The sequence below is a fragment of the Miniopterus schreibersii genome (genome assembly GCF_964146895.1).
Source record: "Miniopterus schreibersii genome assembly, chromosome: 4".
Taxonomy (NCBI): Eukaryota; Metazoa; Chordata; class Mammalia; order Chiroptera; family Miniopteridae; genus Miniopterus; species Miniopterus schreibersii.
This window is the reverse complement of record NC_138105.1, coordinates 10,984,542-11,265,386: the sequence shown is the minus strand read 5'-3', so window position 1 is coordinate 11,265,386 and position 280,845 is coordinate 10,984,542. Positions and strand designations below refer to the sequence as shown.

At 50.1% G+C, this 280,845-nt stretch overlaps 11 protein-coding genes and 1 pseudogene across 31 annotated transcripts; 8 read left to right on the top strand and 4 right to left on the bottom strand.

The window, feature by feature from the left end:
- Positions 1 to 31,809: 31,809 nt before the first annotated feature.
- LOC308555638 (transmembrane emp24 domain-containing protein 10 pseudogene) lies at positions 31,810 to 32,651 on the bottom strand (annotated as a pseudogene). The gene is made up of 2 exons: positions 32,646 to 32,651; positions 31,810 to 32,344 (listed from the first exon to the last, which is right to left on the bottom strand). The product of its transcript is annotated as a transmembrane emp24 domain-containing protein 10 pseudogene (transcript).
- Positions 32,652 to 62,735: 30,084 nt separating this feature from the next.
- On the top strand, positions 62,736 to 130,842 carry ARHGEF18 (Rho/Rac guanine nucleotide exchange factor 18). 2 transcript variants are annotated; one of them, XM_081135918.1, is made up of 27 exons: positions 62,736 to 62,989; positions 63,689 to 63,812; positions 64,360 to 64,474; positions 65,143 to 65,200; positions 65,533 to 65,577; positions 66,091 to 66,168; positions 67,386 to 67,491; positions 67,608 to 67,749; positions 109,867 to 110,005; positions 110,792 to 110,901; positions 111,057 to 111,197; positions 112,226 to 112,476; positions 113,949 to 114,074; positions 115,708 to 115,825; positions 116,684 to 116,932; positions 118,487 to 118,563; positions 120,002 to 120,180; positions 121,543 to 121,634; positions 123,870 to 124,052; positions 125,286 to 125,423; positions 125,780 to 125,904; positions 126,544 to 126,600; positions 126,690 to 126,737; positions 126,839 to 127,336; positions 127,681 to 127,945; positions 128,568 to 128,693; positions 128,770 to 130,842. In XM_081135918.1, exons 5-27 carry the CDS (start codon positions 65,537 to 65,539, stop codon positions 128,901 to 128,903), a joined length of 3,423 nt encoding a protein of 1,140 aa, XP_080992044.1. In that variant the 5' UTR covers positions 62,736 to 62,989; positions 63,689 to 63,812; positions 64,360 to 64,474; positions 65,143 to 65,200; positions 65,533 to 65,536; the 3' UTR covers positions 128,904 to 130,842. The 2 variants fall into 2 exon arrangements, with proteins under 2 accessions (XP_080992044.1, XP_080992045.1); XM_081135919.1 differs by lacking the exons at positions 62,736 to 62,989; positions 63,689 to 63,812; positions 64,360 to 64,474; ... (3 more) ...; positions 67,386 to 67,491; positions 67,608 to 67,749 and adding an exon at positions 74,429 to 74,564.
- Positions 130,843 to 132,033: 1,191 nt separating this feature from the next.
- On the bottom strand, positions 132,034 to 140,496 carry PEX11G (peroxisomal biogenesis factor 11 gamma). 3 transcript variants are annotated; one of them, XM_081135921.1, is made up of 5 exons: positions 140,389 to 140,496; positions 138,280 to 138,468; positions 136,553 to 136,731; positions 133,999 to 134,061; positions 132,034 to 133,385 (listed from the first exon to the last, which is right to left on the bottom strand). In XM_081135921.1, the coding sequence occupies exons 2-5, from the start codon at positions 138,316 to 138,318 to the stop codon at positions 133,151 to 133,153; spliced, it is 516 nt and encodes a 171-aa protein (XP_080992047.1). In that variant the 5' UTR covers positions 138,319 to 138,468; positions 140,389 to 140,496; the 3' UTR covers positions 132,034 to 133,150. The 3 variants fall into 3 exon arrangements, with proteins under 3 accessions (XP_080992047.1, XP_080992046.1, XP_080992048.1); XM_081135920.1 differs by lacking the exon at positions 140,389 to 140,496 and adding an exon at positions 139,734 to 139,826; XM_081135922.1 differs by lacking the exon at positions 140,389 to 140,496 and adding an exon at positions 139,489 to 139,807.
- Positions 140,497 to 146,230: 5,734 nt separating this feature from the next.
- Positions 146,231 to 150,469, top strand: SAXO5 (stabilizer of axonemal microtubules 5; the record flags this gene model as incomplete). The annotated part of the gene is made up of 8 exons (XM_081134024.1): positions 146,231 to 146,810; positions 147,770 to 147,876; positions 147,960 to 148,060; positions 148,336 to 148,448; positions 148,530 to 148,639; positions 148,976 to 149,177; positions 149,629 to 149,714; positions 150,201 to 150,469. 8 exons carry the CDS (start codon positions 146,231 to 146,233, stop codon positions 150,426 to 150,428), a joined length of 1,527 nt encoding a protein of 508 aa, XP_080990150.1. The 3' UTR covers positions 150,429 to 150,469.
- Positions 150,470 to 159,049: 8,580 nt separating this feature from the next.
- Positions 159,050 to 162,825, top strand: ZNF358 (zinc finger protein 358; the record flags this gene model as incomplete). The annotated part of the gene is made up of 3 exons (XM_081134023.1): positions 159,050 to 159,256; positions 160,750 to 160,855; positions 161,089 to 162,825. 3 exons carry the CDS (start codon positions 159,050 to 159,052, stop codon positions 162,747 to 162,749), a joined length of 1,974 nt encoding a protein of 657 aa, XP_080990149.1. The 3' UTR covers positions 162,750 to 162,825.
- A 1,395-nt stretch (positions 162,826 to 164,220) lies between these two features.
- On the top strand, positions 164,221 to 172,891 carry MCOLN1 (mucolipin TRP cation channel 1). Of its 2 annotated transcripts, none has more exons than XM_081134445.1 (14): positions 164,221 to 164,508; positions 166,550 to 166,755; positions 167,456 to 167,623; positions 167,707 to 167,872; positions 168,265 to 168,373; positions 168,624 to 168,720; positions 168,943 to 169,042; positions 169,267 to 169,373; positions 169,470 to 169,619; positions 169,753 to 169,854; positions 170,210 to 170,332; positions 170,755 to 170,970; positions 172,414 to 172,547; positions 172,635 to 172,891. In XM_081134445.1, exons 1-14 carry the CDS (start codon positions 164,478 to 164,480, stop codon positions 172,669 to 172,671), a joined length of 1,746 nt encoding a protein of 581 aa, XP_080990571.1. In that variant the 5' UTR covers positions 164,221 to 164,477; the 3' UTR covers positions 172,672 to 172,891. The 2 variants fall into 2 exon arrangements, with proteins under 2 accessions (XP_080990571.1, XP_080990570.1); XM_081134444.1 differs by having other exon boundaries at positions 164,359 to 164,508; positions 172,414 to 172,559; positions 172,635 to 172,878.
- A 145-nt stretch (positions 172,892 to 173,036) lies between these two features.
- PNPLA6 (patatin like domain 6, lysophospholipase) lies at positions 173,037 to 193,989 on the top strand. 12 transcript variants are annotated; one of them, XM_081134614.1, is made up of 34 exons: positions 173,037 to 173,094; positions 173,851 to 173,941; positions 174,288 to 174,375; positions 174,540 to 174,622; positions 174,778 to 174,875; positions 176,864 to 177,004; positions 177,091 to 177,250; positions 177,571 to 177,651; positions 177,858 to 177,986; positions 178,357 to 178,437; positions 178,526 to 178,688; positions 178,908 to 178,991; positions 179,267 to 179,376; positions 179,472 to 179,639; positions 179,726 to 179,803; positions 183,876 to 184,081; positions 184,295 to 184,426; positions 184,514 to 184,637; positions 185,012 to 185,125; positions 185,333 to 185,408; positions 186,964 to 187,104; positions 187,296 to 187,359; positions 187,631 to 187,799; positions 188,006 to 188,188; positions 188,339 to 188,457; positions 188,645 to 188,801; positions 189,065 to 189,181; positions 189,269 to 189,338; positions 189,776 to 189,892; positions 191,834 to 192,135; positions 192,971 to 193,087; positions 193,277 to 193,373; positions 193,482 to 193,591; positions 193,710 to 193,989. In XM_081134614.1, exons 2-34 carry the CDS (start codon positions 173,915 to 173,917, stop codon positions 193,782 to 193,784), a joined length of 3,981 nt encoding a protein of 1,326 aa, XP_080990740.1. In that variant the 5' UTR covers positions 173,037 to 173,094; positions 173,851 to 173,914; the 3' UTR covers positions 193,785 to 193,989. The 12 variants fall into 12 exon arrangements, with proteins under 12 accessions (XP_080990740.1, XP_080990739.1, XP_080990731.1 ...); XM_081134613.1 differs by having other exon boundaries at positions 186,961 to 187,104; XM_081134605.1 differs by lacking the exons at positions 173,037 to 173,094; positions 173,851 to 173,941 and adding an exon at positions 189,573 to 189,689 and having other exon boundaries at positions 174,062 to 174,375.
- A 22,655-nt stretch (positions 193,990 to 216,644) lies between these two features.
- On the top strand, positions 216,645 to 231,528 carry CAMSAP3 (calmodulin regulated spectrin associated protein family member 3). 4 transcript variants are annotated; one of them, XM_081134450.1, is made up of 19 exons: positions 216,645 to 216,838; positions 222,331 to 222,584; positions 222,952 to 223,074; positions 223,154 to 223,249; positions 223,489 to 223,521; positions 224,396 to 224,443; positions 224,686 to 224,824; positions 225,593 to 225,732; positions 225,807 to 225,900; positions 225,973 to 226,027; positions 226,177 to 226,250; positions 226,532 to 226,601; positions 226,708 to 228,148; positions 229,254 to 229,393; positions 229,476 to 229,747; positions 230,139 to 230,238; positions 230,607 to 230,713; positions 230,790 to 230,908; positions 230,992 to 231,528. In XM_081134450.1, exons 1-19 carry the CDS (start codon positions 216,691 to 216,693, stop codon positions 231,295 to 231,297), a joined length of 3,759 nt encoding a protein of 1,252 aa, XP_080990576.1. In that variant the 5' UTR covers positions 216,645 to 216,690; the 3' UTR covers positions 231,298 to 231,528. The 4 variants fall into 4 exon arrangements, with proteins under 4 accessions (XP_080990576.1, XP_080990577.1, XP_080990578.1 ...); XM_081134451.1 differs by lacking the exon at positions 223,489 to 223,521; XM_081134452.1 differs by lacking the exon at positions 224,396 to 224,443.
- A 1,275-nt stretch (positions 231,529 to 232,803) lies between these two features.
- XAB2 (XPA binding protein 2) lies at positions 232,804 to 263,249 on the bottom strand. The gene is made up of 19 exons (XM_081134679.1): positions 263,173 to 263,249; positions 253,287 to 253,435; positions 252,868 to 252,991; positions 252,383 to 252,580; positions 251,265 to 251,399; positions 251,020 to 251,184; positions 237,028 to 237,172; positions 236,407 to 236,558; positions 236,195 to 236,314; positions 235,979 to 236,110; positions 235,747 to 235,878; positions 235,536 to 235,649; positions 234,492 to 234,654; positions 234,214 to 234,404; positions 233,890 to 234,012; positions 233,629 to 233,800; positions 233,227 to 233,356; positions 232,998 to 233,107; positions 232,804 to 232,910 (listed from the first exon to the last, which is right to left on the bottom strand). The coding sequence occupies exons 1-19, from the start codon at positions 263,221 to 263,223 to the stop codon at positions 232,849 to 232,851; spliced, it is 2,568 nt and encodes an 855-aa protein (XP_080990805.1). The 5' UTR covers positions 263,224 to 263,249; the 3' UTR covers positions 232,804 to 232,848.
- Positions 263,250 to 263,416: 167 nt separating this feature from the next.
- Positions 263,417 to 264,883, top strand: PET100 (PET100 cytochrome c oxidase chaperone). The gene is made up of 4 exons (XM_081135957.1): positions 263,417 to 263,555; positions 264,172 to 264,258; positions 264,402 to 264,434; positions 264,740 to 264,883. Exons 1-4 carry the CDS (start codon positions 263,529 to 263,531, stop codon positions 264,821 to 264,823), a joined length of 231 nt encoding a protein of 76 aa, XP_080992083.1. The 5' UTR covers positions 263,417 to 263,528; the 3' UTR covers positions 264,824 to 264,883.
- Positions 264,416 to 278,000, top strand: STXBP2 (syntaxin binding protein 2). 2 transcript variants are annotated; one of them, XM_081135956.1, is made up of 19 exons: positions 264,416 to 264,434; positions 271,348 to 271,397; positions 271,632 to 271,713; positions 272,020 to 272,096; positions 272,253 to 272,331; positions 272,426 to 272,529; positions 272,931 to 273,079; positions 273,278 to 273,362; positions 273,440 to 273,570; positions 273,713 to 273,820; positions 274,140 to 274,197; positions 274,323 to 274,388; positions 274,483 to 274,563; positions 274,754 to 274,892; positions 275,401 to 275,510; positions 276,273 to 276,368; positions 277,104 to 277,189; positions 277,306 to 277,463; positions 277,840 to 278,000. In XM_081135956.1, exons 3-19 carry the CDS (start codon positions 271,641 to 271,643, stop codon positions 277,923 to 277,925), a joined length of 1,686 nt encoding a protein of 561 aa, XP_080992082.1. In that variant the 5' UTR covers positions 264,416 to 264,434; positions 271,348 to 271,397; positions 271,632 to 271,640; the 3' UTR covers positions 277,926 to 278,000. The 2 variants fall into 2 exon arrangements, with proteins under 2 accessions (XP_080992082.1, XP_080992081.1); XM_081135955.1 differs by lacking the exon at positions 264,416 to 264,434 and adding an exon at positions 270,011 to 270,140.
- PCP2 (Purkinje cell protein 2) lies at positions 264,945 to 266,303 on the bottom strand (the record flags this gene model as incomplete). The annotated part of the gene is made up of 3 exons (XM_081135958.1): positions 266,108 to 266,303; positions 265,680 to 265,804; positions 264,945 to 265,064 (listed from the first exon to the last, which is right to left on the bottom strand). The coding sequence occupies exons 1-3, from the start codon at positions 266,235 to 266,237 to the stop codon at positions 264,945 to 264,947; spliced, it is 375 nt and encodes a 124-aa protein (XP_080992084.1). The 5' UTR covers positions 266,238 to 266,303.
- Positions 278,001 to 280,845: the final 2,845 nt, after the last annotated feature.

Sequence of the window (280,845 nt, the reverse complement as noted above, 5' to 3'; positions counted from 1 at the left end):
CCAGCATCAAAAATGTGCAACAGAACCAGGCAGAAGATTAGAAGAACACAACACAACCAGCAGGATCAAGCGGAACTCAGACCAGGAGTGCAAAGATGGTTCAATGCTAGGAAGTCTAGTCACTGAGATCACTGTATTCATAGGCCCGAGAACAGAAGGCTCATGGGCATGTCCCTACTACGAAAATTGTATTTGATGGCCCTGGATGGGTGGCTCAGTTGCCAGGAGCATTGTCCCCTACACACACAAAAAAAGGTTGCAGGTTCAATTCCCAGTCAGGGCACATACCTAGGTTTTGGGTTTGATCTCCTGTCAGGATGCATATGGGAGGCAACCGGCCGATATTTCTCCCCCTCCCCTCTCTCTTGCTCCCTTCTTCTCTCTAAAATCAATAAACATATCCTTGGGTGAGGATTTCTTTAATTAAAAATAAATAAAAATGTATTTAATGAATTCTGTAGTCATTCAGAAATGAAACCATAAGACTATATGTTGTGGAAATTTTGTCTTGTAATTTCAAAGTAGGGAATATCTCTTTAAGCAAGACACAAATCACAAATCTAAAAATACTTGGCTATGTAAACATTAAGATTATAGGATTAGCAAAAGAATCATACATAAAGCCAAGTCATTTTTATTTTTTATTTTTATTTTTTTTAAATATCTTTATTGATTTCAGAGAGAGGAAAGGTGAGGGAGAGAGAGAGACAGAAACATCAATGATGAGAGAGTCATTGATCAAGCCCGCAACCGGGGCATGTGCCCAGACCGGGAATCGAACCCCGATCACCTGGATCCTAGGTGGACGCTCAACCGCTGAGCCACGCCCGTCCGGGAGAGCCAAGTCATTTTTAAAGTGACAAAAAATGACAGATAAAGGGCATGCATTATATTATAATGCATAATATATAATGCATAATATTAGGGGTTTTTTTCAGTGAGAAAAATAGTCAAACTCGTGTTTTCCAAAATTTTAATGGCGAAGGATATGAAAACACAGCTCACAGAAACGGACCACTGAAAAGAAAAAAGAAAAGAAATACAAAGGCATTTAAACATAAAAAAGACTGTTTAGCCTTCCCCATGTAACACTCAGAAAAACAGGCAGTGCAATGTGGAGGTTGGTGAAAAAACAGACACTCTTCAATCCCCGGTGAATTTTGGCATTGATTTTTAACAATTAATTGCATTGACCCTCTTTCCCACTCTTCTCACCTCCAGCAATTTATATGCTGCACAGATATAATCCCATGAGTATATAAAGAAGTATTCACAAGGATATTCAACCTAAATAACTTTCTCCCAAGAAACAGGGAGATCTATACATTCTCCTCAAAAACTACTTAATCAATTCAAATATTTCAAATTTTCCTTGTTCTTTCTCTGATACCAATCACCTATGATTTGCATCATCTTATAGTAACGTGCAATACTCTCTAATATTTTTCATGGGTTTTTCTTTTCCCTTTTGAAACTTTGAGATATAAAGCCAGACTGTGAAATTGGTATAAAAAAATGGACATTAGGAGAACAACAAAAAAAGCCCAGAGTAAGTAGAAGGAAGGAAATAATAAATATTAGAACAGAAATAAATGGCATAAAGATTTTTTAAAAAGTATAAAAGATCAATGAACCCAAGAGCTGATTCTTTGAAAAGATAAACAAGATTCATGAACTTTTAGCCAGACTCATCAGGAAACAAAGAGAGAGGACCCAAATAAACAAAATCAGAAATGAAAGAGGTGAAGTAACAACTGACACCACAGAAATACAAAGGATTGTAAGAAAATACTATAAATAACTATATGCCAACAAACTGGACAACCTGGATGAAATGGAGAAATTCCTAGAAAAATGCAATGTTCCAAAACTGAATCAGGAAGAATCAGAAAACCTAAATAAGCCAATAACAACTAATGAAATGGAAGCAGCAATCAATAAACTCCCAGCAAACAAAAGCCCCGGTCCAGACGGCTTCCCAGGGGAGTTTTATCAAACATTCAAAGAACTAGCACCTATCTTCCTCAAACTATGCCAAAAAATCCAAGAGGAAGGAACACTTCCAAACTTTTTAAGAAGCCAGCATTATCCTAATCCCAAAACCAGAAAAGACACTACAAAGAAAGAGAATTATAGGCCGATATCTTTGATGAGCATAGATATTAAAATCCTCAACAAAATATTAGCAACGGATCCAGCAATATATTAAAAAGAACATGAACAAGACAGGGACGTCCTTTTTCACCACTCTCATTTAGCATACTAGTGGAAGTCCTAGCCACAGCAAACAGACAAGAAGGAAAAAAAAGGAATCCAAATTGGAAAGAAGGAAGTAAAACTGTCATTACTTGCAGATGGAGTGATATTGTACATAGAAAACCCTAAGGACACCACCAAAAAACTACTAGATTTAATAAATGAATTCAGCAATGTAGCAGGATACAAAATTCACACCCAGAAATTGATGGCATTTTTATACACCCATAATGATCTCTCAGGAAGAGAAACTAAAAAAAAAAAAAAAAAAAATCCCATTTACCATTGCAATGAAAAAATTAAGATACTTAGGAATAAACTTAACCAAGGAGGTAAAAGACCTGTACTCAGAAAACTACTGTATGATGAAAAAGAGATAGAGCCAGCCGGTGTGGCTCAGTAGTTGAGCATCGACCCATGAACCAAAAGTTCACCAGTTCAATTCCTGGTCAGGGCACATGTTCAGGTTGGGGGCTCGATCCCCAGTATCTGGCATGCAGGAGGCAGCCAATCAGTGTTTCTCTCTCATCAATGTTTCTATCTCTCTATCCCTCTCCCTTCCTCTCTAAACAATCAATGAAAACACATTTTTTTAAATACATTAATACATATTTTAAAAAGAGAAATAGAAGTGATATAAACAAGTGGAAGAATATACTATGTTCATGGATGGGAATAATTCACATCATTAAAATTTCCATACTACCCAAAGCAATCTATACATTCATTGCAATCCTTATTAAAATACCAAAGGCATATTTCATTGATCTAGAACAAACACTCCAAAAATTTATATGGAATCAAAAAAGACCCCAAATAGCCACAGCAATCTTGAGAAAGAAGAACAAAGTTGGAGAAATCACAATACCAGATATCAAACTATACTACAAAGCCACTGTAATCAAAACAGCCTGGTACGGGCACAAGAACAGGCATATAGATCAGTGGAACAGAACAGAGAACCCAGAAATCAACCCACGCCATTATGGTCAATCAATATTTGATGAAGGAGGCAAGAACATACAATGGAGTAAAGACAGTCTCTTCAATAAACGGTGTTGGGAAAATTGAACAGGCACATGCAAAAAAAAAAAAAAAAATGAGACTAGATCACCAACTTACACCGTACACAAGGTAAATTGGATAAAAGACTTAAATGTAAGTCATGAAACCATAAAATTCCAAGAAGAAGACACAGGCAGCAAAATTTCAGACATCTCACATAGCAGATTTTTCATCAATACATTGCCTAGGGCAAGGGAAACCAAGGAAAAAATAAACAAATGGGAGGACATCAAACTGAAAACCTTTTGTACAGCAAAAGAAAGCAGCATCAAAATGAAAAGAAAATTCACTGTATGGGAGAACATATTTGCCAATGATACATATGATAAGGGGTTAATTTCCAAAATACATAAAGAACTCATAAAACTCAACAAAAGGAAGACAAACAATCCAACTTAAAAATGTGCAGAGAACCTGAATAGACACTTTTCCAGAGGACATACAAATGGCCAAGAGACATATGAAAAATGCTCAATGTCACTAATCATCAGAGAGATGCAAATTAAAATGACCATGATGTACCACCTCACACTGCCAGAATGGCAACCATAAAAAAATCAACAAACAAATGCTGGTGTGGTTGTGGAGAAAAGGGAACCTTGGTACACTGGTGGTGGGAATGCAGACTGGTGCAACCACTATGAAAAACTGTGTGGGGTTTCCTCAAAAATTTAAAAATGGAGCTGCTTTATGGCCCAGTGATTCCTCTTCTGGGAATATATCTGAAGAGACCCAAAATACTAATTTGAAACAATATATGCACCACTATGTTCATTGCAGTGTTATTTACAATAGCCAAGATTTAGAAGCAGCCAAAGCACCCATCAGGAAATGAGTGGATAAAACAGCTGTGGTACATTTACACCATGGAATACTGCTCAGCCTTCAAAAATAAGGAAGCCTTGCCTTTTGTGATAGCATGGATGGACCTGGAGTATTATGCTAAGTGAAATAAGTCAGTCAGAGAAAGACAAGGACCTTATGATTTCACTTACACGTGGAATCTAATGAACAAAATAAACTAACAAACATTCTAGAAACAAAATCATAGATACAGATAACAGACTGGCAGCTGTTAGAAGCGAGAGGGTTTAGGCAGCTGGGTGGAAACGCTGAAGGGGTTAAGAAGAAAACTTGGCAACTTTTCCTTCCCCAACTTCTTCCCTCTCAGGTGTGCATCTCCCAACCTCTAATGGACCCTACGAGACTTGCAACCAGGAGAGCAATGGGCAGCAGCAGCTCATCCTGAGCTAACCCCCTGCACCTATCTCCAAGGTCCCCTTTTCTTTGACTTCTCAGTGAGCCAAAACATCCCCACCTAGGCTCTCTCCTGTTGCTTCTTTTATAGTAAGCCCTTCCTTAAAAGAAATTTTTTAAAAAAAAACAACAACTCATAGACATGGACAACAGTGTGGTGCAGAAGTAGTGGAAAATACAACTGTGGACTGTGGGATGTCCCCATGTTCACACCATATATGCACAAGAGTTCAAATTGCCCCCCATCCTGGCCTGGTATTTTTCATTTTGCTTTTGTTTTTAACACTAGCCAGTCTCACGGGTGTGGGGTGGTATCTCAGTGTAGTTTAGATGTGCATTTGCCTAAGGACTAGTGATGCTGAATATCTTTTCTAACGCTTGTTGTATGTGTTCTTTGGAGACATGGCTATTCAATTCCATCGCCTGTCAACATGCATTACTTTTGAAATCTGGTTGTGTGCCCTGACAAACGTCTTGCGCCCCAGCTCCTTCTCTGCTTCCAGAGTGCCCAGAGGGCATGTTCCTAACCACTGTGGTACCTGGCCTTCCTCCTGTGGGCTCAATCTCTGTACACCTCTGGGCCACAGGAGGCCTAGAAAAGAGACTCCAACTGGCTGAGACACATGTGACATAGCAACCCAACTTTCACATGAGATCTCTAGCCTGGGAACATTCTTTCCCTAATTCCTGGTCAGGTGTCACCTCGGTCGCTCCCTACAGTGGGATTCATGCCCTCTCATTCCCTTCAACTCCCACAGTGTCCCAGGTCCACCTCATACCCAGCTAGTGACCTTCCCTCCCACTCCTGAAAGGAAAAGAGATCATGGAGTCCATCCCAGGCCCTCTCAACCTGTAGCCGATCTCCATCCACACCCATCCGCCTTGCCTTTCCTCCTTCCTGGAGGCCCCTTGTTCCCATCTGGGGCTGGTCCTTCCCCCACATCTGGTCCTGTCCCTCCACATGTACAGGATGGCATCCCTCAGTGAGCCCAGCTTTCGTGTGTCTCTGACCTTCACCACTCCATCGCCCCAGCTGTGGACTCAGAGAGTCCCAGCCCTGATCCCGGCTCTGCCACATCCTGCCTGCATGAGAGGCTGACCCACCTCTCCGAACCTCAAGTTCCTTGTCTGTAAAATGGGGCTTCGCCAGGCTCTAGTGAGGGTGGTGAGAGGGAATGCATGGACGGGGCAACACTGAGCCAGCTGTGCGGTAAACAATAAATTGATTACTGTGTTTGCTGGCTACATCCTATGTTAGTCAGCTTGGGCTGCTGTAAACAAGTACCGCTGACTGGCAGCTGGAAGTCCAAGATCAAGGTGCAGGCAGAGTCGGTTTCCTCTGAGGCTTCTCTCCTTGGCTTGCAGTCGCTGCCCTCTTGCTGCCTGCTTTTATGATCTTTTCTCTGTGTACACCCGCATCCCTGGTGTCTCTCTATGTGTCCTAATCTCTTCTTTTAAAGTATTTTTTTAAATATGTTTTTATTGATTTTAGAGAGAGGAAGGGAAAGGAGAGAGAGAGAAATGTCAATGCATCAACATCAATCAGCTGCCCCCTGCACGCCCCGTTCTGGGGATCAAACCCACAACCTGGGCAGGTGCCCTGACCAGGAATAGAATTGTGACCTCCTGGTGCATAGGTCAACACTCAACCACTGAGCCACACAGGCCAGGCCCTAATTTCTTCTTATGAGGACCTCAGTCAGATTAGGACCAAACCTGACAGGCTCATTTTAATTTAATTATCTCTCTAAAGGCTCAATTTCCAAATACACTCTGAAGTACTAGGGGTTAGGGCTTCAGCATATGAATCTAGGGGGACACAGTTCAGCTCACAACAACACATCTCCTTGGAAAGTGGGGGTCCAATCTCTTTCATCTTAAAAGTAACAGAAACAGCCTGGCCGGGCATGGCTCAGCGGTTGAGCATCGACCTAGGGTCCAGGCGAATGTGGTTCGATTCCCCGTCAGGGCACATGCCCAGGTTGCGGGCTCCATCCCCAGTTGGGGGCGTGCAAGAGGCGGCCTGTCGATGATGACTCTCTCATCCTTGATGTTTCTATCTCTTCCTCTCCCTCTCCATTCCTCTCTCTGAAATCAATACAGATATATTTTTAAAATTTTTAAAAAAGTAACAGAGACAGCTGCTACCCCATTCACCTCTCCTCCCCATGCATACCCCTTTACCTTTGTTATTCAAATGTCCAGGCTGTCTCTGGTTTATGTCCAGGCTGGAGAGAATCAGACCGAGGGGGATAGAATCACTGGGGGTGGGGGCAAGATTTTAGCTAAGGTGGTCAGAGAAGTCACCTCAAACGAGGTAACATTAAAGCAGAGATCAAAAGGAGTCAAGAAAGAAATCATGTGGACATCTGGTCCAGGCAGAGAGAACAGCCTGTGCAAAGGCCCTGAGGCAGGACCATGCCCAGCATGCTGAAAGAACAGCAAAGGTGTGCATGGGGCTGGATCTTGAAAAATGGACCATCATGGGCAGCCCTGGTAATATAATAATAATCTCCCACCATCACCACCAGGTTATCTACAGCCAACAAAACTCCTAGAACTCCGCCTCAGCCTCACCATTCTCCAAGGTAGCCTGACCTCGAAGTCCAAGGAGTGGGCCTGTCTGACACCCTGATGCATGTTCTAAGCCCAGGCGAACCAGCAGTCAGTTTGGAAGCTGCATCCTCTGCCCACCCATGAGGCAAGGCCAAAGCAAGCAGTAGCTGATAAGCTGTCTCTGCTCTGAGCAGTTCCCACACCCAGCCTGCCCTGACCCGATGAAAGCCACTTCTCTCTCCTTGGCTGAGAAATGTGAATTTGCTCAATGGTGCAGAAAAAAATAAACAGATAAAATGATTGTAAGTGGGGAGTTTATTAAGTTAGAACAGGGTTTCTGTTGACATTAGGGGCTGGGTGGTTCTTTGTACAGAGGTCATCCTGTGCATTGCAGGATGTTTAGCAGCATCGCTGGCCTTTGCTCTCAGATGCCAGTAGCACCCTCTCCCCAGTCAACATCTCCAGAGGTAGCCAAACGTCCCCTGGGAGGCAAAATGACCACATTGAGAACCAATGCGTTAGACTAATGCTAGCTGTTATAGCAAACAAACCCCAATGTTTTAATTCTTTCATGCTCACTTATATGACCATCTCTTTCCAGACATCAATTTCTACATTTGTAAAGTGGGTGTTTCCAGTTGATGGACAAGATGTAGGGATGCCACAGAACAGCGGCCAGTTATTGGCACACAGCCCTGCCCATTCATTTACATGTCATCTGTGGCTGCTTTTTCGATACAGCAGCAAACCTGAGTAGTTGCAACATGTATCACTTGATCCGTAAAGCCTAAATATTAACTCTCTGGCCCTTTAAGAAAAAGTTTGCCAAATCCTGCTATGAAATGTTACACCATCCTTAAAAGCAGCATGCTAAGTCATGTTTTCCAAGTAGCGACATGGAAAGATAAACATGATCTATTACCACGTTGAAAAGAAGTTGCAGAAAAGTATGCAACTTATTTGAGTATAGATAGAGAACAAAAGAAAATACATAGTCAGGTGTGTAGTGTGTTTATTGCATTCTGAGAGGACATACACAAGTTCACAGTGGCCGGGATCACTATAGGGGACTTCCACATTCTACATTTTTATGTTATTTTTTTTAAATATGAATTACTTTTTTTCAATCCAGCAATTTTTAATTTTTTTTCATTGTGGTAAGATACATATAACATAAAACTGACCATCTTAACTATTTCTTAAAATATTTTTTATTGATTTTAGAGAGAGAGAGAGGGAGAGGGAGAGAGAAACATCAATTGGCTGCTTTCTGCACACACACCCCCACTGGGGATCGAGCCTGAAATCCCGGCATGTGCCCTGAAGGAGACTTAAAGAATTGATCCGATGACCTTTTGGTGCATGGGACAACGCTCAACCAACTGGGCACATCTTAACCTTTTTAAGTAGACAGTTCAGTGACATTAAGTATACTCACAATGCTGTGCAAACATCTTCCATCACCAGAATTTTTTTCACTTTGCAAAACTGAACCTCTGTCCCCATTAATCACTAATCCCTCCTCCCTCTCCTGCAGCCCCTGGCACCCCACTTTCTTTTTTAATTAAATTTATTGGGGTGACATTGGTTAATAAGCTCATATAAGTTTCAAGCATACATTTCTATGATACAAGATGTGTGTATTGCACTGTGTGCCCACCACCCAAAGTCAAATAATCTTCCATCGCCATATATGAGGCCCCCTTTGCCCCGACCCTGCACCCCCTTCCTTTTGGCAAGCACGACACTGCTGTCTGTGTCCCCGAGTTTCCGTTTTATATCCCACATGAGTGAAATCATATGGTTCTTAGCTTTTTCTGACTGACTTTTTCTCACTTAGCATAGTATTCTCAAGGCCCATCCAGGTTTTCACGAATAGCAGTATTTCCCCTTTTCTTATGGCTGAGTAGTATTCCATTGTGTATATGTACCATTTATCCAATCCTCTATCACAGGACACTTTGGTTGTCTCCGTGTCTTGGCCACTGTGAATAATGCTGCAATGAACATAGGGGTGCCTATATCGTTGCAAATACATGTTGTTGAGTTTTTCAGGTAGATACCCAGGAGAGGGATTGCAGGGTCCTATGGTAACTCTATCCTTAATTTTTTGAGGAATCGTCAGACTTTCCCATAATGGCTGTAGCAGTCTACATTCTCACCAGTAGGGAACGAGGGTTCCCTTTTCTCCACAGCCTCTCCAACACTTGCTATTACTTGTTTGTTGATAGCAGCCATTCTGAAAGGTGTAAGGTGGTATCTCATTGCGGTTTTGATTTGCGTTTCCCTAATTGCTAGTGAGGTTGAACACCTTTTCATATATCTGCTGGCCATTGGTACGTCTTCTTGGGAGAGGTGTCTGTTTAGGTCCTCTATCCATTTTGTTAATGGGATTATTTGTTTGAGTTGAGTTTTATGAGTTTCTTTATATACTTTGGATATTAAACCTCCATTGGAGCTACTGTTTGCAAATATCACTTCCCATCTTGTTGGCTGCCTCTCTGTTTTGTTGTTGGTTTCTTTTGCTGTGCAGAAGCTTTTTAGTTTGATACAGTTCCATTCTTTTATTTGTGCCTTTACCTCCCTTGCGTTTGGGGTCAAATTCATAAAATGTTCTCCACAACCAAGGTCCATAAGTTTAGTACTTATGTTTTCTTCTATGTAATGTATTTTTTCAGATCTTATATTTAGGTCTTTGATCCATTTTGAATTAATTTTTGTACATGGGGACAGACTGCAATCTAGTTTCATTTTTTTGCTCATGGCTTTCCAATTTTCCCAGCACCATTTAATGAAGAAGATCCTGTTCTGCATTATGTGTTTCTGGCTCCTCTGTCAAAAATTATTTGCCCATATAGGTGTGGTTTTATTTCTGGCTCTCGGTTCTGTTCCATTGATCTGTGTGTCTGTTTTCCTGGCACTACCATGCTGTTTTGATTATCATAGCTCTGTAGTAAAAAGTCAGGTAGTGTGATACCTCCAACTTCTTTCTTTTTTCTCAGAATTGCTTTACTATTCAGGGTCCTTTGTGGTTCAATACAAATCTGATTTTTTTGTTGTTCTATTTCTTTAAAACTGACATTGGGATTTTAATTGGGATTGCATTAAATCTGTATATTGCTTTGGGTAATATGACCATTTTTTTAATATATCTTTATTGATTTCAGAGAGAGGAAGGGAGAGGGAGAGAGAGAGATAGAAACATCAATGATGAGAGAGCCGTCATTGATCAGCCACCTCCTGCATGCCCCCGACTGGGGACTGAGCCCATAACCCAGGCATGTGCCCCTACTGGGAATCGAACTGAGGTCTCCTGGAGCCTAGGTCCATGCTCAACCACTGAGCCATGCCTAGCTGGCAATATGACCATTTTAACTAGGTTGAGTCTTCCATTCAGTGAACACGGAATATTTTTCCATTTTGTTGTGTCTTTTTCTATCTCTTTTAATAATGCTTTGTGGTTTTCAGTACAAAGCTCTTTCACATCCTTTGTTAAGTTTATTCCTAGGTATTTTATTCTTTTGGTTGCAACTGCAAAAGGAATTGGTGTGGGTTGTGGTTTGTGTGGGTTTTTGGGGTTTTTTCATCTCTTTTTCTGAAATTTCATTGTTAGTATTCAAGAAGTCAGTGGGTTTTTATACATTGATTTTGTAACCTGCAACTTTACCCTATTTGTTTATTGTTTCTAATAGTTTTTTGGCAAGTTTTTAGGGCCTTCTCTGTATAGAATCATGTCATCTGCAAAAAGTGACACTCTTACTTCCTCCTTTCAGACTTAGATGCCTTTTATTTCTTTTTCTTGCCTTATTGCTTTGGCTAGGACCTCCAGAACTATGTTGAATAAGAGTGGTGAGAGTGGGCATCCTACTCTCATTCCTGACTTTAGAGGAAAAGCTTTCAGTTTTTCACCAGAGTACAATATTGGCTGAGGGTTTGTCATATATGGCCTTTATTATGTTGAGGTACTTTCCTTCTATTCTTATTTTATTGAGTGTTTTAATCATCAATGGATGTTGTACCTTATCAAATGCTTTCTCCTGCATCTATTGATAAGATCATGCAATTTTTATCCTTTCTTTTGTTAATGTGGTGTATTACATTGATTGATTTGTATAAGTTGAACCATCCCTGTGACCCTGGAATGAACCCCCCTTGATCATAATGTATTATTTTTCTGATGTTTGTTGTATTCAATTTGCTAGTACTTTGTTTAGGACTTTTGCATCTGTATTTATCAGAGATATTGATCTGTATTTTGTGTGTGTGTGTGATATCCTTGCCAAGTTTTGGTATCAGTGTTATGTTGGCCTCATAAAATGTGCTGGGAAGTATTGCCTTTTCTTCAATTTTTTGGAAGAGTTTGAGAAGGATAGGTTTTAAATCTTCTTTGAATGTTTGGTAGAATTCACTGGTGAAGCCATCTGGTCCTGAACTTTTGTTCTTTGGTAGATTTTTGATGGGTGTTTCAATTTCCTTCCTGCTGATTGGTCTATTTAGATTTTCCAGTTCTTCATGATTTAGTCTAGGGAGGCTACATATTTCTAGGAACTTATCTATTTCTTCTAGGTTATTGAATTTGGTGGCATATAGTACTTCATATGATCCTTTGTATGTCTGTGATGTCTGTGGTGACTCCCCCCACCCCATTTCTGATTTTGCTAATATGGGCCTTTCCTCTTTTTCCTTAGTGACTCTAGCCAGGAGTTCATCAATTTTATTAATCGTTTCAAAGAACCAGCTCTTTGCTGTATTAATTTTGTCTAGTTTTTTTTGTTCTCTATTTCACTCAATTCTGCTCTAATTTTTATTATTTCCTTTCTTCTGCTGCCTTTGGGTTGCTTTTGTCCTTCTGTTCCTAGTACTTTAAGATGTGATATTACATTGTTTACTTGGGATTTCTCTTGTTTCTTGAGATAGGCCTGTAATGATATATGCATCCCTCTTTTTTATTTAATTTTTTTCTTTATTTAATTTTCTTCCCCATCACCATTTATTCCCCCTATACCTTCTTCTACCTCCACCAACCCTCCTCCCCCCAGCAATCGCCACACTGCTGTTCATGTCCATGAGTTATTTCTCTCTCTTTTTTGCTCAAAACCTCCACCATCACCCCCAACAACCCCACCACCACCACCAGAGTTGTCTGCCTGCTCTCTATCTATGAGTCTCTCTATATTTTGCTCGGTAGTTCAGTTTGATCATTAAATTTCACATATGAGTGAAATGATATGTATTTATCTTTCTCTGACTAACTTATTTCACTTAGCATAATGTTCTCCAGGTTCATCCATGTGATGCAAAGGGCAAGACTTTCTTCCTTTTTACAGCAGAGTAGTATTCCACTGTGTAAATATACCACAGTTGTTTTATCCACTCAGCTACTGCTGGAAACTTGAGCTGCTTCCAAATCTTGGCTATTGTAGATAACACTGCAATGAACATAGGGGTGCATATATTCTTTAGAATTAGTGTTTTCAGTTTTTTTGGATAAATTTCCAAAGGTGGAATTGCTGGCTCATAAGGCAGTTCCATTTTTAATTTTTGATACTGCTTTTAATACTGCTTTCCACAGTGGCTGCGCCAGTCTGCATTCCCACCAGCAGAGCACGAGGGTTTCCTTTTCTTCACATCCTTGCCTGCACTTGTTTGTTGATTCATTGATGGCAGCCATTCTGACAGGTGTGAGGTGATATCTCATTGTGGTTTTAATTTGCATTTCTCTGATGGTTTAGTGATATTGACCATCTCTTCACACGTCTATAGGACATCTGTATGTCCCCTTTAGAGAAGTGTCTATTCAGGGCCTTTGTCCATTTTTTAACCGATTGTTAGTTTTTATGTTGAGTTTTATAAGTTCTTTATAAATTTGGGATAGTAACCCCTTATCAGATGTATCAGTAAATATGTTCTCCCATTCAGTGGTTTGTTTTTTTTATTTTGTTGATGGTTTCCTTTTCTGTGCAAAAACTTTTTAGTTTGATTTAGTCCCATGTATTTTCTCTTTTGTTTCCCTTGCCGGGGAGATACATCAGAAAACATATTGCTACCAGAAATGTCTGAGATTTTACTGCCCATGTCTTTCTTCTCGGATTTTCATAGTTTCAAGTCTAGCATTTAAGTCTTTAATCCATTTTGAGTTTATTCTTGTGTGCGGTGTAAGAGGGTGGTCTAGTTTCACTTTTTTGCACACATCTGTCCAATTTTCTCAACACTATTTATTGAATAGACTATTTTTAGTCCATTGTATGTTTTGTCTCCTTTGTCAAATAGTAATTGACTATAAAGCAGTGGGTTTATTTCTGGGCTCTCTATTCTGTTCTATTGATATATATGTCTGTTATTTTTGATTGTTTTTTAATGTGTTTTTATTGATTTTTAGAGAGAGAGAAAGGGAGTGGGAGAGAGAGAGAAACATCAATGTGAGAGATGGGTTGCCTTCTGTATGCATCCTGACTGGGGATTGAACCTGCAACCTGGGCATGTGCCCTGACCAGGAATCGAGCTGGTGACCCTTCAGTGCATGGGACAATGCTCAACCAACCAAGCAGCACTGGCCAGGGCTATGTTTATTTTTATGCCAGTACCATGCTGTTTTGATTACTATGGCCTTGTAGTATTGTTTGATATCAGGTAGAGTGATTCCTCCAATTTTGTTCTTTCTCAAGATCGCTGTTGTGATTTGGGGTCTTTTGTAGTACCATAAATTTCTGGAATATTTGTTCCAGTTCTGTAAGATACACCATTGTTATCTTGATAGGAATTGCTTTGAGTCTGTAGTTTGTGTTGGGTAGTATGGCCATTTTAATGATGTTAATTCTTCCTATCCATGAACATGGTATATGCTTCCACTTACTTGTTTCTTCGATGTCTTATAATTTTCCAAGTACAAGTCTTTTACATCCTTGGTTAAGTTTGTTCCTAGGTATTTTATTCTTTTTGAAGGAATTGTGAATGGGATTGTTTTCTTAGTTTCCCTTAGTTCATTATTGGTGTAAAAAATGCAACTGATTTCTGGATATTTATTTTGTATCCTGCTACTTTACTGAATTCATTTACCAGTTCTAGTAGCATTTTTGGTGAAATCTTTAGGGCTTTCTATATGCGATATCATGTCATCTGCAAATAATGATAATTTTACTTCTTCCTTTCCAATTTGGATGCTTTTTATTTTTTCTTTTTATTTCTTCCAGTAGCATGTTGAATAAGACTGGTGAAAGTGGACATCCTTGTCTTGTTCCCAATCTTTTTTTTTTTAATATATCTCTATTGATTTCAGAGAGAGGAAGGGAGAGGGAGAGAGAGAAACATCATTGATGAGAGAGTCATTGATCAGCTGCCTCTTGCACGCCCCCGACTGGGGATTGAACCCGCAACCCGGGCATTTGCCCTGACCAGGAATCGAACCATGATCTCCTGGATCCTAGGTCAATGCTCAACCACTGAGCCATGCCCAGCTGGGCTTGTTCCCGATCTTAAGGGGAATGTTTGTAGTTTTTGCCCATTGAGTATGATGTTGGCTGTTGGTTTGTCATAAATCATCTTTATTAACTTGAGGTATGTTTCCTCTATTCCTACCTTGCTAAGAGTTTTTATCACAAATGCTGGATTTTATCAAATGCTTTTTCTTTATCCATTGATATGATCATGTAGTTTTTACCCTTCATTTGTTTATGTGATATATCACATTTATTGTTTTATAAATATTGTACCAACCTTGAATCCCTGGAATAAATCCTACTTAAGCATGGTGTATGTTTTTTCATATATTGCTGGATTCAGTTTGCTAACATATATATGTTTTTGATCCTCACCCAAAGATATTTTTTCTAGTGGAAGGGAGAGAGAGAGAGAGAGAGAGAGAGAGAAACATCGATGTGAGAGACACATCAATTGGTTGCCTCCCGCACAGGGGCCAGAGCCTGCAACCGAGGTACATCCCCTTGGCAGGAATTGAACCCGGGACACTTCAGTCCACAGGCCAATGATCTAACCACTGAGCCAAATAGGCCAGGGCAGGTTTGCCAATATTTTGTTGAGGAGTTTAACATTTATATTCATCAGGGATATTGGCTTATTATTTTCTTTCTTGGTGGTGTCTTTATCTGGTTTTGGAATTAAGATAATGCTGGCCTTGTAAAATGAGCTTGGCAGTCTTCCCTCCCTTTTAATTTTTTAAAATAGTTTTAGAAAAATAGGTGTTAATTTTCTTTGAATGTTTGGTAAAATTTACCTGTAAAGGTGGCTTTTGTTTGTTGGGAGTTTTTTTTTTCATTATTGCTTCAGTTTCACTGGTTGTAATCACTTTATTCAAATTCTCTGATTCGTCCTGATTTAGTTTTGGAAAGCTGTATGTTTCTAGGAATTTTTCCATTTCTTCCAGATTGCTCAATTTTGTTGGTATATAGTTGTTTGTAATATTTTCTTACAATCCTTTGTATTTCTTTGGTATCAGTTGTTACTTCTTCTCTTTCACTCCTGATTTTATTTATTTAGGTCCTCTCTCTTTTTTTCTTAATGAGTCTGGTTAAAGGTTTGCCAATCTTGTTTATTTTCTCAAAGAGCCAGCTCTTGGTTTTATTGATCTATTGTATTTTTTTAGACTCTATTTTATTAATTTCTGCCCTTACATTTATTATTTCCTTCCTTCTGCTCACTCTGGGATCTTTTTGTTGTTCTTTTTCTAGTTACTCTAGATTGTTTATTTGAGCTTTTTCTTGTTTCTTGAGATAGGCCTGTAATGCTGTAAATTTCCCTCTTAGGACTGCTTTTCTTGTGTCCAACAGATTTGGGGTTGTTGCATTCTCATTTTCATTTGTTTCAAGATATCTTTTGATTTCTTCCTTGATCTCATTGTTAATCCATTCTTTGTTTAGTAACATGTTATTTAGTGTCTATGTGATTTTCCATTTTTTTCTTGTTATTGATTTCAAATTTCATAGCATTATGGTTGGAGAAGATGCTTGACATGATATCAATCTTCTTAATTTTATTGAGACTTGTTTTGTGTCCTAACACTTGGTCTATCCTAGAAAACATTCCATGTGCACTTGAAAAGAATATATATTTTGCTGATTTGGGGTGTAAAGCTCTGAAGATATCAATTAAATCCACTTGATCTAGTGTGTCATTTAAGGCTGCCATCTTCTTGTTGATTTTCTGTCTGGAAGATCTATCCATTGATACTGATTATCAATGGGGTGTTCAAACACCCTACTGTAACTGTATTTCTGTCCATCTCTCCCTTATGTCCATGAAGATTTGCTTTACATGTTTAGGTGCTCCTATGTTGGGTGCTTAAATGATTACAAGGATTATTGGTTTGTTCCCTTTATCATTATGTAGTGTTCTTCTTTGTCTCTTACTATAGCCTTGTTTTTAAAGTCTGTTTTGTCAGATATAAGTATTGCTACCCCAGCTTTTTTTTCCTTTCCATTTGTATGAAATATCTTTTTCCATCCCCTTACTTTTAGTTTGTGTATATCTTTTGTTCTGAGGTGGGTCTCTTGAAGTCAGCATATACATGGTTCTTGTTTTCTTACCCATTCTCTATGTTTGGTCTTTTTTAAAGTTTCCATCTCTTTGGTAAAATACTCAATTAGTTCATTAATTTGTTTTCCGAGGCAATTAAATTGCCTGTCTGTATTTTCTATTTTCTTGTATCTCATTGAGTATTTTCAGAACTGCAATCTTGAATTCTCTGTCATTTATATCACATATTTCCATGTGTTCCAGTTTGCTTTCTGGAGGTTTTTCATTCTCTTTCTGAGCTTCCTCGCCACCATGGTTATGCATGACGTTTGCTGATCTCTGTATAAGCGTCTATGTATTATTGGCCCGCCTCTAGCTGCTTTCTATGAAAAGGTTTTTCTACTATTTTACAGTAGGTGGCGCTGAATCACAAGATTTCAGTATAGCTGCACTCCTAGGGGTGGGGGCTTGTTTTGCTCTCGGGTAAACACTACCCTGATCTCTGTGGGGTTCCTGCCTCAAGCCCAGCCAGGGATCAGTCACAGAGGGAAATAGTTATTCTTTCGTAGTAGTTCTCGGTTTGCAAGTAATCTGCCCCTCAACCTGATTCCAAGGGCTGGGAGGTGAGTTTGGAGACTCTACGGGCTGGCAGGGCTCTGTGGCTCCATTTCTTTGTTTGGAGCACCGACTGCCCAACAGAGGACAGCTGCGGCTGAACCCCTGTTCTGTGTCCTTGCCCAAGCGCCTCTCCTGGCTCAGCTGCAGTTTGCACCGCTGACTCTTGAAAGAGTGACACCCAGACTCTCTGCTCGTCAGGCGGAAGGCAGCGCCTGGCATCACCCCTCTCCTGGCGGAGCTGGCATGAGCTTCAGCTGCAGGGCTCCCTGAGCTCTCCTCCGTTCTCGCCTCCCTGGTTGGCTCCCATCTGCCCACCTTTAGAAGCTTCAGTGTGCGGATCTCCCGGGTGTGCCTCTATGTTGCGCAGGGAATCCTTTGTTGAGCTATAGTTGAGAAATTTATTGAAGTTTCAGGCTTTGGCATTCAAGTCTCCAGTAATGCTTTAAAAATAAATACGCCTGAGTATTTACCCAGAACTGTTAAGGTGACCTCTCACGCCGCCACTCCTCTGACATCACTCCCCACCATCTACTTTCTGTCTCTGTGACTCTGACTCCTGCAGGGACCTCACACGAGTGGAATCACATAGTATCTCTCTTTTGTGTCTGGCGTATTTTAACCGAGCATAATGTGCTCAAGGTTCACCCATGTTGTAGCACGTGTCAACATTTCCTTCCTTTTTAGGGCCAAATAATATCTTGCGGTTTGGATAACCCACATTTGGTTTATCCAGTCACCTACCCATGGACAATTGGGTAGTTTCCAACTTTTGGCCACGGCGAAAGCTGCTGCTATAAACATGGGTACATATCGTTCTTCCTGCCCCCGCTTTCAGTTCTTTTGACTATATTCCCAGAGGTGGGATTGCTGGATCATATGTTAAGTCTATTTGTAATTTTTGAGGAACCTCCATACTGTTTTCCACAGTAACTGCACCATTTTACATCCCCACCAGCAATGCTCACGGGGCTCAAATTTCTCCACATCCTGGCAGCACTGTTATTTTTTGTTTGGTTGGTTTTGTTTTTAATATTAGCCAGTCTTATGGGTGTGGGGAGGTATCTCGGTGTGGTTTAGATATGCATTTGCCTAATGACTAGTGATGTTGGACATCTTTGCAAGTTCTTATTGGCCATTTGTATGGTTTTTTTTGGAGACATGTATATTCAAGTCCTTTGCCCATCAATATGTAATACTTTTGAAATCAGGAAAAAAAAAAGCTAAAAATCCTGGTGGCCTGTAATGATGTTTAGAGGTAGGGACAGTTGGAGGCAGTGGTTCATCACCTCGAGCCTCTAAAAAGTGCACTGGCACTGGCTGTGCGCTGCAGGCTGAGAATATCCACAATTCTGATTTTCAGGGTTGTTGCTACAGAGATGGGAGAAAAGGGGCCTTCTGGAAATACAGCTGTGTGTCACCTAATTCATGAGATGGACAACTTTAATGTCTACATTTAAACAAGGTGTTTAAGATTTTCATGGTGGAGAAAGTGTTAGGGGATCAAAGGGATAGATACAGGTCTCTTGATGCTGGCACTTGGGGGCCACAATCTTGCATATGAAATTGGCAGAAGCTTGTAGCATTGACCTTGTTTCTTGAGGTATGGAGAAGTGCAAAGCCCCTCACCCCTTCTCACCTGCCAGAACCTCACATACATGATCACCTGCCAGAACTTCAAACACATTGATCGCACCCAGAACCTCACACATATGATCATGGCTGGAACCTCACTTATATGATCACAGCTGGAACTCCACACACATGATCACCTGCCAGAGCCTCACATGCATGATCATGGCTGGAACCTCACTTATATGATCACAGCTGGAACTCCACACACATGATCACAGCCCAAACCTCACACCCATGATTACAGCTGGAACCTCACACACACAATCACAGCCAGACTTTGGCATTCGAATCTCCAGTAATGCTTTAAAAATATGCCTGAGTATTTACCCAGAACTGTTAAAGTGTATGTCCACACAGAAATTTGCACATAAATGTTCATAGCTCTGTTTACAATCACTCCCAACTGGAAACACACCCAATAAACAATTGATGATGTATCTGTAGGATGGGTATCACTTAGCAATAAAAAAGAACAAATTATGAACACACAGAACCACATGGACCAGTCTCAACATTAGTATGCTGAGTGAGCACACCGCATACTCTGACCAAAAAAAGAGAGCATATACAATATGATTCCATTTACGTAAAATACTAGGAAATGCAAACTGGTCTATAATGACAGAAAATACATCAGTGTTTTTTTATTGCAGGTGGTGGGAGGGGAGAGACAGAAGGGAAGGAAATCTGTAGGAAGCAGGGGCGGTAGGAAATTTATGGGCTGGTGCACATTTATCTTTATCTCTTGATGAAGTTATACAGGTGACAAATGTGGCAGAACTCATCCAATTTTTTACCCTAGAAATATGCGGTTTATTGTATGTTGTTGATACCTCAACAAAGCCACTAAAAATAAAAACAACAGAGTCCCATTTAGTTCAAAGTAGTTTTATACACACCAGCTGCAGAAGAGGTTCCTTCCCCAGAGGCTCCCCCCCCCCCCCCCCCCCCCCCCCCGCCTGTGCTAGCCACTGCCTCCTCCCTCACCACCTAGCTCAGCTCCTGCCCCCTTCAGTCCATTCTCAGCACTGCAGCCACAGAGCTGAGCTTTATTCGAAATACATTAGACCATGTGGTGCCCCCCCCAGGGCTCCATATGGCTAACAAGGCCCCTCAGGGCTGCCCCTGCAGACCTCCAACCACATCCTCTCTGGCTTCCTATGTTCCAGCCAAATGAGTCTTTCAGCACCAGCTTTCAACTACAGAAACAGCCTCTGTTCACTAAATTATATTTTAGAATTCATTACATTGTATAGTACATATATTAATTATATTATTAATATAATAAGTAAATATATTATTACAGATGCCATTCTTTTGTCCATTCAACTGCACCAGGCCAGCGATCATTTCTAGAATGCAGCTGGTCTTTCACTCCTCTGTGGCTGGTGTCTCAACTGGAGAGAACTTCATCTAGGAAACTTCCATTCCTTCAGCCTCAAGTTTACTTCCCCTGACTCTCCTCTCTCTTACACTTCATGAAATGAACACCTTCCTCCACTGTACTACTGTGGAAACAAAAGAATGGATAAATAAATAATGACAGGAAAAAAACCTAAGAACATTACCCAAAATAATCTCTTCAAAAAAGATCAATCCCAAATGGTTATGCCATTGTTCAACTTTCAAAGGTCAAGAAACAGGCGAAGATTTCCAAAATAGATAGAAAATTTCCTAATCATTCTATAAACGTTCAACCCTGATATAAAACCTAATGACCTAGAAACAAATTTAAAGACCAAGTTCACAAAAAATAGAGTAAAAGAAAGAAATAAAACCCAAGTTCACAGGCTTTTATCCATAATTCTGAAAATCAAAAAAGTCTGCAAACTGAATTTTTGGGTAAGTTTGGCACCAAAACTAAGTTAGGAACTAACTTGACCCAAAATGATATGAGCTGCTTTATAGTATTTATGACAAAGAATGTGAATATTCAAGCATTTTTGCTGCTGAAATATTGATGTGCTTGATTACAAGGCTCTTGACATCCCACTAAGGGTGTTAAGTGACAGTACAGCACATGCTCTTGGTTGTATATATGAGCGTGTGTGCATATTAAAAAAATAATTCACCATGACCTTAGAGGTTTACATCAGGATTGCAAGTATAAATCAGTGTTGACAGCTGGGTCACAAAACCAACAGAGCTCATCCCTTCTCATCTCCTCATTCAGGAACATCACATTGATAGCTTGAAATCATTTATGATGAGAGTGTTTACACCACAGAAATTGGCAAAAGCTTCAAGATCTTTTCTTTCCATTTACTAGAACTTTACTGAACATTTAGAAGTCTTTTAGACAAAATTTAGTAAATGAAAGAAAAAAATAGTACATATTCATCTCGAAAGAAGGCAGAAAGTTCTTTGATAAACTCTTGCTCCATTCTTGATATCAAAACTAAGTTAGTAATGGAAGGAAGTTTGTATTGTCTAGGAAGGTGGAATAGCACACAGTTAAACACACAGGCTCACAGTTTCTATGATCTGTGTTTAAATCCTGATTCTTCAGTAGGCTTTTTGGGGGGAGAAGAGGGATCCCTGAACCTAAATTTCTTCCTATATAAATGTCAATTACCATAGCACCTACTTCTGAGGGCTGTTTGAAAGAATTAAGTGAAACAATTCTGTAAAATGCTTAGAAAAGTGCCTGGCAGATAGTAAGAACCCTGTTAATGGTAGTTATTGTTATGAATTGTTAAGTGTGGTAAATAAATAAATAAATAAATAACACTTTTCTAATAAATTGTTTACATTAGCCATTCACTCCATCATGGTTGACAGGGAAACACAGCTTTCTTGTTACAGTTGAAGAAAGAACATGTTGCCATTATTAGAATGCCTGTTGTCAGTGTTAGTTGACACTTGGATGTTCTAAACATCTCAGTATAACAAGAAAAAATAAAAAGACAAGTAAGTATCAAGAGAAAGGAAAAGTAAATCATCTTTAGTTACAGATGAGAACTATAGTTAGCCTAGAAAAATCTAGCTGAAACGCTATTAGAGTTAATAAGAATTCAGGAAAGTAATAGAACATAAAATAAATACATACATGTTAATAGCTTTCCTACAGACCAGCAATTACCAGAAAAATGGAACCAGGGAAATGACTCATTTTATAATAACCCACACTATGTATAATGTAGAAATAAAATTGATAATAACTATATAGGGTTACTATGAAAGAAATCATAAAATGTTTAAGGGATATAAAAAAACTAAATAGATAAATATCCCTGGATTGGAAGAATATTATGAAGATATCACCATAGTACAGATAATAAAAAGACAGGTTTAGAGACAGGAACAGAAAATCCTTTAACTGACTCAAATATAGATAAGTATTTATAAAGGAGGACCCTCAAATATGAATGCAAACAGCTACTTACTCAATAGATGGATTTGGGACAACTGATGAATCATTTGGTGGGGGGAATTAAGTTTTGACCTTCACTTCAACCCTTACAATCAAATAAGTTTCTGATGGATAAAAAGTTAAATGTAAAAAAAGCTTCAATAACACACCACTATAAGAAAATAAAGGTGAATATTTACCAAAGGTCTCAATAGGTTTTTTTTAAAGACTGATAAATTTGACTAGATAAAATTTTTAAACTCCTGGGGCCAAAAACCTTTTTAAATTTTTTTTCTTCAATTACAGTTGACATTCAAGATCCAAAACACATTTTTTTTAAAGTTAAACAAGAAAAGAAAAACTAAAAAACACTATTTGAAACAGATTTGCCAAAGGATGCTTTACATGTGAAAAATCTTAGAAATCAATAAAGAAAAGATGAAAGACAATGGCCAGGAAACATGAAAACTCTACAACTTTATTAGGCATCAAAGATTTGCAAATTTCCTGGCCAGTGTGGCTCAGTGGTTGAGCGCTGAGCCATGTGCCATGAGGTCTCGGGGGTCAGGCACATGCCCAGGCTTCGGGATCGGTTCCCAGCAGGGGGTGTGCAGGAGGCAGCCGATCAATGTTGATGCACAGATGTTTCTCTCCCTCGCTCCCTCTCTCTTCCTCTCTCTCTAAAATCAATAAAAACATATTTTTTAAAAAGCTGCAACTTAAAATAAGATATAATACTAGCATATCAGCTTGGCGAGACATAATACAGTCGCCCCGCCCCCCCTTATCTTCTGTGTCACTCTCCAAGATTGCAGTTGCCCGTGGTAAACTGTGATCCAAAAACATTAAAGAAAAGGCCTGAAAATAAATCATAAGTTGTAAATTACACATCATTCTGAGTAGCGTGATGAAATCTCTTGCCATCCAGCTCTGTCCTGCCTAGGATGTGACTCGACCCTTTGTCCAGTGTTTCCAGGAAATATACAACATCTCCACTCCCTACCTGCTAGTCACTCAGTAACCGTCTGGGTTATCAGATCGGCTGTCGTGGTATCGCAACGCTTGTGCTCAAGTGACTCTTGGCTGGCAACTCGGCCATGCCGAAGAGAAGTTATAAAGTGCTTCCTTTAAATGAAAGGTGCTCATGAATAAAAACAGTATACAAAGGGTTCGGTGCCTGCTGGGGTTCTGGCATCCACTGGGGGTCTTGGAGTGTATCCGCTGAGGATAAGGGGTCACTGTTGTCCCCGGTGCTGGCGAGGATGTGGGGAAGCACACCTACCTTCTCTGAGCCTCAGCCACCTCACCTGGAAAATGAAAAAACCTTCCAGGGAAGGAACGAAGATTCAGTGGGACCCGGTACACGGTACAGGCCAGGAGTACTGCTCCTTAGTATCATGATCACTATTATGTTCAAACCTCAGTCTCCCTGGTGTCAACTTACTGGTCTGTGCCTCTCTTCTGTAGTTGGCATGTTGTAGGTTCTCAACAAGCATCTGTTGAATAAATAAATCCTTGAATTAATGTAGTTACAGGCCTAAGGACTCTTCCTTCCTTCCTTCTATGACTGTTTTTTTGGATATTTAATAATATCGATGAAAAACATTTGAGCACACGTGCACCAGACACTGTATTTTAAGCACTTTAATGGGTTTACTCTGAATTATGAAATGTTATCACACCCATTTTCTAGATTAGACAAAGGAGGCACGGAGGTGTTAAATGAGTTGTCCACATGGGGATAAGCAGTAGAGTTTGGGGCTCAGTGGAAATAGACCAGACAGGCCCTCAATCGCGCAAAACTCAAAAAGTTTCAGGAGTGTAATAAGGAAATAGAGTTGAGTTATGTGAACGTGAGTGATAGGGTGGGGCGTTTTGACTTCTAGAAGGAAAGTAACATTTGGCCTAAGGCCTGGAGAATGAGAAGGGCCCTACCATGAAGATCTGGGAGGAAAGAGCAGGAGGCTGGAGTAGCAGCAGGTGCAAAGGCCCTGAGACCAGAGAGAGGTCTGTCTGAACAGAAAGGCAGCCCATGTGGCTGGAGGGCAGTGAGCAGGGGAAGAGGGGCCCAGTTAATAGAGAGGAAGCTATAACACGGTGCTTGCAGGGCCTAAGCCCTGGGGCTGGCACACAGCCAGAGCTCCAGAAATGTAACAGGTATTATAACTGCAGTCCCAGAGGTGGGGGCTGCCTTTGCTGCCCAGGAGGTTGGACTTTGGGGAGCTCCCTGGCTTTCACGTGTGGCCACAGAACAAATGTGGCCCGTGGCAGCTTCTCCAGGGCCTGGCTCAAGAAGACCGTGCCTGGGAAGACCCTGACCAGTCAGCACGTCATCCTGCCTCAGATCCTCAAACACCCGCCTGCCAGCAGCAGGGCTGGAGATTCAGCACCATGCTGCCACTTTCCCAGGAAACCTCTGTCAGATGTCAGTCGCTCTTATTTTTTTACACAATAGCCATGCTCAGGAAAAGGGCAACCAAATTAAGAAACTTTGTTCAGAACTTATCGTTGCTCAAAAAAATTGTAGGTATCAACTATATTTAAAACACATCACAGTGACTGCTGCCCAGTGCAGGCTTCTTAAGAAGCCAAGGCCATTGACATTGTAATGATGTTTCTGCTGCCCGGGGACTGAAAACCTTAAATCCTAGCATTTGAACTGGGCTCCCCCTTCCATTGGGAGGCACCATGAGCCCCAAATTCTGCTGGATCAGAAAGCGTGGCTGCAAGTTTACAAGGCTATTAGGAAGTGCAGCCTACTTCCCAGCCCCCGAATCTTGGCTGACCAGCGACTTTATGCCTCGGTGTGACCCGGAGATGTGGCTGTACCATCCAGCACTCCGCTAGCAAGAATGAAGAGCCCCAGTTGCTCCACAAGTTAGTCAACACTGGCTGTCCTTGGATTTTCCTCCTTTGGCCGCTCCGGTAAGCGTGCAGGGTCCCTCCTGGTGGCCGTCATGGGCATCTTGTCGTACACTCCCTGCTATTCATCCATTCTTTTGTCCTGAAGCATCTGTTAAGTCTTTTGCGCCTGAAATACCTGTTATGTCTCTAAACTCAGCCTGTTTTCAGGACCCTGCCTGCCTCCCTCGTGTTCCTGAAGGCCTGTGGGAGAGCTGTCAACCTCACATGCGGGGTTGGACCACTGTGCGTGGGGGTTGCCTGTGCCTGTGGGATGTTGAGCAGCATCCCTGGCCTCTCTACCCGCTACATGACACTAGCACCCCTCCTTGCTGGCGGGCATGACAGCCAAAACCATCTCCAGACCAGACAATTACCAGTGTCCCCTGTGGGGACAAAATCGCTCCCCCGTTGAAAACCACTGGCTTAGAATCACCCAAATCACCCACACTTGAGTTAAATCTCTCCCTCTGAGTCTCCCTAGCTCTGAAATGGGGACACTACTGACACTGTCCTCCAAGGTACCATATAGCCTCCTGGACACACCATCCAGATGCACACCAGGTGTCCAATAGATTGCACCTATTTTGTTCCAGTTCCATGCCTGGACTTGGCAGTGAAGTCATAGAGCTGCATCCCGCTGGCAGAACCAGCCCCTGAACACCCCAGGATGAATGACCCCAGCTCTTGGCCCTGGAGGCCAGGGGCCCTTTCCAAGGATGCTCTTCCTACTCCAGACCGCTGCAGACCCCTCCGTGGTGACTGCCAGGAGGCCGGAGGCTGCTGGAGGAATTTCCTTGGCTGAATCTGGGGTCTCGAAGGAGCGTTTGGCTTGTGAGAAGGCTGGGGCGGGGAGGGGCTTCAGGGTCAAGGCTGGGGGAGAGGGCTACTGGGGGGCCAGGCTGTTCTCTGGGCCTGAAATCAGGCAGTGCTGGGGGTAAGGAGAGCCCTGGTTCAGGCTTGGACACACCCATGTGGGTACACCTGCAGGCATGTTGGAAACACACATGTTTGTGTGGGCACATGCACAGACATGCTCAGCTCACATTTGCACACTAGTAGGCATGCAGACAAGAATACACACGGACATGCTCGGGCGCACCTGGTGCCTGACACTCGCAGACATGCTCCAGCACATCGTGTGGGCAAGCTCAGGTATGAGTGTGTGTCCATCAGGCAGCTGTGCACAGGTACATGTGTGCACAGGTGCCTGTGTGCGAAGGCATGCAGAGATGTGCTCGGGACACGTGGGGACTGGTGTGGGCATGCGCATGTAGACAGCCTCAGGCACACACACAAAGACATGTACCCACATCCTCATTTTCAGGCCACGGTCCCCAGGTCTCTACTTCATGTCCGTGAATGTCCACTGAGCACCCCATGTAGACGCGGGCTCTGCTGGGAGCTGGGGAGCTGGGGGATGCAGGAGCCCACGGACAATGCCTCCACTCAGCCACCTGCCAACACAGCCTGGCATGAGGCAAAGAGCCCAGGGGACACATGTGTTCAAAGATTGCCACAGGGCCGGTGGGTGGGGACAGGGCAGAGGGAGAGAGCGTCCCGGAGCAGGCGCTGTTGGAGCAGAGGCTGAACTGAGGAGCAGGGGCCAGCCGTGGGAGATGGAGGCTGGGGACTTCCAACAGCCGACACTGTGACTGCAGTTCCAGTGTCATCAAACTGATGAATGAAGGAACACTCAGGGGCAGACCTGTGCCCAGAGCAACACACATACAGGTGTCCAGATGACCCAAACACACGTCCTCAAGCCCCCACCACAAACCTGGGCTTCCTGACCTCCGAGTCCATGAGGGCACAGGAAGAGAGGTCCCATGGCCGAGGTGCCCTGCCCTCCCTCTGGGGTTCCCAGCTCCCTGACACCCCCCAAGGAAAAGGAAGAGCATCAGCCCAGGGTGTCAGCTGTCTTTGGGTGGCTGCTGGGGTGGGGGACCTTCTTCCCAGCCCTATCCCATGGTGGCCAGAGGCACTGCTGGAAAATTCCAGACACGGGAAATACAAATGGACAAATGGCAGGGAACAGGCAGGGACTCTACACCCAGGAACTGGTAGGAATTGGCGTTGTGTGTTCAAAATGCTGGCCCGAGCCTTCCTCGGGGCCTGCCCACTAGGGAACCGGGCTGAGAGCCAGGAGGCACCCTCACTCCCTGCCCTTCAAGTCTACACAAAACCCAGCTCCTTCTGCCTCCTGAATCCACTTCAAAGCCACCCACTTCTTTCCCTCCTGCTCCTGGGTTAAGCCACTACCCTCTTTCCCAGGTAACAACATCCCCCAACAGCCTCCTGGCCTCCAGGATTATACCCTGTAGCCATTCCCCCTCCCCACATCCAGCCAGGAGGATCCTTCTAAAACAAAGCCCAGAGCTTGCTGCCACCACCCGCTGCACAGCGCCTCCCATAGCTCCCCACTGCCCTTGGAACAAAACCTAAAACTCTTTCCAAACCCATGTCCTCAGACCCAGCACTCAACAGCCTCTGTCTCTAGCTTCCTTCATTATGGCCTCTCCCCCTCATGGCTCTCCTTGCTGCAGGGGAACCACCTTTGATCCCCGCGGTGGCCCTGTGCTATCCCAGCGTCCCCCAGCCTGACCGTTCTTTAGGTGTCTACCGGGCACCATTTCCTGAGGAAGCCTTCTTGGACTCCCAAGTCCAAGTTCACCTGGGCTCCCATGACACCGATGCCATATTGCTTTGTACTTACTGCCCTGAGCTCTGCAAGGCCTCCCACACCTGGCACAGAGCCTGGTCCAAAACACATGCTCAGCAGATAGCATGTGATGTCCTGTGTGGGAAGGCGGGCGTCATCCGATTGTGACAAGCAGGGGGCACCCTGCTGTTCCACAGTTGAGGGGGCTGGGAGGCTACCAGGCACTTATCGGTGGTCCTTCCTGGCTCATGATGACAGGGGAGCCAGGTGATCCCCTCAATTAGAATAAGGTCTAAAAGTTGAAAGCCTAACTCTCCCTAGCAGGGGGCTTGGATGACCCTGGGGTCAGGGCACTCACTACCTCTCACTGCTGGCGACCCTGCTCATTAGAAGGCAGGGCTTGGAAACATCTCTCCCAGCCTCTGTGTACCCCACCTGGCAGCGGGCATGACCCCTGGCCCACCCCAGACAAACCTCGAGAGGGAGTCTTGGCCAGAAGGAAATGCTGCGGGACTGGGGGCCGAGAGGTGAGGCGCTGGTGAGGGACAGCAGTGGCTCAGTGTTTTCCGGGAAGGCTGCAGACGGGAACTGGAGAGCGCGGTGATGGGAAGGGAACCGCAGGGCGCCGCGCTGTGTCCCCTGCTGTTTCCTGTGGGGGCAGCGACAGGAAGAGGCTGTCCACTTCACCAGCCATGTGAGTCCATGTCACCAGCAGAGAGGGGCAGGGTTGGCAAGGAGGGTGCGCGGTGGCCCCCTCTACAGTGGTAAACACAGCTGCCCAGAGGCTGTCCCTCTCGATGTGCCCTTAACTAGGCAGATGCTCTAAGGATGTCTGTACACCACGGCCCCTGGGGGGACAGTTTGTCACAGGTCTCATTTCCCCGAGCCTCAGCTTCTTCATCTACAAAATAGGGCCAATGGGACCTGCCTCCCAGGAGAGCTGTGAAGATGAAATGAGCTGAAATAAGCCCCATAAAAAGTGCTCAGAGTGAAGACCCCACTTTAATGATCCACAACCAGGCCTGGGCGGGAGCCACTTGGGGGCATGTCTTACAATCGGAAATATGAGAAAGCAACACCGTGCTTCTCTGGGCATCTTGTTGTGGGAACACTGGGTTCTTGGGTTATATTAAGATGTGGTTTTCCTTGTTGAAACCCCTGAATTCCCCTATGGTTTCTCTGGCAGTCCCACAGCAGGGGGATGGGTGGTTCTCAGCAAGGAGTGAGCAGGAGAAGGGCTCCAGTCTCCCCAAACCCCATGTTTCTCTCTGAACTTGGGAAACCAGCCCCAGGGTCTCAGGCATTATCACAAAAGGTCCCTGAGGAGGGTCTCTGTTATCTAATTGCCACAATTAGCAAATAAAAATATATTTTATCTGGCAACCCTGAGTCTTCAGGTGTGCTGGGGACCCTCTCTTGACAGAATAAATAATGTCTCCTGCATATTTGTAAGTCTAGTTTTTGTAACGTGGGCAGGTGTCATTTTGGTTTTTGAAATGCAAATGGTTAAAGGCATTAATGAACTAAGCTTTTTGCCTACACGCACACACACACACACACACAGAGTTATGCAGTTGAAAGGAGACCTAAACATTATTCCAACGAAGGGAGCTGCAAGTGCAAAAGCCCTGAAGCCGGAAAGCTGTTGTCAGAAGAAGCTGCACAAAGGCCTGGCTGCTGCTTTGGTGCCAAACCCTGTTCCGGGCCCCCACCTGCATTGTCTCATCTAAACCTGTGACATGGGAATGTTACTGAAGAAGGAACTGCAGCACAGACAGGTGGGACTATGCCCACACGGGGCTCACAGCAAGTGATTGGCAGGCTGCGGTGAGCCCTGGCCCCCGCACTCTTAGCTCCCGCAGGCCCTGTCCCTTCCATTCCCCATTTAGGAGTATTAAAGACTTAGAGGCAAACATCCAAGTTTTCTGGTGTTATACAGGGACCCTAACATAGGGAGACACCACTACACAATGAGAATGGCTAAAACTAGAAGGCGACAACACTAAGTGCTGACAACTGTGGCTGGTGTGAATGCAAAATGGTGCATTTTTCACGCCATCTTGGAAGACAGTTTAAACGTTTCTTATAAAGTTTAACATGGTACTTACCATGTGACCCAGCAATGCCATTCCTAGGCATTCTCCCGAGAGAAATGAAAACGTGTGTGCACACAGAAACCTCCTCACAAATGTTTATAGTGGCGTTATTTATCATCGCCAACAACCAGATACAAGCTAAACGACACTCAGTGGGCAAGTGGACAAACAAACAGTGGTCTCCCCGCAATGGGACACTACGCGGCGGGGAAGGGACTCACTGACACGGCAGCATGGACAGCGCTCAGAGGCCTCATGCGAAGTGGAAGATGTCGGACTCTAACGGAACTGCAGCTCCACTTATATCACATTCTGGAAAAGACAAAGGTATAGGGCCAGGGGAAAAGTCAGGGATTTCGGGAGTAGGGGACGCCTTCAAAGGGGCACAGGGGAATTTGGGGTGTAGGCAAGGAAATTGTTCTACATCTTGGTTGTGGTGGTAACTACATGACTGTATGGATTGGTCAGAACTCATAGAGCTGTATGCTAAAGGGTTGAATTTTACTATATATAAATCTTACCTCATTGTTTAAACATTGAAAGAAAGGGGGGCCCCATACTGGGAAAATGAAACCCTACTGGGTACCTTCCTCCTCCAGTCTTACAGGAAACGGGATGGGAAGTGACACCCAAACCAGACGAAGTGAGCTTCCCTCTGAAATAAGATGACAGGGAGCTGGGGCTGCTGACAGGCGGCCTCAGCTGTAACTGTTCATGGTCTACACTCGTGAGAGGAAGAGATTCGGATTATACGGCCGTGTGCACCAGTACCCTTTCTCTGCATCCCTGTCACCAGGAGGTGTTATCGCCTTTTTTTTTTCATTTATCTTTATTGTTGAGAGTATTACAGATGTTCTCTTTTCCCCATTGTCCGTTCTTACCCCACACCCCCCCACACACCCCCAGGCCTTCTGCGCACCATCGTCTGTGTCCGTGGGTTATGAATATACACATATAAGTTCTTTGGTTAATCTCTCCCCCTCCACGCACCCCCACCTTCCCTCTTTTTTCCAGCAGTTGAGCACAAATATTTTAACTCTTTAAAATGACATTTTCTTTAAGAGTTAACTATAGTTCGAAGCTCATTTCTATGAGGTGTCAACGTTTGTCGCCCTTTTAAGGGACATAAAATTAGAAGCTGCCCGAACCTTTCAGCTAAGGGTTAAGATAATGTTAAGGGTGTTTGCAGGTGGAAATCCAAAAAGGACAGTCAGAATGAAACAAGTTCCACATGCTGCAAATCTTAGTAATCTTGGTAAAGGAACTCGAGGGGAGGCCCAAGCTGGTGAGCAAGTGGGAGAAGGCAAGAAACATGGTTCAAACAGGTGACATGGCGACCGGGTACAAACGGTGGCTTTGGCATTATCTAGGCAACCCCTATTTTTTGTCATTGGTGACTCTAATAATAGTCCTATTGTTACCAGTCCAAAGCCCATCAAGTTAAAAAGAAGCCCCTCTTCAACTTGCTGGGTGTAGGTGGTAACCCACATCCTTCCAGGCCAAGACAGGTCAGTTCTGGCAGGAAACTTCCAAGATGCCTGACGGTGCTGTTGGTGGGATGCCAGAGGCCAGGCACATCCCAGTGACGCCCTGGTGACTGAGACGCCAGGTGGGAGGAGGGTGGGCCTTATAACTCGATCAACTTCTTGGCCTTGAAGCAGCAATGCAGGTGGAAGACTAGTGGCTCCTCCAGTGAGACAGCATTGAAAAGATGCTGAAGTGCAGGCCCGAGTGTTTGTGACTCTTTAATATCACACAGCTTGCCCGGCCGGGTGTGGCTCAGCGGTTGAGCATCGACCTAGGATCCAGGCGATTGGGGTTCGATTCCCGGTCAGGGCACATGCCCGGGTTGCGGGCTAGATCAATGATTCTCTCATCATTGATGTTTCTATCTCTCTCTTCTCCCTCTCTTTTAAAAAAAAAGAAAATATATCACGCAGCTCTTCTCACTGCTTCGTGTAGGCAAAATCATTAATGATAAGTTCCGAGAGGTCTTCTAGGCATCATAGCTCTGCTTCTAAAGGTTTAAGATCCTCAACTCTTGCAGGCTCTTCATAATTTTTCACCTGCACCCCATGCTTCACGTCTAGGATCGCAAGGTGGTCAGGTGTCCACCCTGTTCCCTTGCTCTCAAAACACACTTTCGGCCATGTGATAATCTTCAGTGGCGAAGGCAAGTTCCTCCTTGGTTGCACCCTCCTAGTACAGAATATGGGCAGCAGAATCTGTGATCTCGAGGTGGGCGAGCAGGCCACCAGCACCCCCAGGGTGGTGGGTGACCTCAGGTGCGCCCGTCACCAGCAGATCCTTGTGCATGTCCCCGCGGAGACACCTGCGGGAGTTAACGGGCAGGTGGAAGGAGATGGCGAGGACCGAACCGAGCAGGAGCAAAAGTAGCGACGCTAACTGGCAAGGGCGACGCTGGGCTTGCGGGCCAGACAAGCCAGACGTGGGGCAGGACACCGTCCACCGCCCAGGCCTCTACCGCGCCAGACGTATGGCCTTTATAGGTTTCTTAGCCCTGTTTGGGGGTTTTTACATATTTTACGATCACTGCTTGAAAATTTCTGTTCAATTTTTTAAAATATTAGAAATCATGGACAAGTTAAACTTGCAAAATTTCACATATTTTCTGATTTACTACAATTTCAGCTACGATAAGATGGTGATTTATGTGCTGTCACTCTCTCGTTGCTGCTGTTGCCACCCTCTTGGGTGTGAAATCACAGCTCTTTATTACTGAAATTCACACTCTCTGGGCTCCTAGGATATATTTTCATACGTTCATTTGTTCTTGGTTCTGAGATGTGCCTGTTCATATCCTTTCTCAATTTTCTATTTATGTTTTAGTCTTTTTCTTCTCAATGTGTGGAAACTCTTTATACAGGGTGTCCCCCCAAAATGTATACACACTTTGCATGATTATAAAGTCAATGTTTATGAACATACAGCTCATTTTCAAAATTTGAAAGACTCTACAGAAATGAATAATTTTTTTTTGTCAATGCCTGTTTTCAAACTGATGACCGTTCTGGTTCGGTCACTGCTGCTAACTCGAAGCAATGGAATCGCAAACATCGGGAATCATTTCATGCGGTATTTGTGGGCCCTCAATTCGTCGACTGTTGCCAGTTTTGTAACATAAACTTTATCTTTTATGTATCCCCATAAAAAAAGTCTAGTAGCACTTTAGGATAAATTTACTTTGTTCAAAGCTAGTCTGGCTTCACGCATTATTTCAAATCAGTTAAACCTGAAAAGAAGTGAAAATTGAGTTATCAGCTGTTAAAGTGTGTATACATTTTTTGGGACACCCTATATATGAAAGTATTAACCTTCTCAGACCAAAAAAAAAATGATTTTTACTTATTGGTTTTGTTTATAATATTATTTTCTTAAAATTTTTGTTACTTTATATATTATCAGTTATTTCTGTCTTTTCATTCATGACTTCTGGGGTTCCTGTCTTAGTTTTTTGGTTTTGGGTTTTCTTTTTAAAAAGGTTTGCAACCCTTTGTTGTAAAAATAGCCTTGTAAATTCCTTCCACAATTTTTATTAGTTTTGTTTTCTTTACATTTTATCTTTAGCCCATCTGAAAATTATTTCATTTCTTTCTGCAACACAGATATATTTCACTCAACCACACCTCTATTAAAACCTAATGGCTTCCTGTGTCTCACACCCGTGTCCCTCACTAACTCAGGGCATGGCCTGGCCCCTAGGCCATGGGGTGTCCATCCCTGGCCTGGTTTTCTGGTTTTGACCTATGGTCTTAGCTTGGCCAGAGAAGTCCTGGGAAAGCACTGTTCTCTGGTGGCCACTGTGGTAATAGCAACTACAATCTGAAGAAAAAGCCATCTCTGAAAGCTGAACAGATCTGCTCATGTCTGGGCTTAAAGCTCTCTGGGAGTATACACCCAAAAGGACTGAAATCAGAGACTTAAACAGATATTTGCACACCTATGTTCATAGCAGCGCTATTCACAATAGGCAAGAGGCGACAACCACCCAAGTGTCCATCAACACTTGAATGAATACAGTGCTGTCCATCCATAAGACGGAATATTATTCATTTTTTAAAAGGAAGGAAATTCCGCCCGGCTGATGTGGCCCAGTGGCTGAGCGGTGACCCATGCACCAAGAGGTCACCAGTTCATTTCCCGGTCAGGTCACATTGCCCTGGCGGTGGGCTCAACCCCCAGTAGGGGGCGTGCAGGAGGCAGCCGATCAATGACTCTGTCACCTCTCTCATCATTGATGTTTCTATCTCTCTCTCCCTCTCCCTTCCTCTCTATTTAAAAATCAATAAAAACTTTTTTATTTTTAAAGAAAGGAAATTCTGACACTGGCTACAATGTAGATGAACCTTAGGGATATTATTCTCAGTGAAGTAAAGCAGACACAAAGGACAATATTGTGTGATTCCACTCACAGTGTGAGGCCCCTAGAGTAAGATCAATAGAGACAGAAAGTAGATAGCGGGAGCCAGGGGCTGGGGGTGGATGGGGAGTCAGTGTTTAATGGGGACCGTGTCAGTTCAGGAAGATGAGAAAGTCCTGGAGATGGATGGCGGTGATAGCTGCACAACAGTGTCAATGTGCTTAATGCCACTGAGCCGTATACTTAAAATGGTTAGAATGGTAAGTCTTACCCACGTCTATTTTACCACCAAGGAAAGCAGGAAAGGATAGTTCAGGCATAGGGGCTTCCCCGGAGAGGAGATGGGGTAGCAGAGAGGACAGGTGAAGCCAGGGGTACACAAGTGAAGCCAGCATTCAGGAGGCCAGCGGGCATCTCAGCAGTGGGCATGGAGGCTGGGGTGCAGACGGTGAGGAGCAGGGACAGAGAGTGCAGGCAGCATTCCGAAGCAACTGAACAGTAAGAGGAAAGAGCAGGACAACGAGGCATGCAGGGAGCAGCGGAGTCGGGGGAGAGGCCTGAGAGGCTAAATCCTGACAGGAGAGCCCAGAAAGGAGAGTAAGATAAGCGAGAGAAAAGGAGAGACTGAGAGAGATTTATTCCTGCGATGCAAGGTTGACACAGTATCTGCAAATCAATTAACGTGATACACCACGAAAACAAAGTGAAGGATAAAAATCATATGATCATATCAATAGAAGCAGAAAAACCTTTTGACAAAACCCAGCACACATTTATGATAAAAACTCTCAGCAAAGTGGGAATAGAGGGAACATATCTCAACACAATAAAGACCACAAATGTACAACCAATATCACACTCAATGGGCAAAAATGAAAAGTGTTTCCCTTAAGATCAGGAACAAGACAAGGATGTCCACTCTCACCACCCTTGTTCAACATAGCACTGGAAGCCCTAGCCACAGCAATCAGACAAGAAAAAGAAATAAAAGGCACCCAGAGGGAGACAACAAGATAGAGGTGTAGGTAACCACAACCACAACAAAATTACAACAAAAATACAGAAAAACCATCATTCAGAACCACCTGAAATCTAGCTGAACAGAAACCCTACACTGAGGGAACTGAAGAAGCATCGAGACTGGTAGGAGGGTTGAAGACATGGGTGGAACCTGGGAAGAATCGTGGAGATGCAGCCGCAGGCCCACACCCAGTGCTGCAGTTTAAAACCTGGAGGGATATCTCGGCGGTGGAGGTTTCCCAGAGGAGTAAGGGGTCCCAGCCCCATATCAGGCCTCCCAGACCAGAGTTCCAGGGCCAGGAAGAGAAATCCCCACAGCTTTGGGCTATAAAAACCAGTGGGGACAGTAACTGAGGGATGCAGAGGCTGCAGGAGTCCCAGGCAGCTCCTCTTAAAGGGTCCGCTCAGACTTACTCGGACTCACTCCCTCTGAGCTCCAGCAGTGGGCAGCAGCTTGAACAAACCTGGGACATTTGGGGAGGAACTAACTTGCCTGGAATCAGGGAGAGAGCTGGAGGGGTAGGTTTCTCACAGACAGAAGAGCTGACAAACACCATTGCTCCTTTGGCGAGCCCTCCCAGCACAGAGCCCGCAGGCAGGTGCCATATTTGAATCTCCATCAACCTGACTCACACCTCTTCCCCCACCCTGGTGATTCCCGGAGACCCCACCCCTCCCTACTTGCAAGCTCATCCAAGCCATTTCTAGTGGCTTTTCTATGCAAGTGGCCTCTCTAGCCTCATGCTTAGGACTTTCCTAAAATCTCTCAAACAAGCAGCAGCTGGCCTCAGTGTGCCTCATACCTCTCAATAAGTGTCCCCAGGCACAGTACTAGCAGTAGCCTGCAATGGTTCATAGCTTAGCCTGTTCTGAACACCTCCAAGCCCAGCACAAGTAGCAACCACCTATGGATTGCTTTGTAGCTCATGCTGGGTGGTCCTGGGCAGAGCAAAGACAGAGGCTGACTTTGCACCTCCCAGGAGGCCCCAGAGACAGTGCACCCAGTGGTCAGCTTCAACCATGCTGGAGTACAACTGTACCACATCCACTAGTGACACACTCAAGGGGTGGACTCGGTGAACACCAAAGCTCCACTGAAGTAAATCCTGCTCCATAGGGGAGTCTCCAGCACAACAGCTCTTTGGCTATAGTTGCAGCTGGTCCTCACAGCTGATTGGCCTGGGGATTCCTCCCAGTGACACCAATAGCAACCAAGGCTCAACTACAACAGGTCAGAGCACACAGCCCACACAGGGGAGCACATAGAAGACCCAGCTTAGGTGACTGGGGAAGCTGAGCCACTGGACCCTACAGGACACCTACTACCTACACAAAGCCACTCTACAAATTCCAGAAGACATAGCAGCTCTACCTAATACATAGAAACAAACACCTGGAAGCAGCCCAAATGTGGAGGCAAAAAAACATGTCACAAAAGAAAGAACAGAAGAAATCTCTAGAAAAGGAACTAAATGAAGTGGAGCCAAGCAAGCTACTGATATAGAGTTCAAAACAATGGTTATAAGGATGCTCAGGGATCTTAGTAAGAATATTTTAAAAACTACTGAGATCATCAATGACATAATAAAGAACCAGTCAGAAAAGAAGGCTACACAACTGAAAGGAAGAATAACTTACAGGGAATCAACAGAAGAGTAGAGGACACTGAGAATCAAGTCAGTGATTTGGAATATGAGGAAACAAAAAACACCCAACCAGAAGAGCAAAAAGAAAAAAGAATACAGCAATATGAAGATAGTGTAAGGAGTCTCTGGGACAACTTCAAGAGGCCCAACATTCATATTATGGGGATGCCAGAAGAAGAAGAAAGAGGGCAAGTAATTGAAAACCTATTTGAATAAATAATTACAAAAAACTTCCCCTACCTGGGGAAAGAAATAGACTTACAAGTCCAGGAAGCACAGAGGGTCCCAAACAAGAGGAACCCAAAGAGGCCCACAGCAAGACACATCATAATGAAAATGCCAAAGGTTAAAGACAAAGAGAGAATCTTAAAAGCAGCAAGAGAAAAGCAGTTAATTACCTACAAGGGAGCACCCATACGACTGTCAGCTGATTTCTCAACAGAAACCTTGCAGGCCAGAAGGGAGTGGCAAGAAATATTCAAAGTGATGAAAAGCAAGAACATACAACCAAGATTACTCTACCCAGCAAAGCTATCATTTAGAACCGAAGGTCAAATAAAGAGCTTCTCAGATAAGAAAAAGCTAAAGGAGTTCATCACCACCAAATCAGCACTATAGGAAATGTTGAAGGGTCTTCTTTAAGAAGAAGCTAATGAACAAAAGAAACTGACAAACAAAATAGACCCAGAGACATTGAAGCATGCAACAGAAGATCATATCTCAGAGAGAAGAAGGAAGTAAGGTGGGGGTGGGAAGAGATTAACCAAAGAAGTTATATGCATGTATGCATAACCCATGGACACAGACAATAATGAGTTGAAGGCCTGGGGAGGGGGTGGGACAGAGGAGGAGGGCATGGGGGCGGGGGGGAATGAGACACCTGTAATACTTTCAACAAGATAAATTTTTTTAAAAAGAAAGTGCCCTGCCAGCATGGCTTAGGGATTGAGCATCGATCTATAATCCTGAAGATTGTGGTTCAATTCCAGATCGGGGCACATGCCCAGCTTGTGGGCTCAGTCCCCAGTGGAGGTCATCTCTCGCCCTTCCTCTCCCTTCCCCTCCTTTCCTCTCTCAATAAAGACATATTTAAATAAATAAATAAATAAATAAATAAATAAATAAATGGCATCCAAAATAGAAAGGAAGAAGTAAAACTGTCATTATTTGCAGATAACATGATACTGTATATAGAGAACCCTAAAGATTCCATCAAAAGACTACTAGAACTGATAAATAAATTCAGTAAAGTAGCAGGATACAAAATAAATACATATCCAAAAATCTGTTGCCATTTTACAATATATGCCAACATGAACCATCAGGAACAGAAACTAAGAAAATAATCTAATCTACAATTGCATCATGAAAAATTGCCCAGCCGGGCGTGGCTCAGTGGTTGAGCATCAACCTAGGATCCAGGAGATCACGGTTCAATTCCCAGTCAGGGCCCCAGTTGCGGGCTCGATCCCCAGTCAGAGGGTGCAGGAGGCAGCCGATCAATGATGATTTTCTCATCATTGATGTTTCTCTCTCTCTCTCTCTCTCCCCCTTCATCTCTCTGAAATCAATAAAGACATATTTTTTAAAATTAAAATTAAAATAAAATAAAATACCTAGAAATAAATTTAACCAAGGAGGAAAAAGACCTGTACTCAGAAAATTATAAGTCATTGAAGAAAGAAATTGAAGATACAAATAAATGGAATTATATGCCATGTTCATGGATAGGAAGAATAAATATTGTTAAAATGTCCATACTACCCAAAGCAATCTATAGATTCAATGCAATTTCTATTAAGATACCAATGGTGTATTACACCAAACTAGAATAAATAATCCAAAAGTTTATGTGGAACCACAAGAGACCCGAATAGCCACATCAGTCTTGAGAAGGAAGAACAAAGTTGGAGGTATCACGCTACCTGACATCAAACTGTACTACAAGGCCATAGTAATCAAAGCAGGATGGTACTGGCATAAAAACAGACATTTAGCCCTGACCTGTTGCTCAGTGGTTAGAGCATTGGCCTGAAGACCACAGGGTTGCGGGTTCAATTACAGTCAAGGGCATGTGGGAGAGGCAACCAATTGCTGTGTCTCTCATGTTGATGCTTCTCTCTCTTTCTCTCTCTCCCCTCCCTTCCACTCTCTTTAAAAATGAACGGGAAAAATATACCTGGGGTGAATTAATAAAAATTTTAAAAAAACATTTAGATCATTGGAATAGGATAGAAAGCTCAGAAATAAACCCATTCCTATATGGTCAATTAATATTTGACAAAGGAGGCAAGAACATACAATGGGGTAAAGACAGTCTATTTAATAAATGGTGTTGGGAAACTTGGACAGATACATGCGACATTTCTTATGACGATGTTTTTTTCTGATCTATCTCCTTGGGCAAGGGAAACAAAAGAAAAAATAAATAAATGGGACTACATCAAACTAAAAAGTTTTAGCACAGCAAAGGAAACCATCAGCAAAATGAAAAGACATCCCACTAAATGGGAGAACATAATCACTAATGATAGATCTGGAAAGGGATTAATATTCAAAATTTATAAATAAGTAAAAAACTTGTACAACTCAACATCAAAAAACAAACAATCCAATTTAAAATTGGACAAAGAACCTAAATAAACACTTCTCCAAAGAGGACATACAGGTGTCCAATAGGCATATGAAAAGATGCTCAAGCTCACTAATCACCAGAGAAATGCAAATTAAAACCACGAGATATCACCTCACACCTGAAAGAATGGCTATCACCAAAATCACCAAACAACAAGTGCTGGTGAGGGTGTGGAGAAAAGGGAACTCTCATGCACTGTTGGTGGGAATGCAGATTGGTGCAACCACTGTGGGAAACAGTATGGAGGTTCCTCAAAAAATTAAAAATGGAGCTACATTATGACCCAGCAATGCCACTTCTGGGTATATATCCAAAGAAATCCAAAATGCAGTTCACAAGAATATATGCACCCCTATTTTCATTGCAGCATTATTTACAATAGCCAAGCTATGGAAGCAACCCAAGCGCCCCTCAAGAGACAAGCAGATAAAAAAGCAGTGGTACATATATGCAATGGAATATTACTTGGCCATAAAAAAGAAAATCTTACCATTTGCAGCAGCATGGATGGGCCTACAGGGTATTATGCTAAGTGAAATAGGTCAGTCAGAGAAAGACAAATGCTATATAATTTCACTTATATGTGGAGTGTAAAGAAATTATAAACAAACAAAAAGTAAAGAAACAGACTCATAGTTACAGAGAACAGGTTTGTGGTTGCCAGAGGGGAGGGCAGTTGGGGGCTGGGTGAAAAAAGGTGAAGGGATTGAGAAGTACAGAGTGGTAGTTACAGAACAGTCACAGGGATGTACAGGAGAGCACAGGGAATGTGGTCAATAATATTGCAATAACTATGCATGGGGCCAGGTGAGTACTGGAAATATCAGGGGGAACACTTTGGAAAGTATATGATTGTCTAACCACTGTGCTATACACTGGAAACTAATACAAAATAATATTGACAGTAAACTAATTTATAAAAAAAAAATTAAAGGAGAGGCTGAGAGATAAAGAGGACATGAGACGAAGAGAGGCAGGCAGAGCAGCCCCTCCTCGACACGGGGTCCTGAGCCCACTCTGTCCCAGCACCATTGTCTGATGCCACCCTTGTGGATCTCTGGGGCTCCCACCCCCTCTGAGCCCTCTCATCCCCACCTCTGCCCCTTAATATTTGCTTAAACCCCTTCAGCAGTGCCCATCAATCACGCTTACCGTCACCCGCCCCAGGCTCTGTGGGTCTAAGCCCTGCTATGACTGGCCCTCTCCAACCTCCTGTCTAGCACACACCAAGCTCAGTCCTGCCTGCCAGCCTTTACCCTGGCAGTTCCTGCCACCCCAAATGCCCTTTCCCCACATCTTTGTTTACACACTTGGCTTCTCCTGAGCATTTGGGTCTAGCTCCAACGGCCTTCCCTGACCCTCCTGGCTAGAGCAGCCACCACTGCCCCCCACAACAGGTATCTGTCACATCACATGCTTACTTCCTGTCACTGCAATTAACACTGTCTAAATTACCTTATGGGTCTGTTTCCTGCTTCACAGTTTACCTCCAGGACTGGATCATGATCTCCCTTGGGCAATGGGGATGCATCTGTTCTGTTATCCCATGACTACAAAAGTGCCAGCCTACATTAGGCATTCAATTAATAAATAATCAACTGGGTACAGACTGTGTATGCATGTGAATCTGTGCATTTCTGTGTCCCCTTGTGTCCTACGTGTGTCCTGCATTTGTATGTTTCTATAGATGGTCCTGCGAGTGCCCCTGAGGACAAGTGTGGAGTTCTAGGTCAGCGAGGGTTTGAGAGGTCTCTGGGTCTGTGCATTTCCGACTTTGGAGGGGGTGACATGGCAGCTGGTGTGTCAGTATCTCCACATGTGTTCTCACAGGTGCCCAGCATCTGCCCTTGTGTGTCTGTGTGTGTATTTAGGTATTTGAGTCATTGAGTGGTCACATGTATGCCCAGGGGTGTTCACTGTGTCTGTGTCTTCATGTCCATTCTGTGTCCACACAATGGTACATGCTCATGTGTGAACGTGTGCCCATGAACACAAGTATCTGTGTTTGTGTCTTCTTGCATGCGCTCTCCAGGTGTGTCCCTGTGGCTTCATGTTTCTAGGGGTTCATGGGCGTGTTGTGCCTGCATATGCCTCTGGTGAATTGTGTGTGACTGCATGCATTGTCACTTTGTACAGCTTTATGCTGGTAAGTGTTTAACAACCAGCTTTCAAGTGGAGGATGCTAATTTATATCATTTGCCAATCTCTATGGTGTAAATATCCTGGTCATTTCAAAGTACCAGTGTGATGTCACCAAACATAGAATTGGGAAGGTATGGTATAGTGTATAACTAGATAGATGATGATAGATAGATGATGATAGATAGATAGATGATGATAGATAGATAGATAGATAGATAGATACATAGATAGATAGATGATAGATAGATAGATAGATAGATAGATAGATAGATAGATAGATAATAGATAGATAGATAGAGAGATAATAGATAGAGAGATAGATAGATAGATGATAGACAGACAATAGATACAGCAGGTCCTTGAATAACATCATTTTGTTCAACATCATTTCATTACAATGTTGATTAGATGTTGTAGGAGCTTAACTCTATATCAATTAGCTTATGGTAAAATTGGTTTCATTTTACATCATTTTGCTTAAAATAGCAGAACCTATCAATGATGTTAACTGAGGCCTTACTGTATAAATATGTTTTATATCAATAGATAATAGTATATAATGCCTTTATATACTATTTCTACCAAACAGGTTCAGTAGAATAAATAACCTCAAGAGCATGAATAAGAGAAAAGGTGTAGCAAAATAATTAGAAAGTGAAGAATTTCGTTTTTACTTTATTGTGGTAAAACATACATGACACAAATTTACCACTTTAATCATTATTTTATTTATTTATTTTATTGTTGACACTATTTCGTGTCTCCCATTTTTCCCCTCTTTGCCCCGCTCCACCCACCCCGCCCTCCCCTCCCTCTGGCCCCCACCACATCGCTGTCTGTGTCCGGGGGCTATGCATACATGTTCTCTGGCTAATCTCTGCACCAACTTTCATCCCATCCTCCCCACCCACCTCCTCTCTGACATCTGTGGGTCTGTTCCATGGATCCATGACTTTGGTTCTATTTTGTTCATCAGTGTATTTTGTTCATTAAATTCCACATATAGTGAGATCCTGTGGTCCTTGTCTTTCTCTGACTAGCTTATTTCACTTAGCATAATACTCTCCAGGTCCCTCCATGCTGTCCCAAAGGGTAAGAGTTCCTTCTTTTTTATGGCCGAGCAGTATCCCATTATGTAAATGTCTCACAGTTTTTTTTATCCACTCATCTACTGATGGGCACTTGGACTATTTCCAGATTGTAAATAACGCTGCTATGGACATAAGGGTGCATATATTCTTTCTGACTGGTGTTTCAGGATTCTTAGGATATATTGCCAGAAGTGGGATCGCTGGGTCAAGAGGCAGTTTCATTTTTAATTCTTTTTTATATATATTTTAAATATTTCTTTATTGATTATTTAGAGAGAGGAAGGGAGAGGAGTAGAGAGATAGAAACATTGATGAGAGAGAAGCATCAATTGGCTACCTCCTGCACACCCCCTGCTGGGGCTCAAGCTCTAAACCTGGGCATGTGCCCCAACAGGGAATCAAACTGGTGACCTCTTGGTTCATGGGTCAGTGCTCAGCCACTGAGCCACATCAGCTGGGCCATTTTTAATTTTTTGAGGAAACTCCGTTTTCCCCGGTGGCTGCACCAGTCTGCATTCCCACCAGCGGTGCACTAGGGTTCCCTTTTCTCCACACCCTCACCAGCACTTTCTGTTTGTCGAGTTATTGATGGAGCCATTCTGACAGGTATGAGGTGATACCTCATTGTGGTTTTAATTTGCATCTCTCTGATGATTAGTGACTTTGAGCATTTTTTAATGTGTCTATTGGCCATCTGTATGTCCTCTTTCGAGAAATGTCTATTCAGGTCCTTTGCCCATTTTTTAAATTGGATTGTTTTTCTTCCTGGTGTTGAATTGTATGAGTTCTTTGTGTATTTTGGAAGTTAACCCCTTATCAGATATATCATTAGCAAATATGTTCTCCCATACAGTGGATTCCCTTTTCATTTCATTGATGGTTTACTTTACTGTGCAGAAGTTTTTATTCTGGTATAGTTCCATTTGTTTATTTTTTCTCTAACCACCGAGCCAAAACGGCTAGGTCTGCCATTGGTATTTTAATAGGGATTGTATTGAATCTATAGATTGCTTTGGGAAGTACAGACATTTATTTTAATGAGATTAGTTCTTCCAATCCATGAACATGGTATATGTGTCTACTTATTTGTATCTTCCTCTGGTTTCTCAGCAGCTGCCCTGGATGTAGGGACCAGCCCTCTCCTCATCTATGCCCTTCTTACCATTCTCTGTATAGCTTCTTTGTACAATCCTTAGATATAATACTCCTGTTCAGGTGTCCTTCTATTGTTTATTCAGGTTGATTGCTCTGAATTTTAGCTGTAAATACAGTTTGGCGCCAGGAGGAGGCGTGTGTTGCCTTCATCTACTCTGCAGCCTCCTTGGGTCCCCACTTTAACCATTTTTAAGTGTATAATTTAGTGACATTAAGTACTGGTGATGGATTTAAGTGGTTATTACTTTTGTACTTAACATAATTTATTAAACTGTCAATTTGTATAATTAAATTTTTATGACAGCTGCATTTAACAACCAGCTTGCAAAATCCATGAACATTTAACAACAGGCTCTGTAAGCAAAGATGAGATGGCTGTGTCTGTCTTTGTGCCTCCTCACAGGCTCCTTCTGGCCTCAGAGTCCAGGCATGTGCTCCCGAGTGTGGTTCCACATGTCACCATGCATAATGCTGTGTGTGCCTATGCACCCAGCTGTCTCTGTGGGTAGACTGCTCTGTCTACACACCACCATGTTGCCCTGAGCCCATAGGTGTCCACATACCTGTGTGATAGGATCCTGTGTGCGTGGACCCACATGCCTGGGTACCTACTCCAGTGATGTGCTGGAGCCAAGTCTGAGCATTTCTTCCTAATTCCACACTCAATGACATTAGGTTGGCAGATGAAATCAGCTATGATGGGAGTATTTATACCACCGGAATCAGCAGATGCTAAATATCAGGGTTTTATTTTATTCTTTCTCTCTATTTTTTTTTTCTTTTCTGTTTTGGTCAGAGAAGTGGTTATTAACAATTTACCAGCATACAGTGGGGACCTAGGTGCTTCCATGCCCGATGTAGCCATGTGTGTACCCACATACCAGTGCACGGTCAGGAGTGTGCCTGAGCAACTCTGTCTCTGTGGATACACGTGACTTTTGGGTCCCCATGAGTCTCTGCCTGTGTACCCATGTGAGGCCCAGAGCCCTGTTCCTCTTTGGCAGTTGGTTCTACAGGAAACTGTTGGGGTGGGGTCGAGGGTGCTCCCCCATCCCCCACCCATCTCTTCAGAACACCTGCAAGCAGAGCTGAGTGGTGGAGGAGAGTTCCCTGCTTCTAGAATCCCAAGCCTATGCTATACTCAGACCCCTTCCTCAGCCCACAGCTGGGGACAGAGGCACCAGGCAGGCAGGCAGGCAGTTCAGAAAAAGGAAGTTGAGGTCACCCTGCAGTTACCCTGGGCTCTGGCCCACTGCTGTCCCCCTGGACAGACTGGAAGCCTTGGCCATGGGTGGTGGGGGCTGCAGGAGCCAGGCTGTGTACCTGCAGCAGCGAGGACAAGTCTCCGTGTGGTGAGTGACCATCATGGGGGTTGGGGGGTTGAGGGACATGTGGACCAACAGGGACAGATTGGTAGTGAGGTCTGGGGCAACCTGAGGATTAGGGGACAGACAGGGCATCTGTTTCTCTCCAGCCTCTGGTCAGCCTGTTTTCAAATGAGTGGGCTGGGTGGTGTGACCTGTTTATTTGTCCTGCAAAAGTCTGTGGTCCTAAGAGGTCTGCTCAGGGGCTGGGGTCCATAACAAACCACAGGGTAAGACAGGAGAATGGAGCCCCTTGTAGCAAAGTCTGGGGAACAGGGACAGTGAGTGAGGGGCAAGGTCTTAGACTTCCTGTGGCAGAGTTGCCAGGCATGCTTTGCTTTTGAAACTAGAGATTTTGGAACCCCCCCTACCCTCTGGACCTCCCTGAAGCAGAACCTGAAAGTTGGGGCTGGGGTGTCTGACTTTCAAAACAAACGCTTCTGTTTAAGGCTGAAGAATGGCCTGAGAATGGCCTCTCCCCAATCTGGCTAGCTCATCCAAGGAGGAGAAGCCTCTACCTGGCAGCCCTCCAGATTGTCCCCCCAAGGAGGTGCTCCTGGCTCCCGCCATGACCCATCTTGGGGAGTTTCACACCCTAGGCTGCCTGGGGTGGGGTGCAGCAGGGAGGAAGGCTGTGGTTTTGTTCAGGGCACACCCAAGCCTCTGCTTCCTTCCAGACCCCAAGGCCACACGGCCAACAGGCGGGTTTCAGGCACTCTGGGGTCTGGGAAGGTGACCCAGAAGCAGCCAGGAATGGGTGGATTGGAGTGGATGGCTGAGGCCAGGGCAGATGGAGCTGGTGAGTGAGGCTGGGACACATCAGGGAAGTCCTCAAATGCCACCCTCAGGGGGCTGCTTCCACTGGCCCAGCCTCCTACAGTTCTGAGAAGAGAGTCTGACAACCAAGGAAGGTCAAAGGGGGCTGCCCCCACCTTTAAACTCCCTCGCCATGGCCATGAGCCCCTTTGGGAGGGCTCTGGACAGAGGCAGGCTTCGCACTGGACCCCGAAGCACCCACAGAATGTCAACGGCAAGCCCATCAATCAGTATGTCTTGTCTAGGCCATTCTCCACCCACCCTTGGCTCACCAGCCGGGACACGGTGCTGGCAGGTCCAGAACTCAGTGTTGTTGTACACAGGGCAGGGTGGCTGTGTCAGCCCGCTGTAGGTTCAGATCCTGGCCCCTGCCTCTGTGCAGCCATGGGCCAGCGCCTTCACCACTCTGGACTTCCCTTTGCTCCTCCACTAAAGAGCTGTCATAGAGCTTGCAAGTAAGATCACAGCACAGGGCCCTGCACGCAGTAGGAGCTCAGAAAACATTACCAGGCCCACCTGTTCCCTCACACTCTGTCCCTGCCCCCAAACCTGGCTTCCCCGAGTGGTCCCTCCCGGCACAGCCCGTGTGCCTCCTTAGAAACTCTCAGGGCCACACCTGGAGAGCACCTAGTGGACGGTCTCAGTCGCTCCTGAGTATGCAAAGTGGGCTCTTGAAAGGGAACTAAACAGAGATGACAGCCACATCCTGGGACCTCTTTCTGGTCTGTTTCCCAGTCACTTGCGAACCACAATCATATCAACAAACTGCTTGTGAGAAAAAATACTGTACTGCCTCACCTCGCTGGGTTTCCCTGCCTTCCGGATCCTGGCCCCTCGGACCCGGGCAGCCAATGCCTTCCAGCTGAGGCTGGGGGTTTTCTTCCAATTTTGTCCAGCTTTTTAAGCTGTTCTTTTTAAGCTGTCCACGGGTGTTGGGTGTTGATGTACAGAGTGTGTTTTTCCGTCTTTCTACCGTAAGCCAGTTTGCCATTGTTAGAAATAGGTGTCCCTGTGGTGTTTTTGGAGTAAGATTTTCCACAAGCCTCCAGGGCCTCCTGTGCTCTAAACCCACGCTTCCCTGGGCCTGGGCTCCTGGGTTCCTGCCTGTGGCACCGGGGGCTTGATGGATGTTCTTCCTGGCTTCTCACTGCCCTGGATGTCCCAGAACTTCTCACATCTGCTCTCCACCCAGGGGCCAAGGGATCCAAGAGGCATCTGTAGCCTGTTCAGGGAAATGTGTGTGGTGGGAGGTAAAGTATTCAAGCCTGGAGCACGGCAGACGAGGTGGTTTTTAAATCCTATGAGCTGTTCTCTGGGTTTCTGTGTATGTGTCTGGCAGGTTGTGTATAATTGCATGTATGCATGTGTGCACATGTATGCACCTGACTCTGTGTCTGCCATTGTCCACGGGTGTTAGCATACCATGTGTGTGTGTTTTAGGTCTTTCTGTGAGTGAAAGATTTGGGGGCCACCTGCTTATGATAGCTGAAGTAATGAGGAAGGTGTAGGCGGGATGGCCAGGGCCAGTGGGCAGGGCAGGGAGTGATCGCGGACAGAGCCCTGGGAACGCAGAGCTTAAAGGTCGGGCAGAGGCAAGATGAGTGAAGGGAAGGAGAGGAGGGGCGGGCGGAAACAGGAGGACCCCTTGCATGGTGGGGTACGCAGTGGAGGTGAGACTGGGAAGTGTCCATTAGATTTAGCCCCAGAGAGAGCTGGAAGACGAGGGGATGGAAATGCGGCTGCAGTGGGCGGTGCGCTGGAGCGGGCCTGCGTGGGCAAAGCCAGGAGTGCGGGAACTCTCTGAGAAGGAGGGGGGGCGGGGCTGAGAGTCGCCAGCCAGCCAGGAGTTTCTCAGACAGGAATGAAAACACCAGTCAGGAGGCTGCAACCACCAGGAGGCAGCACCTGGCGTGGGCAGTGGCTGACAGGGGCAGGCACAGCCACAGGCCCGGGATGCAGAGATCCAGGCACAGACACGCAGACGCCAGGACCCAGGCGGAGGCCAGAGCCGCACAGACATCAGAACCCAGGCGGAGGCCAGAGCCGCACAGATATCAGAACCCAGGAGGACTCCAGAACCCGCACAGACATCAGAACCCAGGCGGACTCCAGAACCCGCACAGATATCAGAACCCAGGCAAACACCAGAACCCGCACAGATATCAGAACCCAGGCAAACACCAGAACCCAGGCAGACACCAGAACCCAGGCAGACTCCAGAACCCGCACAGATGTCAGAACCCAGAAGGAGGCCAGAACCCGCACAGACATCAGAACCCAGGCGGAGGCCAGAACCGCACAGATATCAGAACCCAGGCAGACCCCAGAACCCAGGCAGATACCAGAACCCGCACAGATATCAGAACCCAGGCAGACCCCAGAACCCAGGCAGACCCCAGAACCCAGGCAGACCCCAGAACCTGCACAGATATCAGAAGCAGTTCTCCCTGCGTCCCAGATGACACATGTAGGTCCCACCCCACAGACACTAATGGACCTTCACAAACACACACACGCACACAGCGCGGAGGATCGCAGAGGTTTGAAAAAACACATAGATAATATTCTTCAGCCCTCAAAAAGAAGGAAGGAAATCTTGTAATTTGCAACAACATGATGGCTTTTGAGGGCATTATACTAAATCAAGTAAACCTGACAAAGAAACAAATACTATATGATCTCACCTATATGTAGAATCTAAATTTTAAAAAAACTCATGGTAAAAAACATCAGATATGTGATTGCTGGGGGTGGGGGAAATGGGTACAGGTGGTCAAAAGGTACAAACTTCCAGATGAATAAGCCCTGAGGTGGTAATTTCAGCATGGTGGCTCTAGCTAACACTGCTCTGTGGTACATTTGAAACTTGCTAAGAGAATAAATCTTAAGAGCTCTCATCACAACGAAAAACACATTTTTTTCCTTTATTTTTGTACCTATATGAGATACGAATGTTAACTAAACTTACTGTAGTGGTTTCACAATGTATGTAAGTCAGATCAGTACGCTGTACACCCTAAACGTGTCCAGTGCTGTGTGCCAATCACATCAATAGCACTGCGGGGGAAACCCACTTAGATGCTTATATCACATACACAAGTCACACTCAAGACTTGCACTCAGACACTCAGACCCGAAAGCACACACGCTCCAAGCTGACACACAAGAGCACTGTCAAACAGAGACACCGACACACACAAACGCTCGAGCATTCACGCCCACCGAGGCTCGCTTCTGGACACGGCCTATACTTGGTTCCTGAGGACCCCAAAGTCACGACTCCTCACACTGCTCTTCAGCTCCCCCTGGAATGTCCTGTCCTGTAGGATCACAGGGTAACAGGCCTATAGGGCTGGGGTGGGGATGCTGCTAGAGCGTGGCCTCCCCCCAGGCTGGAGCCCCTGGGCCCCCAGAGCCAGGAACCCCCCCAGCTGTTGCGCCTGGCAGCCCTCTGCAGCAGTCCCCGCCCCGCTCGCTGGCAGCCTGGTCCTGGCAAAGATCCTGAGCTGAGCTCCTGCCCCATCCCAGCCTGAGCACTCGCCCTCACGAGCCCGCCTCCATGGCTAACCCAGTGCTCAACCACTCCTGGCCGGCCTTCTCCAAGCGGTGGGCCTCCAAAAGAGGTAAGAGGGCGGGCAGTGAGCAGTGGGCACAGGCCCTCGGACAGGGTGCCCTGGACAACTTGCCCACTGTCCCACCTCGAGCCTCTCCTTGGCCTGGGGCACAGACCGCCTGGGCCAGCCCCCAATTGCACATCTCCGGGGACCCCATGTAACACCACACACCTGTGGGTCCCTCTTGTCCAGGAGGAAACATCTTCCCAGGCTCTGCCGTAACTTGTCTCAGGAGGTAAATTTGAGAATTCGCCCCATAACTCCCTCAAGGCAGCCCAGTCGCTTCCTGGGGTCCCCGATACCCTTTGCACTGGCTGGCTGCAGGACAGAGGCTTGGCAAAAGGGAGGGCTGAGGTCCCGGGGCTTCTGATGGGCACCTCCCTGGGTCCTGGGCCTCAGTTTACCTCTGTAGGGGCCAGAGAGGCCCTTGTATTATATCCTGCAGCCTTGATGAATTGCTTTTGCAAAAAGATACTTCTTAAATCTCAGGAGTTTAGCCCTTGAAGATAAGCAGATGTTGCCCACGCCCACTGCCTCTCCACAAGCATCTCTGAGGCAGGCCAGCCCCTCTGCTCAGCCTCAGCAAGTCCTCAAGACCAATACTTGCAAGAGCTGAGTACTGCTCAAGGCGACAATGAATGTCCATTCAGGAGGGGGCGATGAGAAGATTCATTAGCCCTTTTATCTAGACTCTCACTGAGGGCCTGTGGCGCGCTGGGCACTTTGCTGGAGGCGACAGCAATATCAAGGGAACATGGGGGTGGGGCTGGGGAGAGAGAGGGTGGTGATAGAAGCAATCATGATAGAAATTGCTGCAGTTGTTCAGTCCCGTGCAGTTGAACTCAGTGAGGTTGAGTGACTTGTACAAGGTCACACAACAAGGACAAGCTAGAGGAGCCAGGATTTTAAACCAGGTCTGTTCCAGGGCCACCTTTGTGGTATGTTCTGTCCAATGAACAAAGCTGCCAGTGTGGGCAGCTCAAGAGCCTGGTAGTGTTTTTAAATCCACCAGTGGACAGCAATGCTGGAGAATTTAACACATCAGCTGCAGATCAGCAAGGTCCTCATCTGCAACCCAGGTCCTTATGAGGTCTCCGGCTCCTGGCCACCCTGCCCAGCCAGTCTCCCTGCCCGGGTAGGTTGAGACTGTGATTTATAGGCAGCAGATGGGGAGGAGCTGTGGGAACCCATGGTGACTCTTAAACCGTTTTATGGCTGGTGCTGCAGGCTCTGCTGATGGAAGAGGCTGCCTGGGGCCTGAATCCAAGCTGATGGGTGGCTCCTTCAAGAGGACCTCATGGAGGGATGGGGGGAGCAGAGAGTGACTCCCCAACAGTGTCCCTCTAGTCTTTAGCCCTGAGGACATGGGAAGGATATCCTGTTTGTATCCCTCTTAAGATCTGTAACTAGCTGTCTGGGTGCCTGATGGAACTTCCTGAGAAAATGGTGGGGTTGGATTTAAGGAGGCAGACAAGGCTGGGGGAGAGGGTTTGGGACCTCCAGGGAGGTTCCCTGCAGCAGGGTGGCACTGCCCCGTCCTCTCAGTTGTTCCAGTTACCCCTCTGGCCATACTTTCTCATTCATTCCCCAAAATATAAGTACATACAGAATGAGTGCATTCTTTGCCTCAACTTGGTTTCCTTCTGCCTGGCTTCTCTGCCATGATTCTGACCCCATTCCATCTACATCTCTCATCAGCTCACCCCCTCAGGGTGTAACTCATCACTGCCTCTGGACCCTGACACATCACCTGTCCCCCCAACGATCCATCGGTCCATCGTCCATCCATTCACCCATCTAACCATCCATCTAACCAACTATCTTCCAGCCAACCAGCCAGCTGTCCGTCCATCCCTTTATCCATCCACCTAGCCATCCATTCACCTGTTCATCTATCTACCCACCTAAACATCCATCTACCTAACCATCCATTCATCTAACATACACACATACCCCTGAGCACCCACCCATCTAACCATCCATCCTCTCATTCACCCATTCATCTATCCAACCAACCATCCAGCCAACTGTCCGTTCATCCAACCAGACAACCAGCTAGCCAACTATCCAACCACCCATCCATCCATCTAACCACCCACTTATCTAATCATCCATCCACCTAACAATCCATTCATCCATCCATCCACCCATCCATTCATCCATCTAACATTTATTCACCAATCTATCCACTCATCAGCTCACCACAGAATAACATGTTGCTTATGAGTCCTTTGCTTTGAGTTGGAAATATCTAGGTTTACATCCCAGCTCTGCTCTTACCAGCCTGGTACGACCTTGAGAAAATAGGTACATCTTTCTGAGCCTCAGTCTCCCCTTCTGTATAGTGGGGACTCAGAGGGTTGTTGTGAGGATAAAAGAATGCAATTACGTGATGGCCTCAGCACTAGCCCAGGCACATGACAGTTGACCGATAAACATAAGGTTTTACTACTTAGGGCTTGGAGGTGTGAAAGTGGATCAGACACAGAACCTGCCTTTATGGACCTCATGGTCTAGAGCAGGGGTCAGCAAAGGTTTTCTGAAAAGGGTCAGAGACTACATATATTCAGTCATATGATCTGGTTCAGTCATATGATTGAAGGTCATATGATCTCCGATACAACTACTGAATTTTGCTGTCGATGCATGAAAGCTGTCATAAAGTGGGCGTGGCTGTCCGCTAATAAAACTCAGGCGTGGAGCCATATTTGGACCTTGGGACCCTGGTATAGAAGGGCACAAATAAACCAACTATACTGCAGCAGGGTGTAGAAAAAGGGTGCGGAGCAATTCAAAGGCCTCTGGCAAAGACTGTCTGCAGAGGACCAGAGAGCGCCCTTGATTGTCAGGCGGGAAGGGGAGAAAGAGTGGTGAGGGCGGCACCCGGAGGATAGTGGGTGGGGGCTCAGGTGTGTTGAGGGGGGAGTTAAGAAGGCTATGACACCCATCCTGGTGTGACAGACTGAACCTCGAGGTTCAGTCTGTGACTGAATGGCAGTCTATGACTATGACACAAAGGTTGGGGCTCGACGTGTGACACCAGGATCAGAGTTGAGTCTGTCATCAGAATCCAGCTCAGCCTGTTCCTGGGTCAGAAACTTCCATCAAAAGACTAAATTCGGCCCGGCCAGTATGGCTCAGCGGTTGAGCATCGACCTATGAACTAGGAGGTCACGGTTCGATTGCCGGTCAGAGCACGTGCCCCACGTTGCGGGCTTGATCCCCAGCAGGGGCCTGCAGGAGGCAGCCAATCCGTGACTCTCATCGTTGATGTTTCTCTCTCTCCCCTCTCCCTTCCTCTCTCTGAAATCGATAAAAACATATTTTTAAAAAAGATTACATTCATCCCTGACTGATTTCACCTTTAGCCTTTGGATGCCAGACCTGCAAATGCCAGGCATGAGCTTCTGCCTTTGGCCTCTACAGGCTGTGCAAGGCCTTGGCCTCCATGAAGGCCCTGCCTAGTAAAGCAGGCGGGCCCTGAGGCCTGTCCCGGGCCCTTGGAGGACTTGGCCCAGAGATCTCTCCCCAAGCTCCCATCAGCCTCCAGGACTCGCCTCCACATGGGGTTCCTCCTTCCAGCCTGCTTGTTTTACTCCAATATCCCCCCGAGTCACAGATGTTGCCCCGCTTCAGGTCAGGGGAGGGGGCGATACAGGCTTAATGAGGGCAGGAGAACAGAGTCCCTCAGTCAGCCCGGGAGGTACCTGGGGAAGCAGTTACGATGGGAGCTGTGACATTGTCACGCTGTGGCAGGCCAAGGGCATCGCAGGCTCACCTGCCTTGAAGTGAATGGAGCTGGAGCCCTGTAGGTCCGCCCCCTCATAACTCTGAGACAGGCCCCAGCGAATATTTTTTGTTACAACTTCAGTGAGATATAATTCACACACCACGTAAGTCACCCACTTTATGTGTACAATTCAGTGGCTTTAGTCACAGGGCTGTGCAGCTGTTACAATTTTAGAACATTTCCAACACCCCCCAAAAACCTGTATCCTTTACCTATCACCCCATAACCCCCCATTTCCCTCCCCCAGCCTAGGCAACCAGTAATCGACTTTCTTGGACCCTATAGACTTGCTATTCCGGACAGTTCGTAGAAGGGAATCACAGCATGTGACCTTTTGCGACTGGCTCCTTGGGCTGAATGTCCTGAAGGCTCACCCACGCCGCAGTGTGTCGGTGCTTCACTCCTTTTTACGGCTGCGTAATATTCCTGTGATGGGCCAGGCTTTGTGTAAGCATCTGTCCGTTGGTGGATGTTTTTATCTATCTCCACTTTTGGGCTATTAAAAATAATGCTGCTATGACCAGTTGTGTACAAGTGCTGGGGTAGACCTATGTTTTTATTTCTCTTGGGTAGGTGCCTGGGAGTGGAATGGCTGGGTCACATGCTGGCACTATGCTTAACTTTTAAAGGAACCGCCAAAATGTTTTCCAGTCTCCTTGTTTTTCTATGTTGTTTTTTGGGGGGTGAGCGTTGCACACATGTATGTGTATATGTGACCCCTTTTCATTCATTTATTCTGCCTTGGCTATTTTCTGCTGTTTTTACTACCTCCCAAAGGCCCCGGGAATTCCGTATTCATAATTTTGTATTTTTTTTCTGAAAGGAGGCCTCCCCAAATTGTATGAGCTTCAATGCCCCCTAACCTTGGGGCAGGGTGCACACATATGCAGCTGGGAGAAGAGGGAACATTAGTGGTGTTGACAGCCCCGTGCGGTCCCCCTTCTCTGCTCTCCCCACATTGGAATAGAGAGGGACATCATCCCCCCTCCCCTCTGCCAGCAGCAACGGTTGTTATAGGCAGGGTGGCCACAAAATGTGTCACCCAACCAATACCCTTTGGAGAATGAAGGGGGTACTGTTAATAATTGCCTGGGCTCAGTAGCATTAGCTAGGACTGTCCCCAGCAAACCGGGACATGGAGTCACCCAGCCATAGGGGACACAAGCTACGGAGTGAAGGGGGGGGACCTAACTTGGCACTTTCTGAAGGCACTGACCATTGCTCTCCCCTGCCCACTGTCTGCCCCACCTGGGGCAGCTGTGCTCCGACTGTGGCGGTGCTGGGCAGTCCCTCCACGTGCCCCACACCAGTCTGCTCTCCTCCGCTGTCACCCACCTCCCCAGGCCTGCTCTCCAGGCCCTCTCCCCGCCTCCCTGGTTAGGGCAGGGCCCTGATGTCTTTGGAGGGAGCGAAGGGAGTCCAGATGTCAAGGCAATGAAATAAAATGCACATCAGAGAGTCACAGTAGGCGGGGGGGCGAGTGGAGATCTCAGGAGGGAGTGGGGTGAGGCCTTCGTGCGGCAGCCTGAGGGCAGGAATGGGGGCTCTCAGGCCGAGTTCTGCAGGAGCAGGGACAAGGCACAGAAGGAAACCCTGGTGGCCGCCAGTGGCTAAGCAGGATACTGGACCTTCTACTTGCAGGCGGTGGGGAGCCCCCGTGGGCGCCCCAGCAGGGGGGTTAATGTGCTGTGTCTGCAGCGTAGGGAGCAGGGGGCTCCGCCCAGAACCCAAGGTCAAGCCAGGGCGCCCTCCTGAGCTGAAGGGCAGTAAAGGTGACCCAGCTGGCCAGGCACCTCAACATTATGCCGGACACACCCTGAGGCCCTTCATTCTTACCGAAGCCCTGAGAGGTGGGTATTGTCACCTCCTTCCAGGTGAGGAAACTGAGGCTCTGAGAGGTGCCTTCCCCAACGCTGTGCAACCACTAAGGGCAGGTCCAGGAAGGGACATGGTTTGATTGACCCCAAAGCCCTTGTTTTCTCCTCTATACCATGCCACCCAGAGGTCCCCGGCACTCAGAGGCGCAAGAGGGGACAGAAGCTGCCTGAAGTTCCTCCAAACATGGGATTGGGCCCTTCATTTGGTTTTAGGGACCCAGTCTATCCAAATGAGGGCTCTTTGCTGGAGCAGGAATGACAAATTGACTTCATTTCATGAACCCACTTGGATCAACTGCAGACAGCTGCTGGAAACGGTGTGCTGAGAATCCCAAGGGGACAAATGGTTCAGCAGGAGAGTCTCATGATTGCACGGAACTTCTGCCACAGGCTCAGGATGAGGAGTGGTGACATGGATGCATCCTTCCTTGCAACCCCATTTTAGAGATAAGGAGACGGAGGCCCACGGAGACCCATGACAGATGCAGAACTCAGGGCTCCTCAGACCTCCCAGCTCAGCCCTGACGCCTTGTCCCTCCTTTCTCCACAGGCTCTGAATCCAAGCCATGTGTCCAGCCTTTTGACCCTGGGGCTGCAGCCTTGGCCGCCAAGAGCAGCAGTGGATCCTGGAGGCCTGAGCGCCTGGACTTCTCCGCCATGGGGGACGAGCAGGCAGGTGTCTGACTGCCGAGACCGGCAGAGGGGTGGCACCAGTACCAGCAAGGGCACTTCATTTGCACCCGCATGTCGCCAGGCATTTGTGTGCATCACCTCAGGGGACCTTGTTATAACCTGGCAAATTAGTTATTATCCCATGTTACAGATGGGAAAACTGGAATCACTTCTGGAACAAGAAGGGGGAGGGAGAGGGGGAAGGGAGGAAGGGTGGACAGAGGGATGGATGGATGGATGGATGGATGGATGGATGGATGGATGGATGGAGTGATGGACAATGTGTGGATGGACAGCTGGATAGAAGGAAGGAAAGAAGGAAAGGAGGGAGGGAGGGAGGGAGGGAGGGAGGGAGGGAGGGAGGGAGGGAGGGAGGGAGGGAAGACAGAGGGATGGATGGGTGGACAGACAGATGGACAATGGATGGATGGATGGATGGATGGATGGATGGATGGATGGATGGATGGGCGATTAGGTGGGTGAGTGGGTATGTAGATGGATGGATGTAAAGGGGAGAAAGGCTCACATGGGAGCTCTGAGCTAGAGCAGCCCTGTGGAGTGACCCCAAGCTGGGCTGAGATGGCCGAGCCATTCCACCCCCACGTGAATCAGTCATAGTCTATGGGCTTCTCAGGAAAAGGTGTGACTTCCCAGAAGGGGGCTGACAGCTGGCAGCCATCTGCTGACAGCCTCCCCAACATCTGGGGCAGCCTGTCCTCACTGAAGGGGATCTGGGTGGCATTTTGCACTGCCCACTACTCTAAGGAAGGGCATTCTGTGTACCCACCTCTGTCATTTTATGTAAGAGGACACTGGAGCCCAAGCAGGGAACTAATTGGCCCAAGTGTCAGGGATGACCCCGGTTAAACAAAAATAAGACAGAGACGCAAATTGAGTTATGGGTCCCTCCCGGATCCTGACCTCTTGAGTAGGAAACATGGCCGCAGGCAGGCAGGCCCATGAGATGGTGATGGAGAGACTGCCTGGGGGGGGGGCAGTGAGCACTGGGAGCGTGCAGAGGCTCTACACCCAGCACCTCCAATGAACACCTCCCCGTGTCTCAGCCATTGTCACTTGATCACGAGCTGGAAGCAAGGGAAGCCATTGTCCTTGCGCCCTCCCTCCCCATCTGTCCCTGTGAATGCTGCACCTGCCACCCTCAGCTCTGTCCACATCTCTCCACGCTTTTCCAGGCCCCCAGCAGGGGCCACCGTAACCACTCTCCGGGTGATCTGCACGCGTGTCCTCACTGCTCCGCCAGCCTCTGCCTCGCCCCCACCCAACCCCTTCCTGGCTCTGCACCCCACATAATCTTTCCAAAGGCCAGTCGCAGCCCCCCGCCTCCCTACCACCACTGTTTGGAGTGTAAAGGTTAAATCCTTAGTTGGCCTACCGGGCCTGCGATCCAGCCCCATCCGCCCTCTCTCCGCACCTCCGGCTGTCAGGAGCCCTTCTCTTGCCAGTTGTTGGAAGGTACAGTGACCCTCAAGCCTGCGGGCTTCTGAACACTCTGTTTTTTGTTACCCAAAATGCCCTCCCCCACAGCCTCTGCCTAACCAACTCCTACTCATTCCTCAAGGCTTCTCTAGCTGTCACCTCCTCTAGGAAGCTGGCCTTGATTGATTGATTGATTGATTTTTACATTTAGTAGAACTCTGTTGAAACTTATGTACTGATAAGACGAAGATAAAATGTATGAAACTTGATAAAATGTATGAAAACTTGGCCCTGGTCAGTGTGGCTCAGTTGGTTGGGTGTCGTCCCCTGCACCAAGGGGTTGCCGGTTGCATTCCCGGTCAGGGCACATGCCCGGGTAGCAGGCTCCATCTCCGGTAGGGGGCGTGCAGGAGGCAGCCCATCGATGTTTCTCTCTCACACATCAATGTTTCACCCTCCCCCTCTCACTCTCCCTTCCTCTCTCTCTAAAAATCAATTTAAAAACTTGATTTGAAACTTGACCAATATGGCCAGTTAAAGAAATAACTCACATGTCACACGGAGACTATTTTACGTGGTCGGAACTAGGAGCTCTTTGATTTAGTTTTGGCTATGGAAGCTGTCTAAAGATTGTCTACCTTTTCTTAAACTAAGTTGCAGTTAGTAGGTCTTCACACCAATGATTACCCTGGGTTTTGTACTTTTTAGAAAGGGATTTTTCTAAGTAAAATTCCAACCCAGAATTGCTGTTCCTCCAGACAGGGTCAGCGCCCCCTAAGCTCTTCCCCAGCCCGCTTCCTGCAACATTACGTCATAGTTGATTGTAATTGCTGGATTTAATCGTCAGTCTTCTCCAGTTAGCTCCAGGCAGCCGGGGACTAACTGAGTGACTCTGTCTGCCACAGTCATCAACTTGCCCAGAGGAAGGGCCCTGACTCCTAAAATATAAAAACTTGGAATATAAAAACAAGAGCCACCCTAATATCTGCTTCTATCAATTGAGCACTTGCAATATGCAAACCTCATCTCATGTGACCTGTAGAGCCATCCAACAGGAAGGCAACATTACACCCATTTTATTTTTTATTTTTTTTATTTTTAAACATATCTTTATTGATTTCAGAGAGAGGAAAGGAGGGGGAGAGAGAAAGAAACATCAATGATGAGAGAGTCATTGATCAGCTGTCTCCTGCTTGCCCCCAACTGGGGATCGAGCCCACAACCAGGGCATGTGCCCTGACTGGGAATCAAACCCCGATCGCCTGGATCCTAGGTCAATGCTTAACCACTGAGCCACGCCCGACTAAGCTACACCCATTTTAGAGATGAGAAAACTGAGGTTCATAGGGAACTTGCCCGTGGTGAGGCTCAGCTACTAAAGCCAGGCCTGCAAACCTTGACTCAGGCCTTTCTACCAGGCTGCCACTCAAGAACCACCTGTCCTGGTATTTACTTGCTATTTCGTTTGAAACCAATTCCCTGACATGATGAGATAGAACAGGGAAACAGTGCACGAAGTCACCTCAGTGTGCTACTTTTCCCTGAGACAACCCGACAAACAACTGTTTACATTGCTAAAGAAGCGTTTGTCCCTGTATGACTGCACGCAGCAAGCCCACCTGCAGAGGGGGATTCCCGGGACATCTCGCCTCCGGGTCTGAATGGGGAGCCCATCCCCCAGGGTTCTCCAGGGTCTAGACAGCAGGGGCCTGGGCCAGTTACAGTGTGTAGTCAGATCCTGGAGAGGCCCCCATTGCGCCAGCTCACATGTTTTCTCCCCCGGGAAATGTTGAGGAAAGGTATAAGCCCCCAGCGAGGCCCCTGCCTCTTCCTCTATCAATGTACCTGCTGCAGGGAGCTGGGCGGCCTGTGCCCCCCACCCCCGCCACCCCCCCCACCCCCAGCTCTGGTGGGGTTCTAATTTCTGCCAGATCGGGGGGGGGGGGTGCCCTGGCCCAGACCAAGAGGCTGTCCTGATGTGTTTATACTTACAGGGAGATGAAAACCAGAGACACAAGGAAACCTTTCGGGCAGTGGCAGTGGAGAAAGGAGATTGCTAGAGTTTGTCCAGGCACCAGGGATGGGATTGGAGACCTGAAAGGAGGCTGCTGCCGAGGTCACAGGAGGGCCAGGCAAACCTGGGCCAGCCGGGGTGTGAAGTGTGGGAATTTTGGCAGAGACCAAAGAAGGGACCCTGGTGTACAGAGGACAGAGGGCAGCAGTGGAGGCAGAGAAGGAGCGGCCAGGGACGTGGGAAGGAATCAGACCAACGGGCACAAAGGAGAGAGTCCAGAAGAAGGGAGGCCATGGAAAACAGTATGGCACGTCCTCAAACAATCAAACATGCAATTACCATATGAGCCAGCAATTCCACCTCTGAGTGTCTACCCCAGGATATTAAAGGCAGGGACCCAAACATACGGGCACAGCCATGTTCAAAGCAGCATTACCCGCAACAGCCAAAAGGTGGAAACCACCCAGGGAATTCATCAGCAGATGATGGATACACACAATGTGCTCTGCTTACATCCACACTGCGTGGTCCACCCTTACAACGGAATGTTACTCGGCCTTTAAAGGGATGGAATTCTGATACATGCTAGAGTACAGATAAACCTTGAAAACATTATGTTAAATGACATAAATCAGACATAAAAGGATAAATATTGTGTGGTTTCTCTTATAGGAGGTCCCTAGAGGAGTCAGATTCATAGAGACAGACAGTGGTGAGAGGTTCCCAGGGACTGGGGGTGGGAGGAGACAGAGTTTCTATCTGGGAAGATGGAAAGTTCTGGAGATGGATGGTGATGATGGTTGTACACAATGTGAATATACTTAATGCCACTGAACTGTAAACCTATAAATGGTAAAAAAAAATGATAACTTTTGTTATGTATATTTTGCCATAATAAGAATTAGAAGGGAGAGGTCAGCACTACAGAGAGCTCCAAGTGGGCAAGGTCAGAAAAAAAGGCCAGACCCTGCATAACGCCTCCTTCCTTATTCCAAGGCAAGTGTGGACACTGCCACTGCCTCCTGCCAGCCAAGAGTCTCAGCTGACCAAGAGCCTGGCTTTTGGCTAGTGGGCATTTTTCCACCTCAAGTTGGAAACTTCTTTGAGAATTCCCCACACCAAGCGTTAGCAGAATACATGTATTCTCCCTTCCCTGGTAAAAAGACAGGCCATGCCAAAAGGTCCAGGGGTAGGGTTGGAAGGTTGCACAAATACAATTACAGGACACCCAGTTAGATTGAAATGTCGACTATTGCAGTGTTTGGGATAGACTTATACTAAAAAAAGTATTTGTTGTTTATCTAAAATTCAAATTTAACTGGGTGTCTTGTATTTTATCTAGTAATCCAATCCTGGGGTCCTCTTGCCGAATTCATGCAGGGGGACACCTTCAGGCCGCCAATTGGGACAGTCCATCAAGGGCATCCTGAGATTACTGGGGCAGGAGAGGCCCACCCACCTACTTACCTACCAAAATTTATCTGAAGGTAGTCCTAACAAAGGCCTAGAAAGGGACAGAGGGACACTTTACCTAACCTCAAGGGGTCGGGATAATAGCCTGGAGGGCATGCCAAAGTCGGGTTTTGAAGGATGAATAGGAGTTCACCAGGCTGACTCTAAGTGTGCTGGGGAAAAAGGTCTCCAAGAAGCAGCAGCAGGTGACTTGGCTGGAAAAATTGACAAGCAGAATGACTGGGAGGAAGAGAGAGAAAGGCAAAGGAAGCAGAGGGAAAGCAACAGAGAGCAGCAAGGAAAGAAAGAGCATAGAGCTTGGATCCAGGCAGACCTGACTTTGAGCCCAGCTCTGGTATTTACCGACTGTGTGGCTCTGGGTTAGTCAGTCCTTTCTCCGCCCTGCTTCCCTGTCTCCTGAGCTGGAAAGTGGGGAAACAGTGCCCCCTGGTGGAGCTGCTGTGGAGTACACATCTGTTTGGGGTTTTTTTAATTTATCTTTACTGTTGGAAATATTACAGGTGTCCCATTTTTCCCCCCTTAACCCCCTCTACCCTGCTCCCAACCCCCCTCCCATGCCTTCACCCCATTATTTTCAGTGTCCATGGGTTATGCATATGTGCATATTTTGGTTAATCTCTTCTTATCCGCACCCCCCTTCCCTCTTCCCTCTGAGATACGACAGTCTGTTGCATGTTTCAATGACATCTGTGTATCTTTGACATCTAACCCTGTCTCGCATGTTTCTGCCTGGTGGGTGGGAGGGACCATGAGGCTGCAGAGGGTCCAGAAGCCCGAGGCGGCTGACTCTGGAGCCTTTTGTACTGTGCTGAGGAGCTGTGGCTTCTACCTGCTGGGGAGGAAAAGGCCGGAGTCCTCTCTGGTAGAAAGGAGCATGGCCAAAAATGGGGGGAGGTGAGTGAGGAGAGTGCAGGGTCTAGTACTGTCATTTCTTAACATGTTGATAATTTGTTCATCATGAATCTCCTTGCATTACTTTTGAGTTGTTTTATTTTAAATGTTTTTATTGATTTCAGAGAGAGGAAGGGAGAGGGAGAGAGGGATAGAAACATCAATGATGAGAGAGATACTCATCAATTGGCTGCCTCCTGCAGCCCCCTGAAGCCTGGGTGTGTGCCCAGACAGGAACCGAACCCTGACCTCTTGGTTCATGGATTGATGCTCAACCACTGAGCCACACTGGCTGGGCAAGTTGTTTTTAAAATTACATTAAAATATTATATGGATTCCTGAGTTTTTGGTACCCCCTTCAGTTCTGTGTCGAGGCAAATGCCTCACTTGCCTCACCCTAGTCCCTGCCTGGGAGGGAGATTTAGGGCCCAGGGGATGCACCAGCCCCAGACAGGACGAGGAGCCCTGCCACTGCCTGAAATCCCGCCATTCACGGCAAGGATGACATACCTCAGTGTGGTGCTTCGACAAGTTGTGTTTGCAGGAGCGATCTTCCTCGAGCCTTAAAGTAAGCAGGGTGACAGCAGGGCAGGGGTTCCTTAAGACAAATGGAAACTCACAGGGAGGTGAAACCAGGTCAGCAAGCCCAGGCTTCCCGCCCCTTTTGCGCAGGTAGGGCCTTGAAGGCCCAGGTGAGACAGAGGGCTGTGGAGCTGCCCTCCATCCCGCCCCACCCGCCCTGAGAAGGCTGTGCTGAGCCCAAGTTGCCAGGAGGGGGATGGGCAGGGTCTGGGTCGTGGGGGCCTCTGCTGCCTCCAGTCAATGTCCTCTTCTCCCCCCACCTACAGGAGGATGCTATTCCTGGGCAGCTCGGGGAAAGCACAGAGGACCTCAGTCTGGACTTGGAGGCCCTTCAGGGCAGCAAATATCTCCAGGACCTGGGCCTTGGGGCCCCTTCCCACAGCCAGACTGGAGCGGCCGGGGACAGTGACCCTCCTAGCGAAGCAGCAGGAAGGGGTCCATCCTTCTGTAGTTCAGCAGCACCCCAGGGCCTGCCTCGGAGATGCAGCTGGGAGAGGTCACGGAGCTGCTCCGAGAGCTGGCAGAGGTTGGTCCCCCACCACCGGTGCGTCCCATGACGCCCTCCCAGGATCAGGGGTGTCTGCACTGGCAGAGGCAGCCCTCTCCCGAGACACACGCGCATGCCGCCCACAGAGCCTGTGTGGGCGCACAAATCCATGTGCACAGGCAAACACACGCATGCTGGACAAGTGTGCACAAGCCCAAAATGACGCAGATGTGACCGGATGTGCACACCTGCCCGCACACACTAGGTGTACCGCTGCCCAAATGCAACCCACCAGCTGGCACAGTCACCTGCTCTAACCCACACATGTAAGCCTAAACGTATGACTTGCACTCCAGCTGCACACGCACGCACAAAGCCACAGATGCACTTGGGATCCAAATGCATATGAGTGCTCGACTCCACACACCACAGTGGCAGCCCTAAAGAGTGGAGGGGTGCTTTGGCCACCCCCGCCCAATCCCCTCCAACCCTCTCAAGTCACCCCAAACAGAGAGCCAGTCCATGTAAAAATGGGGGGTCTGGAATGCAAATGCGGCTTCAGCAAATCCACCAGCCTGGCTCCACCCCCTCCACCACCCCTCTGACATAGCGAGAACTGGACCCCTCTCTGCCCCGGAAGCACTGTCTGGGGGTCCTCCCAACCCCCCAGATTCTGGAGCTGGATGGCAGCCAGGTAGAAAAAACCTGCTGGAGCCCTGAACCCCTCCCTTCCACCAGGCTCAGCCTAGACTCCTCGGCTGTGAGTGAGGAGCGCAGTCTCCCTCGGACGCTGACCAGCCTCACTCTGAACCTTCCTGGAGCCTGTCTGCAGGCCTGGACCCCAGCAGAGCACCCAGGCAAGGTGGGTGCAACCTGCAGCCACCCTGGACAATAGCACACCTCTGGGCCCAGGTACGGTGCTCCAGGTGATGGGGAGAGCCTTACCCGTAAGGCTTCCCTGCCGCGGCTGGGCTGCCCATGACGTAGCCCATGGCTGGGCCCTGAGATTCCAGCCCAGGCCTGAGTGTCCTTCACCAAGGAGGGGGCCACAGCAGGGGATCCTTGGCCAAAAGGGCAACAAATTGCCCGGGAAGCAGGGGGACATCTCGGCATCTTTGCAGCAGGAAGGACCCTGTCTGTGGTTGGAGTCTGCAACTGAGGGGCCTCTTCTTAGGTCTGGGACTCCAGCGCACAGCTGGGAAGCGCCTGGGCGTCCTTGCTCAGTGTCAGGGCCCCAGCCCACAGCCCCGAGGGGCAAGTGCAGCGCCTGGCTGGGAGGGAGACCACCTGCCCCGTGCCTGGGGGGGCCCTGACTGTGACTAGAGGCTGGGGCAGAGGAGCCTTGATCTGGGAGCCTCCCTGCAGCCTGGGGCGCCCACCTGGCTTAGCAAGATGCTTGTTCCCTGCAGGAATGTGACAGCCTGGAGAAAAGAGTGAGGTCTCAGTCAGTCCCTGAGTCCTTCGATGAGATCAGCTCCCTGGAAATCTCACAGGCTTTGGAGGTGCCCACTCAAGCTGTTCAAGGTAACCAGGCCCGGTCTGTTCCCCCATTCAAACCAAGTAGCGTAGTGGGGGGTTGGCTAGAGGGTGCCCTGGATGGGGTCCCAGTTGGACCTCAGAGAAGCTGGAGGGGGTTTAGGGTCTCCTGGATGTCCTGGGGGAGGGGTTTCCAGAGAGGGGGAAAGGCCTCCAGCATCTGTCCCCACCCTGCCCCCCGGGGTCTCAAGGCAGGGGCACCACTGCAACGACCTAGCCCTCCCTCCTCTTTCTGACTCTGTCCCTCTCTTTGTCTCCCTGTCTGTCTCTGACTCTCTGTCCTAAGAGCTGTGTCTCTGGTGTCAGACAGACCTGCACGCTAAACCCAAACCTACCACTACCCAAGTGTCAGCCTCTGCAGCTTTCTCTACAAATGGAGACATCAGTGTGTCTCCACAGGGCCACTGGGGCTTCACTGAGCACACACGTGCAAAGCCCTTAGAGCATCGAGCTCTCGTGAAAAGCTGGGGACACCCCCTTTCCTGGCTCTCTTCCTGCTTCATGCCTCTTCCTGAGCGGCAAGCCCCTCTGGATGACCCCCAGTTCTGCAGGGGTGGGTCGGGGGAGCCCAGTGCACGGTGGGGTTCCTCATATACCCCCAGTGGGGGGGGCAGAGCTCCTCACACCTGTGCCTCCTGGTGGGGGGCTACTTCCAGGCCTGGAGCCGCCAGTGCTGGAGAGTCTGGAAAAGGACCACGTGGAGCCGGATCATGTGTGAGTGTCTGCCCCATGTGGGGGAGGAGCCCCGTGGACAGCCAGGGGTCAAGGCAGTGGGAGGAGTGTGCAGGTTGTTGCACTGCTGGCAGTAAGTGACCCGGGCAGCCACAGTCCCTCTCAGTCCCCCCATAAGCTCAGTCTTCCCCCCCATCCTCCCAGGGGAGGGACGCAGGCCCCTCAGAAAGTTTCCGACCTGGCATCAGGAGAGAGGTTGGGGCTCCCGGTTAGGGTCTGCACTGGGACCCATGACGGTGAGGCCGTCCCAGCTCATCTCGGGGAGAATGTCTGTAATCTGGGACAACCGTGGGCTATTTTATTCCCCCCCCCAGGCTGATGGTCCAACAGGTACTGCAAGAACTTCGAGAGTACCACGGGTGAGTGGAAGAGACAGGTGCAAGGGAACAGGGGACAGGTGGGGGACAGACAGGGAACTAGACAGGTATGGGGACAGGGGTGAGAGTAAGCAGGTTTGGGGACAGGGCTGGGAAACAGGTTGGGGAGAGGAAGGGGAGAAATGGGGCAGGAAAGGTGGGAGAGGCGGGGAGGAACAGGGCCGTCAGCGAGGAGGGGAGGGCTGGCGCCATGAAGAGCCTGGGGACGGGTTCAGAGTGAGAGGAGGTCCTCAGGGAGAGAAGGTGCATCTTTCCCAGGCGCTGCGGCCCGTCAGGAAAGCCCCTGATGTGCTGACCCTGCTCCACCCAGCGGGTCACTGCCTCTGTCAGAACATACACCCCGAGGACCATACACGCCAGCCCACGTGGGGAGGAAGGGTGGGCTCTCGGACCACGGCCCTGGGCGCACGCCTGTCCACAGAGACCCCAAGGGAAAGGGGCAGCTGGGGCGGGGGGGCGCCCTGAGCCGGGTGTCTGTCCCCTCTGGTCCTGCAGGGCTCAGCAGAGGGCTCACTTGTCCGGCAGCCCCAAAGGAGCCCACTCAGACCTCACCTGGTTCGAGTTCCTGTCCGAGTAAGTAGGCAGGGCTGCCGGTGGGGGGCTGGGAGCCGGGCCCTGGCTTTGCACAGCTGTCCTGGCACACACACACACACACACACACACCCCGTGCCTGGCACACACACACACACACACACCGTGCCTGGCACACACACACACACACACACACACACACCCCATGCCACCCACCCACAGACACACACACACACACCCCGTGCCTGGCACACACACACACACACACACACACACACACCGTGCCTGGCACACACACACACACACACACACACCGTGCCTGGCACACACACACACACACACACACACACACACACCGTGCCTGGCACACACACACACACACACACACACACAGTACCTGGCCTGAGCTGGGGGCAGGAGCTGGGCCCGTCCTCTCACTGGAACCGGCAAGGGCAAGAGAAGGGGTGAGGGCGGGGCTCCTCATACACCCTGCAGTGGGGGGAGGAAGACTTCCTGGAGGAGGTGACGGCTTGAGCTGGGTTCTGATGGACGAGCAGTTTACCGGCCCTCACATTTGAGGATGGAGGAAAGAAAACGGTGCCTTCTGCCTTCGAAGGGGGGAACTGTGCCTGGGCGGTGCGGGAGGAGGGCCAGTGAGGGGAGTGGGCAGAGGCCACATCCCTCTGCAAAGCTGAGGGCCACAGCTCTCTAGCGGCCCAGGACAGTGAGCAGAGAGGGCTGGGGCCGCGGGGGTGCAGCGGGGGCAGCAGAGCCTCCCTCCAGGGCGTAGGTTCAGCCAAGCCGGGTCTGTCTGCCGTTGGCCTAGCAAGTACCTATTTCATGAGGACGTGCCTGTGACCCAGGAGAGGCACCCCAGCGGTTCGGGGCTGGGGTACCGAGAGAGGAGAGGAGAGCTGGGTTTGAGAGAAATCCTGCTCATCAGAGTTGGAGGTGGGGAAGCGGTGGGTCCGGGGGAGGAGGCCGAGATGGCAGGGCCAAGATTTCCAGCCTGGGCCCGTCACGGGACTTCAGGCTTGAGACCGCGTCGCTTGGTCCCCTGCAAACCCAGTCCCTGTGGTTTCTGGAACTTTGCAAACAGCCTCAAATGTCTGATGAGTGAATAAATGAGGGAGAGAGCGGGGACCACAGAACGGGTGAAGCAGGAGGAGGCGCCCAGGAGGATGGATGGCGGTGGATGGCAGGCCCAGCTCAGGCCCTCCGAGCGGCTGCCGCTCCTCAGCCGTCTTCCCGCCCCTTAGGAGCGAGGACGGAGCCGGCAGGACCGAGAGGAGTGACAGGGGCACCGCCGGGGTGAAGCACAGGCTCAGCTCCCTCCGCCACCGAGTCACCAGGCACAAGGACAAGGTCAGGGCAGGACCCGGGACCCCCGCCCCTCGGCTGCCGCCCCGGCCCCGGCGCCCTGGGACTCGAGGTAGGTCTCGGTGCACCGGGCATTCTACATCTCACCTCCGTCCCCGCAGGGGAAAGGCCCAGCGCATCTGAAGGACAAGGGCCAGGACGCTCGAGAGAGAAAGGAATGTGCCAATGGCCACCAGCTGTCCCGAGGAACCTCCACCGGCCACTCCAGCTGCCCCCTGTGCAGGAAACCGCCTCTCCGCTCTGGTAAGTCAGGCGGCCCAGCCTGGCCCCTTGGATGGCGGCCACTTGCTCTCCTTTCTTTCCCTAAATCGCTCTTGTGGCCCCCTGCACTCTTTGCATTCTTGTCCCGGTTCGCCCTTGCCAAGGGTGGGCTGACCTTGGCTCCCTGGAGAGCGCCGGGGATCAGTCCCCAAGGGCAGGGACCACTTGGTTAGCTAGGGGCCCAAAAACCTCCCTTTAGGTCTGTTTTGTTGTTGCAAAATCCTCTTGCAAAATGTGGACTCAGGCAGTGTATCAGTTAGCTAAAGCTGCGCAACAAAGTACCACCATCTGTGTGGCATGCGTCCTCAGAGTTCTAGTTCTATTATCTGTACATTTGAGGCTTTTCTCCATTAGCTCTACCTGTGGAAGAAGCATTAATTGACAATCAGTAAACTTTGTAAGAATTATGTCCCAAGCAAGATGGCCGCCAGGGGCGGGACTTCTGCCCCTAAGCAAGATGGCTGTCAGAGTGGCTTCAGTTACAATGTCTGCCCTCAAGTAACATGGCTGCCAAAGTCGATTGGCAACATTGCGGTTCCTGCCCCCTAGCAACAGAGCAGAGGAGGCGGGGCCTTTGCAGCTGGCGCCGCGGGCTGCCGGGCGGGCGCCCCGTAGCAGCTTTTCTCTGTCGCTTCTCTCCGTCCCGGCTCTCTCAGTTGTCCCTTTACCCCGGCCCCTGGTGTCCAGCCGCGGAGGGCCGAGGGGCGCCGAGGCTGGGGAGCTCACAGCGGGTTGCGGGCCGCCCGAAGTCCCAGCTGCAAAGGCGGGGTTTCAGAGCCCCTCCGGGCGCAAGCACGCCGGGGGCGCCGGGGGTCCCGCCCCGGAGTTAGTTCCAAGGCGGAGGGAGCGGGCGCCGCTGGCGCGCCGGCTCCTCTCGCTCCTCAAGTTCGGGCTGCGAGCCGTTCGCCAAGTCCCGGGCGCGGCGCGTGGGGCTCCGGGCCGCTCCGAGTGCTGACGGGAGCTGGGCGCTCACGGCTGGAGAGCCGCCCTCAGTCCCCGCCGCCCCGTCTAGGGAGGCAGGTCCCCCCTGCCGGAATCCAGGCCAGGTTTTGGTCCTTCCCGGGGCGGGCGGGACGCGGGCCGGAGCCGCTGCGGGCGCGCTGGGCCCGCTCAGCTTCTGTTTCTTCTGCTGTCGCGTCTTCGGAGGGCTGGTCGGGGGGCTGCGAACGGGCTTGGAGGGGGGAGGGGACCCTGGCAGGGCGGGGGGTTCGGCTCGCGTCCCACACGCCCGTGCTCCGGGTCACGCCCTGTGGGGGCGGCCTCGCGCTCCCTGGGATGCGGAGCAGCGTACCGGCCCCGCCCCCGGGCGCCAGCAGCACCGCTCCCCGTGGTCGGGACACCCCAGACCGGGCCTAGGCGTGGCCAGGCGCCCCCCGGCCGACAGGATCGCCCTGGGCGAAAATCAGGGGCTAGCGAGATGGAGAGCGGGCCCTGGAAGCGACACCTCCACCCGCGGGACAGGTCGGGGCGTTTCTACCTCCTCGCCGGCCCGGCTCCGGGCGCGACGCCTCCTCCCCGTTCCTCCCTCCGCCCGGGCGCCGCCGCCGTTCGCCTCGAGCGGGGGCTGCCGTCGGGACCGGGCAGTTTGACCCTGCCGTCCGCCGAAGGCGCTCCAGCGCCCTCTCGGACACACAGCCTGTTTAGCTGAGGCCGGCACGGGCCTTGCGAAGTGCAAGATGCACCGACCGCTCCGGTGTCTCGAGGCGCTGAGATCCGTGTTTCCGCCGACTCCCGGCGCCCTCCCGGGGCCGAGGAGGCTGGATAGCGGGGCTCCCTCCAGGGCCGGCGTCGGGCCTGCGGAGCCCTGTCTCAGGCGCCCGGCCCAGGGGGTTGGTGAGAAGCTGGCAGACAGAAGGGCGAGGCCCAAGATGAGCCAGCCGTAGGAGGACATAGTGAGCGGCCGCTTTCACGCTGCGGAGGCAGCAGGGTGGAGCATTTTGCAGCAGGGTCCCCAACGTGAAAATACTTGCTGTGGGGCTCTTGGCAGAAAAGGTCTGCGGACCCCTGAACTGACTTACTCTGCAGCAAGGAAGACCCAAGAAGTGCCCACCCTAGCTAGCAGATCGGTAAACCCCTAACAAATATGATCTTGAAAGAAGAGGGTGCCAACAGGGACTAATTTCCTGGCCGTCCCTTTACAATCACAGATTTTACACAAGTAGTAATAATGGGTAACAGTGTATCACTGGGCACTTACAGTATCTGAAACACCCTGTGCTTTAAACGGATTCCTCATTAACCCGCACAATAGCTCTGTAAGACAGGCGCTAGTACTTCCCCATTCTGCAGATGAGGAAATCGAGGCCCAAAGGAGTTAAGTCCTTGCCCAAGGTCACACAGGCAGGATTCCAGCCCAAAGCCCAAGCCCCTGATCACCAATCCACTGCCACATCACACTATTTGATTTTTTTAAAATAATAATAACAATCTTTTATTTAGTTGTTCCAAAACCAAAATTTTATATTTAAAAAAAAATAGACATGGAGAAAAAGAGAAAATTAAATTACAGCTGCATGAAGAGCAAAGGTTTAATATGTCAAAGACATTTTGTTGCTTGATGTGCTTTATTGTCAGTATCTGGGGGCAATTTTTAAGATTTTCCCACCAAAATGGTATTAATAGTAGCTCTGTATAATAATATTTAAAATAACAGGAAATCGAAAGCACCTTTATACCGTATTTTCTCAAACTGTTCTAAAGACCGTGAACTCACACTCAATTGTTTTTCCTTTGCTTTAAATAAGCTACCTGTAATTCTAAACCAGGCAAAAATGTTTTGCCTGGATCAAATATAAGCATTCAGACTTGGAAAAATGTTTTGCAATGAGTTTTTGCCTTTTATAAAAGCCTAAAAATAGCTAAGGAGACTAGAGTTTATTTTCAAATTTTAAGACTGGCTTCCTATAATGTCTTACCAGTAGACTTACTGCAAAATACCAGATATTAAGGATCAGATTTAATTCTTTGGTACGAGCATGACACTGTTATTGACTGCTTTCTGTGGCTAGTAGAAACCATTGAGTAACCAGGTCAAGAATACAATTCAAAGCAGGAGCCATAACTTATAGTTTTATTTTGTTACAAGAAAAATCAACACTAATTATAGACTAGAGAAACTAACTCCTACAGAGAGATTTTAACATTATAACAAGCTCCTACTGAGAGATTTTAACATTTTAACCAAAAGGTCAAGCTTCAGAATGACTAGGCTTGTAACTTGTAGCTGGAATATTTTGCTGCATTTTGGTAATACACCCTAACTTAGAGTATACGACTATCTTAGATTACTTAACAAAACTAACTCCTCCTACCCCTCCATGGGGGACCCCATCTCTCCCCTAAACTTTTAATTTTAGATTTACAGAAAGGTGCAAAAAGAACAAAGAGCGTCCCCTTATACCTTTCACTCAGCTTCCCCTCATGTTAACCTCTTATATGACCACAGGACATTGGTCACAACTTAGGAACCAACATTAGTACAATACTATTTACCAAACTCCAACTTCAGATTTCACTGGAAAATCTGAAGGTCACTGTGGTCAAAGCCCAGGCTTAGGGTCTATGATTTAGATGCTAGCTTTGTCCTAACAATAAATAGTGATGATGATGATGATGATGATGATGATAGATGCTACTATCGCCCTTCCATACCAGGCACCATGCTAAGTGCTACCTACATCATTTCTTTCATACAAGAAATGTTTGGTTTTTTGTTTTTTCATTAGGGTTCTCTTTCTGTTTCAGGATCCAACTCAGGACACTATATTATCTTGAATCATCCTCCCTCTCCCATCTCTCTGGTCTGTGACAGTTTCTCAGTCTCTCCTTATTGTTCATGACCTTGACAGTCTTGAGAAGTATTAGTCATGTGTCTTGTACAGTGTCCCCCAATCTAGGTTTGTCTGATGTTTTCTCATTATAGACACAGGGGTTATGGGTTTGAGGAAACTTCCTGCCTCATCATATGAGAGGGCAAGTCCTGTGACCACGACATCCCCGGGGACGATGTTAACCATCATCCCCTCCCCTGGTTAAGGTAACATCTGCCAGGTTACTATTTTTCCCTCTTCCTCTTCTATTGTTTAGAAGTGAGTCACTCAGTTGGGGCTACACTCAGGATGGAAGAAATCAAGCTCCAGCTCTTGGAGACAAGCCTTTGAGACCAAGGAAGGTTTGAGTTTGTGTGAAAGAAATGATGTAGGTAGCACTTAGCGTGGTGCCTGGTATGGAAGGGTGATAGTAGCGTCTATCATCATCATCATCGTCATCACTATTTATTGTTGTTAGGACAAAGCTAGCATCTCAATCACAGACCCTAAGCCTGGGCTTTGACCACAGCCCCTGCACCTGTCAGAGGAGGCGCAGGAAGCCGGAACAGCTGTGTCTCACTCCCAGCAGGCTGACAGCAGGCATCTCTGGGGTGTAACTCGCCACAAGCCTATTTACCATCAGAGGTGTTCAAAGCCACGGATTACTCTCTGTCCCTTAGAGGAAACAGCCCCACAGTAAGAAGCAGAATAGGGAGTGAATCACTCTCCTGGTAATTACAGAAGGTGGGTCTCCAGGATAAAGCTGACATGCTTCCCCAGAGACCAGCCCTTCTAAAGGAATACCATTCCAGACAGTCCTGCTCCTGGCCTTGACCTTTGAGGCCCTTCATGGTCTGACCCCGCCTACCTTTCCACCCTTCTCTCTCACTATTCAGCCGCCTTGACTCCAAAGCCCAGCCACCCTGAAGTCTTGTGACTGCCCATGCACCGTGCCTCATTCATTCAGAGCTGTTACAGGAACTCCCTGGGCCACCTAACACTTAGTCACCCTTTAAAACATAGTGCAGATCCACTTCCATTGTGAAGCCTGCATTAGGTGACTGTATAAGTGTCTGAGTGTCTCTTAGGCCAGCCGCTGTCAGCCGAGGGTCATTCTGTCCCCCAGGGGACATTTGGCAATGCCTGCAGAGATTTTTGACTGCCAGGACTGGGAGTGCTACTTACCTCTAATGGGTAGAGGCCAAGGATGCTGTTTAACATACTCCAATGAATTACCCAGCCCAAGTGTCGATAATGCTAAGACCAAAAAATGCTTCTTTAGACTTAAGCTCTCTGTGTCTCCTTAGCTCTTGGAGTCCACGACTCATGGCAAGGACTCAGTAGGTGCAGAATGGTTGGATGTGTAAAAGAGGAGAGATACGTCTCCTTGCCAGGTTCTTTGAAAAAGTCAGTTTCTACATTTAGGGGAGAGCTGTGTCACCTGAAGGTTTCTGTAACCGAGATGGCTATAGAAATAAGGGTCATGCCACTCTTCCTGCTTTAAATCTCCAATGGCTCCCCAGTGCCTTTGGGATAAAGTCCAAAAGTCATAGCAATTCAGAGAGTGAACATTTACTGACCGGCTAAGACCTCAAAGGACCCGAACTGGGGCTTCTGACCTCGACCGGAGTTGGGTGTCTAATGAGGCATGTCCTTGTACTTCTGGAGTCTCCAGTTCCCTGGACATGCTCCTTCTCTCAACCGCAAAGACGGGACTGAAACTGAAGGCAGGTCACTTGAGGACGCCCCCCTCAGTTTCTGAAGTGAGGGCTCTTGACCGAAGATTACGTGTGTGTTGAATTGAGTTTGATTTGGGGAGATCTTGGCCTGGTGGGCCAGCGTGAAGCTCGGGTGAGAGGTACTTGGCTCCTCTCCTGGTTACTGCCCAAAGGCCCCACCTGTGAAGAACCTGGGTTGGACCAGCAGCCTCAGGGCTGGGATGTCCCGTGGTACCTGAGGAGGCATCTGGCACGTCTACAGCTTTCTAAGAATACCTGGGTGGGGGTGTCTGGCATGTTTCAGACCCTGAACACCTGTTTCGGGGTACGTGATCACATCTGTATTTCGGGCATCTGGTTTGTGTTTTGGGGGAGGATCTAAAAGTTGCTGCATAGGGTCTCTCATATGTTTCTGGGTGATGTTTCTGGGTGTCCGAAAGCCTTTTGGGGGTATCTGATGGCCCCTGGATGAAGGTGTGTGTGGTACTTTAGAGATATTTGGCACGTTTTTCAGACTTTGCATGTTAGTGCTGGGGAATCTAACAGAACTAGGTGTGGTGTCTGAACAATTTTCTGGTGCCTGACAGCACGTTTGGGGTATCTGATGGCGCCTGCCTGGGTGTCTGGCATGCGTTTGGGGTGTCCGGGGGCACCTGTCTATGTTGAGGTGTCTGGGACCACCTATTAGTTCTGCCTACAGTCAACACTGTCCCTTCTTCACAGGTGGCAAACCTGTTCCTCCGTTTCTTGTGCCCTCCCCTCTCCCACTCTTTGCCCTGAGACTCGCCCTCAGCCCCGCCAGCGTCCCGGGCGCCCGCTGACCCCCCCAGGCACCCGAATCCCCCCAAACGCCCCCCAGCCGCACTGTCCTCCCCGCCCAGGCCCCCGCCCCGCTAATTCCCTGGGCGCGTTGCCCCGCCCCCTGGCCTGCCCCTCTAGGACCTCCTGCCCTCCCCGCACTGCCTCCCGCAGCCGCCCCGCGCGCCCCACCCGCCGGGCGGAGGCCCAAACCCCGCCCCTCCAGGCTCAGCCTCAAGCAAAGTTCGGGGGCTGAGCTGTCGCGGACCACGCCCCTTTCTGGGCCACGCCCTCTGCCCCGCCCTCGGGGCGGAGCCGCGCCTGCGCAACTAGTCGGTTCGGCTTTCCGCTTCCGGCTCCGCGCTGCAAGCGGCTGTGGATCCGCCGCAGGTGGGCGGTGGCGGCGGCGGGACCCGCGGACAGCGGACAGCGGACAGCGGCCGGCGAGCGGCCTGCAGGGGGCCCGGCCGAGGTGAGGGCGGCTGGACGGGCGCTCGGAAGGAGGCCTCGGGCCGGGAGGCGCCGTCGGGACCCGGGCGGCCTCTGCCTCAGGCCGGGCCCCCGTGGGCTCCTCGGGCTGGCGGGAGGGTCTCCGGCGAGCGCGGAGGTGCCCGCGATGCCCGCCGTCCCCATGCCAGCGCCGGCCCGGGGCGGTGCAGCGTCCTCTTGATCGGGAGGGAAAGGTCATCGGGCTCCGGGCTCAGGGACCCCGGGGCAGGACCAGGGATGTGACAGTAACATAACAGTAACCAGCGCCGCGGGGCTTAGGTCCGCCGGGCGCGCTCACTCCCGGGGCGAGGGCCTGTCGCGGGGAGCGCTGGGGTCACGACGCCCCAAAGTGTGTGCGCGCTTCGGGGGCCCATGCCCCGCACTCTCTCCCCGGTGCTGGCGGAAGAATGTAATGTAGGTGGTGCGGGGCCGCCGTCACTGCGGGCAGAAGCGAAGGCCCGCTGCCTGCAGGTCTGCCGGAGCCGACGTCCCGTCTTTCTCACCTGTCGCTCCGTCGCGATCGCAGCCGTCGAAGGTAAAACGCTTTTCTGAAGTTTTACCGCGAAGTGAAGGGTACGGTTTCCCCCCCTTTGCCTCTTTTGGCGGAAAGTGGAATTGCAGCCAGGAGGTTAAAAGATCCCTGTCTTCTGGTTGACTAGAGAGAGCTCAGGATACTGTTGTGGACAGTCCCATGGCCAAGGGCGATGTGGGGATGATGTTGCACGTAGCCGGGTGAATGATTAATCCTGGAGCTATATAGAGAAGTGTCAAGAGCAGAGGCTTGAGTGGCAAATCAGAACTGGGTTCTGGTCCCAGTTTCTAGCACGTATGAGCCACGTAACATCGCTGAACCTCGGTCTCCCCATCTTTAAACCGGGAGTAAGGACCGGTTGAGGATTTGCCGTGTTAACGTGTGTAAGGTGCATAGCAGAACGCCTGGCAAATGGTGGATGCTCCGTAAATGTTGTGTTTTGTGCATATGTTCATGCCCTGTATCTTTAGGTTGTATTTTTAGGTTGCATTTCAGGTAACAAAGAGTCTGGAAAATTTGAGCATCTCGTTTGTTGTTCGGACTGGATCAGACTTTACACTTATCAGAAGTTTACTATTTCTATGGGTTAAGTCCTTTTGAGGAAAAAAAGTTGCTTTAAAGCAAATAAGAGCATACAGCCAGAGGCATAGTAAATTTAGTTCTTGTAAAGGTACTTTTACTTTCAATTCGCTTTTCACTTTTAAATGGCGTATGTTAGAGAAATGGAAAAGCAATTCTGTGATTCCTTTCTCTTTTCAAGTTGACTTAAGAACGCCCACTTTGAAAGCTGCAGCATACCTACATTGTTTCTGGCATAACCAGGATATAATTTTTATTCTTGTCACATAGTAGCAATTACCATTTCCCTTGTCACCAGCCACTGGGACTAGGGCTGTGGTCACCAGCCGTGCCTCCCTGGGTGTTTACCTTTCACATGTTTCACATATTTCTGATCCTTAAGTCCAAGTCGGCTTCGTTCTCCCTCACTCATCCTGGGGCCTGTTTCCTTTTGGTCAGATTCCGTCTGCCTTTTAAAACGTTTTCATCACAGCTTTTATAAAAATAACTTAAAGCCCAGAGAGCTCTAGTAACTTCAAACAGTTGTTGTTTCTTTGTTATTTGTTAAACTTTTCTTTCCCCCTGAAAGTAGTGAAGAGCTGCTGTTTTCAAAACCCTCTCCAGGTGCAAAATAATTGCAGTCACAGCTCCAGCACTGCCTGTAGGACCTTTTTGGAGGAGGAATGTGGCTGATGGGGGAGGGTGCAAACTGATTGAAATCCTGCCCTCCCGGAGATCTCAGTGAAGGGACCCCTGCAACTCTGCTGGGGGGGGGGGGTTAAAATTGTTTTGGGTGTAAACTAAACTCAGCTGGCTTGCTTCTCGGCTTTTGGTCTTAGATAGGTTCATAGTTTCGACTGAGGATAAAGTTGCAGTTGGTTATGTTCAAAGTAGCAAATACCTCACTGATTTACATCATCTTTTGAAAAAAATATTCTAAAGGTTTAAGTGTATACATTTAACACATTGTGGGGTGGTTATATTTTAAAATCATGTTACTTTTTAAAAATTGAGATATAATTCACACACCGTATAATTCACCCTTTTAAAATCTGCCATTCAGTGGTTTTTAGTACAGTCACAGAGTTATGCAACTGTCATGACTATCTAATTCCAGAACATTTTATCAGCTGGTCATTCTTAGGGGTGGGTATCAGGAGCGAGAAAGGCAAAACAGATGTGGTCTAGGCAGGTGCCTCTCCGTTGCACGTGGGATGGAGGGACGGAAGGACCACAGCAAATTACTTGACTGGAATCAGGCAGGCTCCTGCATACAAGGACAGTTACGTGCTATTTATGGGTAACTCTTAATTTGCTGAGATTAATTTGCAAAGTGAAAATGAATTTAGAACAATAAACCCATGGTGGGGGTCAGTGTACTCTCTACTGAGTGAAGTGGATAGTGACTGACCAGACACAATGTAGAGCAAAATATTCAGCTTTGTTGGGCGTCCCAAGCAGTAAGGGAGTCAGCTCTGTGGCATTCATAATGCCAGGATATGGTGATAATGGCAGGTTCTTATGACCCTTTGCAGTGTCCATTTGGGGGCTCCTAATTAAAGAATTTAAAGAGAGATGGAAGGATGGAAACATTGAGGCCCTCAACACTGTTGGTTTGACTTTAGAATGGTGCAGCCACTTTGGAAAACAGTCTGACCATTCCTCAAAAACACAGTATTACCATAAGATCCATCAATTCCACTCCTAGGTACGTGACTAAGAGAAATGAAAACATAGGTCCTCCACACGAAAACTGGCACACAGATGTTTGTAAGGGCATTACTCACAGTAGCCAAAAGGTGGAAACAGGCCAAATGTCCATCAGCTAATGAATGGAAAAATAAAATGTGGTATATCCATGCAATGGAGTATTGTTCACCCACAAAAAGGAATGAAGTTCTGATATATGCCATAACATGGACGAGCCTTGAAAACATTATGCTAAGTGAAAGAAGCCAGACACAAAAGGCTACATTATTGTCTGATTCCAATTATGTGAAATATCTAGAACAGGCAAATCCAGAGACAAAAAGTAGATTAGTGGTTGCCTTAGGCTGGAGGGAGGGGTAAGTGGGGATTGGCAGCTAAGAGGTGCAGGGTTTCTTTGGGGGATGTTAAAAATGTTCTAAAATTGATCGTGATGCATGTACAACTCTGAATGTACTAAAAGCCATTGGTTGTGCCCTTTAAAAGGGTGGGTTATGTAGTATGTGGATTCCATCTCACTGTTAGATAAGAGGGGAAACAAGAACTAGAGCTCAGTGGAAGTGGCTATGGGCATGAGGCAGAATTGTAAGAAATGGTTTAAGACGGGGAAACTAGAGGCCGAGAGGCAAAGATCAGACAGCTCTGAAGAAAAAGGGACAGCTTGCCAACATCATGATTTGCAGCTGGATTGCTGATATGAATAGATTCTTATTTTCCTAAAGTCAAGTATAGACTCAGGTCCATGTAGCAGATGGTTACAAAGTCCTCTGTGCCATCCATTGTAACAGGGATTGAGACAGATGTGGGGTCAGAATTTCATCATGGACATAGCCCAGGCGTGGGCAGGAAAGCCCTCTTTCTCCTGAGGAGTAGTGGATAGGCCCTGCCTCTGCAGCTATTGACGCAGTGGGAACAGCGTATGTGAAGGCTGAGTCGGGAATCAGCATGCTGTTGACTGGGTAGAGCTGACACAGGCATTTTATAGGCTGGAGTGTTACCATGGAGGACTATGGCTATTCCCATCAGTGGGCTTGGAAGGAACGGAGGCTGGAGACAGGGAGGACTACTGGGTTATGACTTGGATCTAAACAGTGTAGAAAGAGGTCAACTTTCCAATCTGTTTAGAGATCGGTGTGTTGGGGCTTAGTGGACATTGTGGGAAAGAGTTTAACATAGGTGACTGGGTAGTTGTGGGTCCTGAAGTTATCAGCTAGTTGGACTCTTGCACTGCACGGGCCCCCTGCAGCTAGTAGATGACCAGTTCAGACTCCTCTCAAATTTATCTTGCATTGGGGAAGAGGAAAACTCTGTTCCCTGCCCTCGGATCTGGGGTCTCTTTTCCACTCCCCCACCCCATCCCAAGGTCTTCCAGGGTTCAAGAACTGTGAAGAGTAGCCTTTCATAGGCCTTCAGGGACCTTAGGGTGGAATGGAGTAGGGGCAGGGCAGAAGGCTATGAACAAGGTTTAGAAAGCAGTCACTACCTTCTCGAGGTCGATGGTAGATGGAGGAAGGAGAAAGGCAAAGAACCTGCCATCTAAGTAATGCAAAATCCACCAGAAATGAAAATGAAGTCAGTCTCACAGTAGAGCAATGATCTGGTTAATGCATGTAGAGTCCTGGTTTCACAGACTCAAGGGACATCTGCGTCTGTCCTCTGATCTGTAATTTATAGTTGGCCTCTCCCACCACATTGATCTGGTGAAACGTAACCAGTGTGGTTGGCAGAATAACAGCTCCCCAGAGACACCTACATCCTAACCACTAACTTAGACTATGTGACCTTACAAGGCAGAAGGGACTTCAAGGTTCCGATTAAATTAAGAATCTGGAGATGGGGAGATTTTTGTGGATTATCCAGGTGGACCAAGTGTCATCATAAGCGGTCTTTATGAGAGGGAGGCAGGAGGATCCAGGTCTGAGAGGGAGATATAAGGATGGAAGCAGAGTCAGAGAGAGAAGTTAGAAGATGCTGTTGGCTTTGAAGGTGGAGGAAGGGGTCGTGGCTGCTAACACACACACACACACCCACCCGTGAGCGCTTGGACACAAAGGTAGCAGAGAGCTGAGGTTATTGCACATGCTGCTTACACTCGCTAACCCTGTTTCCTGTCTATAAAATTAGAAGCATAACAACGGATTGTTATTGCTTGTGGCACAGTCAGTGGCATTCGGGTGTGTTCGTTCCTTCATTCACCAGATTACTACCAGGCGCCTGCTGTGTACCAGGTGCAAGGGTTGCAGCAGTGAACACAACTTAGTTCTTTTTTCTATTTTAAAAATACAACTTTATTAATGAAGTACAAAATAAATGTATAAGTAAATTAAACTAATTTTTAAAAAATGAAGTGCAACCACAGTGGTCTGCTCCAGAAGTTTGAGGAACAATCATATGTCACATCTTGTAAATTACCCCCTTTAAGTTTGTCCTTAGCCCCACCTGGCCTATTCTCAAGAAGCTAAAACTTTCCTTTTGGTGTTTCTCCCTCTTCTAGAATGTCCCAGAAGCTCCAAAGGAGAAGGCCCTCCAGCTTCCGCTCTTGCTGGGGAGAGCCCAGCTGTCCGTAGGGTCGGCCGTTCTGCTGTTTTTAAAAATGAGGATATTATAATTCACATACCACAATATTCACCCTTTTAAAGTGTACAGTTCAGTAGTTTTTTAAAAAATACACTCACAGAGTTGGGCAACCATCACCATTGTCTAATTCTAGAACATTCTTATCACTCCAGAAGGAAGTCCTGTACCCATTAGCAGTCACTTCCCACTTCCCTGTCCCCAAGCCTCTGGCGATCACAAATCCACTTCCTATCTCTATAGATTTGCCTTTTCTCGACAAACTCCTATAAGTGGAATTCTACAGTATGTGGCTTTTTGCATGTGTTTTCTTTTAGTAACGTTTTCAAGGTTCATCCATGTGGTAGCCTGAATCTAGCTATTTTTTTAAAATCTATAACAACACGACCATTAAAAGAATAGTGACCTGGGACATGTCAGAGGTGGGCACAGTCTGCCCCGGGGGCAGTGTCCTATTTCATCAGTTGACCTGACCCAGTGTCCTCTAATGGATGTTGATTAGTTTCCTATTCTGACTCCTTACTTGAGGGACATCTCGGCCACTGTCTCTGCCTCTGGGTCCTACCCTATGTTGTCCCATAAACAGTGAATTAGACAATTGATGTATAGTCAAAATAAGCAGAAACACAGTTAAGATGAAATAGAAAGGGCTTCTAAATGGGAAAACTAATCGAACACTGAGCGTCTTTGTCCTTGGAGATTTTAAAAACTAGGGTTGCTTTCCATTAGTCGGAATGTTCGCCTTATAGATGTTCTGGGACTCTATGTAGCACAGTCCCTTAGGTGGGTATGTGTTCATTATGACTGTGATCATGATGAAAACTAATACTTTACCCAGTGACCCCATAAGTGCCCGCACACATAAGGGCATCCAAAGTTTTACCAAAGAATACTCGTTTTCATTACTCATGATAGACACTGGTATTTTCTCTTCAGTTTTATTTTGTGAGAAACTGCTTTCCCAACTCACTAATAGGTCACAGTCTACAATGTCAAAATGTGACCGCGGGATCCCAGCACACCATACAGTTGGAAAATGTTTAGAAAAAAATAAGCACTGGTATTACAACTAAATAGCTTTGACTATCAAGGAACTGTATTTGTTTCCTAGGGCTGCTGTAACAAATTACTACAAACTGGGTAGCTTAAAATCACAGAAATTTAGCCTGGCTGGCATGGCTCAGTGGTTGAGCATCGACCCATGGACCAGGAGATCACAATTTGATTCCCGATCAGGGCACATGCACGGGCTGTGGGCTCCATACCTGGTAGGGGCCGGGGTGTGTAGGAGGCAGCCAATCAGTGACTCAGTTATTTTCAGATATTTTAAAGTTAAAATAAGTGTTGAACTTGGGCTCACTCTTGGGAACCCAGTAAGTGAAGAGAGGAAAGGGGAGATCTTAAGAACTGGCTGCTTGTTTGAAAAGCTTCTAAATCTGATGTGTCTCTAGGTGATGTAATTGTGGTGCAAACATCACGGGGGCACTTACACAAACCTGAATGGTGCAGCCTACTGCTCCTAGGCTACAACGTGTGCTGTACGGAACCGTACTGAACACTGTAGACAGTTGTAACACCATCGTAAGTCTTTGTGTATTTAAGCAGATCTAAGCATAGAAAAGGTTAAGTAAAAATACAGTGTAAAAGATTAAAAATGGTTCTCCTGTATAGGGCACTTACCACAAATGGGGCTCGCAGGACTGGAAGTTATTCTGAGTGAATCGGTGAGTGAGGGTGAGTGAGTGAGGAGGCCTAGGACAGTACTGCACACTACTGTAGACTTTATAGACACTGTACATTTAGGCTACACTACATTTATAAAACGACCTGAGGTTAAATCAGGCACAAAAGAAAATGATGCCATCAAGAGACGTGGTATCCCGGCCGGGCGTGGCTTAGAAGTCGAGCATTGACCTAGGATCCAGACCTAGGATCCAGGCGATTGGGGTTTGATTCCCCGTCAGGGCACATGCCAAGGTTGCGGGCTCCATCCCCAGTCGGGGGCATACAGGAGGCAGCCGATCAATGACTCTCTCATCACTGATGTTTCTATCTCTCCCTCCCTCTCACTTCCTCTCTCTGAAATCAATAATGATATTTTTTTTTAAAAAAAAGAGAGAGAGACATGGTAAACATGAGATGTAGAAGGCTGCTGCCAGTGTAACAACTTTTTTTAATTTATAAGTAAAAAGAGTACACTCTAAAATAACAATAAAAAGTATAGTAAATACATAAACCACAAACATAGTCATTTGTTATTATCAAGTGTTATGTCCTGTACATAATTGCATGTGCTATGCTTTTATGCAACAGGCAGCTCAGAAGCTTTGTTTGGCTATTTGCCTATCCTCTATATTATAGAATATACTTTTTCCCCATGCATTAAAATACCACTTTCACCAAATACAAAAGTTTTATAGATTTAAGAGGGCAAAAAATGTTCCATTTGCCTAGCCCTGTACCTAGCTTACATAAGGACATGACATTGTTTTCTTCCTGACCTTGAGTCATGAGTTGTAAAATATATTCAAGCTCACACCTTCGCAGTTCTAAAAGGAATACTAATGAAGATCTTTGCAAGGTTCTGGAACTCTCCTAATATGGGAGCTGGTTGCTGATCTCCTTTCATAATTATAGCCAGCATCCTTAGGATTTGGAGATCTTGAGATACTCAGAAACCAACCTCGTGCCTGTTTGCTACCAGCATAGAGTAGTTGAGGCATTGAGAGTTCAGTAATGACTTTACACAGTCACTTCACTTGATTCCATTCCCTTCTGCATGTCAGGGATTAAAAATGGGAGCTGCCCATGAGCCCAGCAGGCAGCATTTTGATTGTTGGGAATAGTTCCCCCTTCCAGAACAAACCAATTAGATACAGTTCACAGGCATCCACAGACTTTTTCTGTAAAGAGCCAGTAGTAAATATTTGAGACTGCAGACCACAGTCCTTGTCACAGCTACTGTATTGGAAAAAGCAGCCCCAGACCACACGGAAACAAGTGGGTGTGGCTACATTCCCATAAAACTATTTACAAAACAGATGCCAGCCCCCATAGTAGACCCATAATTATTACCATCCTGTTTCTAGGGCCATGACTCTGATCTTGTAAACTTGGTGAGAAATACAGGCGAAGGGGACAGGTGTGGGTTCGCACTTTGAACTCCCTGTGGAGGGTCTTTTCTACGCCTCCCAGACCCTGACACCATTTCAGTTGTCTTTCTACAGAAATGCAGTGCCCTTGAATAATTTCCCAGGCTATTGAAAGCAAACAGGTTTTTTCTGGCATTGTCCTTGCATGTTTTTCTTTCCTGCCTTCCGCCTTTAACAGAATTCTTTGTATCTGCTGAAAGAGAAACCCACTGGCCTCTGTCAAGTGTTTAATTTCCTCTGCCCTCCTTACAGTCACCTCTGCTAACATTTGCTCTTTATTTCTCCCATCAGAGGTTTTTTTTAAAAAGTATTAAGGCTAGTTGGGGTTTGGAGGAAAATTTCAGATGTATAGTAGCCATGGCTATATTCTATTCAAAGTCATTTCTTTTCATTAAAATGTTTTTCAGCCACATCATTTTGATTTCTATATAGTCAGTGGAATTAACATAATTATTTTTTAAATGCCTAAGAGGAAAGTCAACTACCCTTCCTAGCAGGGCCCCAGCGGGTGGGGCAAGGAATGTTTTGCTGGGGCCCAGCAATTCAGCATCTGGCCTTGTACCGAGTCACGAGAAATACTCACAAGGCAAATGCTTTTTCTGGGTCTGAACTACCTGTGTGTGATGTTAAAGGTGCTTCCTTCCTGAGCCAGGGGCCAGCAGGTGACCTCTAGGACAAGCCTGAACAGTGCAGGGGCATCTCCTCCTAGTCCTTGGTCCTTCAGACATGTTCATAAGGAAACAGAGCACTGAGCTCCTCTTATTTATCACTCACCTTCCGGTCTTGAGGCCACATGTCTGTCCTCCTGTCTAGATTTGCCCCATTTCAGCCTCTTGTCGGAAAGCTATTTCCACTGTAGTTGATGTCATCCTGTAGGAGTGATTCTTCCTCGGTCAACCTTGGTAAAAAGCTCCAGGGACACCTCCCCCCACCCCCTTGTGTGGTTGTCAGATTTGTTCATCAGAATGACTCAAAACACCAAGTGGAGTGGGTTTTGTTCCCATATTTTCCATTAACCATCCTTCTGAATTGCTAAGGCAGTTTTGGGGAATGGATGCGAAGAGGCAGAGACAGGGACCTTCCAGCCCTGTGGAGTTCCCTGTGTGTTGGAACCAGTCTCTTGATGAAGCCACTCAGTCCTGTCACTCAGGACAGTTGTCATTAGAGAAAGCTGAAAGAAGTTCTTAAGGCGAGTATCATGTTTGTGGGGAAAAGTCTCAATCCACCGTGGTTGAGGAATTAAGTCTCCTGCAGCACTATTTGCACCTTTTTTTTAAAAACCATGTTAACCATTTTTAAGTGTCCAGTCCAGTGGCATTAAGAACATTCACATTGCTGTGCATCCATCCCCACCATCCATCTCTGGAACTTTCTTTCCTTCCCCACCTGAAACTCTAACTCCCCCACCCCCAGATCCTGGCGCCCACCTACTTTCTGTCTGAATTTGAGTCCTCTAGGGACCTCATGTGAGTGGAATCCCACAACATCTGCTCCTTGCGACTGGCTTGTTTCACTGAGTTTAATATCCTCAGGGTCCATCCGTGTGGTAGCAGGTGTCAGAATGTCCTTTCTCTTTAAGGCTGAGCTCTCTCCCAACGTACAGAAACACCACATTGTGTTTATTTATTCATTCAACAGACACTTGAATTGTTTCCACCTTGGGGCCTTTGTGAATAATGCTTGTGTGAGCAGGGTGTGCCAGTGTTTGAGTCCCTGCTTTCAGTTCTTTGGGTCTGTACTAAAGAGTGGGATTCCTGGGTCATATAGTGGTTCTCTGTTTGACTTTTGGAGGAATTGCCTAACTTTTCCACAGCAACCGCACCATTTTACATTTCTACCGGCAATATACGGAGATTCCAGTTTCTCTGTCCTCATCAGTGCTTCTTATTTTCCATTTAAAAAAATTGTATTACCCTGCCCTGGCCGGGTGCTTAGTTGGTTGGAGTGTCATCCAGATACACCAAAGTAGCCGATTTGATTCCCGGTCAGGGCACATATAAAAATCAAACAACGAATGCAAAAGTGGAACAACAAATCAGTGTTTCTCTCTCTTTCTCTCCCTTCCTCCCTCCCTCCCTTTCCCTCGCTCCCTTCACTTCTCTCTCTCAAATCAAGAAATAAAAATTAAAACAAAAAAATTGGCCCAGCCAGCGTGGCTCAGCAGTTGAGCATTGACCTAGGATCCAGGAGATTGCAGTTCGATTCCCAGTCACATGCCCGGGTTGTGGGCTCCATCCCCGGTAGGGGTCGTGCAGGAGGCAGCTGATCAATGACTTTCTCTTCATTGATGTTTCAACTCTCTCTCTCTCCGTCTCCCTTCCTCTCTCTGAAATCAATAAAGATACGAATTTAAAACAAAAAATTGTATCATCCTAGTGGGTGTGAACCCTAATATCTATAATGTTTAGCACCTTTTTGCATGCTTTTGGCCATTTGTATGTCTTCTTTGGAGAAATGTCTGTTCAAGCCCTTTGCTCATTTTTGAATTGGACTATTTTTTATCAGATTGTAAAAGTTCTGTGTACTAGTTGCATCTGACATGATAAGGTCTTGCAAGAACTTAAAAGCAAGTCGCCGATACCTGCAACCTTTGACATCTAGAGGCATCCCACCAGAAAGCTGGCATCTGGTAAATGTGGCCCCAGGCCTAGGAAGGAAGCAGAATTGGCACAGTGTACTCTCCCAACTAGAGACCAGCCCATTCGCTGTCATCCTCCTGTCACCCTGAAGAATGGAGTTATTAAAGAGGCAACTGCATTCTTGGGCTTTAAAACCAGCTTGAATCACTAGGAAGAAGTCATGTCACATCACCCTCATTTCCTCTTCTGGAAGATGGTAAAATATTCAGTCCAGTAGACAGGGAAACAGGTGCAACATGAGGAAGTGGGAAGCACCTAGTTGGGTCCCCACAATGTTCTTGGGGCAGGAAGAGAAGCCCACAGAGATATTAAGGTAATTCTGAGCTAAGCATCCTTTCGCCAGGCTCAAAACTAGTTGGATAAAAGTTCCCAAAGGGTGTTAATTAGTGCACTGGTGTCAGTTTAGAGGTAGACCACCCAGGTTTCCATCCTCTGCTCTGTCCTGACTGGCTATTTACCATGCAATTCAGAAAGACAAAGATGTAGGAAGTGTACTTATCAAAGGTGGAGATGACAACTGAAGGGGTGGCCTTCATCTCCGTGTCATAGAATCAGGACCCAAAAATCTCAGGGACTGAAAGTATTGGCTGCAGCCAGCAAGGTGGACTTGAGTGTGATGGGCGTTTCCATTCCTGTGCCTGGGTCTGACTCAGCATTTCCCAGCCTTGGCCTGTGGACATGTGGGACAGGTAATTCTCGGTGGTGGAGGCCATCCTGTGGTTGTAGGACATCGAGCAGCATACTTGATGGTGACCCACTCGATACTAGCAGCATTCCCGCCCCATAGAAACTATCAAAAATGTTTCCAGATTTTGTCAAATGTCCCCCAGGGTGCAGAATCACGCCCAATTAAGAACCGCAAGTCTAAGAAAGCAGCTATGTAAGTGTAAGATGATAAAATAGGAGCAAATGACAGCTTATGAGAAAACAAGAGATTTCAGTTGATGATTGTAATAACAATAATAATAGTTTGGGCCAGTGGTTGCAATGCAGCAGTCCTCCCCCACTCCACCCCCCACCCCCACAAAAATAAAATAAAAAAGAATGCAACTAGGCTGTTCTGGTACCAAGACCACGTGCAAGAAGCAGGGACCCTAAGGACGGTTAATTCCATGTCTTAGCCCATTCAGGCCCAGGCAGCTCGGTAAGACAGTCTCTCTACCCCCGGACTCATCCGCTCCTTGGCTTCAGGTACCTCCCATGCCCAAGTCTCCATCGCTCGTCCAAACCCCTCTCCTGAGCACCACACTCCCATGTTCAGCTGCCACCTGCCATCGCCAGGTCCTCGTGGCAGCTTAGGTCACTCAAATCTGAAATGGGACTCGCCACCTTTCCCATCCCCCGGTCTGACTGTGCCCTTCCCAGGTCGCCCGTGTCAGGTCCTCTGTCTCACCTGCAGTCCCTTCCAGTCTACTCCCCACGCTGTAGCCACTGTTTCCAGAGGCAAATCTGATCTAATACCTGTGCATAAACCTCCCTGTAATTTCAGGGATAAACTATAAACTCCAAGGGCCTCTAAGGCCCATGACGGGACCTTCACACACACAGGGGTTCCCTCCACCCTTACCATTGGTACACTTCATTTCTCCTCTGACATACCCCAGACCAGGTACCTCCCGGATATTCCCTCCCTCCCTCTCTCCCTTCAGCAAATGTTTATCGAGCACCCACCATGCACCAGGCGCTATGCCTACAAAAAACAGCACAGAGATTTCCACCCACATTCGGTTTCCTCTCTTAAGTAAACATAAGTAGTCGATTCCATGTTTATGAATTCACGCACTGCCTAAAATTTCTCTGTAACCCCAAATCAAAACTGTCAGCGCTTTCTGGTCACTCATCAGTGCACACAGGGAGGCAGAGTATTGGAGCTGCTCACTGAGCCCATTCTCAGCTGAGCTGGAGCACTCGCTTCAGATCCAGCTGTAAGCAAGGGCCCTTTTTGTGGTGTATTTATTGTCCCGCTTTTTACAGTTTTGTGCTTTTTGTTGGCAATTTCATTGCTGTAAATGTCCTCGAGCATTTGCTGAAGCTCTGTCTAGCATTCCTGAGCACAGGGGGGCTGAAGGGCCACCTTGCAGAGAAAACACTTGTGTTAGACAAGCTTCGTTCTGTGTCAGTTATCCTGCTGGTGGCCGTCAGTTCAGTGTTAATGAATCTACAGTGTATATTAAATGAGGTATCTTTTAACCAAACACGCGTAACGCAAGTGATGTATTGATGGGTTGATAAAAACATGACAGGAGACTTGTGGACCCTGACCCTGGATTTCCCCGAGGAGCAGTGGCTAGGTATTCACAGCCCAGTGTTCTCAGTAACTTTATAGATGTAGCTACTGCAAATACTGAGCATTAACTCTTTGTAGTATACAAGGTGGGGGTGAGCGCTAGGAGGAAAATAAAACCAGAGGGAATGAGGATGGGGGAGCCTGCTCCAGGGTCCTCACTGAGGAGGTGGGGGACAGGCTGAAGGACAGTGACTGCGGGAGCTGCAGAGGGGTGGTAGCGTGTTTGATGGACATGGGTGAGGCTGAGGTGGCTGGAGCCAGGAGTGGGGAGAGATGAGGGCAGGGAGTTGACATAGGACCTTGGAGGCCAGAGGCCAGCTGGCTGACTGTAAAGGCCTCATAGTAAATAAATTAGGCCCTGTGGGCCACTTCCATCTGTCACTTAGTCTTTTTCTTCTTCTTTTTTTACAACCTTTTAAAAATGTAAAACCTATTTTTGGCTCACAGAGGTGCTGGATTTGGCCCTGGGGCCACATTTTGTCATCCCCTCTTGGAGGCCACAGTAAAGCAGGGGCTTCTGAGGGAGCTGGGAGCCCTGCAGGGGCCTTGACCAGGGGAGGGATCCACTGGCTTGGTTTCAATGGCATCATTCTGGCAGCTACTTGGGAGTGAGCAGTAGTACACATAGGCAACACTAATGTTTACATCATGCCAGACACTATTCTAGAATGTTCTCCATCCATTACAGCCACCTTCTGGAGAGGGTGCTTCTGTTATCCCCATTCTACAGATGGGAAAATGGAGGCAAGGAGCAATTAGGTCACCAGCTCAGGGTCTCACAGGATGGGATTTGAGCCTGAGGGCTCTGGCTCCAGCTCCTGTATTCATTCCTAACACTGCCCTGAACTGCCTTGAACTGCTGGCCAGTAAAGTAACGACTGAGACGGATTTAGAAATATGGAGAAGAGGGAGGGACCGTTCGATCTTTGTGGATTCAAGGGAGAAAGCAGGAGGAGAGGAAGTAGAGAGTGTGTGTGTGTGTGGGGGGGGGGGTGATCTTCTTTTGAGTTTCCACAAATACAGATGGTCCCCAATTTACCGTAATTTGACTTCAGATTTTTCGACTTTACAATGATGTGAAAGCTGTACGCATCCTTCGAGGTCTGAATTTGGATCTTGTCCCAGGCTAGTGATACGTGGTCTGGTAGTCATCTGTGGTGCTGGGCAGCAGCGAGAGGATTTTGCCCAGAGGCTGATGTAAGTGTTCTGAGGATGTTCACAGTGGGCTGGGCTGAGCCGTGATGTTTGGTAATGGAATTTTCAGCTTACAATGGACTTATCAGGGCATAACCCCATGGTAAGTTGAGGAGCATCTATACTTGTTGGAGGGCAGTCTTTTCTGCACTGGTAAATGGAGAGATTGCACCTTCTGGCACACCTTCCCCTTCACTTCTGCATTGCAGGCGTGTCTTCTCTTCAATTCACATTTGTCCCCTGCACCCCCGGCACACCTGCAGTTCCTTCACCCAGCCTGGGGAGCCCTGTCTGCTTGAAGGGGACTGCTTGTCCCCAGCCTGTCTCAGGAGCATGCCCTCTGTAGCCTGCCTTTAATTGGAGTCTGCTTTTGGCATTTCCCTGGTCCTCCTATCCTATCCACCCCCTCCAAAGCCTTTTTCCCTTGAGACTCACCATTCTGTGGCGCCACCGCAGCTTGAAGCCCATTCCTTGCACAGTGCCTGCCTGAGACCAGTTCTTCCACACGCCCTGGACCCGCCAGCTCAAGGACAATTCATGTAAGGTGTCAGTGAGCCATACAGGAGGTCTGGGGCAGGGCCTATTTCCCTAGTCACAGACTTTTCAACCCTGAGCCTGCTCAAGTGCCCCTCACCGTGTCAGTGTTGTTGTTTTCTGTTTTGTTTTATTTTAATTTTATAAGTTTCAATTTGCAGCATTAAAATTTAATATCTGCATACACAACAAAGCGATCACCCATTGAAGTCTACTTACCATCCATTACCATGCTGTTGGGCCCCTTCACCCCTTCTGCCCTGGTAACCACCAGTCTGTTCTCTTTATCTATACTTTTGTTTTTGTTTCATTTGTTTGGATGATCTTTTGTTTGTTTTATAGATTCCACATATAAGTGAAGTCATATGGTATTTGTCTTTCTCTGTCTGACTTGTTTCATTTAGCATTGCACCCTCAAGGTCCATCCATGTTGCAAAATGGTGAGATTTCCTTTTCTTTATGGCTGAGTAATGTTTCATTGTATATATACCACCCTTTTACCCATTCATTCATCAGTGGACACTTAGATTGTTTTATTTTGGCTAGTGTAAATAATGCGGTGAACATGGGGTGCATGTATCTTTTCAAATTACTGTTTCATATTCTTTGGATAAATGCCCAGAAACGGAATAGCTGGATCATATGGTAATTCTGTTAATTTTTTGAGGAACCTCCATGCTGTTCTCCATAGTGGCTGTACTCTTTGAACTACATATACCCCATGGTAGGTGGCTGCCTTCAGGAGGACTGAGCCCAGCCCAGGCCTTGACTGCAGCCTGCAAGCACTCAGAGATCACCAACTAATCAAAAAAGTCCAGCAATTTAATTTATTTAATTATTTCGTTTTATTTTTTCCATCACCATTTATCCCCTCTATGCCCCCTTACCCCTCCACCCCCGCAATCACCACATTGTTGTCTGTGTCCATGAGTTCTTTCTCTTTTTTTCTTTTTGGCCAGCAATTATTTTTAAAAGTTATATGCCTTAAGTACTTTATTTCACTTAAAAGTAAATAAATGCATTTTTATTTGCCAATCCTTTGGTGTAACAGCCTTTCCTTTGGGAATGGAAATCCCTGTCATCTTTCTTGCTTTAACCAGACTTATAGACAGTGTCCTCTGATACCCATCTAATGAGAGTTTAAAGAAACTAGAAGCCATCCAAATGCCGAATCCTTCTAGGTTTCTATTCCTTTTTCCCCCCCTTATTTCACCTTCTCCTAATTGGATGGTGTTTTGTTTTGTTTGTTTTTAAGCAACTTGCTTATACACTTTTCCAGAACATATGACTTCATTTCATAAAAACACTAACTCTTGCCTGGCTGGCATGGCTCAGTGGTTGAGTGTCGACCCATGAACCAGGTCATTGTTTGATTTGCAGTTAGGGCACATGCCTGGGTTGCGGGCTCATCCCCAGTAGGGGGTGTGCAGGAGGCAGGAGATCGATGATTCTCTCTCATCATTGATGTTTCTGTCTCCCTCTCCCTTCCTCTCTCTGAAATCAATTTAGAAAAACATATTTAAAAAATTTTAAAAACAAAACACTATTTTGTTGGTCATGAGTTTAGGCCACATTGTATCATTAGAAAACATAATTATTACACCAAGTACTGCTGACATACACAGCCTGGAAACAAATAAAAATGACTCTAGTTAAGCAGAAGTTTACAGGCAGACAGTTACAGAGTATCCCGTTGGCCATCATTTGCCTCAGTCCTGAGTTGTGTGCACATGGATGTAGAGGCTTCGGTTATCAGAATGGACCTGTTAAATGGAAGTTGCTTTAGAATGTGTTGCTTACAAGTGTGCCTGTTGACCCATGATAAGCAGTAGAGAGCTCATATGCAAACCCTGCTAAATACCATTCTTCAGACTCTGTCTTCAACTACAGGCATCCCTTGGAGGCATTGCAGGCTCAGTTCCAGACCACCACAATAAAGGGAGTATTACAATAAAGCAAGTCATACAGAGCTTGTGGTTTCCCAGTGCGTGTAAGGTTATGTTTACATGTACTAGAGTCTATTAAGTGTGCAATAACATTATGTTTAAAAAGTAATGTACACATCTTTTTTTTTAAATGTTTAATATGTGTGTTTATTGATTTTAGAGAGAGATGAAGGGAGACAGAGAGAGAGAAACATCGATGAGAGAGAAACATTAATCAACTGCCTCCTGCATGCCCCCTTACTGAGGGATCAAGCCAGCAACCTGGGCATGTGTCCTGCCTGGGAATCTAACCGTGACCTCTTGGTTCATGTGTTGACGCTCAACCATTTTAATTTAAGAATACTTTATTGCTGAAAAAGGCTCACCATCATCTGAGCCTTCGGCGAGTTGCCACTTTTTGCTGGTGAAGGTCTTGCCCTGATGCTGATGGACACACAGTGTCTGTGAAGCACAGCAGACGGATGAGGTGGCCCATCTTCCCACCTTACTCTCTATGTGTGTTCCAGCTATTTCCACACACAGGTTGCTTCCAGGTATCCCCAGGCTGACCATTCTCCTCACTCCAGAGATAGTTTCAGCTGCCTTCAGGGTTTCTGTAACCAGAGTGTCCTGGGGACGGTTCAGACCAGCCATGTCTACAGTGAGAATTCTGGGGTTCTTCCTGCCTCTGTCCCCCCTCTCTTGCTTCATCTAGTCTCACCTCATTGAAAGTAGAGCCCAGAGGCCCAAACCAGATGTGCCAGTGATCCTGGTCTCCTCCATCCACCCGTCTTTAACCCTGCTGATCCTGCCCTGCCGATCCTGCCTCTGGACTCCCATTCTGTCTTCCCCGGCCCCGCCTGCTTTCAGCACATAGTCACCTGGCACTCAGATTGCTGAACTGGTTCCCTGCCTCTGTCATCTGTCTGTCCCTGTCTAATTGCTCACCTGTCCCACCACCCGTATTCTCGTGAAACAGTCTAATTGCACATCTCCTTCACCTAAACTCTACCCCGTGGCTCCTGGCCGGGAAGTTAAAGTGCCTTAGGGTGGCACACTCTTAGCCCAGCCTGCATATCTTCTCCCTGCCCTCCCATGCTCTCCGCCCGCCCTTTCCTCTGTGCTGTAACCATCTTCGTCTCATATGCCTCATCCCTTCGTGTCGCCTCTGCCTTTGCTCATTGCCTCTCCCAGAATGGCCTTCCCCTTTCTTTCTCCTAGGGCTCTCCCACTCATCCTGCCAGACCCAGTGCAGATGATGCCATGCGTGACCCCTGCCCCCCCGCCCCGCCCCCAGGCGGAATGACTTGCCTTTTTCCTCGGGACACTCCCAGCTCCCCCTGCTGGAAATTCCATATTTATTTGTTACCACAACACCTTGATCACCTGGGCTCCTCTGGGCTGGAGATCATCGCACTCAGATACCATTATCCCCACAAAGAGATGTGTTTTAAGTTTTTAAACAGACTTGTAAACTTTTTATTATTATTATTATCATTTGGGGGGAAACATCGCTCTTTCATAAGCTGGGCAGCTGGGACAGCGCAGGCAGGGTCAGCTGGAAGGAGCTAAGCCCCGTCCTCCATTCCTCGGTGTTTCAGGGTTTCGCGTATTCTGTTAAACCTAGGTCCGTGGTGGTGTCTGCATTCAGGAAACCGTCAGTCTGTTTTTACGAGCTTCGGTGTGAGGGAGCTGACGGTCTTCTGCCTGCTCTATTCCTAGACTCTTTAGATTTATTTCTTCTTGGAATCCTCCCAAGAGCCCTATGAGGTAGATTCCACCTCTTGTTTTGCACAAATGACTGAACAGTCTCGGGGGCTAAGTGATTGGCCCAGATCGCGGAGGTGGCCACAGCAGGTGACAGATCAAGATGCACACTCGTCCCGCCTGACTCCGTCTTGGGAGGGAACGATTTGTAAGAAAATGTGCCAAATTCTGCAACCCCACACTTGGGGGAAAAACCGAGGTAGTGGATCTTACACAACTGATGCAGTTTGACTTTAGATGACACGAAAAATGGCTGCCGTCTGCTTCAGGCTTTTTCTCACACTTTTATTTTGAAATTTTAGATTTACAAAACAATTTTTAAAAAGATTGTACAAAGAGTTCCCATAAACCCAGCACCTAGCTTCCGACTACTGTTAATTTTTTTTAATTATAAAAGTCATATGACCATTGCAGGAAATTGGGAAAATAAAAAAATAAGAGAAAACACCCATAATCCCGGGCAACTACGGTTAGTTGTCTTTTTATTGTATCACCTTCCAGGGTTTTCTTTCTTTGTACATATTTTCCTGCAAGGTGTTGTGCTAGTTTGTGCAGTGCCTTGGAAAACAGTTTGGCGATGCAAACCTAAAATCCTGAAGCATTTCCAACCTTTGCCTCCGTAGTTCAGTCTCTGTGAGCCTCGTGTGTGTAATGGGAAGCAGGTGATTAGAGCGGTGCTTACAGACACCACGGCACCACGACGCAGGAGGCATGTGTGCCGTCACTGTCATTGTAAACACACCCGTGCACATACGGTGGGCACGGACACACTCGTAAGTGGTGATAAGAATACTGTTAATTTTCATTTTAATTTAATTTTTTCCTTTTTCAAGAAAAAGTTCACTCTAGTACTATTAATAAGAGGGATCAAATTCAGGTAACAGTGACACAGGTGACATGTTTTCATGTGTCCTTGTGAGTCTCCTGAGGCCCGTTCCCCTTCAGCCAGGAGCCTTGGCAGGCGGGCAGGCGGGACGTCCCCGTGCGTCGGGACCGCAGCAGCAGCTGCCTGGACTCATGCCTAAGAGTGTTCCCCTGCCTTGTGGGTTCCCCTAAGATGACTCGCCTGTAGCAGTTTGCATTAGTTCTTATATATATATATATTTTTTTTTTTTAAGGTTTTTTTATTGATTTCTAGAGAGAGGAGGGGAGAGAGAGAGAGAGAGAGAGAGAAACATCGATGTGAGAGGGAACATCTGTCTGCTGCCTCCTGCACGCCCCCTGCTGGGGATCAAACCCGCAACCCAGGTACAGCCCCGACTGGGAACTGAGCCCACAGCCTTTCCACGCACGGGACGACTCGCCAACCAACTGAGCCACACCAGCCGGGGCTGAACTGTTTTTAAAAAATCATAGGCCCACCCAGCAGCACTGAAAGGTCTGAAGAGCCTTCTGACTCAGAGAGTTCTGGGGCTGGAGGAGCCTGAGGGAGACCTGGGGATTAGAGACGAGTCCACAGTGTCCCCGCCTTTACTTTTCCTTTGTATTTATAGGACACTCCATCCAACAACAGCAGAATTCATATTTTTCAAGTGTTCATTAAAATAAACAACATTGTGGACAATAAAACATACTCTGACAAATTTAAAAGTATTAAAAAAAAAAACCTGCCAGGAAAACCCAAACATTGGGGCTGAAGGCAGGGGTGCGTGCCCAGTTCCCAAGGGTGAGGACGTGTGTGGGCACGTACGGAGGGGCGGAGGGCTGTCCTTGTGAGATTGCTGCCCTCGTAAGGGCTGTCCTTGCAAGGGCAGCAAGCATCCCCCAGAGACCCAAGGAGAAGAGGAGCCTGAGAGAGATCAGCTTGCAGGGTACCCAGGACAGGGATGGGGAGCTAGATCAGCACATAGCATGACGTCCTGGGGGACAGAAGAATTCATTAAGACATGAGCCATGAAGGTTGATAGTCACTCACTTCTTCACTGTCTCCTACCCCCACACAGCCTGTTGTATGGAGATTTTTTTTTTTTTTACCAAAGAAAATATTCCTTAAGGCATCAGGTTGTCTTTAAAGTAAATTAGCCATGGCCCAGCACTTGAGCGTAGACCTGGGATCCAGGCGATCCGGGTTCGATTCCCGGTCAGGGCACATGCCCAGTTGTGGGCTTGATCGATGACTCTCTCATCATTGATGTTTCTATCTCTCTCTCTCCCTCTCCTTTCCTCTCTCTGAAATCAATAAAGATATATTTTTAAAAAGTAAATAAATAAAATAAAGTGAACTAGCCAGGAATGGGCTTGCACTGGGCCCCTGTACGGTCACCTTTGGGTGCCCTCCCTAGTCCCTCTCCTCCGTGTGCCCCCTGCCCTCCCCGGGCAAGTTTGAGTACCCATGAGCAGGCTGACAGAGCACATAGATCAAAGGCAGTGCTACCACCCACAGATGAGTGGCACCAGACCCTTGCCCTCGAGAAGGTCAAGGTCCAATAAGGCAGTACAATTAAAGTCACTGGGTGACAGGGTGAAGAAGCATGCAGGAAGGCCTAGGCCATGGGGTGGGGGAGTAGGGGAGAGGGGCCCAGAGGGATTCTGGCCTCACCCCAAAGCCAGCAGCCAAAGGGGTGACTGGGCCGAGGCTCCCAGGGACCCTGAGGCTCCTGGGGCTATGTGTCAGTGTGGTTGGGGTGCAGGGTGCAAATAGTGGTGAGATGAGGCCTGGGAGGGGCCTGTATCCCAAAGAGTGGCACGACCAGGCCAGGAAGTCAGGACTTCATACCAAAGCCAGACGCTAATCAGGTGTGTGGTGAGACACTCAGGCACAGGTAAGGAGGGATGGGAGTGGCAAGTCTGAACTGGCCACCCAAGGACGTCACAGCCTCGGCTAAATGACCTGGGCTTGTGCTGCTGGCATGAGGAAAGGGCCCTACACAGATGGGAAGTGGCCCCAGGAGAGCATGGGGTGGGGCCACCATGAAAATGGGAAGAGAGAACGATGATGCAGAGTAGGGAATACCTCTCCTGGGAGGTGGGTGTCGAGTCCAAGTCCAAGTGTCAAACACAAGTCAAGGGCCATGTGCTCCCAGTGCACCGCGGTGCTCAGTAGAAATCTGTTGAATGGATGCTCAAGGGTCTGAGAACCCAGACCCCAGTGCGCTCACTCGCAGCTGGAGTGCAGCCCTTGGCCAGGCAGATGGAGACCAGCCTGTCCTGGGAAGCTCCCAGCCCATGGGAAGCGCGGGCAGTCTGCTGTGACGCTGGAAGGTTGGGCTGTGGAAGCACAGGGCAGGGAGGCCCAGCCACTAATAAGAACTTGTGCCAAGAAGTTATTCAATGCCAGTGAAGGACTTCATGCAGATGCCCATCACAGTATTATTATTATTTATAACTTCATGAAATGTTGGGAGCCCCCAGGAACCTGACACTGGAGGGATGTCGCTGTTTAAAAATATTTTAATCCTCACCCAAGGATACTCCTGTTGATTTTTAGAGGAAGAGAGAGAACCATCGATACAAGAAACACTGATCGGGTGCCTCCCATATGTGCCCCGACTGGAGATCAGCCTGCACCCTAGGTGTGGGCCCGGCCCGGGAACCGACTCCACAGCCGCTCGGTAACGGGACGACTCTCCAGCCGACTGAGCCCGGTCAGGGAGGAATGCGGTTGTTTAATACATGGCTCTCCAGCCATTGCAAAAGATTTCCATAAGAAAGAAACTGTAAAAGATTTCTGAAATATATTTTACACCATCTTAAGCAGAAAGGCAGGGTGCAAAATTGTATATTCAGTGGGAGCTCACCTATGTGTCAGGTCAAACTGTGTGAAATGGTCATTTTGTAGGTCAGAAATGATTATCAGTGACAGTCAACAGAATTGAAATTAAGAGCAATAAGAATGGAAAGGAATGCACTAAAATAGGAGCGGTGGTTCTTTCTGGTTGTGAAATACCAGCGGTTGCTATTTAATAATTACTTAAAACTAGAAATTCTTCACCTGCATGAACTTCCCCCGTGAGAGAGACTGGTTCTCCAGGACCCTTCCCACTGGGCTTCCTTCCTCCAAGCAACATCTGCGTTCTCTACCCTTCCTCTGAAGTCATGGCTGAGGGTCCTCAGTTACTCTACCAGCCCTCTGGGCATGCTCCCCGTGGCCCGAGTTTGGCCCCAACGGTTCCTTGATCCACCTGTATCTGACCTCCATGGCACTTGTCACAACACAGCTTTCTGGGTGCCACTCCTCGCCAGTTAACCATCTACTCATTGAACTTGTACCAGGCCCAAGATAAAGTCCCTGGCAGGTTTGACCGGCCAGCAGCTTGGCTGTCCTCCATCCTGTAATTGCCCTGATATTGATGGGACCTAAGGTGACTGACTGAGTCCTGTGTGCACCGTACTGTTGATTTACTGAGTCTGCCGGCAGGCACCCAACAACCCCCTTGGTTTTTCCACCTGTGCTGCTGCTGCAGGTGGGAGCCCCCACTCCACCCCACCCCCATCTCGGTGGGCTCTCCTGAGGCTTCCTTCACTGTAACCTGTCGGGATCATTTTGTGTTGCCTCATCTCCCTGTCTTCATTTCCAGGCATGGTTTAGGGCAGCTCCTCTGCTTCGTGTCCTCTGAATCTAGCGAGAGCCTCTCTGTTCTCATCGCAGGTGCCGCTGAGGACGGAGTCCTCTGGCATTCCTTTAGAGACCGCCTTTCTCCCTGAGGTTGGTTAATGTGTGCGATTCCACTTATATGCGGGACTAAGAAGCAAATTCAGAGACAGAAAGTAGATGGGGTGTGCTTACCAGGTCCCAGGGGAAGAGGAGGGTGGAGAGAGAGTCTTTAATGACGGCAGGTTTTGTTGGCGGTGGTGAAAAAGCCTTGGTTAGAGATAGATGGTGGTGATGGTTACGCAATATAGTGAATGTATTTAATTCAACCAGATTGTACACTTACGAATGGTCCAGATGATAAGTATTATGCATATTTTACCACAATGAAAAAAAAGAAAAAGAAAAAGGGAGGCCCGATAATACTCAGTCCCCTTGGTTCCAGGAGAGGCACCCAGCTTGGCAAAGAGCAGACCCATTATAAGAGTCCGTGTGGGTCCAGGGGTTCCTCAGCCAAAGGTGTCCTGTGCCATCAGAAGGGGACACCTGAGACCCGAGGCCCTGGCCTGGCCACTGGTCAGAGGTGCTATTCCAAATTACTCCCACATGTTGCTTGGTTTTACGCCTGCTGAACTGGGCCCAGGGCCAACTGGTAGCTCTCTCAGCCAGGGGTCATTCCTTAATATCCGCGAGTTTGCCCATTTCTGTTTCCCATGGTAGCCCCCTGGGGAGGCTACTGCACAAAGTCCCCTGGTTCCCACTGAGGAGAAAGCCTTGTTTTCAGCCAGCTCTTGAGAGCAGTCACACATCCTCCTGGATTGCTCAGTTTATCTTCCCATGTTTTCTCATGGCTTTTTTTTAATTGATTTGAGAGAGAGAACATCAATGTGTTGTTGCACTTATTTATGCATTCATTGATTGCTTCTTGTATGTGCCCTGACTGGAGATCGAACCTGCAACCTTGGTGTAGTGGGATGATACTTTAACCAACTGAGCTACCCAGCCAGAGCTTCTCATGGCATTTTATACTTATCACAGTCTTAGTTGTCTTCCCAAATTAAAGAACTTTGCTGTGCGGTCCCCAGACATTTCTCTTTTTCTCCGTAACCCTCTCTGAATGTTTGAAGCCTTTGTTCTTACAAAGAGTAGTTCCCAGACCCTTCTCCTTAGCCATCAGAACATCTGTCTGAAGTCTTGGTTGTGCATTCATCACTTCTCCAGCAATCATTCCTAAGAGGCCATGCCCTTTGGCCTTCCCACTAAGAGGTGAAGGGAAGGCAGGAAATAGAAGGCTGCTTGCTCTTTCTGCTGAACTGTCTAGTGAGTGATAAGAGAAGTTCTAGATTTAAATGAGTTCTCAGGAGCCCAGCCAGCGTGGCTCAGGGTCGAGCATCGAGCTAGGATCCAGGAGATCATGGTTTGATTCTCGGTCAGGGCACATGCCCTGATTGTGGGCTCGATCCCCAGTAGGAGACGTGCAGGAGACAGCCCTATGGATGTTTCTCTCCCTCTCCCTTCCTCTCTCTGAAATCAAAGATATTTTTAAAAAATAAAGAGTTCTCAGGAAACATGGTTTTATTCATTGTTGAGTGCTATAGGCTGAGCCTTACCCTCCCCCGTTTCCCCACATTGAAGCCCTAACCCCCAATGTGATTATTTTGGAGGTGTGGCCTTTGGGAGGTGGCTAGGGTTAGATGAGGTCATGAGGGTGGGGCCCCATGATGGGACTAGTGCCATTATAAGAAGGGACAACAGAGTCCTCGTTGCCCACCATGAGAGAACATAACCAGAAGGCTGCTGTCTGCAAGCCAGGAAGAGAGTCCTCACCAGGAATCAAATCAGCCTTGATCTCAGACTTCTCAGCCTCCAGAACTGTAAGAAATAAATTTCTACTGTTTAAGCCACACATTCTGTGGTATTTTGTTATGGCAGCCAGAACTAACTAAGACAGTGGTCATGAGTGTTCTATTTTTTTGTTGGTGGTGCTTGTTTATTTCAAGCTTTTCCTTTCAGAATCACTATAGATTCACAGTTAATTTCAAAGGTGGGTACAGAGGGGCCCAATGCACCTCCACCCAGTTTTCCCCAATGCTTACTTTTTAGGTAACTACATAGGATTATCAAAACCCGCAAATTGTCATAGGGACAATGTGTGAATCTAGTTCTGTGTGCAGAACTAGGATCACATGTGCAGGTTCCCATCACCACCACCATCAAGATCAGGACTATTCCATTACCACAAAGGTCACCTTTGAACTTCTGCTTTATGGTCATACCCACTCCCCACCATCGCTAACCCCTGGCAGTCATTTATCTGTTCTCTGTCTCTATAATTTAATTTTGTCATTTCAAGAATGATCTGTAGCCCTGGCTAGTATGGCTCAGTTGGTTGAGTGTTGTCCCGTGCACCGTGAGATTACAGGTTCGATTCCCAGTCAGAGCACATGCCCAGGTTGTAGGCTCAATCCCCAGTAGGGGGCATGCAGGAGGCAGCCGATTGATGTTTTTCCTCTCTCTCTCTCCCTCTCTCTAAAATCAATAAAAACATATATATGTATTTTAAATGTTCTATAAATGGAATCATACAGTGACCTTTTGAGGCTGGCTTTTTTTGCTCAGAATAGTGCCCATGAAATTCCTCCAGGTAGTTGTGTGTTATCAATAGTTCCTTTCATTGCTGAGTAGTATTCCATGGTGTGGTTGACCACAGTTCACCTAACCATTTGCCCAATGAATGACATCTAGGTTGTTTCCAGTTTTGAGCTATTACGAATAAAGCTGCTACATAAGTTTTGCTTTTCTGAGATAAATACCCAGGGGTGCAGTTGTTTAGTGTTCTTTACAAACCACCCAGATATTTTCTGCCCAAATATTTGCACCATTTTATATTCCCACCAGCACCATGCGAGTATCCCCTGTCTCTCCACATCCTCACCAGCATTTAGAGTCATCGCTATTTTTTTCATCATTCCGTCGGTGGTAACTCAGAGTGGTTTGAATTTGCATTTCTCTAATGGCTAATGATGTGGAACACCTCTGATACTTTTTTTACAATATGTTTTTGTATTGATTTCAGAGAGAGGAAGGGAGAGGGAGAGAGAGAAACATCAGTGACGAGAGAGAATCATCCATCGGCTGCCTCCTGCACACCCCCTACTGGGGATCGAGCCCGAAACCTTCACATGTGCTCTGACCGGGAATCGAACTGTGACCTCCTGGATCATGGGTCGAGCTCAACCACTGAGCAACACCAGCTGGCACCTCTTATACTTTCTGATCATTTATCTGCTCCAGTGAAATGTATCTTCATCTCTTTTGCTCCTTTTCTAAATGGGTTGTTTGTATTTTTACTCTTGAGTTTCGAGAGGTCTGTCAGGTAAGTGATTTGCAGATATTTCCTCCCTCCCTCTAGCTTGTCATTTTATCGTCTTAACAGGGTTTTCCACAAGCAAAAGTTTTTTATTTATAGATTTTTTTTAAATGTGGATTGGAGCCCGGCCGGGCTTGGCTCAGCGGTTGAGCGTCAACCTAGGATCCAGGCAATCAGGGTTCGATTCCCAGTCAGGGCAAATACCCGGGTTGTGGGCTCGATCAATGACTCTCTCATCATTGATGTTTCTATCTCTCTCTCTCCCTCTCCTTTCCTCTCTCTGAAATCAATAAAGATATATTTTTTTTAAAAAATAATAAAATAAAATAAAATGTGGATTGGACCCCTGGCCATTTTGGCTCAGTGGTTAGAGCGTCAGCCTGCAGGCTGAAGGGTCCCGGGTTCAATTCTGGCCAAGGGCATCAACCTCAGTTGCAGGCTTGATCCCCGGCCTTGGTTGGGTCGAAAGCAAGAGGCAGCCAGTTGATGTCTCTCTCACATCGATGTCTCTCTCTCTCTCTCTCTCCCATTCTCTGTGAAAAGCAATGAAAAAAATATCTTTGGGTGAGGAATAAAGTAAATAAATAAAATAAATGTGGGTTAGGCTTTGGTGTCATATCAGTGAGCTCTGCACTCTCCAGGCCCTAGTTCCTGAAGATTTTCTCCTGTTCCCTACAGAAAGCTTTGTAGTTCTACATTTTCCATATAAATCTGGGGTTCATTTTAAGTTCATTTTTGTGAAAAGCATCAAGTTTAGGTTGAAGGTAACTTTTATGCCTACAGACGTGGGCGTTTGTTGTTCTTTCTATTTTAACTTCCAGAATTATCCACAGAGTAATACAGAATATGGTTTCGTGGTATTGCACAGTTGACCCTTGAACAATACGGCTTTGAACTGCACAGGTACACTTACATGCAGATTTCTTTTAATAAATATATTGGAAAATATTTCTGAGATTTCCTTTCTACCGTGAAGGAGTTGTGTCGATCACACTAGACCACCATAAAGCAATCATATTCCTGCTGCGTTGTCACACCTGAATTTTTGCACATGTAAATAAATATGAACCCCTTCTTCACATTATCTTTTCCTTTTCGAGGCCTGGAGTTAGTAATACATAGAACACCTATAGTGTTTTTGTATCATGTAAGACTATTGACGTGGTACTGACAGACGATTCAACGTATAAACAGACAGCATAAACTCACAGTATCGATACATACAGTACAGTGCTGTAAATGTGTTTTTCCTTATGATTTAACAATAGTTTCTTTTCTCTAGGTCACTTTGTTGTAATAATACATAGAACATACAAAATATGTTACTCAACCGTTCATGTTATTAGTAAGGCTTATTATCAACAGTAAGCTATTAGTAGTTTAAGTTTTGGGGGAGTCAGAAGATATATGCAGATTTTTGACTGCCAGGATTGGCGCCCCTAACCCCCATGTCGCTCACTGAATGGCATTACCCACATCTCCTGTATAATGGTTATGCAAAATATATATTTACTATTAATATTATCCTTTGGCTATTTGTGGGAGATTTTTCAACGCAAATCTCAGAATCATCATTACTAAACATTCTTTCTCAACTTATAAAACTATTTATACCAGCAGCAGTTAACTGTGGATGGTGGCATTATGGATTATTTCTACTTTTATACCTTTTTGTGGTTTTTAAGTTTTCTATACACATAGTCAAGAAGATACCACATTTTTTTAAATGTTGTTTGCTGGGTTTGACATAATTTGGGAATGGGGGCTCATGTACTTAAAAGGTAAGATCAGTTTAGAAAGAATAGTCTTTCTGGCTCACGTTATCTTCTAAGCCACAAGATACCTTTTTTTCCCTTTGTGCCCTAAAACGGGGTTAAGGCGATTTTTTCCTCCCATAGTTTTATTTTTTATACCATCTTGCTTGTGTAACATCCAAATGAAGCAGGGCAGTGAAATCAGTGAGTCATCTTGGCATCGATTTAGTCTATTCTCAGGCGTCAGAAAAGCCAGGCTGTGAACTGAAAGCTCCATCTTGTATCAGATTTTCCTAATTGTCTCTCTAACACTTGCCCAGAGCTCGTGCTTGCTAGAACTCTCTGGAGACAGGCGGCACTCAGCCTGAAAGGAAAGTCTTTGCCGAGATAAAGAATAGGGGCAGGGAGCGGTACACAGGACCTCACTAAATATGAGAAAAAGAGCAGTTGTTTCGAAGCCAAGCCTTTGGAACTGCTGTGTGGCTAGGGATGGCTGTTCCCACCTAAAGATGCTGTTTGGTCCATTTGTGTGGCTTTTTGCAGGAAACTGCAGGAACCACTGTGCCAGGGTCCAGCTGCCTTCAAAAGATGTTTCCAGTTGCTTTCCCATCAAACAACAGGAGGAATCTGCCATTTAGAACATAAAATTCTCGCTTGAAAGTCAATTCTTCTAGAAGCCAGTGTGTTTTGAGATGATAAAGGACAATTTAAAACCAATTAAGATGATCACTTGATATGTCATTAAGCTTTCTTGAAAAATGACTTTCGCCCTAGCCAGTTGCTCAATGGTTAGAGCGCCGGCCTGCGGACTGAAGGGTCCTGGGTTAGATTCTGGCCAAGAGCACCTCAGTTCCAGGCTCAATCCCCGGCCCCAACTGGGGCGCCTGTGGGAGGCAACCAGTTGATGTGTCTCTCTCATATCGATCTTCCTCTCTCTCTCTCTCTTCTTTCCACTCTGAAAAGCAATGGAAAAAATATCTTCCGAGGATTAAAAAACAAAACAAACAACAAAATGACTTTCAAAAGATTCATAACTATTAAATCTCATTCATAGAATTTCCTTGTGGGTCCTTAGGACTCCCACAAAAGCTGATGTGGCCATGCTTGTGTACCCAAGGGGAAAGTTTATGACTTAAAGGACTTAAGATAGACTGAAGGGAATCCTGTTATATGTGGCCTTTTGTGGCTGACCTTTTTTACTCAGCATACACTAGAAAATAGCCCCTATTAACCTGAACATGGTATGGAGTCTATTGTCCAAGCAGATTAAGGTAGGATGCTGGTATCTGTCACACAGCTTGATTTGCTCACAGACTGCTCCTTGGTTCAAGAGACCGAGATAAAACAGGCTTTTACCAGGCTGCCATCTGTGTGTGTTGCTGAGAATGGGGGGGGGGGGGGGGGGAGTATTTTCCTCCAGGCAAAGAACTTTTTCCGTTTTCACTGTTCACTTCTTATTTTTGTCCCTGCCACTCCTCTGGGTCCCCTTGTAGGAACAGCTCTGTGTGCCAGTCGATGGCAGCTCTCAGCGGTGGGCAGACAGTGCTAATTAGGCTCTGAAGGGGCCTTATGGCAGTGTGGACGGTGGGAGGCATGCCCTGCTGAGTCCACTCTGGGGCTGGACCCAGCACCACACCGCTGCCCATCTGTCCCCCCGTGGCTGTCTGCGTTAGGAAAACGGGATCGCAGGATAAATGTGTGTTTCTGTCTCACAGCCAAGATCACGGCGACTGACTCACACTGTGTTGAGCTACAAAGCAAACAGCTTGTTCTCCTGCAGATGGCTGGTCCTCACCAGAATTTGTTTAATAGCTTTATCAAGATGTAATTCACATACTATCCAATTCAGCCACTTAAGTGTACAATTCAGTGGCTTTTAGTATATTCAGAGTCAATGCAGTTAATTTTAGAACCCTAAAAAAGAAACCCCACACCCACTAGCTGTCACCCTCCAGTCTTCCCCCAGACCTAGGCACCTATTAATCTGCTGTCTGGCTCTGTGGATTTGCCTCTTCTGCACATTCCCTGTAGAGGGAATCCTGTAATAGGTGGCCTTCTGTGGCTTACCTCTTTCACTCAGCGTATTTTCCAGGTTCACCCTCATCGTAGCCTGTATCAGGGCCACGCAGGGAACCACCAGGGTCTATCAAGAAGCAGAGGGATGGAGGGGGGAGCCGCAGAGTCTTGATTGTGGTTTCCATGGGGATGAAAGGGTGAGGCAGGGTTAATGGAATTAGGATTGGCCCCTGCGAATAATTTCAGAGGGCTCTGGGGCCCAGGGACCCAGGGTGATTAATGATTAAGGCAGATGGATAGTGACCCTAAGTGCGAGAGCTCCGCAAAGAAGGTGGTTGGGGGTGTTGCTCTGGATTGGTTGGTGTGCGTGTGAAAGGAGCTCTTGAGGTGAGTCCTTCCTGTCTCTAGGAACTCGCTACCCCTGGGAGCAGGGGCAGTCCTTCCTGGTAAGCTGCGCCTCAGGTCAGACCATCAAAAGTACAGAATAAAAAGTCATGATCCATACAGCTGATCTGTGTAATTCGTGTCTTGATCAAGCAGTTATTTCCAAGGCTGTGTGTGCAACAGAGATTCGATTGGTGGCTGTGTGTCTCTTATTTTGAAAGCCTTAAGCAGCTTGAGGGGTGTGGTGGTTAGACTGCTGCAGGGAAGAGGAATAGTTTATCTCAGTAGGTCACTTGGCTACCAAATGGACATCATTAAACTTCCTGTAAGAAGTTCCCCCCAAATAAAAGGCCATCTCAGATACTTTTTGGAAGTGTATGTATAATGAATTAGAAAGAAAATCAAAGAATATCAGTGCTCTGTGGTGTGTGTTCAGCAAATACGGGTGTTCTAAAATACAGTAGCTTCTCATTTAACACTTAATATAGTGGGTCCTCATTATTCGCAGATTCTGTATTTATGAATTCACTTATGTGCTAAAATTGATACTTAGGGGGTTTCAAGGTCCTTTGCAGACTTGCAGAACAGCCAAAAAATTGAGTCGCCCAGTGTACACATTCCCAGCAAAGACGGGACATGGCAACACTTTGCCTCCCTCTTGCAAAGTGCCCTTTTTGCAGTGTACTTAATGCAGTTTTTTTCTCATTTTTGTAGTCTTGTTGCTGATCTCGCTATTTAAAATGTCCCCAAGAGCAGTGCTGTCTAGTGTTCCTGAAGCAAGGAGGCTGCAGTGTGCCTTACGTAGAAATTTATGTGACAGACACACCACCCTCAGACACGATTACAGTGCTGTTGGGCATGAGTTCAGTGTTAATGGATTGACAGTGTGTATGAAGTAAGGTATCATTTAACAGAAACACAGAAACACAATGTGATGTATTGACTGGCTGCTAAAAAAGTGTGGCTAGAAACTGACAGGACCCTAACCCTGTGTTTGTCCTACAAGCAGTGGTTCAGCATTCCCTAATTCAGTGTCCGCTGTGACTTTTTAGAACATCGCTACTGTGAATAATGAGAATCATCTGTAACTTTTTTTTAAATGTTTTAATTGATTTTAGAGCAAGGGGGGAAGGAAGAGGGAGAGATAGACACATCCGTGAGAGCGAGACATCCATCAGGTGCCTCCTGCATTCCCCCTACTGGGGAGCAAGCCCACAACCTGGGCATGTGCCTGACCAGGAATCGAAGCGGTGACCTCTTGGTGCATGGGACAGTGCTCAACCAACTGAGCCACACTGGCCGGGCTCAACTGTAACTTTTTATTTTGAAATGGTTTGAGAGTCACAGAAGTTACCAAATAGAAGAGTCCCTGTGTACCCACCACAGAGTGTCTCCCAATGATAATCTAATGTAACCATAATCCATTGTCAAAACCAGAGCACTGATATTGGTACAATATTATTAACTTGAAGATAGACCCTATTTAGATTTTGCCGGTTGTTACGTGTACTCTTGTAGGGGAAAGGAGAGTATATAGTTTTATGAAATTTTATCCCATGTATAGATTTAAGTAACCAACACTACAGTCAAAATACAGAAGCATTCCACCACCCCAAAGAAACAATCATTTCTTTTTTCTTTTTTTTTCCAATATATCTTTATTGATTTCAGAGAGAGGAAGGGAGAGGGAGAGAGAGAGATAGAAACATCAATGATGAGAGAGTCATTGATCGGCTGCAGCCCGCAACCCGGGCATGTGCCCTGACCAGAAATCAAACCCTGATCGCCTGGATCCTAGGTCGATGCTTAACCACTGAGCCACGCCCGGCCGGGCCATTTCTTTTTTTTAATAGTGATAAAATATAGTGGTATTAGTACATTGTAATACAACTAATAGTGGTATTAGTACATTGTCATACAACCATCCCCACCGTTCATCTCCAGAACTTTCTCACCTTTCAAACTGAAGCTCTGTCCCCATTAAACACCAACTTTGCGTACCCCTCCCCCCCGGCTCCCACTGTCTGCTTTCTGTCTCTATGGATCTGACTCCCCTAGGATAGCGATTTTCAACCTTTTTCATCTCCTGGCATACAAAATCTAATTAGTAAAATCCTGGCACACCAAAAAATATATATTTTGCTGATCTGACCAAAAAAACAGGTATAATTTTGATTCATGAACACCAGATGGGTGTTACTGTATTGGCTGTTGTCATTTATTTACTCAGTGCCCCTGACTAAATAGGTGTTGCATGTTTTAAAAATTCTTGTGGCATACCATTTGAAAATTGCTGCTCTAGGAACCTCATATGAGTAGAATCCTACAATATCTGTCCTTTTGCGACTGGCTTATTTCATTGAGTGTAATGTCCTCAAGGTTCATCAGTGTTGTAGTGTGTATTAGATTGTCTTTCCTTTTTATGACTAAGTAAAATTTCATGAAAAAATGATTCCTTTACCTGTTTGTGGGATGCACTGTCTCCTCCATTAGGGAAACAGATGATCAACCTTTAGAACAACCTTTGATAACCTTTGGAACCAGTGATTCTTAGAGAGTGTTTTCCTTCTGTGGATATTTGATTAAAGTAGAATCCATCCCACTTGGGGCAAGACCTTCAGGCTTCTGAAAGAAGTCACAGGAACAATGTGTCAGTCATACTGGAATGCTAGGCAAAGGATGCGTTTCAGGTTCTGTCTCATATTTGCACAATAAGGTCATAGTTGCCTGCTGGAGTTTAGTGTGGTCGAGAAGTGGCAGGAAATGCCTGGTCTGGACCATGAAGGCCTCGATTTTATGATTTCACCTTTGTACTGGGAGTTTGTATGAGTGACAGCTTCATCACTCTGGATACTATAGTGGTGATTGCTAGCCACTATGATCATGTCATGATGTTGGGGGGTCCCTGCCCCGGTGGCATCCTCACCACGCTGAGCTGCGTTAAAGAAGGGGTAGCCGGGATAGTGCACTTTCTGCGTATAGTCCGGCGCAGCACCACTTAGTGCTGGTCTCAGTGTACGGGCTTTCTCATCACTCCTCCAGAGGTGTCCCCTTGGACACGTGCCCACCTGCACACTGGCAACCTCCCTAAACTTCCACCAAAATTAAACCTCACTCAGCTTGATGAATCTCTCTCCCCAGTAAAGCTTCTCAAAGAAGTACAGTTTCCTCTAAGGCCAGCCCTGTGCCCACCCCAAGGGTGACAGTCTCCCTGCTTCTGAGACCAGAGTTCCAGCTGCTTTCTTCGTGTAACATAGAGAAACCTTGATGGATGGGTGCTTTGGGGACCCAGGAGCCAGGTCGGGAGGGCCACCGAACAGATTTCTTTTATGCCGCTTTTGGTCTTGGAACAAAGCTTTCAGACGTGGCTTTCACCCTGAGAATAAATTAACCAAGCAGCCTGGCTCAACTAGGCTTAAGTGAAATGGTTGACCTGTTGAGTAGGAAGGGAAACCAGCCTAATTAGTGATGGCTTGGTTTTCAAAGAGTTGCATCTTTCCATCAGTGTGAAAGGTAATCACAGGCTCTGTTCTTCCTAGTAGCTTAGCTCTTAAATTGATGAGCAGATGAGAGTGGATCCTTTGGATCCCGTTGTTTGTTAGGTTGGTTTACAGTCACCATATGAAATAGGATCAGAGCTTGCCTTCCACTTGGTGGTTAGATGCTACCAGAGTTCTTACGAACTGTGGTGCATGCACTAATACCACACCCTGTGGCCTCTGAGCCCGTGTGTGTGTGTGTGTGTGTGTGTGTGTGTGTGTGTGTGTGTGTGTGTGAGAGAGAGAGAGAGAGAGAGAGAGAGAGAGAGAGTGAAGTCAGCACAAGCCACATCAAACACAGAGCTCCCTGTTTCATGATCTTAGCTTTACCGTGAACAGAACTGCTCTCGCTTTTGACTCCCCGCTAAGACGGAAGGGGTGTCAGGATGCTTCGTTGCTGTTATTTTACCAAGGGAAAAAATGCAGTGCGATTTGCCCCCTAAACAGTCACAGTAGGGACCAATTTCCTGCCCTCCAGAGCTGCTGCTTCAGCCAATACGGTAAGAGCAGCCGCCGCTTCACATTTCTAGAAGGATCCCACGGAGGCATAAAACAGCGCACGCCTGAGCCTGGGAGCCCCAGCCGAGAACATGGGGAACGCGCATTCCAAAGGCAGAGACCCTGCGCTGCGCGGCCCCGAGCTGTCCTTCTATGGCTCCTTCCCGAGGAGATGGGGCGAGAATGTCTTTCTAAATAACGAGCTGCTGACCTCCAGAATCCTGTCCATGCTGCGGCCACAGCCAGAGCCGGGCTTCAGGACGGGCCACCTCCACTACCCTGCCCACTTTCTCAGCACCAACTCTGTCTTTGCCTCTGTCACAGCGTCCGTGAAGGAGCACCCGAGGGCCACCCTCTTGTCTGATGGCAGCCCGGCCCTGTCCAGGAATGTCGGCATGACAGTCTCGCAAAAAGGGGGTCCACAGCCAGCACCCAGCCCAGTGGGATCAGGGACAAGACTCGGGTAAGCTGGGTGGTCTCTGCTGTCAGATGCAAATGAAAGGAGGGAGCGTAGGGGGTGGCATTCTACAGGGGCCCTGCCGGCAGCCTCTCTGAAAGGAGACCCTCCGTTGTGAATCTGCTTGTGGGCCCCCAACCAGGCGGTGAATTTCCCATTAACACTTGTTTCAGAGTCATTCCTTTTCCTTTTTTCAGAACTGTTTTTTTTTTTTGCTTCATGCTCTTGAAGGATCCTTGTCCAGGGTCCCTTTCTTTACTCAAGACGAGGCTAAAAGTCCCATTGAGGTTGCATTCGTTATTTATGCCCTAACCCAGTGTTTCAAGGACTGCAAGGTGGTTCACTCAGTATTGCTGTCAGTAGTGTTCAGGGAGGAAACCTAGGCTAAGAAAATGTCATCGTGGGAGCCCTTGTTTGAGTGGCAGGGAAAGGAGCTGATTGTCTCTTTCCCCTGAAAGTTCCTCCCTCCACCCTCCACTGAGTGAGGCCTTGTCCACCTCACTCTTGTTTGAAGGAATTTGGGGGCTCAGCGGCCAGTAAAGGAGGCACACAATTAACCCACACTTTGACTCTGAGCATTAAAATTCGTTATGATAGAAGAAGTCCTGATGTTGCATTGACAGTCTTCTAATTTTCAAAAGTGACTTGTGACAAAGTTAAGGCTTATATAGAAATCCACAGAGTTCTCAAATAGCATTTAAGCAGATTAACAGTCTAATTTGCCTTCTTAGAATGGGGTGTGCATGTTTAATTCAATATTTTAAAATAATTGTTTTTATGATTTTTATTTAGACCAGTCACAGGAGAGATGGATGAAGCTGACGCTGTATTTTTTAAACTTAAGCAGGCTGATGACTCCCTTTCACTTATACCCTCCAGTGCTGAGTCCATTTTGGTAGAAGGTACAGTCATCCCGATTCCTCACTGGTGATGCAGGGTCTCCCTCCGCCCTGGGACGTGTGGGGACCCCCATCAGTTTGTTCACAGGATGAAGAGGGGGCACCCTGAGCCAGCCAGGCTGAGGGCCCTGAGCAGTGGCCCCTTGCTCTTCCCCCAGACCCCTGCACTGCCTCACTGCGGAGCGAGATCGAAGCGGATGCCCACGGCTTCGAGGCCGAGTCCTGGAGTCTGTCTGTGGACCCGGCGTACGCAAAGGAACAAAAGAAGGAGGTGGTGAAGAGACAGGATGTGCTTTACGGTAAGAAACCCTAGGCCCCATGCTAGCACTTTCTTCTCTTCTTTCTTTTTTTCAAATTTCTCCACCTGGGGTCTGGGCTTCACTGCTGACAGCCCTGCTTTTTGGGCCAGGGAAGAGGTAGCCAGGAACATCCCCAAGACAAGGATGGCCGAATGCACAGGCCTGACCCATCCTTACCTTGTTGGTGACCCTGAGAGAGAAGAAAGGCCTGAGCATGGCTATGACTGAAGTGTTTGGGAAGCATGTCCCTTTCTCCCTATGTGACCGTAGCACCAGCTTCATGGTAGGTGCCCCTTCCCATTGGCTGTCAGAGAACCTGGCCATGGGCAGCCACTGTCCTGAGATGGGATGTTGCAGGTTACAATGAAAATTTCAGCTCCTAGACACACAGCCCATCCCCAGGCCAAAGGCTGCACTGGGTGTCACAGGTATATCTCTCCAGGCCCCTCTCAGCAGGGTGACAAAGGCCCAAGGCAACGTACTGGAAGGGAGAGAGAAACATCGAGGTAATTGAGAAACATCAATTGGTTGTCTCTCTATGTGCCGCAGCCAGAGACCAAACCTGCACCCTAGATATGTGCCCTGGCCAGGAATTGAACCTGAGACCTTTCGGTGTATAGGATGACGCTCCAACCAACTAAGCCACCCAGTCGGGGCGCATACCTAGGTTGTGGGTTCGATCCCCTGTAGGGGCGCACACAGGAGGCAACTGATCGTTTCTCTCTCACATTGATGTTTCTTCCTCTTTCTCTCTCTGTCTTTCTCTCTCTCAAAAAAAAAATCCTGGGTCCTTTCTTGATGTCACTCCACCCCTCACTGCTCCCTTAAGCTGGGACCCCTGCAGCACTGGGGTGGGAAAGCCTGGCCCCTGGACAGTAAGGCCACAAGGACGAGGACTTTGGTAGAGACCGAGAAGTCGGCCTTTGCATGGTGGGCGGCAGCACACACAGTGCCCCCGTGGGACACAAGGAACAAAGCCAGGGCGTGGTCCCTGCTATGGGTAAGTCCTGTTGTCCGTGTCCCCACAGAGCTGATACAGACGGAGGTACACCACGTGCGGACGCTCAAGATCATGCTGAAGGTCTACTCCAGGGCCCTGCAGGAGGAGCTGCAGTTCAGCAGCAAGGCCGTTGGCCACCTCTTCCCGTGCGCAGACGACCTGCTTGAGATGCACAGCCACTTTCTCTCTCGACTGAAGGAACGCCGCCAGGAGTCCCTAGAAGAGGGCAGCAACCGGAATTACATCATCCAGGAAATCGGGGACCTCCTGGTACAGCAGGTGCACAAGGCCCTGCCCTGGCTCAGTTCCTCCCAGTAACAAAAACAGCTCTCTGCAGTATTATAATTCATAAGAAATATATATATTTGGTCTTCATCCACACTCCTGGCTCAGCTCCCAAAACCCTTGGAATTTCCTAAGTGAAGAAAGTATAAAGGTGTCTTTGGTTATGTGAGTGAGGTGACTTTTAGAAAGAACCTAAGGACGGGATCTGATTGCTAGGGAACCTAACCATGTGATTAGAGGGTTGGAACTTTCATCCCACCCTCCAACCTTAGGTGAGAATACCGGCTGGAAGTTGAATCAATTGATAGTAGTCAGTGAGTTAATCAATACTACCTGTGTAGTGAAGCCTCCATAACCCAATACAGCTTGGAGAGCTTGTAGGTTGTGAACACATGGAGATTTGGGGAGGTTGGTGCCTGGGCAGGTCATGGAAGCTCTGTGCCCTTTCCCCATACCTGGCCCTACGCATCTGGTCCATCTGGCTGTTCCTGAGTTATATCCTTTATGACAGATCAGTGATCTAGTAAGTAACGTGTCTTTCTCTGAGTCCTGTGAGCCACTCTAGCAAATTCATCTAACCCAAGAAGGGGATGGTGGGAAGCTCTGATTTATAGCGAGTCAGTCAGGAACTGGTGTTTTGGGAAGGAAGACATTTTTGTGGAACTGAACCCTTAACCTGTGGAATCTGATGCTGTCTCCAGGTAGATAGTGTCAGACCCTGCTATTTTCTGAGAATCACTGATGTGGGGGGGACCACGCCCACAATGGAATTGGGTCCAGGAACCCTTTTCCCCCATTGGTTGAGAGCCTGCAGCTCTAGAAGACAGTGGTGCTGGACCCTTCCAGCTGTGCATGCAGCTAATGGTCTAACACCACAGACGCCTAAATAGCAATACACTTGTTCAGTCACTGTCCAGTGTTGCATTTTGGGATTTTCTTTGGTTGGTTGACTAGTCTTTATTTTTTTGTCTTGGTGGCTGTGTTTTTGGCTGTTAGAACTGTGTCGATGAACCAAAGCCATTTATGGGAGGGAGGTTGATCCTGAATTGACTTCTGGGTCCGCCTCTGAGTCTTGGCCAAGATTGACAGAGAATCTCATAACCCCTCATCTGACTTCAGAGTGCTCCAAGATTTCTCAGTCAGCTCTTTAAAATTAATTAAAAGAATACCCCTTTTGCTTTTAAATTTTTCTAACATTCTTTGGCTTAAATTTATTTTCCCTCGGATTTCAGGAAGTTGTTACAGCTGCTGCAATGGCTTAAAGCCCATGAGCAGAAAGTTTTCTCATTTTACCTGTCCTGCACCTCTTCATGAGACACCCATAAGAAGCATCTCTGTGTCTGAGTATGTGTTAGAGAAGAAAGTGAAATTGCAAGTGAATCAGTAGAGTCAGATGAACTGGAAGAAAACTTTCCCGGGTGGTTTTCATGTTTCATTTCAGTAACATCTCCACTGTCTGTCTTCAGTTTTCAGGCGAAAAAGGAGAAAGAATGAAAGAAAAATATGGTGTCTTTTGTAGTGGACACAATGAAGCGGTCAATCATTACAAATTGCTGCTGCAGCAAAATAAGAAATTTCACAACTTGATCAAGGTAAAAACAATTTTTTTTTTTAATTAAAAACATATCCTCTTTGCTGTAGGTTTCTTCTCCACAGAGCTGTTTGGAGATCTTGAGATTGAGGTACTTGTTATAAGTCAATGATTTTCAAAGTTTTTTTCATTCTTAAAGACAAATTCATTCAGAACATGTCAGTGGAATCTTCTGGAGAATCCCAAGGTGCCAAGTAGAATTAGAGCTTTGTTCCTTGAAACACCAGGGTGGCCCCTGAGATGCCCCAATGTAGAACCTGCTGACCATCATCCTTAAAATATTGAGATGACACAAGTGTGGTTCAAGGGGCCACCCTTTCCTGGGAACCACCCCCTCCAGAGTCACCTGTTGTGCCTTCAAACACTCCTGCTGATGCAAGGCGTGTCTTACTCTGAACCTTTGCTTCTTCCCCTCTCTGGTCCCCGTTTGTTCCCTCATAGCCTGTGAAATGACCCACACCCGTCTTTTGCCTAACAGTGTGTGGACCCTCAAAGCTCAGAACTAAAAACACTCCGCCCAGCCTGAGTCAGCTGGGCTGGGCAAGGCCCACCTCCCATGTTCTAGAAAGTGCACCTGGTTGAGACCCCTGAGCTCCATCAGCGTGGCTCTGCAGCAGCCCCTGCCACCTGATTGCAGAAGGGCTCCACCGCCCACCACCTGCAGCCTGAGGGCTTCATTGTGAAGTGACACCCTGTAACTAATGGTCTGGAGTTAAGGACGAGGCTTTTCATTTCTGTCATCATCGTAGAGGATAGACGTGAGAGGGAGCGGGGCACTTCAGGGCCTGAATTCATCGTGATGAGCAGTGGGACAGGCCACCCGACATCATGAGTGAGAAACACGTGGGAAGTGGGAGGGTTCTGATGAGAGAAAAGGAAACAGAGCAGAGCAAGATGCAGACGAGAGCCGTGAGAGCAGAAAGGCAGAGTGCATGGAACGCTCCTGGAGAGCTGCTCTCGGCCCCACCAGGAAACAGCTTCAGAAGACCACTTCTTGAGTGCTTAGCCAGAGGTGTGCATCAGACGCCAGCAGGGAGCGGGTTTAGAAGACACAGGCCCAGCCTAGTTCTAGAAGGTTCTAACAGCCGTCAGTCAGCGTTGGGATCTTCACACACATGGGTGTCTGATACAGCTCTTCAGGTGGTTCCCATGACTGCCCCCTGGCTGGTTCTGGTTTCTTCTTAGCTGCTCTCAGGGCCCTCTTTACAACAAGTAAGGCTGTCTTTGCCTTTGTTGCCTTTATGTATATTGCAGGGGATCCCTGCTTTTAAATATCTGTGAAATGGCAAAGAAAAGGTCCCCATCAGCCAAAAGGGAAAGGTGCCCCCAGCCTCCGTATCTGACCATGTTAAATCCACTGATTTGGGCCCTGGCTGGTGTGGCTCAGGTGGTCGAGCATCGTCCCATGCACTGAGAGGTTGCCAGTTCAGTTCCCGGTCAGAGCACATGCCCAGGCTGCTGGCTCTATCCCCACTAGGGGGCGTGCAGGAGGCAACCCATCAATATTTCTCTCCCTCTCCCTTCTTCTCTCTAAAATCAGTAAAAACATGTCTTTTAATTTTTTTTTTTTTAATGTACTGATTTGGCAGGAGATAAAATGTCAGTATGTCATGGTTTTGTTTTCCATTTCATAGAAAATCAGCAACTTTTCCATCGTGAGACGCCTTGGCGTGCAGGAGTGCATCCTTCTGGTCACCCAGCGCATAACCAAGTACCCTGTGCTGGTGGAACGCATCATTCAGAACACAGAAGGTATAGTCTCCGCCTCACTGCCTTGCCCCTTTGTGTTTGGGGGTGGTCTCTGTCTCCCTGCCCCCTTTTGGCAGTGGACTGGATAAGTACCCCTCTCTGATTTGTCCCTGGTTCTCTGGATTCAGCTGAGCTTCGCAATCATGAGCTGAGCTGCCACCATGCGAATCCACTGTGTTGGGTGCTGGGGTTTCCAACAAAGAAAGATGGATACTGAGTCTCATTTGCCTACCGTTTCCTCCGGCCCTGGCACAGGCACCTGGAGAGTAGATGAATGATGTAGAGAGTGCCCTTGTTAAGGTCACTCCTGAGTGGCCCAGACAGGCACAGAGTCCATGACCAGGACCAGAAGAGGGACATGCCTATAACATGGAGGGCAGAGGAGAAAGGTCACACAGCCCAGCTGGGAATTATCAGACACCAGGGCAGCGCTGACCACACCTCCCTCATCTCCAGGGGATTTGAGCCACAGGAGAATGAGGTTTCCCTGCCATGAAAGCCATGTCCCTAGCTCTTTGTCACAGCAGGAGGTGGGAGGAGTCTTACGGAGAGTTGGAGGGCACAGGGGAATCTGTTTACCAAGGAGTGGCTGACGGAGGTGTGCAGGGCTGTCTTTATCACCTGACTGGCACCTCAGCTTCTGCATTCAACAGAAACTCTGTCTTAGTAAAAACCAAACGCTGGGCTATTGCATTTATTTTGAAGAAACGTTTATGTCTTGGGAAATTCAAGGTGGGGGGTGATTCTTGAGGGCCCTCCGAGTAGTGGTCGCAGGGAGTGCACCTCATAGACCCCGTAGCGTGTCCACCTGTCATGTCCATGAACGCAGAGAAAGGAAGGCACTAACTCTGTGTGTGGCAGCTGGCTCCAAGGACTACGAGGACCTGACCCAGGCCCTGAACTTCATCAAAGACATTATCTCACAAGTGGACACCAAGGTCAGTGAGTGCGAGAAAGGGCAGCGCCTCAGAGAGATCGCGGGCAAGATGGACCTGAAGTCCTCCAGCAAGCTCAAGAACGGGCTGACCTTCCGCAAGGAGGACATGCTGCAGCGGCAGCTGCACCTGGCGGGCCCGGTGTGCTGGAGGAGCACGTCGGGGCGCCTGAAAGGTAAAGCCCCCCCAGCCGCTGGTCGGAGGGGCAGCGCCACTTTGGAGGGTGGCGCTGTCTGGGATCTGGGGTACCATCTAGGAGTAGTGGCTCCCGTCTTAGATCAGCGGCACCTTCTTGGTTTGGCACCACCTTCTTGAATTGGTGCTGCCACCTTGGAGTGGGGGTGCCCTCTGGATCAGTGAGCACCATTTTGGGTTGGTGGGTGCCAGCCGGCGCAGAACCACTGCAGCCTGGCTGCTTCGTGGCCGAAGGGAGGTTGCATGTAGAGTCAGGATGAGCACAGGCAGCCAGGAGTGTAGTGAGAATGAGATGGTCACACCAGCGCCCCCTTCCTCCAATGTTTGAGATGGTGTGATGCACACAGAGGCATGGGACTCACTGACTTCTGAATAGAAACCCAGAGCTTTGTGAGGCCCCAGGGTTCCTTCCAAATGAGCCGTACTGGGTGCACCTGCAGTGGGCCCAACCACCAAAGAGCCCGGTATGGGTAGGAATCACCATCCAGACTGCTGATCTCAGTGTTCCCAAACATCCCAGTCACTGCTCAGGGTGTGCTCTGTGCCTAGCTTTGAAAATCTGTGGTACAGTTCGAGACCAGAGAGCACTCAGGACTCCTGCTCGAGTTTCCTGTCCATTTCATGAGCCTCTGGAAGCATCCTGACCTGTCCACTGGCATCAGCATCTATAAAGGTCCTAAAGGGAGTGGCAAAATCTTCAGGTGGTCAGACGACAGAATGTGTTTGTTCCTAGTTTGTCCAATAGGTACAGTTTAGTGCCTCCTGTGTGCCAGGCCCCGAGGTGGGTGGTAGAAGGCCCCCTGCCCTCATGCAGCTCCAGTCAGTGGGCAGAGAGAGAGAGAGAGAGACCAGTAAACAGAAAACTAGTGAAAAGTGCAATAAATGCTTTCGAGGAAGCCAGGAGGTTGCAGTGAAGAGAATTACCCCAGGAGAGGGTGGATTGCGACGGGGTCTGGTTCTGCCAAAGAAGGCCGTATTTACCATGACGTGAGTGCTCATGTCGGAAGTATGCTCAGGATTTGCACCAAGTGCAAAAGCTCTGCTGTGCGGGTGGCTGTGAGATGTATGTACAGGGGCAAGACGCCTATTCTGCTACCACCTGGAAGGAAGCTCAGGAGCACGAAGGGAGAAGAGTGCGATGGTAGGAGGCACGTTGTGAGCATCCCGCAGCTCAGGTCCCAGGCAGCCTGAGGCAGGTAGAACAGGGTGGGGAGGTGAGTTCGAATTTGAGAAATCATGGTGAGAGAACCTCAAAGACCAGACCCAGCAGGCCCCATGACAACAGGGGACATCAGGACACAGGGCCTGCAGTGCCACAAGAGAAGTACTGAAACCCAGAGAGGTGGTGGGAAGGCAAGAGGTAGAAAGGAAGCCCTCAGGCTCCTGCAGAAGAATCATGGCTCTGGGCTGAGAGAGACCTGGGCTCCTTCCCATGGTACTGAAGGCCTCCTGAAGTTCTGTGTCTCCCTGGCTGCCCAGCAGGATCCACGTGGCCATGTCACCCCAAACATTTTTTCCTGTCCTCTCTCCTTAGATGTCCTTGCCGTCTTGTTGACCGATGTGCTATTGCTGCTGCAAGAAAAGGATCAGAAGTACGTCTTTGCCTCTGTGGTATGTGTCCCTCTCTTCACACAGAGAGCTGCTTTAAAGCTGACTGCAGAAGGCGCTGGGCGGAGGGGCAGACGGGAACAGCACAGAGCAAGTGACTAGCAAAGCCCATCCGTAAGTCACCCGTCGTCCTGGGTCCTCCCCAGGGCCAGAAGGTTCCAGCAAGGCAGGAGTAGAATTTTCCAAGAACAGAGGTCCTGTCTAGTTGGTCTGACTAGGCTTCAAGGGCTCATGCTGACATCTCTATAGTTCCACCTCTCTGCATTTCTGTGGTTCTTTCTGTCACAAGCACTCAGACTCTCACAGGCCCCAGCATCCTTGCCAGGAAGGCCCCTCTGTTCTTGCAGGGACTTACTGGCTCGTCACTGAGAATGGGCTCAGGCAGCCACCACCCCTTGTGTTATGACCATGTTGATCCCACAGCACTCTGGCCCTGGAAGACCTGTGGGATCACCCTGTGGTAAGCTCTGTGTAGCCAGTGGACTTGGAGTGAGGCTGGGATGCCAGCCATCCTTCCCGGCCCATGTCTACCAGGACTTGGCTTCCTCCCCTGCTCGCCTAGGTGACGCCCAGGTCCTTCCATGTTTAACCGCACAGACCTCACTGCAGGGGGAAGGTGTCAGTCTTTCCCCCATGACAGGAGCTCAAAGAACTGGTTTGCCTCCAGGTTCACCTGGCGAGGAAGACAGCCTCTAAGACTGAACTGTGAAATCATGTACCTTTCCCAGAGATTTTTAAAGAGCCTCTCAAGAGGTTTCCCGTCACCACAAGTGGGGTCAGGCTGCTTTGTCAAACCGTGATCCGCCTTAACTCAGCACACCTGTGTGTGCTGCCTGCGCCCGCACTTGAGCGGGATGCGATGCCGCCATCTGCTTGGCGTCTGCTCCCTGTGTCCCCCCATGGTCATCCCTTGCGTGTCTGCCTGTTCTTATAGGGACACCAGTCAGATTGGATTAGGGCCCAGCTGATGACCTCATTTTAACTTAATCACCCATGTAAGGCCCCTATCTCCAAATACAGTCACTTTCTGAGTGCTGGGGGGGGTGGCTTCAACACAGAGATTTGAGGGGACACCATTCAGCCCATAGCAACCAGTTAAAAATGTATATTTAACTGGTCCATTGGAGCATTATGTCTTGTGGGACACAGGCTGGGAATGCTGGTTGGCTCTGGGTGTTTGGACACACGGTCAGGGGGAAAGTTTATTTATTATTACAGTATATCCTATCTACTCTTGTTTCTTTTGAGTTTTGTACTGTGTACATGTGTTACTGATTATAAAACACATTAAACAGACACATTAAAGGATACGAGGGTGTCATTGCAATAGTGTCCTTTTCCCCAGATGGTAAAATATTTCTGTTTTGAATTGTTTGAAAATAAGTGGGCGCCCTGCAGTAGGGTAAAGGGTGACCATCCCCACCATGTCCCACCCATCTAGGACTCAAAGCGCCCCGTCATCTCACTACAAAAGCTCATTGTGAGGGAAGTAGCCAACGAGGAAAAGGCCATGTTTCTGATCAGCGCCTCCCTACAAGGGCCTGAGATGTACCAGATTCACACCAGTTCCAAAGACGAGAGAAACACCTGGATGGCCCATATCCGAATGGCCGTTGAGAGGTGAGTGGGCCTGTGTTCCTTCTGCTGGCTATTTTGCTCTTGGCTTAGATCAGGGCTGGGGAACCTTTTTTCTGCCAAGGGCCCTTTGGATATTTATAACATCATTCCCGGCCATACAAAATTATCAACTTAAAAATTAGCTATGAAAAAACCTCCTAGATTTATTGAGGTCCTGCCTGCTGTTGCCTTGGCAGGGCCAGACCAAGTGATTTCCAGCCAGATTTTCCCCACCCCTGGCTTAGATAGTCTGTGAATGGCTGTGACCTTGAACTGCCCAAGAGAGCACCAGAAATCACAGGCAGACAGGAGATTCCTTTGCTTCTCCTCTCCCATGTTCTACCTTGGTGCTTCTTTCATCCCTTTATTTAAAGGGGACAGTTGGGACCATTCCGACCCCTTACAACAATGCCTCAACCTGTCAGGCTAAAAAGGCCCCGATGTCTCTGACCAGGGGACATGGGGCCAAGCAGCTCTAACTTCTGTATTGGTAGGACACTCCACCTGACATGCAGGGTGTCCCCACCCTGTCGCCGCTGCCAGCACCCTCCTCCCCACGCACCACTCCCATCTGGGGCCAGACCTGTTGGAGCAGGTCATGGCATTCTGTCCTTCCTCCTAGGCCTGGGCACCCCTCAGGACCCCAGGCCTGTAGCTCTGTGTCATGCCTGGCTCCTGGTTCACCCAACAGACAGGAAAAGGTGGCCCAGCCCCATACCTACACAGCCTGGCGCGCTCCCTCTTTGTGCCTGGAAACTTCCCAGAGCCTTAGCCTGCTTAGAGCTCCCTTCATCTTCAACCTCAACTCTACTAGGTTTGCAGACTCCCGTACTGAACAGGTCCCTAGGAAACAAGTTGTCCCCAGTCTCTTCCTCCCAATGGTGGCAGGCGTTTAAAACGTATGGCTAGCCCTGGCCCAGTAGCTCAGTTGGTTAGAGCATCATCCCAATAAGCCAAGGTTGTGGGTTTGAACTCCAATCAGGGCACATACAAGAATCAACCAATGAATATATAAATTAGTGAAGCAACAAATCAATGTTTCCCTCCCCCGCCTCTCTCCTCCTCTCTCCCTCCTCCCTTCCTTTCTCTGTAAATCAATACATAAAATTTTAAAAGCTGTCTCATGGCTTTCAAGGTATTTTAAATGAATGAATGAATAAAACCTGTGACTGATACCTCCCAACACTGAACTAGGTAAATGCTACTGGCTGTCTTTCTCTTCCCTGCCCTTTCCCCCTGCACCATTAACAAGCTAAATCTATCACCAAATGAGACCCTTTAGCAGCCGGTGCTGCGGATAAAGCTCTGGCGCCATGTCCAAGGCAGGCGGCTTGCGAGGCTCACCCCCAGCTCCTCTCCCTGCAGCTGCCCAGATGAGGAGGAAGGGCCCCTCATCGAGCCCGAGGAGGAGCGGAAGGTGGTGGAGGCCCGCGCCTTGAGGCTGAGGGACTTCCAAGGTAAGGGGGGGGAGTCTCGACCCCCATGCCCATAGATGTGCCCCCTAAATGATGGTGACATAGCCCTGTGGAGCACTCCTTAGGCAGGCCCAGGCCCACCAGTGGCATTTCTGTTCTGTCCCGTTGGGATTGGCCGCGGAGCGAGCCACTGCGCAGGTGCCCGGGAGTCGCTGTGGGCTGCCCTGTGGCCTCCAGCTCCGCAGGGCATTGTAGCCACTCTTTGTCCTGAGGTGCGGCCGTGGTCTTCCAGGGGGTGGGAAAGGGAGACAGTGGCACGCAGGGTCCCTGGGCCCCTTCCAAACACAACTGCTTTGCCACACACAGCACCTTCTCCCAAAGCCCTCATTCAGGGAAGAGCTCACTGTGAGTGTCCCGGGTCACATACAGAAGAACCACACAGGGGCCCCGTGATGATAGAACAGGACCCCACAGCCTCCTCCACAGCCAGGCAGACCCAGCCCAGCCCTGGGCCAGGCCCTTGGCTTTCTCTCTGTTTTAATTTTCTAACTACTTTATTGAGATACAATTCTCACACCATGTAATTCACCCATTTGAAGTATCCCATGCAATGGCTTTTATCACGATATCACAGCCATCACCACAATTAATTTTAGACCATGTTTGTCACCTCAAAAGAAAGCCTTTCCCTGGTAGCAGTCACTCCCTGTTCCTTCCTCATTTGTCTATGAATTTGACTATTCTAGGGACCTTGTATAAATGGGGTTATAAAACATTTGTCCTTTTGCATCTTGCTTATTTCACTTAGTGTATTTTCAGGGTCCATTACATTGCAGCAGGTGTCAGAATTTCCTTCCTTTTTACAACTGAGTAATAGTCCATTGTGTGATTGCGGCGCATTGTGCTTATTTATTCTCTTCCCAGTTTCAGTAGATTCCTGTGAGATTTCAGCCAGGTGATTGCCAAGAACAACAGTTCCTAGTACTCTGGTCTCCCTCTCACTAAGTTCATTATTTTAAATTAGGTAACATTTAAGCAATAAGTACATAAAACTGGGTAATATATCTTTTATTTTTCTTTATGGGGAGGTGCACATTGAAAGATATTAATTAAAATGTCCAAAAGAAAAGGGAGGAAATCCCATTGGACCCTGCAAGTATAATCCTAACATAGTATTCATGTCATCTCATTCTAACGCATCATTTCCTCGGACGGAAATGAAGTCTGTGTCCTGCATGGGCACCGTAGAGTCACACAATAATGGCTCGTCGTCACTCATTCCCAAGATTCTTAGTGAATCAGGAATACAAAGATTTTTTAAATGAAGGTATTCTTTCCCATCTTGGGTCAAAAGCTGAACTCACCCTTAACTTTGAAACATCAGGTACATTCCCATCAAAACCAGGAGCCAGCCCTGGCCGGGTGGCTCGGATGGTTGGAGCAATTTTCTGTGCACCAGAAGGTCGTGGGTTTGAGTCCCAGTCAGGGCACATACCTAGGCTGCGGGTTTGATCCCCGGTCAGGGCGCGTATGGAAGGCAGCCAGTCGATGTTTCTCTGTCACATCGATGTCTCTCTCTCTCTCTCAAATCAATAAAAACATATCCTCTGGCGAAGATTTAAAAACCAAACAAAAAAAGGAGCCAGGCAGGGCCATCCAGTTTCCGTTAGCTCTGCATTACCACCTTCACCTTCGAAGGCCCAGCCAGGGTCCTGGGGGGAGATGGAAGGAAGATGTGATTGGGAGGGAGGCAACAGCATTCTGTTTTTGCATGTAACATGAGTATTTGCCTACAAAATAGAATAGGATCAACTGGAAAATGATTGGAGCCGATAGTCTTTTGTCTGAATATACTGATACAGATGTACTAACAGTCACCAGTGAGGAAGTCTTAATAAAATAAGCCTCAGTCATGGCAGCCGTAAAAGTATAAAACAGGAAGACTTGTAAGAAGGAGTTTGTCCTAAATGCCTGGAGGAGGACTTTCAAGATTAGAAAACTCAATCCGACCAGGCTCTCTGTTTGTCCCAGACTGGTGGATTGCACCTGCTAATGGTCTCGCCACATCCCGCTGTGTTTGATATTTGTAACTGAGGGAAGTGATCAGAGACAGGGCCCGGCCCTCACTGCCTCACAAAGGTTGGATGGAGGGAGCAGTTTACCTCGGGGCCAGCAGGGGTCCCCAGAGGCCAGCCCCACTCTGTGAGGTCCCCCCAGTGCCAACTCGTGGGGGAAAGTCCCAGAGAGCCTGAGTGCCACCTCTGTCTGGCTTTGCAGAGCGACTGAGTATGAAAGACCAGCAGATTGCACAGAGCCTCAGGGAGAAGCAGCTGATCTACCAGGAGATGGCCAAAATGACCGGGCTGGAAGACCTGCCTCCTTCCCCCCTCCTCTTCCGCGGAGGGGACCTCTCAGAGAACCTGCAGGGAGAGTGGATCCTCAAGTCAGCCATGACTGAGAGTAAGTAGTCTTACCCCAGGGTCCTCACGGGGCAGCGCCTCTCTCTTGAGCACCATTCTGCCCTGGTAGCCTCCTTGGGGGACCCCAGGCTGGGCACATGGCCTAGTGTGGCTGACTTGCCACCCTCTCTGGGGCACACTTCTATCTGACTGGGCAGCTGTGCTCCCAGAGGAGCGTTAACCTCCACCAGCGCCTATCAGAGCCAGAGGGTCGTTAGATACGACCCAGTGCACGCCCCTGGTTGCAGACTTGGACCACCTTCTCACACATTTGACAAGCTCCTCAGTGCCTGCCACATGCAAGGCACTGTCCTGGGCCCCAGGGATCTAAAGTCAACTGAGACGAGTTCCCAACATTTAAGAGGTTACTCTTTCTGAGTGGTGGGTCACTGATGATTTATCCAGAAAAATGTACACGTCCACATTGGGTGGGTCATTTCCAAGGGCTCCCTCCTAGGAGCTGGCCTAGGGTCTAGTGGGAAAATGCACCAGCAGCCATGGAAGGGCGCTGGCTGGTAGGTGGCCTGCCCCTCTGTGCACCCTGCTTCACGGAGCAGTCAGGGTATACCAGAGCCCCTGGCAGCTTCCATGCAGCTACTGAGCCCCCTGCTGACCAGGACATGTCAGGCCAGGTGGCCAGTGCTCATTGACTCCGGAAGGACAGCCTGCACATCTCTTTCAACAACAAACAAGATAGACACAGCCCCCCACCTTCACTGTGAAGATAACAGCAGAGAGGGTCCCACATGGACTCTTGCTTCCCCAGCTGTAGCAATGTTCTTACTCCCATTTCTCCAATGGCCATTGTTCTTGGCCCCCTGAGGCCCCTCATGTCCTGTGCCTCGGCCTGGAATATTCTCCCAACCTCCTCACCTGGCCAAAGCCTGTTTGCCCTAGAGCACCTTGTGTGACCAGCCCTGTCCTCAAGTCTGCCCTCCCGTGGCCCCCAATTCTGAATGACTGTCATCACACAGGAGGTGGCCACACTGAGTTCCTGACTGGACCCAGCACACCCTCAGGCCCAGGGTCCAAGATGCCCCATCCAGTGCTGCCCCACAGGCTGGTCTCCGTTAGACACGGATTGGCCTGTCCTGGTTGGAGTACCTGTGCAGGGGGTGGCAGAACCAGTGGGGCCGAAGTCCCTCACAGTCCCCTGCCCTGGTCCTCCACCACACCCTGACGCTCACAGTGTGACTCCACAGAGTGACCGGGTCCCTCCTGCCTCCTCCCACAGTTGAGGACATCCAGAGCCTGATCTGCAGGGGGCTGGGCAGCACTGGCGGCCGGGGAGCCGATGAGGATGCGGCTGTGGGCCTGCACCCGAGGGCAGAGGCTTTTGGAGACTACGACAGTGCCAGCGACCCCGGCAAGAGTGAGTGGTGCTTCCTCCCCGGGGCTGGGCTTCTGGGGCCTCGGGAAGGTCAACAGCAGCAGGAGGTTTGGTTTCTTCAGATGTCCGCTTTGCACACATCCTTGGCAAAGCCAGGCGTTTGCTGTTTGGCGTCCGTGCTGCTGCTGCCTGTCCACGTCTGTAAACTCTCTGGCCAGGATTCGGGGACCTTCTGAGTGTTGTTGGGCATGTTTTGACAGCACCCAAACCTGTTCCTGCTGATCTCAGCTCCGGCCTGAGGCAGCCACCCAGCCACAATTTCCTACCTGGGCTGGGGTGGGTTTCTAGACCCCTGCGGAACCCCAAGCATCCTCACATGCCTGGCTTGGGGTTTTTAGATGACAGTTTTAGGAAGAAGGTGTGTAGCGATGACCTAAGCCCCCGAGACTGGCAAGACCCCGTGAGCAGTCCGGACGTGCAACTCGGTGACACCCCAGGGGCCTCCAAGGAAGAACCGTGGGCGGTATGTTGCTTTCTTGGGACAGTCCTGAGCCAGTACAGAGTTGGCCCAGGTTCTTTGAATTGTTGGCAGGTGTAAACAGACTATGTAAGTCTTTCCGCCTTACAGTGGACAGTGACGTATGCCATTCTCTTCATGGTGAATAGTGATGTCTCAGCTCAGGCTCACGTGCAGGGAGTGCACCTCCATGTTTCTTCCGGCAGGCCCCACAGCAGTGGGAGGCTGGGGAGGGGGCAAGCTCAGGGCAGTACCATGGCCTCTCCCCCAGGTGAGAAACCATGTGGGGACCATGAGCTTTTAGTGTCCTCACAACCACGGATGCCAAAGTCGTGCTGGCTGCTCCCTCCGCTTCAACTCAGAAGGCCCACCCTTGCCAGGCATCGGGGCGAGAGCAGGGCCGGTCGGTGTGCTCAGAGTCCGAGGCCAGCTGCCATTGGTCAGTGCAGTGGCCAGGCCCACTTCCCTCCAAGCCTTTCGCATGGTGGGCCCATGGCAGCTGCCCTCCCACCTCCTGAAGCCACCCTGCACCCTCATTTTCCAGACAACTAGGCAGCGCCTGCCCCGTCTAAGGCAGTATCTCATCGGTAGTGAGTCTGGCTCGATTCCCTAGCAGCTCAGTGCTCTGACATTGTGTTTCCACAGGTGGAGGCACCGGCCACTGAGTCTGGCCCCCGTCTGCCCACTATCCCAGCATTGGAGGTAGGCTCAGGGCTTGTCCATCTCCCCGGGGACTGGCATACACACCAGTAGGGCTTCAGGCAGAGAGCCAGCACCCCTTCTCTCCACAGCTTGTCCAGCGAATCCAGACACTGTCCCAGCTGCTCTTCAGCCTCCAGGTACAGGGCTGGGTGGGCAATGGCAGGCTGCACTGCCCTTTTCCTGTTTGAGGTTGGGATCCAGGAGAGGACGCAGCCCCTCATGGGTCCACTTGCCCCAGGTGGTCATTGCCCAGCAGGACAGCTATGTGGAGATGCAGAGGGCCTCCATCCAGGAGCGCGAGCAGCAGTTCCAGCTGCAGTCCTCACGCGGGAACCTGCTGCTGCAGCAGGAGCGGCAGCGCAACGCCGAGAAGCAGCGAGAGGAGCTGGCGGGTTTGCAGAAGCTGCAGAGTCAGCTGCGGCTAGAGCAGCAGCACTGGGAGCGCCAGCGGGAGCACCAGTTGCAGGAGTTGGACCTGGCCTGGGCCCGCCTGCAGCAGCGCGAGAGCGAGGCAGCGCGGCTGCAGGAGCAGCTGACCCAGGAGCGCGCCGAGCTGGAGCAGCAGCGCCAGGCCTACCAGCACGACCTGGAACGGCTTCGCGAGGCCCAGCGCACTGTGCAGCGCGAGCACGAGCGGCTGGAGCAGCTGCGGAGGCTCAAGAAGCAGAACACGGCGCCTGGGGCACTGCCACCCGAGCTGCCCACAGAGATGAGCAAGGGAGAGTGCAGCCTGCAGGTGTGGGTGAAAGTGTGTGTGCACAAATGTGCTGGTAGAAGAGGGAATGTGTGAGTGTAATCAGGCAAGTGCACGTGTTGGGGCTGCAGGCACAGTGTGTATGTTTTTGGGGGACAGGCAGTGCATGGCAGCTCCACTGGGTCCAGCGTAGGGCTCTACTCCCAGATCAGACCCTCCCAACTAAGATCTGCAAGGCTCTGGCCCAGGATCAGGGTGGGTGGGCAAGGCCCTGCCCTAGTCAAAGCCCTGTGGAGTGGGTGTTGCTGAGAGCACCTCGCTGTCCGTGCCAGGAAGGGCTTCCAGGAGGAGCAGTCATTGGGATGTGCCTTCTGTCCCTCCTTCAGGTCCAGCCCCCAAGCCACCCCCTCAGCTTCAACGGCGAAGGCCTGGAAGGGCCTGAGCGCCCTGAGGTAGCTCGCCGGGACAGCGCCCCGCCTGAGAGCCGGCCGGCCAAGAGCGATGTGCCTATCCAGCTGCTCAGCACCACCAACCAGATCCAGAGGCAGGCGGCCGTGCAGCAGCAGATCCCCACCAAGCTGGCTGCCTTCACCAAGGGCGGCAAGGACAAGGGCAGCAAGAACAGGGGCTCCCAGCGCAGTGAGAGTTCGGGTGAGTTCTGTGCTTGGGGGCAGGGTGGGGCCAAGCTCAGTCTTCTGGAATGGGTGATCTGGGAGGTAGGTGACCTCCAGTGCCTACCCAGCCGCTCAACCTGGACTGGGAAGTGGTCACCAGAGGCAAGAAGTCAGAGCGCCCTAATCACTTGGGGACATTGGGGACTGATGCTAATGCTCCCCACCAAGCCCACACTGGGTGCTGATCTAGGTGCCGGGCTCTACCCAGTGTCCTCCTTCCACAGAGGGGACACTAGGCCCTTGCCTCAGAGCACCCCACAGTGGGTGTTTCTCTGATAAAGCTCTGGGGCTCCCTTGGGTGCTGTGAGTATACAGATGTTGGTCAGAGAAGCCCTTCCTGGGGCCCTCCTAAGGAGCAGGACCTGTGTCCCAGGACAACTGGGTCCAGAGATTGGCTTATTCCAGAGGCTTTCAGGGGTCAGTTGGGGACTGTTCTCCCTGCTTTTGTATCACTACATTTGGGGCTCACTGAGTGGGGTCCGTCCCCTGGAACAGGTGCTGTGGGAGGTGAGTCGGGGAGGCCCTGGCAGAGGTGGGGGGCTGCTGTGTGCCTGAAGCGAGGCTGAGCACTTCAGGCTGTGCCCTCTTCCCTCTGTCAGCCTCCTTCGACCTGAAGCAGCAGCTCTTTTTCAGCAAACTCACGGGCAAGGACGAGTGTGCCTCTCGGGGCCACCGCTCACTGAGTCCTGTCCGGCTCAGCAGCCACGGCTCCACACCACCCCCAGGTGAGTTCAGCACCCAGGCAGCAGGGCCCCCCCAGTGCCTGGTGGCTGCTCACTCCACCACCCATCTGTCTTCCAGATCTCTCCTGCCAGGCTCCAAGCCCAGGCCCGGCTGACACGTCCCCCGAGTACTTCCCCTCCCTGCCCACGCCACAGCCCCTCACGCCACTCAGCAAGGAGGAAGTCAGCAAGGAAGACGTCATCTTCTTCTAGGGGAGCACGGCTTGAGTTGCAGAGCCCTCCCTGTCCTGCCTGCCTGCTGTGCTCTCTGGGAAATCGCCAGCTGCCCCTCTTCCTTGCCCAGCACACCACCATGGATGACTACCTGGCCGGGGTCAGGGTCAGAGTTGGGGCCCACCTGTCGTCTCCAGGGTTTTTCTTGTAGGATTAACAGTGGTGCCTTTTTTTCTACAAAAAGGAACATTTTTAATTGGTTGAACCAGAGCTAACCCAAGGAGCTGTTTTAAATCGTAGCACCCCATTTTGGTAGGGAGAGATCGATTCCAAGCAATTTGTCCAAGGTAGTGACAAACTGCTGGTTCTACATGGAATCTGATGACAGACCAGACCTCAGTGTGAGGAGGAGGTGCCGGCGCCACAGCCATTAGGACAACGCTGGAGCTGGACTGTATCTTTAGGGCACCAGGAGGGACAGGGAGTGTCGGCTGTGTCTTGGCAGAATCAAAGCAGTCTACATGGGTTCCTGGTGAACCTCAAGGCAAGGGCATGGGCAAGACAAGGGCGGTACAGCCCACCCAGGGCAGGGCCCACAGGGCAGAGTGGCTGGAAAGGATGGCCAGTGGCACTCAAGGCAAGTTCTTTAGAGTCAGAAGCTCATCTTGAAAGGATCTGACTGTAACTCATGTAATTTGGTGGGTTTTTTTAAAACCTGCTTTAGTTAAACTCGGTGCTTTCCCAAGGCACCTCACCAAGTCAGCTTGGTTCTCCAGGGGCTCAGCCTGTGAGGAAGCCAAATGAAGAAGTTCGGCCAGGGACAGCACACCCCAAAGTCCCAGCCCCAGGCGGAGAGTTCTCAGTCCCCATGAGATGGGCTCGTTTTCCCAGGGCCTCCAGGAAGAAACCCCCTGGGCCGGTATCTGGTGCTGATGGGCTGGTGCTGGTATAACACGGAGCAGAGCAGTGGGGCTGCCGTGGGGGTGAAATGCTGGAAGGATCACACATGACCTGGAAACCTCCATTGGATAGGTGGCCACCTCATAGGCTCCTCACATCCAGTGAGCTGCTGTAGCTGATTGTCAGCTTACCCCAAGGGCCACCAGTACACCTGCATGGCTGTAGAGGTTGGGGATGGTGTCACATGTCCAGGGATTGTGATTGGGTCAGATCCACATTCCACCTGTGGCCAAACACAACTTGGGTGCTGGTGTAGGAAAGGGGACACTACACACTTTTTCTGCATCCCAGGCTCCCTCCACTGGGCCTGGGGCCCAGCACCTCCCAAAGCGGTGGCAGGAGGACTGGGTCCTGGGTTGCCCAGGAGTTGGGGCACCCAGGGTCAAGGTGACACAGCCAGTCAGTGACCAGGAACTGAAAGCAGCAGTTCAGAGCCACTCCTGAGCACAGCCCCCCGGCGCCTACCCTCAGCTTTGCCTACGGGACCGGCAGCATCAGCAAGGACCAAAGAGAAAGTGTCCTCCTCTGTCCGCAACACACGTCAGAGCTCATCTGTGCTGTATCTGTAATCAGTGTTTGTGTTTTTGTACTGAGACGAATCAGAGCACTTTAGGAAATTCTACTTTACTTCCTGTCCTTTTGTGAAGAGAACATTCCTGGGCCTCAGACACCAGGTCCTCAGACAGTAAGTCCAGAGGATTCCCCTTGGCCATGTGATGTGAATGGACACTTCCTGCCTCTTGGCTGAGTGGCCTCTAGTCACTGCAGTGAGACAGGTCTTGGGCACATCCCCTCTGGCCAGTACTCTGTGGTCCCTCCTGGGTGGGGCCCGATTTTGTTTGTAAAGTTGGCGGCCAAGCACATTATTCCTGTGGGATCTGTGCACATCTTCAGTGATTCTGACATGACCTTAGTCACCCAGTGATTACTATGATTTCAGCTTTCCCTCCTACGGGATGTTCCAGAACTACCTTAGAACTTAAGACCTGATTCTAGCAATAAAAGTGTCTTAAGATGAGCTGACAGAAGTGGCTGTTCTTCAGGCTGTGTTTTGGATCATGCTGTATTGGTTGGGGGCTCCCCAAGGCTCACCTCAGCAGGCAGGGCCCCTCAGACCACCTGTTGCAATAGGACTGTAGGGAGGCCTGGACACCAGTTCCAGGGCCCTGCAGGAGTCTGAGAACCAGAGTGTGATGTCCCACCCCTCCCAGTGGGCCCAGGACACCATAGGAGCTCCCTTGGCTACTGTCACCATTCCTGCCCTGCAGCTGGGGTGGGGAATGCAGGGAGGCAGGGACACCTGGGCAAGTGACGTGGCCTCAGAGCGAGCTGTGACCAGCTGCCTGTACCCCACACCTGTGGTGCGTGAAAGGATCTGTCAGACCACATCGAGGAGCCTGGGCGCTTGAGCCTGCTCTGGTTCCCTCTGAGGAATCCCCAGGTGATGGATCATGTTGGACATTCAAAGCTAGAGGCAGATGCCCCAGAAGAATGAGCCCCTCAATCAAGGTCAGCTCTGGGGGAATGCCACCAAGCCCTCCCATCCTGGCTGAGTCCCCTCCTGTCTAGGCCTGTCCCTGTTGCCCTGGGATGTCAGGCCCCTGCTCCCTAAGCCAAGTTTGCTATAGACATGCTCCTAGGACCAGCCATGCCCCCCCCCCTCGTACTCCCCACACACACAGCAAGGAACTGCTTTGCTTTGCCCCAACCCGAAGAGGCTAAGCTGCTGGCCCAAGAAGGACAGTGGGCAGGCAGTGTGGTCACACTGCAGGCAGGGTCATCTCAACTGCCCAGCAGTGTGCCTGAGCCTGGACAGCTGGGGCTCCAACACTGACACCTGGCTAGCCCTGACTGCTTGGGAGGTGCAGCCAGAGAGCCCTGGGACCTGGCTCTGCGCGGGTCCACGGGGATGCTAGCCTCGTGGGGTATGTGTGACCTGATGTGTCACATCCAGGTGTTCACATGGCTTCCCCATGGACATGCTGCACTTACAGGTATACACTCAAGGGCTGCTTTGACCCCACCCTAGTCTCACTGGTTCCCTGCCAGCATGCCCCCCCTTTGCAATAGGGAAGGGGAGACTGAGCCAGGGGCAGGGTGGGGTTTCTTCTGCATCCGTTACCCCGAGCAGCCCTCCATCCCAGCTATTCCCAGCCACTTATCTTCCCTGTAAGAGGAGAATCTGGTTGAAATCACTTGAGGCTTCGGGGACTGTAAATACAGGTCTTGTTGAATCTTCCAGGCACTTGGGGGACATAGGTAGCACCTGATTCCCTTTCCCACTGGGACTAGGGTGGAGGGTCCAAGTTCAGACACATCAAGATCGACAGGCTGGCCAGCATCTACCAATGCCACACACACGGCCTCTGAAAACAAACACCCATCCTGCCACCATCTCCATGAGGGGAGACAGCCATGACATCTTCAGACTCCAGCCTGCAGTGCTCAGCCCCAGCCGGGAACCTACAAAATGCTCAGACTTGCCCTGAATGGATAGCGGCCCCGGTCCAAGCTATAGCTGAGTGTCAGCTACTTTGGCTACGACAAGCACCTTGCAGTGACCAGAAGAACAGGATGCAGTGTGGGTGTGGCTTGGCAGGAGGCAGGTTGGGTGGCAGGTGCCAGGACTGGGAGAGGGAACTGCCCTCCTTGGCAGCCAGCATAGCCTGCTGCCCCCGAGGACCACAGGCCAAAGATGTTCCAGAAGGCGACTTGGGAGGTGTGGTTTCCCGCTGCAGCTCGGTTCCATAAGAAACCACCAGGCACGGGCTGCCACATCCAGAGGCAGCACCTCATGCCCTCCCTAAAGTAAGGCACAGGGGCGCCCCCACCAGGGGGAGAGGGCGTGGAAGTGAGTGGACCTGCAGATGGGAGGGGCAAGGAGCTGATGAATTTAGGCGAAAGGACTCGCCGGGGCACCAGCACCGCAGATTCTCACTTCAGCTTTCCTAAGGCCCATTTGGTGCTTACCAGCCTGGCCGCCTGCTTGTCTTTATCTGAATATAGAATGCCAGAAATGAGGCTCTGAGGCCTTTTCCTCTGCATGGGAGTCCCTGAGTCCTCTGCTTTGGCCCTGAGAGTCACCTCCTCCAAGAGGTGGGGCCTGGGTGGAAAGGCCCAGACCCCCAGCACCTGGGGGACCTCATTCCTGCCCCACATCCACTTCGGTCTTGTGCCTCAGGTCACTGCTTGTGTTCTCTGGGTTGCAGTTCCCCACACCTGGCTTTGATTTGCTCGGCCAGAGACCCCTGCCTGGGTGATTTCTGCTCTGTGGGAAGGGGCTCTTCAGCAGGGTTCCGGCTGTGTCCACGCACCCTGGGGCCACGTCAGGAGGTGGCCGTGTCAGCCCGGCTACTGGCCCGGGCTGCCTGGTACACACTGAGGAGGGAGGAGATGGTGCCCAGGAGACCCACCAGCCACGGCGGGAAGCGGCCTGCCCACAGGAAACCGGGGGGCAGCCAGTGTACAGCGTTGGCCAGGTCAGCCAGGTTGCTCAGGAGAGTCAGGAGTTCTGACTGGATCTGGGTCTCCATGGCCCTCCACTTGCTCCGAGACAGCTGGCTGTGGGACCAAAGAGGAGTCGTTCAGGGGAGGCACAGGTGTGCCCACGCTCACCCGAGGGAAGGGAAAGGAGTGATCACAGACCCCATTTGTGAGCAAGGAGGAGTCCCTGTCACCCCCCAGAGGGAGCCCACAACTTAAACAGAGCACAGACCTGTGAAAAGTCTCAAATCCACATCTCAGTCCTTCTGATCCCCTGGAATCAGTCAGGGGGGTGGAGTGGGGACTAGCCATTGGGTAGGTTCTAGGCCTGTGCCAGGCACAGTACTTTCCCAGGATAAAACAGTGACACTGACCATGGTCCTCAGGAAACTGACCCCATCTCCTATCAAGCCCTCACTGGGGGCAGGGCTGTGAAGGCTTAGCCCTGGAGTCCTAGCGCTCTGCTCCCTGCCTATGGGCCTCAGGCAAGACTCATTTTCTGTGTGTGGGAGTCCTGCCATCCACCTGGAGGCGGTTGTGAGGCTCAGTGACCCAGCCACCACACCCCAACACGGGCCTTGTGCAGGGACAGGGCTAATAACTGCTGGCAACTCAGAGCACCCCCAGGGGGCTGGGGAACCCCCCCCCAGGGCCTGTGGGAGGGAAAATCAGACTCTCCTGGACAAAATACCTGGTGAAGGCTGCTGCAGGGCTCCTGAGCCGCTGTCTCAGCTTCAGGACCATCCATAGGGACCTGCAACACCAGAGAGAATGGGAGGCCACCACCTGAGGGGCAAGAGAAACAGGGTAGGGGTGTAGGGGTTCGATCCCCAATGCTGGCCCTAGGGGAGGCTCTGCCACCTGCCTCCTGCCACTTCGGCCACAGATTAACCATAATGGCTGCCGAGCTCTGCAGTAAGTGGCTCCAACCATCCTGTGTGAGGTGAGTCTGACAACTTCCTGGGCTCCGAGGGCTGGCATCTGCAGGCTGAGGAAGCAGCCAGCAGGTTGGCAGCCTCTAGTGCTCCCTCAGGACTCTCGGGCCCTAAGGGTACCCATGCAAACTGGCCCCCTGGCCCCTGTACCCTGCACCCTGGACTGGGGGGTGGGAGGGTGAGTATGCTGAGTCCTGCTGTTGGAGGGCTGACCCTAGCCAGACTTCATGACTGGGAGGTCCAGGTCCTGTTACATCTCCCCCAGCCACTGTGTGCCTGCCCAAGTGACATGTCCCCAGAGACACAGGGCAGCATCTTCAGTGAGGTAAGTGGGCCTGCATCACAGCCACCTGGGGGACTAAAGCAAAACACCAAGTCCTGGGTCCTAGGTCCCCAGACCAGTGGAATCAGAACCTCCAGGCACCTCGCCCCAGCATCTGCATTCCAACAACCTTCTGGGTGACTCTCCGGCATCCTGAGGGTCTTAATGATACCTGGTGATGACAAGTGCACACATTCCCCAACCCCATACTCTTGCTAACACCAAATACAGAAAAAATGTGGAAAAACAACATGCTCTAAAAATGAATGGAACCAGGCAGAGCACAGGGGGTTTTCAGGGCTGTGAAACTACTCTGTGTGACACTGTAATGCTGGATATAAGTCATGTTATATATTTGACCAAACTCATGGAATGTGCAGCAGAGTGACCTCTAATGTAGACCATGGACTTGGGATGATAATGACAGGTCACTGTAGGTTCATCGATTGTAACCAGTGTCCCACTCTCATGCCATGTTGACCGTGGGAAGATGCCGTGCGTGTGTGGGGCCAGGGGAAATGAGAACTCTCTACTTTCAGCTCAATTTTGCTGTGAACCTAAAACTGCTTTAAAATGTAAAGTCTGTTTTTAAAAATAAATGGAATCAAGGCTGCCCCTAAAACAGGAATGGTAGATCTCTTGGCACTAGAGGTCACATGGCCCCCTGGGAACTGCAGCCTCAGGAGTATCCAGAGCCTGGCCCAGACTCCTGTCAGAGTCCCTAGCCACACGGGAAGGTCAACAGACATGGTGACCATGAACATGAGGAGAGCGCACATCAAGAAAAAGGCCTGTCCTGAAACAAGGAGATCAAAGCAAGTAAAAATGTGTCTGCAGAGTGTAAGGTCAAAGGGTAGGAGAGTCATCAGAGTATAAACAGTGGGGATCTCTGGACTGTGGGTGATTTGAATCTTCCACTTTGGGTTTGTTCATTTTCCAGACTGTCTATGATGAGCGTGTAATTAGGGCATCTATAATGGGGAAAACAAGAGCTATTGAATGTCAGTGGCTAGCCCAGGGACAAGTGACAGCAGAAGTGGACACTGCCTACCTCCTCCCAACCTGCCTCCCCTTCAGGGATCCAAGAGACCTTTGCTGCATGAAATTCTGCCATGGGAGGCCCTTCACCCGAACCCTGTGCTTTCTGGGGCAAGAGACTCTGAAAAAACCCACTCAACAAATTTGCAGAAAAGAAAATGTTTGGGAAGAAACCATTATTTTAAAGTTCTAGAAACCTTACGATTTTTGGAAGCACAGAGCCAGCCAGGAAATTCCTGGCTGTTTTATCTGAGGATGCTTGCTGATGACAATGCAAGCAGGACTCAGGGACCCAGATTAAGGCAGCCACACTGGCCACTTTTGTCCAGGCCACAAAGTTATTTCTTCTTCCTGAACCCTGTGGGCACAATCACAGCCCCCAAGGATGCCCATGACCTAATCCCCAGGATCCATGAGTGTGTTCCCTTATGTGACAAAAAGGACTTTGCAGAGGGGACTGAGGTAAGAGTCTTGAGATGGGAGATTATCCGTGTGGACCCAATGTCATCACAAGGGACCTCATAAGAGAGAGGCAAGAGGGTCAGAGTCAGAGGAGACTCAACAACAGAAGCAGAGGCTGGAGTAAAGTAATGTGCTTCAAAGGTAGAGAGGAAGGGGCCCCGAGCTAAGGAATGCAGGAAGGAATTCTAGAAGCTGGAAAAGGCAGGGGACACATTTTCCCCTGAGCCTCCAGGACCTCAGCCCTGCCAACACCTTGATTCCAGCCCAGTGACACCCATTTTGGACTTCTGACCTCCAGAACTGTAAGGTAATCAATTTGTGTTGTTTAACACCAAGTCTGCGGCGATGTGACGGGATGCACACAGTGAGGTGGCAACAAGAGGAAAAGCAGAAACGACAAAGACCCGCACAGCTCTGGCCTGTCTGCCGACCAGACCAGATATCTCACTGCTGCCCTCCAGCCAGCTGGGAGCAGCGACAATGCTTACTTGGCAATCCCCAGGAGCAGGGAGAGGCCCCAGAAGGCCGTGCTCAGCGTCCACCACCGGGCAGAGTCCACATGGAGGATCTTGGTATCAGCAGCCCAGGCAATGTGCTCGCAGGGGTAGTATAGCTGGTCGGCCAGGTTGCCCAGGACAGACACACAGCGGACCACGATGTCCTCCTCCTGCAGGACCAGGAGAGAGGGAGATGGGTTTGGGGTTGGACTTACCCACTGCCCATCTTAGGAGCCCAGGCCATGCCAAAAACAAAACAAAACAAAACTTAAATTTTGGTAAGTTCCCAGATGACTCATATGTACCACGACTTGGGATGCCCTGCCTCAGAGCCTTCCTGTCCTGCCCAGGAGTCTCTAGGCCAGGCTCTCTGGTGCAGGACCCTGAGAGGGAAGCAGGGCAGGCAGCCCTGCAGAGAAGCCTGATGAGGCAGAGCTGGGTGGGGTGGTAACACCAGGCTGCATTAATTGGGTCACCTCTCCCAAACCAGAGAGGGGTAGTCACCATCCTGGCAAACAGGCAAACTAAGGTGCTTAGGGTAAGCTGTCACCTGCCCCATCTCATATAGGGACAGGCCTCAGGCCAAGGAACTGCAGAACTCTGTCCCACACTGTGCCCCTGCCCTCCAACCCTGAGTTCTGAACCACACCACCTGCACCCACCCAGGAAGGGCCAGCTGAGATTGCAGGAACCTGGTCCCTAGGGCTGCATTCCTGGGCCCCACCCCCTCGAGGCCATGCCCTTCAAGGCCTTCAATCAGGCAAGGCCCCAGACCTGTGTGGGGAGGAGATACTCAAGGGGCAGGGGAGACCAACACACATATACACAGGACCAACAAAAGGGGCTTTTGTTCTGGTCAAGGGATATAGGAGGCGCAGAGGCCCCCACCCCTGGCATGGGACTGAGGGGAGTCTTCACAGAGATGTTTGGGAGAGGGGGTGCTCCAGGGATGCACAAGAAGTATGTCCTAACCAAATAAGAGGATAGGAGATGGGTGTCAAAACTGGAGGAAGGTCCAGGGAAATATTTGATATTTGGGATGATCAGGGCATGGGCGCTGGGGTGAAATGGGAGCATCTGGGCATCCAGTGGCTCAGAGAGGGGACCCCTGGGAGGGCAGAGGGAATAGACAAGGCAACTTCTCAGCCCATTCCCTGAGGAAATATCCCTGGTAAGGAGCACAGATCTACTGGCACTTATGTGGAATAATGTAGTACTACTAAACCAGCTAAATATGATAAATAATCTACATGTCCATCACCAGGGGATTGGTTAAATAAATCACTGCCAAGCTAAATAACAGAGTACTACATGCATGGCCATACAAAAGGGAGGAACTCTTTGGACTGATATGGAATATCCTCCAAGTCGTACTGCTAAGTGAAAAAAGCAAATGGCCAAAGAGTGTCAGTGGCACACAACTGTTTACATAAAACATGTGCATTTGCCTGTGAGAATACAGGAGATCTCAGGAAGGAAACAAGAAGCTGACAACAGTGGCTGCCTCTGAGGAAGAAAACGGGGGCTGGGGTGATCAAGAAAAAGACACACTTAAATTATATAGTCTTTGGGAATGTGTGAACGTATTAGCTATTTTTTAAATTTATGTTAAAATGAGAACATTTTATCTCAAAAAAGAAAGTACAGGTACAGGGCTGTAGTTTAATGACCTTGTTACCTACTTGAAAAAAATAAACTACAGCCCTGTACCCCATTACCTCTGTCCCCAGGCCATACTGCTTAGTGTACATAAACATGGCCAAGTCATCGAAGAGTCGAAGGATGGTCCTACAGTGGCTGAGTTGGGAGGACAGTGCCAGCAGGCGTGTCCCCACTTCTGACCTGGCGGGACGTTGTTCCACCAGGACCCCGCCAACCAGTTGGCAGCAGTACCCAAGGGTACGGATCTGTGGGAAAGCAGAAACTGTCAGCGGGCCCCGCTCCTGGACTGAGCTGGATCACTTGGCTGTGGGCCCCATGGGATGAGCAGGCGGAAGAGTTTAAATCAACAAGATTTTAATAAAAGCTGAAAGTTTAAAAAGAAAAGTGTAGGACAAATGTAAAAACATGACATCATTGTCCAGAAGGCACTGTGGGGACTCTAACAAAGTGCTGGCTCATGTCACCGAGGGGCACAGCCCCTGGAGACCGATGTGATGGGGACAAGAAAAGGAAACCCCATTTCCCACCTCCTGGGTCCTCCTTTTCCCAGGTGGCAAAAGGACTAGGCAGAAATGTGTATTTGCATCTACCGGGCTGGACCGACACCCATGGCTGGGCTGGGAAGCGGGGACATGATCCAGCCTCAGCACAGTGGACAAAGGATAATTTGCTTAAATTATTTTAGCGAGAAAGAACCCCCTCAGTGGGTGATTTAGGGCATCGTGAACTGGGTCAGCTTCACCACCCTTCTATCCTATTGTTTTACATACTATTTTTATTTATAATTCCTGTTCAGCCCCATTGAAACAGCAAAACACGGCTATTTAAACATTCAACTGGGGGGGGGGGGTAAAACCTGAATACCTAGATTGGAACCTAACTGCCCAGGCACCAGAGCATACAGCCTCAATGCCAGTGTCAGAGGCTGGTTAGGACAGGCCGAGTCTCCCTTCAGGGCCTTGGCTGGAATAACCGAAGTGCCTAACCAGAGGGGATCGGTCGGGAGGTAAACAGCCAGCCAGAGGGGAAGCCCTGCCAAACCCTGAATCCCTGCGAGACTTTCCAGGACGACCCCGGGACCACCTGCAGTGGCCTTCTCACATCCTGAATCTCCAAACCCGGGGATCTGGTTGGCATGTACACGTCCAGCCAGGTTGCGCCGGCGGGAACCTAAATGTCCAGCTGCGGGGGCTCTGGTCCAGCCACAGGGGTGGCCCGCAACGTCCCAAGTCCTCATGTGAGACTGACTGGGACGACCCCGTTACCTGCTTCTGTGGTCCGGTCGGATCCCAGAAGCCCAAACATTAGGGGTTGGCTGGTGCCCCGGTAAACGCCCGGCCGCGCCGGGCAGGCCGCGGCCGCCTCGGCGCCTGGAGCCCGGCGCGGACGGGGCCGCGCGATGGGAGGACCTAGGCGACCCCGCCCCTCTCCGCCTCAGTTTCCCCGTCTCTGAGTCTGGCTCAATTCCGGGACCTCCCGGGCACTCCGGCCGCGCCCGGCCCAGCCTCACCAGGCGGTCGCGGCCTCGGTAGGACTCGAGCGCCTTCGCCAGGCCCTCCAGCGCCGCCATGGCAACCTCGCCCTGACGTCACCGCGCCGGCCGCGGGGCGGGGCCTCGCGGGGACGCGCGGCGCAGGCGCGGCAAGGGTCCTTTGTCCCAGAAAAGGCCCTTTGTTATTATTCTTTCTTTTTTATTTATGTTTTTTAATCCTCACCCGAGATTTTTTTTTCCCCTCATTGCTTTTTAGAGAGAGTGGAAGGGAGGGAGAGGGAGGGAGGGGGAGGGGGAGAGGGAGGGGGAGGGAGGGACATTGATTGGCTGCCTCCCGGGCCCGCCGAGGGGCGGGGATGAACCTGCACCCCAGGTACATGCCCTTGACCAGATCAAATCCGCGACCCTTCGGAGCCCCAGCCCACGCCGGCACCACTGACCCACACCGGCCAGGGCGCTGGACGGCGCCTTCGCCTCCTGCAGCCCCGCGCCGAGCGTGCCGGGGGGCGTCCCGCGCGCGCTCCCGGGCCGGGCGCGGGACTGGGGGGGGGGGCCGGCCCAAGCGCCCGCCGCCGCCCGCCTCTGCCCGCACCTGACGGCCCCACGGCGGCTTCGCTTCTCAGTGAACCGACCCTCAAATGCAGCCCGCCCCCAGCTCACACGAAAAAGTTACCCGAGCAGAATCACCAACCAACCCGGGAGCTCGGGTTCAAGGAGAGAGGTTTCTCTGTTATTTTTTGTCGCCCTTTCTGCACTTCCCGCGAGTGTCCAGCGAGCGCGCGCGGCTGCTGTAACAGACGAGGCATTTTCAGGACGTTGGGGAAGCGCGCAGCCTCGTTCTGGAGGAGCAGACACGACTCGGGAGCGCGAGCCCCTCCGGAGGGGCGACTGGCGGCTGGGACAGACGAAGTTTTCGCTTTGGCACCGCTTAGTAGCTTTCGAGTTTGTGCAATATGCGGGTGTTGTCTCGTCAACAAGGCAAATAAGTTTTTTTCAAAAAATTAACATGACCTGTTTACTTTTTTGTTTTAATTGTGATAAAAGACTCTTATTTTAAAATGTACAATTCAGGGGCATTTAGTACATTCATGCGTGGTACAAACATCGCTTCTTTCTAATTTCAAAACATTTCATCACCCTGAAAGGAGACACTGTCACTCGGTCACTTATCCCCCCCCCCCCCCCCCCGCCGCCCTCCCCAGCCCTTGGATTTGCCTGTCCCGGGCAGTTCATATAAATGGAATCATACATGTGGCCATTTGTGTCCGGCTTCTTTCATTGAGCATAATGTGTTCGAGGTTCATCCACAGTGGAGCCTATATCAGGACTTCATGCCTTTCGTGGCTGAATATTCCATCATGTGGATGGACCACATTTCATTTACCTGCTCATTAGCTGAAGGACCCTGAGGTTGTTTCCACTTTTTGGCTGCTGTGAATCACGCTGTTGTGAACATGGGTGTGCATGTACTTGTTCAAGTCCCTGCTTTCAGTACCTTTGGATGGAATTGCTAGATCATATGGAAACCCCTGGTTACCATATGGTTTGACTTTTTGAGGAAAAGTAAAAAGATTGCGTTCCACAGTGGCTGTACCATTTTACATTCCCACTAATGATGCACAGAATTCTCCACATTCTTGCCAAAACATTTATTTTGTTTTTTAAAAATTATTATTATAGTCATCCTACAGGATGTGAAGCATTATCTCCCCGTAATCTTCTTCTGCCTTTTCCTAATGACTGATTGCCTTTTGCAAAATATTTCCTCTTGATTTCAACTCCTATTACTCTCTCTGCTTCGCTCACTCCTTCCCGACCACTTGCCCCGTTGCCATTCCTTGAAGTTGCAGCACATCCTGCCTGAGGGCCTTTGCATTTGCTGTTCGCTCTGCCTGGAAGGCTCTCCCTCCAGATACCCACTGGGCTCCCTCCCTCCCCTCCCCCTCCTGTCTGTTCAGAATCATCTTCTCCCCAGACCTCCCCTCACACTGCGGCACTTCCCACCCACATTTCCTGCTGTCTCATTTTTCCTCCTTACAGTAACACTATCAAGTGCGACTATATTTTGTTGCTTTATCTAGTTGTCTAGTTAATTGTCCCTCTTCAACAGAATGTGAACTACACCAGGGCAGGGATTTTTCTGTCTTGGTCGCAGCTATATCCCCATAGCCTGGCACAAAACTAGTTCTTAGTAAGTGTCATTACCTACAGGGCTCAGCTGCCTGTCCAAACTCTGTTCATGCTGTGTCCATACGGTCCTGGGGGACCTTGTCCACTCCCACGACTTGCCTAGCCACCTCTTCACTGGCCTCTCTCCCATCTCTTGCCAATCCTGACCTGTCTCCTGCTCCCACCTGCCACCTGGACGTTTCCCCTGTGCATCTCCCAAGTCCCCTCACATGCAGCAAGTCCCAGACTGACCACAGCACCCTCCCCAACATCTTGATCTCCCTTGTCCTCATTCCAGGGATGCCCCACAACCACCCAGCCACAGAAGACCTGGACATCATGCTTACTCTTTCCCTCCTCGCACACTCCGCCCATGTCCCAACAGTCACCAAAATATCCCTTGAATCCACCCAACTCTTCCCAGCCCACAGCCCCCTCCATAAGGAACCCCCATTCTCTCACCTGGATCCCAAGTCCCTGCTGCCCCCAGGCCTGCTTTCCCCACATCCCGAGAGAGTCTTTAATCCCCACACCCAACCACAGCCCTCCTTGATTAAGACTAGGATGCAGGGGTTTGTGTGCCCCCCACTCCCCAACCGGGGACCCTGTTCCTTCCCAGAAAAACATCTAAGCCGAGCTCTAGGTCTGCAGAGGGAACAGGACCTCAAGCTGCAGAGCCTGTATGAGCAACTGTAACAGCCCCAACCACCTTGTAGCAGCCCACCGTGTGCCAGGCCCTGCTCTAGGCACCAAGGGTACAGCAGTGAACCTCACAGACACCGCCCAGCCCTCCCAGCATCCTCCACCATGGGGTTAGGGCTGAGCTTGACCTTTGAGAAAGACAGGAGCTGGCCTGGTGTTCCCAGCTGACCCTGATGTTGCTAAGAGCTGGCCTGGCAGTCACAGCTGGTGTTCTCCAGCTCCTGCCAGACACAAATAATTTCTTAGAATGCTGTCATCGGACAAGGCCACTCAGTGACCATGGTGGAACAACAAAAAACAAGCCCACTCATGACCATGCCTGAGCACAGGCAAAAAGAGAGCATTGTCCAACACCAGCAGCGACCAGAGAGACAGACATTTGTTTCTCACGGCTCATCTGAGGCACTGCTGCTCCTTTACTGTCACAGCTTTATTCGTGTTTCATTCCCCGGACTGCTGGATAAAAATTAAGATCCTCAGTTATAGTTACTTCGCCCCCTTGCTTCCTGCAGCACCCAGGATCCAACTCATGAGTCCTACTTTTCCCAGCAGGCAGCGGGACTAGGCTGAACTGTATATTTGTATCAGCCTGGCTGAGCCAAAGCCCTTTGGGTGGGGCTCAGTGCTGGGGAGCAGGCGATGGGACCTTAACTCGATGGACAAACCAACAATTTACTTAAATTTAGTGAAAAGGGACCCACTTGGTAAGTCAGTCCTGGAGACCTAATGCTCAGTACAGGGGTTACAGGCAGCAAAACTGTATCATAAACAAATTTGTTCAGAGACTAGATCTTGTTCCCAAACTAGAAGAAATTATAATTACATGACACCATAGAGGTGTTAGCTGCAGTGGCAATCATAATGCACTATAAATGTATCAGATCACTAGGTTGTAAACCTTATACTTCCATAATGTTGTATGCCAATTATATCTCAATTTAAAAAAAAAAAAGAACCCATTCAGTAGGTGATTGGGGGGTATCATGAACTGAAACAGGTTGAATAGATTTATATCTTCATTTCATGTTTGTCTTCTTTCCTTATTTAAAAAAAAAAAAGAAAAAGATCTTTGTTGATTTCAGAGAGAGAGAGAGAGAGAGAGAGAGGGAAACATCAATGATGAGAGTCATTGATCGGCTGCCTCCTGCATGCCCCGACTGGGGATCGAGCCTGCAACCCGGGCATGTGCCCTGACTCGGAATCGAACCCCGATCTCCTGGATCCCAGGTCAGTGCTCAACCTCTGAGCCACACGGGGCCAGGCTGTGTACATTATTTTTATTTGTCAAATCATCTCAAAAAAGAAAGTCACATTTCCAAACAGTAAAAGCCTCCAGTGCGGAGCAAAGCCCCACTTCCTTAAACCTCCCCAAATCTGGTGAGTCCCTTTACACCCTCCTGGGGTGCCCACAATTCCCCATGGAGTGTGCTCTTCCTGGCTGCAATGAGTAATAAGCCTGTATTTGTTCATCCACGGGTGTGTTCCTCATGGTCTTGGGGCTGGAGGGGGTGGGAACTGGCATTTTGAAGGGCACCTTGGAGGTCTTGAGCCCTGGGCTGACAGTAAGCAGCGCAGTGACTCAGAGAGGTTTCCCATCTTGCGTGGGGAGACTTAGGAAGCAGGTGAGGAGGAAGACTTGGGAAAGTGGTAATGAGACACCAGCAGCCTATTGTATCAAATCCTCACTGCTGCTTTCCATAGTCTCCATTCCCAGCCCCATTTTCCAGATGACAAAACTGAGACTTCAAGAAGCCAAGTCAGGTGGCAGGCTCCCTGAGGTCCCAGAAGGCAGGGTCTTCTGGCCTTGCTCCCAACTTTTCTCCCAGCTGCCCCCAGAGTTGCTGGGGGACCATTGTGACAATGCTGTCTGGGGAAGCTCTTTGAGTCACAATGGGAAGGGCTGGGCCACCCTTGAATGCAGCCTTGGAAGGAGCATGTGAGGGTCTTCTGGGAGACTGAGGACGGAAGGAGTCTTGTGAGGGTCAGCCCCGTGCCAAGTGCATTTTCTAAGATTCCTCAGCTCCCAGGCCACCCCTCGAGGTAGGTACCCTACCTTCTTCATCCCCCTGAGGAAGCTGAAGCTCACAGGAGCCCAGTTACTTGTTCCAAGGTGACCGGGCCAGTCATTTCAATTGTCAGGTTCTTCCATAAACCATTTGACACCTTCTTAACTCTCAACTATTTTAGGTAGCAAAATGATAAAAAAACAACAAATTTAGACACTAAAAAACTGATTTCGTTAAAACCCTGATGGCATGTTTTCTAAAGAGGTCAACATGAGCAAGCATTGGTGGGCTGAGGTGAGCTGGGAGGGCTTCCTGCAAGAGGTGAGCCTGAGCTAGGGATGCTGCTAGCACCCTAGGGCTTGGTCTCCAAGGAGCAGGGAGGATGGTAGGCGAGACACATCTGCTCTGAGGAAGGCAAGAAAGTCCCAGTCAACTAAACGGAGGCTGAGAGTCTGGAGCTGAAGGTCAAAGAAGTGAGTGCAAAGTATATAACCCTCTGACAGTCAGAGGACAGGAAGGGATCCAGGGGAATTAGTCAGGGCCCAGGGCAATTGCAGAGGGCTGGAGCACCAGTGAGGAGGGGTGTGGCAGAGAGACAGAAGTGGGTTCCCAGACACGGAGGGGAGAGCCAGGGCCTTGATGACTGGCTGAGGGTGAGGAGAGAGGGCTCCCATGTCAGACAAACTGTAGAATGCAGAGGTTAATTCTGTGGCAATCCCTACTGCTCACTCTGTGCCAGCCTCAGGGCCTTTACACCTGCTGTTCCATCTGTCAGGAATGCTATTCTCCAGATACCCAAGTGCTCCTCTCCCACCTTTACCAGGTCTTTGCTTAACTGTCATCTCAGTGATGCCTTCCTTTTTAAAACTGCAGCCCTCCTACCCTGAACCCCCATCCTTTTACCCTGTGTGACTTCTGATCCCACCGCACTGGTCACCTATTTACATTGCAATTTATGTTATTATATTATTATATGTATATATTAATTTATTTACAATTATAATTATATGATATATAATTTTAATGTATTATAGTATAGTTTATATATTATATTATTATATTATATTAATTATATTATATTATATTATATTATTATATTAGTCTGTCACCTCTCTGCCCCATTATCAACTCCATAAGGGCAGGGCGCCTGACCTGTTTTGTTTTTAATATGTTTATATTGATTTAAAAAAATATATCTTTATTGATTTCAGAGAGAGGAAGGGAGAGAGAAATAGAAACATCGATGAGAGAGAAACATCATTGATCGGCTGCCTCCTGCACGCCCCCTACTGGGGATCAAGCCCGCAACCCGGGCATGTGCCCTGACCGGGAATCTGACCGGTTCCGGGGTCCACGCTCGACCACTGAGCCACACTGGCTGGGCTCTCGGTCTGTTTTGTTAACTGATGTGCCGGTCTCCGAGGGCCTACGTCCCCGCCCGGCCTGAAGTAACTGTCAAATAAATGGCTCTTTACATCTTACTTTCCCTGGGGCCGCGCAGGGGCTGCGCCTGTTTCTCACCATGTCCCCGAGCCCAGTGCCTGGCACCAAGGAGTAAAGGACTGCATGGTCCCGGGCCCGTAAAAGAAAAGGCTGCTCAGCCCCGTGTCCCCACTCACAGGTGGCGCCGCGTCCGCGATGGCCAGGGGCGCCCTGCTGCCGCGCCCCACGGCCGGGCCGGACTTACTCAAGGCCTCGCACTTCGCTCTGGGGCCGGACCCGCGGCTGCACGCGGGCGCCAAGCACTCCACCACGCACCGGGACTTCCCCGCGTACCCCCAGGCGGCCCCCGCGCAGCCGTGCCCGCCGCCGCCGCGAGGGACCCTCTTCCAGCAGGACGCGCGCTGGGCCCGCGAGGAGCGCGTGTCGGAGACGCACGGTGCGTTCCTGCAGCTGCCGGTGCCGCCCAGGGAGCGGGCGCGGGAGCGGGGCAGGGAGCGCGCGCGCGCCCTCGCCGGGCAGGCCAGCCACGTGCCCGTGCCCGTGCGCGCGGACGCGCGCCCCCGCGCCCTCCTCTCCACCGCGAGCGCAGACTTCGGTTGGCCCGAGCTACCGGGGCGCGGCAGCGAGCAGAACCCCGGCGCGCGCCTCATCTTCCACCGCGACTCGGTGCCGCCCGGCGACAGAGCCAAGCTGCGCATTCCGCCCACCACGCACCAGGCGCTCTTCCCGCTGCGCGACGCGTGCCCGCAGCTCCGCGCGTCCCGCCTCCGCCGCGGTGAGTGCGTCCCGACGCCCTGCGCTCTTCACTCAACCCAGAGGCTCTCAAAGAGGGCGGCGACTCTGCCCCCTCCCGGAGGGGACAGCCCCTGGATGGGCATAGCTCCTGGCTCCTTTCAGGGGCTGTGCAGTGGGCAGAAGGCAGGAATGCTGGCTTGGGGCTTAGCCAGAGCTGCTAAGTGACGCACTGCCACCCAGCCCTGCCGCCTTGGCACTTGAGTAACTCGGAGCAGTTGACCTCTCACAGCCTCAAAAAACGAATGCGGTAACGGGGCCCCACAGGAGCTGCTGGAGCAAAGAGCCCCGGGTGCGTGATGCGCCTGGCATGGCGTGAGTGCTCGACACAGAGCAGCTGTCATTTGTGATTTTCCAGTTCTTTGACTCCAGGGGAACTGCTGGTGGATATCACTAGCCAGAGTCCCTTCAACCTGGGTCCAGGGATTGTCAGACTTGGATCTGACTCAGTTCTGGTTCTGAATTTCTGTGATTTCTTTTGCTTTAAAAAAAAAAAAAATTGATTTTTAGAGAGGAAGGGCGAGAGAGAAAGAAACATCGATATGAGAGTAAAACATCCATCAGCTGCCCCCCGCACACCCCCTACCTGGGATTGAGCCGGAAACCCCAGCATGTGCCCTGACCAGGAATCGAACCTGAAACCTTTCAGTGCTATGCCCAACCGAGCCGCACTGGCCAGGGCTGAATATCTGCTTTCTAACCTCTCTGAGCCTCTGAGAGGCTGTAAAGTGGAGGAGGCGGATAATACCAGCCATCCCAAATGAGGCGCAAAGCACTTAACCTAGATATGTGGCTCAATACTTGGTAGTTATTCTTGTTATTTTTATTATTTTTGGTGTTTGCCAGACAGCCCACCTCCCCTTCCCAGACGGGGTCGAATTGCAGTGGGTCTGAGGCTACAGGGCCCTAATCCCATTCTCTCTCTGATCTTGCCATCCTCAGAGGGCCCCTCCCCCCTCAAGTGGGACTGCAGGAAATGGGATGTCGGGACCTCCTACCAGACACAGTTCCAGGCCCTGATGGGCCCACCTGCCCTGATGTGTAAGAGGGTAAATTAAGCCTGCTGCTGCCGCCGGGGAGGGCAGTGATGGGGCTGGGTGGCCTTGCCCTTCCCACCCTTGTCCACTCACAGGACTCCTCCAGTGTGGCACTGGGAGACTTCAAGATTGGCTATGGGCCCATGTGTTCGGAGCAGAAACAAGCCTACAGGCCCAAGGATCTGCCCCCAGACAGGTACAGAGGGGCCATGATCTTCCATCACCAAGACAGGGCAAAGGGCTCTCAGCGACGTGTAGTGTGCCACCAAAAGCTGTAGGGCCAGTAATGTGCCTTTGAGGTCTCTATTACCTGCAGACAAGGCCCACTATTGTGCCACATCTCCCACCATTAGCACTACATGCTTGGCCACTAGGAACCCTGCTCCCATTCCTTTTCCTGGAAGTTGTGAGGGCCCAGATCAGATGGATTTCTCCATCCCCACCCCCACCCCTACCCCCACCCCCATGCAGGTATGACAAGGCCCAGGCCTCGGCCGAAATCCACTCTGTGAATATTGGTCCTGGAGATGGCCTCTTCCATGGCAGGACCACCAAGGCTGAGCACTTCTATGCCCGGGAACCAAGTGAGAGCCTATGGGCTTCCCTGCCCCTGACTCCCACAGCAGCCTCCTAGAGCTGCTTAGCACCTACTCTGCCACTGGCAGAGCCTATTGTTCTTCACAGTGACAAGACTCCGGAGTCACACATACTGGAAGGAAATTGGTGCCCAGGCCCAGGCAGCCTCACCACCTCCATGCACTTCTTCTATGGCCAGGTCAGTGGGAAGTGGGGGAAGAGGCAGGGTTCATCAGGGAAAGGGGCTTCCCAGGTAGAGCGAATAGTATGTGCAAAGGCCCTGAGGTAGGAGTAAGTATGATTGGTGGGCGGTGATCTCCTGAATCTATTTGCGTGATCTAGAGTAAGCCCCTTAAGCACTCCCAGCCTCAGTGACCCTGTCTGTAAAATGAGAGAATACCAGCTCTGAACACCATCAAGTGGGGTCCAAAGAGGGTGTGAGCTGTTAAGATCATACAGCGTCCAACTCTTCCCTCCAACTGGGCCTTGGGACATCCTGGACACGGGAGCTTCCTAGTGCCATGTGGTCCTATAGCCGCCGCCAGTGACCAGCCCAAACGGCCGCCACGTGCCTCATGAGAAATTGCAGAGTCATGTGACCCTAGGGGAGTCGAAGTTGCTCGGGCAGTTCTTCCAGACCACCATGGGCACGGACTATTACCCCACCGGCAGCCCGCAGCCCCAGAAAGCGCTCAACCTGCACCTGCTGCAGAGCAACCTGCCGGAGGGCACCGGCGGTGAGCGCGACGCGCCCGCGCCCCAGGCGCCCCAGAAGGCCCGCCCCCCACAGCTCTGACCCCCTCACCTCCCGACTCTGGCCCCGCCTCCAGCAGGGCTAGATCCCACCCCCTCGACCAGGATCCCAACTCTGCCCCTAGACACCCCGCCCCCTCGTGGTCCTGTTCCCCGCACTCCCCACCTCCGCCGCTGCGCAGACCCTGTGTGACCACAGCCCGCGCCTTTCCTCGGTCAAGGTCACACCGGGCTCGGTTCCCTGACTCACCCCAGGCCCCAGGCCGCCTCAGCCCCCCTGGCTCCTCCCTCCTTCCCGCCTCCTAATGTAACTTCCCCCCTGGCGGGGCTCCGCCCAGAACCCCTACCCCACGGGAGATTGCCTGTGTCCCTGCCGGCTGGGGCTCTGCCCCTCCCTCAGCCCCTCAGTTCAGCCACCCACACCCCAATCTCCAGAACCAGATTTTCTAACCATGAACCAGAAGATGCTGAAACCCCACGGAACAGCTCCTGCCTCCATGACTGAGGAGATGCTGCAGCGGGTGAGAGAGGGAGAGGGTCACCTCCCTAACCAGATACCCCCAAATCAGTGTTAGAGTTACCTCAGGATGCTTAGACCCTTACCTCGGACTCACAATTAGTGCCAGGTCCTCTCAGGGTCACTCTAGAGTCACCCCAATCTCAGGGTTATCTTTATGTCATCCCAGCCTCAAGATCATCCCAAGCTCATCCCCAGGGTCATGTCAGGGTCAGCTCAGGGACATCTCCGTATTACCAGCCAGGGTTATACTGTAAGCTGTGGGTTGGCTCAGGGTTGCCTGGAGTCAGCCCTTGGGGTCGTTCCAGCCACGCCCCCAGTTTCTCATTCAGCTCCTGGGTCAGCCTAAAATGGGGCCCCGTTTGCCCACCTCCCCAGAGCCCATCACCAAGCTCTGATCCCCTCGGGGTGGTGTGGGGACCATCGGGTGGCCCAGGTGGGTCAGCCACCCTCCAGGCTGCCCTGCCAGGCTACCCACCCGACTCCACAGTGCAAGGATAGCCACTTGGAGCCCCCGCTGGGTAGACAGCGCTTCTTCTCAACCCAATACGAGGACGAGTTTGCCTTCAAGTACCAGGGCCCACCAGTGCTTAGATTGGGCAACTTCCATGAAAGCTACGTTCCACTGGGCTCCCCTCACCAGCGGGGCTGTAGGGGTGAGAGGGTAGACCCTCAGGCCCCCCAGGTCCCTACCTACCCATGCCCTGGCCAGCAATAAACACCACCTTGGCAACATCCCACCACTCTCCATCCATCAGCCAGGAAAGAGGGTGCTTGGATGAGAGGGGACTCTACAGGACACAATGACTCCATCAGAAGGCTCTGGAGATTGCCTCACTCTCGCCTGCTTGTGCAAAGGCTTGGTGGACAGGCTCAGGATAAGATGTTCAGGTGCCGTGACAATTTGTGAGTGACATGGAGGGGATGGAGCTAGTACTGAAAAGAGTCAGTGCGGCGAGATGTTGAGAATGCAGGCTTCTGTGGCTGACGGACAAAGTCCAAATCCTGACTTCTCCATGCCCTGGATAGTAGCCTTGGGCAAGTAGTTTAACCCCTCTAGCCTCAGTTTATTCATCTGTAAAATGGAGATAAATAGCAGCTTTCTCATTGAATGTTATAAATGAGAAATGTGTGGCTGGGGGTCAAGGAGGGGGAGAGGTTACCTTCTGAAGATGAAGGTGAGTAGGGGAGAGGCAGATGAAGGTGTGAGGAGATTTCAATAATGAAAAGACTGGGTACGGCTCAGAGGGGTTATAAAGGGGTTGACACGGTGAGAATGGGCCTGCAATTCCCTCCATTGTGGGCACAGGGTGGGAGATGGTTGGTGCACTGACTGGTCGGGTGACTGGCCCCCAGGTCAGAACTCAAAAAATCCATCAGGATATGAGGTTCAAGGGGCTAGGTGTCCAGCTAGCAACAACATGAAAAGGGTGCAAAAAAGGAGCCTGGGGTGGGGCCTGAAGCCTATGGGTGACCCGTTCAGCAAGTATTAAAGGAACAATACCTTGGACAGCCCCCTGCCTTGAAGGTCTGGGGTCTATGGAAACACCAAGAAGCCAGTTGGACACCCTTTTTATTTTTAAAATATGTCTATTGATATTGGAGGGAGGGGGAGAGAGAGATCAAAACATCAATGATGAGTCACCTATCGGCTGCCTCCTGCACGCCCCCTACTGGGGGGTCGAGCCCGCAACCCGGGCATGTGCCCTGACGGGGGATCGAACCACCATCTCCTAGATCCTAGGTCGATGCTCAACTGCTGAGCCACACCCGGCCGGGCTGGACACCTATTTTTGATTTTAAAAAAACTCTCAGTAAAGTGGGAATAAAGGGAACATACCTCAACATAATAAAGGCCATATATGACAAACCTACAGCCAACATCATTCTCAATGGGAAAAAACTAAAACCATTTCCCCTAAGAACAGGAATAAGACAGGGGTGTCCACTTTCACCACTCTTATTCAGCATAGTACTGGAAGTCCTCGCCACAGCCATCAGACAGGAAAACATAAAAGGCATCCAAATTGGAACGGAGGAAGTAAAACTCATTATTTGCAGATGACATGATATTGTACGTAGAAAACCCTAAAGACTACCAAAAAACTAGATTTAATAAATGAATTCAGCAATGTAGCAGGATACAAAATTAACACCCAGAAATTGATGGCATTTTTGTACACCAATAATGAACACTCAGAAACAGAAACTAAAAAAAAAAAAAAAAATCCCATTTACCACTGGAACAAAAAATTTAAGATACTTAGGAATAAACTTAACCGAGGAGCTAAAAGACCTGTACTCGGAAAACAACAGGACATTGCAAAGAGAGATAGAGGAAGATATAAACAAGTGGAAGAATATACTGTGTTCATGGGTTGGAAGAATCAACATTAAAATGTCCATACTACCCAAAGCAATCTATAGATTCAACACAATCCCTATTAAAATACCAACAGCATATTTCACAGATCTAGAACAAATACTCCAAAAATGTATATGGAACCAAAAAATACCCCAAATAGCTGCAGCAGTCTTGAGAAAGAACAAAGATGGAGGGATCACAATACCAGACAAGCTACACTATGAAGCCACTGTAATCAAAACAGCCTGGTACTGGCATAAGAACAGGCATTAGATCAATGGAACATCAGAGAACCCAGAAATCGAGCCAAGACATTATGCTCACTATTTGACAAAGGAGCCCTGGCTGGCTTGGCTCAGTGGTTAGAGTGCCAGCCCTTGGGTGGAAGGGTTGCGGGTTTGATTCCCTGTCAAGGACACATACCTTCAGTTGTAGGCTCGATCCCTGGCCCCAGTTGGGACGTGTGTGGAAGGTAACCAATCAACGTGTGTGTCTCTCTGTCCCCCACTCTCCCTTCCCCTCCCCTCTCTCTAAAAAAAAAAAAAATCAATGCAAATATCCTCAGGTGAGAATTAAAAATATATATTTGACAAAGGAGGCAAGAACATACAATGGAGTAAAGACAGTCTCTTCACATGGAGCGGATTGATGAATCTCAGTGGGAAGGCAGGGGTGGGGGTGGGGATGGGGGTGGGGTGGGGGTGGGGAGAGATTAATCAGAGGACTTATATGCTTATATGCACAACCCATGGACACAGGCAATAGTGAGGTGAAGGCCTGGGGGGAGAGGTGGATGCGGGTAGAGGGGATCAGTGGGGGGAAAAGGGGACATCTGTAATACTTTCAACAAAGAATTTTTTTAAAGGCAGTCTCTTCAATAAAAACTGTTGGGATAATTGGACAAGTACCTGCACAAAAATGAAACCAGACCACCAACTTACACCATACACAAGAATAAACTCAAAATGGATAAAAGACTTAAATGTAAGTCGTGAAACCATAAAAATCCTAGAAGAAAACAGAGCAAAATATCAGACATCTCGTAGCAGAATTTTCACTGATACAATGCCTAGGGCAAGAAAAAGGAAAAAATAAACATGGGACTACATCAAAATACAAAAGCTGCTGCACAGCAAAAGAAATCAAGTTGAAAAGGGAACCCGCTGTATGGGAGAACATATTTGCCAATGATACAGCTAATAAGGGGTTCATTTCTAAAATACAGAAAGTACTCATACAACTCAACAAAAGGAAGACAATCCAATTAAAAACTGGGCAGAGGCCTGGCTGGTGTGGCTCAGTGGATGAGCGTCGACCCATGCACCAGGAGGTCGCCAGTTCAATTTCTGGCAGGCGGTGTGCAGGAGGCAGCCGATCGATGTTGACGTTTCTCCCTCACCAAGGTTTCTATCTCTCCCTTTCTCTCTAAAAGTCAATAAAAACATTTTTTAAATGGGCAAAGGACCTAAATAGACACTTCTCCAAAGAGGACATACGGATGGCCAAGAGACACATGAGAAAATGCTCGACGTCTCTAATCATCAGAGATGCAAATTAAAACCACAATGAGGTGTCACCTCATACCTGTCAGAATCAAGAAATCAACAAACAAGCGCTGGCGAGGGTGTGGAGGAAAAGGCACCCTAGTGCCCTGCTGGTGGGAATGCAAACAGGGGCAGGCACTATGGAAAACTGTGGGGTTTCCTCAAAAAATTAAAAATGGAGCTGCCTTTTGACCCAGTGACTCCCACTTGGAATACATCCTAAGAATCCTGAAACTAATCAGAAAGAACTGATGAACCCCTATGTTCATAGCAGCATTATTTCCAATAGCTGAGATCTGGAAACAGCCCAAGTGCCCATCAGTAGATGAGTGGATAAAAAGCTGTGGGATGTTTACACCATGGGATACTACGCAGCTGTAAAGAAGAAGGATCTCTTACCCTTTGGCACAGCATGGGAGAACCCGGAGAGTATTATGCTAAGTGAAATAAGCCAGTCAGAGAAAGACAAATATCACACGATCTCACTTATATGTGGAATCTAATGAACAAAATAAACTGACAAAATAGATCCAGAGACATGGAAGCATGGAACAGACTGAGGGATCTCAGAGGGAAAGGTATGGGGGGTGGGGAGAGATTAACCAAAGAACTTTTATGCGTATATGTATAGCCCACGGACACAGACAATAGTGTGTTGAAGGCTTGGGGAGGGGGTGGGGTGTAGGGGCTCAATGGGGGGAAAGGGGGACATCTGTAATACTCTCAACAATAAAGATAATTTTTTTAAAAAGGAAGCTGGTTGGCTCACTCTGGGTTAAGATGGGTCTTGGTGGCCATACCCAGGACCTGCCTCTGTAGGCTGTTGAGAATCAGTTTCAAAGAATGAATACAACTCCCTGACCCTGTAATCAGATCTTTTTATTTAATATATCTTTATTGATTTCAGAGAGAGGAAGGGAGAGAGAGAGAAATAGAAACATCAATGATGAGTCATTGATCGGCCGCCTCCTGCACACCCCCTACTGGGGATCGGGCCCGCAGCCCAGGCATGTGCCCTGACCGGGAATCGAACCCTGATGATCTGGCTCCTAGGTCGGTGCTCAACAGCTGAGCCCCGCCTGACTGGGCTGTAGTCAGATCTTCAAAAAACCAAGGCCCCCCTGTCCTGGCCGGATAGCTCAGCTGGTTGGAGTGTCTGCCCATACAACAAAAGGTTGCAGGTTTGATTCCTGGTCTGGGCATATACCCAGGTTGCGGGTTCAACCTCTAGTTGGGGCACATACGGGAGGCAACTGATTGATGTTTCTCTTTCTCTCTCTCCCCCACTTTTTCCTCTCTCTAAAATCAATAAACATATCCTCGGGTAAGGATTGAAAAAAAGACCAAGGCCGCCAATCCCATGGGCCACTAAAAGCCAACCCCAAATCTGGCCAGGAACCCTTTCCCCATAGGCAGCAATTCTGTGAGGCTATGTTGTCATTTCCACAGAAATGACAAGCTCAGCTTTCAGTCCTACAAAGACCAGATGGCCCCTTTGGCTGACTCCTGGTCTCCATGTTGACCATGAGAGGTCTGCGAGCTGCAGAACACCTCTTCTGTGTGCTCCCACTAAAGGTATACCTGGCACTCTTCTGAGTTACTTCATGAAAACCAGGGTTTCTCAATCTCGGCACTATTGACATTTTGGATGAGATCATTCTTTGTTGTCAGATGACATGTTGTGCTTTGTAGGATGTTTAGCATCATTTCTGACCTTTAACCATTGCATGCCATTAGCACACTCCCTCTCCCCTACCAGTTGTGACAACTAAAAAGGTCTCCAGACATTGCCAAATGTCCCCTGGGGGAGAACTGCCCTGGTTGAGAACCACTGCAATCAATTCATCCTACAAGAATTCCCAGGACAAAGCCGGGTTCTCCTGATGAAGCTGGTCTGCTTGTTGAGCAGATTACTCAATCAAAAAGGCTTTTCCTTTTTGCCTTGCCTGCCAGGAAGCTCAGAAAGCTTGCTTCGGTGTTCAGTTCCATGTAGCTCCAGTTGCAGGATTTTTTGTGGTCCTGCTTGGTTCCAGGAATGGTTTGAAGCAACCCAGACACCAGGTGAGAAACACTGGGTAAAAGTCACAAGGAGGCAGATTTCAGCAAAACTTGAAGTATTTTCTAATAATGAAACTGACCAGCCCCAGGATGGGTTGCCAAGAAAGAAGAGAAACCTTACTGGAAATATTTAGTCAGTGCAGAGAGACACATCATGATGATTCTGGATGTACTTTATGTCGATCCGTCCTATATCCCACTCACCTTCTAAAAAAGGCATTTCCTGTGAACTAGAAAAACCAAAAAGGCTTATGAAATAAGATGAGTAGGATTGAATATAAAGGAAAACAACTTTGTCAATGGTAAGCATCACCAAACAGCAGAATTCAGACCTGCTACTTACTTGTATTTCTGTCCCCAACAAGTGACTTCATGCTGACCCTCACTTTCCTCATTGGTAAAAGGGGGATGGCAATAGCTCTTCCTTCACAGGGTGGCTACAAGGGTTAAATAAAATACTCATGAACCATGCTTAGAACAGGGTCCAGCACTCGGCTGCAACTCGATGAATGGTGCCTAAATTTTGTTAATGTCTTAAGTCATTTTTGTTGCAAGTGACAAAAATCCAGCTCTAGCTCAAGTACAAATGGATTTTATTGACTTAGAATCAAGAAAGTGTGGAATTACGTCTAACATCAGGCATGCTGGTTCCACATCAGGACTCTCCCTCGCAATCTAATAATCCCAAGTCCCTCCAAGTGGTGGCAAAAAACAAACAAACAAACAAAAAACCCACAAAAGATACTGGTACCCAAATCCTTAGAATTAAAGTCCCAAAGGAAAGAGGGTCATCTCCCCCTCCCAACTCATACTGAAATTTAAGGAACACTCTGATGGGCCCATTGGAGTCACATGGACAGCGGTAAACTTCACTGCACCTGAAGGATGGGCTGCTGTGACTGGATGGTCCACCCGGAGTGATTTGGTTCCCCAGCCCACTTGAGGTTCTTTGATGGACTCTGCCTCTAGCAACAGAACTGCAGGGGCCCATCCCTTTAAGATCTGTCTTACTCCAGGCTGCAATCTGGAAGGTGGAAAGACAGCTAACAGGTTCTTCCCCGTAAGGGTAATTGTTTCCTTTACAGACAGGGAGTGTTCAGTGTTTGAGAACCTGCCCCTGACCCCAGTTCTCTGATAATCCCAATTTTATCTCCTACCTCATTACCAATTTCCTCTTTTAGTTTGGGGCAGAGAATTCAGCTTCATCAATCTCACAAAACTGAGCAGATGCTAATCTCTGTTTATATTACAACATCCTGATATTTTTCTCTAAAGCCCCATAAGCCACACACTCTCAGGAGACACGTGGTTAGAGCCTCAAGATAAAATAGGCAACAACTTAATCAGCTATTCTTCTTTTACGTAGCAGAGATTTCCAGTTTCCCGAGGAGGACTATTTTGCAGGGATGCCATGTACACCTGGGCAGGCTGCACACTGCACAAATCTTGGAAGCCCTGGTCACTTTCCAGTGAACATATGTGCATGTGGTGGCCCTGGCCCTCTACCTCACCTTTGCTCAGCCAATTCCACATCTTAAGTTATTTCCTTTAATATTCTCCCCTTTCCAGGTACTCATTTCTAAGTTAGTCAAGACTGTCATAGAGGCAAGGGACAGAAACTCAGTAAAAGTAGCTCAAATACTCAGGAAATTTGTTGGCTCATAATAAAGAATGAAGACTTCTGGCTTCAGGTATGGTTATAACCAAGAGCTCAACGAAGATAGCCAGAGCTGTCTCTCATTCACTTTTGCATCATGGTGGAGACTTTTCAGTCTGCAGACTTTTCTTCCAGACGATCAGGGAGGATGACTGCAGGCAGAATGAGGCTCTATGTGAAGCTCGTGATCCCAGAAGGAGACTGAAACCCTCCGAAGTGATGTCCTCATCGCAGACCTAATTATTGTGGCCAGGCGATGGGGTTCTTTGATAAGTGCAGATCACATGGTATGGGGTGGTTGTGTTAGATACGGGGCCATGTGGGGTAGTGGAGGGAGGTCCACAAAGGGAAGGCAAGGTGCTGGTAGAGATACGACACAGACAGAAACAACAGCTGTCCTTACAAGTGTTATTTGCAATAGGGTCATCCAGGAGGTGGCAGGATGAAGAACCCAAAACATAATCTAATTGCAGTCTGGGGCCTCTCAGATCTGCTGCAGGCTTTTCCACAGAGGTGAAAAGCAGGTCTCAGGTCACAAGTTAAGCACAGGTCTAGAAGGTTCAGGAAGGGAGACAACTCCTAGAGGCCTGATTTGCTCAAGGCTATATTCAGGGGTAAGTGGTATGAAAATTCACCAGGCAAAGACCATCAGAAACACACCTGTAGGCAAAAAAGCTTTCTTAGCTGGCTCCAGCAAGGAAGACCACATCCTAGGAACCGCGGAGCGCCTCTGTAAGAGAGGGTTGGGGGCAGGAGGGCGTCTTAGAGGATGGAGGCACGTGCTGGGCGGTTTTGAGGAGAGTTATAGAGGGTAGAAGCAGAGCTGTCATTGGTGAGAAGCAGCGGTCATTTCAGTTAGTCAGGGGGCGTGTGTTCGTTTTTGTGGTCGCAGAGCGTCTCTCTGGCTTGGTGCAGACATGGTCACAGATAGGCCTTGTATGACTTGTTTACGTTCAGTGAAGAACATCACAGCCCAGCTGCTAGCTGTCAGCTGTTTTTCATTCCCTCTTCGCAGGGATCTTTGTCTCCAGGTAAAGTCTGCCCAGAGTCCTTCCCAGTTTCTGCCCAGGCTTCTCCCAGAGATCATCACTCCAGGGAGTCTGGGGCGCAGGGTGACAGCAGTGAGTGACCCTCAAGTGGGCAGGAAGAGGGAAACATTCAGGGACAGAATCCCCAGCTCTTCCTTGGGGAGCCTTAAAGGGAAATGCTTAATCCATTAAGCAAAGATAAAGAAGTGTGTAAATTGCAGGACTTCTCAGAGCCTTGCCTAGGCTTATGTGCATGGCCAGAGTGTGAGAGACAAAATGGTGTTTTTGGAACAAAGACAGAGTCAGAGACATGAGCAGGAGGTAGAAACAGAGAGAGAGAGCGCGCGCGCGACAGAGGCAGAGAAAGTAACAGGTACAGAGGCAAAAGGATGGAAATAGAGACACAGAGATAGAGATACAGAGAAAGGAATAGAGACAGAGCCGGGCAGAGATCGACAGGGACAGAGAGAAGTAGGCAGGGCAGAGAGAGGGACAGAGAGCGAGACGGGCGCAGGAGAGGGCCGCCCGAGGGCTGGGCGGGCAGGGCGCGGGGCGGGCAGGGCGCGGGCAGGGCGCGGGGCGGGCAGGGCGCGGGCAGGGCGCGGGCAGGGCGCGGGCAGGGCGCGGGCAGGGCGCGGGGCGGGGAGGCCGGGTCGGGACAAAGGCTGGCGGGGGGCGGGGGCAGCGATGGCGAAGGCCGCGGCGGGTGCGGAGAACTACAAGTCCCAGCAGCTCCCGCTGCGGCCCTCGGCCGGCCCCTCTCGATCCCCGGGAGCGCCTGGCGGGGCCGCTGGGCCGAGGGGGCCGCCGGCGGGGCTAGCGGGCGGGGCGCTAGCTGCGGGCCCCTGGGGCGCCGGCGGGAGCGGCGGGCCGGGCAGGGGCGAGGGGCGCCGGGTGAGTGTCCCCGCGAGCGCGTCGGCGGACGAGGGCCTGGGGGGGGGGGGCCGGGGCCCCCGGCGCGGGGCGCGGCCCAGGGCGACCTCCGTGCGCCCCTCGCCGCGCACGCCTCCCGCCAGGGCCCGGGGAGCAGGGTCGAGGCACGAGGCGAGGGCTGAAGGCCTGCGGGCCTAGCGCGCTCTGCCCGCCGCCGCGGCCGCGGGGAGGGCCCCGCTCGAGCTGGGCGCCTTAGATAGGGGAGGCTGGGGGGCACCCTTCAGCCGTGGGTCGGGGTTCAGGACGGCCCCTCCTGTAGAGACGATCCAGACCCCCTGCCCCAGGGACCTGGGAGAGGCCCCAAGCAGTGTTCTCCGCACCCTGAGCCTGGGAGTTCAGGAGGCCCTTTCTCAAGAGGAGAATCCAGGGATTCCCTCTCTCCCCCAGGGCCCCAGTTATTGTTCCTCCCACTCTCCAGTCTGGGAGTCCAGAGTTCTGGAAGCCACTTCCCGAGGAGGTGATCCAGGAACCCAGGAGGGGACCTGGGCATTGTTTCCCCCACTCTCCAACCTGGGGTTCTGGGTAGAGGGGGTGATCTAGGAACTTAGCCCCTCCATTTGCTTAGCCACCCCCATCAATGGGTTGTGGCCCAGGATGTCTCCCTCCCCAGAAGAGGTTCCCCATATCCCCCAGGAACAGATCTATTTGTTTCCACCCAATGCCCAGCCATGGGGTGGGTAGCTTAAGGTGTCACCTCCCATCAGGTATTCCTGAGCATCCCCTGCTCCCCAGAATGGGTCCCAGCTATTGTTTCTCCACCCCCTCCCCTACCTCCAGCCTGGAACTCAGGATCTTTCCTCCAAGAGGGGACAAAAGTGTCTTGACACATATCCCCATACCTCAGCCGTAGGGTCAGTCACTCAGGAATCTCCCCTTCCTAGGATTTGGCTCAGGGTTCCCCCCCCCCAGTCACCCAAGAGGGGCCCCAGGTATTATTTCTACCCAGCCCCAGCTAGGGGTTAGAATTCAGGATCTTCTGTTCAATTGGGCAGCAGGTATACTGACTACAGTCCTGACCATGGGATCCATGGGTCTCCCTCCCCCACCCCACAGGCTCCACATATTATTCCCCACCTCCCACTCTAGCTTTAGGACCTGGCATTTGGGAACATGGGTGTTTAGACATTACTCCCACCCCGGAACTGTGAGGCCTGGCATTCGGGTGGTCTCTTCCCCAGGAAGCAAGCCAGGGGTACCCCTGTGCTCCCTCAAGAGCACTACCAGATGTGGTTTGTGTCCCCCCCCCATCCTCCAGATACAGGCTTCTTCAAGTTCAGGATGCTTTCTCTCTAGGACTTGAGCCAGAGGTCCCCCTCCCTACCAGAAACTCCCAAATATGCCACCTCTGGCTATGGGACAGGAGTGCAGGCCATGTACTTAGAAGCAAGCACAGAAACTCAGACACCCATCCTCTTCCCCACTGGGGGTAGGAACCTAGGACTCTCTCTCCACAGGACCCAAGCTTCCCACAAGAGGCGGAGTCCAGGATGGAGAAAGGGGCAGAGCCATGGAGTTGGGTACTGGAGACCTCTAGTGCCAGATCCCATGACCTCCGTCCAGGTGTGGGGCTAAGAAGGGAGGGGCCCCCCATGTCCCACCAGGGTCTCTCTTCTTGCCCTGGCTAGGGTGAGTCACAAGTCTCCCTGTGGTCTAAAACAAGAGAAGGATCCATGTGTATGTTCAGAAGTGGGTTTTGGGGCACAGCTTGGCCACCTATCCCATCCCTGCCCAGGCTCCAAGAGACCCCTTGCTCCCCAGAACCTACTTCTGCCCACCCTGTCCTCGCCCTGCAGATCCTGCCCTAGAAGCAGCTGGCACTTCCACACCCGGGATGCGGCGCTCTGTCCTGGTCAGGAACCCAGGCCACAAAGGCCCGAGACCTGCTTATGAAGAGCTTGACTCAGACTCAGAAGACCTGGACCCCAACCCCGAAGACCCAGAGCCTGACCTGGAAGACCTCAACACTGTCTCTGAAGATGTGGACCCCAGCTTGGAAGATCTAGAGCCTGTCTCTGACAATCTGGACCCTGATGCAGACGCTCCAAGTTCCATCTTGGGGACCCGCGCCATGGATCCCCAAGATCTCAACCCCATGTCTTCAAGTTTTGATCTCGATCCAGACGTCATTGGCCCTGTCCCTCTGGTCCTTGACCCTAACAGCGACACCCTCAGTCCCCCAGAAGCTCCAGACCTGGACCCCCTCTCATCCGGCCTCACTGCCGCCCGGGAAGGCCTGGCCACCAGCCAGGAGGTGCTCCCCGCACCTGCCAGCCCTCCCCGGCCCTTCTCCTGCCCCGACTGCGGGCGAGCCTTCCGCCGCAGTTCGGGGCTAAGCCAGCACCGCCGCACCCACAGCGGCGAGAAGCCCTACCGCTGCCCCGACTGCGGCAAGTCGTTCAGCCACGGCGCCACGTTGGCGCAGCACCGGGGCATCCACACGGGCGCGCGGCCCTACCAGTGCGCGGCGTGCGGCAAGGCCTTCGGCTGGCGCTCCACGCTGCTGAAGCACCGCAGCAGCCACAGCGGCGAGAAGCCGCACCACTGCCCCGTGTGCGGCAAGGCCTTCGGGCACGGCTCGCTGCTGGCGCAGCACCTGCGCACCCACGGCGGCCCGCGGCCGCACAAGTGCCCCGTGTGCGCCAAGGGCTTCGGGCAGGGCTCGGCGCTGCTGAAGCACCTCCGCACGCACACGGGCGAGCGGCCCTACCCCTGCCCGCAGTGCGGCAAGGCCTTCGGGCAGAGCTCGGCGCTGCTGCAGCACCAGCGCACGCACACGGCCGAGCGCCCCTACCGGTGCCCGCACTGCGGCAAGGCGTTTGGTCAGAGCTCCAACCTGCAGCATCACCTGCGCATCCACACCGGCGAGCGGCCTTACGCCTGCCCGCACTGCTCCAAGGCCTTCGGGCAGAGCTCGGCGCTGCTGCAGCACCTGCACGTGCATTCCGGGGAGCGCCCCTACCGCTGCCAGCTCTGCGGCAAGGCCTTCGGCCAGGCGTCCAGCCTCACCAAGCACAAGCGCGTGCACGAGGGCGCGGCGGCGGCGGCGGCGGCGGCTACGGCGGCGGCTGGCCTGGGCCTTAGCCCTGCTTCGGTGTTGCGGCCCGGGCAGGTCTCCCTCCTGGGTCCTGACGCTGGCTCTGTGCTTGGCTCTGGCCTGGGCTCCCTCCCCAATCCCAGCCCCAAAACTGGCCCTGGCTCTGGATCTACCCATGCTCCTGATCCTGTCAAGTCTTCTGACGCTAAGCCTGGTCGCGATGCCAATCCCGACCTTGTAGCCAGCCCCGACCACGGATCTGGTCACAGCTCAGACCCAGATCCTGTGCCCAGCCCCAACCCCAACCCTGAGTCCTGCCCTGACCCCGGCTCTCCCACCCGTGACAGCTCAGCCCTCCCTACGTGTGAGAGTCCCAAGTGGGTGCAGGAGCGAGGGGCACTGCTGGGGCCTGATGGCTGAAGGGGATGCCAGCGCCCACGGAGGCCTGGGGAAGTTGTGTGTTGTGCAGTTAGTAAAATCCTCTCACTGCCTTCTGGCTCTGCTTCATGGTTCTCCTGTTTCTTTTTTCCCTAATGCACAGCTCCTCGGGAAATGGGAAGGTGTGGCCTGAGCCAGCCATACGCCAGGAATCCCAATGTTCTGGCTCCCCCGACATCCTCCAGGCTTCTCAGCTTCCCCCATTCCAGCAGTCACCGCTCTGCTCCCCAGATCTGGTCACCTTAGTTAGGAGCAGACTTAGCCCTGCAGGTGGTCCGAGCATCACCCCTTCCCTTTGGTTTATCTGAATGGTGGGATTTATGGCATGTTGAAATTAGCGGGCTGATAACGGAGGCTAATATGAAGCCATGCGGGCAATCCTGCCTTGTCTGTTCCTCTTACTCTTGTCCTTCAAAATCTACGTTATAGGTACACCACTGGACAAAGGAGGTAGTTCATTTATGCATTCAACAAACATCTGTTGAGAGCTCACAGACACCACATTTGGAAACATTTAAAAAGTACAGGGTATGGTACATTCTAAAAGTATATAAGACTTCTGATTCAGGTCAGGGACAACTTTCCCAAGGAAGCACTGTAATCCCAGTAACTACTAACTTTATCATTAGCACTGTTTGCCCAGCCTCTTGCTGTGCTTTTGCAGTTTCTCATTTAATTCTTTCAACAACTCCATGAAGCAGGCAACTATGATTGAGCATCCCCATTTTACAAATGATGAAACTGAGGCATATGGAGTTTAAGGGACTCTTTGGAAGACAGGGAAATGGCAGTTGGCAGCACCTAGATTTGAGTCTGAGTTGTCTGTCCCCCAGAGCCCTTGTTCTTAACCATTATCCTCCAGGGCAAGAGTGTGCAAAGGCCATGGGGCCTTTGAAAGATGACCTAGGAGAGGAGGTGGGGGAGGACCAGAGGGCTCTGGTAGATTGCTGTAGGGAGTGTGTCATCTCAGAGAAATAGGGAGTCACTGGCAGGTTTGGGGGGGGGGGGGGACTGATATGAATTATTCTTTGAAAATGCTTCTGGCTGCTGGATGGAGAGTGTCATGCATGGAAGGGGTCAGGAGTGGGAGTCTAAGATCAGAGAGGAGGTTGCTGCAGTGGTCCAGGCCAGGAATAGTGGGGGACTCTGGGCTGAGAGCCATAAAAGTGGGAATAAGTGGACCTATTTGGGAGATAATTAGGAAATGAAATAGGATTTGCTGATAGGTCCTAGAGGGGCTGCAGAGGAGGGGGTTGAGAGTAATCCGGGAATTTCTGGGAGGATGGAGGGGAACAACCCTTAGAAGGATGTAGGATCATCACCGGACCTAGCGAACGTGGAAGTCAAGATGTTGGCACTGGACGCGGGCATGACAAGGAGCCAGTCCCGCGCTGGTACTCAGAGCCAGGCGATCCCCCAACACTTTGCTCGCCCGTCGGCGCTAGGGCCTCGCGACCGCCCCTGGCGGGCAAGTCCCCCGGCCGGCGCGGGCGCCGCTCGGGCAGGTGTGGTCTTCGCGCCGGGGAAGGGGGTCGGATCCGGTCACGTGCCTCCAAGGGCGCCCCGGGCACGTGACCCGGACGCCAGTCAGCTGATGCGCGAGGTTTTGAAGCTGCGCCGCGAGGGAGCGGGACGGCGGTGACAGTGGCGGGCGCTGGTTCCCCGGCTGCTCCGCCGCGCCCGCCGGCGTCGGGCGCTCCCCGCCCGGGTATGGCCGCCCCCGGGGGCCGGCGCGGCTCAGGTGAGGTCGCGGGCGGCGGGCGGCGGGCGGCGGGCTGGCAGCAGCCCGGACGCGCGGCGGCCGAGTAGCCCGTTTCCCTTTCCCCAACTCCGGGGCTGACTCCCAGCTTTCCCGTGTGGGCGGAAGGCTCCTAGAGCCTGGGAGGCGGGGGGGCACCAGCTTCTCCGACTCGGGGCGGCGAGGCTCCCAGCCTGAGCCTAGGTCGCGATTGCTCAACTTTGCTGAAGCACAGCGGGCACCAGTTTCTCCAACCCGCACGAGACTCCAGGATTTCCTTCCCCAAACCAGGAGGTTAATGCTTCTCTAAACGCAGGCTGAGGATTGGGGGGCATTGCCTCCGTGAGCCTAGCCGCCTAACTCAATTTCAGATCTCCAAACCCGTGGAAGCTCAGCTTTCCTGGATTCAGGCGTTGGGTGGCCAGCTTCCAGTGTCTTCAGTCTGCCCCTCTCATGCGGGAGCCTGGAGAAAGACCCTTTATGTTGGTTTTCCCTTTATGAGCTACTGAAGACACCAAAACGTGTCTCACCTGGTAGGGTCTGGGGTAGGTTAGCTATGATCACAGCTGCAGAGGCAGGCCTACCCTCCGGCTTCCAACCAGCTCTCTTGTAAACAATTGCAAAAGCATCCAAGGTCCAAAGGGACCAGTCAGGAGCTGGCCCTCCCTGCAGAACAGGTTCTGACAGTGCCCACAATCATCTTGGTGGTGGTGGTGGCGGGGGGCTGGAAGCCAGGCCCTGGAAAGGAGCTGGGTTCTCCTGGTGGAGGGGCGGGCGGTGTTAGGGACAGTTCTGGGCTGCAGTGACCGGCTATGACCCCTGCAGCTGCCAAAACATTGGACCTTCCTCTTAGGTTGTTCCTGATTGAAGGGAATAGGCGGTGCTTAAAATAGCCTCGGTTTCCTGAAGCATTACTGAGACTTGGGCTGAGCTGCTTTGTCTCACTCTATTCTGGAAGCGTTTTCAGGGTTTTAGCCTCAGAGGGAGACTTTTTTTTTCTTTCCAGTTTTCAGATGAGGAGACTGAGACTTAGAAAGGTGCCTGGGGTCCCCCAACCAGGAAGTGACAGGTCTGGGATTTGGTCCTAGGGCTGTGTGATTTCCAGGAGCTAGTAGCTTTAATGAAGATGCCGTATTAGCCCATAACCTGACAAATGGGCAGTGCTGTAATCACAGTGACTCTTCAGCAAAAGCATTCCCTTATTACTGTAATTGTTGATCTTCCCTTCTCCAGGGCTTGTGAGAGTGTCAGCTGGACAGACCAGATCATGATGAGTTCGGGAGGGGTTTGTCCAGAAAATACTGGAATGTAGCTGAGTTCCATGTTCTTGCCTGAGGGCTGGTGTTGGGATGGGCCCAGGAGCCTTGAGTGACCTGTGAGAAGCCAGTGGAAGTAATTCATTCTCTCCCCACAAATCAACAGGAACAATGATGGAATGTCCTGACATTTTTAAAAAATATATATCTTTATTGATTTCAGAGGGAGGAAGGGAGAGGGAGAGAGAGATAGAAATGTCAATGATGAGAGTTGTCATTGATCAGCTGCCTCCTGCACGCCCCCGACTAGGGATCGAGCCTGCATCCCAGGCATGTGCCCTGGCCAGGAATCTAACCACCATCTCCTGGATCCTAGGTCCATGCTCAACCCCTGAGCCACTCCCAACTGGGCGGAGTGTCCTGACATTCTTACCACCTACCAACCCTTGCAATAAATACTTTGTAAGCATCAAATCCTCAACTTCCTGTGAGAGATGCTATTACCCCATTTTGCAGATGAGAAACTGAGGCCCAGAGAGCCTGGGTGCCCTGTCTGTGCCAGTGAGCATCGATCGGGGTCAGGAATCAACTCAGGCCCTTTTGAGTACCAAACCTGAATTTGCAAACTCTGAGCAGCACTGCTGCATATATCCATAAAATATGGTAGATTTTAAAATTTTCTTAGATCTCCCAGAATTCTTTCTTGGCTGGAATGTGGGATCTGCCTTCCCTTTTGGGAGGTGGGCCTCCCTGGGCCTGATCCCTACTACTCTCTCCCATTCCCACAGAGACCGAGCACCTCCTGAGCCCCAGCCTCGGGTATGGGACCCAGGCGGGGGCTTCACCGGCCCCTCCAACCCCTGTGGAAGAGGAAGACCTCCGCCGCCGGCTCAAGTACTTCTTCATGAGTCCCTGTGACAAATTTCGGGCCAAGGGTCGCAAGCCCTTTAAGCTGATGCTGCAAGTGGTTAAGATCTTGGTAGTCACTGTGCAGGTGAGACCTGCGGGAGCCCCAGCAGAATGCTGCCTGTGGCCACTGTTTTCCTTGAAGGAGAGTCTGGGAGTTGGAACCTCCATCCTGATCCTGCAGCAGCATGACAGTAACAATGGCAGTAATAAATCAGAAAATCCTCAGCTGTATGTGAGCAGCTCCTTTTAACCTCACACATGCCTCCATTTTATAGATGAGGCAGCTGAGGCTCAGCAAGGTTTAGGGACTTGTCCAAAGTCACATAGCAATCAAGCATTGGGATTTGCTGGCACTTGAACCCAGGCAGTCTGATGCCATGTTGACTCTCAAAGAGAACTGACCCAGTGGCTGAACAGATGGTTGCCCCCCTTCCATGCCAGGCCCTGTGCTGGGGTCTAGTGATTCCAAGATGAATCAGACCCTGCCCCTGCCCTACGGCGCTGTGACTTTGGGCATGTTCCTGCTTCTAATTTCCCCTTGGTAAAGGAACCTAGCACTGTGGTACTTACCCTATAGGTTTGGGTTTAGCATAGAAGTTGGCATCAGGTAAACATTTCATGATCATTAGTTGCTACCCTGAGGTATATGAGTGCCCACTATGTGCTATGTATTGGTGGGCGTGGAAAATGGGGACATGTGCCTCCGTGGTGTGGGTCCTTTTCCTCCACTCAAGCATCGAGGGAGGGCCCATCCAGCAGTGTCGACCCCCTGTCCCTCCCACCAGCTCATCCTGTTCGGGCTCAGCAACCAGCTGGCAGTGACATTCCGAGAGGAGAACACCATCGCCTTCCGCCACCTCTTCCTTCTGGGCTACTCTGATGGGGCAGATGACACCTTCGCAGCCTACACACAGGAGCAGCTCTACCAGGCTATCTTCTACGCTGTGGACCAGGTAGGGGCAGCCAGGGGCAGGTGGGCAGGTTGGCAGGCGCTGGGGGGTGGGGGCTGATGGACCCTCTCCTTCTCTGCCCACAGTATCTGATGCTCCCTGATGTGTCGCTGGGCCGCTACGCATATGTACAGGGCGGGGGTGGCCCCTGGGCCAATGGCTCAGCCCTGGCCCTCTGCCAGCGGTACTACCACCGTGGCCACGTGGACCCAGCCAATGACACCTTTGACATTGACCCAATGGTCGTCACTGGTGAGTGGACAAGGCAGGGCTGAGCTGTTGGGGGCCCCTGGCTGCTGGGATTATAATCCCAGCTCTACTCTCTCTCATCTAGGAGATGGGTTATCTTGAGTATTAATAGCTTGATGTATGCAACGGGTTTAGAAGAATGCTTGACATGTAGAAAGTGCTAGGTGTTATGTTTAATATCATTAATTCACTAAACATTTGGGGGCCTACAGAGCTCCAGGCCCTAGGGTCTGTGCAGGGAATAGACATACTGGGCCCTACCCTGGGGAGACATGGGGCACAAATAACAAATGTTCGAGTACAAAGTGAGTCAGGAAAGGGGTCTCTCAGGAACTCTGGGAGACCTCCCTATGCCTCCCCAATCCTTTGCCCCTTTCCTGCCTCCTTGTCCTCAGATTGCATCCTGGTGGACCCCCCTGAGAGACCCCTTGTGCCCCCCAATGATGATTTCTCTCCCATGGATGGCAGCGCCAGTTACAAGAACCTCACTCTCAAATTCCACAAGTACTGCCTGATGGAGGGGGCCACCCCAAGGCTTGGCAGAGGGTTGGGGGAGGCAGGAGGCCAGGTATCCTTGGGGTCCCCCTGGCAGCCACTTCCCTGAAGGTGGGGGCAGGGGCAGGCCAGGCTTATGCCTGCTGAGTGAGCACTTCCCTCTGCCAGCTGCAGAGTCAGCATGGGGCAGGAGTGTTGGCATTCTAGGGCCCGAGGGAGCTATGGAGCTCCCTCCCCCTCACCGGACCCCTCCCCTTAGGCTGATCAACGTCACCATCCACTTCCAGCTGAAGACCATCAATCTTCAAAGCCTGATCAACAATGAGATCCCAGACTGCTATACCTTCAGCATCCTGGTGAGCTCACGGTGTCCAGGGCAAGAGTATGGACCCCCCTCCCCCCTGGTGATCTGGGGTGGGGAGCAGGGGATGGTACCACAGGACTTCTGAGCTCTAGGGCTGAGGACCCTTGACCAAGGGCAGCATGTGGGTGATGGAGAAGCTGGGGCTAGACAGACCATCCAGCATGCGGGTCTGGGAGCCTAGGCCTGCCAAGACTTACTCTGCACCCCACCACAGATCACGTTTGACAATAAGGCATACAGCGGGCGTGTCCCCATCAGCCTGGAGACCCAGGCTCACATCCAGGAGTGTAAGCACCCCAGCGTCTTCAGGCATGGTGAGCCCTCAATCCCCAGCCCAGTATCAACCAGGGACCCTGACCTGCCAAGGGATCCTCTGAACCCCATACCAGCACTGACTGAGCTTCTGACTCAGAATAACCCATGAGCCCGCTGATCAACCCAGACCAGCCCTGCAGTCGCCTTGGTCTGGCCCAGCCCCAGCCCTGGCCTCCAAACGCCCCAAGCTTCCCTGACTCTAGCCAAGGCCCACTCCCCACAGGAGACAACAGCTTCCGGCTCCTGTTTGATGTGGTAGTGATGCTCACCTGCTCCCTCTCCTTCCTGCTGTGTGCCCGCTCCCTACTCCGGGGCTTCCTGCTGCAGAATGTAAGAACCATCCCAGTGTCACTGTGCCCATAAGGGCTAGGGGTGGTGAGAGGCTCCTGTGCCTGGAGAAGCCCTCACTCCACCTGCCTCCTGCAGGAGTTTGTGGGGTTCATGTGGCAGCAGCGGGGACGGGCCATCAGCCTGTGGGAGCGGCTAGAATTTGTCAACGGCTGGTATATCCTGTTGGTCACCAGTGACGTGCTCACCATCTCGGGCACTATCATGAAGATCGGCATTGAAGCTAAGGTGGGTCCTGCCCACACCCTGCCCCTGGCCCTGGCAGCCCCTTCCAGACCTTGGCCTCTATACTGCCCCCACTGATGCCCATCTGGGGCCACATTCCCCAGCCAGATGGGGTTGACACTGCTCCCACCCCTAGAACTTGGCCAGCTACGACATCTGCAGCATCCTTCTGGGCACTTCAACGTTGCTCGTCTGGGTTGGTGTCATCCGCTACCTGACCTTCTTCCATAATTACAACGTAAGCCTGTGTGCGTAGGCCTCCCTCCGGGTGGTGGCCACATGTCCCCCAATTCCCACTTCCCAAATTCATACCCATGCGGCAATCACCAGCCCCTGCAGATGACCCATCACGAGCCTTTAAGTCCTATACCTGTCCACCACAGATGTACCCGTCACTGAATCTGAGCAGGGGCCACATGAGCCTGCCCCCTCATAGCCATACAGCTGAGTACAGTCACGGAGCACCCTCAGCTCCAGGCTACCCCTTCTCAGCTCCCCTAGCCGTGCCCTCAGCCAGGCCCTGCCTGCTCACCCCATGTGCACTGCCAGCCAGGGTTGTGGCCATGCCCTCATCAGCCATTTGCCCGCTGCAGATCCTCATCGCCACGCTGCGGGTGGCCTTGCCCAGCGTCATGCGATTCTGCTGCTGTGTGGCTGTCATCTACCTGGGCTATTGCTTCTGCGGCTGGATCGTATTGGGGCCCTACCACGTGAAGGTAGGGGCTAGCAAGGGCTGGTAGGAGGTGCTCATGACCCACAGGAGAAGGTTCCCTGGCTCCCTTCCCCTGAACCTACATCCCAAGCCCTCAGACCCTTGGCTTCTCTGTTACTGACCTGGCCACACTGAGTGACCCCCAGTACTTTACCAACAGGTCTGCAGTGGTTCTGCCCACACTGACCTTATGACCTTATCATTGACATGATTCCTAAAAGACCCCATTGTAACTGCCGATACTCTGCCCACTGTCCCTCTGACCCCAGTAACCCTGGCCTTGACCCTTTGACCTTATCATCACACAGTGACCCCCAGGTGGTCCCATTGTAACTATTGGTACTCTGCTGTCCCCTCTGACCCCTGGCGCCCCCGCCCAGCCCCTTCTGTCCCTACAATCCCACTGACCTTGCTGCCTGGCCACAGTTCCGCTCGCTTTCCATGGTGTCGGAGTGCCTGTTCTCACTCATCAATGGGGATGACATGTTCGTGACATTTGCGGCAATGCAGACGCAGCAGGGCCGCAGCAGCCTCGTCTGGCTCTTCTCCCAGATCTACCTTTACTCCTTCATCAGCCTCTTCATCTACATGGTGTTGAGCCTCTTCATCGCACTCATCACTGGTGCCTACGACACCATCAAGGTCAGCCTGCCTCCCCATAGGGCCAACCCGCATCACATATAGCTCCAGTCTGGGTTCCGTGTCCCTTCGAGGCTGCCATGGCGAGGTCTCAGGGGACACGGCCGGGTGAGGAGAGAAGGACCCAGGGAGAGAATGTGGGAGACTCTGCAAAGCCAAAGGAGATGGTGGCTCAGAATTAGGGGTCACAGGCAGAACTGATGTCATGGGCACAGCTGCCGCATTCTCAGTTTGATCAAGGTGGGTCACTGGCCAGGTAGGGTTCTCGAGTCTGCTTTTACCAACAGGGACACCAGGTCGTATAGTTTCAGTGACTTACCCAAGGTCAGCAACTAAGTGGTGAAACCAGGCTCAACCCAGGAAGCCTTGCTTCTAAGTCCTCTGTCTTATGGGATGGCTAGGGCAGCAGTTGTTTGGGTCTGGGGAGCCGTGGTTCTGCAGGCTATAGGGATTAGAAGAGAGAAAGGGGCCAGAGCAGAATGTGGGGTGGCAGATAGATAGGATTCTTTTAGCCAGCATGTCCAAGGGCCTATTGTGAGCTAAGACTTGTGCTGGGAAACAAGGCAAGGTGTACACAGTCTGTCCAGGGCCAGTGGGCAAGATGGATGATGCATGAACAGAAGTATGATGACCGACTGGTGAGAATTATGAAGGAAGGAAAGTTTCTAGAATATGCTATTCAATACTAATGTCTAACCACATGGGACTATTTAAATTTTGATTTTTTAAAAATGTTTTTATTGATTTTATTTTTAGAGAGAAAGGGAGAGGGAGAGAGAGAAACATCTTTGATTGAATTGGCTGCCCCCTAGTGGGGATGGAGCCTGCAACCCAGGCATGTGCCCTGACCCAGGAATGGAACCAGAGACAATGGGACAATGCTCAACCAACTGAGCCACAGTGGCCAGGGCTAAATTTTGATTTTAATTTAAATGAAATACAATTCCAAATTCAGTTCCTCACTCACACCATTCACATATCAAGTGCCCAGGAGCCAGTGTGGCTAGTGGCTTCCAGATTGAACACCATAGAATCAAGCATTTGTCATCTCAGGAATTTCTAGATTGAAGAGGTAGGATCCCAAGTAAGGGAGCCCCAGGGGGAAAGAACACCTGGAGCAAAGGCCTAGAAAGAACTTGGAGAGGAGATGGTGGCTCCTCCACAAGGTGGGGAAGGGAAAGGCTCAGGCTCAGCCGAAAGCTACAATGTTCACTCCCACTGAGGACGTAAGTATGGCACCAAGTGACCAAGATGTGGGATGTGCACACATTCAGGAGTCAGGGAGGGTCATTCTGGAATCAAACCAGGAGGAACAGGGACCAAGGGTGGGTGCCTGCTTGGTCTTTGAGGAACAGCAAAGAGACCCAGATGGCTGGAGAGGAGGTGGAGGGGAGAGCAGATCTCAATGGGCCCTTTTCATGCTGGCCACCCTGCATCTCTCCTCAGCACCCCGGCGGTGCAGGCACGGAGGAGAGCGACCTCCAGGCTTACATTGCGCAGTGCCAGGACAGCCCTACCTCTGGCAAGTTCCGCAGCGGGAGAGGCTCAGCTTGCAGCCTCTGCTGTTGCGGCAGGAGCAGGTTCGAATCCAGGTTGGGATTGGGGGAAGGGGAGGTGCCTGAGGGAACTGCTGCCTTCCTTCCCGCTTGACACACTCCCTCCTCCAGGGATGATGCCGAGGAGAATTCGCTGCTGGTGAATTGACCTGGACCGCGACTGCCACTGGACATTAGCCCCAGGACCCTGGACTGGGGAGATCCTTGCCTATTTATTTTTAGGGTTTTCTTTTGAGAACTGGCTTTCTGCAGCACCCTGTGAAGGTGTGGGCCAGTTGAATCGGACACTGGGGTGGGACAGGGGTAGGGTGAATGTTAAATAAAACAGGAAAATAAACGTCTTGTTCACATTTTTAGTGGGAGGGGCCTTCCCTGAGCCAACTGGTCTTCAGCCCCTTTAAGGCGTTGCTACGCTCTGCGCGGCTGGCTCCTGGAGACTTTCCAGCATGGCACGGGGCGGGGCTTCGGTGCGCCTTTTGGCGAATAACTTAAAGGGGCCATGCCCGTGGTGGTGTGCTGGGCGGAACTCTAGCGGTGTTAGCGCACAGTGGATCCGGGCTGCGGCCTCTGGGTGAGTCCGGGTTTCCATCACCCCCTCCGGCCGTTCCTTCGAGAGTAGTTAGCGAGTCCTCAGCTTTCCCAAGACCTGTCCCGCCGCCGATTTCTGGTAGCCCCCGACTTCCTGATGCTCTCATTCCCCTGGTTTCCCGCAAGTGTTACCGCACTGGTAGCCAGGTGCGCCCTAGTGTGGAAGGGGACTAGTCCTCCCCACCCCGATGAATTTTCCAGGTAATGTCTCAAGGGTCCAGTTATTACTCTAAATTCCCATTAATACTCTAGCAAAGCCAGAAACATTCTCAGCCTCCCAGAAAAGTCCCAGTAATATTCCAGCATTCTTCAGTATCCTCCAAGGAGCCCGGGCGCCCTCCCTAGGTCCGCTCTTATGCTCGAACAACCCCAGGGACGTGCCCACCCAGCTCCGTTTTTCCCAGAATCTCAGTAATTTTCCAGTGCCCCCAGTAATGCCAGCATCCCCGGTTACGTGCACTGGCTGCTGTCAGTGGGTGCCTGGCCGGCTGCCCTTTGGCCCTAGGGTGGCAGTTGGACAGGTGGAGCGGCTGGTCCGCACGGTGCATAGGTGAAGAGAGCCAGACCGGGAGCGGGAGACACGCCTCACTCCCTAGCCGCACCCGGGGGTCAATTTGCCCCACCCCTCTGTGCCGCAGCGCTCCTCTAGCGGTCCTCCGCCGAGGCAGCCGGTACGAAGGGGTTGGGCTTGTGGCAGGGACGGGGCGGGCCCAGAGTGACAGGTTCGTCCTGCTTCTAGATTCCTAGGACTCAGGACTACCAAACCTGTGGACCACCTGTGGACCACCAGCCAGAAACAGCTGATGGACGCCCCGCTGCAAACTGGGATGGTAAAGATCGGGGGCCGTGAGGCGCTGTGGGGACTACAACTCCCGGCGTGCTCAGCGCAGCCCCGCAGGAACTGGGCGGTGTGTGTTCTGGCGGAACTATGTTTCCCGGCGTGCACCGCGCGCAGGCCGCGGAGCCGCAAAGAAGAGTCGCGCCGGCCCCCACCCCCTCCTTGGGAGGGAGTCGCGCTGGCCCATTCTGCAGATGGGGACACCGAGGCCACGGGCCGCTGAGAACTTCTCGGGGGCGGACGTGGCTCAGTGGGATGGAGTCCAGGACGTCCTGGCCCCCGGGAAGGGCTCGGCGGGGCGGGTATGCGATGCGCAGCCCGTGCCATTCGTCCCGCAGGTGCTGGGCGTGATGATCGGGGCCGGAGTCGCGGTGTTGGTCACGGCCGTGCTCATCCTCCTGCTAGTGCGGAGGCTTCGAGTGCCGAGTGAGGACCCGGAGGGCCCCTCAGGGGAGGCTGCGTGGGGGGAGCCGAAGCGCGGGTTCGGAGGCGGTGGAGATTGGACTTGCTGGGGTCCGCACGCGGTGTGCCGGCCTCCGGCCGCGCGGAGACTCCGCGGAGCTCAGGGCGCCCCTCTCCCCTTACCCCAGAAACCCCAGCCCCCGAGGGCCCGCGGTATCGGTTCCGGAAGAGGGACAAAGTGCTTTTCTATGGCCGGAAGATTATGCGGAAGGTGAGTCTAGGACCAGCTGAGGCTCCGGCTGACCGCACAGGAGCCCTGCCCTGGACTTAGTTACAGCTCTTGTAAACTCCTGCTCCTTGATGAAACCCCACTTCCCCAGGACCTGAGCTGGCAGTTGACCTAGCCTCACCCCTTAATTGTCCTAGGTGTCACAGTCCACTTCCTCCCTGGTGGACACCTCCGTCTCCACCACTTCCAGGCCACGCATGAAGAAGAAACTGAAGATGCTGAACATTGCCAAGAAGTAAGGCTGTGCTAAGTATACCTGGTTCTGGGGGCTACCTCATGGCCTTTGGAGTGATCAACCCATCTATCTCGAGTTTCTTTCAAGCCCGTGGACTGTTTGGGGAGTCTTCCCACATAAGGGAGGCTGTCCCGGAGCTCCCCCATACCAGACAGGCTGTCTCTGTCTCTCTATCCCCTAGGGGCTATCTCAGTGATATTCCCCTACTAGTGATATCTGTCCCTGAGGTATGTATGAGCTATTTGCTCTTCAGTCAATATCTCTTGACACCTGGCCATATAGTAGGGGAGTTTCTGTGTAAGCTATTTCATGGGTCTCCTCACACAAGAGGTTCCTCATTGGGGTTATCTCAGGTATTTCTGTGACCAGCTGGAAAGGCTATCTGTAGCTTCTGTTATCCAAGGGTAATCATAGCAGTCTTGCTACATCAGAAAACATCTCTCTATGTCACTTACCTTGGAGTTCTTCTCACAGTAAGGAAGCTATGTAAGGGATTGTGTTTCCTAGGAATTATCTCAAGAATCTTCTTGCACTAGAAACATAGGAAGGATGTCTCAGGGGTGCCTGTCGTTAGCAAAGGACTTTCTCAGAGCCTCTGAGGAAGGCTTTTCCAAGGATCTTTCTAAGTTGGGAGCTGGCTCTGGGGTCTCCTGACATCATGGGGTTCACTTCATGAGACATGAAGGTCTGTCTCAAGGGTGTTTTCACACTAAGGGGGCATCCCAGGGCTGTCCACGACCAATATATATGTCCTATCACAGGACTTTCTGTGACTTGAGAAGGACAGTCTCTAGTTCTCCATGATCAGACACTGTATCTTGAGTCTCTCCACATCTCAGTGTCTGCACATCCTTGAAGAGCTACCCTAATGTCATGTCTATCAGAGGGCTAGCTCAGGAATCTGTGGCCTGGGGAAGGGCTAGCCCAAGTACCTCCCTGTTTAGAAGAGGAGCTATATCTGGATTTCTCTATATCATGGAGTTTAACTCAGGGAACTGCTCATGCTAGAGGGTCTATCTCAAGTATCTTGTGACTAGTACAGGGGCTGTCAGTAGAAACTGACTTGCAGGGAAGGGCTCTCCCAGGTCCATGAATAGCAAAGAGGCTATATCTAGATTCTCCACATGTAATGAGTGCTATCTCAAGAGTTTCTGTGACCATCAAAGGGGCTATTTCAGGGTTCTCTGAGACCTGGGAAAGGGTTATCTCAGGGATCTTATAAAAAACAGAGCCCCGCCCAGCTGGGCGTGGCTCAGCGGTTGAGCGTCGACCTAGGATCCAGGCGATTGGGGTTCAATTCCCGGTCAGGGCACATGCCCAGGTTGTGGGCTGCAGCCGATCAATGACTCTCTCATCACTGATGTTTCTATCTCCCTCTCTCCCTCTCCTTTCCTCTCTCTGAAATCAATAAAGATATATTTTAAAAAAAAAAGAATAAAAAACAGAGCCTGTATCTGAGGTCTCATATAATGGAAGTTACTCTAGGGGTCTGCCAACATTAGAAAGGCTATCTCAGGAGTCTGGTCTGTGATTACTGGAAGGACTATGTCAGGGGTCCCATGACAAACAGAGGTGTTTTTCTAAGGTCTTCCCGTGTCTTGGAAGCTATGTCGGGTCTAACTAGAGGATCCATCTCAAGGCCCTGTGACTAGTGGAGAGATGATCTTGGGGTTTTACAGGAATCAGCAAATTTTTTCTGTATAGGGCTAGATAGTAAACATCTTAGGCAGTGCAGGCCGCATATAACTCTGCTATCGCTATTTAACTTTGCTGTTTTAGCATGAAAACAGCCACAGACATGTACATGAATAAATGTACCTATGTGCCAATAAAACTTTATGTACAAAAAAGAAGTAGAGGGACTGATTTGGCCAATAGGCCAGAATTTGCTGACCCCTGTTCTGTGTGACCCGGGAAAGGATGTGTGGGGGTCTTAGGTCTACCTGTACCTTCTCCTTGCTCCCCCCATACCTCTCTCCTCCCACCAGGATCCTACGTATCCAGAAAGAGACTCCAACACTGCAGCGGAAGGAGCCCCCACCTGCCGTGCTCGAGGCTGACCTGACAGAGGGTGACCTGGCCAACTCCCACCTGCCCTCCGAGGTGCTCTACATGCTCAAGAACGTCCGGTCAGTGTCAGGTTGCAGGTTGGGGGCTGCAGAGCTGGGTGCTGATCTGACCTCCTACATTCCTCCTCCCTTCCCCCATCCAACAGGGTGCTGGGCCACTTCGAGAAGCCGCTCTTTCTGGAGCTCTGCCGGCACATGATCTTCCAGCGGCTTAGCCAGGGTGACTACGTCTTCCGACCAGGCCAGCCAGATGCCAGCATCTACGTGGTGCAAGACGGGCTGCTGGAGCTCTGCCTGCCAGGGCCTGTAAGTGGGCTGCCCAAGGGGAGACTGCACGGAAATAGGCAGTGATGCAGTGGCCACTGGGGACAGGCACTGCTGTCGGTCAGTAGGGTTGGTGGCCTTTTGAGATGTGCAGACAGGAGTTGGGAACAGATGCCTAAGGGTATCTGGGTTGGGCCGTTAGTTATGGCCAAGAAATGGGTGCTGGTCGGAAGGTTCATTGGGGTCAGAGATCAGGGCATCAGTGATCACTGGGTGAGTGTGAGGGCCAGTGTTGTGGTTGGAGATGAAATGCTGGTTGGCAGCCCTGGCCACTGCCCTGACTCCCACTCTCATGTTTACAGGATGGGAAGGAGTGTGTGGTGAAGGAAGTGGTCCCCGGAGACAGCGTCAACAGCCTTCTGAGCATCCTGGATGTCATCACTGTGAGTTATCAGTTTGGGGTGGCCACGGAGGCTGGGGTTACAACACCACAACCAGTGGACTGGGTTGAAGAGGGTCTCCCTGCAGGCCTCCAGTCTCTGATATGTCCTGGATACTGCCTCAAGGCACTAGAGTTATGAAGAGCTGGGGGGAGCAGGGAGGAGCTCACAGCCCCTGACCTTGATTCTCATGCCCCCTGCATCCCCAGGGTCACCAGCACCCCCACCGTACAGTGTCTGCCCGTGCAGCCAGAGACTCCACTGTGTTGCGGCTGCCAGTAGAGGCCTTCTCTGCCGTTTTCACCAAGTACCCAGAGAGCCTGGTGCGGGTGGTGCAGGTCAGTGGGCCTTTGCCTCCCTCCACTGATCCCCACCCATCACAGGCACCCGTGAGCTGACACCCAGCAGTCTCTCACGTTGTGTTATCAGCCCTGACCTCTGGGCTGCCTGACTCATCATGTTAGCTGTCTTGACCCATCTCCCCAGGTTTCTGTCACCTCATTATGGGTTTCTCCCTGGCACCTCTGCTCTCCCTGTAGTCCTCCCAACCTTGGCCTTGGCTCCACTCCACCTCTTCCCCATTCATGACCCACCCCTTTACTGCTTGGTCCCAACTTTCCCTGGCTCCTGTTACCCCCTCTGCTGACTCACTTCCTTCCTGGCCCTGCCTCTCTTCTGGTCCCACACCTGCTGACCATGCTCCTACAGATCATCATGGTGAGGCTGCAGCGTGTCACCTTCCTGGCCCTCCACAACTACCTGGGTCTGACCAATGAGCTCTTCAGCCATGTGAGTTATTTAGAGAGCAGAGGGGGCTGGAATGGTGGAATGGCACATGCCTCCCAGGATTTGCCATAGCAGTGCTCTCTGCCCGCAGGAGATCCAACCCCTGCGCCTCTTCCCCAGCCCCGGCCTCCCAGCCCGCACCAGCCCTGTGCGAGGCTCCAAGCGTGTTGTCAGCACCTCAGCAACTGAGGAGCCTAGAGAGGCCCCTGGCCGGCCACCTGACCCCACTGGGGCCCCTCTGCCTGGACCTGCAGGTACCTGAGATGACCCATGCTGGAGCGGCAGTGGCCTCTTAGCTAGGTACCCAGATCTCCTGCCTGGTCCCCCAGGGACCCATGGACTCAGCCCCATGGACCCATTGGAATTACTTTTCCTAATCTCCCAGTCCCCAGGGACTCTGAGTTGACTGTTCCCCAGGCCCCCTTTAGTTCCCCAGTCCCAATTATAGGAGCCTGAACACGTGTCTCCCTCAGGGGATCTGGTGAAGCCCACATCCCTGGAAGCCCCCTCGGCCCCCCTGCTGAGTCGCTGCATCTCCATGCCAGTGGACATCTCAGGTCTGGGGCCTTGGGCCGGGAGGGGGGAGGCCATCAAACTTCTGGGTTGGACTGCAGGTTGGCCATTCTCTGTTTTTCTTATCTGTGAAATGGAAACCTTGGCAGCACTTTCTGCTCACTTTTTCATGGGTGCTCATTGAAATAATGCCCTCCCAACTGTGGTGAGGATTCCGAGGGTGTGCAGCCTGATTAGTCACGTCTGCATGGATGTGGCAGTGGCACACTGGTACTGCTTGCTTAGACTGCAGTTGTGGTCAATCTTGTCTTTACTTCAGGCTTGCAGGGAGGTCCCCGCTCGGACTTCGACATGGCATATGAACGTGGCCGGATTTCTGTCTCTCTGCAAGAAGAGGCTTCAGGGGGGCCCCCGGTAGCCCCTGTTCGGGTAAGGCCCTGCCCTCTCTGCCTTTCCCCTGGTGGAGTTCCCTGAGGAGGAAAGTTGGGTGGGAGCAGGGAGGTCACAGGCCCTCCCCCGTGCAGACCCCCACTCAGGAGCCCCGGGAGCAGCCAGCAGGTGCCTGTGAGTACAGCTACTGCGAGGATGAGTCAGCTACTGGTGGCTGCCTGTTTGGGCCCTACCAGGGCCGCCAGACCAGTAGCATCTTTGAGGCTGCAAAACGGGAGCTGGCCAAGTTGATGCGGATTGAGGTGGGTGTCCTTGGCCCAGGGGCTGGGGCTAGGTGGAGGGTGGGGGATGCATGGCTGGACCAATCTCAACCCCCTTCCTTCCCTAGGACCCCACCCTCCTGAACAGTCGAGTCTTGCTACATCATGCCAAAGCTGGCACCATCATTGCCCGCCAGGGGGACCAGGTGAGGCTGACACTTGACCTTGAACCATACAACTGTGACCTGAGACCTCCTTCTGATCTCTGATCCTTGCTCTTTGACCCTATGTATAGAGCTCTTAGTCTATGATATGCAGTCCCTGATGCTCGGATCCTATGACTGACCCCTAGCTTACCCACCCCTTATCCTCTGGACCAATCAACCTTTGATCTCCAACCCCTGAACTTTTTTGCTAGGACTCCAACCCCTAGATCTCTCTTACCTGCCTTGGCCTTTCCTGCAACCTGTTTTCTTTTTTTTAAATATATCTTTATTGATTTCAGAGTGGAAGGGAGAGGGAGAGAGGGAGTTGAAACATTAGTGATGAGAGAGTCGTCATTGTTCAGCGGCCTCCTGCACGCCCCTGACTGGGGATGGAGCCCGCAGCCTGGGCGTGTGCTCTGACTGGGAATTGAACTGCGATCTCCTGGATCCTAGATCGATGCTCAGCCACTGAGCCATGCCCGGCCAGGCTTCTGAACTTTTGATTCTATAATACACCCTGATGTTCTAACATCTAATCCTGGGCCCCTGCTGGGATGGGCACTTGATAAATGTGTACAAATTGGAAGTGGGACCCAGAGGCCATGAACTGGCCCCAGGAGCTGGACTTCACTGCCTGCTGGTAGCACCTGGAGGTGTAGGAAACTCTGCCCAATCAGTCCCTCTATTCTCCATACGGGAACACTGGGGCCATGATCTTGTATCAGGAAGCACTGAGGAAGAGAGTTCTGGAGGCAAGGGCTAGATTTGAAGTCCGGACTCTGTCCAGATTCCCTGTGTGACCTTGGGGAAGTCATCTAGAAAGTTCTCTGCTTCCTCATCTGTGGAATGGAGTAATTACACTAACTGTCCATTAGCATTAAAGAGGAAGTAGTTCTGAGCTGCCTAAGGTGTACAAGGGTGACAAGCCCGGGGAAGGGAGTGGAGCAGCAGCTCAGGGGTGACACAGAGGGCAACTTGACATAGGTATTGAGGCTGAAGTGCTGTTTGAGGGGTGGAATGAGGGTGCCTGGCCTGTTAGCTGGATAGAGTATTGTTACATCATCCTATCAGCTTGTTCAGCTGTTGCCTCGAGCTACTTATTGCAAGGGTGGGCTCCTTTCTGCAGAGGAAGTTGGGTGATGCCTATGCCAGCTGTTTGTGGTTCTTGAGAATGAGCTGAGGAAGTGTGGTCATCCCGTGGCTGTTCTGGGGGCTCTTGGGCCCTGCTTACCTGGGAGACCCTGTTGGGCTCAACCCAAGCCTGGCTGCTAACCGATCGCTGGCTTGTAGCCACTCAAGGCCTCTCAGGGTCTTCCTGACTTTGTTAGGGGCGTTACTGTGCTGTTCCTCCCTATGAAACTTCACACTGATGTTTTCTACCTGGGAGAATTTTGTCCCTCAGCGGACATTTGGCAACACAGACACATTTTTTATTCACTTTGGAGGGTGCTACTAGCATCTAATGGTTAGAGGCCAAGGATGCCAGAACACACAGGACAGCCCCCTTAAGCAAAATTGTTTAGTTAAAATGTCAGTAATGCCAAGGTTGAGAAACTGTGCTTTACACAAATATTTCCCAGAGTGTTTCAAGAAACACCTATATCACAAGGGATCCGTGGCCAAATAGGTTTGGGAAGTGTTGGCTGTTTTATCTCTTTGTGGAAGTTCCCAGTGAACATCATTAGTATATTCAAGGCTCTGAGGAGTCCTATGTAAAGAAACTTGCTTCCCAACCTCATGGCAAATGACAGCCTAATATCAGTAACTTCCTTTCATATCCCAGACACAGTCTAGAAATTTTGTCTTAGAAGGTTCCAGCGTATGTGTATATCTCCTGGGGCTGTGCCCCTCCCAGGAGCCCTTGCAGTGTTTTGGTGCTCACTGGGGCTTTGTGAGGTGCCAGACAGGTTCCTATGGTGAGTGAGGAAGAAATTTTTCCATATCTGGGCAGTTTCAGTTCCTTATTTATAAAAGGGTAGAAAAGGGAGGTGTCTGGGTAGGCAGGCTAACGAGAGAGAAGAGGGGCACCTGTTTGTACTGAGTATTTGTTGTATCCTAGGTCCTGCTGGACAGAGATGTCCCAGGCCCTGTGCTGCCTGCTGCAGAGGCAGAAAAAACAGGTCTGCCCTTTTGAAGCCCACAGTTCTGGCGGATATTACATTCAAAGGATGTAAAATCTTATGGGCTTAGTGCATAGACATAAGGAGCTGTTCTCAGCTCTGTAAAATCTGGCTTAGGCAGGGAAGCATCTCTGAGGAAGTGACCTGCAGCTAAGAAGGAATTAACTAAGTGTAAGGGGAAGAAAGAGCATTGTAGGCAGAGGGAACAGCTTGTGCCAATATCCTATGGTGGGAAGTAACATGTTGTTCTCTAGGAAACAAGGAAGTCAACATTCTTGGAGTAGAACAATGGAACGAGAACAGGGGATTTTTAATTTTTTAAAAACAATAGTTTTATTATTTTTAAAAGGTGATAGTTTTATTGAGATGTAATTCACATACTCTGCAATCCACCCATTTAAAGAGTACAATTCAGTGGTTTTTAGTATATTAAGACTTGTGCAACCACCACCACTATGACTTTTAGAACATTTTTGTCACCTTGAAAAGAAATCCCATACTCTTTAGCTATCAATCTCCTACCTCCTCACCCCACCCCACCCCACCTGGAATCACACACTCTGTGCCTTTTGTGTCTGGCTTCTCACTGAGCATCATGTTTTCAAGGTTCATTCACATTGTAGCACATGTCAGTGCTTCACTCCTTTTAATGGCCGAGTAATTTTCATTGTGTGGATATTGGGCATTCTGCTTACCCACTTATCTGTTGATGCGCATTTGGGTTATTTTCTACCTTTAGGCTGTTACGTATAATGCTGCTATGAACATTTATGCACAAATTTCTGGGTGGACATATGTTTTCATTTCTGTTGGGTAGATACCTAAGGGTCAAATTGCTGGGTCATATGGCAACTCTCCTTTTATTTCTTTGAGTACCATTTCCCAAGTGGCTGCACCATTTTACATCCCCACCAGCAGTGTATTACGGTTCCGATTTTTCCAAGTTCTCTTTAACATTTTTTGATCCTAGCTCTCCTAGTGGGTGTGAAGTGGCATCTCATTTTTTTTTATTCAAAAAAAATTTTTTTAATGTCTTTATTGATTTCAGAGAGAGAGAAAGAGAAAGATAGAAACATCAATGATGAGAGAGTCATTGATTGGCTGCCTCCTGCACGCCTCCCAGTGTGGATTGAGCCTGCAACCCGGGCAAGTGCCCTGACCAGGAATTGAACCATGACCTCCTGGATCACATTTTGATGCTCAACCACTGAGCTATGCTGGCCAGGTGAAGCGGCATCTCATTTTGGTTTTGATTTGCATTTTCCAGATGATTCATGATCTTTTCATGTGCTTATATCTCTTTGGAGAAGTGTCTATTCAGATCCTTTGCCCATTTTAAAATTGGGTTATTTGTGTTTTATTATTGAGTTATAAGATTTCTGTATAAATTCTGGATTCAAGACCCTTAGCAGATATGATGTGCAGCTGTCCACTCACTTTCGTCATAGTGTCCTTTGAAGTTCAGAAGTTTTGATTTATTTTGTTGCTTGTGCTTTTGGTCTTCATATCCGAGAATCCATTATCAAATTCAAGGTCATGAAGACCCCTATATTTTCTTGAAGAGCTTTAGAGTTTTAGTTTATATTCACATCTTTGATCCATTTTGATATTGTATAAGGTGAGGTTCCAACTTTATTCTTCCATGTGGGTACCCATTTGCCCAGGTGAGCAAAGAGGATTTAAGCTGAGCCGCACCCCCATGTAGCCCGTCCTTGCAGCCTCTTGCTGGCTGTGTTGAAAAGAATTCATGGACTGTAATCTTGGGCTCAGGAGTTTGGTGATCCATTAGCAATGTCTGCGCTGGTCCTGAATAATATGGAGAGATATGTGTGCTGCTCACCTGAGCTATGCAAAGCCTTCACTCCCTCCTCAGCTTCCTAAGGAGTGAATTGACCTGAGTTGAGGGTGCAAGTGTTGGCCCTGTGCCCATCTCCTGGTTCCTGCCCCCATAGGATGTGAGCCTGCACTTCATCCTCTGGGGCTGCCTGCATGTCTATCAGCGCATGATCGACAAGGCTGAGGACGTGTGCCTGTTTGTAGCACAGCCCGGGGAGCTGGTTGGGCAGCTGGCTGTGCTCACCGGGGAGCCCCTCATCTTCACACTGCGAGCCCAGCGGGACTGCACTTTCCTGCGGATCTCCAAGTGCGACTTCTATGAGTACGACTGGGCCCTGTGTTGGGGTGGGACTGGCATTTAGAGGGCCCTGACTCCATTCTGCCATGGGAGAAGCCATCCCTCTGGACAGCTTACACCTCAACAGGGCAGCTTTCAGCTCTTCCAATCCCACCTCAGGCCATCACGGCCCTGTACACTCCCTAAGGGCAGTTCCAGGACACCCCCAGCCCATGCACCCCCGCCCTTTGTCTACAGGATCATGCGGGCACAGCCCAGTGTGGTGCTGAGTGCGGCGCACACGGTGGCTGCGAGGATGTCACCATTTGTGCGCCAGATGGACTTTGCCATCGACTGGACAGCCGTGGAGGCTGGACGAGCGCTGTACAGGTGCAGCCCCCGCCCCCGCCCCCACCTCGCTGCTCAGGCCCCGCCTGAGACCCGGCTGGATCCTGTATGACCCGCCCCCCACCCCAGACAGGGCGACCGCTCGGACTGCACCTACATAGTGCTCAATGGGCGGCTGCGCAGCGTCATCCAGCGCGGCAGCGGCAAGAAGGAGCTGGTGGGCGAGTACGGCCGCGGGGACCTCATCGGCGTGGTGAGCACACACTGACCTCTCATCTCTCCCAGCCCCGTTTTTCTCCCCGCCCCCAACATACACAGCATCCCGGGTAATCTGATGGGGTGGTGAACATCTGTGACCTCGCCCAGGCCATTTTTCCCAGCTCCTTTCCTGGGGTGGGGGTGGAGGAACCTCATGGGGTGGTGATTCTGGTCTGTCCCCAGACCTCTCTCCGTCCAAGAAGGGACCCCCGCCCGGGTGGATCCCTGTACTCTCCCTCTCCTCAGAGCCCTGGTGGGTAGCCAGGGTTGGGGGATACCTAGTAGAGCGGAACTGCCTCTTTGGCCTCCCCCTTACCTATCCGGAGCCTCCTGGACCAAGCAGCTGTGGTCATGCACATGGTCCCCCAGGTGGAAGCGCTGACACGGCAGCCCCGAGCCACTACGGTGCACGCGGTGCGCGACACAGAACTGGCCAAACTCCCCGAGGGCACCCTGGGCCACATCAAACGACGGTACCCTCAGGTGGGATTCAGTGGGATGGGGGCTGGTTTCCTAATGGGGGCGGGGCTGATGGAGTGGGGGCGGGGCCCTAGAGGGGCAGGGCCTAACGTGTGGAAGTGGGGAAGTGAAGGGGGGGCTCTTGTAAGTGAGGCACGAGGAATGGGAAGGAAAGGTGGGGCTCGCACAGCTGCCCCTCCAGCCTCACTGGACCCATCTCCAACGCCCCAGGTAGTGACCCGCCTCATTCACCTGCTGAGCCAGAAAATTCTGGGGAATTTGCAGCAGCTGCAAGGACCTTTCCCAGGTGAGGTCCGGCAGTTCCCCAGGAATGCTGGGGGGATGTATTCCCACACTTGGGGCGAGCTGGGAGAGAGAGCCCTAAACCCAGGGCAAGCTGGGAAACAGACCAGCTCTGGGTGGATTTGAAGAAGGAAGTGTGTGCTTCAAGGCCCCGCCTGCTGTTGGGAGGGCGCTGGGGTTCCTGGGTATGCTGGACATGGAATGTTAGACTCCGCATGTTTGTTTATGGAATCTAAAATACCAGTCCTGTTGAGGGGGCAGAGTTTTAGAGATTTGTTCTGGGCATCAGGGCTTGGCTGAGGGATGGAGTACGATTCCTAGAGCAGAGGATGCTGGGAAATGGAGTTGGTGGGGTGGTTTGGGGCCTCTGAAGCTACCAGAATGCTGGGAGGTGTGGTTTCCATAAGCTAGGGTGCACTGGGAAGGGAAGTTGGATTTGAGGTATATGGAAATAAGGGACTGAGATTGTCAACCTCTATGCCTCCTTTTACCCCAGGGGCTTCTGCCCCACCAGCCTTGACTCCTGGCTCCCCAGTGGTGGCAATGGTGAGCAGCAGCCAAGAACCACCTGACCCCAGGGTCGTGTTCTGTTCCCCCCTCACCCCCCATCAGGATTCCTCACTCCCCCATCTTGAGTCATGTGTAGAAATGCCTGTTCATTCCCTCCCATCTTCTCGAGCCACCGTTGACATGATTCTTGGGCAGCCTTGGGTCAGAGACTTTAAGGTCTTGGGCTCTCAAGAGCCTCTCTGTTGATGCTCTACAGAAAAGGAATTCTCCAGTGAGCACCCAGTATGTGCTAGGCGCTATGCCTGGCTCAGGGGTGGGAGAGTGCGCAGGCAGACAAGGTCCTAGGGGGTTTACAGTCCGGCAGGCAAAACATCAGACAAGTACTGTGAAGAAATCAAGAGGGTCTTGATTGAGGGTGACTAGCTTTTCAGAGGACAGTGAGGTAAGACTTGATAAATGAGATGGGGCCGGACATTGAAGAGAACATCGAAGGTTCTGCACACGGGGTTTGGAGGTTTTGAAACACCCTGAAAAGGAAAATGAGTGATGGGGAGAAACTGGGCCAGGGCAAGTGTCATAGGGGCTGGGAGCCCCGGAAAGGCATTTGAGCCTGTTCAAACTGGTATGGGAAGCAGCTGGAGACAGTGAGAGGTTCACGCAAGCGATGGAGGTTAATGGGGGTCTTAGGTGTTAGCAGAGAAGCTGGGTCAAAGATGTATTTGTTTCTGCCTAGTTTTGTGTTCAAGTCCCTTTAGTGGACAGAGGCACCCAGGCCAGAATAGGGTGGGGCACTGATAGGTACATAGAGGCACAGCGGAGAATCAGAACGGTTGTAGAGTTGTTTAATGAGTGCCATTGAGGACATTAGGGCCAAAATTGAAGGTTGGATGGCCAAGTCTTATCAAGCTGTGGATCTAGGTCCTTCACTATGGTTTCACTAAGTCGCAGCTGAGGGACATGGGGCAGAGGGAGACCCTTCTGAGGAGAAGGGTCTCCCTCTTCAGACACAGGACTGCATAACAGATTTCATCCTTTGGGGGTCTCAGCAGGCTCAGGACTGGGTGTCCCCCCTCACTCGGAACTCACCAACCCAGCCAGCAACCTGGCAACGGTAGCAGTCCTGCCTGTGTGTGCCGAGGTGCCTATGATGGCCTTCACACTGGAGCTGCAGCATGCTTTGCAAGCCATTGGTCAGTTTTGTCTCTGTGGGGCGAGGTGCATGTGGGTGGGTCATTGGCCAAAGAGTGGAGATGCCCAGTGGGTCCATGGGGAGTGGGGCAGAAAAGGGCCACAGGAGTGGAGTGGGGGGTATTCTGTTCTGGGAGAGGCCCCCAGCTCTATTGACCTGGGTTCCTAACCCCACTCCCTCACCCATCCTCAGGCCCCACACTCCTTCTTAACAGTGACATCATCCGGGCACGTCTGGGTGCCTCTGCACTAGACAGGTATGTGTTGGGGTGCAGGGGGTGGGGATGCGAGGGATGAGCTTGAAGTCTAGGATTCTTTCAGATCCAGTTCCAGATCTAGACTGTGAACTGAGGAGCATGCACCCCAACTATCTAGTCTGTGGGGTGAATCCACCCCTGGAGGGCATGTGTTGTGGGAGCCTGGGTGTCTAGGTCCCTCTCCCCCCAACAGTGGAGTTATAATGGTCTCTGGGGCCATGTGACTCCTGACCAGCCCAGGATGACCTCCCCACCCCCGCCCCAACCCCAGCATCCAAGAGTTTCGGCTGTCAGGGTGGCTGGCCCAGCAGGAGGACACCCACCGCATCGTGCTCTACCAGACAGACTCGTCACTGACACCCTGGACCGTGCGCTGCCTACGCCAGGCTGACTGCATTCTCATCGTGGGCCTGGGCGATCAGGAGCCCACTCTTGGCCAGGTCTGGAGACCATGCACAGTGACCCTACTCCTGGGACCCGTCCCCTCCCATCCAGTGCCTGTGCCAGGCCACATGCACCCTCACCGTGGGGCTTAGCAAAATCCTAGGGTCCCAGCAAAATCCTAGGGTCCTGAGCTCAGCCTGGTGTGTTGGTCAAGGAGGAAACAACTGGTGATTGGTGACACCCGCCCTCCGCCCCCCTGCAGCTGGAGCAGATGCTGGAGAACACAGCCGTGCGCGCCCTCAAGCAGCTTGTCCTGCTGCACCGGGAGGAGGGCCCGGGCCCCACGCGCACGGTGGAGTGGCTCAACATGCGCAGCTGGTGCTCGGGACACCTGCACCTGCGCTGTCCCCGCCGCCTTTTCTCCCGTCGCAGCCCTGCCAAGCTGGTGAGGGTGGGATCCAAAGATCCCTCTTCAGACTTTTCTGGGGTGTGGCTACTGGAGGGGTGTGGCTCAGGGACCTGCAGACCCGGGCCTAGAGATCCCGATGCTGCCTCCTAACCCGCGTCCTCATGGTCGTCTCTCTCCGCATCCCAGCACGAGCTGTACGAGAAGGTGTTCTCGAGGCGCGCGGACCGGCACAGCGATTTCTCCCGCCTGGCGCGGGTGCTCACCGGCAACACCATCGCCCTGGTGCTGGGCGGGGGCGGAGCCAGGTGAGGGGTGTGGCCAGCGCTGGCAGGGGCGGTGCCTGGTGCCTGAGGGTGGAGGTGGGTGAGAGTCCCCAAGGGGGCGGGGCTCGCACCTTGTTCCTGGCCAGTGGGGGAGTTGGGAGAAAGGACTCTCCTGGGGGTGCAGCCAAAGGGGTTCCCAGCGGGTCACCAGGTCTCCTTCCCCTTGCAGGGGCTGCTCGCACATTGGGGTGCTGAAGGCGTTAGAGGAGGCGGGGGTCCCGGTCGACCTGGTGGGCGGTACTTCTATTGGCTCCTTCATTGGGGCCCTGTACGCAGAAGAGCGAAGCGCCAGCCGAACTAAGCAGCGGGCCCGGGAGTGGGCCAAGGTGTGTGTTGGGGAGACTCCCCACCCCAGGAGTACCCTAAAACATGGTCCCACGGGGGCTTCTGGGTTTCTCCTGACCTTTTCCTGATTTAATTTGTGGACCCTTATAGAAATATCTTCAGGACTTTGGATGACCCCTTGTCACCTTTTGGCTAGTGGCCCCAGACCCCAGTTTCCAGCTTGAGCAATCAGCATTCCTAGTGACCACTTATTAGTGACCCCAAGTGATTCCTGTTTCACCCCAGCTGGCCCCATTGCCCCTAGAGCATGACTTCGGTGCTGGAGCCTGTGCTGGACCTCACGTACCCGGTCACGTCCATGTTCACGGGTTCCGCCTTCAACCGTAGCATCCACCGCGTCTTCCAGGACAAGCAGATTGAGGTGCGCCCTCCCCCCACCCCTGCTCTGTCCCTGTCCCTTCCCACAGGTGTCCCCACTCCTCCCCAACCTTGGTCCTTGTCCCCATAGGACCTGTGGCTGCCATATTTCAACGTGACTACAGACATCACTGCCTCGGCCATGCGTGTTCATAAAGATGGTGGGTGTCTCTGGCCGGCCCCACAACATCCACTGTGGCTGCTTGGGGCAGGGGTGCAGGGAGGGCAGCCAAGTGTCTGGGCCACTGTTAACATGAGTGACCATCCATCCTGACCTGATTGCCGAGCACTAACCGTCACCCACTAATGCCCCAGAGGTCCCAGGTATGTCTGTCCTCAGGGGTGGGGACCAGTAGAATAGTCAGGCACCTCACCCCCTCACGCCATCCCTGCAGGCTGCGTGTGGCGCTACGTCCGGGCCAGTGCCTCCTACTGCCCCTACCTGCCCCCGCTGTGCGACCCCAAGGACGGGCACCTGCTGGTGGACGGGTGCTACGTCAACAACGTGCCAGGTCAGCGAGCCCACCGGGCTGGCCGGGCCTCTGAGCGTGTCTGAGAGTGTCTGTGCGTGTCTGTGTCTGTGTATCCCGCTGGGCAGGCTCCCTATGGCGATACGTGCGTGCCAGCATGACGCTCTCAGGCTACCTGCCCCCGCTGTGCGACCCCAAGGACGGGCACCTCCTCATGGACGGCGGCTACATCAACAACCTGCCAGGCAAGTGGCTGCCCGCTCGCTCATGTGCACACACATGCACACAGGCAAATTGAGCGAGTGGGCCCATGCACAGGCACACATGCAGACAGGCGCCCAGGAGGACACGTGTGCAAGCAGACCTGTGCAGGGCTTTGGACACACACACACACTTACATGCAAGAGCAGGTATGTGGATGGGCCAAGGACAGGAATGTGCAGTTGGAAAGTATAACCATATATAAGATGCAAATGGATGCACACACATATGTACGCACACAGCACGAGACATGGGGATAGAATGGGACATCTTTTTGCGTGCACAGCAGCTATGCGTGTGCTCACGTGCACATTGTCACAGATGCTCAGATGGCAGGTAGGGTACTCGTGTATACAAGGTTCTGTGCACGTGCACAAATATAAACGTGTGTTAATGAAATCAACCCTGCATGCTTTCTAAAATGTGCATAAGTGTACACATGGAGATAGGTGGGGCACCTATAAGACCAAGTTAAGCTTTCTCTTATACCCTCTGCCTGCAGTAAGAGGCAGGCAGGTTTGCAACTTAAAATTTTACATACCCAGAGCATGCATACACAGTAGACACATTTACTAGATGCACACACACACACACACACACACACACACACACACAGTTGCAATCTCATAGGCCAGGGGTTGGCAAACTCTGCCCTCTAGGCCAAATCCAGGCCTTGCCTGATTTTGTAAATAAAATGTTATAGACACACAATCACACCCAGTCATTTACTCACTGTCTGTGGCTGCTTTTGCGCCACAGTGGCATAGTTGAGTAGTTGTGACACAGACCATATGGCCTGCAGAGCCAAAATTTTTGCTCTCTGGCCCTTTCCAGAACAAATTTGCCAACTCTTGCATAGGCACTCTGTACACATACCTGCACTAACACAACCACACACATTCATGTGTGTACAAACCCATAGTTAGACAGGCATACTTGGACACACAAGGAAACATAGATGTTGATCTAGGTACACAATGACTTAAATGAATACATACATGGCCAGGGATGTGTACAGAGATGTGGACACACCTGGAGGTGTGCATGTTCACAAATGCACATGGACAGGAGATGCACACAGATGACAGGGACACACATAGATGCGCAAAGACACATGGACATAGGCACGTGTACTCAGACATAAAAAGAAGTTTGTGAGGGACACAGGCAAAGTCTGACAGAGACTGTTTTTCTCAGATGAGCCTGGTTGTAGGACCCTGTCCCTGTCCCCCCAGGTTCCTCCAGACCCACTCAGAGACCCTCAGTGGTCCACATGGACCCACGGACACACCACCCTCCCTGCTGGGCCCTTCCCCATCACCTCCTCTGTCCTGCTTTCCTGCTCTCCTGCTCTTTGTCCCTCCTTTTAACTCTCTTGTCACAGCTCCAAGGTCCCTCTTTCTACCCAAATTCTCTCTTCCATATCTCTAATTCTTGATCTCTTTCTCTCCCCCAAATCTCTTGCTAACTCAGTTCCTCTGCATTCCTCTCTCTGTGGCTCTGTCTCCTGCTGTCTTTACTTCCATGTTTCTCTGTTTTCTTACCCCTCAGTCTCCTCATATCTCTTTCTGTCTCCCTGTGTCTCTGATCCTTCCATCTGTCTCCCAGGTGTCCCTGTGACTCTCTCTCTGCATTACTCTCCTTCCACATATCTGACCTCACGTCTTTCCCCCCAGCAATTTCATCCCTCTGTCTCCATCCCCTACATCCCTCTGGCCATGGTTCCTCACACCTAAAAGCTCCAACATCTGATCCCACCTCCTCCACATCATTGGCATCATTTTCCATGCCATTTGCATGCCAACATGTTGTTTGCATGGGTTGTTTTGTGTGACCATTTGCATGATGGTATCTGTGGGACTGGGTTGAACTTTTCTGCTCTGGGCCCTGGTGGGGACCCGCCCGCTGACCCCCTGGCCCCACAGCGGACATCGCCCGCAGCATGGGTGCCAAGACAGTCATTGCCATTGACGTGGGGAGCCAGGACGAGACAGACCTCAGCACCTACGGGGACAGCTTGTCTGGCTGGTGGTTGCTGTGGAAGCGGCTAAACCCATGGGCAGACAAGATCAAGGTTCCAGACATGGCTGAGATTCAGTCCCGCCTAGCGTACGTGTCCTGCGTACGTCAGCTGGAGGTCGTCAAGTCCAGCTCCTACTGCGAGTACCTGCGTCCCCCCATCGACTGCTTCAAGACCATGGACTTCGGGAAGTTCGACCAGATCTATGTGAGTGGGTGGAAGTGGCCTGGTGTTTCTGTGGGGGGCTGGCAGAGCTTTACTACTGAAAGCCCAGAGCAACACAAACGCAAGGGTTCTAGGACTCCATTCCCAAATGGGAACTGTGGGGAATAAAATGGTAATCCATTAGTGCTGTCTGCATTGCTGTGGCAATGGCATATGCTGCCCACATGCTGTGTAGGAACCAAGTTTCTTACGTGCCAGCTGCACTGCCCAAAGCACTGTGTAGAGATTTCTGCATTGGTGGGAATGAGAACAGTGATCAACCGGTAATGTATGTCACAAAAAGGGGAGGGATGGAGCAGTGTGTATGTCATGTGCCACTGGCCCTGAAAAATGTGCCATAGCTCATGCCACCTGAAATTGTTAGCTGCTGCCCAGAGAGCTGAGTGAAACGTCTGATGCTCCTTCAGGGTTAACTGGGAAAGTGCGCCTGATGGGTTAGTGGTGTCTGTTGTGGGTATAGGAGGTGGTGATCTCCACAAATGCACTGCCACCTTTGGAGGACTAGAAATAAGGTTGCCCACCACCATCTCGCGTCATTTGGTGCTTGGCACACTGCATGGGGATAAGTGGGAAAGAAGGTGGAGTGATTGATTGGTAATGTCTGGTAGGGGCACAGGATGGAGGACGTGGGGGCAGGTGTGCTCCATATTGCTGACTCTGAAATAGGGTTAGTCTCAAATGCCAGCTGCCCCAAAGCATCAGGCTTTTGAGGGGCCAGGGAAGGGGCAGGCAAAGTGGGAATAAGCAGAGAGGACAAGGCGGAGAACATCTGGGGGACTTGCAGAATGGATCGCCTCAGTCCCCTTGCTTCCTGCAGGATGTGGGCTACCAGTATGGGAAGGCTGTGTTTGGGGGCTGGAGCCGGGGCGACGTCATTGAAAAGATGCTCACAGACCGGCGGTCTGCTGACCTTATTGAGAGCCGCCGTGCAGACGTAAGCCTGGGACTCCCCCAGCCCCTCTGGGTCTTCCCAAACCTCACATGACCCTAGATCTCCCAGGGTTTCGCTGAGCTCTTCTCCCCAGGGAACTCCCCTCAGGATCTCCAAGCCCCCAAGACACCCAGTCCCCCAACACCTCAGGACACCATGGAGGCTCAGAGCCCCACCCATGCCACCCCACAGGTGCTGGCCTTCCCCAGTTCTGGCTTCACTGATTTGGCGGAGATTGTGTCCCGGATCGAGCCCCCCACCAGCTACGTTTCCGATGGCTGTGCTGATGGTGAGCGGGCCTCCAGGGGCAGGACTAGGCCTGGGGTCAATGGGATATGGCTGGAAACGCCCGCCCAGCCCATGTCCCCTCACTTTCACGCTGCTCCCCGAATCCTAGGGGAGGAGTCAGATTGCCTGACAGAATACGAGGAGGATGCAGGGCCTGACTGCTCACGGGATGAAGGTGGCTCTCCCGAGGGTGCCAGCCCCAGCACTGCCTCTGAGATGGTGAGAGTGGGCTACCCGGGGCCCCACAAGGTGGGATGACGCGGTGGGTATGTGCTGAGTGACATGTACCGGGGACCATTCTGTGTGACGTGTGCGTGTGGCACTCCTGTTCCTGCAGGAGGAGGAGAAGTCGAGTCTCAGGCACCGGCGCTGTGTACCACAGGACCCTTCCAGCGCGACCGCAGACACCTGAGAACCTGCAAAGTGGTCCCCCTGGACTGGGGGTGGGCCCTGTAGGGGTTGCTCCCCCTCTACCTGCTACTGTGCCTGTGACCTCCCTGGGTGTCCCTGGACCTCCAGGGCCCACACACTGGATGGTTGCACCTCCAAGAGGAGGGGCAGCACTGCACTGATGACCCTTGAACAGTCATTCCCAATAAACCTATTCTTGGAAGTGGGCCCATGTCATCTTTGGGTTCAGGGGGTATCTCGCCCCACCTTCCATGCTCAGGATGGCTGGGGCTGGAGCTTGTCACAGTGACCCGTGCACCCAGCCTCAGACTGAGCCCCAGGAACTGTGAGTGCTATCCCAGAATTCACCTGTAGTCCCACTCAGTGCTGGCTCCAGACCACAGGGCCTCCAAATGCCACATGTACCCCCTAGGGATGCCAGATGTCCCTGGGTGCCTGTCCTGACGCCACTCATTTTCCCTACTAGGTTCCACTGCTCTGGGCTGGTTGTACTGTGTGCCGGTACTCCAAGTGTTCTGTATGTTCCTACCATGTGCGCTGCTGAGCCTGCTTCCTGCAAGACACCCCATGTGCGTGCACATGTACACACACATGTACACGCAGACACAGGGCTTAATAGCTTTATTATCAGTTTCCCAGGCATTGTCCCTACTGTGTGCTCAGCTGAGGTTACACAAAATGAGCTGGTCCTTGCTGTGCGCTCTCGCTCTCACTCTCGCTCACTGTCCTGGCATGTTGGTTAAGAGCTTAAGACTGTGGAGCCAAACTGCCTTGTGTGAAACCCCAGTCTGGCCTCTTAACTGGCGGCCCTGGGCCCCTTATCAAAACTCTTTGGGCCTCAGTTGCTTCATCTGTGAAGTGGGGATGCTGATGGTGTCTGCCTCATCGGGTGTTTCTATTACTGGACTCTGCTGCCAGAAGGGGATGGGTGGGAGGGGGCAAGGCTGGAGTCCAGAGACCAGGGAGGGATGGCAAGGCCTAAATTAGGCAGTGGACGTGGAGACTGTGAGGAGGGACTATGCCCAAGAAACATTTACACTAAAATTTGGCAGAACATAGAGATTGATGGTCAGTGGGGGAGGAGGGGCTGAGTTGCCCAGGAGGATGAGGAGACCTTGGCATAGGTGATGGGGGACATCTTTATCAAGACAGAATGAAGGGGAAGGAGCAGGGAAGATGTAGGGCTCCATTTAGAACTCGCTGAGTTTGAGGAGCTAAAGGGACCGTCAGGGGACATGGCAGAGACTTGACATTTGGGGATGGGAACTTAGGAGAGATTTGCCGGGAACAAGTCTGGAGGTGTCAGACTTGTGCTGTGGGGATAGATGAAGTCCAGGGGGAACGTGGCAGGTAAGAACGGGCCCAGGAGCCCTGTGCACCTGGCCCTACTGTGTGTGGGTGCTGTCTCTCCGTGCTCGTCTGAGCTTCCCTCCTGGCCTGCATTAGCCTGGCAATTTAAACCTGCTGGGTAGGTTGGGCACCCTAATTCTGGTGACTCTAGGTTTGTGGGTACTGTCTTCAGGGGAGACTTGGGTTGAACTGGAGAAGGGCTGGAGCGTCCCAGAGTCCCCAGGTGTATTAGTTTTCTGGGGCTACCACAGCAAAGCTTCGCAGGCTGGGGACTTAAATTTATTTTATTGCGGTTCTGTAGGCTGTGCGTCTAGATCAAGGTGTCTGTAGGGTTGGCTCCTTCACTCGTAGACAGTCGTTTTCTCCCTGTGTCCTCACATGGTCTTCCCTCTGTGTACGTCTGTGTCTAAATCTCTTCTTATAAGGACACCAGTTATATTGGATCGGGCTCACCCTAACAGGCTCATTTGCTACTTAACTCCCTTGTGAAACAGTCTCCAACCCCACTCACACTCTGAGGTCCTGAGGATTGGGACTCAGCATATGACCGGGGGGCATAGCTCAGCCGTAAACCAGGGGAAGCATTGTTCGCGCGGCGGGACAGCGCAGGGCCCTGGCCTGGAGTCGAGCCACCTGATGCTAATTCCTATTTCAGTTCCGAGATTTTGTGAGTAAAAGACCTGGCTTTTCTGAGTTTTGGCTCCCATATGAGTTTCTTACACTTCTGCAGCTAATGACCACAAACTTGGTGGCTGAAATAACAACACACATTTATTCTCTTAGAGTTTTGGGGGGCAGAATGTTGAATTAATGACGGCTCCCTTCTGGGGAGCCAGGACTAGTATGTCAGCACCACGGACAGCACAGACACTGCGAGGCGCTGAGGCCCCCCTTCTGCCTTCCCCTCTAAGCTCCCAACATCCCTCCCCCCAAATTTTGAAGTCACATTATGCTGAAAACTCAGCTTGTTTGCACTTGTCAGTGTCTTCACCCTAACTGCTCCTCCATGGACCTAGAGGGAGCCCCCTAGGACCTACTGCTAAGGTGTCCCAAGTCTCGTCAACTTAGACTGGCATCAACCTCCCCTACCTTCACTCATCCTGGGTAGAATGGGACCCTGGCACCTTGGAGTTAGAATGGAGTCTGTTATGACCTGAATCATGCCCCTCATTTCTTTTGTTGAAGTCTTAAACCCCAGCACCCCAGAATGTGACTCTATATGGAGACAGGGTCTTTAAAGAGATAATTAAATTAAAATGGGGTCTTTACAGTGGGTTCTAATCCACTATGACTGGTTTCCTGATATTTCCTGATACATAGAGGATATTTGGACACACACACACACACACACACACACAGGAGAGAGGAAGACAATGGGAAGACAGAGGGAACATCATCTATAAACCAACAAGTGCCAAGACCACCAGCTGCCAGGAGAGAGGCATGGGACAGTCTCCCTCACAGCCTCATAAGGAACCAACCCTGTTAACTCCTTGATCTTGGACTTCAGCCTCCAGAACTGAGAAAATAATTTCTGCTGTGGCCTCCCCAGTCTGTGATCCTTTATTATGGCAGCCCCAGCAAACTAATATCGAGCCCTTGGCTGGAGCCTGCTGCCATGATGTGGATGGGTTGGTGTATCAGTTAGGATAAGTTACAGTAACAAATGACCCCAAAGTCTTGGGGACCTAAAACAATGCAAAATTATTTTCTTGCTCTCAGGATATACTCATAACATCATCTGGGAATTTTTCCCCATGTGCCCCACTCCACCAAAGTGATGAAGCAGCCACTCTCTGAAATGGTTCAGGTCACTGTAGCAGGGGAAAGAACCCTGGGGGCCCTCGAACCAGCAATTAAATACTCTGGCCTGGAAATGACACTACATTTCTGCTCACCGCTCATTGGCCAGAACAAGTCACCTGGCCCTACCCAGCCAGAGGGGACATACCCTACCAATGTGCTCAGGGGAGAGCAATGGAAATAATTGGTTAACATCATTCATGACTAACACAGAGTTAGTTGGATTTTCACTGAAGCTTCCAGGCTACTTCTCTCTGGTTCCAGAGCTTGAGGTTCAGCTAATGCCAAGAAACCTTGGGGTTCCAGTGAAGGCCCAGGTTCTGGGTCAGAGGACCTGCCTGCATGCAGCTCACACTGTGATGATGATACGCACTGTGAAAGGGCCCCCCGTTGGGTTAACACCTCCGTCACCTCGCCTGTTTACCTTGTTTTCGGTGAGTAGGTTTAAGTTCTACTCTCTTGGTAAATGTCAGTCACACGACACAGTGTTATCAACTATAGTCACCATGATTTACATCAGGCCCTCAGGCCTCATTCATCGTATAACTGGAATTTTGTGCCCCTTTCCCACCCTCTCCCTGTTTCTCCCACCTACCCCCAGCCTTTGGCAACCACTTCTCTGTTCCTATGAATTCTACTTTTTCATTTCTGAGTCCATGTGTAAGTGATACCATGAAGAATTTGTCTTTCTCTGTCTGACTTGCGTCACTTAGCATAATGTCAGGCTCACCCACGTTGTTGCAAATGACAGGATTTCCTTCTTAAAAGGCTGAGTAATACTCCATTGTGTGTGTATACCACAGCTTCTTTTTTTGTTTTATTTTTATTTTATTGATTTCAGAGAGAGGGAGGGAGAGGGGGAGAGAGAGAGAGAAACATCAATGATGAGAGAGTCGTTGATCGGCTGCCTCCTGCACACCCCCGACCGGGGATGGAGCCCGCAACCCGGGCCTGTGCCCTGACCGGGAATCGAACACGTCGGCGTTCAACCACTGAGCCAAGGGAGCTGGGCTATCCCATAGCCTCTTTGCCTGCCCATTCGCCCATCCGCAGCTACTTAGGTTGTTTCCATGCCTTGGCCATTGTGAATAATGCTGGAATGCACACGGCGTTACAGATGTCTCTTTGAGATAAAAATGCCATTTCCTTTGCATCTATATCTAGAGGTGAGATTGATGGATCATCAGGTAGCTCTATTTTTAATGTCTTGAGGAACTTTATGCTGTTTTCCATAGTGGCTGCACCAACTGGCATCCCCACCAGCGGTGCACGAGGGTTGCCTTTTCTGCACATCCTGTGATGGAAATGTTCCCAAATAGATGGTGGTGATGGTTGCACAGCTCTGAACACCCTAAACCGCTGAGCTGCACACCTCCGGTGGGTGAATTATGTGGCATGTGAATTAGATCCATGGGCGGGCCTGGGAGCTTTGGGGAGCCGAGGACTCCGTGATTAAAAGCAGGAGGTGGCTCCGCGGGTGGGCGTGTCGGCCTGTGCACCAAGAGGCTGGGAGTCTGATTCTAGGCCAGGGCAGGGCACACGCCTAGGTTTCAGGTTGGTTCCTGGTCAGGACACTTGTGGGAGGCAGCAATTGATGTTCTCTCTCTCTCCCTCTCCCCCTCCCTCCCTTCCTCTCTCTCTAAAAAATCAGTTTTTTAAAAACCATATCTTCTGGTTAGGATTAAGCATAAAAAACAAAACAGGAACTGGGACTTTTCTCAGAGCGAGGGAACTCTGCCCCTTGTCAGGTGGGTCACTCAGATTTCCTACCAGCCTTTTATATAATTTTAGTCCCCAACTCAGAGGGTTGCTCTGTGATTTAGATGAAATGAAACAGATTCTCACAGGAAGGGACATGTGCACGCGCGCGCACACACACACACGCACACACACGCACACACCCCTTCCTGGGTCAGCTTCTTACTTCTCTGCCACCAGGGAGCGATCCTGCTGCAGGGTTTGGGGACGTTGCCCGAGCGTGGAGAGTTCAGGGGTGCTGCTCCCCTCTGCGGGCTGTGGAAGGGCTAAGTGCGGGGCAGTTGACTAACCAACATTTACTTAGTGATTTTTTTCATTATGTGTTAAATGATTACCATGTGCTTAAAATAAAATTTAAAAACAAAACATAAAAGTAAAGGTAATACGTGTTCATTTGGAAACATATATTCACGATATATATTCATTAGAACATGTGGAAAACAGTATAAAAACGGAAAACAAGTCATCTCAATTTCGCTGCCCAGACACGAGCATGGCTATTTTCTTTGCTTTTCCCACTTTCTTACTCTAGGTGCACTTTAAATGCCTGGTTTTGCTTTCGTTGAAACTCAAAGCGAGGAAAGAAGAGATGGACAGGTCTGATGACATAACAAAGGCAAAGACCAACAAAAGCAACAGTCTGGAAGGCTGTATATTTACAAAATAAATTCTAGGCAAAAGGTCAGTGATTGCTAATGTGTATCCAATGCTCCCTGCATGCTAGGCACTGCTCTAGGTGCTCGATATATACAAAGTAATTTAATGCCCAAGCCTCTGAGACAGAGACAACTGTTATCTCCATTTTACAGATGAGAAACAGAGACACAGAGGAGTTAAGTAACTTGCCCAAGGTCACCCAGCCAGTAAACATCACACCCTGAATCTAAGCAGCTAGGCCCCGTGGTTCACACTCCTGACCCTACATCATTTTGGATCTTTGGATAATCCAGGCTGACACTGGGACTATGGAAACATAAAAATACAAATATCAAATAAGTAACAACAACATGCCCAACCTCCCTAGTAATCAGACAAATTTTAATCTTCTTTTAATTTTTTCTTTTTTTCTTTATTTGCTAACCCTGACCTATAGTTTCAATCTTTAATTTGGCAAATGTTAAAAATATTTAAAACATCAAGGTTGTGTGTTTTTTCCCCTGTTTTTGTTTTTTTAAATCCTCAAGCAAGGATATTTTTTTCCATTGCTTTTCAGGGAGAGTGGAAGGAAAAGAGAGACAGACAGACAGACATCGATGTGTCTCTCACATCCACTGGTTGCCTCCCACACACACACCCACCCTATGCCCCAAGCCTGCAACTGAGGTACATGCCCTTGGTCAGAATCGAACCCAAGGCCCTTCAGTTCTCAGGCCAAAATTCTAACCACTGAGCCAAACCGGGCAGGGCAAAGTGTTTTAAGAGAGAATCGGATGAATGATAGCATTGTCACCCTGTTGGGCAAGGAAAGTGTAAATTACTCAAACTCTTGGAAGGGAATTTGACTGTAGTTGAACAAAATTTTTAAGCACATCACTGACGCAACCATTCTATGTCCAACAATGAGTCCCATTAATATAGGTGCCTGATGATGTGTGCTCACGCCTCCTGGCTCGCAACGATGCCATTGCCTGTAAAACTAAACAGGGAAAACAGTCTCCATTACTGACTACAGGGGCATAATTAGACAAATTAGGGCATGGCATGCTATGGGAACGCTGCAGCATTAAAAAAATGAGACAGGCCTGCATTTCCTGACATAGAAAAATCCCTAGGTGTATTGCCCCATGAGACAAAAAGCCAGGGAACACTGCGTACAGCGTGATTGCCTTTATGCTAAAAAACACGAATGACACACAAGTATGTACATGCATTAGACGCCCTGAAAGTTTGTTCCAAACAGCCCACAGTGGTTCCCTCCTGGGGAGAAGTGGCAGGGTGAGAGTTTCAGGGGGATTTTAAAATTTTCACTTTTACAGTGAGATCGTATTATATTGACTTTTTTTAAAGCCTCAGAAAATATCTTATTGTTAAATATTCCTTTAAAGCATGACTCTTTCCTCTCTCTCCCACCCCCGTGGCTGCATCATTATTTAATCAGTTCTTCCTGGCTGGGTATTTAGGTTGCTTCCAACTGTTCACCATTAGAGACGAAATCGGGATGACTATCCTTGTGCATCAGTCTTCGTGTGCCTTTCTGATGATTTCTTGATGCTACCCCCAGTTCATCAGAAGAAGTAAACAGACAAGCACATATTATAGAAAAAAATCTCAGAGGTAGAAATGCTGGATCTAAGTGGTTCTGTTACAGTTCTTGATGCATTTTGCCAAGTTGCCCTGGAAAAAGTGGTCCACAGCCCTGGGAGTGGAGGCCAAGGCCTGCTTCACGGGGCACCTGAAAGCACCAGGCAGGATCGCAATTTTAAAATACCTACCGATGCAACCGAAACCGTGTCTGACATCCACACAGGGGTATTATATGCCGGGCTCCTTTCTGAGTGTTCCACGCTTACTTTTTAAAAAATATATCTTTATTGATTTCAGAGAGGGGAAGGGAGAGGGAGAGAGAGACAGAAACAGCAATGATGGGAGTCACTGATCGGATGCCTCCTGCACGCCCCCTGCTGGGGATCGAGCCCGCAACCCGGGCCTGTGCCCTGACCGGGACTTGAACCTCCATCTCCTGGATCCTAGGTCGACGCTCAACCGCTGAGCCACACCCGGCCAAGCCGCACTTACTTTTTATTTATTCCTTGCAACAATCCTAGTTGGCTCTTTATAGATAAAGTGAGGCACGAAATACACAAATGACCTGGTCAACAGTCTGACTTTTAAATAAGAGGCCCAGAGTTAGGCAGAATGGCGGAGGCTCCGAGCTCATGATTTCTCTAACATTAATGTCTTCTGAACTTTTTCTGTAAAGGGTCAGTAAGTGAATATTTGTGGACCATACAGTTTGTGTCATGACCACTCAACTCTGCCATTGTAACTTGAAGGCAGCCAGACAATATGGAAACGAGTGGGTATAGCTGTGCTCCAATATAACTTTATGTGTGAAATTTGAATTTCACATAATTTTCAGGTACTGTCAAATACTCTTCTTCGATTTTTAAAAATCATTTAAAAGTGTCTAAGTCATTCTTAGCTTGCAGGCCATACAAGTGGTGGGTGGTTTTGGTCTATGAGCCAGAGTTTGCCCATCTCTGTTTTAGTTGTTAACCCATTGTAATTTATGCTGCAAATATTTTAATACCGATTTATTTTATGGCTTCATTTTTTTACTTATAGTTCTTTTATCAATCTTGAATTTATTTTTTTATGTGATGTGTGGTAGAGTTTGAGTTAATTATTTTCCCAAAGGGTCAACCCACATTTATTGCCTATGCTATTTTCCCCCCACAAATTTGAAATGTTATCTTTATTATGAAATATTAACTATTATTATTGTAATAAACTTTTATTTATTGATTTTTAGAGAGAGAGGAAGGTAGAGAGAAAAATGCTGATTCGTCACCCCACTCATCCATGCTCCCAGTGGTTGATTCCCGTATGTGCCCTGACCGGGGACATGGCCCTCAACCCCCGCGCACCCGGGAGACACTCCAACCAACTGAGCTACCCAGCCAGGGCTGAAATATTAAACATTATTAAAATGAGTTATGCTGCATTTTATAGGTAAGAAGAATGATATATAGACAGATTAAAACTAGAATCTCTGTAACCACATAAGAACTTTAATATGACTTTTTCCTTAATTCAAGCTAGCTCTGTACAGCCTAATAGCAGCACCATGACACGCTGCATGCCCATTTCCTTAATTATTTTTTAAATTTATCTTTATTGTTGAAAGTATTACAGGTGTACCCCTTTTTTCCCCATTGACCCCCTCCACCCTGCACCCGCATCTCCACTCATTTCCTTAATTATTAAGCCCTTAGGACATCAGGTTCTGGTTAGTGTCCATCTGTCTTAAGAGTAAAGCCTCAGGTCTGTTGATCAAGGGAACAGAGTTTTGGCCAAACTAAAGATAACATCTTGACCTCATTTGTGTTTCAGCCTCAGGCCCCTGAAAACAGAACTGACCCTACTGACCACACCCTCATGAAACCAGACAGAACAACTGCCATAGCTGACATCAGGACCTGATACAGTGATTACTCCCTGCCCTGGCCCCAACCAACCAGTAGAGCCCACGACCCCAACTCCCTGAGTCACCAAGATTAATAATTTTTCCTGTATATAATCTGTCCCCGTGCAGGCCCTTGAGGAGCCAGGTCTTAGAGTGCTAGCTCGCCTGTGTCTCGGAGCTTGGTGACATTTCCTTAAATAAACCTTTACTTTTTTGCTGCAAACTATTGTTCAAGTTTTACTGGGCTTTGATGCATGCAGGCAAATGAACCCCTTTAGTTTGGTAACATCTGTTCTTTTCTATTATTGGTTTTTTTCATTTTTTAATAGTACCACACTATTTATATTATTGTCATTTTATGGTAGTTTTATTCTTCTTTTCCAAAATTCTATTTCTTACCTGTTTACCTTTCCAGTATTCTAGGTCGATCTTCTAGGGCTTTCTCCAAATAGCTTCTCCTAAGCCCACTGGAATTTTTATTTGAGAGTATTTTAAACCTACAAATCAATTCATAGGATATCAGCAACCTTATAATATGGAGTCACCCATCCAGTAATGGTTTTAGTGCTCCATTAATTGAAGACTTCACTTATGTCTCTCCTGATACCATGTCCTACCCACGTCTTAATTTTATCTTTTTTTAAAAATTAAAAAAAAATTTTTTAAAATATCTTTATTGATTTCAGAGAGAGGAAGGAAGAGGGAGAGAGAGAGTTGAAACATCAACGATGAGAGAGTCATTGATCGGCTGCCTCCTGCACGCCCCCGACTGGGGATCAAGCCCGCAGCCCAGGCATGTGCCCTGACCGGGAATTGAACCCCCACCGCCTGGATCCTAGGTCGACGCTCAACCGCTGAGCCACGCCCAGCCAGGCTTAATTTTATCTTAAGTTTTCTTACTATTGAGAATGAGCCTGTATAAACTTATCAGTTATCTCTGGCATTTAGAAAAACTGTTGAATGTTCTATTTTTATTTTGTAGCTGGCCACACTTACTAGTTCTAATAATCTTCAGCTGGTTTTCTAAGTAGACAATCATGTCGATGAATCATCTCTGATCCCCAATAATTGCACGTCATTTCTTTCTTTCTTCCTCTTTTTTTTTTTTTAAATCCTCACCTGAGGATATTTTTTCCACTGCTTTTCAGAGAGAGTAGAAGGGAGAGAGAGAGACAGAGAAACATCAATGTGAGAGAGATACATCGATTGATTGCCTCCCAGCCAGGATCAAACCTGCAACCGGGGTACATGCCCTGAGCCAGAATCAAACCTGGGACCCTTCCGTCTGTGGGCCGACACTCTAACCATGAGCAAACCCAGCTAGGGCTAATTGCATGTCATTTCTTTTTTTCTTTTTTTTAAACATATCTTTATTGATTTCAGAGAGAGGAAGGAAGAGGGAGAGAGAGAGAGAAACATCAATGATGAGAGAGAGTCAGAGATCGGCTGCCTCCTGCACTTCCCCAACTGGAGGCCGAGCCCACAACCCAGGCATGTGCCCTGACCAGGAATCAAACCGAAATCTCCTGGATCCTAGGTGGATGCTCAACCACTGAGCCGCACCTGGCCGGGCTGCATGTCATTTCTGATTCCTGCCTTATTGCTTTGGCTAGCACTTGTAGAAACAAAGCTGGACATTACAGATGATGTTGATGATTATTATTGTATTATTAATTTTTTTTTTTTAACCCTCAACTGAGAACATTTTTTCCATTGCTTTTCAGGGAAAGAGGAAGGGAGGGAGGAGGGGGAGAGAGAGAGAGGGAGAGAGAGAAACATTGATTTGAGAAAGACACGTCAACGGATTGCCTCCCACATGCCCCTCTGACCGGGAACGGAGAGGGAGCCGAAACCCAGGTATGTGCGCTTGACCAGGAATCAAACCCGAGACCCTTTGGTGCACACTCTAACCACGGAGCCATGCTGGCCAGGGCATATTATTATTTTTTAAATCCTCACCTGAAGATATGTTTTATTGATTTTAGAGAGGGGAAGGGAGAGAAACATCAATGTGGGATAGAAACAGCGATGGTTGCCTCGCATATGCGCCCCGATTGGGAATCAAACCCCAAACCTAGGTATGTGCCCTGATCAGGAATCGAATCTGCAGCCTTTGGTGTATGGGACAACACTCCAACCAACCAAACCCCCTGGCGAGGCTATTATTTCTTTTTAATTGTGGGAATTCACTTTGATCATGATGTTGGCTTTGATTTAAGAGTTTTTAATCAGGAAAAAGTGTTAAATTGACTGACCCTTTCTAATGTGTATTGACAGGTATGGCAGGTGAGCTGGATTATTAGTTTCATTTGAAGGTGGTCTCTATTATCCAGGGATTCTCTCACCTCTCATGGATTCTGAGAGAGGCCCCATCTCTCCGTGACTAATTTGGGATTGTTTCACTGAGTGAACTTAGACCAGAATTTCCCAAACTGAATTCCATAAGTTCTTTCTAGGAGTTAGGTAAAGAGGGTGTATGGACCAGTAAGCATATAAAATTGGAGCTTAATCAAATTGTTAAACAGGCTCTCCTTATTCATTCAATAAATGTTTGCATTAATTATGTGCAACTACCATGTTGGAATCAGTGATTACAGTGATGACAAATTTTGAAAAATAGTCCCTGCCCTTACATTCCTGTGGGAAAGTGAAATCGTTGTGACATATGATAAGTGTATGCTTCGTAAGAAGCTGCCAAACTGTTTCAAAAGTGGCCACACCATTTCACATTCCCAGCAGCAATGTATGAGTAATTGCTCCACATACTTGCCAACTTTTGGTATTGTCATATTTTATTTTTTTTCCGTGTTCTAGTGGGCATGTAGTGATGTCTTATTGTAGCTTTAATTTGAATTTCTCTGATGACTAATTATGCTAAACGTTTTTTTCATATACTTATTTGCTATTTATATAACTTGTTTGATAAAGTGCTCATTTAAATCTTTTACCCATGGAGGAAAATGGGCTGTTTGTCATTACTGATTCGTAAGAGTTTTTAATATATTCTGGATACAAGTCTTTTATCATATATGTGTTTTGAGAACATTTTTCCTAATCTATGGCTTGTATTTTCATTTTCATAACAGTAACATTGAAAGACCAAAAGTTTTACATTTTGATTAAGCTCAGTTTGTCATTTTGAATGCTCTATTTTTTTAAATTTTTTTTTGGTGTCCTATCTAAGAAATATTGGCCTAAACCTACAGCATTCTCTTATGCTCTCATCTACAAGTTTTATAGTTCTTACCTCTAGGTTTAGGTCTATGATATATTTTGTTATTTTTTATATATGGTGGAAGGTAAGGGTCAAAGTTCATTTTTTGCATATAGGTCCATAATTGTTTTTATATTATTTGTCAAAAAAAAAATTTACCCTTTTTTGCCCTGGCCAGATGACTCCGTTGGTTGGAATGCCATCCATCCTGTACACCAAAAGGTTGCCAGTTCCATCCCTGGTTGGGGCATGTACAGGAAGATGTTTCTCTCTCTCATATCAATGTTTCTCTTTCTCTCTCTCTCTTCCTCTCTCTAAATATATCCTTGGGTGAAGACTAACAAAAAAAATTTTTTTAACTAACCTTTCTCATTGAGTTACTTTGACACCTTTATCAAGAGCAACTGATCATGTATGTGTCAACTGTATTTATGGACTCTTTATTCCATTGATATATGCCTATTCTTATATCAATGTGATATCGTTTTGCTTACTCAAACTTTATAGTATGTCTTGAGATCCGGTAGTTTAAGTCCTCCAACTTCATTCTTTTTCAAATTGCTTAGGCTATTTATTCTAGGTCCTTCACATTTCTGTATAAATTTTAGAATGAGCTCATCAACCTCTACTTAAAAACCTACTGGAATTTTTATTGGGATTGCATTTAATCTATAGATTATTTTAGGGAGAACTGACATATTAACAATATTGAATCTTCTAACCCATAAGCATAGTGTGTGTCTATGGTTGTTTTTTTGGCCGCCTTTGGTTTCTCTCATCAGTGTTTTCTAGTTTCCAATGCAGAGGTCTTGCACACATTTTGTTAAATTTATTTCCAAGTATTTTATGTTTTTTATGCTATTGAAAATGGTATTTCCTTGGCCAGTGGCCCAGTTGGTTGGAGCATTGTCCCATATACCGAAAGTTTTTGGGTTTGATTCCCGGTCAGGGCACATACCCAGGTTGTGGGTTCGATCCCCAGTCAGGGTGAATACAAAGATAACTAATTGATGTTTTCTGTCACACATCGATGTTTCTCTCTCTCTCTCTCTCCCCCTTCCTCTCTCTCTCAAATCAATGGAAACATATCCTCAGGTGAGGATTTAAAAAAAGAAAAAGAAAATGGTAATGATTTAAAAAATTTTCAACTGTCTGTTGTTGTATTAAGAGATAGAATTCATTTTTACATATTGATCTTGTATCCTACAACCTTGCTAAACTCACTTTAGGTCCAGGAGCCTTCTTGTGCTTTCTTTGTGATTTTTCTAGGTAGATAATCATATTTTACTTATTTTCTTTCTTTCTGTTTATGTAGATTATCACATTTAACTTCTTTTCCAAATTGTGTGCTTTTTATTTATTTATTTATTTTTTTTATTTTTTGCTTTATTACACATTCTAGCACCTTTAATACAATGTTGAGTAGAGGCAGTTAAAGCAGACATCCTTGCCTCGTTCCCAATCTCAGGGTAAAATATTTGTTCTTTCACTATTAAGTGTGATATAGCTGTAAGTTTTTCACAGATACTTTTTCTTTGTTAAAGGAAATTCCCTTTTATTTCTAGTTTGCTGAGAGGTTTTCCTCGTTGTGAATGAGTATTGATTTTTGTCAAATGATTTTTCTACATCTATTGAGATGGTGATTCTCATCTGATTTTTCTTTTCTAAGCTCTTGATATGGCAAATTAGATTGATTGATTTTCAAATGCTGAACCACTCTTGCTTTTCTGGGATAAATCCCACCTCATCGTGATGCGTTTTCTTTTTCATATATTGCTGGACTCTATGTGCTAATATTTTGTTAAGAATTATTTGTGTCCATGTTCATGAAATATATTGATCTGTGTGTGTGGGGGGGGGGTGTGTTTCTTGTAATGTCCTTATCTGGTTATGGTATCAGGATGGAATAATGCTAACCTCATGAAAGGAATTGGGAAGTGTGCCCTCCTCTTATATTTTCTGAAAGTGTGTAGAATCAGTATTATTTCATTCCTCCATTTTTTAGGATTCACCAGTGAAGCCATTTGGGCATGGAATTTCTTTGTGGGAAGGTTTTTAATCACAAATTCCATTTTTAAATAGACATAGGACTATTTAGGTTATCTATTTCTTCTGAAGTAAGCTTTATTAGTTTTGCATTTCAATTTGTCTATGCCCTCTAAGTTGCCAGATTTATCAGTGTGAAATTGTTCACAAAATTCCCTCATGATCTTGTTACTGTCTGAAGGATCTATACTTATCTTTTATTCCAGAGCACAAATGCTTGTCAAGCCTCTGCCTCTGTCACATTTCCTATTGTCCCATTGGCCTAAACAAGTCACATGGCTAAGTCCTGAATCTGTGTGGGAGGCACCTCCAGCAGTCTGTGGAAATAGGCAGATGTAAACAAATTGGGAGCCATTACTTCAACAATCTACCACATATAGCCCCTCTTAGCGTTAAGTTTCTGCCCCTAAGGAACAGAGTCGTTCACATTAGTTGCTTAGTAATTTTGTGTGACCAATTTTATTTATGCAGATGTAACAAGAGTATTGAGCATACTTCAAGACTGCGTTGTTGTATGGTTTACCTGCCTGTACTTCGCTTTACACCTGTTTCTCCCAGTGCACTCACTACAACTGTAATTAAATAACTGTGTCTTTAGCTGTTCAATGTCATGTTCCCACTAGAACAGAAGCTCTATGAGGACAGAGACTGTCTTTCTTTGTCCAGGTTGTATCCCTAGTTTCTAGCGCTTAGTAGATGCTCTATTAATTAATGTATTCTAAATGAAAGCCTACGTTGTTACACCTTGACAATTATCTTCATGTCTAGGATACATAATTTAATAGAAAAGTTGAGAAGTGAGGAGGTTGGCAGTGAAACAGACTCCACAAACACGAATTGAGCACCTACTACAAGCATGATTCTGCTAAAAGAATATTCGTGTCCAGCAGAACTAGAAAGGCTGCTTCTCTCAGTAGTGAGCTCCCTATTCATAGAAAGAATCAAGGATGGGCTGGGTAAGAGGTGACAGAAGGGGCTTGTCTGAGCTGTGGGTGAAGGTTTGCACTAACTGGTGTTCACTGTTCCTTTTGTCTCCGATAATCTACAACTCCCCCGCAGGGATTGAGTTTTGAGGAACGTAAGATGTAGAAAAGGGACACAAAGGTGTGACCCCAGGAGGTGGAAAGATGGGATTGGGGGTAGAAAAGCTTTGGAGAGAAGCAGAAGAAAGGCATGGAGGGCGGCTGGAGAGGCAGAGAGGTTTCCGGGGGGAGATTTTAGGTGATGTTTCCCCTCCCTCTCATCTCACTTCTTAATCTTACTCCCTTCCCCATGCCTCCCCAAACACATACTCTTGAAACTGCTTTCTTCAAGGTCACTATTGAACACTATGTCCCTGTATCTACTCCGAGTGTTTGCTTAGTATCTTATGGACCCTCCAGGCCAGTCCTGAACCCTGGAGCTCACTCCCACTTTCCAGAAGCCTTTGCCTCCTTTGTTTCTCTTCCCCAGCTTCAGTTTCCCTGACTCCCACAGGCCACCTCCAGCTCTAACGATGAGCTTGGAGTTCAGATCTGCATAGCCCGGGGGTCCAGAACCATGGAGTCTTGTCGGACCAGAACATCACGAGACCCCAAGTTTGTATGTGGTTTGATTTTTCCCCCCTTGTATGGCTTCCTTGTATCCTCAGGATTGGCAAAGGCCAGTAGGCACAGTGATGAGTTCAGAGGATGACACAGGAACCTTCTTCTGTGTTGGGGCCCCACTGGCTTCACCAACATCACAGAGCAGCCAGAGCCCCCTTCTCTCTACGCTGCTTCCTCCACCTTCCCCTACAGTCACCTTGGTCTTCATTTATTTTGTCTTTAATTTTTAAAAAATTAAACATTTGTTTTTATTGTTTTTAGAGAGAGGAAAGGAAAGGAGAGAGAGAGAGGAGAGAGAAACATCAATGTGAGAGAGAGGAACAGCGATCGGCTGCCCCCTGCGTGCACCCTGACTGAGGATCGAGCCTACAGCCTGGGCATGTGCCCTGACCAGGAGTCAAACCAGGGACCTTTGGGTGCACAGGACAGTGTTCAGCCAACCGAGCCAGGCCGGCCAGGGTGGTCTTCATTTTTTATACTTGTAAGGTCACTGCCTCGCTTCCATCTCCCCAAACACCTCCTTCTACCAGAGGGAGGAAAGGGGCGAAAGGAGTGGACAGAAAATTCCTTCCCAAGGACATGCAGAGGAGAGAGGCCCGCTGGGGATGATCTCTGTCCCTTGACTGGCGCCAATGCAGAGTCCACGCCTGAGTGTGCGTGCGTGTGTGCAACAGGCTATTTTTAGAGCAGTTTTAGATTCACAACCAAGATAAGCAGAAAATACAGAGATTCCCCATAAAGCTCCTGCCCACACAGGCGCAACCTGGCCCCGTCGCTGTTCTGCACCGGATGGCGCATTTGTTGGTACTGATCACCCTCCACTGAGGCGTCGTCATCACCTGGATCCGCAGTTGGCACTGAGGTTCACCCTGGTGGTGTACATTCTGTGGGTTTGGACAAATGTATCATGACATACGTTCATCGTTAGAGTATCACAGAGAGTGTTTTCACGGCTGAAGTCCTCTGTGCCCAACCTATTCATCACAGCCTCCCGGGCCCCTGGCAGCCACTGACCCCTTCCCGGCCTCCATGGCTGCACCTTCTCCAGAACGTCCTAACGCGGGACTCGTGCAGCCTGTTGCCTTTGCAGGCTGGCTTCTTTCACTTAGCAGCATACTTTTAAGCTTCCTCCGCGTCTTTTCACGGCCTGACAGCTCCTTTGTTTTTAGTGCTGAATAATATCCCATTGTCTCCATGTCCTACCGTTTCTGTATCCATTCACCTGCTGGAGGACACATCCGCGGCTTCCAAGTCCCATTTGTGTCTTTGTGTGTGTGAGAGGAAAGGAGGCGAGCTGCCCCTCAGGGTATTGCAGATGCACACGGGCATCTCTCATCTGGAAATGGGAAAGACGGGGAACTCCTGCTCTCCTCCTGGGCCCTCTGGGACCTGAGACTCAACCTGTTCAAGGTGAAACGCATCATCTCCCCTCCCTCGCCCGCCTGGCCCCTCACCTCCTGTGCCCTTCTCAGCAGCGACACCACCACTTACCCAGCTGCGAAAGGTGGAGATCTGGCATCTTCTCCAACCCCCCCTTCATGTCCTTGCCTCCTGCCCCCAGCCGTCAGCAAGTCCTGCCCATTCTCTTCCCCAAACACGTTTCGAATTCTTGTGTTTCTCTAACCCCAAAGCCACGCCCCAGGACCGGCCTCCTGAGGGAAGCTTCAGTGGTCCGCCTGGCACCAGTTGGATTGTTTTGGAAACACCAGGCCCCTCAAGGCAGCCCTGAAGCTCACCACGTGCCTGGCTCTTTCTAGACCAGCATTACAGATCTGATTTGATTTTGTGCCCTGCATGTGTGCGTGGTTTTCAACCAGAGAGTGATTCAGCTTGCCAGGGGATAGCTGGCGATATCTGGAGACATTTTTGGCTGTCACGATTGAAGGGGAGTGCTACTGGCATCTAGTGGAAAGAGGTCAGAGGTGCTGCTCAACCCCCCACAAGGCACAGGACGGCCCCCACAACAATGATCTGCCCCTGATGTCCGTAGGGCTGAGAGTGAGAATCCTGTTCTAGAACTACTCGAAGCGATCCACGCACTGGTGCCGGTCCGACCCGCTGATTACCTGTCCAGATGAGACCGAAAATAATAAGTGATAGAAACTTTATAGGATCTTAACAAAGTAATTTTATGACTGTTGGCTCATGTTTTGCATTTTTTAAAAATTCTTTTTTATTAATAGTTTTTTTAGAACAGTTTTAAATTTACAGAAAAATTGAGCAGATAGTACAGTTTCCATATACTCTCCCAACACACACACACACACACACACACACACACACACACTCACACTCACACACACAGTTTCGCCTATTTGTAACATCTTATGCCAGTATGGGACATTTGTTACAATTTATGAACCAATAGAGATACATTATTATTAACTAAAGCCTATGCTTTATTCAGACTTGTGCAGTCTTCCCCTAATGCCTTCTTTCTGGTCCAGGATCCACATGACATTTAGTTGTCCCGCCTCCTTAGGCTCCCCTTGGCTGCGGCAGTTTCTTGAGCTGTCCCTGTCTTTGACGACCTTGGCAGTTCTGAGGTACAATGGAGGATGCCTCCCTGAGGGATTTTTCTGATTGTTCCCTCCTGATTAGATTAGGGTTTGGGGGAGGAAGTTCACCGAGGCAAAGTGCCATTTTCATCACATCATATCAAGAATGTATGTTATCAACCTAATTATGACTGTTGATGTTGACCTCGATCACCTAGCCAGGTGACATAGTGTGTTTGTCAGGTTTCTCCACTGAGAAATTACACTCTCCTCCCTCTTTCCAAACTGTATCTTTGGAAGGAAATCACTAAATGAAGTGCCACCCCTCCTTGAGGGTGGGGTATTTGCACAATGTATTTGGAACTCACCTGTATTCAGGTTGTCTCTTGTCCTTCATTTGTCAATGTCTTCAATCATTTATTCCTATCAGTCTGGACTCATGGGTATTTATTTTATTCTTGGAGTTATAAGCCAACACTGTATCAATTTTGTTGCTCAAATTGCTCCAGCTTTGGCCAGTGGGAGTTCTTTCAGTGGCCCCTGTGGACCTTTAACACTCTCCCATGGTGGTCAGGTGCTCCTCGCTTTCTGGCATTATGCATGTCTTTTTCAATTTCATGTTCCTAGAAATTAATGTTTATTGCACTTAATGGACTGGGGGGGGGGGGTCCCTTCACTGGAGAGAATTTGGGAAGCACTCCAAAGCCTCCCAGCATCTTCCTCCATACGCCCCACTGCACTCCAGCTCTCCTGACCTTCCCTAGCCCACCAAGCTCATACCTGCCCCAGGGCCTTTGCTCTTGCAGTCCCTGCTGCCTGGAATGCTTTTCCTTCACTGCTCCTTTTCATCACTCCCATCTCTGCCCATCTCCCCATACTCAGAAGAGCTTCCTCTTCCCAAACCTAAGCAGCCCCACCCCAACTGTGTCCAGCGGGCCTGCTTTATTTTATTATTGTCCCAATACTCTGTCTCTTGCCGAATGATCTCTTTTGACATACTTGTTTATTGCCTCTAAATGTGTGTTCTAAGGACAGGGACAGCCACCCCTTAGCATGAACAATATTACTTGTTCGTTTAATTATTTTGAAATATTTCAGAAATGTCTCCCAGAGATCCCTGAGGTCTGATCATAAACTTCCTCTACTTTGGCCAAACTTCAGAGAGGCCACCATGGGACGCTGTGTGGGGGGGGAGGGCAAAAACGGTGGCCGTACCCAAATCCCATCCCTACGGGACACTGCGGGCTGGAGGTGTGGAGAGGGGATCCCAGCTTCCTCTGCTTTGAGGTCCCCTCAACCACAAGCCCCACCCAACTCTTTCCGAGAGCTGAGGGTGTTTAGAGGGGGCACAGCCTCAGAATGGAAGGGCCCAGAGTGGTTCAGAGGAGGACCCCTGATCCCGGTGACTTCGGCTCAGAGCCGCCTTCCATTCTCCTTGGCTTGGGACAAGATTGTGCTGGACAAAAACCCCTCAAAAACTGTTACCTGTTAGTATGATTCCAGAAATACACACACACACACACACACACACACAGATTGTGCAGATGATTTGGGGGTGTTTATACACTCCCCCAAATTTATTCCTGAACCCTTGACCTACAAACACTCTAAGCTATCCCACCCCCAGTTTAATCCCAGGGCCCGAAGAGTTAGGAGGCAAGACAGCTGAAGGAAGCCCCAGGTACAGAGAAGGCAGGAGGCAAGGAATTGGGGTGGGCCCAGGGGGTTTCGGGGAGGGGGCTGCCCAGTGCACTCGGGGGAGCCAGTACGTCTGCACCTGCCTAGGCCCAAAGAACAGGTCCCCAGGGGCAGGTGGGACGTGACTGCAGCAGCCTGTGTGGGTGGGGAGGTCTGGCCCAGCCAGGCATTCCAGTTGGCCCGGTGTGGGGGCTGGGCCGCGTGAGGCCTTGGAACTGGCACTGGTGGAGAGGGCACTGGCCCGGCTCCTGCTCCCAATGTCCCCAGGCCCTCCCAGCCCGGGAGAGGTAAGGGCCTGGGGCCGCTCCTGGGCTGGAACCTGTGTCTGCGCCTGGCCGGCGTCCCCCGGGAGTGTACGCTAGCGAGCAGCGAGCGCCGCCTTCGCCTGGGATTGGCTTTTGGGTCCACAGAGGTCATCAGAACCTTCGTAGGAAAAGCAAACACGCATATGAGCTGGCTCGACACGCCACGCTCATAAGAGGGGCAGGGCACACTATCAGTGTGACAGCAGGCACACTATCAGTGCCAGGGCGCCTCCCCATGACAGGAGCCCCAGATCCCCCAGTGGTGAAGAACCTGAGGAACCTTGTCCAGGCCTTTCAGGGGGCTGGGACACGAGCTGGGGCACGTGTATCACACACATCCTCACATGTGCTCGAATGCATACACACTGGCCTCTTTGTGCGCCCACACCCTCTCCTGCACAGGCACATCCAGACAGGAGGGCCCACGCCCCAGCTCCCCTCCCTTGGGCACACCCATCCCGTGCCTGGTCACACACTCTGGACCATGAGACCCAGCCTCAAACACACCTGTGTGAAGTATGTTCAAGAGACTTGGGACTTCCTGCAAAGGGTGGCACTCAAGGACCATCATCTGGGGTTGGGGTAGGGTGGGATCTCAGGAAATTGACTGGCTCTCATGCTTTCTCACCTCATAGAATTTCATATAGTCAAGAAAACACTCATTGTTCTGTGTTGATGGAAACCCCTCTGTAGTTGTAGATACACAAACTCACACTTCCATCCCCTTATGTGGTGTTCACCCACCCAGTCTCACTTATATGTGATGCAAAAATGCATCTAGGCAAACAAGAAAAGGCCCATATACACCCACAAACCATTCCAAACACAACTACTTACACACTCATACCTACACGCAACCACAGCTGTATATCACAACCAGGCACACCAGGACACCCACAAATGCACTCACATGTAAAGAGATGTGTTCAGATACTCAATTTACATTCAGAAAACAGGTACACATACATGTGCACCCTGTCACATTCATACACACATGCAACATCCACAGATTCACAGATGTAAACACCAGCTTCATCTACACAAATACACTCAGAAAGTGATACAAGTCAACACTCATGTAAACATACAAACTCAAACACGTATACACACACAATTACACCTGGATATACACAGCTAGACATACAGGCCCACAAAGACCTAACACACAAACACTGTGCGCTCACTATCACACACAGATAAGAGGCACAAAGCAGGTGTTTCGACGCAAACACACAATGGAACACATAAGCAAATATTAAACAAATATCCACAAATAGGGGCTCAGATATTTACAAATATACCCAGGAACATGCACACAATTGCACTCTATACACAACTACATTCACGCACACCTCCATTCTGACATCCACAATCAGACTCGTACCACACACAAATATATTTACTCACACAAATATGCGATTCCTAAATAAATATGCACACCTGCACTCTCACAAATGCATCTCAGAAATGGACATTCTTACACAATTCCACCCACTTCCACGGTTCACATACCCTGTCACACGAGGCTGACACCATATACTCAAACACAGTCACCCACAAATACACTCACATGTAAATGCACATAACGCATAAATACATTCCGAAACTACTCCCCACGTACACATATATGTGTACACACCACACTCAAATACTCATATACAAATACACTTGGGCACAAAAACATCCCCACCTACACACAACTGGAGCTCGCAGCAAGTTCTGTTGACACCACAAATACACACGCAGACATTCACACCCAGTAACCGCCATTCAAACACACTCATAGATACAAGTGGCCCCAGTACACACTCTCAGCGTCCCTCACATATTCCTTCACTGACCGTAATCAAACCCTTGTACACAACACAAGTACACTTAGGTGTTCACAAATACACACACAAAGCCACTGGCAAAACACAGATACGCGCACACTCACCACCCCTGTGTCCTCGGACACAGACACCTCCACAACACAGATCCTCTTACACACAACACACGTGAAAAACACGGACACCCCACGCACGTATGCGCACCCGCAGACATCCGCAAACGCACGCGTTCAGCGCCTAGCTACGCTCAGGGACACGCGCACACACGCACAGATGCGAACACGCACATTCCTGCGCGCTCATAATACACAATCAGGAGCAGGTGCGCCCACGCACAACGGCCTCCTGCGCTGGAAGACAGGCGCGCACAACCGCTCACACGCACAGCTGAGGACGCACGGGCGCGGTCCTCGCCTCCCCGGGCGCCCTCCCGCACCCTCGGGCGCGCCCCCGGGCGCGCTCCCCGTCCGCAGCCGCCGCGCCCCACCCTGCGGCGAGGACCCGAGCGGGCGGGCGCGGGCGGGGGCGGGGCGCACCTGGGCTCCGCCCCGGGGCGGGGCCGACGCAGCGTCGCGGTCGGTGGCGGCCGCACCTGGCTCGGCGGCTGCGGCGACGCGGCGGCGGCGGCGGCCCGGGTGCGAGCGCAGCGCGGCCCGAGCGAGCGCGGGGCGGGCGCCCGCAGCGCGGCAGCGCCATGGTGGAGGCGGCGCCCCCCGGGCCCGGGCCGCTGCGGAGGACCTTCCTGGTGCCCGAGATCAAGTCGCTGGACCAGTACGACTTCTCGCGGGCCAAGGCAGCGGCCAGCCTGGCGTGGGTGCTGCGGGCCGCGTTCGGGGGCGCAGGTACCCGCCGGGGGGCGGCAGGTGCGGGGGGCGGGCCTGGGAGGTCGGCGGCGCGGGAACAATAGCGCGGGCCGCGGGGTCCCCGGGCCTCCGGGCTCGCCGCTCGGCGCGGGCGCTGGACTTTGGCCGCCGGGCTGCGGGAGCGCGGTGGGGGTGGGGCCGGCGGCCGGGCCTCGCGCCGAGACCCCGACGTCGCGGCCCCAGGTGAGCGGGCGGCGTCTGCGGGCCGCCGGGGCCTCGGGCGCGGGCCCCGTCTTTGCGCATTCGTGTCGTGCGCGCGAGGACCCCCGGCGCACACCCGGACACACGCCCGCAGGCCCGGACACACACCCCGCGTCCGCCCTGCCGGCGCTGCGGGGGCGCGGGGAGCCCCGGGACCCCTCTCTGGCCTCCGCCGCCCCGGCCAGGGCCGGCAGCTGTGACTTATTGCCCCATTTTGCCTGGGAGGCGGGCGGCCCAGTGGAAGGGAGATGGCTCGGCCAGGACCGCCTGTGGCGGGGCCCAGGTGCAGGCCCTTCTCCCACTCCCTCCCCGGGCCCACGTGTGTGTAAAAGTCGGGCCGCCCCGAGCGGGAGGAAGTGGGTAGGTCGCCGGGATTGGAGGCCCTGGGCAGGCCCAGTCAGGGCCACTTGCCAGAGCTGGGACCTAGGGCCTGGCCATGGGGAAGAAGGGGTTAATTAAGGACTGGGCCTTCCTTGGGGGACGCCCTGCCCACCTACTGGTCCTGCCCACTGGTCTTGGCAGCAGCTGGGCACAGCCCATCCTCCCTCAGTGGCCTTCCCAGATCAACCTGTTCTGGGTGTGGGTCTGGGTGATAGCTGTCCCTCTCCCGGTTCTGCTCAAGCCTGTCTCTCCCAGTCTCTCTCCCTGCACCCTCCCATGCAGCGCCCACTCTGGGGCCTGCTTGCCCCCAAGGATCTGCTTGAGGAAGAAAGGCGGTTGGTGGGGAGAGACTCTGGTGGCCCCAGCCCCTCACATCCCAGCTTATGAGGCCATAGAGGGTTCACCTTTGGGAATCAGAGTTGGGTTTGAGTCTTAGCTCCATCAGACTGTGAACAAATTATCCCAATTCTCTAAGCTCCCATATTCCCCTCTGAAAAAGAAGGCATTCCTTCACTTATTTATCCATTTCGCAAATGTCTGTGGGACAGCCACTGTGCCAGGACAGTGCAAGAGTGATTGGAATCCCAGTCAGTACCTTCGTCTTTTTAAAAAAAGAAATATATTCCTATTACTTTAGAGAGAGAGGAAGGGAGAGGGAGAGAGAGATAGAAACATTAATCAGCTGCCTCCTGCACGCCCCCTGCTAAGGATTGAGCCCGCAGCCGCAGCTGGGGCGTGTGCCCCGACTGGCCTGGAACCAGCAACCTCGTGGTGCACCGGCAGATGCTCAACCACTGGACCACACTGCCCGGGCCCAGTCAGTACCTTCTACACAAGGTTGCTGGGAGGCAGAGGAGAGAGCCCAGCTATAGAATTCTTCGCACTGTGTCTGGCACATAGTACCCGCTACATAGATGCTTGCTGTTACTGCTCCTGGCACAGGTGTGATGTTTTTATTAATAATATTAATACTAGTCATTGTCCCCTGGCCAGGGGACAGCAGAAATTACTATCCCATTTCACAGGAAGGAAAGTGAGGTTCCCTTGAGGAGATGCACTGACCCAGGTCCCTGCGCTGTGTGACATCCTCCCGAAGGGTCAAGTTCAGTCTGTTCCCCACTCAGGTTCTCTAAACAGAGGGGCTGAGGAAGGTGGGACACCAGGCCCTGACAGGAAAGTGGGGTACAGAACTCTGCTTGGCTCATGAACTCTGGGACTCTACTGATGCCTTTTGGGTGCCAGGCCAGTGCTGGGTGCTCAGGATGCATTGGGAGTTGGACGTGGGAGAGTGGGATATGGGACATAAAACCAGGTCATCGCTGCCCTGAGTGATAAGTAGAGGGTGCAAGAGAGCCTCAGGGTAGGGGAGGTGGGGGAGGAAATCCCTAAAATCTTCCGGGGAGGGGAGGAGAAGGGAAGGCTCCTCAGAAGGAAGGCTCGAACTTTGAAGTATGCATAGGAATTTGCCAGGGGGAGGAAATCACACACACTAGGCATGGTGTGTGGACCAACAAGGAGTTCTCCAAGAACAGAGGGGGTCCGGTGGTAACCCAGGGAGGCTGGGGATGAGGGAGGCTGGTGAGACTGGGAAGGGCCTCTCAGGACGTGGGTGAGGCTCCGAGGGCACTGGGGACTGACAGGAGGAGATGAGAAGTGCAAGCACCCAGGGGAAGGGCGGCCGGGGAAGGGGTACTTCTGGTGACTCAGGCACAGGTGCGAGGAAGCTGGGCAGCATGCAGGCGGGCTCAGGGTGCCGTCTTCAAGCAGGTTTGGGGACCAGCACAGGCAGTCCCTGTGCCTTCAGAATATCAGTGTGTTGCACAGGGAAACCGGGTTTATGTCAGTGCTGCCATTTACTGGCTACGTGAGCTTTAGCAAGTTCTGTCAGATGTCTGGGCCTTGGTTTTCTCATCTGCACAATGGGGGTAAGAATGTAAATGCTGTAAGGACTAAATGACCAAACGTATGAAGGTAGCTGTGGTGTAAGTAAATGCTAGTGGCGCTTAGGGCTACTGCCCCTATGGTGGCCACGAGGCACATGGCTGGTCTGAACCGCAATGTGCTATAAATGTAACAAACACAGTGGCTTCTGAAGACTTGATACCAAAAAACCATGAAATATCTCATTAATAATAATGTTTTTGTATTGCATGTTGAAATGATAATATTTTGAATGTCCAGGGGACCCCGTGGAGGCTAGGGACACAGTTGAAAATCTGTGGATAACTTCTTTTTGTGTTAATCCTTGCTCAAGGATATTTTTTCCATTGATTTTTAGAGAGGGAGGAAGGGAGAGCAGGAGGGAAAGAGAGCAAAAGAGCGAGAGCGAAACATCGATATGAGAGAGACACATCGATTGGTTGCCTCCCACGTGGGCCCTGACTGGGGCTGTGGATAACTTTTGACTTCCCAAAAACAAAACTACTAATAGCTTACTGTTGACCGGAAGTCTTACTGATAACATAAACAATCGAGTAACATGTATTTTGTATGTTCTATATATTACACATTGTATTCTTACAATAAAGCGAGAAAAGAAAATGTTATTAATAAATCATAGGGAGGAGAGAAGCGTTTACATTATTTATTGAAAAAAAATCCACATATAAGTGGACCCATCCAGTTCAAACCCATGTTGTTCAAAGGTCAGCTGTATATTAGGTTAAATATATTACTAAGTTAATGCTGCTTGTTTCTACTTTTTAAATGTAGCTACTAGAAAATTTAAAACTACATATGTGACTTGCACTGTATTTCTATGGGACAGCACTGCTCTATAGTAAATGTATAATGAACATTTAATAGCCTAGAACTGTGGGTTTCAGCCAGAGGTGAGGTGGGGGTTGATCTCGGCTCTCAGGAGACATTTGGCACTGTCTGGAGACATTTTTGGTTGTCATTACTTGGGAGGAAGGTGCTACTGGCATCTAGTGATTAGAGACCAGGGATTCTGCTAACAGTCTTACAATACAGGACAGCCTGCCCCACCCCTTGCTGGACACAAAGAATTATCCAGCCCTAAATGCCAATAGAACAGAGGCGGAGACACACTGGTATAGAGGAAGTGCTTGTTAAACATTAGCTATTGGTAGCAAGATCTCACCTCGTGTTTTCATTTTGAAGGCCCTGACAAGTCCGGCAGAAAAGAAACTTGTTTAATTTTTGTTGATGGGAGCAGGAAATGAGTAGGAGCTGGAGAGATAGGGAGAAGGGTTTGGTTTTGAAAGATGCCAGGAGGTCGAAATTGAGTGAGTGAAGGATAGTGATTTCTCACTGCGATGGGAACAGAGAGAAGGAACAGGTTTGGAGCAAGATGCTAAGGATTATGGGAGATGCCAAGGCTACAGCAGGTGCTCAGATGGCAGTGGAAGCCATCAAAGTGTGTGTGTGGGGGGCATGTCCATTTACAAGGCTGCTGAGACAGAGCTGTCAGCTGTGCCTTGAAGGGGCATGTGAGGAGGGGGCTTAGTTTGAGTGGTGGGAAATGAGACACTGGGCGGGGGGAAGGCTTCCAGAAGGAGGAGGTCCGGGCAGAGAGCAGAGGCAAGATACGGGCCCACGATTGTGTGTCGGATGGCCACTGCTGGCCTTGAGGAGGCTGGGAACTGGAAGGGTAGGAGCCAGATCAGGGAGGTTAGGTGGGGGTAGGCTGGAAAGAGGCGAAGCCTGGCGAACTCCTCGTTGGAGCAGCTGAGCTGAGAGGGGCGGAGAACAGGCAAAACTCTCCACAGAGGTAGGAGGTTAAGTGGGAAGGTCAAGTGTGATTTTAGGGGCTGAGGAAAGAGACTGGCCATTGAGGGACTTAAGGCAAGGATGCTTAGGTCCCTGGGAGCATGGTAGTGAAAAGAGGCACCAGAGGAAGGTCTGGTCATGATCAAATGATCTAAGCAATAGAATCCTGCCCCCATTCTCAGAACCCCAATATTCAAAACAGCTTCTCTGATTGGAATGAGCATTGGCCCTCCCTGGAAGAACCACATGAGGGCAGGTCCCCCTATGTTGGCCTCAGTCACCTCTCCCTCCCCCACCTCCATGTGGGGCTTCCTTAAGGCCCTTCCTGCCCCGCGGTCTCACTCAGGGTTTTCGTGGCTGCTTCTTTCCTAAGTCCCAGGCCCCTCCTACTCAGCCTCTGGTACGTCCGTCTCAGTCCCCACCCTCTTTTCCCCATCTTCCTCTCACACCTGAGCCCCCCCCTTCTCCCTCCTCCCCCCTCCCCCTCCCCCTCCAGGGTCAGACCACTCACCCCTCCCAAAGTGTCTGCATCCTGACGGCCTCCCGTTTGGTGCCCTGCCAGCCCATCCCACCCCAGCCTCCCGCTGAGAGCGTGTAGTCTGCTTGAGGCCTGGGTTTGAATGCCAGTTCCATCATCATGGCCCAGCTGAGTGGCCTTAGGCAGGTTGCTTTTCTTCTCTGTGCCTGAGTTTTGGAGTTACCAGTTGTTCCCTGGCTGCTGCTTCCTAGGGTTACAGTAAGGTGTAAATGAGCCTACAGGGTGTTGTAGAGCGCCCAGGGCAAGCGATTAAGCATATTGTATTATTGTACTCCCCCCTTCCCCCCTTCCCCCCTTCCCCCCTTCCCCCCTTCCCCCCTTCCCCCCTTCCCCCCTTCCCCCCTTCCCCCCTTCCCCCCTTCCCTGAAACAAGACCTCTCCCTGAGGCACTGTGCGCTCTCCCACCTCCTGGCCTTTGCTTGCAGAGCCCCTCAGTCCTGCCCGAACCTCCTCCTCGCTCCTTCCTCTGGCAGACTCCTCTACACTTGTGTCTCCTGTCTCTGCCCAGGTCCCCGACTCTCCCTTGTGCCGTGCTCCCTTAATTGGAGCCATGTAATGTGGGGGGGTGGGGGGGTGTCCTGGTGGCCCTGACCTGCCCTCACACCTCTCTCCTGCACAGAGCACGTGCCCTCGGAGCTGTGGGAACCCTTCTACACCGACCAGTATGCGCAGGAGCACGTGAAGCCCCCGGTGACCCGGTTGCTGCTCTCGGCCGAGCTGTACTGCAGGGCCTGGCGCCAGGCGCTGCCGCAGCTCGAATCACCCCCCAGCCCCTCTGCACTGCTGGCCCTGCTGGCACGGAGGGGCATGGTGCCCGCGCTGCCGGAGCGCCCTGTGCAGGAGGCCGACTTGAGACACCAGCCTGTCCTCATGGTAGGCCCCGTCCACAGGACTTGGCCACTTTCTGGGACTCCACCCATCAGGCCTGGCTCCTCCCCCAAAGGCTGCTCCTACCAGGCCAGGTTCCCCCCATCAGTACTCTTCCCACCAGGCGTGGGTCCTTCCAAAAGATGCTACTATGGCCCTTGAGGACTTCCCTACATGGCCCCCCAGATCCTACGCCCTAATTAATGACCTCAAAGCCCAGCCCACCAGAAGTGGCTTTTCCAGGTCCCTTGTCTTGGTTCCTTTCCTGAGGCCCCACCCATGAGCCCTGGCCCTGGCCCTGGAGCCCCTCCCACTTCCAGATTCTTCCCCTTTATTCTGTTCTGGTCTCACCCTTCAGCCCTTGTTCCCACAGGGAGCCCACCTAGCTGTCATTGACGCCCTCATGGTTGCCTTCGCCTTAGAGTGGACAAAGACGCTGCCCAGTCCTTTGGCCCTGGCCAGCTTGGAGCACAAGCTCCTTTTCTGGGTGGACACGGTAGGTGGGGTTGGGCCAGGATGGGCTGGGGGCCAGGATCGCCCAGTGACCAGAACACTGACCTCTCCTGGCCCCCCAGACAATCCGGAGGCTGCAGGAGAAGACAGAGCAGGAAGCAGCCCAGAGAGCATCTCCTGCAGCCCCTGCAGATGGGGTGGCCCCAGCACAGCCCTCGGTGAGATTAAGGCGATAGATGGACCGAAGGACAGACAATCAGAGGGCTGGGTGGGCAGTGCGGGGCTGTACCTTGTGGCCATTCCTGCATTGAGGGTGTTGGAGGTGACTCTGTCTCTCTCTCTCCCTCCCTCCCTCCCTCCCTCCCTCCTTCCCTCCCTCCCTCCCTCCTTCCCCTCCTTTCCCCTCCCCTCCCCTGTGCCTGCTCCTCTCATCTCCTCTCTGCCTCTCTGGGGTCAGTGCCCTACACGCTGGTACTGGAAGCTGGTTCCTGTAAGTGGGGCCCTTTCTGCCCCGTCTGCCTGCCCCGCTTGTCGCTTTGTGTCTGTCTGCCTGTCTACTACTCCTCTTACCTCCCCCAAGCTGTGAGCAAAGGAGGTGTGACCCCCAGCCCTGGGGGACAGAGACAACCCTTCTGTGAACCAAGAGAAGAGGGGAAATCTCTGCTGTTCACTGAGAGGGCAGACCCCTCCCGTTACCTGATGGGATGAACCTCCCCTCCCATCAATCAAAAGGGTAGAACTCCCTTAGCTCGTCCACCTGAGCTGAGGTGGGGAGTCCTCCACTTTTTCTGAAGGGAAGACCTCAGCCCATCAGATCCATGATCCTGACCCTGATGGGCCAGGCACATGGACAAGACCCCTCCTAACCAAGAGGAAGGTCCTCAAACTTAAGAAGGTGGCAGATTTTTCCTGAGATTCCAGCTGCCCTAAGGATAGATCTCAACTTTGGGGGGTGGGAGGGGCCCATCCTTGAAGCACAAGTGGAAAGTGACCACTGAATGTGGGGGGAGGCTTTGGGCTGGATGAGGTCCCCACCTTTTCTCACTCCAGGCCCTCTTTCCCCCAACCCTGGGGGCTAGGTTGGGGGTTCCTCTCCTTTTGCCTACCTGCTTCCTTTCCCTGAGCTGGGGCCTGGGTCTTTTGTGGGGGGAGGATTCCCTGCATGGAGGCTGCTCTGTGGGGTCCCTCCAGGCTGGGAGGAGCTGGGATCCCCAAAGCTGGCCAGAGTGCAGTCAGGGAGCTGGATGGCCAAGGGCTCAGGACTGGGCTCAGGGCTCTCCTCTCCCCACTCCCGGAGGTGTGCTTGGGTGCCCAGCAAGTCAGCACCTCTCCCGTCCCGCTGACGGCTGCTCCTCTCCCCCCAGCACGCAATTGCCTTCTGTTTGAAGGAGTCGGGGAGCAAACCCCCCATGGTAACGTATCCCCCACCCCAGGGTCCCAGGAGCCCCTGCCCCAGCCCCCACTGCTGGCCTGGCTGCTCGAAGACACTTCCTCTGCCTTGCTGCTGCCCTTCCCCTGCTCCAGGCTGGCCCTCACTTTGGCTCTGGGGACACCCCCCCCTCGTGGTGGAAACCCCAGGCTTCCCTGCCCAGCCTGCATGACCACTGACCTGGGGGCCAGTTGACCTCTGACCTGACCTGGTTCCCACCCGCAGATCCGATACCGCAAGGATCGTACTGTGGCCCGTTGTGCCCCCTGCTTTCCCACCGTGACGGGCCTCCAGGACCTGGCCAGTGGGGCTGCACTGGCTGCCACGATCCACTGCTATTGTCCCCAGCTGTTGAGACTTGAGGGTGAGTGAATAGGCCTGGGCCAGACCCCGCCCTGGGGAGCCCCATGTCCTAAGACCTAGCACCCAGGCATCTGTTCCTAGAGTGGTGCAGTCATTATGAGTGCAGCTTCCAGAATTGGCAGACCTAGGTTTAAACCTTTCTCTTCCCCTAATTAGCGGTGTGACTTCACATAAGTGTTTAACTTTTCTGCGCTTCATATGATTCATTTCTGCAGCAAATATTTCTAGAGTGAACTATGTGCCAGACCTCATTTTAGAGGCCAGGGATCCAGTGGCTCACATTCTAGTTTGGAGAGAGAGATAGCAAGTTCATCCAAAACATTCCAGATGTTAGGTGCCTAGAAGGGTGCTGGGTAATCAGGAAAAGCTTTTTTTTTTTTTTTTAGATTTTTTATTGATTTTTAGAGAGAGAGGAAGGGAGAGAGAAAGAGAAACATCGATGCCAGAGTAAGACTCCTGCACGTCTCCTGCTAGGAATCAAGCCCACAGCCTGGGCATGTGCCCTGACCAGAATTGAACTGGCAACCTTTTCAGTGCACGGGAGGATGCCCAACCCACTGAGCCACACTGGCCAGGCAGGAAAAGCTTTTTGAATTGAGTTCTTAGGTGACTAGTGCCCTAGGTTTTGGAAATAGTAGATGAATAGACCGGAAGAACAGCCTATCACAGTACCCACCTCCTGAAGGGTTCATGGCATTAGACCCAAGGGATGCCCTCCTTTTTCTGGGCTCCCCTTCTCCTCATAGACCCGGGCATTCTGTCCCTGCAGAGGTGTGCCTCAAGGACCCCATGTCTGTGGCGGACAGCCTGTACAACCTCCAGCTGGTGCAGGATTTCTGCGCCTCTCGCCTTCCTCGTGGTTGTCCATTGTCCCTTGAGGACCTACTTTATGTGCCACCACCCCTCAAGGTAAGGTCCTGGTGGGCCAACGTGGGTATCCAGGGCTGTGGGTCCCATGAGCTGACCCTGCCTTCCGCCTCCAGATCAACCTCGTGGTGCTGTTGGCTGAGATGTTCATGTGCTTTGAGGTGCTGAAACCTGACTTCGTGCAGGCCAAGGACCTGCCTGACGGTCACGGTGAGGCCCAGCCCTGGTCCAGGTGGGGTCGGGGAGGCCAAGCTCTGACTGACCCTCCTCTCTCTGCTGCAGCTGCTTCCCCCCAGGCCACAGAGGCCTCCACCCCTCAGAACAGCAGTGGCAGTAGGTACGCTTTTCCCGGTTGGGTGAGTGTCCACAGCCATGACGGGATCCTCCTCCCGGCTCATCACTGGGACAGGCCTAAGGGATGCTCTGCTCTCTACCCTGGGAGAGGTGAGGGAGGGGGTCCTGTGGCTGACGTGCATCTCTTGGCAGTTCTCCTGTCTTCAACTTCCGCCATTCACTCCTGTCACCTGGTGGCCCCCAGTCCCCACTCCGAGGATCCACAGGTGAGGGCAGGGGGATGTCCCTGAAACCCACCCAAAGATCGCCCCAGCTGATTTCATGTTGTCACCCTGTGACCCCTCCATTAGGTCTCTGGCACGTGGTGACATTCATTGACACCCACACTGACTCAGTGGCTCAACAGGACTCCCTAGTAACTAAATGGCCCCCAGCTCTCCATCCACATAATGACCCATCAGTGACTCACCCAGTGACACCCCCTGGCTAACCCCACCCAGGGTCCCCAGTGACCTCCCATAGTGACTACTGAGTCACCCCTCCCTAGGCTCACTGAAGTCCTCCCCATCCATGTCCCACATGGAGGCCCTGGGCAAGGCCTGGAACCGGCAGCTCAGGTGAGTGCATCTCAAGGGCCTGGGCAGGGGAGAGGGCTGGGCCAGGCTGGGGCTGGGGTGGGTCAGGGCTTAACCCAGGGGCTGACCCCCCGCTCTGGCCGCCCAGCCGTCCCCTTTCCCAGGCTGTATCATTCAGCACCCCCTTTGGCCTGGACAGCGACGTGGATGTCGTCATGGGAGACCCCGTCCTACTCCGCTCTGTCAGCTCAGACAGCCTGGGCCCCCCGCGCCCTGTGCCGGCCCTGACCCCTGCCCACCCACCACCAGAGCCTGGCGACCTGCCTACCATTGAGGAGGCCCTGCAGATCATCCACAGTGCCGAGCCCCGGCTACTCCCAGATGGGGCTGCCGATGGCAGCTTCTACCTCCACTCACCTGAGGGGCCCTCCAAACCCCCGCTGGTCTCCCCCTACCCACCCGACAAAGCACCTGCCTACGTGCCCCACTTTGAGGGCTCCTCAAAACTGTCTCCCTGCCTGGCAGGGGAGGTACTGAAACCACCGGCCCTGTCTGAGGGCTCCCCGAAGGTGGGGGCTTCATCCCCAGCTGCCAGCAACTCAGAAGTGAAGATGACCAGCTTTGCTGAACGCAAGAAGCAGCTGGTGAGGGCCGAGGCAGAGGCCGGAGCTGGCTCCCCGGTGTCCACCCCAGCGGAACCAGAGGCCCTGAGCTCAGAGATGAGTGAACTCGGAGCCCGGCTGGAGGAGAAACGGCGGGCCATAGAGGCTCAGAAACGACGGATAGAAGCCATCTTTGCCAAGCACCGCCAGCGACTGGGCAAGAGCGCTTTCCTGCAGGTGCAGCCGCAGGAGGCAGGAGGGGAGGCGGAGGCAGAGGTAGAAGCAGCAGAAGCAGGTCCTTCCCCTGGTGGGGAGCGGCCAGCAGGCGAGGGCCAGGGTGAGCCATCCCCACGGCCCAAGGCAGTGACTTTCTCACCAGAACTGGGCCCAGTGCCCCCCGAAGGTCTGGGGGACTATAACCGGGCAGTCAGCAAGCTGAGTGCTGCACTGAGCTCATTGCAACGGGATATGCAGAGGCTCACGGACCAGCAGCAGCGGCTCCTGGCGCCACCGGAGGCCCCTGGACCCACCCCTCCTCCTGCTGCGTGGGTTATCCCTGTCCCCACGACGGGTCCTAAAGCTGCATCCGCCAGCCCTACACGGCGTGCCCCAGCTGTCCGGCGCAGCCCCGGGCCTGGTCCCAGCCCAACACCCCGAAGCCCGAAGCACGCACGGCCAGCGGAGCTACGACTGGCGCCACTGACGAGGGTGCTCACACCTCCCCATGATGTGGACAGCCTCCCCCACCTGCGTAAGTTCTCACCGAGCCAGGTGCCCATGCAGACACGCTCCTCCATCCTCCTGGCAGAAGGGCCACCTCCGGAGGAGCCCATGGCCAGGCCGGGCCTCATCGAGATCCCACTGGGCAGTCTGGAAGAGCCCTCGGCTGAGAATGAGGGAGATGGGAGCCCCCCTGGTGATGATTCCTTAGAGGAAGATGCTTCTTCAGAGGGAGTTCCGCGCACCGGGCTGGGATTCTTCTACAAGGTGAGCCACCTTGGTGGGTGGGTAGGTGGTTGCTAGACAGGTGGATAGACGTGATCAGGTGGATGGACAGAAGGTGAGTGAATGAGTGGCTAAATAGCCACGTGGAAATGGGCAAAATGTGTGCAGCCAGATGGACAGATAGGTGGAATGTGTGGACACAGGGTAGATGGGTAGACAGATAGATGGGGGGTGCAGCTGGATAGATGGGTGGGTAATGGACAGAGTGGACAAATAGGGCAAGGGTCTTCAATGGCATCTCCTTCCCCCTCCTGCTATCTCCTTTACACTCTCCCTCCCTCCCCCAATGGCCTTGCCAGTTCCCCTTCTGGACCCTGTTCTGTATCTGGTTGCTCTTCATCCTCATGGCACCCCCAGCCTGGGCCACCGGGCCACCTGCAATCGCATCTTGACTGGTTATACTGACCTCCCTCCCCCAAATACCTGGCATTTCCAACTGAGCAGCCAGAGGTTTTCAAAAAATGCAGATTGGTCCTTGTCATTGCCCTATTAAAATCCTTCTGTAGCTCCCCCCTTGCTCTTAGGATTAAAACCGGTACTTATAAGAAAACAAAACAAAACCATAAATAAAAATAAAACCAGTACTTAGGCTCTGCTCACCCTGATCTTGTCCAATGCCATTCTCCCCAGCTCTGGCCCACACTAGCCTCCCTGCTGTTTGTTCTACATGCTTGCTAGGTTGGTTCTGGCCTCAGGGCCTTTGTACTTGCTGTTCCCTCTGCTTGGACCACTCTCTTCACCCCTCCCCAGTTAAGTCCTCCTCATTCTCTGGGCTGCTTCCTTCAGGAAGCCTTGCTTGGTGCATCTCTGCAGTGTAGACTGGTAGCTGCCTATTGGTGTGATATCAGATTGTCTTCCCCACTGGATTAAGCGCTTTGTGGGAGCAGTGCCCAATTCTGCCCTGCCCCAGTTGTGTCAATACCCAGCACATGGGGCTATGCATAAAGTGGGCACCAACTAAATGCCTTTAGAACAATTAATTACAAAACCAAAAGGACAGGTGAATAGTTGGCAAGCTGGGTTGACTGATCAGATTATAGCTGTGCCAAGGGAGAGACAGCCAGTTGGACTCAGTGCCTGCCCCCAGGATGAAGACAAGCCTGAGGACGAGATGGCCCAAAAGAGAGCCAGCCTGCTGGAGCGGCAACAGCGGCGGGCAGAGGAAGTGCAGCGGCGGAAACAGTGGCAGGAGGCCAAGAAAGAGCAGCAGAGGGAGGAGGCTGCACGGTGAGGCTGGGCACAGCCCCAGGGACCCCTGCCACCAGTGATCCCATGGTCTGTCTGACCGCTTCATTCTCTCCACCTGTAGGCTGGCCCAAGAGGACATGGCCCCTGGCCCCCTGGCCCCCACCACTAGGGCTCCAGCTGAAGAAGAGGTGGGCCCCCGGCGGGGGGATTTCACACGGCTTGAGTATGAACGCCGGGCCCAGCTGAAGCTGATGGATGACCTGGATAAAGTGCTTCGGCCACGGGCCTCAGGGACCGGAGGGCCAGGCCGGGGTGGACGGAGGGCCCCCCGGCCACGCTCTGGTTGCTGTGATGATTCTGCCCTGGCTCGAAGCCCAGCCCGTGGCCTGCTGGGTGAGGACCCTGTGGGACATGGCCTGCCCAGTGACCCTCTCCAGGGCTTGCTGAATGAGGCCCCTTTGGGGAGAGGGTGGATATATTTCAGGGGGGCCTTATGTGGGTGGTAAAGGTTTCAGGGGGGAGTATCCTGCCTGTTGGGTAGACTTCTGGAGGGATGTGGGGGCTGCAGTAGGGTAAGGGCTGTTGGGCAGAGCTGGCTTAATGGATGAAGCCCCCGCAGGTATGTTTAGGGGTGAGAGATTTCTGCTCGGTGCTGCACTGGGTGAGGGTTTTTGGCAGGGATGACCTCACATTCCCTCCCCTGCCTGCCAGCTAAGACCCCACTGGGCATTTTTGAAGGTGAGGGGGCTTTGGGGGCATCTGACCCGATGCACTCTATCCCCAGGTTCCCGGCTCAGCAAGGTCTACTCCCAGTCCACTCTGTCACTGTCAACAGTGGCCAATGAGGCCCCCAATAACCTTGGTGTGAAGAGGTCCACATCTCGGTGAGTTTGGCCTGGGCAGGTGGCCTCTCAAAGTCTGGATGTACATGTGTGTGAGCTTTTGAGTGTGATATAGCACGTGTGCACATCTGCCACTAAAGGGCTGAAAGGTCACGTATGTATACAACTGGGATTGTCTGTACCTGCTTGATAGGACCTACAAATGTGCCTCTGCACCTGAGTGAGTGTCCAGCATGCCTGAGGCCAGGAGAGGGAGAGCATTGCATGAGCTTGGGGGTATATATGATGTACATGTATGTCTCCCACTCTGCAGAGGGTTCCAGGCTTTTCCTTCCCTAGTCCCACTGCATACTGGGCAGCTTCAACCCCCCCCCCCCCACTGACTGCATTCCCATTCCTTTTTCCCGTAGGGCTCCATCCCCATCAGGCCTCATGTCCCCAAGCCGCCTTCCTGGTAGCCGTGACTGGGAGAATGGCAGCAACGCCTCGTCCCCTGCATCAGTGCCTGAATACACAGGTAAGTGGGACTTCAGGTGGCCAGTGCTGGGCCCTGCCTTTCCCTAGTCATCCCTGCTGACTACCCTGTCCCCTAGGTCCCCGGCTGTACAAGGAACCCAGCGCCAAGTCCAACAAGTTCATCATCCACAATGCCTTGTCACACTGCTGCCTGGCAGGCAAGGTGAATGAGCCACAGAAGAACCGCATTCTTGAGGTCAGTCTGTGCCCAGGGGTGGGGGTCCAGTGGGAGGGTTGGGGGCCTTGCTGTGCTGGCTTACTGCCTCCCCTGCCCACCAGGAAATTGAGAAGAGCAAGGCCAACCACTTCCTGATCCTCTTCCGGGACTCAAGCTGCCAGTTCCGGGCCCTGTACACCCTGTCAGGGGAGACGGAGGAGTTGTCTCGGCTGGCGGGCTATGGCCCCCGCACAGTCACACCCGCCATGGTCGAAGGCATCTACAAGTACAACTCAGACCGCAAGCGCTTCACCCAGATCCCCGCCAAGACCATGTCCATGAGTGTAGATGCCTTCACCATCCAGGGACACCTCTGGCAGAGCAAGAAGCCCACCACCCCTAAGAAGGGGAGTAGTACCCCCAAATAACCCTGCCCTGGGTGGTGCTTGGCCACCACCCTCTTGGAGGACATTCAGTGGGTATTCCTGGGTCCTGTCTATCCCTAACCTTGTCTGGGTGGGGCTGGAGTCCCCACCCTCTAACTTTCGTCTCGTCCTGCTGTGGGGGCTGAGCTGGGAGGTTCAGGGACTCAGGGCTCAGCTTAGTCCCCTGTCTGTCCTCCCTACCTTCTTGAATAAAATAATTTAAAGCAACCTTGAGCACTGGCATCTCCCTGAGGCTGGCTGGGGCACCTGGTGATAACTGCCTGAGAGGGTTTCCCACACCATTTCCTGTCTCCTTTCACTCTTGAACCTGCTCCAGTCTCTTCAGCCTCTTCAGCTCCCTTACTGGCCCTGAAGCAGCTCTGGCCAAGGTCATGAGTTCCCTGCCAACGTCCCCACCCCATCCCCATTTCTGAGCCCCTTTACTGACCTCTTCGACACAAGAGGCTTCTGACCAGCCTTCCTTTCCCCACAGCCTCCCACACCCCTGCTCAGTTTTCCTCCCCAGTGTGCCTGTTGTTTGTCTTGCCTGGCACTTGGTCCGTGGCCAACTGCCAAACTCGATTGTGTCTCTTCCAGCTGCCTGCCTATGTTTCTAGGCTCGGTTACCGCCCCAGAGCCAGGGATTCCTGTGTTGTCTCCTCAGCTCCACATGTGAGGTTCTACTTGCTTCCTGGCATGGCCACTGGATGTCTGATATAGGCCCTACACCATAAGCTTGAGCCAGGCTGAGCTCTCAGTATCTCTACAGCTATGACATGCCAGGTGAGGGATCAGCTTCCCAATGCCATCTAATACTGCACATGTCACCTCCTAAAGCCCTCTTCTGTCCCCATCGCTTCTCTCTGTCCCCATGACCACCCCTAGTCCAAGTCAACAGCCTGGGCCTCCCTACATTCCCAGCAGCCTCCTATACAAGCCAATCCCCCACAGCAGCCTGCGTGGCCTATTCAGGACACAAATCTGATTACATCCCTGAATGCTTAAAATCCCTTAATAGCTTAGAGCCTACTAATGGTTTCCCAAAGCTTAACTAAGGGCCACACCCTGGCGTGGCCCATGGCCGAGGTCTGGCTCCTGGCCTCTGTCCAGAATAGGGGTACCTTGCTAAACTAAGTCCCTGGGACTGCCTACCTCTCAAGCTTGCTGACCAATCTTCCCGCGGGGAGGCTGGGAATCTCTACCTGCTGACTGGGGTAGAAGACAGGCCTTAGGGAGCAGGGGCTGGTGAGACCTAGGCAGTTGGGGGCAAGGCCCCGCCTTCTCCAAGGCTCAGGGATCAAGGAGGCCTCAGGTGGCCTCCAAGTCCAGAACTGGCTCTGCAGGGTGAGGATGGGCATGTGCCCTGGCCTGGAGCCCAGTGCACCACCTCCTCCGCCAGCCAATCTGGGGGTGGAGGGGCTGGGCCCAGGGCCAGAGTGAGAATGAGCTGGCAATGCCTGCAGGCACCTGGGTGGCAGGAGGGCGGGCAAGGAGGAGGCTCAGACCATGTCGTACAAACAGGCTTCATTGCAGGGCTGTGGGGGGGGCTGTGCATCAGTCTTCCTTCAGGCTCCCAAACACGGCAGCCGGCACGCTCTGCTGCTCCAGCCGCACCTCTGGGGCAGATGGGAAGGACCTGGTTACCACAGCTCTCCAGAGGGGCCCAGCACCCCCTTGCCCCCCCGCGGGGCCGCGGGTCTCACCGTTGGGCTCCAGGTCCATCTCGTCCTCGTCGTCGTCCTCGCCCAGCTCGATCTCCTCCGGGTTGGCCTGCTGCGCCAGCTGGGCCAGCTCCTCCCGCGACGCGTCACTCCTGGGCGGGGCAGTCACTGTTCAGGTGGCCTGCCCACCTCCAGCCTCCCAGGACCCTCCCTCCGAGGAAGACCTGGCTTGCTCCCACTCCCACTCCCACTCCCCTTCCCCCATCCTCACCTCACAAACAGGATCTTGCTCTGGGCCCGTGGGGGCTGGTCCTGCTCGGCCTCGGCTGCCAGCTGCTCTGCCCGCTGCTCTAGCAGCTTCATGTCATCCATGCCACTCTGCCCAGGGGCAAGGTCAGACACTGTGGGAAAGTGGGAAGGGGGCATCAGACACGGTGGATGGCCCCTCTCCACAGCACACCAGGTGTTGGAGGATCTCTCCTTTCCCTGAGGCTCCAGTCCTCAAGGAGTTCCCAGTTTCAGGTGGGGAAGCAGAGTTGACCCCTGGTGCTCCCAGTCCCAGGAGGTTAAGACTGGGCAGAGGGCAGAGACAGGACTCATAAGCCCAGAGACAGGGAACTGTGTTGCCCCAGGGTGGACCCGGCCAGGGTGAAGGGTGGCTGTGGCCGCTCACCAGTGCCCGTGGCACTGCCCGACACCTTGAGCATCTGCGAGGCCATGAAGTTGACCTGTGTGTTGTAAGTGGCCTGCACGCTTCGGCGGATACGCAGCATCTCCCGGATGGTGTCCTCATTGCCATGCCGTACCTCGAAGTCCTTCCATGTTTGCCAGAAGGCGCCAGTCGTCTGTGGAGGGTAGGGGTGCCTATGTAGGAGGTGGCCAGCTCAATTGCAGCCTCACCACACTCACCCACCTGCCCTAGGCCTGTGCCTACCCGGGGGTCACAGATCTGGGAGCAGAAGCTATAGATGGCCCGGGCGCGGTCAATCTCTCCAAGCTTGCACTCCATGTCTGCAAACCGCAGGCACATCTCCCGGGCGTGTTCGTCCGACAGCACCTGGTGATGCAGATCACCAAGAACAGCATGAGACAGGAGGAGAGCTGCCACAGGGGTCCCACACACCAGGCCGGTCCCTGAGCTTCCAGAATGTTCCCTGCCAGCCCCCAGGTACAGACACCCTCAGATCTGCAGCCTGCATGACCCATCCTATATTCTAAGAGGCCTGCAGCCCCTGCCCCACAGCCCGGCAGTGGGCACCTCGATGGCCTTCTGGTAGATGCCACGGGTGTGGGTGACTCCATAGATCTCCGCTGCCCGCTTGATGTAGATGTTGAACATGTCGTACTGCTGGGCGGGCTCCACAGCCTGGGTGGCACGCTCGTACACGGCCATAGCATGCCGGGCCAGGCCCCACTCCTCCTCCAGCTGTGCGTACAGCAGGTACAGGGCTGCGGCAGGACAAATGGGGGAGTCAGAGGTCTGTGGCCTGGCCCCCCACCCTGCTACCCTCCACCAAGCCACCTGGCCCTCCTCACTCTTTGCATATTTGGGGGGGCAGCCATCCAGTGCCTGCTCAAAGAGGTCTCGTGCCCGCTCTAGCTTGCGGCCCCCATAGCGGGCGATGAATTTGGTCAAATAGGTGCTCCAGATGTCAGACACATTGGGCCACTTGAACAGCGAGATACCACGCTCGTACGCCTGCCCAGAGAGGGGGAGTCGTGTGAGTCTGCAGGGTGAGGAGCTATCTGCCAGGACACTCCCCAGGTCTCCTTCAAGCTCAGTGAGTGGCCTCTTCTCTGTCTACCCCTGCCTACAATGGTGGCACAGCCAGGAGGAGTGTCTGTATGCTGCCTATAGGACTCCAGGGACAGGGCCAGACTAGGATTTACTGTCATGAGTAGCTGACATAATGGGTGAGAGTGGAATGGATCCTCAGCATTGAAGACACTGGAGCCCCAGCTGAGGGGCAGCACACGCGTATGTATACGACCTCCCTGTCCATGTATATGCAGTATCCACATATACACATGCACACGTAAAACACCCCACATACCTATGACCCGTTGCCTGAGGAGCAGGACAGGGACAGCCCACACAAATCCACACCAACATCCTCCCTCCACCTCATACACACAGAGGCTGGACTTGGCGCCTGGGATGGGCTGAACTGTGTCCCCTGAAATTCATGTCGAAGCCCTAACTCCGGAGTCTTCAAATGTGATAAGAATACGTTAAAGATAAGGCATTTACAAAAGTAAGTTAAAATGAGGTCACTAGGGTAGACCCTAATCTAATCTGATGGTGACCTTGTAAGAGAAGGAAATCTGGAGAGACACCAGAAACATGCACAAAGATGAACAGGCAAGGACAAGAAAAAAGATGGTCATCTACAGGCCAAAGAGAACCAACCCTGCTAACACCTTGATCTCAAACTTTTAGCCTCCAGAACTGTGAGATAATCAATTGCTGTTGTGTGAGCCCATGGTACTTTGTTACAGTAGACTGAGCAGACTAATATAGTGCCCAGAGCACTAGGGTAAGGGACACTTGTCTAGGATCTCCTGATTGCCTCTCCTCACCTTAAAGCTCTCCTCGAAGTACTTGTGCTCCTCTAGGAACATGGCATAGTTGATGACGATCTGGGGGGTAGCAATGCGCAGGTCCAGAATACGGTCATACACGGCTTTGGTAGACTGCGGGGGCGGGGGCAGAGGCAGGTCAGAGCACATCCTGGGGCTGAGTTGGCGGCCCTGCCACTCTCCCACAACGCGTTGGGTCCTGGCAGCTCACCTGAAAGGTGCCAAGGCTCTCCTCCAGGTCGGCAAGCATGGACCACACCTTCAGTGATTTGTATACTCGGTTCTGCACGGGCTCTGAGCCGTCGAAATATTCAGCCCTGCGGGCAGGCAGTGCTGTTGCCTTCTGCAGAGACATACCAGAGGAGGCGGAAGTTGGGAAATTGGGTCCCAGACTGGGTCACACAGCCACATACTCCCCTCTCCAAAACCCCAGTGGTGTTTACCCGCAGCAGCCGCAAGGCCTGGTCATAATTCTCGTGCCGAAGCTCCAGTTCACCACACTCACACCACACACTTGCCAGGTCATCCACCTGCTTGAAGCTCACCTTGGTGGCCTTCTCCAGGATGATGCGGGCCTGTTGAGATGGGAGAGGCCAGGCTGAAACCCTGCCCACCCGCCTGCCCCTGGGTTCTCTGAACAAGAATGGCTATGGACTCACATCATCCAGCTGCCCGTTGTCCTCATAAAATTTGGCAAATGCAACCCACAACGTGTGGGGCTTGCCTGTAGCCTTGAAGGGGTCCACTGTCTGCACGGCCTCTGTGTATGTGTTGATGATCTGTGGAGGAGGGGCAGGGGTCAGGCTAGACAACTGGGGCCATGGCAGGTGAGGGTGGGGTGGGGCTTTGAGGAGGCAGGGCCGTCACGCACCTCCCGGGGGCGACCCTGGTGCAGGGCCACACGTTTGTGCCATTCATGTACATGGTGCGGGTTCTGGCGCAGCAAGACGCTGTTAAGGAGCAGGGGCCGCCGGCTGATCAGCTGCTCAAAGCGAGCCAGGCGTAGTTCCAAGTCCACGTCATCTGGAACCCATGGGGAGGGCGAGGGGAGTGGGGTTGAGGGCCTCAATACACAGCCACTTCTACTTGTCAGCCCTCTCCCCCTCCAGCCCTTGACCAAGTGCTCTGACCTGCCAGACTCATCCCACTATCCACCCTGCACTCCTTCCCTGAGCTGGTCAGGGCCACCCGGACCCCAGACTCACTCCTAGCCCCCAACATTTCCCCTAGCCCTCCTTCCTTGCCACCCTCTGCCATCCACCCAGCCCTCCCTCTCCACCCAGCCTGTGTCTAGCCCAATCCTGAAATGTATCCTCAGTCAGGCCTCCTCCCCAACAGACTCCTGCACTGCCCACCCAGCCTCCCTTCCTGCTGGCCTGACTGACCCCAAGACACACCTCTCCACTGCCCCAGCCCCTTGTGACTTCCCTAACACCTGCACACTACCCCAGTGCACTCTCCCTACCAGCCCAGAACTGCCCTGGCATCTCACCCTCTTCTTCCCGCCCCAGCTCTGAGGTGGTCTCCATCTTAGCTGCAATCATGCTCTCCTCAAACTGGGCATAGCTGTCAAACACCTGGGTGAAGTCCCGCACAGTCATCACGGTCCGGATGGCCTCCTCGTACACATCCCGAGCCTGTGGATGGGTATGGGGAGGGATGAAGTGCTGGCAGGGAAGAGGCATGTGTTCCCTGCCAAATGGACACAGGGAATCTAGCAGCACTGCCCTTGGCACCAGTCCCAAGTTGGGACCCCGCAGGGCCTTGCCCTGGGCCTGCTCAGCTCCATCAGGATATGGGCAGTGATGTTCAGCAGAGCCAGGATGGAGCCCTCCCCTCCCCTGATAGAGTGACCTGGGGACCTTGGCTCCTCCTCAGTAAACTGAGAGTGACAGCTCCTCATGCAGTCACTCTGAGGTTCAAGGAAGACATGTGTCAAGAACCTTGCACCCAGGCCCACAATGCAGGGACCCTAAACTCAGCTCAGCCACAGAGGGCTCAACTGTTGCTACTAAGAACCCGTTATGCCCACCTGACCCACCCTTCTCCAGCTCAGATTCTCCCAGTCACCCTGGCTCCCTGAGCTCAGGCCCCATCTCTCTGCCTCTGCCCCTGGCTGGTCCTGCTCCTCTGCCTCCACCTGGCTGCTGGCTTATCTCTTGCCGCTAGCCTTGGCCAGTGCGTTCTACTAGAAGTGGCAGCATATATAGTCATTGTAAATGGACACCTGGTCATGCCTCAAGACTGGCTGGTATCTCCATTGAGTGGGACACAGCAGCCTCTCTTCAGCCTGCAAAGCTCCCCCATTCCCTAGCACTTCATCACCCACTCTCTCCAATCATCCCAATTTCCATCTTCTCCCACTTTCCCCAAAGCTCCAAAAACCCAAGCAGCTGCTCTGGTGACTTCTCAGAGCCCTATACTCCTCTCCCCAAGGATGACAGACAGCAAAATAAGATGGACACTGTAAAAAATAAATAAATAAATGGAGCTACTTTAAAATAGAGATGCAGCTGCCATCCCAGAGGTACTGCCTAGCACATCTTACTCCTCAAACCTTTGGAATGTTAAAACTGGGCAAAATAACCTTTGGACTGGGCCTAGAGCACAATTAATTATATACCAAATAAACTCTTTGCAAAAATAACAAGAAAGCAGATGTGATTACTACCAGTCTGAAAATTTAAAAAGCCAATGCCTTTCCCTTTCTCCTCCCTCTCTCCTCCCCCCAGGCACTTTACAATTAGCTTCCTCACTCCCAAACTCCAAGGGCCCTTCCTTTTTGTCTCTATAACTTGCTTCCTAACCCCTTTTCTTCTAGGAATTATTTTTTCTACCTCTGTGATTTACCAAATAAATGTTCTCTTACAAAAAGTAAATAGAAACATTTTTTAGTATAGCACCACTATATTAGCTTATCTGACCTTTTCCCATAAATATCATTTGCATTTGTCTCCTAATCAGAACAGTTTGGGCTTCTGCCTGAATCGGTGCTTACTGAATAGGCATTCTTTTGGATCTCAAACATGCTTGTTGCTTCTCATGTTGCCTTTTATTCTTAGGTTAATACATCTGGTGTCAGAAGTGGGATCTAAAGTGGCCTTACTTCCATGGACTGGCATTGCCTGGAACCGGGTATGGTACCTACGGAGCCTCTTTTGCTCATACTACTTCCATGGATAGTTGCCTCCCCAACCATGAAACCCTTTGGTGTGAATATCCTTCCTTTTGGTTGAGGTAAGTGACTTTGAGACCTGGAAGGATTTCTGCCTCAGGGACAACTGTCCTGATGTCAGCAGGAATCTGCCACTACATGAGAGATGCAACTTGGAGCCTGCTACCACATGAGAATCTTTTTCTCCTCCGGAGGGACTTTTCATGGCCCTGACACTTGTAAGAAGCACCTGGGGGTGAGCAGCCTGCAGGGACCCTTCCCTAATTGGTGAATACTCATTTTGTTGCGCACTCATTTGTTTCCATTCCTTTTCTCTGTTTATTGTCATAAGAAAGATTTTAGAGGGAAAGACACATGAACCCTATAAATCCGCTGTCCAGGCTGCTGAGTTTGCAGATCTCACCAGACTGGCATCTATTTAAACAAACTACCTGGGGCTTTCAATTAACATCACTTGTCTTTATGTCCAGCCATGACAACTTTTAGAAGAATTTGTCTTTATCATTGGATCTTCACCTTCCAAAAGTCCTCAAAAAGTACCTTCGTTGAAAACTCTAGCTAATTATATGTGCAAACATTTTGGTCCCTTCCCTTGTGCCTGTCAATAAAATAGGCCAAATCAGCCAAAACAATTTAAAATTCTAATAGCCATTCAGGAAAACCTTTATTGTAACTCTACCTCAACCATCTCCCCCTAAAAGAGAAGATTCCAAACCTCTTGGGGACAACAGAATACATTCTTTAATTGATAACAGAAGCTCCTAGAGGACAAAAAAGTGTCCAAAATGGCAGCGGCATAGGAAGACAATGAACTCACCTTCTCCCACAAGCACACTGAAATATATACTTATATATAGAGCAATTATTCCTGAGAGACAACTGAGGGCTGACTGAACAGCTTCTGAACAACAAACAAGAGAAAGAGACCAAATAGAGAAGGCTGGAAACCACAATTCTTTGGGATCTGCAGGAACTCTCTAGAATCAGAGGTGCTGATGAGTGTCATTGTTTATGTCCCCCTCCATCTAATCGGGTGGGCAGGAGCTCTATCCAGGTGCTTTGGCCTACTTCCAAGTTCACTGCAGCACATTCCCAGCCACACTGCCCAGAGCCCATTATGGCTCTGAACAAAGGGAGTAAGCAGGATTAACCAGGCATCACCACACACACCCAGCCTCCCTGCCTGAAGCTGCTCTAGCCCAGCAGGCCAGCACCCTGGACACCATAGGCACCTGCTCACCTTCAAGTGGCTTGTAAAAAACACCCAGCACACACAGCCTAGAGGTTGCTTCTACATAAGGCTACATTTTAAAGACTGGGGAAGAGAGCTATTAAATCTAGTTAATATAAACAAACATAGAAAGTCAAGCAATGAGATGATAGAATATCTTTCAAACGAAAGAACCAAAAAAAAAATCCCCAGAAAAAAACCCTAATGAAATGGAGATAATTTGCCTAACAAAGAATTCAAAGAAACTGTCATGAGGATGCTCACCAAACTTAAGAGTGAAATAAAGAAATTCAGAAAGAACTTCAACAAAGAGAAAGTATAATAAAGAACCAAGTAGAACTGAAGAATACGATAATTTAAATGCAAAATACACTAGAAGGAATCAACAGCAGATTAGCGAATACGGAAAAATAGATCAGGACCTGGAAGACAGGCAAGTGGAAATAAACCAATCAGAACAGCAAAAAGAAAAAATTTTTAAAAAATGAGGACAGTTTAAGGAACCTCTGGAATAACATCAATTGCCCAAACATTTGCATTATAATGATCCCAGAAGAAAGTGAGAAAGGAACAGAACCTTTGTTTGAATAATGGGTGAAAACTTTCCTAACCTGGGAAGGAAACAGACATCCAAGTCCAAGAAGCAGAAAGAGTTCCTTCCTCTTTAATTTTTTTAAATAGTTCGAGAAAGATAGATATTAATTCTTGCAAACTCACTTTACAAAGCCAGCATTGCTCTGATACCAAAAACCAGACAAAAATATTACAACAAAAGAAAATTACAGGCCAATAACCTTGATGAACACAGATGCAAAAATTCTCAACAAAATATTAGCAAATCAGATTCAACAATACAATAAAGGATTATACACCATGACTTAGGATTTATCCAAGGGATGCAAGGATGGTTCAACACCTGTAAATCAATCAACGTGATACATCACATTAACAAAATAAAGGATAAATATCGCATGATCATCTCAATAAACACAGAAAAAACATTTGACAAAATTCAACATCCCTTTATGATAAAAACTCTCAATAAGTGGGTATAAAAGATACATATCTCAACATAATAAAGGCCATTTATGACAAATCCACAGCTAATATCATTACTCAATGGTGAAAAGCTTAAAGCTTTTCCTCTAAGGTCAGGAATCAGGAAAAAGACAAGGATGCCCACTATCATCCTTCTATTCAACACTATTGGAAGTGTTAGCCACAGCAATCAGACAAAAGAAGAAAAAAGGGAAAAAAAAGAAAAGGCATCAAAATAGGAAAGAAGTAAAACTCTCAGTGTTTGCAGTTGATAAGATACTATATTTAGAAAAGACTCCATCAAAAAACTATTACAACTGCCCGGCCAGGTGTGGTTCAGAGGTTGAGCGTCAGCCTAGGATCCAGGAGATCGCAGTTCGATTCCCAGTCAGGGCACATGCCCAGGTTGTGGGCTTGATCCCCAGCAGGGGGTGTGCAGGAGGCAGCCGATCGATGACTCTCATCATTGATGTTTCTCTCTCTCTCTCTCTTCCTCTCTCTGAAATCAATAAAGATATATTTAAAAAAGAAACTATTACAACTAATAAATTCAGAAAAGTTGCAGGATGCAAAATTAATATCTGCTGTTTCTATATACCAATAACGAGTGATCACAAGGAGAAATTAAGAAAACAATCCCAGTTGTAATTGCACCAAAAGGAATAAAATACCTAGGAATAAATTTAACAAACAGGTAAAACCTGTACTCTGAAAATTATAGGAACCTGAAGAAAGAAACTGAAGACACAACTAAATAGAAGGATATACCATGCTCATGAATTGGAAGGATTAATATTGTTAATCTTTACTACCTAAAACAATATACAGATTCAAAGCAATGCCTTTTAAAATACCAATGGCATTCTTCTAAGAACTAGAACTAATCCTAAAATTTATACAGAACTACAAAAGACCCTAAATAGCCAAAGAAACCTTAAAAAGAACAATATGGGAGGTATCACGCTCCCTGATTTGCAACAAAGCTACAGTAATCAAAACAGTATGGGACTGATATAAAAGCAGATATATAGATCACTGAAATAAAACAGCCCAGAAGGAAATCCTCACTTAGATGATAGATTAATTTATGGGGAAAAAGGCAAGGATATACAATGGGTAAAGTGAAATAAGTTACACATTAAGCCACAAAATGAGCCTCAATAACTTAAAAAATATTGAAATCACATCAAGTGTCTTTTCCAACCACAATTTCAAGACATTAGAAATCAACTACAGGAAGAACATTGGAAAGCACACAAACATGTGGAAACTAAACAACATGCTACTAAACAACAAATGGATCAAAGAGGAAATCAAGCCCTGGCTGGTGTGACTCAGTTCACGGGTTTGATTCCCAGTCAGGGCACATGACTAGGTTGCGGGATCCCAGGTAGGGGTGGATGTGGGAGCTAATAGCTCAATGTTTCTCTCTCACATTGATGTTTCTCTCTCTCCCTCTACCTTACTCTTTTTCTAAAAATCAGAAGACACATTTTAAAAAAAGGAAATCAACAACCTTGAGACAAATCCCTTCAATAACCAGTGCTGGGGAAAATGGACAGACACATGCAAAAAAGTGAAACTGGACCACTTTCTCACACCAAATACAAATATATATATAAACTCAAAATGGAATAAACCCGTCAATGTAAGATGCGAGACCATAAAACTCCTAGAAAAAAACACTGGCAGTGAACTATTTGACATCAGTCTTAACAATATATTTTTGCGTATGTCTCCTCAAGCAAGAGCAAGAACAAAAATAAATGGGACTACATAAAACTATAAAGTTTTCTGCACAGCAAAGGGAACCATCAACAACACAAAAAGACAGCATACTGAATGGGAGAAGATATTTGCAAATGATACATCCAATAACGTACTAATATCCAATATATATAAGAAATTCAGCCCGGCCGGGCGTGGCTCAGCTGTTGAGAGTCGACCTAGGATCCAGGTGATCGGGGTTCGATTCCTGGTCAGGGCACATGCCTGAGTTGCGGACTCAATCAATGACTCCCTCATCATTGGTGTTTCTATCTCTCTCTCTCCCTCTCCTTTCCTCTCTCTGAAATCAATAAAGATATATTTTTAAAAATAAAAAATTTTTTTAAAGAAATTCATACAACTTAACACCAAAACCCAAACAATCCAGTTAAATGTGCAGAGGGCCCAGCCAGGATGGCTCAGCAGTTGAGCATCCACCCATGATCCAGGAGATCCCAGTTCAATTCTGGATCAGGGCACATGCCCAGGTTGCAGGCTTGATCCCCAGTAGAGGGCGTGCAGGAGGCAGCAGATAATGACTCTCATCATTGATGTTTCTCTCTCTCTCACTCTCCCTTCCTCTCTCTGAAATCAATAAAAACATATTTTTTTTAAAAAAATGTGCAGAGGGCTTAGCTGGGTGGCTCAGTTGGTTGGAGCATCATCCCATACACCAAAAGGTTATGGGTTCGATTCCCAGTCAGGGCACATACCTAGGTTGTGGGTTAGATCCCCAGTTGGAGGCTGTGTGAGAGGCAATTGGTCAATGTTTCTCTCTTTCTCTCTTCCTCTGTCTCCAAAAAAATCAATAAACATATCCTTGGGTGAGGATAAAAAATAAACAAACAAATTTTTAAAAATGTGCAGAGAACGTGAATAGACATTTCTTCAAAGAGGACACAGATGCCCAACAGAGGTGAAAAAATGCTCAACATCACTAATCATCAGGGAAATGCAAATCAAAACCACAATGAGGTATCACCTCAGGGAAATGCAAATCAAAACCACAATGAGGTATCACCTCACTCTTGTCAGAATGACTATCATCAAAAAGTCAATAAATAACAGGTACTGGTGAGGATGTGGAGAAAAGGGAACCCTCACACACTCCTGGGGGATTGTAAATCGGTACAGCCAATATGGAACACAGTATGGAGGTTCCACAAAAAATTAAAAATAGAACACCTTATGACCGCATCCCAGTATTTATCTAAAGAAAACAAAAACACAAATTTGAAAAAATATATGCACCTATATATTCATTGTAGTAGTATTTACGATAGCCAAGATATGGAAGCAACCTAGGTGTTAATCAATAGATGAATAGATGAAGATGTGGTGCATATATACAGTTGAATATTATTCAGCAATAAAAGAGAATGAAATATTGACATTTGTGACAACACGGATGTACCAAGAGGGTATTATGCTATATGAAATAAGCTAGACAGAGAAAGATAAATACCATATGATCTCACTTATGTGTGGGATCTAAAAAAAACAAAACACATAAATAAACAAAACAGATACAGACCCACAGATATAAAGAACAAGCTGATGGTTGCCAAAGGGAAGGGGGGTGGTCAGGAAATGGTTGAAATAAAAAATTAATAAATAAAAAAAAGACAAAATGACTTAAAGAAAAAGAAAAAAAAGCTCTAAAGGATTCCTGAGTCATCTGAGCAGATGCTTTAAAATGTCTTATTGTGTGTCTGTCACAATAACAATACCTAACAAGGTATTTCAAAATGTTTAATAACTCTATGGTCAGAAATTTAGCAGAATTAAAAGTCTAATAATGATTGTTTTAAGCCTCTTCAGCCACCTGCCCCCCAGGCCCTCCTCCCAATAATCAGAAATGTGAACAGAGCCCACAACAGCTTGAGACTAAACAAACCAAATGAAAAAAAACTGGGAGCAAAAAGCCTTTTAAAAACACAATTGGCTGAAAAGGTTCCCTTACAATAAGCACCTGCCCCTCAGCCTCACTAAAAATTATTTCTCAAGGACAAATACAAACCTTAAATTTCTTCTCTAATAATAGTAAAAGCTTTACTTATCTGAACAAATAATTTATTCCAACTGTTATAAATTAGTGGGGTTTTCCCTTTTGTACCTGTCTTATGGCTGAATTAAAAAAACTGAAACTATCAGGTCTGTTTGTGTCTGTCTACATATTGTATGTATACATCTAGAGGATTAATAAAATTGGTTTATAAAGAGCCCTGTTCAACTGACTTAAAAGGAATTAAGCACTTATATAAATTAAAAAATATAACAGAAACTAACCAAAATGTTTTTCAGGTTCTAAAAAAGAATTTGATATTAAAGCTGATTTGAGTTTGGTTTGTTGAAACAGACATGTCTTTAGAGTTAACATTAAATATAATACTTTTATTCTACCTAGACTTATTACAAATTTATCAGCAAAAACAACTTAGAATGATGACTGTCTTGGTCTAACATCTCAAAGTTTTTATGGATTTTCTAAACATAATTACAAAGAACAAATAAAATAAATAGATGTAAGAGGGAATGAGAGCTGGATAAGATTAAATGAATTTATTATAAGTTTTAATTTCAACAGTGTACTTATATAAAAATAAAACTTAATGTTCTTCCATCTACTAAAAGAAAATTTCCTGTACTATTGATGTGCTCTTAATAAGAGATTATAAAGGAAAAACAAAGATTTTGTTTTATTAAAATGATTTTCTGTGCTCTTTATCATCAGATCTTTAACTGTTTAAGTAAACAAAGTCTTTTTAATATTAAGAGAACTAAATTTTGCTTACAACTACTTAACTTCCTGTATCTGCCTGTGATGTCTTTGTCACCATGATTAAATGGATAACTAAGTATCCTCACACAATTACCTGATTGTATGTTTATTTTTATTTCTTTTATTTATTATTGTATTTATTTATTTAATTTATTATTGTATTTAAGAACTTTTGATATGATGTGGAATTTAATGAACAAAATAAACCGATGAACAAAACAGAAACAGAGGCATGGATACATGAAACAGCAAGGCGGGGTGGGGGGGTGGGGGGAGGTGTGTGTGTGTGTGTGTGTGTGTCTGTGTGTGTCTGTGTGTGTGTGTGTGTGTCTGTGTGTGTGTGTGTGTCTGTCTGTCTGTCTGGATGAAAGAAGGTGAAGGGATTAGCCAAAAACATATATATGTAACACACAGACAACAGTGTGGTGATAGCCAGAGGGAATGAGGGTGGGGTCTAGTGGAGGTGAGCAAAGGGGAGGGAAGGGGCGGGGAATAGGGGACAGACAAAAAGAGACTGCTTGAAGTGATGGGCGCACAATGCAGTGTACAGATGTTTATTTATTTTTAAATATGTCTTTATTGATTTCAGAGACAGGAAGGGAGAGGGAGAGAGAGATAGAAACATCAATGATAAGAGAGTCATTGCCCGGCTACCTCCTGCATGCCCCCTGCTGGGCATGTGCCCTGACCGGGAATCGATCTCCTGGATCCTAGGTCGATGCTCAACCGCTGAGCCATGCCCAGCCGGGCAGATGATGTTTTATTGAGTTATGTACACTTGAGGCCTGTATGGTTTTGTGAACCAATGTCATCTCAATAAATTCAATTAAAAAAAAAAAAAGTTATTCCCACACCTAAAAATAAAAACGGTAATAAACTTTAAAAATTAAATAGAATCCTTTTCTTGATCTGAAAATAACCTGAGATTTCCCAAAAAAGGGCCCTTGGAACATTTATCTATTTATCTATATATATATGTGTGTGTGTGTGTACATATATATATATATATCCTTATAAAAGAGAAATATTGCCATGGCCAGTGTGGCTCAGTTGGTTGTGATGTTGTCCCATGCACCGGAAGGTCAAGGGTTCGATTCTGGTCAGGGCCCGTACCTAGGTTTCGAGTTCAATCCCTAGTCAGGGTGTATGCAAGAGGTAGGGGACTGATGTTTCTCTCTCTCTCTCTCTCCACCTTCCTCCCTCTTTAAAAATCAATAAAATAAAATAAAAGAAGAAATATTAAACCAATTAGGCTTATTTGGTACTTTAAGTTACATGGGAAGCACTGTCAAATAAATGATGCTAAACTTTTGATTATATTTGTGTAGATGTTATTAACATAAATATTCTAGAAATTATGTAAAATCCCAAAAATCTGACAAGTCTTAAGATGTTAGAAAACTTCCATTCTTTCTGTCTTGAAGCTGTCTTTCCATCTCTTAAAGCTGTAAATCTTACCATGTGTCTGAATTGTAAATACCCAGGAGCTAACCAAAACATTGCCCTCAGAGACTGAAGGAAAAGAATATAAAGAGGCTTTTTAAAAATACAGACTACTGCCAGGCCTGGCGCGGCTCAGCGGTTGAGCATTGACCTATGATCCAGGAGATTGCGGTTCAATTCCCAGGCAGGGCACATGCCCGGGTTGTGGGCTCGATCCCCAGTGGGGGGTGTGCAGGAGGCAGTCAGTTGGTGACTCTCTCATCATTGATGCTTCTCTCTCTCCCTCTTCCTTCCTCTCTCTGAAATCAATAAAGATATCTTTAAAAAAAAAAAAATACAGACTACTACATAAGTTCCTTTGCTAAAATTGATTAGTAAAAGAACTAAGGTTTGTGGGGTTTGTGTTTTACAAAACTATTTAAAAAATAAAGATGAAAGAAAAACAACTGTTTATGGGAAGTAGGATATATGATTTCAGTAAAAGAAAGTATGAAAAAAGAAGATGCACTTTTGTTGAGGGAAAGGAAAATAGATGTTTTTTGGATAAGGAAAGACATAAAGGACATGGGGTCTTTTTGTTTTTATTTTTCTTTATTTGGTAAAGGAAGAAAAAGAAAGAAATTTTGTCCTATTTTGTTTCAAATAAAAATAATAAAAATGGGATAAAAGCTGAAAGGTGTATGGAAGTTGCAGAAAGTCTGTGGAAATTACAGAAGGTTTATGGAAAAGGGATCTTGCCCAGCCAGCGTGGCTCAGTGGTTGAGCTCGACCCATGAACCAGGAGGTCACTGTTCGATTCCTGGCCAGGTTACATGCCCAGGTTGAGGGCCCCATCCCCAGTAGGGGGTGTGCAGGAGGTAGCTGTTCAATGATTCTCTGTCATCACTGATGTTTAATCTCTCTCTCCCTTCCTTTCTCTGAAGTCAATAAAAATATATTTTAAAAAAACTTGCTTCGCCAGGGTGCTCAGTGGTTGAGCACTGACCTATGACCCAGGAGACGGAGGTTCAATTCCCGGTCAGGCCACATGCCCAGCTGTGGGCTCCATCCTCAGTAGGTGGCGTGCAGGAGGCAGCCAATCAATGACTCTCTCATCATTGATGTTTCTATTTCTCTCTCCCTTCCTTTCTGAAATCAATAAAAACATATTTTTAAAAAAGACAAAGAAAAGGGATCTTGAGAAAAGCATTTTATATGTGGACAAGTTAAAACTGCAATGAGTAAGTCAACTGTATCATTTGTGTGTGTGTGTGAACACTCAGCGGAACCTTAACCATGCCACTTTTATTTATTTATTTAAAATATATCTTTATTGATTTCAGAGAGAGGAAAGGAGAGGGAGAGAGATAGAAACATCAATGATGAGAGAGTCACTGATTGAGCCCACAACCGGGGCATGTGCCCTGACCAGGAATCGAACCCCGATCGCCTGGATCCTAGGTCGACGCTCCACCGCTGAGCCACGCCCGGCCGGGCAACCATGCCATTTTTAAGTCTTTTGTCATTTACAAACAGTTGTTATTTTAGTCTAATGCTTTTATAAATGTTCCTACCAACATGCTTCATTTTCAAGTAGATTCATGGAGAGAACTCTGACACTCTAAAATACAGGTTTCTGATAAACTTTCAGATTATACCATTAAACTGGGTGAAGATTTGCAGAACACTAAGAAAAACTGCTTAGTTCTATTTATAAAACTGCTGACAAAAAGATAAAGATCAATAGGAATTAATAGCATGGTACTTAATGAACTGATGAGGATGATTATAATTTTTATGTATTTTTATATGAAATATTAGTTTTTTTTAATCTTTGTTTTCCAGATGTAATTTTTTTTCTCCTAAAGTATCTACGACCTACAATTTAGTAAATTATACCTTCGTAAGCAGAATTGAAACATTTCTTTTCTTTCCTACCTGATCCCTCCAAAATTTATAAACTCTTAGTATAATCTACACCTTCATTTTTTCTTTTTTCCTTACTTTAGTTCCTTTCTAGTTCCTTTAGTATGTCACAAATATAGTGAGTGCAAGGCCAAGCACTCACTATAATATTGTTTCTCCTTTTCCCTTAATTTCTACCTGGAAAGATAATTCAGCATTGGGCATCATCTTTAAACCTACTTCACAGGCCAAATTGTGCATCTGGTTGCACACACAGTCAAGGATGTTTAAAGTCTGGTGTCGTCAACCCCAATGAAGGTATCCGATTTAAAAGAATATTTCTCCTTGGGCAGGTACTGTAATTAATGAATACATGATTAGAAACTTATCACAAATCTTAGAGAAAATTGCTGGAGCTACCCCCAAAGCAATAGCCAACCAGGAAAACTCTTTACAATTCCCCTGCATGAATTATACTAGACAATAAAATTGTGCTTGACCATATCCTAGCTGGGCAAGATGAGGTTTGCTCTGTTAATACTTCTTGTTATACTTGGATAAAACACCTCTGGTAAAACAGAGATGGAACTAGATAAAATCTGGGCACAAGTCAAATGATTAAATACAGTACCTACTGACACTTCACGGTTTTCTAGTACCTTAGCTGATTTCCCTCAAGTATTCCTCCTGGTTCAGATCTATTCCTCAATTTGAACTTAACATTTTATTTATTATAGACATTTTTGCTGTTATAAACTTTGTTTTGCACAGCTCAATGTTTTAAAAACACCACTCTGATAACGGTTGCTCAACATTCTGAAATGATCACTAAGGTTTGTGAGACTTCATATGAGAAGCCTTAAGAAACTACAAAAGGCCCTAGCTGGTTTGGATCAGTGGTTAGAGTGTCAGCCCTCAGACTGAAGGGCTCTGGGTTCTATTCCAGCCAAGGGCACGTACCTCGGCTGCAGGCTCAATCCCTGGCCCTGGTCCGGGAGTGTGTGGGAGGCAACCAATCAATGTGTCTTTCTCACATCGATGTCTCTCTCTCTCTCCCCCCTTCCACTCTCTGAAAATCAGTGGAAGAAAATATCCTCAGGTGAGGATTAAAAAAAACCACAACAAACTACAAAAGATGTTTGCCCCTACAGGAACATGATGGTAAAGTTTTCCTCTGTTTAGACACTCTTGTTGCTCAAAAAAAATGTCCTATGTGGGGTATGACATACCAGCAATGAGCCTTCCTAGTGATGAGGGAATGACAATGGCGTGACATAATGAAAATGAGCCTTTCCAGCAATGAAGGACCAATGGTGCTTTTAATAACTGATCGGTATTGCTTTCCAGTAATTGATCAATGATGCTTTCAAGGAAAGACTTCAATCAAAAGGAAGAAAATGTCAAAAATAATATAAATGGAGCTATTTTAAAATGGAGTTGGAGCTGCCATTCCAGAGGGACTGCCATGCACATCTTACTCCTCAAACCTTTGGAAGGTTAAAACGGGGCAAAATAACCTGTGGATTGGACCCAAAGCAAATTGTTTCCTAAACAGTTTGTAAAGAGAAGAGAGCAGATATGACCACCAGATTGAAAATTAAAAACCTTCTTTAGAATTAGCATCACTATGTTAGCTTGTTTGTCCCTACAGATATTCCTCCCTTCTACTTAGTTGTTCCTTTTCTCATAAGTACCCCTTGCCTTAGCTCCTAATCAGGAAACTGTTTGGATTTTTGCCTGAATTAGTGCTTCCCAAATAGCTGTTCTTTTGGATCTCAAATAAATGCTTGTTGCCTCTCTTTGGCCTTTTATCTTTAGGTTAACAACACAAACACCTCGGGAGTGGGGAGTGAGCATCAAGTCAGGCACCTGCTCGGCATGTGATTCCCCACAGGTGAGGGTATGACTGTTACTCTCAATGTTTCAAATGAAGACACCAGGCTTAGAGGGTCCAGGGCTACACAGTCATGGAGAACCCAGGTCCAGCTGACCCCAAGGTGGGTACACTTGCCAGCAGGCCTTCAGCAAGGTAAATGTGTGCACGAGCTGCACATGTGTGCACACTGGCACATCTGCAGGTGTTTCCTGCTCACACACGTGTCCACATGTGTCCTAAGTACCGTGTTTTGGGGGAGATCCTGCCCTGTACCCAGTGCTCACGCACCTTCTCAAAGTGGCCACTGCGGATGTAGTAGTCAGCCAGCGAGCACCAGAGCTTGCCCAGCTGATCAGTGAAGCGGGTAAGGCCCCCTCGGATGATAGCGTCCACGTTGAGCGACTGCACCTTGTCCGGATTCTGGGAGATGAGGTCACAGAGCTCATGCCACAGCTGCAGGGTCCAAGAAGGAATCTCAGTCTCGGTCCCTGAGCAGGCCGTCCCACCCAGCCCCCGTCTCCCCATAGGTGCACCTGGTAGTTGGATTTGCCAGCCTTGGATACGAAGCGCTCGTCATTCACCACGGTGGCCAGGCGCTGTGCAGCCTCATCCAGCCGGTCACTTGACTTTAGGTACTCGATGTACTCCTCTGCGCTCTCAGGGCTTAGCTGAGCACCGATGCACCATGTCAGCAGTCAGTGGTGCCACAGAACTACACTGTTGTGCCTACCTCCCACTCAGTGGCTCTGGGCCACCTGTTAGCCTACTATCACGGTGCTGGCCAAGAGCCAGCCTCAGCCACACCCGTCCAGGCTAGGTCCTACTGGTCTAGCCTCAGCCCCATGGGTCCATCCTTGATCCCATTGTTCCAGTCTGGAACACACTGGTCCAGCCTCAGTCCTGGCTGGTCCAGCCTGGGCCCCACTGGTCCATTCAGCCTCACGGGTCCATTCTTGGTCCCACTGATCTAGTCTGGGTCACAGTGGTCCAGCCTGGGTCCTGCTGATCCAGTCTCAGCTCCATGGGCCCAGCCTGACTCCATGGATCCATCCTTGGTCCCACTGATCTACTCGGGGCCTCATTGGTCTAGCCTTAGTCCTGATTGTTCCAGACTAGGCACCATTGGTCCAATCCAGCCCTCACTCATCTGGCTTAGACACCAATGGTCCAACCTGTACAGGGCAGGCCCTGATTTCATCACAAGCCCCTCCCCAAACGGTATTGCACTAAGGGTTTCACAACGTTTATCAGAAATTATAAGTTTGAGAAAACCATAAAACAACTCCACTGTTTGCACCTTGACTCTCCACACTGCCTGTTCCACATTTCCATAGCTGTACGTCTCCCACAACTGCAGTTTACTCTGGTTTACAATACAGTCAGCTCATGTGCATCTGTCTACCCAGTTAGACTAAAAGCTCCCTACAGGCAGGAACTGTCTTAGTCACACTGCCCCAAACTATTTAAAGAAGAAACAAATAAACTACAAACAAAAGCCTGCCTGTCTCAAGGAGCCTTTCCCCCATATCCTATCTGTTAAGTAACATCCTGGATGGGACTAGTGTCCCAGTGAGCCAGTGGGAAACTCTTGACCTGGGGAACTGGCCCATCTGCCTGAGGCTGACCCCACCTCACCCCTCCATGGGCTTACCTTGAGGAAGCGCCGGTAGCCCCGCACGGCCGTCTCAGGCAGTGGGTGTGAGCGCAGGAAACGCAGGTAAAGAGGCCAAATACGAGAGTGCTGTGTGATGGGCAGAGCCCGGAGGGCCCGGTCGAAAGTGCGGCGGGTGTGAGTGATACGGCCCTGGTCCACCAAGAACTGACAATAATCTAGCCACAGACGTGGCATCTGGAAGCAAGAGGAGAGGCAGGGTCTGAGTTGCTGGCACTACAGCATGGCCACAAAGACACCAGCCTCTGCCCCGAACAATAAGCCTTATCTCCTCACAACGTGCCTTGTCCTACAGCCAAGCCAAAATACAGCAGGACCCAGGAACCTATCCCTCCAGGACTAAGTCTAGCTCAGCCTCAAGTGCAGAAGCAATAGGACTCCAAGCCCCCTGCTTCATCCAGCTCCATGGACTCTGAGCTCCACCTCCCCACTCATCCCCTGGCCCAGTTCCCCCCATACCCAACCTTGTGCATGAATACAAAGGCCCTCTCGTGGCAGTTGTTGACATCTTCATAGGCAGGATCAGTCACACAGCGATGCTTCACTTGTGCCCGGCGTGCCTTCAGGTAGCGGTACCAGAGTTTGTAGCTGGGGAATAGGGGCAGGGGAGGAGAGGCAGAAACTGGTTGGCTAGCTTTATGGGGCCCCAGAATCCTTCACCCTGCCCCATAAGGCAACTCCTAGAAGGAACCTGGGAGCAGTGACAAGTATCAGCAATGAGGGGATGGGCAGGGATATCAGGGAGGGTGTGCTGATCCATCAGAAGACATATACTCAGTGACAGAACACACAGCAACCACCTGGGACCTACTGGCTAGTTCTATTATAGCTGGACAGGTGGGGTTGGTGCTGGGGCAGGTAGGGCAGCTGAAGCTGTTCCTACCTGCAGGGCAGCAGCTTCAGCGCTCGCTCATACAGCTGATTGAGCCTCGGCTTCGGGGCCCCCTGTTTGAACTCAATGTAGCGGAGCCAGCATTTGACGGAGAACTGGTTCCGCATAATTTCCTCCTCATAGGGGAGGTCTTCTTCATCCTGCCAGGACAGGTAATGGGGAGAAGGGAGAACTGCTCTCAGAACCTCAGCAAAGCACCATCTACTCCGAACTCCAGACCTTACTCAGATCCTGGTGACTACCCTCAGGGCCAGGTCACCAGATGCCCAGACAACAGGACTCTGGTCCAGACTTAGCCCTCAGAATTCTACTGCCCACAATCTGACCCAGATCATCAGACTCCTCAGTCATAGGGTTCTAGGCCAGACATAAGATTGTCACCCAGACATCATTCTTTTGGCCTTCCAAATCAGGCTACCCATTCTCTGGCCCAGATACCAGACTCCTTAGGCTCTCTGGTCCAACACCAGCCTCTGTCCTGAACAATAAGCCTTATCTCCTCACAACATGCCTTTTCCTAGACAACAGGTCTTTGGAACTTCTTCAAGCTCCCACTAGCCAGAGTCTAGTTCAACTGTGTCCCAGAACTTGGAAGCTAGACCTTTTTCTCAGAAGACACGTATGGACCAAACACAAAGCCTTTTTCCCTGGACACTGAGAAATAGAGTGAAGAAACAGGGAAATAAATCACACATTAGGCAACAAAACAAGCTTCAATAACTTAAAAAAGAATGAAATCATCTCAAGCATCTTTTCAGACCACAACTTCATGAAACTAGAAATCAACTACAGGAAGAACACGGGGAAACACATAAATATGTGGAGACTAAACAACCTGCTACTAAACAACAAATGAATCAAGAGGAATCAACAACCTTGAGACAAATCCCTTCAATAACTGGTGCTGGGAAAACTGGACAGATGCAAAAAAGTGAAACTGGACTGCTTTTTTAAAAAAAATATGTTTTTATTGATTTCAGAGAGAAAGGAATGAGAGAGAAACATCGATGAGAGACAAACGTCCATCGATCAGCTGCCTCCTGCATGCCCCCTACTGGTGATCAAGCCTGCAACCTGACCAGGAATCGAACTGGCAACTTCTTGGTGCATGGGATGACGCTCAACCAACTAAGCCACAGCAGCTGGGTGAAACTGGACTACTTCCTCACACCATATACAAAAATAAACTCGATAAGTTGCCCAGAAGAAACGCACCTGATTGACTACCTTTTTCTCTGCTGTTTTTTTGTTTGGTTTGGTTTTGGTTTTTTTGTTTGGTTGTTTTTTTGGTTTCGGGTTTTTTTTTGTTTGTTTTTTGTTTGTGGGTTTATTTTTTCTCTTTTTTCCTTAGGAATAAGAGAAAGGGGAGAAAATTTGTTTTTTTCTTCTTTTTTAAATTTTATAAAAATCTTTTTTTTTTCTTTTTTAATTTTTTTTTTAAACATTTTTTTAACTAATTTTTTTTTTTTTTTTTATAAAATAATTTTGTCTTGCTTAGCTTGTTTTTGGTTTTGTTTTCGTTATTTGCTTTGTTTTGTTTTATCCTTGCTTCTACTGTCAAGACTTTCTTGATATCCCTGCTTAACGACTGGGACTTTATCATTATAACCAAGTTTACTGCTTTCCTCTATAGTTTCCCCCAAATCTCTTACCAGACTCCCTGCCTGCCTGGGCTTTATCTCTCTCTCCTCTCAATCCATTGGCATAACTTTTTTCTTCTTTTTCTTCTTTATTTTTCTACTTTTCTTTCATTCTTTCATTTTGCCCCCTTCAGTTTTCCTGTCTGATTGTTAGTTTCTCTTATTCTCTTTATTGTATTTTTGTTTTCTCATTTTCAACTATTATCCTATTCCTATTCTCTCCCTTAATTTTGTGCTGGCCCTTCTTTCAGAATCTTTTCTCTGCTTCTGTTATCTCTCAGTAGCTTCTCTATTTTTTATATTTTAGTTTATTATTATTTTCTAAATTTTCACCAGTATTAACAACAACATAGACCTCTGGGCTCCACTGGACCCACAAGACAAAATCCCACGCCACAAGACTGGGACACAGCAAATATATCTAATATATAGATATAAGCACTAAGATCTACCAAAATGGGGAGACAAAGAAACAACCCCCAAATTAAAGAAAAGGAAACATCACCAGAAAAAGATGTTGATGAGATGGAGTTGAGCAAGTTATCAGAAACGGAGTTCAGAGTATTGATGATGAAGATGTTCAAGGAACTTAAGAAGACTATAGATGATAAGATCGAGAAACTTAGTGAAAACATGAAAAAAGAGATACATACCGTAACTACAACTCAGACAGAGATAAAGAATGCTGTATCTGATATCAAGAATGCACTGGAAGGAATTAAAAGCAGGCTCAATGAAGCAGAGAATAGAATAAGTGACTTAGAAGACAAAGTAGAGAAAATCACACAATCAGAGCAGCAAAAAGAAAAAACACTTAAAAAGCATGAGGACAGTCTAAGGGAACTTTGGGACAACATGAAGCAAAACAACATTCGCATTATAGGAGTGCCAGAGGGGGAGGAAAGAGAGCAAGGGATAGAGAACTTGGTGGAAGAAATAATTATAGAAAACTTCCCTAGGCTGGCGAAGGAGAAAGCCACACAAGTTCAGGAAGCACAGAGGGTTCCAAACAAGAGGGACCCAAAGAGACCCACTCCGAGAAACATCATAATTAAAATGGCAAATGTCAAGGACAAAGAGAAAATATTAAGGGCTGCAAGAGAGAGACAAGCAGTGACCTACAAGGGAACCCCCATAAGGCTGACAGTGGATTTCTCTTCAGGCCAGAAGGGAGTGGCATGAAGTTCTGCAAGTAATGAAGAGCAAGAACATGCAACCAAGATTGCTTTATCCAGCAAGGCTATCATTTAAATTTGAAGGTGGAATAAAGAGCTTCCCAGACAAAAAAAAGGCTAAAAGAGTTCAGTACCACCAAACCAGCATTGCAAGAAATGCTAAAAGGACTGCTTTAAGAAAAAGAAGGAATAGTGAAAGAAAGGTACATCAGCATAAAGGGGAAAAATGGCATTAAATAAGTTGATATCAATAGTAACTTTAAATGTAAATGGAATAAATGGGCCAATCAAAAGACAAAAGGTAGCTGAATGGATAAGAAAACAGGACCCAAATATATGCTGTCTACAAGACACCCACCTGAAAGCAAAAGACTCACACAGGCTAAAAATGAAGGGGTGGAGTAAAATATTCCATGCAAATGGAAAGGAAAAGAAAGCTGGAGTAGCAATTCTTATTTCTGACAAAACAGACTTCAAAATAAAGACCATAACGAGAGACAAAGATGGTCACTACATATTACTAAAGGGATCAATCCAACAGGAGGAAATAACCCTTATGAACATTTATACACCCAATACAGGAGCACCTAAATATATAAAAAATCTCTTGGGGGACTTCAAAGGGGAGATTGACAGCAACACAATCATAGTGGGGGACTTTAACACCCCACTGTCAGCATTGGACAGATCATCAAGACAAAAAATCAACAGGGAAACTCAGACCTTAAATGAATCACTAGACCTAATGGATTTAATTGACATTTATAGAACATTTCACCCCAAAGCAGCAGAATACACATTCTTCTCAAGTGCACATGGAACATTCTCAAAAATAGACCACATGATAGGGCACAAGGCAAGTCTCTACAAATATAAGAAGACTGAAATCATATCAAGCATCTTCTCGGATCACAATGCCATGAAACTAGAAATCAACCACCATAAAAAAACTCAAAAATATTCAAACACATGGAGGCTAAATAGCATGTTATTAAATAATGAATGGGTTACCAAGGAGATCAAGGAAGAAATCAAATACTTCATGGAAAGTAACGAAAATGAACAGACAACAACTCAAAACCTATGGGACACGGCGAAAGCAGTCTTGAGAGGAAAATTCATATTGTTACAGGCCTATCTCAAGAAACAAGAAAAAGATCTAACGAACCATCTAACACAACAACTAAAAGAACTAGAACGAGAACAGCAAGAAAAGCCCCGAGGAAGTAGAAGGAAGGAACTACTAAAAATCAGCAGAGATTAATGACATAGAGACTAAAGAAACAATACAAAAAATCAATGAAACCAAGAGCTGGTTCTTTGAAAAGGTAAATAAGATTGATGCACCTTTAGCCAGACTCACTAAGAAACAAAGAGAGAGGACCCAAATAAATAAAGTCAGAAATGAAAGAGGCGATATAACAACTGATCCAACAGAAATACAAAGGATTGTAAGAAAATATTATGAGCAACTGTATGCCAACAAATTGGACAACATAGGGGAAATGGACAAATTCCTAGAAGCATACAATCTTCCAAAGCTGAATCAAGAAGAGGCAGAAAACCTGAATAGGCCAATAACAACTAATGAAATTGAAGCAGTAATCAAAAAACTCCCAGCAAACAAAAGTCCTGGACCAGATGGTTTTACAGGCGAGTTTTACCAAACATTCAAAGAAGAATTAACACCTATTCTATTCAAACTATTCCAGAAAATTCAAGAGGGGGGAAAACTCCCAAATTCTTTTTATGAGGCCAGCATCACCCTAATCCCAAAGCCAGATAAAGATACTACAAGAAAGAAAATTATAGGCCAATATCCCTGATGAACATAGATGCTAAAATCCTCACTAAAATACTAGCAAACCGGATCCAGCAATACATCAAAAAGATCATACATCATGACCAAGTGGGATTTATTCCGGGGATGCAAGGCTGGTACAACATCCGCAAATCAATAAATGTGATACATCACATAAACAAAATGAAGGACAAAAATCATATGATCATATCAATAGACGCAGAAAAAGCATTCGACAAAATTCAGCACCCATTTCTGATAAAAACTCTCAGCAAAGTGGGAATAGAGGGATCATACCTCAACATAATAAAGGCCATATACGACAGACCTACAGCCAACATCATACTCAATGGGCAAAAATTAAAACCATTTCCATTAAAAACTGGAACAAGACAGGGATGTCCATTTTCACCACTCTTATTCAACATAGTACTGGAACTCCTCGCCATAGCCATCAGACAGGAGGAAAACATAAAAGGTATCCAAATTGGAAAGGAGGAAGTAAAACTGTCATTATTTGCAGATGACATGATACTGTACATAGAAAACCCTAAAGACTCCATCAAAGTACTACTAGATTTGATAAATGAATTTGGCAAGGTAGCTGGATACAAAATCAACATCCGGAAATCAATGGCATTCTTATACACCAACAATGAACTTTCAGAGAGAGAAACTAAAAAAGCAATACCATTTACCACTGCAACTAAAAAAATAAGATACCTAGGAATAAACTTAACCAAGGACGTAAAAGACCTGTACTCAGAAAACTACGTGACACTGAAAAAAGAAATAGAGGAAGATTTAAACAGGTGGAAGCAGATACCATGCTCATGGATTGGGAGAATTAATATCATTAAAATGTCTATACTACCCAAAGCAATTTATAAATTTAATGCAATTCCTATGAAAATACGAACAGCATATTTCACAGACCTAGAGCAAACATTTCAAAAATTTATATGGAACCAAAAAAGTCCCCGAATAGCTGCAGCCATCTTGAGAAAAAAGAACGGAGTGGGAGGGATCACATTACCAGACTTCAAACTATATTACAAAGCCACTGTAATCCAAACGGCCTGGTATTGGTACAACAACAGGCTTATAGATCAATGGAACAGAACAGAGACCCCAGAAATATACCCACGCCACTATGGTCAGTTAATATTTGACAAAGGAGGCAAGAGTATTCAATGGAGTAAGGACAGTCTCTTCAATAAGTGGTGCTGGGAAAACTGGACAGATACATGCAAAAGAATGAAACTAGACCACCAACTTTCACCATACACAAAAATAAACTCAAAATGGATAAAAGACTTAAATGTAAGTCACGAAACCATAAAAATCCTGGAAGAAAACATAGGCAGTAAAGTCACAGACATCCCACGTAGTGGACTTTTCACTGATCCATCTCCTAGGGCAAGAGAAACAAAGGAAAAAATAAACATATGGGACTACATCAAACTAAAAAGCTTCTGCACAGCAAAAGAAAACAGCCTCAAAATACAAAGGAACCCCACGGTCTGGGAAAACATATTTGCCAAGGATGTATCTGATAAGGGGCTAATTTCCAAAGTGTACAAAGAACTCATAGCACTCAGCAAGAGAAAGACAAACAACCCAATTAAGAAATGGGCAAAGGACTTAAACAGACACTTCTCCAAAGAGGACATACGGATCGCCAAGAGACACATGAGAAAATGCTTGACGTCGCTAATCATCAGAGAGATGCAAATTAAAACCACAATGAGGTATCACTTCACACCTGCCACAATGGCTGCGATCAATAAATCAACAAACAACATGTGTTGGCGAGGGTGTAGAGAAAGGGGAACCCTAGTACACTGCTGGTGGGAATGCAGACTGGTGCAACCACTATGGAAAACAGTATGGAGGTTCCTCAAAAAATTAAAAATGGAGTTGCCTTTAGACCCAGTGATTCCACTCCTAGGAATGTATCCTAAGAATCCTGAAACATTCATCAGAAAGGATATATGTACCCCGATGTTCATAGCAGCACAGTTTACAATAGCTAAGATCTGGAAACAGCTCAAGTGTCCATCAGTAGATGAGTGGATAAAAAAGCTGTGGGACATTTACACCGTGGAATACTACGCAGCTGTAAAGAAGAAGAATCTCGTACCCTTTGGGACAGTATGGATGGACCTGGAGAATATTATGCTAAGTGAAATAAGCCAGGCAGCGAAAGACAAATATCACATGATCTCGCTTATACGTGGAATCTAAAGAACTTAATAAACTGATGAACAGAATAGGTTCAATGACATGGAAGCATAGATGAGACTGATGAATGTCAGAGGGATGGAGGAGGGCGGGTGGGTGGAGGGGGAGAGAGTAACCAAAGAATTTATATGCATATATGCACAATCCAAGGACATGGACAATGGTGGGGAGAGGGACTGGGGAGGGGGAAGGAACCGGGTGGAACGGGTCACTGGGGAGAAAAAGGGACACCTGTAATATTTTAAACAATAAAAAAACTTAAAAAAATAATAAATTAATAAAGAAAAATAAACTCAAAATGGATTAAACCCTTAAATGTCAGACATGAAACCATAAAAGTCCTAGAAGAAAAGAGGCAGTAAACTCTTTGACATCAGTTTTAACAATATCTTTTTGGATATGTCTCCTCAGGCAAGGGCAACAACAAAAATAAATGGGACTACATCAAACTAAAGAGTTTTTGCACAGCAAAGGGAACCATCAACAACACAAAAAGACAACACACAGAATGGGAGAAAATATTTGTAAATGATACATCCAATAAGGCGTGAATATCATATATATATATATATATATATATATATATATATATATGTATATGGAACGCATACAACTTAACACCAAAAAAACAATCCAATTAAGAAATGTGCAGAGGACCTGAATAGACATTTCTTCGAAAAGGACATACATCCTGAAACACCAATCAGATAGAATATATGCACCCTTGTGTTCACAGAAGCTTTATTTACAATAGCTAAGATCTGGAAACAGCCCAAGTGCTCATCAGTAGATGAGTGGATAAAAAAGCTGTTGTACACTTACACAATGGAATGCTATGCAGCTATAAAAAATGAAGGATCTCTTACCCTTTGAGACAGCATGGAGGGAACTGGAGAGTATTACGCTACATGAAATAAGCCAGTCAGAGAAAGACAAGTGCCACATGATCTCACCCATATGTGGAATCTAATGAACAAAATAAACTGACAAACAAAATAGGTCCAAAGACATGGAAGCATGGAACAGACTGACAGATCTCAGGGGTCAGGGGGGCAGGAAGAGGTTAACCAAAGAACTTATATGCATGTATGCATAGCCCATGGGCACGGACAATAGTGAGGTGAAGACTTGGGGTGGGGCAGAAGCTGGATGAAAGGGGACAAAGGGGGGAGGAAAATGGGGGACATCTGTAATACTCTCAATAATAAAAATAAATTTTATAAAAAGACATGGCCAACAGACATGAAAAAAATGCTCAACATCACTAATCATCAGGGAAATGCAAATCAAAACCACAATGAGATACCACCTCACTCTTGTCAGAATGACTATCATCAAAAAGTCAATAAATAACAAGTACTGGTGAGGCTGTGGAGAAAAGGGAACCCTCACACACTCTTGGTGGGATTGTAAATCGGTACAGCCAACATGGAACACAGTATGGAGGTTCCACAAAAAATTAAAAATGAACACCTTATGACCACATCTGGGTAATTATCTGAAGAAAACAAAAACACAAATTTGAAAAGATATATGCACCTGTATGTTCACTGTAGCATTACTTATAATAGCCAAGATATGGAAGCAACCTAGGTGTTAATCGATAGATGAACAGATAAAGAAGGTGTGGTGCATATATACAGTTGAATATTATTCAGCAATAAAAGAGAATGAAATATTGACATTTGTGACAACATGGATGGACCTAGAGGGTATTACCCTAAGTGAAATAAGTCAGATAGAGAAAGATAAATACTGTATGATCTCATTTATTTGTTGAATCTAAAAAAACAAAACACATGAATAAACAAAACAGAATACAGACCACAGCTATAAAGACCAAGCTGATGGTTGCCAAAGCGGGAGAGAGGTAGGGGTCTGGATAAAAAAAAAAAAAAAAGAGCCCAGCCCAGCCGGCTGGCTCAGCTGTTAAGCATTGACCTACGATTCAGGAGATTGAGGTTCGATTCTGTCAGGGCACATGCCTGGGTTGCGGGCTCATCCCCAGCAGGGGGCGTGCAGGAGGCTGCTGATCAATGACTCTCTCATCGTTGATGTTCCTATCTCTTCCCCTCTCCTTTCCTCTCTCTGAAATCAATAAAAACATATTTAAAAAGAAAAAGAAATACCCCCAAAACAAGAAAAAAATAGGAAATAAAAGTGAAGTCACTAGAGTCAAGCTGCTAAACTACCAAAATCAAGTAGGTTGAGACATGAGGAAACAATTCTTCTTTTAACTCTGTGAACTTGACCTTTTGAATTTTCCAATTCTGTGTCACTGCCTGGATATACATCAGTTTCTTGTGTATCAATGCCTGGACACATACCAGACCCCCAAATACACCTCTTATTACCCCCTAAAGGACTCAGCCGGATCACCTAACCTGACCAGACCACCTGCCGCTGACGCCCATCTTCTAGACTACCTGGTGCTCATCATCCGGACCATCTGACATCTGACAAATAACTGTTTTGGACCAATCTTATCAAGTCTTTGACTCCAGGATCCCACTGGCCCTCGCCTGACCTGCTCCACATCAGCAGGTCTTTACTTCTGACTCCAGGGTTCTCCTAAGCCAGACACCAAGCCTTTATCCCAGAGACTGTAATGCTCAAGACCGTTACCCAGAACACCAACTCTTTACCACAGAAACCAGAGCCCTGGCCTGGTGACCCTGACTTTACTCCAAACACCAGACCTCTCAAGATTCAGCGATTCGAATTTCTCTTCCCTCCCGCTCCCCGCGCCCTCCCATTTCCGCCCCAGCCCGGGACGCCAGGCCCTTAACCTTCAGGGCAGTCCTTTACTCAGCCCACCTGGGCTCCGGCAACAGACGTTTACTCCTGGCCAGCCTGGTCCGAACATTACCACAAGGCCTCTAGCCCGTTAGGTTCCTCCCGCCCTCGGGACGACACAGCTTTTGGCCTAGATCCCCAGAGAGTCAGGCCCCAGCCCCCTGAAGCATCCAGGCTCTATGTCCCTACGCGGACCAGCCCCGGTTCCGCAGCGGACTCACAAAGACAAGGTCCGGCCTCTCCTGCCGCGAGAGTCGCGCCATTACCACCATTTTCCCAGCTCTCCAGCTACAGGCAGAAGTCGTGTTATAATGACGTTGCCACCTGAAGGCTCGCCCCCCGAGCCAGACTCATTTCTTATTGGCTGGCCACTTTCCGAGTGTGCAATCAGAATCTCGACTTTCCCTTAGACTTACCCAGCGACCTGGAGTAGTGAGTAGGCGCCCGAAGATGATGTCATGCGGCGCTCCTCGGCCAATCAGCTTCAGCGGTCGAGCCCTTGATTTCCTACTGAGCTGCTGCTGTCTTGGAGGGTTGGCTTTGGACGCCAGCGGCTTCGTAGCCTCAGGGCACCGAAATGGGGGTGAAGTTGGAGGTGTTTCGGGTCAGTGGGTTCCTGAGCAGGTGGGCGGGGCGCCTTCCTGGATCTGAGGAGGAGGCTCTGAAAAGACGGGATTCCAAGAGAGGGCGCTCTGGGGAGAAAGATCCTGAGATTTGAGAAGGCCTTTAGGGTTGGAAACCAAAGAAGGGGGCGCTGGATTAGGGTGGCTCTAGTAGGGCTGGTGTGACGAAGGGTCTCTGAGAGGAGTGAGCAGAGGAGGGGCCTCTAGAAGGAAGACTCCAGACTCTGGGAAGCTCTTGGGTTCAGGATGGGTGGGTGGGTGTCTCGTAGGGAGACTCCTAGGCTAGGGGAATAGACTGAAGAATGAGGGATTTGGAATGCTCTGGGGATATGATTTTGGAGGCCGGGGCAATGAGGTAGGAGCTCCTGTGCTTCTGGGGCCAGGGTGTGTGTGTATGTGTGTTGTCCTTTGCGAGGGAGTCTCAAAGACTCTGAGGGAGCTTTCAGACATAAGGTCTCTTGGATTATGGCGGCCAGACTCCCATAATCCTGGGGTTCTTGGGGGGCCCCGAGGAGGCTCTGCTGGGCTGTGCTAGAGGATGGCCCTCCAGGCTCTGAGCAACCTCTGCTCATCGCCCTCTCCCTCCCCTCCTTCCAGATGACACTCTACCTCACCTTCCCTGTGGCTATGTTCTGGATTGCCAATCAGGCCGAGTGGTTTGAGGACTACGTGGTACAGCGAAAGGTGGGCACTGGGAGAATGTCCGTGGGTTCATTGCTGAGGGAGGGGGAGGGCATGGGGCACTAATGTCTGCCTTCCATGAGCTGACTTGTCCTAAGTGTGGGGCTCTGGAGACTCCTGGCTCATCTGTCACTTTATCCCCACAGAGGGAGCTGTGGCCACCTGAAAAGGAGGACCAGGTAAGTCGCATACTCTTCCTCCCACCAGATGGACAGGGGGGCTTGGGGCTTGTGACCATGATGGGTTCAAATGAAAATGTTATCCTCAGTTGTGAGCAGGGAACTGAAAGCAGACGGGCACATGGTTTCCTTATTGTCCTCTCCCCAAACGATGAAGCTGATCCCACTTGGATCCTGCTTAGAATTGGCACAGGGCTTCCAGTGTAGACACTGAACTCTAAAGCGGTGGCCTGGGGGAGTGGAGGCAGGGTGGTGGGAGAGGGCTCCAGACTCTGAGGTATGTCCCACCTCTTCCCCACCATTAGCGCCGAGAGCTAGAAGAATTCAAAGCGAGGATACGGAAGCAGCGAGAGGAAAAGCTACTTCGCGCTGCCCAGCAGAGCTCCTGAGCCCCCCAAGTGCCTGCGTCCCACCTATGAAACAACAGACACTTAGTTCTTTGTTTCTCATGGAAGTGTTTTATTGTCTGCTTTCGGGGGGCACAAGTGGGGCGCAAGATGGCTCAGGCCCTCATGGGGCTTGTGTCTGGGGCTGGGGGCTGCTGTTCCGACGGAAGCTGAGAGCAGATGGGTCCTGAGGGGTGAGGAGGGGTTGAGGGCTGAGGGTCCCGGCTCGTTTCTGCACTCCGTCCTGTGGATGAAGAGGAGTCAACCAGAGGGAGGGACCAAGGGCAGCGTCTGGCGGAGGTGACACAAACATTGGAAGAAGGGTGCAGGTGGGAACTGTTGTTCTACCTCCCACCATCTGCCCCCACCATCCTAGAACTTCTACGTACCTTAGTTACTCAACACTTAGGGTGGTATGTGGGTGTGAGGTAGGGGGTCTTGGGGATCCCACTGGGGTCTTGATCAGAACCCAAGCTGTTCATGATTACAAGCAACATAGATACATCTGAGTGTATGATCTCGTGTGTCCTCCCTGAGAATGTCTTCTCAGGAGGGGTTTTTTTTCTCAACCCTTCCTGAAGCCCTCAGTCATGGCAATAGGAGCCATGAGTTCCAGCCATGTCTCTGATGCAAATGTGCCCTCTGCATGACCTTGCGGCCCTCTTGTTGTCTGGGCCTTCATTCTCTGGTCTAAAGTCGAGTATTAGATTGGCCAGGGGCCTTGTGACTGGTAGGGACACAGGACAGGCACTCCAACAGGCACTCATCCCCAAGGGGCACATGATGCACAGGTGAGGGTGGGAGGCAAGACTAGGGGCCTCAAGATGGCTGGTCTCAGCCCCGGCAGAGCATCACCTACCTTGGGGCCCACAGGCTGGAAGCCAGGCAGGGCGCTGACTGTCACACGCTGGTCATCCATGCGGCGACCCTGGGTGCTGGCCAACATGTCTATGAGATTGTCCATCTCTGGCGTGGGGCCACTCTCTGCATGGAGCAGACGCAGGTGAGGATGAGCACATACACGGATTCCAGGGGACATGGCGCAGCTGGAGCCCCCAGCACACCCCTTCCCCCCCACTCGTTCTCCAGGAAGCATGCTCATCTCGCCTGCCATCCCTTGCCCCTAGACCCACAAGCATCTGTGTCTTTAGTTGCCTGTTCACTCTATCAGACAGACTCTTGCCTGCAGGGTCCCCAGATGGTCACTCATCCTGTACCCCTATGCCCTAACCCATTTACACCCCCAGACAGCACACCCACCCTACACACCCCACTGCCCACTCTCACGGCTCTTGGAGTTGGTGCCTGGCCCTGCCTGCAGCGAGCAGCGCTGCTCCTCCATTCGGCCGCTCTGCACATGGCTCAGCAGGTTGAAGAAGCCCTCTTCGTCTGGGGAGCCCGCCTGAGAGACAGACATACCTGGTCCAGCTGGCCCCTCAGTTGGGGGACCCTTCGCTAGCTCCCACCCTGATCCCAAGGTCTGCTCTCCCCTCCTTGGCTCTCACCATAGTCCACGCTGATGCGCTGCTCTGCAGAGCTGCTGTGAATGAGACAAGAGTCTCCTTCCCAATCCCAGCCCCCAGGGTCCGGCCATCAGTACCACTGCACGTGGTGCTGCCTCAAGGGAGAGGCTGTCTGTCGTCCTAGATTAGGGCCTTACTACAGGATGCCAGGCAGGAAAACATCCCAGGGGCTGCCTGCAAATCCCAGCATCCCCCCCCCCCCCGGTTCACCGGGACCATCACTGAGAGCACTGACCTCTGCCCTGGGGCTGTGTCAGGCACTTGGACCCTCATGCCCACCAGCACCTCCATGGGCAGCAAACTGGGTCAGGGATCCCAAGAGACTCGATCACTAATTAGATGCCCTACAAACTAGTTAGCCTTGTCATTCACTGCTCTTGAGGAGTTGGGAGTGTGTGGGGGTGGGACCTGCTTACCTTGGCACAGGGAACTGAACCCCCATCCACCCCTTCCTGGTCCATCCTTGTTCCTGCTTCCTGGGCCCTGTCTACTTTCTGCTGGCCTCTGGCCCAGCCCCATACCAGAGAAGGCTTTTTTTTTTTCTTTTTCTTTTTTTTAATATATCTTTATTGATTTCAGAGAGAGGAAAGGAGAGGGAGAGAGAGAGATAGAAACATCAATGATGAGAGAGTCATTGATCGGCTGCAGCCCGCAACCCGGGCATGTGCCCTGACCAGGAATCGAACCCTGATCACCTGGATCCTAGGTTGACGCTTAACCACTGAGCCATGCCCAGCCGGGCCAGAGAAGGCTTTTTAAAAGATAGATGTGGGGGCAGTGGATACCCAGCCCCAATCCCCGGCTCACACCCCATCTGCTCCCACCCAAGCTTAAGCCACATAAAGATGATCCAGATAATTGTTTTTGCTGTGCAATACTGGGGCTGCTGTGGGAGTAGGAAGCCAGGTGACCTGGGGTGGGACTTTGCTGACCTAGCAGGACTTTCTGTGCCCCAAGAACTCTCAGGTGGGATGCAGCAGCAGGCCGGAGCAGTGTCCCCACAGGGGTAATGGGGACTGGCTGGGCCGTATTGGGAAAGAACAGACCAATAGGACAGCTCAGGTGGAGTCTGCAGCCCAGCAGCAGGAAGCAGTGCAGGTGTTCTCACCCGACTGGAAGGCAGTAGCCACCTGCAGGTGGTAGGGGAAGTTGGACCTAGAGACCCCTGAGGCACCACCAGCCAGCCTAGCTCCATCTCTGTCTCCTGACCTCTACCCTACTCACTGTCCCTGGGTCTGGTTGCCTCCCATAGGTCCCAAGGCAAGGTTTGAGATCTCCTATCTCCCCGACACCAAGGCCAAGTTTAGCTGTCTCCTTTGATTTGTACCCGCAGCCCTGCCTGGGGACTAAGGTTAGATTCCTGGGGAGCGAGGCAAGTAGGAAAGCCCTGCTCCTACTCCCACGCCACTCCCAGCAGCTATGGCTTTCTCTCAGTGCCCTGGGAGAGGATGTCGCTGGGAGGATCCTACACACACCCCATCCCTCCCCAAGATGCCTTTCTAGGAACCAGCTAAAGTTTCTTCCTGGAATAAATGGCCACATTGTCACCACCCCTGGCCAAGTGCAAAGCTTGGGCCTCCTCCTCAGGCAGCCTTTCCCGATCCGCAGTCATGCCTTCTCCTTGGCCTCAAGTCCTTGATGCCAGTGTGATGTCCTGCTCCACCACGGATGTATTCGTTTCCTAGGGCTGCCTTAATGTGTCACAAACTGGGTAGTTTAGATTAACAGACATTTATTGTCACACAGTTCTGGAGCCAGAAGTGTGAAATCATGTTGGCAGGCCATGCTCCTGAAGCTTGTGGGGAGGATCCTTTCTTGCCTCTCCCTGCCTCTGATGGTTGCGGGCAGACCTTGGTGTTCCCTGGCTTGTAGCTACAGCACTCCAATCTCAGCCTCTGTCATCACATGGCATGTGTCCTTGTCTTCACATGGCTGTCATAAGACATGGACATTGCATTAGGGACCCACCCTACTGCAGTATGACCTCATTTTAACTCATCTGCAATGACCCTATTTCCAAATAAGGTCATATTCTGAGGTCCTGGGGGTTAGGATCTCAATGTACTTTTTTTAGAGGGGGGGGACAGGAGCCCACTCAGACCATAACAGCTGAAAAGCCTGGTCACCCTCACCGAGTACAGTGTGGGGTGGCAGGCCCTGGAGACTCACCCCAGGGGACAGGCTGTGAAGCTGGGGTGATCCCAGCTCCCTCATGGTCTCCCAGCTCCCCCCTTGGCCCCTGCAGTTTATCTTCCCCCACCCCAGAAACTGCAGGGGTTCCCTCCTTTCCCTTGGTCCTTGTTATCCTCCGGAGAAAACCCAAACACCTTGGGGATAATGGGAGTATTCTAGAATGGATGGATGATGGATGCACAGCTCTGAGTATGCTAATAGCTATTGAACTGTACTAGCGCGCAAATTATGTCTCAATAAAACTGCTAAAAGGAAGGAAAGGGGAGAGTGGGAGGGAGGGAGGAAAGAAAATGAAGGAAAGAGAAAGAGAAGAAAGAATGAAGGAAGGAAGGAAGGGGAAAGGGAAGGGAAGGGAAGGGAAGGGAAGGGAAGGGAAGGGAAGGGAAGGGAAGGGAAGGGAAGGGAAGGGAAGGGAAGGGAAGGGAAGGGAAGGGAAGGGGAAAAAAGAACCCAAACCCCTATCGGGGTGGCCAGCCCTCCTGGTTTGCCTGGAACTGTTCCATTTTTATCAGGGTCCTGCACCCCAGGAACCTCTCAATCCCAGGCAGATCAGCTGGGCAAGGCCTACCTTGCCCCACAGAAGTCTGGCCTCTGCAGCTCCTCCAACCTCACCTCCTGCCCAGCCCCCTTCCCCACCACCTGCTCTTCTCCGCCTGGATTACTGCATGGCCGCTGCTTGATGTCATTCAGGGTTAAGTTAAAGGCCATCCCCTCAGAGGGGTCCTCTGGTTGTGACTCCGTGAAAAAACCTCATTTCCACCTGCAACAGTACCACCCGCAATAAAACACCTCCGACATGGCATTTGCTACCATATCACTATTTATTTCCTTTAGGTCAAAATCGATTCTTTTCGATCCCCTCCCTCCCGACCTCAGCTGTAAGTCCCCTGTGGCAGACCTTCTGTTGTCTGTCCCATGCCCGTCTCATGTAAATGGCAAAGGACCTGGTACCTGGTCAACTCTTAATAAACACTAAATGGAGGAACCAGTTCGGGACTCTGCCTTAACACACGCGCATCACACTTTAAACCCGAGACCTCATTCGGATGAGTGCTGCTGGACTGTGCTCTGTCTGGGACAGGGTGTCAGCCTTTTACACAGCAGGGGCAGGCCCTGAAATTTCGAGTGGAGCCTGAACTGAGGTGCGTGTGAGTGTGTCAGCGGTTGAGCGTGCCATTCAACCCACGCGTGTATCAGCCTACGAATGTGATTGTCGCCTGAGAGGGTGTGTGTGCCACCAGTGAGCACCAGGCTGTAAGGAGCATTCCTCCTGGGGCAGACTTTTTTTTTTTTTAATCCTCACCTGAGGATATGTTTTTATTGATTTTAGAGAGAGGAAGGGAGAGAGCCGACGTCTGTGTGTGGCGGGGTGGGCCCCTCCGGGGACTTGGGGCACAGCCACCTGTCCACCGGCCGGGAGCCTACCTGCCTTTCCAGGAGCCCGGGGCGGGGCGGGGCGGGGCGGGGCGGGGCCAGGCCGGCGGGGCGGGGTCCACGTGGGTGACGCGCGAGGCCACGCCCCCACCTTAGGTAGACCCGGAAGCGGCGGCGGCGCCCCTCGGGGAAGATGGCGCCCTCGGGGCTGAAGGCGGTGGTGGGGGAAAGTGAGTGTCGCCTTGGGGGGCGGGGGCCAGGGGCGCCGGGACTCCGGGACCCCGGCGGCGGGGAGCTGGAGGCCGGGCTGGGCGTCGAGCACCTGATCCTCGAGGGGGCGGGCGGGAACCGGGCTCCAGCTGGACAGCCCGGCTCTCCCGCGCCGGAGCCCAACCGAACTGTAAGACTGGACTCCGGGGACCCGAGGGGTGGCGTCGGGCACAGCTGGACGTGCAGACTCCTGGGTCTCTGAGCCGGGCAAAGTCCTGGGGGCTGGATTCTTGGGGTCCAGTGCCGCGGACTGGGCCCGGCTGGGTGCTCTGGTCAGCGGCCCGAGACCGTGCGAGAGCTCAGGGGGTGTGTCCAGGCCCCTGTCGAGGTCCGGGGTGGGGATGCCCTCGCTGAGCCCGGTGCTAGGTGAGGACTCGGGCGTCCCGGGTGTGCGGCCGGCGTCTTGGGGGAGGGGGGAGGCGCGCCCCCTCCTGACCCTCGGGTAGTTCCGGCCTCAGCCGCTCCTTCCGCCCGGCCGGCCAGATAACAGCGGGGCCGCGGCGGGCGGGGCCGCCCTGCCCTCCCCGCGCTCCGCTGCAGGGCGGGGGTGGCTCAAAGCCCCGGCACCCCAGCTGAAAAGGGGCCTCCTACGTGGTGGTTAGGGAGACTGGAAAGCCACTGATTTCCATGTTACAGATGAGGAAACTGAGGCTGGAGGTTGGGTGACGGAATGACCACAGCCAGGCGCATTTCATAGCGGGGAACCAGGGGCCCTGCATTCTAATCTAGTGGAAACTGATGGTGGTGGAGTGGCAGCTCTGGTCAAAACCTCCACACCAGGAGAACTGGAGGTAGCCCATAGTAAGGCCCAGTCCAGCTCTGGAGGCAGGAAGATCTGTATGCGAGCCCTGACTTTCCAGTTATTCATCTAAAGTATATTTATCCAGGGCTACTTACATACCAGGCTCTGGGCCACTTAGGCACTGAGGGTGCTTAGTCTAATCACTTGCCCTCTTTGAAGCTGTTTCCCTGTTTACAAGTTGGGACTGACACCAGGAGCTACGCCACAGAATGGGTCTCTGAGCCGGGCAAAGTCCTGGGGCTGGATGGGGGAAAGGAGTAAACAAGAATTAAGATGGAAGTCCAGCCTGGGATCCAGAAGGTTTAGGGGTATGGGTGGGGGAGCAGACAGAGGACCCAGGATCCTAAGCCCACCTTCCCCTACAGAAATTTTGAGTGGAGTCATTCGGAGCGTCAAAAAGGACGGCGAATGGAAGGTAGGGGCGAGGCAGAATGCGTTTTCCAAGCCCATGTGAGGGGCCCTGAATATGAGACTCCCCCAAATTCCCTGAGGAGTCTGGGTGGGTCTGGGATGGGGTGGAGGTAGGGTCCTGGGTCCTGTCCAGCCAGCGCTTGAAGCCAACAGTCCTGCTCACCACCCCAGCCCACCTCTGGGGCAGCTTCAGCCTCTCTTGCCCACTTGTCTGTCCATCATCCATCTGTCTGGACAGGTGCTTATCATGGACCACCCAAGCATGCGCATTTTGTCATCCTGCTGCAAGATGTCAGACATCCTGGCTGAGGGCATCACCAGTGAGTGGACACCCCCACCCCATGCTCTGCACATGGGACCTGAGTGTGGGAGCCCATGATGGGCAGAGCCCCACACAGGACTTGAGGCTGTGGTTCCTGAGGAGCAGTCTCCCCAACTGTGCAACCCCTGTGTGTGGACCTGTGTAGAACCCTCAGGGAAAACTCAGTGTAGGGTGCCAGGATGCATAGCCCCTTGGGGTGTGACTGTGTGACCCTGAATGTGCAGAACACTGCCAATGTCTAACACGTGCCATGTGCCCCAGTCCCAAAGTGACCTTCATGTGTCCCTTTCTCTGTTCCTATTAGTTGTTGAGGACATCAACAAGAGGCGAGAACCCATCCCCAGCCTGGAGGCCATTTATTTGTTGAGCCCCACGGAGAAGGTGCCTATGTGAACAAATGTGTGTGTGTACATGGGTGCATGCCTCTGCATGTCTGCATGTGTATGGGAGCACAGGCAGTGGCTGAGGGGCTGGGGCAGGGGACAGATGGGTCAGGGAGTGCAGGGCCAGGCCTGGAGATTGATCTGCATTCCCTAGTCGGTACAGGCCCTGATCGCAGACTTCCGGGGGACCCCGACCTTCACCTACAAAGCAGCACACATCTTCTTCACAGACAGTGAGTATGGATAACCTGAGGAGCGTGGAGGAGTAGGGGTTGAGGCTGGAGGTGTGGGCAGCTCTGGTCTAATGCCCCCTCTTGCCCACCCCAGCCTGCCCTGAGCCTCTGTTCAGTGAGCTGGGCCGCTCCCGTCTGGCAAAGGTAGTGAAGACGCTGAAAGAGATCCACCTTGCCTTCCTCCCCTACGAGGCCCAGGTACAGTCCAGCCTAGTCCTGGGCAGGTTGGGGGGGGTCTGTGACCAAACAACCCAGGTTCCCCCAGAAACGCTTTGAGACAAGTAAAGGGGACAGTGAGTCAGAAAGGAAAGGAGCCAGCATGGAATGAATGAGCTCTTACCACTGTAGGCACCTGGAGCTGCATGCCACTGAGCAACTGCAAGGGGCAGCATAGAGCAGCCTCTGAGTTGTCCTGCTCAAGGGGGCGAGACGGGTATTTTCTCCACCTCCTCCTCTAGGCATGGGTTGGGGGTGCCCCAGCTTGCCTCCTGAATGGCAAAGTGGGCTCCAGGGAGGCCCCAGGGAGTGGTAGGTGCTGGTGGCTGGTGCTGGGCAGGTGCATACCTACAGTGGAGACACTGGCACTTGTGTCCTTGCAGGTGTTCTCCCTGGATGCCCCCCACAGCACCTACAACCTCTACTGCCCCTTCCGGGCAGGTGAGCGGGCACGGCAGCTTGAGGCGCTGGCCCAGCAGATCGCCACACTTTGCGCCACACTGCAGGAGTACCCAGCCATCCGCTACCACAAGTGGGAACCCCAGCCTGATGCTGCCCCCTGACCTTGACCCCATCCTGCATCCACCTTTCACCCCTTTTGTGATACCAGCCCCAGCCCTCACCCTGCCCCCTGACTCCTATCCCTAACCCCATCCTTGACCCCTAGTCTGTGCTTGGTCCTCCCCAACCCTACTCCCCGTGGTGCCATGTCTGCCTGTCCCACCCCCAGGGGACCAGAGGACACGGCCCAGCTGGCCCATGCAGTCCTGGCCAAGCTGAATGCCTTCAAGGCAGACACTCCCAGTCTGGGCGAGGTAAGGGGGTATGCTGGGTGTGGGGCAGGGCCCCAGCCATGGTCAGGGTTAATGTCCTCCTGCCTGCCCACCCTTAGGGCCCTGAGAAAACCCGCTCACAACTACTGATCATGGACCGGGCGGCCGACCCCGTGTCCCCGCTGTTGCATGAGCTCACATTCCAGGCCATGGCCTATGACCTGCTGGACATTGAACAGGACACGTACAGGTAGGAAAATCTTCCCCTTTTCCCTGAAAACCCCTTCTCCCATCACAACCGATCTGAGTCCCTGGGTCCCTGGGTCCCTGGGTGCCTGGGTCCCTTGTCCTCAGCTATTGGCCCTGACCTTCCTGTCTCGCCCCTCCTGCAGGTATGAGACCACAGGGCTGAGCGAGGCCTGTGAGAAGGCTGTGCTGCTCGATGAGGACGATGACCTATGGGTGGAGCTGCGGCACATGCACATTGCGGATGTGTCCAAGTGCGTGCTCATGGGGGGCAGCGGGGGGGCCATTCTGCACCACTGTCCCCACCTGTATCCCTACTACCAGCGTCACCACCCCTCTCCATTGTGGGCCTAGTACTGGACCTTCCACCTTAGCTGAGCATGCCCCTCTACAAGCCATATCCCTCAGCCAACTCTCCAGTGTGTCCCCAGTGTGGGCTTGCACATGGCGTGGTGCAGGGACATGCGTCCCCTGGCTGCCGGGCTCCTCCCAGCCATTCGACCCCCACACTGCCCTCAAACTACATTCTTGGCACCAGCCCCCAACCTTACCTCTGCCCACCTTCACGGCCAGGAAGGTCACAGAGCTTCTGAAGACATTCTGCGAGAGCAAGAGACTCACCACCGACAAGGTACAGGCTGGCCTGCATCAGGATGGGCAGCTTGGGAGGAAAGCCCCCTTCCCATGGAGCGGGGGTGGGACCTCAGTCTGGATCCCAAGCCTGGACTGGGGACCTCACCCCCACCCTGTCCATAGGCCAACATCAAAGACCTGTCCCACATCCTGAAAAAGATGCCACAATACCAGAAGGAGCTGAACAAGGTGAACACAGGCCAGTACCTGCTCCCCCACCACACCTGCCACCCTGTCCCTTGACTCAGTCTGTTACCCCTGATTCCCCCTCCCTACCCCGCAGTACTCTACGCACCTGCACTTAGCTGACGACTGCATGAAGCGCTTCAAGGGTACCGTGGAGAAGCTGTGCAGTGTGGAGCAGGTGGGGGCAGCTGAGGGGCTGGCAGGACAGGGTGTGGCCCATGTGAAGGGAGGGGCTTGTTGGCAGACGGGTAGAGACCAGGTACTAGGTTGAAGCAGCCCCCAAAGGTCTTAACCGATGACCCTGGGGATGTTCCTGCCATGCCCCACCCCAGGTGGCTGACAGGACAGCTGACCTCCAATCCCCACAGGACTTGGCCATGGGCTCCGACCCAGAAGGTGAGAAGATAAAGGACGCCATGAAGCTGATCGTGCCAGTGCTGCTGGACGCAGCAGTGCCCGCCTACGACAAGATCCGGGTCTTGTTGCTCTACATTCTCCTGCGGAATGGTGGGTGGGGGCACTGGGGTCTTGGGACACCGTGGTTCATCAGGGTCTCCAGTGGTCCTGAGACTCTCTCAACCCCACACCACAGTTCCCTGTCCTTGAGATGTCCCCACTGACCAGGCACAACAAACCTCACAGATACCCCTTTGGATCCTGGGATACCCCCCCTCCATTGACCTGGGAACCCTTCATTGATATGAGAGCTTCATTAACATGGAAAACTCCCAAAATCTGACTCCTCCAAACTTGGCTCCTCAACTAATTCCAGGGGACCCCCAGCCTGCCCTGTCTAGACTCCATCCCCACCCAGAATTCTAACATCCGGATTCCCACTTGCACCAGCCCTGGTGGGTTCCTCGGTCCTGAGAACCTCCCCACTGCAGGTCCTGGGACCTCCTCACACCACCCCTAACCCAGGAAGTCACATGGCCACTTTCTGTCCCCCTGCCCTCCCGGAGCCCACCCGCATGAGAATCCCACCCGTGTAAGCCTGCCCATCCCCCTCCACCAGGTGTAAGTGAGGAGAACCTGGCCAAGCTGATCCAGCACGCCAATGTACAGGCCCACAGCAGCCTCATCCGGAACCTGGAGCAGTTGGGGGCCACTGTCACCAACCCCGGGGTATGCTGGGGGCAGAGTCTGGGTAGAAGGCAAATGTAGGCTTGGGGGGTGGAGAACAGAGCCTGTGGAGAAGGCATTGAGGCAGAGCTTGGGCCCTGGGTCGTGGAGGGCTGGGGTCCACGGGGTATGGTGTGGTTTTGGGGGGGACAGAATACTGTGTAGTGATTGGTCTGGCGACCAGGGAGCACCAGGGCTGTCCCCAACTCTGGGCCACGCTTTACCAGGGGGGTGAGGTGTGGTCAGAGCCCAAGTCCTGGTGGTGGTGCAGCATGGCATCTGTGGTCTGAGTTCCCAGGGGTGGATGGCACATTGCTAGCACGGGGGTGAGAACACACGGTTGGCCCTGGGCTCCTGGACATCTCAGAGGACTCCTGTGCGCCCAGCACACACAGCAACTTCCTCTGTTGGGATTTGCGTAGCCTCTCCTGTCTCTCTCGCCCTCACATCCTACACACCCCTGGGTGGCGCCTCTCTCATATTTCCCCGTCTCTTTCCTGGTCCCATCGCCACCTCCCACCTCTCCGTTCCAGTTCCTCTGTCCTCCCGTCTCTGTCCCCACTTCTTTCTTTGTCTTCCTTCCCCTCTTTGCTCCATCTTTATCTCACTGTCTCTGTATTTCTTCCTCTCTTTCTCTCTCAATCTCTCTCTCTAGTTTTCTGTTCTCTGCATCTTTTTCTGCAACCCCCCCAAGCAGTAGGAGCCCCAGCCCCATCTATGACCTTCCTCCTCCATTACCCCACCTGCCCGCCACATTCTGCCCAGGGCCCTGGGACCTCCAGCCGGCTGGAGCGGAGGGAGCGCTTGGAGCCCACCTATCAGCTGTCCCGCTGGACCCCAGTCATCAAGGACGTGATGGAGGTACCATGGGTGGAGATGGGCACTGGGAGGGTAGGGGCTGGGCCTCTCCTGCCCCCTCCAGGTCCTGCCCTGATCCAGGCATCAGCTCAGCCCCCTCCATGCTCATGGGGCTAAGCCTTGGGGCTTAATGGGAAATCCCTTATTGAAGGCATCCCCAGCATCTAGTCTGCTGTGCCAGGGGGCACCCCAAACCTATCCAAGGAATTGGGGCAGCAGAGGGGCCCCTTGCAGGATGTCTCAGTTTCTCTCCACCTACCGTTCCCCTCCTCTGATCCCTTCCATCACCCTAGTTTCTTCCTGTTTCTGGGAAAACCCCTTCTTCCCCCCTTTGCCTTCTCCCACTGGCCCCTGCCCATCCTAGTCACTAAAAGTGGCAAAACCAAAAAAGACTAGGTCAGGGGCCCGCTTCCTGGCTTCTTGCCTGATGTCCCTGTGGAGTCCTGGCACTTCCACCTGCTTGGGGGCCCAATCACTGGCTCCTCTGAGAACTGTGGATGCCTGGATTCCTGAGTCTCTGAGGGGCTGGGGGGCTGGACTTCTGGGTCACAGGGGACTGGGAGTCTATACTCCTGGGTCCCCAAGGGACTGAGGGTCCAGACCCCTAGGTCCCCGAGGGGATGAAGAGGGCTCCTGTCTGCCAGGATCTTGGCTCCTGAAATACCCAATGAGGGGAATCCAGAGCCCGGGCCCCATTGCCTGAAGCTCCTCTCCTAAGCCTCGCTCTCTGGCCCCCAGGACGCAGTGGAAGACCGGCTGGACCGCAAGCTCTGGCCCTTTGTGTCGGACCCCACCCCCATGCCAAGCTCCCAGGCTGCAGTCAGGTGAAGGCCCTGGGGATGCCCCCTACTGGTGTCCATGCCGGTGTTACTTGAGGGGTGTGGGGGGGTCTCTTGTCCAGACTGACCTCTGCCCACTTCCCCCCCTTCCACCCACACAGTGCCCGCTTCGGCCACTGGCATAAGAACAAGGCTGGTGTGGAGGCACGGGCAGGGCCCCGGCTTATCATCTACATTGTGGGCGGCGTGGCCATGTCGGAGATGAGGGCTGCCTATGAAGTGACCAGGGCCACCGATGGCAAGTGGGAGGTGCTAATTGGTGAGGAGCCAGGACGGGGGTCTTTGGGCTGGGGTGGGACCAGGATCTGGACTCCCTCATGCCTGGGTCCCTTGGGCTGGCGCTGGACTCCCAGGCGCTTTAGAAAGGTGGCCTGACAGCTGGAGTCCTGCGTTCTCAAAGCCTGGGGCTTCTGCAGGGCTGACATCTGGAGCCCTAGATGAGGGGAGGTGACTGGACACTTGGGTTTCACTGGGACTGGAACTTGGGTTCCAAAGGAAAGGAGTCACTTAGGGCCTGGACCCCTGTGTTTAAAAGGAATGCTCAGAGTCAAGGCCTGATCTCCCAAGGACCCTGGCTGGGGGTGTCAGGGACTTGGGCATGGACCCCACCTTCCCAACCCTCCCCTCCTGCCCAGGCTCCTCACACATCCTCACTCCAACCCGCTTCCTGGATGACCTCAAGACGCTGGACCAGAAGTTAGAGGACATTTCCTTGCCTTGACCCTCCCACCTCCACCCTGACCTGTACCCCTCCCTTTTCAGAAGAATAAACTATATTCCTCTGTCTGGGGCCAGCATCTACCTTGCTTTTTTCCCAGGGAGCTATAGTGGGCCAGCCTCCCATGGGTCTCATCCCCTGGCCTATGCCCGCAGCCCAGTCACACTCTGTTGTCCTGTGGAGGACATCTGAAACCCAAGTGGAGATTATGAACTTGGGCTCTTGTTTGAATGTTATCTCCAAGTCTGACTAATTGTTAGGTGTTGGCCAACTTGCTGGGTTCCCCTTCAAACAAAGGGGGCAAAAAAATGCTTTGTGGAGGAAATAAGTCATGGTGTCAGAAAGCTGATGGGTGATGGTTGCTGTTCCCCCATTGTCACTAGTTACCTTGACTGCTCCAATGAGATTGTTAGTAGTATTGTTGCCAAACAGAATGGCCCTGTATGCACCCTCCCAAGCCCCTAGGAGCTGCCCTGACAGGGCTGCAGCCCCATGGGGGGTCTTCTCTAGCTCCGGGGATCAGACTGCATTTGTGCGAGAACCAGCACACAGCAAATCATGCCTGATTCCCACCCCAGCAAGTTAGCTCTCCCCGCTCATCTTCCTCCTTACCCCCAGGGTGTTCCCGGAGGCTTCTAACTTCAGGACTTACCAGAGCCTTTACTAGATATATTCGTTTTCTGGGGCTGCCATAACAAAGTACCACATTCCTCAAACAACAGAAGTTTATTTTCTCCTGGTTCTGGAGGCCGGCAGTGCCAGATGAAGGTGCTGGCAGGGTTGGCTTTTCCTGAGGCCTCTCGCCTGGGGGCATAGACAGTGTCCTCTCCCGTGTCCTCACGTGGCCTCCCTTCTGCACACGTCTGTGTCCTAACCTCTTAAAAGGACACCAGCCTTGTGGGATTAGGGCCCATCCTCATGACCTCATTTTAACTTGTCTCTTTAAAGGCCCTTTCTTTAAATACAGCCACATTCTGAGGTACTGAAGGTTAGGGCTTCAGCATAATGACTGTTAGGGGGACACAGTTCAGCCCAGAACACTCAGCTAAAATGAGATGTGAGTCCAGTAGCGCTAATAAGACAGATGAAGACACGTCCCTGGAGTACGAAGGCACGGCCAGGCGAGCAGCGGCCAGAGGACGCCCCAGCCAGCCCAGCCTGGGGCGGGCAGGGGAGGCCGCTTCCAGGAGGCGAAACGTGAGCTGAGAACGAAGAGTCAGGGGCGGGAGGAGAGTGGAATGGAGCCAGGGGGCAGGTTTGGAGAGACCACGAGACCTGAGAGCCGCCCAGGGCTGGCAGGGTGGCGAGAACCCCGGCGCCGGGGAGGGCGGGCACCCTCAGTGGGTGGGCGGCAAGCTGGGCATGGGGACGCGGACGCCGAGCTCACCCTACCCGCACCCCCACCCCCACCCCCGCGGAGCGCCGCTGAACTCCGTGCGGTCACCCCTGGGAATGTGGCCCGTCCGAGGGGCAGGAGGGCGTGGGCTGGGGCGGGGCGCCGGGACCATCCCTCCCCACTCGCTGGGGACTCGGGCCTGACTTTAAGCCAATTATTCTGAGAATTCAGGGAATTCATTCCTAGAAGAATCGCGCACACAGTTCGTAGGTGGGGGCTTGGAGAAGCACAAAAGTCTGATTCAACAATTCTAGGGTGTACCTGAGACTCCGACCGGAGCAGTAAGATGGGAATACACAGCTGTCGCGTAGTGGGGGGGGGGGGGGAGAGCAGGGGGTACAAATGCCTTAGACGGCTTTCCCTGACGCACGGCTTCCCGCGAGGCTTCAGCAAGGAGGCGATTTAACTGGCGGGAGGCAGAGGGATTGGGCCGGGGGCCGGGGGCCGGGGGCCGGGGGCGGGGGGCCGCGGGCCGCGGGCCGCGGGAGGGGCGGCTCGAACGTCCGACTTTTAAACTCGCCTCCGTGGGAAGGGGCCGCTCGTGTAGGAAGCGCTGCGAACGCCAGGGGGCGCTGTGGCCCAACGTTCCGGTTTCTTTGCCCTTTCGCGTCCGTGACGGGAGCTCGGGAAACTGCGAACAGAAACGTCGGGCAAGGTCAGGGTTTACTCAGTAGTTGAGCCGCAACAAAACCCTGTTGCATATGCGGCCTAGACCTTTGCCCTGTATTTATACACAGACGATGTTCCGTCTCCAACCTAAGGATATTTTGATTATACAAATATTCATGGGCCCTTATGGGGCACAGCAGCCAGTGGTATCAGGCTCTGACAGCATCCCAGTGTCACTCCAAGCCCTCCACAGGCATGACCCAGAGTCTTCAAACCCTCCCATGAGAATAAAATCCAACCGCTCTCTGCATCCTGTTAAGTTCCCTCCCCAACTCCATTCCCCACTCAAACCAGGCCACCACAGCCGCTCCAGCAACACTGGCTGGTCCTGCCACAGGGCCTTGGCACCTGTTGTTCTTGCCTGCAAGGCTCTTCCTCCAAATTTTCGCATCCCTCCTTCCTTCCCATCTTAGTTCCAATGTCACCACCTTCAAGAGGCCTCTGTTGTACTTCCTCAGGGGCATGTTTTCTTTGGGGCTCTCTTCCCATCCTGGGGAATGGTCCCCATTCTGGATTTGACTGGTTGCTTCCTTGTGACCTCCTCCTATAGCTTGTTCCTTGGAATTTCCCCCACCCCAACCGATGACGGGGTGTCCTTTAGTCCCCACCAACTCTCCACATAAAGATGTTAGCAGCCATCGATTCTGGCCGCCTGGACCCATTATTTCTCGATGATTTCCAAACTTGCGTTCCTTCTGCCGGAGTTAACTGAAGTCCTTCTCGAAGGAACTGCACCTCAGCAACTAGTGGGTTTGTACGGAAAGTAAAACCTGATACGTTTTCTTACTATTCGAGATCCCCAGGAGGCAACTGGACACATGAGCTCATCAGGGAGGCCTGGGGTGGGGACAGACCTCA

Excerpts from the sequence above, each read along its gene's own strand:
- ARHGEF18 (XM_081135918.1), top strand. The coding sequence starts at position 65,537 with ATGGTCCAACAGGTACTGCAAGAACTTCGAGAGTACCACGG. Across the intron at positions 110,006-110,791 it reads GGATCAGGGACAAGACTCGG|ACCAGTCACAGGAGAGATGG; the intron begins GTAAGCTGGGTG and ends ATTTTTATTTAG. Across the intron at positions 127,337-127,680 it reads AGGGAGAGTGCAGCCTGCAG|GTCCAGCCCCCAAGCCACCC; the intron begins GTGTGGGTGAAA and ends TCCCTCCTTCAG.
- PET100 (XM_081135957.1), top strand. The coding sequence starts at position 263,529 with ATGGGGGTGAAGTTGGAGGTGTTTCGG. Across the intron at positions 263,556-264,171 it reads TGAAGTTGGAGGTGTTTCGG|ATGACACTCTACCTCACCTT; the intron begins GTCAGTGGGTTC and ends CCCTCCTTCCAG. Across the intron at positions 264,259-264,401 it reads ACTACGTGGTACAGCGAAAG|AGGGAGCTGTGGCCACCTGA; the intron begins GTGGGCACTGGG and ends TTATCCCCACAG.
- PNPLA6 (XM_081134605.1), top strand. The coding sequence starts at position 174,144 with ATGGGGACACCGAGGCCACGGGCCGCTGAGAACTTCTCGGGGGCGGAC. Across the intron at positions 188,189-188,338 it reads GTCGCAGCCCTGCCAAGCTG|CACGAGCTGTACGAGAAGGT; the intron begins GTGAGGGTGGGA and ends TCCGCATCCCAG. Across the intron at positions 189,339-189,572 it reads CATGCGTGTTCATAAAGATG|GCTGCGTGTGGCGCTACGTC; the intron begins GTGGGTGTCTCT and ends CCATCCCTGCAG.
- MCOLN1 (XM_081134444.1), top strand. The coding sequence starts at position 164,478 with ATGGCCGCCCCCGGGGGCCGGCGCGGCTCAG. Across the intron at positions 164,509-166,549 it reads CGGGGGCCGGCGCGGCTCAG|AGACCGAGCACCTCCTGAGC; the intron begins GTGAGGTCGCGG and ends CCATTCCCACAG. Across the intron at positions 167,624-167,706 it reads TCTTCTACGCTGTGGACCAG|TATCTGATGCTCCCTGATGT; the intron begins GTAGGGGCAGCC and ends CTCTGCCCACAG.
- PEX11G (XM_081135920.1), bottom strand. The coding sequence starts at position 139,793 with ATGGCGGCGCTGGAGGGCCTGGCGAAGGCGCTCGAGTCCTACCGAGGC. Across the intron at positions 138,469-139,733 it reads ACCGAGGCCGCGACCGCCTG|ATCCGTACCCTTGGGTACTG; the intron begins GTGAGGCTGGGC and ends GCTTTCCCACAG. Across the intron at positions 136,732-138,279 it reads AGTATGGCCTGGGGACAGAG|GAGGAGGACATCGTGGTCCG; the intron begins GTAATGGGGTAC and ends CTGGTCCTGCAG.
- XAB2 (XM_081134679.1), bottom strand. The coding sequence starts at position 263,223 with ATGGTGGTAATGGCGCGACTCTCGCGGCAGGAGAGGCCGGACCTTGTC. Across the intron at positions 252,581-252,867 it reads CCTTTGTATTCATGCACAAG|ATGCCACGTCTGTGGCTAGA; the intron begins GTTGGGTATGGG and ends TCTTGCTTCCAG. Across the intron at positions 233,801-233,889 it reads CCCAGATCTGTGACCCCCGG|ACGACTGGCGCCTTCTGGCA; the intron begins GTAGGCACAGGC and ends TACCCTCCACAG.
- STXBP2 (XM_081135955.1), top strand. The coding sequence starts at position 270,104 with ATGGCGCCCTCGGGGCTGAAGGCGGTGGTGGGGGAAA. Across the intron at positions 273,080-273,277 it reads CCAGCCATCCGCTACCACAA|GGGACCAGAGGACACGGCCC; the intron begins GTGGGAACCCCA and ends TCCCACCCCCAG. Across the intron at positions 275,511-276,272 it reads CCACTGTCACCAACCCCGGG|GGCCCTGGGACCTCCAGCCG; the intron begins GTATGCTGGGGG and ends CATTCTGCCCAG.
- CAMSAP3 (XM_081134450.1), top strand. The coding sequence starts at position 216,691 with ATGGTGGAGGCGGCGCCCCCCGGGCCCGGGCCGCTGCGGAGGACCTTC. Across the intron at positions 224,444-224,685 it reads CGGGGAGCAAACCCCCCATG|ATCCGATACCGCAAGGATCG; the intron begins GTAACGTATCCC and ends TCCCACCCGCAG. Across the intron at positions 230,239-230,606 it reads GTGAAGAGGTCCACATCTCG|GGCTCCATCCCCATCAGGCC; the intron begins GTGAGTTTGGCC and ends TTTTTCCCGTAG.